The 227520-nt window shown below is 41.0% G+C and overlaps 5 protein-coding genes and 1 long non-coding RNA gene across 16 annotated transcripts; 3 read left to right on the forward strand and 3 right to left on the reverse strand.

Annotated features, from left to right (window-relative positions):
• Window positions 1-69916: 69916 nt before the first annotated feature.
• On the reverse strand, window positions 69917-116756 carry SUSD1 (sushi domain containing 1). 7 transcript variants are annotated; one of them, XM_032097007.1, is made up of 16 exons: window positions 116662-116756; window positions 110224-110355; window positions 108593-108748; window positions 107796-107948; window positions 106283-106459; window positions 104167-104346; window positions 102014-102193; window positions 96574-96668; window positions 94817-95006; window positions 93715-93809; window positions 92416-92602; window positions 80756-80849; window positions 79411-79666; window positions 75878-75917; window positions 73817-73910; window positions 69917-71027 (listed from the first exon to the last, which is right to left on the reverse strand). In XM_032097007.1, exons 1-16 carry the CDS (start codon window positions 116684-116686, stop codon window positions 70889-70891), a joined length of 2193 nt encoding a protein of 730 aa, XP_031952898.1. In that variant the 5' UTR covers window positions 116687-116756; the 3' UTR covers window positions 69917-70888. The 7 variants fall into 7 exon arrangements, 5 of the variants coding, with proteins under 5 accessions (XP_031952898.1, XP_031952897.1, XP_031952899.1 ...); XM_032097006.1 differs by lacking the exon at window positions 116662-116756 and adding an exon at window positions 112213-112500; XR_004237644.1 differs by lacking the exons at window positions 69917-71027; window positions 116662-116756 and adding exons at window positions 76010-76057; window positions 112213-112504 and having other exon boundaries at window positions 73870-73910.
• Window positions 116757-119487: 2731 nt separating this feature from the next.
• PTBP3 (polypyrimidine tract binding protein 3) lies at window positions 119488-168528 on the reverse strand. Of its 5 annotated transcripts, XM_032097013.1 has the most exons (16): window positions 168445-168528; window positions 164920-165012; window positions 155751-155827; window positions 153655-153726; window positions 150924-151087; window positions 149920-150066; window positions 146743-146907; window positions 143221-143331; window positions 140896-141070; window positions 137736-137813; window positions 136954-137084; window positions 134308-134341; window positions 133583-133675; window positions 132844-133060; window positions 131732-131809; window positions 123621-131033 (listed from the first exon to the last, which is right to left on the reverse strand). In XM_032097013.1, the coding sequence occupies exons 4-16, from the start codon at window positions 153677-153679 to the stop codon at window positions 130901-130903; spliced, it is 1551 nt and encodes a 516-aa protein (XP_031952904.1). In that variant the 5' UTR covers window positions 153680-153726; window positions 155751-155827; window positions 164920-165012; window positions 168445-168528; the 3' UTR covers window positions 123621-130900. The 5 variants fall into 5 exon arrangements, with proteins under 5 accessions (XP_031952905.1, XP_031952904.1, XP_031952902.1 ...); XM_032097014.1 differs by lacking the exons at window positions 123621-131033; window positions 155751-155827 and adding an exon at window positions 119488-120136; XM_032097011.1 differs by lacking the exon at window positions 155751-155827.
• On the forward strand, window positions 167995-193288 carry LOC116438271 (predicted GPI-anchored protein 58). The gene is made up of 3 exons (XM_032097102.1): window positions 167995-168741; window positions 185918-185978; window positions 192734-193288. Exons 1-2 carry the CDS (start codon window positions 167995-167997, stop codon window positions 185975-185977), a joined length of 807 nt encoding a protein of 268 aa, XP_031952993.1. The 3' UTR covers window position 185978; window positions 192734-193288.
• A 5783-nt stretch (window positions 193289-199071) lies between these two features.
• Window positions 199072-220198, reverse strand: HSDL2 (hydroxysteroid dehydrogenase like 2). The gene is made up of 11 exons (XM_032097017.1): window positions 220098-220198; window positions 217165-217328; window positions 216667-216765; window positions 216430-216544; window positions 211368-211471; window positions 210347-210445; window positions 204792-204986; window positions 204211-204282; window positions 200425-200613; window positions 199801-199929; window positions 199072-199368 (listed from the first exon to the last, which is right to left on the reverse strand). Exons 1-11 carry the CDS (start codon window positions 220112-220114, stop codon window positions 199256-199258), a joined length of 1296 nt encoding a protein of 431 aa, XP_031952908.1. The 5' UTR covers window positions 220115-220198; the 3' UTR covers window positions 199072-199255.
• On the forward strand, window positions 202148-224738 carry LOC116438241. The gene is made up of 4 exons (XR_004237645.1): window positions 202148-202223; window positions 205622-205624; window positions 224500-224511; window positions 224729-224738. It is a non-coding gene; the product is annotated as an uncharacterized LOC116438241 (long non-coding RNA).
• LOC116438240 (hydroxysteroid dehydrogenase-like protein 2) lies at window positions 224734-225789 on the forward strand. The gene is made up of 2 exons (XM_032097018.1): window positions 224734-224926; window positions 225422-225789. The coding sequence occupies exons 1-2, from the start codon at window positions 224872-224874 to the stop codon at window positions 225772-225774; spliced, it is 408 nt and encodes a 135-aa protein (XP_031952909.1). The 5' UTR covers window positions 224734-224871; the 3' UTR covers window positions 225775-225789.
• Window positions 225790-227520: the final 1731 nt, after the last annotated feature.

A 227520-nucleotide genomic window follows, 5' to 3' on the forward strand; every position in this document is an offset into this window, starting at 1 on the left:
TACGATGAATAGCTTTTCTTCTTTTAAGGCTTGCCTGGTGCCTGGAAGAGTGTATTTTCGCGTGTTGAACAGTAACTTAGTTTTGGTGGCAATAGCTTTGCCCTTTCTCTGATACCAAACGCTGGGAGGGGTGCTGAGACAACAGAAGGCCTTAGAATACACATGTAAAATGCAGTAACACAATCAAAAGTGACTTCCTAAACCTATAGAAATGAGAAAATAGAAGGAAACTATGAAGCCTTTGGGGGAATTGTTTGTACATAAAATTTTTGTTTTTCTATTGCATATACACATGCTACATAGATAAAGGTATATGTGCATACATTTTTATGTATAAGCTTTTTTATATATCTATATATATATACTAATGCCAAAATAAAACCTTGTAATTTGACAAACCTATACTTTCTGTGAGTGGACCATACAGGTAAAATAATGATTTGCTAGTATAAAAAGCCAGCAGCACGAAGTTAAATAAACCATGAGCCACTGGATCTACTATCCAGTTCCAGTTCATGTCCCAGTAAGCAGACAGAGGAAAGCTCAAAACTTATAATTTTCTTCCTGGACTCTTTATTTATAAGCTTGAACAATTTTTTATTCATCTAGGCTTTTGCATCTTCCACTGAGAGAGAATTCAGAGACTCTTGTTTCCTTAGCTGGCAGCCCCCCAAATCTGAGCAAGGCAAGGCACATACTTTTGTCACTTGCCTGCTTTCTGTTCAGTTTCATTGGCTTCTGCTCTTCCCTTTTGAGGCAACTGTTTTGTTCCTGAGGGTCTTTATAAAGCAGTTTTCCCAAGGAGAGAAACATGTGGGAAGGAGAAATAACAAAAATGAGAGGTAGAACTGGTGAATGCAGTGTTAAATTTGCGTGTGACTATTACTCCAGCATGAAGTATGGGCAAATCTGGCTACTTTTGCAACATATTGGGTAACAAGGAAGAATAAAAGAGGTGAAACTTCAGAGAGATTCTTTAAGAGATCTTAAGAATTCTTGCTTAGAGACAGGCTGGAGACCTCTGAGATATTCCTGCAGGCTGGATCTCTAGAATAAGCCTGTTTCCATTAGTTTTATGGGTCTTTCAGCATGATCTCTTTAAGGGTTATATCATACGGCTGGAAAAGGAGGAAAGCATTTTAGCAGGGATTGCAGCCCACTCTGCAAGACATGGCAACTTGCACCTGTTGTCTTTGGCTTACAGACCACTCAAAGGCTGCCTTATTTTGGCTTCCCATGTCTTGAGGCATTCTTGCCCTCCTGCAGATGATTTGTAGGATAGAGACAACTTGTCACTGTTGGACCATTGGCTGAGTGGGGAGGGAGCTCCAGCTGGAGCAGGCAGGTTTGGACTTTCCCCATGTCTGGGAATGTCTGCAGCCACGGACTTTATCTGAGATGAGAATGTTAACTCTTAGATGGTATGGTATGGTGATGACTGTACCATGAAGGGTCTCTGCTGATGCTATGGGACTGGGGAGTCTAAAAGCACACAGCATGTCAAGCAGGGAGAAGGCAGATATTAGAAGGAGTGTTGCTCTGTAAGTACTACACTGATGGTATGAACTAGGAACCGTCTTACTTGAGCTTAAAATCTCAGGCTTGAAATGTTGGTGTGTTTCAGGCATCCTCCTGCAGTGATGAGTGCACGTGAATGTGAAGTGTGTCTTGTCTGTATGCAGACTGACACAAACAATGATCTCATCACAGCGCGTCAGCAATGGGCTAACTTCTACTCAGAGTCAACAGTCATATTTGGCATTCATATCTTTATGTGTGTACATAAAAACAGTCTTTCTGCAGCCAGAATACAACTGCATAATATTTTCGTACTTTGCCTGTCGAACAGATTGCTTTTGTATGCAATAGGTGATGACTAAAGAGAACATTTCGTTTAGTTTAAAAACATAGCTGAAATGAACATCAGAAGTAAAATTTGGTGTTTCCAGCCCCCTGTCCAGTGATTAAAAGAAAAGCTGGTGTATTTCTGCCTCAGGCATTCCATTGCTCTTGAACAGTGGACCCATTCTTTATGAACATACAAAGTAATAATCTAAGTCTGTACAGCAGGAAGGACTGCACTTGTCCGTAATTTGTCTCAAGGCTGTTTTTTGTGGGGTTACAGAGAAGTAGCCTATGGCCAGCAGCAGAGTTATGCCAAGAGGCCATGTACCCATTGGGCTTTCAATGTCAAAATGCTACAGGTATCCAGGGGAAATTGCCCTTCAGGTCCTTCAAATGGCTGACATGGGTGGCGATAGATGTTTTGCAGGATCACAGAAGCCAGTTTTCTGGCCACAAAATTATGTTCTTTTGCACTGCACGAGTAGGTAGCATTTCCTGCTGTTGTTTCAATCCTAAGCACAGATTACATCCTAAAGGAAAGTATCTTAGAGAATAAAGGAGTCCTTTTTACTAAAGTTTTTTTCCTCCTCCAAAATTCAGTAGCTTTCCTCTCTAAAAAAGCATCATGGACTTTGTCTAATTTATAACTCCCAACATCATGGGGTATTCTTCCCCTTCTAGACTGTGAAATGTTTTGAGCTTCTCAGTCCCCAGGAAGTTGATGTTGTCATAAATAGGCTGGACACAGTTTTCTTTGGTTTTCCAGGTGGGAGATGGCAAATGTCTGAAGGGCCTGAAGCTCTACCATTTCAGTGCTCTGCTGCCTTCATCTGGTTTGCACTGTGGCCACTTCTGATGTCTGCTGCACCTGTGAGAGCCATTTTCTCCCATTGCAACACTGCAATCAGTAGATAAATGTTTCCTCCTGTCATGGGAAATTTACCATCTCCTCCCTGCTGTTAGCAACGGATGAAAAACAGAGGGCATTAAAGGCCACACTCAGTTCCAGGTTGGAGAACCTTATCTCCATGTACCACAGTGTGCAGATGGTGTAAGTCTGATACACTGATGCTTGGCAGTCGCTTTTTGAGAACTGATTCCTGCCAAGGTGGTAATAAAAGGGGGGGGGAAAAAAAGGTATTTGCTTATTGTTTGAAAAGTCTTGCTGTAGTATTCCTGTTATAAAACAGTCCTTGCTGCACATCTCCTAAGAAATGTTTCCAATTTCTGGGGTCTTCTCCATACTTAGCTGAAGCCTATTATTTTACAAGGAGAAAGCTGCATCAGTACCCACTTGAGTTTGATCAGATCGACTAAATCACAGACGTCCACTTTCCTTTGTGTGACCAGCTGATGGCCTTAAGTTTTTATTCTGTATGGTCTGCTTAAGTCCTTTTGTGTTAGCTTAGTTACTGTCTCTGTGTCCTTTAGAAGTACTCTACAGATATCCAAAAGTCCACAGGCAATGAATCAGAAGACATTAAGAAAACTTTGTGTGACAAAGAAATTGCTACTTCCCACCAGAGAGGGTCCATGCTACCACTAGGATCTCCTCAGCAAAAGTGAGTGTTGGATTTTTCAGTAGAGGATAGGTAATCACTGCTGCTGCAAACAGCACCACACAGCCCACTATGAGCATTCTTGCAGCACAGGACTTGCCTCCAGGTCTGTTCAAGACTGGATGTGTGAGCTGCTGTCAGGGAGCTGTATTGCAGTGCTCCCCACAAAGAATTAAGTGTTAATCTTGGACTCACAGGGCCTCTGAGGTTGTAAATGAGCCCTGGAGACCTAGTCCAGCCCACCTGCTCAAAGCAGGGTCAGCTAGAGCAGGTTGTTCAGGACTGGCTCAGGATTTTGAGCATGCATAAAGAAACTCTCTGGCCATCGTGTGCATCCACTCTCATAGCAAAAGTATTTCAGAAAGTTCAGAAGCAATCTCCTGTGTTTCGGTTTGGGCCCATTGTCTCTAATCCTGGCACTGTGTACCATTGTCTCCGTCTCCTTTACCCTCATCAGGTATTTGTACATGCAGATAAGATGCCCTTGAGCTTTTTCTTCTCCACACTGAGCAGTCCCAGCTCTCTCAGCTTCTCCTCTATGTCAGATTTCTCAGTTCCTTCATCGTGCTTGTGACATTCCCATAGACTTGCTCGAGTTGTGACCTCACCAGTGCTGAGTAATGGGGAAGGAGCCCATTCCTCAACTGGCTGTCATCACTCTTTCTGTGTAGCCCAAGACACCATTTGCTTTCTCTGTGGGAAGGGCATGCTGCTGGCTCAAGTTCAACTAGGTGTCCATAAGGACCTTTAAATCCTTTTCCACCAAGCTGCTTTCCAGACCGTCAGCCCCCAGGGTCCAGCTGTTCCTTTCTGGGTTCGGGATTTTAAACTCCTCCTTGCAGAACTTAATGAAATTCCTGTTGGCCCATTTCTACAGCCAGACCAGGTCCCTCTGGATGACAGCATGAGCTCCTGGTGGTCACATGTACATCAGCATGGTGTAAAAAAGGAGCATGAATCTGGAGCTATTTTACTTCAGTATAAATAGGAAAAAAAAAATCTATTAATCTAAACTAAAAGCAAAATATATCCTTCTTGGTCTGAAATGGAAACAATGCAAATGGATTACTGATGGTAATCATTGGCTGTGACTACTGGCTTCATCACTAATTCCTGAAATGACTGGGTGAAAAAAGAAAATAAATGAGTTTTGTTAATCCTTGATGTAAGCATCTGGGCACAGATTGAGTGCCTTCATTGCATATTGGATATGAGTTGTCTTGTCTGGGTGAGGGAATCCACTACTTGTCCTTCACAAGCATTCCTCTTTGCCCAGGGCCTCCAGTCTCTCTGCCAGGTTTCCCCCTTCACCTGCCCAATCTTTCCAGTGGCAATATCTTTCTTCTAGGTTTCCCATTGCTGTTGTCTTACCTTTAGGTTTGCTCTCTCAGCTCTTCCTTCCCATTTCTTCCCTCCCAGCCAAATACAGATGCAGGCTGCCACTCCCTGCCCAACAACGCATCCATGCGGATGAGCTGTGTTTCCTTACTTCTGTGCCTGATGCAGGACTGACATGGCTCTCTCCACTTGCTCTTCTCCGTTTCCAGGAAGCACCAGTTCACACAGAAGCCAACCATGGGTGTGTTGCTGGTGTGCACCCTCTTGGAAGACTTGCATGTTGAAGGAACCTGCTCTACACTGAAGGACAAATGCAGAGGCAGCCGTGGTGCCTTGATGGCCGCCGTTCTGCTGACCGCCAGTCGGTCTGTCCCACTGCTTCCATGCCTGGCGGGATGGTGAGCAGTGGGAATGGGCAGCACATGTGGTGGGTGTAGCATGGCTTCCAGCTGAGCTTAGGGTGCCTCCAGCCTCTCTGCCAGAACCCATTCCTTAAAACCCAGTAAGTGTAGTCAGGGACTACTGGAATGGGGTCCTGGATGGTCCAGAGATGCTTTGAAGCAGTGAGGAAGGCAAGTTGGAGGTTAAAACAAAGGATTCAGCTGCTGTCCTCTGTGCTGTGTTTTTGTCTGGCTACCCTGGCACCCAGAAAGATGGTGCAAGGAGATGCAATGTGTCCAGCACCTAACATGTGGCCCTGAGAAATGCAGCTCTCTTGGACAAACAAACATGCTGGTCATCCAGAGGCCATGGATGCCTGAGCTTGAAAAGGCACTGCAAATTGTAGGCCTTGAAACACATCCTTCACAGCAGGAATTTGAGCATCTGCCACAATCCAGTCGCAGGTGCAGTTGGACACAGGCAATGGTAGACAGCCTGTCACTGAATGCTCATCCATTGAGCTGGCTGCAGGGATTGATAAACCCTTTGCAAATCTGTTTCAGCAAACTAAATCCAGTCACAAAGCAGAGGAAATAGTCAGGTTTGGGCCTGGGGGAGTTTTGGGGTGGATTTTTTTTGTTTGTGCATTTGTTTATTGCTTTAAAGTTGGAAGAGCTCAGGGAAGGGTCTGGCGGCTGGCAGAGGGAAGCAACCACAGCAATCAACACCAGACTCACACTCTCAGACAGCAATGCCTTTAATGGCTTTGCACAGATTTCAGTGCACATGCTGGGTTTTGCATGTTGGGTTAAGTGATTTAGGTTTTATGACTGGCCATTAAAGCAGCAGCTTAGTCATAAAATATATTAAGCTGTGGGAATTTGAGTTGTGTATGGATTATTTTTAGCTTTAAGCTAGCTAAGCAACATTAACCCTGTGCATATTTTGTTGTTGGCAATATATACACTTTCAAACTAAATATATTTACTTTCATAGTAGTAACCAATTTGTATTCTTTAGTAGGATGTATTTTAAATAAGTTTAAATAAACATAATGTGTGACTGCTTGATCATAAGTTTTGCATGTAATTGGAAAAAAAAATGTGGTCTTAATAAATTTCCTCTCGTTTATTTTATATGAAATAAATAACATTTTTATTTTAGTAAATGAAAAAAGTATAGATTTCCATGCTTACTTGTGTGCTGTTTGGGTGTGTTTGCATTCCTACTTGCTAAAAAGACCTTTTTTTCCAAAGACAGTATTCTTTCAGCAGGGTACCAGATATTACAGAAGTATAAACAGACCAGTTCTTAGCTTTGAATTTTTCCACCATGTGGTGCATCCTATTGCTGAGAAGCTTTATTATTTATCTAGCAGCTACAGGGTTGGATTCCTCATTGTCTTCATTTGTTCCAGTATGAAAGAGAGGGAAAGAGTAAAAAAAGCTGCCATTTTGAAATCTAGTACCTTCCAGCCTCTTTATTCTGGTTTGACTGTCATAATGGTGCATAAGGCAGTGGATGTGTCCTCTTCGTGTCTGGTTTGAATGACTGCAGTGGATTTGCCTGCAGTGTTATTTGGAATTAGTCTTTTTTAGTTATTATTCCTGTTTCCTAACCAATATCTTATTGAGACTAGCCTTTCTTAGGTCTCTTTTTTTGCAAATGTTTCCTCCAGGTTTGCATAATTGCATGTATACATCAGACTTGTTCTTTCAGGCCATGTTCCCCGCTCAGGAGAGAGCACAAAATTTTGTGTCTGTCCTGACAAAGTGAAGCATAGAAAGTGACACATACTGATGAAGCTGGACAAAGCCTCTGGACATTGCCACAGGAGGAGATGAACTCTTTTTTCTTGGAAATACATGTGGCAAAATCCTACATACCACGGCATGGCATTCATGCCAGGGACAAGGGGTTGTGAGCAAACCTTGCTGTGGTGTTTGCTTTGTACCCACAGAGGTGGCTGCATCCTGGAAGAGCAGGGACCAGTCTCAGGACCTTGAGGCTTCACTGATGTGTAAGTAAAGGCCGTGAAGACCCAGAGCCTCTGCTGTGCATTATCACAGCCCATGAGGTGTAACTTCCTCCTAATCTCCAATCTCAGAACCATAACCTGAGCCAATGCAGACTGAAGGTGAGTGCTTTTAACCCATGCCATGTACTATGCTGTTTTTCTTCTAGGCTGTTTTTAGTCTTATTTTTATTGTGCGTACTTACTTGTGGTCCCCATGAAAGGATTTTGAATTAGCTTTTGGACTTAGATGTACTTTGCAGATAGCACTGTTCTCTTGCCTATTTCTTGCATAGTTTCTTTGGTGGTTGAACAGACCCGTGATGTGGTAAGGTTTTTGGAAAGCCTGCTCCGGTATCACTGCATGCTGCTGTTTTTCTCATTAGCAGCCCTTTCCCCGTTCAAAGAGCACAGCCCTGATGCTCTGTGTGTGCTTTTGCTAAGAGCCAAGCTTGGGAAGTGGAGCCTGTGGGACATGCTGTGCCATGGCCGCTGTGGTTCTGGGGACATGGGAGTTGCTGAGCGGGTGACAGAGTGTGTATTTTGGGCAGCCCAGGGCAACCAGCCATTCCTCAGGTGTGCTGCTTCCACGTTTAACTAATTGTATGTAAACCTTGAGCAATCTCAAAATGAGAAATCATGGCCACAGGTTGTGCAAACCTGTAATCAGTGCCAATTATACTGACTCAGAGGCAGGTCTGAGGATGCCTTCTGCTGGTTTTAAGTTATTCATCCTTCCCAGCTTCCTTCCCTAGGAGATGGCTGTCCCAGAGTGAGCCTCCTTCTGCTGCCAACAGACAGACTTGACTTGGCACCAGGATCTGGCCTCTGCTGGGGAAATAGCTCCTTCACTTAGAGGGAGTGCAGCTATCTGGACCACTTCTGACTGAGCCAGGATGGATGGAACAACATTATACACACAGCCACAAACTTCCTACTGTGGCAGCCCAGAGGTTTCTGTGGGCAGAAGTTGGGGGAAGAGGCTTTAAGTCAAATTCAGAGAAAGACAAAGAGGGTGGATGGAGACAGGAGGACCCTTTTCTCACTCCTAAAAGTATGTGTTCTTCTTCCCCTTCCTGAGTCTGGGAGGATATTCTTATGAGTCGTCATTCAACCCTGCTGTAGTTATCACTGCACAGGGAAGCAGAGTTGAGGGTCTCCCTGCAGCATCCCTCTCCATCAGTGCCATTGAAAACAATAGTCAGCATAATCCATTTTCCCTCGTGGCACTGCATGAGTTGAGCCTCTGCTGTGGCCCATGGAGTGGATTTTGCTGCTGTGCTCTCATGCTGGAGGAGGGAGTCCAAAGAAGCAGAAGTGGCAGAGTTGGCACAGTCACCATGTGCAGCTGGTGCTGCTGGTGACAAAGGTGCTGTTGTGTCCTTAGGAACCAAGGTTGTATAATTAGGTTTCAACTTCTCCAAGGAACTGATGCTGCTGAAGTCTCTTTGCTACCCAAGAGATGCCACTTCAGCACCAGGTCCCCACAGCCTGTGCAGCACGAGCCCTTTGAGATGCATCAGGGGGTCCTGCATGTACCTGCAGGGTCCAGGCATCACCTTCAGGATATGTGGGGCAGCCTGAAGGAGATGTGGGCAACACTTGTGAAATGAGCTGTGGCCTAAAAATTTTGCTGAATCTGGGGTGCAGACAGAGCCTTGTGTTCATGCAGAGGACAGGACTCTGGGGGCAAAGGTCAGGAGCAACTTGTATCCTTGTACCAGAGAGTTCCCTGTTCCTTAGTCTGTGCACACAGCTACCCTATGGCTAGCTCTGATCATCTGGGGACATGAAACAGGGACCTCTGCAGCCTTCATAGCTACCAGTGGTGCTGTGCTGCCCAGGGTCCTATCTGTGGTGCAGCATGCTCCCAAAACCAGGTACCCACTCTCCAGAAGTCACGGTGGAAGGGCCTCTATTACTGAGGGGAGTAAATCTGTTAGTCACCCTCATGAAAGCTCTCTTCACTTTTTTGTGCTCTTGGAAGTTTCTGCTGTGAGGTCAGGTGGGGGAAAACAGCAACCTCACCTCACAGCGAATGGTGCCGTGGCATTGCACAACAGCGCTAGTTATTCAGTTGGCACAGCCTGAATACCACAGAGGTCTGTTTTGCTTGTTTCTGTTTTTTTGTTTTTTCACAAAGCAAGAAGGTAATGCAATTTCCAGAACATGGGGCTTTCAAAAGCATACTGAAGAGTGTGAGGCTTATAGCAGTAATACAAGATTCATCAGTGCTGCCGCTTAGGAGAAGCACATTAACAACATCCTCTGCCCAGCTGCTCTTGTTATGTACACATTACTCATCCCCTCCTTGCTGTCTGGATAGGAAATAGCAATACTTAACAGATTAATCCAACCCATTGCCAGATAACGCATCTGTTTTGTGCAAGTCCAGTTCCTCTAACACTCAGTATGTCTCCAGAAAAGTGACAATAAATTGTAATCCCTGAAGCTGAAGAGAAAGGTCACACCTCTCTGGATCAGCTGATCAGCTTGCAGGTTTTCTCAGACGTTGCAGACTTGCATTTCGGAGCACGAAAACTGTTTGCAAATGCCAGAAGAAGTAGCAAGTTATCAGCACTAGGAGAGACAGTGTTTGACTACAGACTGGAGCTTGGTTGTGTTCTCCCAGGATATCAACAGGACTGGCACCTAGAGGGCAACACCTCACATCACAGGAAGCTGCTGATTATCAGAAGAGGGTTAAAGACCGGTAAACTCATGTGAGCAGTGTCCCAGGGCCATTTGCACTCACAGATAGCAATGCTATGAGACAGACCTTCTGTCAGTGGGCAAATGCGTTGCTGGCCCATCCCTGGATTACCTTCTGAACACTAGCCAAGGGGTCTAGCAGTAAGTTTTTCAACCCCCCACAACAGTCAGCCAGGACAAACAGGCCAATATTTGCTCAGTATCGGAGTTTCTACTGTCACAGTAGACTGTTTTAGCCAGTTGACTGCTCAGCAAGGCAAAATGGTTAAGCTCAGGTGCCCTCCATTGTAAAGGCCTGATAAAGGAGTGGAAGGTTAGACCTGAGGCTCCAGTAAAAAGTAAAATAACTCTATAAGCAGTGAGCCTGACTGATGTAAATTGGTGTGAGTCTGTGGCTGGTCATCACTGCTGCCTGCTGGATTTCTGTTTCACCAGCAGCACTGATTGATTTCACCTTGCTGAATAGAGCAGAAAGGAAAAGAAGAGAGAAAAGCGGTAACAGTCTTTCTGAGAAAGGAAGCAGCCTGCACAGGTGTATCTTTAGTGCCATTTGTCTCAAAACGCTCCTTACCCTCTTCCTACCAGCTTTACAGTGTGGTTAGTCACAAAGGAAAGCTTTGTGCAAGGAGTAAAACTAGTAAGTGTGTGGAATATGCAGGCATGGAAGCTACCTGCAGCATGATTCCTTTAGCTGAGATAACTGTAGAAGGAAAATGTTTAAAAGAAATGTTTCTGCTTATGCACTGAAAAAAAAAAAAAAGCAGAAAGGAAAGAGAAAAAAAGAGAAAAAGCTTCTAAATCCTGGAACTTCTGCATGAAATCAGATCTGCTTGAAAAAAAAGTCAAAAAACTTTGGATTGCAGCCCAAAAGGAAACTCTTGCATACTGGTGCATAGCAATGACCTGAGGCAGGCCTGTGGAACAAGGCTTAACAATTCTGTGTGGAAAGAGGGGCCTTTCATTAAAAAACTTCCTGAGAGAAGTCATGTGCCAAGCCAAAATATCTCTGGCTGTAGTTGCACTGTGGATTTTGTTCAGCATTTACTATCAGAAAAATCCAGGCACGTTGAAAGCAGATCTAGGGGGTTCTTGCTCCTGTGTCTTCTGCACTGTAAATAGTCACACTGTTGGCAGTTTTAGCTGTCACCATGCGGGAACTGGCCCTTTCGTTTGAGCTGCAAATGGTGATGGAGTGTGGTTTTCTCTTGACGCCCCACCCTGGACAAGACCACTTCAGGCAGACACAGCTAGGCTCCATGAAACAGCCTAGTTGTTTGCAGAAAGCCCTCTGTGGCACCGAATGGGCTGTGTGGGGACAGGCAGGCAGCCTGCCTTTTTCTGCATCAGCACGTCTTTGCAAACTGCTCTAGTATATTAATATGTCAGAGCTTACTTGTGGGCAGTGCCTACAGAAAAAATTGTACAGTTTCCTAATGGTGCAACCATCATAACATTGGTTGAGATGCCTTAGTATGGAAATAGAATGTTAGTATTTTTGTCTGCATGTCAAATCACAGTTGTGTTTTTGCCGGTTTGTAAGAGAGGAAATACTTCAGCCTTCTTGCAGTTTTTTTTCCCAAGATTTCTTTCTGTGAAGTAGTGAGCATGCTTAAAAATCAATGCAGTAAGTAATTAAATAAATGATTCCACTTTAAAAGAGAAACAAAAGCATATTTATTTTGGAGAGGAGTTGGTAAAGCTGCTGCTTTCTAGAAGTCCTGAAATTTCCTATTTTCCTCACCTCCCTCCAAAGGTCCAAGTAAAGACAAAGCACCAAAGGAAAACTTTCTGGCCCTGGGGAGTTAAAAAACTGTTTCTGGAAAGACCCAGATAGAATTCTGACTTAACGAAGTGCAGAAAATTGCAGTTCTGGAAACACTTTGGAGATCTGCTGGCTGATGGCTGAGGCTGACCATATGAAGGGTAGGAGTAAAGTACAGAGGGTGGACCTTGCAGAGTGGGCAAAACCAGTGGGAAGGAGCACTGCATGGGAAGCCCTTCCCATAGTGCAGTCAGCACTGTGCTTTCCCAAGAACGGGAGGAAGTGGGCTGCAGATCTCAAACCCAGGTTGCAAAGATTATTGATCCCTTTGACTACCAGCTTCCAGACCTCATGCCTTAGAGTCATTGTGCTTTCTGGTAAATGCTTTTTTTAAAAATTTTTGTTCTTTCTTCCTATACAAGGCTGTCTGAGGGTGTTCAGAGGCCTCTGACCTGTAGGGCTGGGTGGCCAGGATGGCTGGAAGTCACTGCTCAGTGGGGTCAATGTCCAGTCTCTGCCCCCAGGCACTAGGGGCACCATGCACAGCAGGTACTGACCCTCCTACACAGAGAGAGTAAGGACTGTCAGCTTTGGCAGCTTCAGCTCATTGCCAGTCTTGTACAGAGGTGTGTGACGCTGCATGTTGTCATGTGTCATCTCGTGGCATCTGCTAGAGGAAGGTAACTAGAACATGCACATATGTCTTCCTGAACTCTTAATATTTTGGATCTACTGAGAGTTTATGCTGGTTTCATAGTTTTAATTGAGTAAAAGTGCCAGTCTTGGGCAAATTACAAATTACGTGGTGTTTAGCAATTGCAAACGGCGTGAGCTAGTTTCCCCTGGGCTTGGCCTTTGGAGGGTGGTGCTTGCATATGTCCAGCATGCTCTCAAAGTTACTGATTCATCTGCAGAGGGGTGCCAGAAATGCTTGGAAATGCGATGGGACTTCAAAGCACTCACTGCAGCCATCTGTCACTGAAAGCTCAGCCCTGGTGTGACAGTCTGAGAGACGTATTCTGGTTTCTGCCAGGACCTGCCTATCCTTGCGCTGGATTTAACACCTTTCTCTGACGTTCAGATTGTCTTTCTGTTTCCTCTTCCTGTGTTATAATGTTTATTCTGAATTTTAAGGCTATTTCAGATCTTCTAACTGTTTAACATCTTAAAATTCTGGAGGCAGTATATTTTTGAACTTTATATAAAGCCAAATGCATATGTAAACCCATTTTTGGGTATTAAATTTAGGGTATTTTAAGCACAGATAAAGCACTATTCATGCAAAATATGCCTTTAAAAAGAGCTTCATCTCTTCTTAGTGGTCCAAATTATGTGACAAAGAAGTCTCTATCATTAGTCTGTAGTATTAGTCTGTAGTAACCGTTTTCCTGTCAAAAGGTTAGCATCAAGCTCAAGTAGAGGTTCAGTAGCTGTGAGTGGTATTTATGTCAGTGGACAGTGGGAAGGTGTGTATTTGTTCATGCCAATGTGCATTTGCGTGCAGGACCCAGATGACTGCAAATGGAAATACCTGGTACAGGATTCTGAGCCAGGCGTGCTCAGAGTTACCTCACTCCCCTCATCTCCCTCACGCAATGCATGAGTGGGGAGGCTGCTGTTCCCTGGTGCTCCCACACACTCGGCAGAGGAAAGGGGAAAGCCTTGATGGGTTCCTCTTCTTGCAGCGATTTGAGGAGCAGTGGTAGCTGGGGCATTGGTGCCATGCGGGCAGCTGTGCAGTCCCCCTGCCACACCGGTCCCCATTATGCCACCCATGGATAAACCACGCTGGGGAGACTGCTCAAAGGCAGGGTGCAGGACACTGCTCAACAGTTACTCTGTCACCTACTTAAGAAAAGATAATTCTCCAGTTCTCTACTGGGGCTCCCAGGAGAATCTCAGCTGTCTTCCTGCAGCTCAGGCTGTACTGCTGCCTGTAAAAAACAGCCAAAGAGAGGGAACAAAATACAAGATGAAAAGCTGACTCTGGTTTCCTTAGAGTAGCTTGCACAGTTCCTGGGCCTTTCTTTGAATACATCACTGAACACTGATTTCCCTCTTTTACCTTCCCTCTCCCTCTTTCTATTTTCCTTGATCTTCACAGACGTCCTTCCTCTTCCACAGGTGTGGGAACAGTTCAGAAATGGTTTATTCCTCATAAAACACTGCATGACACCAGAAGAGAGAGGGAATTTTGTTTATTTTTGTTTATTTTGGTGGTGGGTTTTAATTTTTATTTTCTCATTGTCTAAGAAGCATTTGAACAATGCTTTCAGGCACACAGTGTAATTCTTGAGGATAATCTGGTGCAGGGCTGGGAGTTGGACTCAATGCCAAGGACCACGTCCAGATGGCTTTTGAATATCTCCAAGGATGAAGACTGCACCACCTATCTGGACAACCTGCACTATTATTCAGTCATTCCCACGGTGAAAAATCTTTCCTGATGTTCAAGCTGAATCTCCTGTGTTTTACTCTGTGCTCATTGCCTCCAGTCCTGTCACTGGGCACTGATGGAATGAGCCAGGCTCTGTCCTCTTTGCATCTCTCTGTAGGTATTTGTACACATTGCTAAGACCCCTCCTGAGCTTGCTCTTGTCCATAATGCCATCTTTGCTCTCTCAACCTTACCCTACAGACTAAAAGCTTCAGGCCCTTCACCATCTTTCTGGACTCACTCTAGTACATCCATGTCTCTTATACATGAAGCCCAGAAAGTAAAGGTTAAAAAACCTCATGGGAAACCATCAAAAGCATGAATCAACTGAGAGAGCAGCTGGGACTTTGTCTTTTCTTCTTTCAATCCAGTGAGAGGGATTCAGTTGTGTGAGTTTTTAATTTTCATTTCAACCTGCCTCTCTGCTGAGAGTTAAACCTTGCATGTTCGGAGAGTTTCATTCTCAGTACACTTTTACCAGTGCACTGAGAACGCACTGAGAATGCCAGTAAATTTCAGGTAGTGGTTTCTGCGCCACTCTGCACTGCACTGGTGGTTTTCTGCCTACCAGGCCGGCGGAAAATAAATCAGTGGAAGAAATTTATTGCTCAAGGGCTTCACTTGCTGTACGTGGGTCCTTGCCTCTGTGAGAAAACCTGGAAGCTTTGGAAATGAAAAGCAGATTGAAAACCACTACTGTAATGTCACTCCTTTAATTCCAAATGAAGGAATGCTGCCAGATCCAGGCACCAGCACTCAACATCAAAATGCAAAACAAAATATGCCTTTGTTTGGCTTCCTCCTGAGCAGAACATTATGGGGAGGGGGCACCAGCAGTGTTCCACAGCTGGGACAGGTGCTGTGCCTTGGTCTTTCTTCCCTAGGAGTGGGAATAAGACTGAAGAAAATATGTAGATGCATGTTTGGTTGGTTGTCTGATGTACTGAAACACACCTGAAATACAGAAGTTTTTTGGGCTGGAGGATGTAGCTTAGTACGTGAAAGGAGTAGTTTGACTTAAAGTTTGTTGTATTATCTCACTCACAGTGGGGAGCCCTATTCATGGATCATGTCTTTCAAGTTCCTGGCACAGAGCAAACCCAGAGGAAGACAGCGTCTGAGGCAAAAACGGTGTTTTCTTTTGCCTGCACACCCTGTTCAAACGAGGACTCTCACTTTGGCACAGTACCTGTAAAATGTGCCAGTGAAACAGATACTATTTTTGCAATTAGCTGCTGCAGCTGCGTTGACACAGCTAACAGCCTGGCTGCAGGTGTAAGCCTCTCCTGAAGGCTATCATAGCACACCTAACAGGGGACACACCTGAGCAGCTAGAGCCAGTTTTATACTTCAAGGGATCAGTTTCAAGTCACTTTATTGAAACCACTTATTTTGTTTTAGGTCTTGCAAAACAGGGCTGCCCAGAGAAGCAAGGCTGCCTATCACTACAGCAGCTGACCCACCTTACTGAGATGTAACTAAATTTACTCCTGTTGAAAGCTGAATCCCATGCTTTCAGGCTTGGACCTGGCCTGCTCAGGTTAGTTCTAAAGTATTTGATAGTGTTTGGGAACTGGAATGCTCTGAATTCAGTGTAAACCAAGGTTTTGACAAATTTTGATTTTGTGGTTTTAAGGAAGTTTTACATCTGTTTATAATATCAGTATGTGAGTTCTGCACTGATTTAATTATGTGGTTTTTAAAATCACACCGTTTTTTAATCTGCAGTGACTTGAAATAGAAGAAGGGCTTAGATCTTCTGAGATGAGAAGTCAAAGGGGAAGTTGAAAATGCCATATCTGATCTCTGAAAACATGAAACTCATGGGGATGTAGACATAATCTCCTTGGGGGAAACAAAAAGCCTCAGGAAAAATCTATCTTTTGCAGTTGATGTCTCAGTTTGAAATTCTGTCTCTGGGCATAATGCCTAACACGCGCCTCACAAAATTGATTGAGTGGTAGCTAATTTGCTAGTTTTGTGACCACAGATGTCATTGGTTTCCGTTCAGGAAAGTGCTTGCCTTCAGTGCTGCACATTTTGCCTTTACATGGTCAGGAATGCATTTGCAGGCAGCTGTAACAATGGTTTAAATGACTGCCCTTTGTCTAATTCAAGAACAACTGTTTTTGTCTAAGCAGAATTTACACATATTCATTATGTTCCACTAGAAAATGCCGCATGTGTTCTGGATTAGATGTCTCACACACACATCTAAACACACAACCCCCCCCAATACAAACAAACAAGCAAACCGAAAAACAGAGGCTGACAATAAAGCCAGCTTGGACTGCATGCTGAATGCCTTTTGCTTGTCCGCGTGTACTTGCTGGAGGTGGATGGTCTCTTCTGTGTGCTCTGGAGGTGCTTCAGTGACATTTACAACAGGACAATCCAGGATAGCTGTTTTTAAAACATGTGTTTATATGTTTAAAGCATAGTTGTAAACTTCAGGTTGAAAACAATGTCATTTGACACTTCAAAAATAATCTTCAGATCTTGGACTTGCATCAGCGTAGAGATGCATATGCAATACTTGTGTACAATACAAATGTGTGTGGTTTTTAGTTCAGTGACCATAGTAATTCCCTGAATTCCTTCTCTCAGCTAAAGGCTCTCATCTGAAGGGTTTACTTGAGTCTTGGCCAGAGTAAGACAACAGCACTCAGCACTTCCTTTCTTCAGTGAGTGTTGTGGGAGGTAGTTCAAAGGAGGAAAAAACAGGAACTGTCTCATAAGAGCATAAAGGGAAGTTTGATTGTCCTTTTTATTTTTCTCAAGTTCTCTGGTATTTTCATAGTACTGGGTTTAGCCCTGACAGCATGAGTGATGCAGCCCACTGATATTCTGGATTACTGTGCTATGGTCCTGTTGAGTTTATGGCTCAGTGTACTGTTTTCCTTAATTTTTTTCCTATATATTAGAGTTTCAAGATGGTTTATCCTGTAGTTGCAAGAAAACATGTGATAGCTGTGTCTAATACTACTTGGAAGGAATTAATTGGAGAGTAAGATGAAGTGGGTTGCAAAGTGGATCCAAAAAGTGGAAAGTGGAGAGAGGTTGGTATGTTAAGGGGGATAATGGAAAAGAAGCTTAAAATAATGCTACGGGATGTAGGGTTCAGTGAAAATGTGCAGCATCCTGAAGCTGTGATGTGACTTGAAGTGGGGTGATGGTCAGTGTAGCTGAGCTTCATTCTCTGAGTAGCTGGAGAATGAGGATGGATGTGGGGGATGGAGGTGTATATGTGTGTTTGGTACAAGAACTTAAACTAGGGATGACTTTGCTGCAGATGCATTGGCTCACTGATTTTAAGACTCAAACTGCATGTTGTACTCATTATGTGCTTGGGACAGAAATGTCATAACGTGTTTGCACAGGCTGCAGTTTTCCTTGTTACCATTGCTGGATTGCATAACTATTCAGATTCATTCACTTTGCAGTTTCATTAAAACTTTTCTTTACCTTTAAGGTTGTAGTTGAACAATGACTGATGCTGCTCTATTCGCAGAGCTGCCTCCTCTAACCTTTGACATGATCCAGGCAGTGATTGCCACCAGAGCCTTTTGCAGCACGGTGGATGCTCATGCCACTGTAGATTTTCTCCTGTGATGGCAGGGTCTTTGGTCTCCCATGTGCTGGGGTCTCTCTGCCATTCATGTACTCCCTCCCGGTTTTACTCTGTGTCCCTCCAAAATATCATCTACTGGTGCTTATGTTTGTCTGCTGCTCCTCTGAGCACTCAGTTCCAGAACAAGGCTCTGTCTTGGTGACCTTAAGACTCAAACTGTGTGTTCCACTCATGATGACAGAAATCTAAGATCTTCTGTTGAAAACCATTTTTATCTCAATAAGATACTTTCAGTATAAGTCAGTCTGTTCCCTTTTTTCCTGTAAGTGCTGCTAACATTGTCACTTATTGAGGTTGTGTATGCACCTTCTTTCCATACAGCTAGCAAGGGTTAATATGGTTCACGTACAGCTGGCAAAGGTTAATGTTGTTCCCATGAAGTTGCAAGGTTTAGGCCATATCTGCCTTGCCTGCTATTTAAGTATTGCCACAGTTCAGAGGAGAATCACAGGGGTTTTTTTAGCTGGCTATCAATGGAAAGTTTGGGTCTAATTTCCACCAACTAATCTTGGTCTTTCCAAGATGAGTCACCACTGAAGCTGTGGCCTTTTGAACCTCCATCACAGTACCATATAGATATTTCTGCAATGACTGATGAGTCACTATCAGTAATGGAAATCTAGGCATGCTGGCCAGGCTTATGGGGGAAATTAGGCCCTGGGTTTTCTGGGCAGAGGATGTCTTGTGCTGGCCTCAGGAGGCAACTGTGTGCTGAAGAAAAAGCAGGAGAGGCTGAATGAGGCACAGGGCAATCCTAGAGGTATGTCCATTGTTGGAGAGCAGTCTTCCAGGGTGACAAGTTGATGGTGGAGATGCTTTACATTTTTAACAGTGTGTGCAAAGGAGGTGGGATTCTGTCATGTTTTAAACCCAGAGAGCAACTAAGGACCATACAGTTGATCACTCACTCTCCCCTGCCCCCTTGCTGGGGAGGAAAATTGGAAAGAAAAGTGAAATTCCAACCTAAACTTCCCCTGACACAGCTTCAGGCCATTCCTTCATGTCCTGTCACTGTCACTGTCACCACAGAGGAGAGATCAGTGCCTGCCCCTCCTCTTCCCCTCACAAGGAAGTTGTAACTGCAGTGAGGTCTCCCCTCAGTCTCCTCTTCTCCAGGCTGAACAGACCAAGTGACCTCAGCCACTCCTCACACGGCTTCCCCTCAAGGCCCTTCACCATCCTCGTGCCCTCCTTTGGACACTCTCTAACAGCTCAGTGGCTTTTCTGTGTCGTGGCACCCAGACCTGCCCCCAGCACTCGAGGTGAGGCTGCCCCAGTGCAGAGCAGAGCGGGACAATCCCCTCCCTTGCCTGGCTGGTGATGCTGGGCCTGATGCACCCCAGGACACGGGTGGCCCTCCTGGCTGCCAGGGCACTGCTCACTCATGTTCAACCAGGACCCCCAGGTCCCTTTCTGCGGGGTTACCCTCAAGCCTTCTCATTCCCTGTTCTGTCTGTACATCCAGAGTTGCCCCATCCCAGGTGCTTCCCCTTGCTGAATTTCATGTGGCTGATGCCTGCCCAGTCCTCTCATTTGTCAAGGTCTCTCTGCAGGGCCTTCCTGCCCTCAAGGGAGTCAGCAGCTCCTCTCAGTTTTGTCTCCTCTGTGAACTTGCTGAGTATCCCTTCCCTTGCTTAGTATCCCGTGTCCAAGCCATTTATGAAGATGTTGAAGAGCGCAGGGCTGAGGATGGAGCCCTGTGGAACCCCCCTAGTGACAGGTCACCAGTCTGGTGCCACCCCATTCACTGTAACCCTTTGTGCCTGACCCCTGAACCATTGCTTGCCCCTTGCAGGACATTTTATCCAGCCACGTGCTGGACATTTCATCCAGAAGGATCCTGTAAGAGACAGCATTGAAAGCTTTACTGAAATCCAAAAAGACAGTTACATCAACTGGCTTCCCTTGATCAGCTAGGTGGGTTACCTTGTCATGAAAGGAAATCAGGTTTGATAAGCAGGACTTTTCCCTCATGAAGCCTTGCTGGCTGTGACCAGTGACTGCATTGTTCTTTAGGTGTTTTTTAATATCTCCCAAAATAATCTTTCTATAATTTTACCGAACATTGAAGTGAGACTGACAGGCCTGTAGTTTCCAGGGTCATCCTTCTTGCCCTTCTTGAGAATTTGGACAATGTTCACCAGATTCCAGTCAGCTGGGACCTCTCTGGGTTTCCAAAGTTGTTCAAAAATCACTGAGAGAGGCCTCGCAATGACATCAGCCAGTTCTTTGAGTACTATTGGATGAATCCCATCAGGCACCATAGACTTAGGGATTCAGCTGGAGCAGCAGATCCCACACTAGTTCAGGGTTGGCTGGGAGTTCATCATTCTGTCTTGGGGTGACTTTATGATGATGTTGTAGCCCCTACCGCTGCCCTACGCCCAGAGATGATTCTTGTGCCTTTCTGTACCTTTAAACTGAGCCCGAGATGGGGGAGAGACAAAACCCGAGTGAACTTTTCAAAGCAGTTGTTCAAGAATACAGACACGCACTCCTCTGCATTCTGCTGCTGCAGGGAGAAGAGCGGAGGAAGCACCTTGCTTGCTTTTCAGCCAGCTTTCAGCTCCTTTTCTCCAGAGGGAGATGGAGAGTTGAACTTTGTTTTCCTGGGATTTTGTTTTTCCCTTCTTCTCTTCCGGACTGTTTCAACATCAGAGCACACCAGGAAAATTTCCCACCAAGGCCCCAGAGGTGGGCCCACACCCACACAGCTCTGAGGAGGAGAGAGACCACACCTACAGAATGACTCTGAAATCTTCCCAGGTTTCTCTCCACAGTGAGAGGTTTTATTATTCAGCATTATTATCCTTTTCCTGTGTGTTTGTTAAATAAATAGTTTTTATCTCTTTCACTTTCCTCTGAGGAAAATTTCTTTTTTCCCAAACCTGGTGGGGGAGGAGTGGTTGGAACGGTCTATCAGAGGATATTTTCCTCTGACAAATTTTCCAAATTTGTCTCAAACCGGCACACATTCTCTCAGCCATAGTCCTCCAGCTTAGGCCACTGCAGTTCCCAGAGTCTGTCACTGGTGTTGGAAGACCACAACAAAGAAATCATTAAACTTCCTTGTCTGCATCCAGGTTTATAAGGTGACTGTCTTCATCCTGTAATGGGCTGATGTAATTTCTGCTCTGCCTTTTCCCATTAATATATTTTTAAAAACTCTTTTTGTTGTTGCCCCCAGTATTGGCTAGCTTTAACTTCAACTGAGCTTTGGTTTCATGAATTTTCTCCTTACAGTAGCAAAAAGCATCTCTTCATTCTTCCCATGTCACCTGACCTTGCTTCCACTGGCCAAACACCTGCTGGTTTTACCACAGCTCCACAAGGAGATCTCTGTTCAGGCAAGCTGGCCTTCTGCCTTGTCTGCTTGACTTCCAACATTTGGGAATTGCCCACTCCTATGCCCTTAGGCGATGATGTTTGAAAAGTGACCAGCACTGATAGACCCCAACATTTGCAACAGCATTTTCCCATTTACTCACTAGTGCCCTGAGCAGCCTGAAGTTTGTTCTCCTCATGTCCAGAGCTGAGGCTTTGCTGGCACTTTTCCTCCTGACAACAACTCAATCACTCTGTGATCGCTGTGGCCAAGACGGCCGCTCATCTCCACTTTGCTCAGGAGATCCTCTCTTCTAATAAGAAATGAGTCTGGTACCTGTATCTTGAGGTTATAATCCTGGTGTTTTAGGAATCTTCTTGACCTAATTGCGCCAGCTGTGTGGTTAACATTTCCAGTTAACAGCTGGCAAGTTCAAGTCCCCCATAAGGACACGGGTAGATGATTTGGAGGTGTCCCTTATTTTCTCAAAGTGTCATCAATGTCATTGTCCTGGCTGTGTGGCCTATAACAGGTTCTCACAATGACATCTGCATTATTTATGTGTCACTTAATCCTTACCCAGAGGCTCTCAACTATGCCACAGCCAACTGCAAACTCCATACACATTCCAGCCCCTCCATTACACACAGTGCCACCCTGCCTCCACCTCACCTGCCCAGCCTGTTCCTGCTGAAGAGTCTGTAACTATCCTGGCACACCAGTAACAGGACTAATCCCACCAGGTTCTGCTTATCCCAGAGATAACATCTCTCTGGGATGGGGCCAAAGCTTCTACTTCCTCTTCCTTGTTCCTCATGCTGTGTGTGTTGGTATAGAAGTGTCTCAGGTGTGGTTCATTGCAGCTGTCACCTTGTGGAGCCAATTGAATCATCTCACTAGCACTCTTTCCCTCAAATTTTGGTGCACCATCCCACTGCATATCACTGGCAAGACTGTTTTTCGTCCCATGCTCCCTTCCAATCCAGTTCAAAAAGGATTGCAAAAAAGCCTTTTCCCTTTCTGAGAAAGATGCATCCCATCAGCTGTCAGTAGAACCACTGTTGTAAATCACTCCATGATCAAAACACTGAATGGTCCTTCCTTTAGGATAAGCATAGCAACAGACAAGACATCAGTGTGTCATCAACATTATTTTCACTCTGAATCCAAAATAGAGCACTGCACTGGCTATTAAGGAGAAAATTAACTCTATCCCAGCTGAAACCAGGACAGGCCCCCAGGGAGGAAGCTTTGGCTTTGCAATTTACCTTATCCCACACCTCTGTTTCTCCCAGAAGCTTCTGCCCCACAGCATGATGCCTACTTTGAGAGACTAAGCTTGCTGCATGTCATGGCACTGACTGCATCCTACAGCAGGGAAGGGCTACTCACACACGAGCAGCAGTGAGAACAGTCCAGCAGGAGGACTTGTCATGGACAGGCAGCTGTTACGCCGTCCTTCTGTATCTCTCCTCACATGGCTGTGGACTTTGCAATCATTACTGAACCATTTAGCCAACACTGCCATCATATCCTTACAAACACCCCATTCAGCACCTGTCCTTCTGTACTCTGGGGCTTGCCAGCTCCTCTTATCATGACAAAGGACCAACACCTGATGTTCTAACAACTGTGCTCTGCAGCCTTTTAACAGGCAAGTTAGTGTTATCTACAGGTACCTTTACCCTCCTCCATTTATGGTGAGCCAAGAGAGCCTCTATCCTCCCCTCACCTTGCCAGCTGCTAACATCTGCCTTTTGAAGGCTGCTTTCTGCTCTCAGAGCTCACCTGTGCAGAGAACAGAAAAGCAGGGCGATGCATTCATGAAGATGCTTACACCAACACAAGAATAATCCTTAGCCCTGGCAGAAATGTACACCTGCATTTATTATTTATTATTTACCTAATACTGGCCTTGGAAATGAAGCAGTCCCAGCAGACCAGGTGGCACAGTGTTTCTCTATGTGTTTCTTCCAGCAGACAGGGCTTACAGTCTGAACACCAAGGGACAGAAACGTCTGGTTACTGTTAACAGGCAAAACCATTAGAACACACCAGAAGCAATGCAGGTGTGATGAATTTCGCATGAGCATATTTGCTCTTTGCCTGTGGCCTTCTGCAGTTTCAGGAGGGAGGAATTTTTAGTTGAGGACAAAATGCAAAGTGAAAAAATCCTTATTCATCTAAGGCAAATAGGTGTCATGAATCCAAACTACACAAAGCTGAAGAAGTATCTTCTGAGGGGAAGTGAGACTAAAAGAACTAATATTTATAAAGCTTGCAGGAATAAATTCTTGGTGAAATTATAAGAGACCATGATCAGCATGAACAAGGTAGAATTTTGCCTCACTTGTTGTGATATCAAACCATCACTAAGTGAAATTTTTTTCATGTAAGACCAACACCATGTTGGTCTGAGCATTTTCTGCCCCTAGGAACACATAGCCCCTCTTTTGGACTATTGGAAGTGTTCCTCCAAAACCCACATTTGCTCAGACAACATATTTGCACAACTATTCTTCCACTTCTCAACTTCCAACCACACTTGATTCAAGGCAGTCCCTGAGCTAACCTTGATCCATCCATTGGCTGTTTTTATAAAATCTTGAATATTAAATTGGAGCCATTGTGAAAATGCAGCCGAATCTGCAGCTGTTTTAACTCTGGAGAAGGACATGGGGACCACATGTAGAAGGTAGAGAGACAGATGACTGCAATGGCTGTGTATGGTGTAAGACTGTCTTGTCAGGCTATCCTGGACGTCTGAGACCTATAGGCTTTTCTTGAGACCCCTCTTCCTTGTGCAATAATCCCTGGTTTTTTTCCCCAGCTGGATAGACTTTACTGTATCAGCATCAGGCATAACCTTGTGTTACTCTGGAGAAATATTTATTTTTTCCTCTGCCTCTCTAGCCCTCAGTTTTTGTTGACTTATTTTTCCCACTTTTGGACAAACAGCAGCATACCTGATTCTGCTGATTTGTTCTTCCACTACTGTATTTTTATGCTAACTTTTTAGTGTGATGCTGCTTGAAGGCAGCATACATCTGTTTCTTCATGGCTGTATCACCAGGGACACACTTAAGAGCTTTTGGCTCTCTATTTAATGATATTTTCCTTACTAAAGTAATACTGTTTTTAATAAGAAGAGCCATACCAGGAGCCTGAGTATTACGAACCTAGAACCTGCCCGAGTCATCTACAGCTGATTAAGAGACCTCTTGCTATTTCTGACATTGAGCACAGGAACAAGAGATGGTAATTGCCAACATTTGTGTGAAATCACTGAATATAAGCCAGACTGCTGTGAATGTCAGAGAACACACTCTGCCTGTGACAAGAACAAGATTGTGTAATGTCCTTTTATTACAGGCCAAGCTAATAACACATTATCTCATGTTTCCATCAGCTAAATGCATGCACACAGACCCTTACCTTCCGTCTGCTGCTCTCCATACAAATTAGGACACTGCTGTGTTGCTGCTCTCCCTGCTCTTCTTGCATTCCGTACCTCTTTCCACCTTTCTTACCTCACACAGAATCCCCTCATCCACCCTTTCCCGCTAATGTCACCTCCTTCTCCTCAACCTGATTCTGCATCTTGTTTGGGAAACACGGCTGAGGGGCTGCAAGAGTAATGCTCTGCCTGTAAGTCATACAAGAGATATTTGTACCAGCATTTGTGCTTGGTAGTACCAGGCTCCTGGGGCCATAGGAGTATCTGGCCCAAACATACCTCACAGACAAGGGCCAGCTTCTGCACCAGCCCTGGAGGGCTCAGGGGACTGAGCAACTTCTATTTATTTTGCCCTGCCCCTCTCCCTAATGGATGCCACCATCTCAGTTTTCCAGCTGGCTGCAGACCCAGCAGCAGTGCTGTGTGGAGATGAACAGGGACCCTGAAACTTGTGTGGATGTCCTCTGAGTGGATGCTGTGGAACCCTAATGCTGCCATTATACTAGTATGAGCATCTGCTCCTCCTTCCACTAGTCCTCCAACACTTGTTCACCCACATCTGAGAGTCAGAATATGGAAAGAAATGTGAAAAATAGGTGTTTGGGTGTTTTTATGGCTGGGCTCCCTCTCTGTGTTACTCCAACATGTCAGGAAAAGGGAAATCTGGCAAAACACTGCTTTGCTCTTTCTTTTTCCCACAATGGGGGCTTTCAGCATCTTATTTGGTTGTGAGAAAAAAATCCCTCTTTAATACAAAAATGGGTGATGGGAAGTCCACATACTTCTGCAACAGTCAGCCCACACCAGAGTGTTGAAAACGGGAAAGTCAGCATCTTTTTAAGCAGGTGAAACATTTTAAAACAGTCTGAAAAGATGTGAAAATCCTATTTCTTCTTTTCCCCAGATGCTTAACTTCTCACCATGGATAATGAGTTTGCCTACAACTCCTGGTAGTGATGCCTTTTTCCATTGCTTCAGTAGCACCCTTTGTGGATACCCAAGTTCCCTTTACTCAAATGATGCAACTCAGCGGATACGCAATTACTTCTTGGCACACTGAAGGAGAGCCCTACCTGGAAAAGGATTTACCTGACTCTGTCTAGTTGACTTAATGGAAAAAGGAATTGCTGCACTTTGACAACATCTCTTCCTCCTCACTCTATTTTTTTCTCAGCACCAGAATTTTGCACACACCTCTAGACACCTCTGTACTGGCTTGACACCTCCCTGGATTGACTCAATGCATGGCTCAGTACCATGGGTGTGGGATGATGCAGCCTGGCAGTTCTTGGTGTGTCTGCAGCTGAAGAAATACTCTGTTTTGCTCCAGGTGCAGGTTACCAAAGAAAGACTGGCGGCTTGAAGATCTCTTCAAAAAAATCAGCAAACATGAATCCTTTTTCATCTCTGAGTTAGCCATGATGTGCAAATTTCCAGGTGGTCCCTGGTGTATCTGATAGATAAGGAAGACTGGAGGTCAGCAGAGTCTCTCTTAGTATCAAGAGATCAGGATTGTTATTGGTGGCACGTGTCAAGCAGCACCACCCATCTGAAACAGCCCACAGTAATGTAGAGGCCCCAGGCTGACTTAATTTCAACTCTTCTGGGAGACCACTAGTGCTTAGATGACTTCCTTTGGTTATTGGACTGCAGGAGGCTAAGCAGTAGGAAGTATTCATGCCATGCTTTGAAGGCACACAGCACTTGGCTGTAGGATGCATCAGTGCTTTTATACCTGACCCTGTATGTCAGCAACCATTTTTAGTGTGTCTTGGGTTTGGGCCCTATGCAAGAACAAATCTGGCCAGCTGACCTGTCCACACATAGGAAGCTCATGTCACTGCAGTGATGTGGAAGCAGGATGGTAAGGGAGAAAAGCAGTAGGGTGTATAGGGACTTTTGGCTGTTTGAAGGGTGCAACTGACCATAGCAAAGCTGGGTGCAGACTGGCTTTTAGCAGTCTCCTGTGCCCATCCCTGCAGATCCTCTGCAGCGAGGTGTGAATTCATTGTGTGTCTGGCCTGTATTAAAACATTTCTTCTGGGGACAACACCCATGCATCCTTTTCCCATTCATCCTTTCCCATCTTTACCAGTACACCAGCCATTTGAGAAGCAGTAACATGAGCAAGCTTCCCTGTGAAAGCATGATATCTCAGAGCCTGTCCTTCAGCCCTGAATCTCCTGGGAGTTACCCGCCAGTTTCCCTCAGGTCTGTCTTATCGGAGGGTTCCCTGCCTCAAGCAAACTGCAAGCTCCTGTTCTGTCCCATGCCAGGACAGAAACCTCTCACTTGCACAAGAACAGCATCCTGAGCTTGTGGCTTACAGGCAGTTCTTATGAAAAAGTGTGGCAGACTCAGGTTAAGAGGCCTGAGTAGGGATGTCAGTAAAATTGCTTGATTAAAAATGCTGCCTAAACCGATCCTGAAGGCCGCACCATGCTTGAGTTTAGTTCGTCTGACAAATATTTCTTAACGTACTGGGAAGTGCTGAAGTTCACATGGTAGACTTTTTGCAAATTTTTTTCATTTTGGTTAGACTTTACCTTTTGTGGTTTTATGTACTGGAGGCTTAAGAGCACCGTGGTACAAGAAAGAAGTGTGTGGAAGTGGTTTTAAGCAGCAAGGCAGGAATTTGCTGGTGTTGCAGTGTTCTCAGTGGCTCCAGGGATACCATTATGTGTTATCTGCCACTTCTCCTGACCATCCTCCTGCTTGTGGCCTGGGGCCAGATAGAGCTGTGTGCTCCAGCTGTGCAGTGGATTTTCGGTGGGATGCCTTCACCAGTGCAAGTTTGAGTCACCATAGGGCTGCTTCAGCTTGTGCTGAGTGTGGCCCTTGTGATCTGCAAAAGGAGGAAGGTCACAGAATGGTTTTGGCAGGCTGCCAGCTAAAGGCCTCATGATTAAAATAATCTCAGAGGCAGCAGCTGAAGTCACTCAGTAGTAGTTCTGCTGAACCAGGAAGATCATATGTCAGAGGGAGGGAGAGAGAGAAAAAAAAAAGAAATAAAGAAGAATAGTTACACTGAAATACTTGTCCAAGTAAGGGAGTTTTTCTGGCTTTCTTTGTTCCACTCTTTCTCCACCTTTCCTGTTGCACAAATATTGTACTTTTGTCCCTTCTTTAAAGTGGACTTCAGTGGTTTTTCCAGCAAAGCTACATAATTTCTTTTCTTCCAGCAAAGGTTATTACGGTGTGCTTACCTTGTGGGCCATTCATCCCAAGTCGTCATCCTTACTGGCAGGTATTTTGAAGTAGTTTTCCATAGAAACTTTGTACTGTAGCAAAACTGTCTTTTTCCAAGTAATCCCAAAACATGAGCACCCTGGCAGGTGTCGTGTCAGGGTTGTGCAATAACCACCGCGCTGGAAGAGTGTCAGGTGAGCACTGGCGTTTCATCACTTACGTGGCTACTTCCATGCCAGTAAGAAGACCCCTGGCCTGCTCCCTTACTACTGTGAAGCACAGCCTTCAAACACATGCTCAGCTGGTGATCAGGTTGGGAGGATTCAGGGCTTGGGGCGCATTTAGTCTCTGTACATTGTAGGAGAGAGGCAAAATGCACAAAATTCTGGAAAGTCAGGTGGAGGTTTGATTCTGCTTCCATTAGTCACTTCTTATGTTGTCCTTCCTTCCCAACCAAGATGCCAGGAGGTTTGGATGTGTGAGTAGGGCTTGCTCTCATGAAACACATCTTAGACAAGGCGGTACAGTGCCCCCTGCATGCCTGTGCCTCCTCTCACACCCTGCTTCTTTGCTAGCACAAGGGCACCAAGGATTTACCTGGTGCCCTCCACTTGTCTTTCTTCAAATACTTGCTATGGAAACAGCTTTTAACCCCCCAAGCACCTTTTGTATGAATGACAGAATCCTATTGCTGGGCTCCCTGCTCAGTGCTGTGATATTGATGAACTAAAACCACAGTTGAAGACAGAAACTTTGGCCAACAGGAGCCTCAGTGTTGACTTCACGGATGAAGCAATGCCAGGGACATAGTAAGCCTCAGCAGCTACCATTTGGAAAAGTAAGTACTAGCCCATGTGATCCTATTGTGGGAACACTTCGTGTTCCTGCAGCTTGAAAACCAGAAGCTTGAAACAAAACAGAAGACAAATTTCTGCAGAGAACTTAAGCCTGTCTTTGATTCAAAGTGCTTGGGAGTTGTGGGGGAGGAAGGAAGAAAAAAGGAAAGGAAAAAGGAAAGGGAAAAGGAAAAGGAAAAGGAAAAGGAAAAGGAAAAGGAAAAGGAAAAGGAAAAGGAAAAGGAAAAGGAAAAGGAAAAGGAAAAGAGCTCTCTTATTTTGGTGGAGGTTTGAGCTGGAAGCACCCATCCCAGCCTAACATCCCAGCTGTGATTACTTCTTCTGTCAATTCTTTGATTAGTTGTTGAGGATATTTTTCAGCTCTTTGATATCTGCAGTGGCAGAAAGGGAGACTGAGAGAAGTTTCTCTGTCAGCAGCGTTTAAGATTTTGGTTGTTTTCACCTAAGCGGTTCCTACAAGTTGAGAACAATGAAAGGGGGGAGAGACAGAGGAAGAAAAACAGCCCAATAATATTTGTCATTTCTAAAACCTTTGAACAAGAGCATTGTATCCTCCTCCTCTGATGTCAGTAGTAAGGTGACGTTTAGGTTCAGGGACAGGCTGGTCACTGACAGCTCACTGTAAATACGGTTATTTGGACAATCCTTTTGGGTGTGTTCAGAAAACAACTACTTGCAAAGCTTTTTTATTCTCATAGTTTAATGACTTTTAAAAATACACTAATGTAACATACATAAGAGTTGTCAAATGGATAGCTAAAGTTTAGGAAAACAATCAGGCTTTTAAATAAATGGCTAAGGGCCTGCCCTTTTGTTCTTCCATGGCATTTCACAGAAACACCAGCTTTTAGCTTCTTCTAACCAACACTTTTGAAGAGTTGCTTTCTGTATGAACACCATACATCTGAGAATGTTTAAAACTTATCTTAAAGAAGCCACTAAAATAAAAATGACTGCCCAGCTGACCTGAAGTAGCAATGTTTGCTGACATAACATCAGGGCATGCAGCACTCGCATGCCTGGCAATTTCACAGTGTAAACTGTGTTGAACTCGAGATGCACTGTTTGTCTTCACATGTTTAGGGATGCTGGAGAAAAGAAGCATGGGAGACCAGTTACCCCTCTTCCTCCTTTTCTACCAGTGGTGTTTTTAGGGGTGGGCTGACATACAATCAATTAATGTGCATTAAAAAATGAACCTCTCCCAGCCCATATTTTTCAGAGAAGTCAAAATGGGCATGGTCATATTCCACTGGAAAATGATGCTTTCAACAAGGATTTCAGTGAACATGTGTTCAGAATTGTGGAAAAAATGCAAACTGAGTGGCTGATGAAGAGCAAGCAAGCACCTTCCCTCTGGACCACCTCTGCTGTTGGCTGCCTGTCCTGAGGTAGCATGCTGGAGACGTACAGGCAGATCTCCAGAGGGAAATCTCAATCACTTGCCCCTCGACAGTGTCCCTGGAAGATCAAACCTTTCAGGGGGAGAGAGGATGATCTTTCCCACCTGGCTCAAAGCCACCTGACATGGACCTGACTAGTCCAGGATGAGAATGGAACTGATCCCTTGGAAGCAGAGTGAAATTATCATCCTGGCTTGATGGTGGTAGCAAGGAGTTATGTGCGGTTATTTACACAGGTGTGTATTCACAGCTCTGCAGCATCATCTGCTTTGCCTGGTCCACTCTTGAGGCTTCCACAAACCTGGGGACTTCATACTTCACACCAAGGAGCACAGCCTTAGGCCCTGCCACTCTGGATTTGCAGTGTGTACTCTGCATGTCAGTGATATTCACCATTTACAGGTACTGAATTCCAAGGGTGCCTCAACTGTGTGCAGCCGAAGTGAGGCATGGGACTTATCTGATAGATGGCTGCTGAAAAATTGTTTCTAACACCATCTGTCTGCCAGATAGGTTGTTTGGGGGGTACCAAGTTGTCCATATCTTTGCTGAAAAACGTCTGGGGGCAGTGGGGAAGGGAAGATAGGCATTAATAGTTGGTAATCAATTCTATATCTATAAAATGACAAATCTTACGAAATTCAACTATTTGACTTTCAAACACACAAGGAGGCTTGCTCAAATAATTCTGATGTGGTATGCGAACACCACCTCAGGGCAGGAAATTAGGAAATTAGAAAATTAGATGTGTTCCCAGGTGTGGAGATCCCTGTGGGTTGAACGGGGTGGCTATTAGGCAGCCTTTGCCAGCGCCGAAGAGCAAGGTAGTAGTTTCGCAAATGCACAGGAGCAATGCCACATTCCCACAGGGTTTTTGCATGACACGGTCTGCCAGATCCTTATTTGGCCTATTGCAGGACTGTGGCTGGTGTTTTGAAATGCAAGCCCCAGAAGGGTAGTGTTTTGGGGTTGAGAGACAGCCAGCAGTGAGCTCTGGGTGAGCTGGCAGGGCACACCCACGATGCTACTGGTTGTACCCCGTCTGCTGCCAACACCTTCCCCTCAGCCCCACCATGTGCAGCGCGCGGAAGGCGTGCCCAAATGAACAGGAATTTCTTGCAGAGGGGTCAAACAGTTCTAGTGTATATACAGGGATTTTAAAGGCCTCTGCTAGATTGCCCTTAGAAGAACAGACCATTTTCCATGACAAAGCTGGTGGACATGCTCAGTCGGTAATTCTTCTTGGTTATTTATTTTTGTTGCTGTGATTCACAAGCAGGTAGATATTTCATTTGAATTGTGGGCATGACTCAAAGGGAACATAAATGGTGACATAAAGAGGGAGAGGCTTACAAGCTTAGCGATAGTGCCATTTCCCATACTTATTTGGTGAGAGGTTAGCTTGCACCAGGTTTCTGATTGCAGCAGGACACCTTTGGGGTAGCTAATGTCCTCTCATCCTTTAAGGCATACATGTCTTACAGCAACCAGTCTAAACAGGGCTAAATATTTAGAAGTCAATAACCCAGGTTATAACCTGGATTGGCAAGCAAACCTTTCTGCCCATAATATTTCCAGTTTCCCTACCTGTAAGGTTTTTCTCACTATTGTTATGTGCCAGATTTTAACTTCCTATTTATAGGGCATGCAGTACAAAACACATTACAAGGCCAAAAGTTTGAGAGTTTGGTAACCCAAGAACTGTGAATTATTTTGTTCACAGGAAAGACCTGATCTATCTAAAATGGGTTATTGGTTTTTACAAGACTCCTTTTCTTGACTGAGCCCCAATTCATTATTGGGAAGAGATTTTTGAGATTATAAGGGACAGAAAAAGCAAAAAAAAAGGGACTGTGAGTGAACCAAGAGGAAACACCACAGAGTTTAGCACACGTTTCCCTACCTCCTCCTCTTTCTCCTTTTGTACTTATTTACTTTGCTTGCTTCCCACAGACACCTCCTTTCACAAACATGAGTCCTAGGGTAAGCACAAGAGATTTTTTTTATTTTTATGTTGTGCTTGAAAACTGGGTTGGGAGGGAAAGATCGGGCTTTTTCTTTATAAATACAAGCATAAAGCACCTGATTTATTGTGGTGAGGGAGGGAAGTTGAAAGAACAACACGGCTTGGGAGAAACCGGGAAATAACTGTTCAGGATTCCCTTGAGCTATTTAATGTATATATTTCTGTGCTTTTTGGAGCTCCCTGGCTTCTTCCCCATTACTGCTCTTCTGTGTGTGTCACTTCTGGAATGGACATAGCAAGGAGACAGGGTCTGGAAGGTTGGAATTGCTAACCTGGGAAGGAGGAAAAGGGGGCAGGCGTGGTAGGAGCAATTCCAGGTCCCTGGGGTCCCTGTGTGCTGCCACTGGGCAAACAGCATTCCCTGGCACCCCTTCCTGGTCCCCAAGTGATGCTCCTGGGACCAAGGCAACAAAGTGGACAGTTTTCAGGTGACAGAGGTGGAAGAGGGAACGCAGCATCTCTGAGCACACAGGTGTCCTCATCATCAGTGAGGTGGGATCCCCTCTCTAGAGGGATGGAGCATGGACTAGCCCACAGATTTTAATTTTCCTTGTGAGGACACCAGCCCAGGCTCTGTTGTGTGAAACAGCGATGGTAAGCCTTCAGAGCCCAACACAGTTACCCCCATCAAGTGTTTAGTGGCTACCAGAACAGGAGAGCAAACATGGCACAGGCAAAACTAGGCTAATCTGACCCCAGAGGTTCTCTGCAGGGCACAATCAGAGCCCCCAGGGCTGCCAGGAGAGAGAAGTCCTCTGTCTCTCCAGCATCTGTTCAGGTCGGACATTTATGCAGCACAGCTGCTTTCCGTCTCTCAGGCACTGATGTGGTACACATCCTTTTTGCTCTTTCTGGCCTGTAAGCAAAGTGTCGTAGGAAACTAAAAGAACAAATACAGCTGAAAACCTCCTCCTGTGGCTGATTCCTTGAGGAGGTGCCCAGCAAGCATGGATACATGCGGTGGGGGCACATGCACCCACCCTGCGCAGCCCCTGGACACGCTTGCTCCAAATGGCCCCTTCCCCTGCCTGACACATCCCTGGTGGCCATGACTACTTGCAGCAAAGCAGCTGTTCTTCCTCTGCTTTCTCTGTACACATTTCTCACAGAACACACCTTTTCCCTGTCCCTGCAAGCCATCAGGGTATCCTCCTGCAAGGCAGGAGTCAGTCAAAGACCATGATCTGTCTGTCATGTTGCAATGACTTTGCAATTGGTTAGACTCACTTCAGGTGGGTCAGTTTCAGGTGGATCCCAGCTCTGTGAAGAAAGCCCCATGGATTTCCAGACAGCTTACCTGTGATAATACGGTATTTTGTGTGTCACTTTCAGAACAGCTCTAGCAACAGCTGTACAAATCCAGTCCCTATAAACAGTAGAGAACTATTTTCATCATCAGTGCCGAAGAACAACAAAAAATGATTAATCTTTTCCTCCTGACTGAACCATTTTAATCAACAGGTTTTCGGCAGGACTCATTCCTTCTTTTGTCTGTTGCATGCAAATTCAGGGGAACTCCAGATCCTGCCCTTTCTAAACTTTGCCTATGTAAACAGGTTACCTTACATGGTTTTTCAAATACTTTACGCCAAATTATGTTGAGCTGAGAAAAGCAGAGGAGTGACTGAGAGTATTTATCATCCTTGATTTATTTTGAGTTTTCTTTCACACCTACAGCAGGTAATGCACGTTACATCTGTGTTACTGCTTGTTGTGGCTGCTGGCTCAGCAGAGAGAAGTCCACGCTTTAGCCACAAAATTAAAATGTATTATAGGAAGCAACAAAACAGTCATCTCCAAACTGGCTACACTTCTGTGGCTGAGAGCTCATTAGGAGAAACATCTACCTCTATGTGGAGAGAGAGGTTAGGACTGTTCTCAGTTCTGCAAAACAGCTAGCCACACGCTAACATTGATCTCATTAATTGCTCTGCTAGGCCAGTTGCCATTACCATGAGTTGTCTTTTATTTAAATGTGCCAATAAACACGTCTTTCATTTTGCAGTTGAAAGCCAACATCTGCAACAGACGCACTGGCCTGGCCTGGAACATTGTGAACACCAGCATATGCTGGCCGCAATTTTCCAGTCACTTCTTTGCTTCTCTTGTTTCCTCCCTAATGACTTTTCTCACTTGGCTGCTTCTTTTAGTTGCTTTGGTACTGCTTTTCTGTTTCTCCAAAGGCTTTCTGCACAGTGATCCCAACAGGGAGGTGTCCTGCCTGCTTCCTCTACTGAGCCGCTAACACCCAGGGACAAACACACATTTCATTCAGATGCTTGCAGGTGGAGCAGGGACCTTCCACCAGCAGAGAAAGGTGGTTCAGCACCCAGGGGTTTGTTTGCAATCTTCCTCCCAATTACCGTGGAAAGCTGCTGCTCCTAGGATCATGTGCTTGTAATTTTGAAGCTTGGGATGATGTGTAATGACAGTGGCCCACCAAATACAGCAAGTGGTTGTGAAAGTATCAGGAATGCAACCTATGGGTTCAATTCATCTTGCTGACTAGCAAGCCTGAACAGTATAAACAAGCAGAGAGCACTCTGGCCCTCATGACCTTATGGTTGCAGTTAATTTTCTTTTTCTTACAATGTTTAAATATTTCAGGTTTTGAAGCCTACAAAGGACAATAGAGTTTATGAGGGCTGCATTAATGTGCAAGTAACTTAGTGAGCCTCTTGAATTCAGACTATTAAAAAATTCAGAAATAAACCCAAATGTGATGGAAGAAAAAGGTTTAGGGTTTTTTTACCCATCATATCTGCAGGTGGCTGATTCCTGAAAGACAGCAGTGCAGGAAGGCGAAGGCAAACCCAAAGTGCTTCAAGAACATTGGCCTGTTACTCCCACAAGGCTGTTCTGCGAGGAGGCACTTCACAGCTGGGTGATTATGGGACTGGCAGTGGACAAACAGCTCAGAGAGCTGGGAATGGCCCTGTCATCTCCCAATCAGTGATTCCCATCCAGCCCAGATCAAGCCAGGTCTTGACACTGAAGTCCTCTCTGCTGGACTGGGACACTCATTTTTGGATGTGGCTGCTGCCACAGGTAGCTGCAACAGGGCAGCGATTACAAGTGACCCAAGGAAGATGGCAAGCCTGATTTTTCTGGAGACAACAGACGCAGCTGGGGAAAGGGCTCTGCAGACTTGTGAACTGCCTTTGAGAGGTTCCTCTTTTCTTTTGGATAGTTTCAAATGCACATTTTACTTCCTATGTTTCCTGTAGCACTTGCAAGAGCACTTGTAAGAGCCTAAGGGACAGGCCATGGACAGGTCTGGAAGTCCACCCAGATCATTCATCTGCTCCTAAAATTTTTAGCAGGGAAAAAGCAGGTAAACAGCAACAATTAAATTCATTATCCTGACTGCTGCTCTGGGAGCACAGGCCTGACATGGGCCCGATTTCTGACACCCTTTGCTGGGTCACTACTTCAAGCATGATATTAAACTCATCAGGTGATGTCTGAAAGTGGACAGGGCTCTGAAAAATCCAGACCCACTCTGACAGCATGACCAAGAGCAGTTGTTAGCAAGTCTCTGGGGAGCAAGGGCATCAGTCAGAGCAGGGAACCTCCTGCAGTGAGGAATGCCTGTGTGCAGACCAGCTCTGGTTTAGCACTGACTACACAAAAAGTGTTTGTGTGACACTGGGTTGCAGTGCTCCTGGGAACAAGATACCACCAGGGTCACACCGAAAACTGTTTATGCTCAGATATCAAGGAGAGGAGGAACAGGAAAACTGTCCTAGGAAGATGTCTCAACCTGAATAGCCCTGTGATGCTTTGATATGCCTCTTTCAAAGAAACCTGTGTGCTGGAGCATGCCATGTAACATACATTCACTTTGTGCAGTGGTGTCTGCAGTGTACCAGCTGGAGAGGTAACAGAGCAAAGGCTGGAACCTGAAAGGGGCCTTAAAGTTCAGGTTTGGCTTGCTCATGTGTTTTCTGGGAGTTGGTCCACCTTTGGTTTACAGAGAAAGCACAAGATTTAAATATTTAGTGGTTGCCTCCAAATGTGACCATCCTGCTGACTGAGGTTGTTTATCTCCTCTGCATTGATGGTGAAGTGCTGATTTGCATTGATGAAGTCATAGGTTGGCCAAACATGACAGCTGGTGTCAGAACTCATGGGATGTTTGGCAATGGCCAGAGAACTCCAGATGACCCTATTACCCTCATCAGAGGAGTTACTAACAAGTCCTGCTCTGAGTATGGACTATCATTTCAAGTTTGCTGCTCTCACACTGTTTGGATTTTGCACCTGTGCACGTAACACAACACACAGCACTTTGACTGGGATTTGTTGTGACTTTAAAAGATTGAAAACGCTTCCTGCAATCCAAGGTTTGTGTGGCGTTCCCGCATTACCTGGATTACCACAGGCATCACATCCTGTTGAAACCCTGAGCACCCACACCCCTGGCCCAAGGTAAGAGGTTGTCTTGCCCTGCTTTTGGGAAGGGAAAGTCAAAGCATGGACTTGGACTCCATTTGCACTAGATACACTCAGGCAGTCTGGAAAAGTGCTGTGTGCTCTACAGCTCCATCCATCATCAGGAATCGTTTGGCTTTGTACCACGTATACACTTTCTGCAGACAGCAGCTAGAGAAGACCTGGGCGGGTCTTAGAGGGAAATGCAGACAGGCTGTGGAGGGATTCCCTACCTGGAAGGGTGGGTTACACCTCTGCAAACCCACCCACAAGTGAAACACTCATCCCCGGGGACAGGAAGAGCCAATGAGTTCAAGAATTGGACAGTCTCTCTTTTTCCATGCCCCAGCTGATCCCAGCGAGGATTTTTTTTGTGCTCTGTGACCTATCTCCACATTATTCATCAGATGTAAAACAGATGAAAAACCCAATAAAATTTGGATGAGATACAAACATGGTTGGGATGATGTCCAAGCTGCGTGCTTCAGAGCTATCACCACTCTGGTTTTCCTGTTTGAAGGAAGGACTATGACAGCAGCCGTACTGCAGTTGCAGTGTTCAGCAGTTTCACATTTCCATTTACAGGCAGCAGATTCCATCCGACCTGGCCAGAGGAGGGGTCAGGTGAACTGCTGACTGCAGAGCCCCCATTACCCTTGCCACAGGGCTGCTGCTCTGCCAAGGTAACGTAGTCTCAGGCATGTGAGGACCAAAATCAGAGCACAGCAGTCAAAACAACTGAAATACATGAAGGACCCCAAACCCACAAAACACCTATGCAGGCTCTGATGCCCAGAAACTGTAGCAAGCCACTGGGTAAGACCCTCCATCTGAAAGATTTTTTTATTTGGATTGAGAAAAAGGAAGTAAATGAAAAAACACAGAAGGTAGAGACTATCTCTCTGGGGGAAGCCCAGAACACACTTACTTCCACAGTTTTTGTCAGCTAATCTTCCCTCACAGACAGCTACAGTTATCAGCCCCCTGCAACAGTGCTGTGCACAGACAGTAAACCCCAAGCAGTTCCTCAGCTACTACACTATAGAACAAAAGCAAAAGAAATGGCACGGTGGAACCTGTACAAAGGTATGTGCCTTTGTACATTTCTTTTGCACAAAACCACTGTTTAAATGTGTGCACACTGGCACAAAGATCAATATTTATGTGCTTGTACATTAAGTTTTTGACTACCCTGTTGTTCTTGAGAACATTTGCAATTCAGAACCTTTCAGTTGTACCTTGGACCAGGTTTTTCCAAAAGGAGACCATTTCCTAAATTGCATTAAAGAAACACTTTGACTATTTAAGGAACTAACTGCTTTCAGTGTCTGATGTAGGTTCTTTCCATTCTTGATGTATGTTAGAAAGACCTTTACTGCTGGAACAATTTTTTAGCAAAAAGAAACTTCCAAGTAGTGCTGTGGAGGTACAAGGAAGTGATTGAGAATCATAATGAAGCTAGACCGATTTAGATCTTCTTAGGCTGTATCAACAGTAAGTGAAGTCAGGATTGATTCATGCACTAATTCTATCCTTTCCTCTCTGGAAGCCAGAACACCTTGAAGATCTCTGCCTCAAGGCAAAAATGGGTACCTTTTTCTGATGAAGATCTGTAGTCTGGGTCCTTGGGCTACGTAGCTCAGCAAGTCCTTATAGTTTTCTTAAGTGGACTAGAAAAAAGTCCATCCCAGAGGGAAATATCATCATCATCATATATGTTGTTTAATTACAGTCAGATGTTAAGCAAAACTGGATTTTCTTAAAATGTAAATGGGGAGTTGGCTGGGGTATGTGTGTTGCTAGTGGCTCTAGGCACAGCAGGAGGTTCACACCAGTGAGTAAACCTGCAAATAAGAGCATGAAAAGCAAAATAATTCTGTTAGCTTCTCATGAAAAGAAAGCAAAAGAAAAAGAGAAGAGTTTTCATTTTACTGTCCAACACTGAATGAACACAATGGCAAAGATCCACTGATGAATGACTCTGTTATTTTGAACATATTTTGACAGTGTTGACTGCATTTGACCAAGGGCTATGGTCCCAAGAAATGTCAGTTCTTACCTTTTCCATTAAAATATACACTCTAATAGTGTCCTTCTTCCTCAAGCATTCCCCACTGGACAATGTGTTTAGGCTGTATTAGTCATCACAGCATTCACAGAGTAGCTCAACCACCAGGCAGATTAGCACGGGTGAAACAGGCTTCACTGACTCAACTTGCTAATTATTGTGAAGTCAGGGACAAATCTGTCCTGCTGCCACCTGGGCTCTATTACTTGAGCCTTTCAAGAATCAAGAACTGGAAGGAGGGCAAAATTACAACTCAAGTAAGAATTGTCCCTGGCTGCTAATTGAGTGATAGCAGGACTGTCCAAACACTATGCATGCTGTTCCAGTGGTGAAGATGATGGGTTCAAGAATAGTTACAGCAGAAGTTCAGTGGCCATTGTTCAGTATCTGTCCTTGGCACGAGCTGACACTGAGACGCCTAGTAAAGGATGATAGGTGAAAGATTCCAGGGAGCACGGAAGTACATGTTGGCACTCTTGTTTGTTGCCATCATAGCAAGCACATTTCCAGGGCTTTTCTTCAATCTGCATTTCTTTGCCCTTCCTTGTCCCAGCGAGAAGCCCATGCAGGTGACTCACTGTGCATGCATCGCTCTTGTTACTGACCTGCAAAAAAATTGTTCCCAAACCATATACCATTGTTATTCTGTGGCTCTTAGGTTTCAAAATATGGGAGAAGTCCCAGACCATTTCATCTTCCCTGAAATCACTGGATCTTTAATGCATGTCATCTGTCAGGTTGGGCAGCTCCCAAAACACATAGACTGAAAGAGCATGTATTTTCTGTGACTCAAAATGCTTTGTTTGAAAAGCAGGGGAATAGTTAAGATTACCAGAATAAAAGTGAGAAGGTGGTTATCTAAACAAGTAGAAGTTTGGGGTTTTTTCTCCACTCAAGAAAAAGCAAGCTTCTGAATGTTTTTAAAAAGGCATTCTTCCCCCAGAGCTGGTCCTTTCAGAGAAGCTGTTTGATTCCTTCTTGCTAAGTATCCCTGGAGAACACTAAGCTACAGATGGGTAGTTTTCTACAGTGTAGCACAGCACATGCACTCTGGCCACCAGAGGTGGCTGTGAAGGTAGTAGGACCTGTGGGCAGGAAGTATGATGGTGAGGTGTCTCCCCAAAGCCCCTGCATTCAGCTGCAGCTTGGGATCAACTGTGGGCTGTCATGCAGCTGAATCTAGGCACTAGGGATAGCAGAGCTTTCAATCTTTCTATGTTGCAATATACCTGACCCGATGTCCATGTACAGACACAACACACGTCCAAGGCCTCCTGCAGTTCATCCCTAGGAAGTGGCTAACTCCCTGGGTGAAAAGGAGCAAACAGCCCTCCAGTTGGTGCAGGGATCAGCTGCAAGGGAAAGGCAGATTGTGTGTAATGACTTTCAAAATCTGAGCTTTTGTGGTTGCCCTCAGTGCATCTTTCAACTAACTTGACTGCAATTAGCAGAGTCAGAGGTGTTTGTGCGTGTCACGGAAGCTGGACACACAATTAAGCAGTCTGCAATTGCCCTGGTGGGGGCAGGCAGAAAGGAGCACAGAGCTGGTGAGAAAGGAACTCTGTAAACAGCTAGCAATTTCCCAAGAGCTCCCCCCTAAACTTTGTTAGGTAAAAAAACCAAACACACACACTCCCTCAAAAAAGAAGAAAGCACTGCTCCTCTGCATAGGGGTTTTTAACACCATTTACAAGCACAAATCTCTGTGAAAGGGGGGAAGAATTACGCTGTGGGACAAAGTTAAATACTTCCCACTTCATCATTTTTTGTGTGGTGATTTGGGACCACAGCTAGGGACAGAAAACAGGGATGAGCTGCAATGTCATGAAGCAAACAACATTATCTCATTTCAGAAACATCTGTGCGACTTTGAACCTTCCCTGCCCATGGCATCCTTTTGCTCTGAGATTCCTCTCCAGTTCACATAAGGACATAGCTGCACAGCTGAACCTCAGTATCAGTTTCATTTACATAGCATGTCAGTGGTACAGTAGGATCTGGTACTCTGAGTGAGGGAAAACAAGTTTCTAAGAGTGATTAAGCTGGGGAAATTGTGTCACCCACAGTCTTTTGTTCTTACGGAATATTTGTGCCAAGGAGAAGAGAAAACAAAACTGATAACTTTGAAGAAGGAAGGGGGGGAAGGGGCGAAGGGGCCAGCGAGCACCATTTGGGTAGTGATAGTGCATTAATGCGGCAAGCAGAAGTCTGTCTATTCTCTTACTAGCCATGAAAAAGGAAGGAAGGAAGGAATTGGGAAGGAAGGAATTGGGAAGGAATTGGGAAGGAGGGAAGGAAGGAAGGAGGGAAGGAAGGAAGGAGGGAAGGAAGGAAGGAGGGAGGGAGGGAGGGAAGGAAGGAGGGAGGGAGGGAGGGAGGGAGGGAGGGAGGGAGGGAGGGAGGGAGGGAGGAAGGGAGGAAGGGAGGAAGGAAGGAAGGAAGGAAGGAAGGAAGGAAGGAAGGAAGGAAGGAAGGAAGGAAGGAAGGAAGGAAGGAAGGAAGGAAGGAAGGAAGGAAGGAAGGAAGGAAGGAAGGAAGGAAGGAAGGAAGGAAGGAAGGAAGGAAGGAAGGAAGGAAGGAAGGAAGGAAGGAAGGAAGGAAGGAAGGAAGGAAGGAAGGAAGGAAGGAAGGAAGGAAGGAAGGAAGGAAGGAAGGAAGGAAGGAAGGAAGGAAGGAAGGAAGGAAGGAAGGAAGGAAGGAAGGAAGGAAGGAAGGAAGGAAGGAAGGAAGGAAGGAAGGAAGGAAGGAAGGAAGGAAGGAAGGAAGGAAGGAAGGAAGGAAGGAAGGAAGGAAGGAAGGAAGGAAGGAAGGAAGGAAGGAAGGAAGGAAGGAAGGAAGGAAGGAAGGAAGGAAGGAAGGAAGGAAGGAAGGAAGGAAGGAAGGAAGGAAGGAAGGAAGGAAGGAAGGAAGGAAGGAAGGAAGGAAGGAAGGAAGGAAGGAAGGAAGGAAGGAAGGAAGGAAGGAAGGAAGGAAGGAAGGAAGGAAGGAAGGAAGGAAGGAAGGAAGGAAGGAAGGAAGGAAGGAAGGAAGGAAGGAAGGAAGGAAGGAAGGAAGGAAGGAAGGAGAGATGAGGACAGAATGTTTTTATGATTTTGATCTACTTAACAAGAACAATGTGGAAGCTAGTAAAAAACTTTAATGTTTAACAAACAAGGCTTGGCCAGGTAGAACTGCAGTAGTAGCAGTAGGCAGTAAAACTGGAAAATATTCAGAATGTAACTACTTTCTTTTTGCCACAGAGTCCAAAACAGGGGTTCGATCCTACTGTGCCAGTGAAAGCAGAATGAATGGCAGATGTGATTTTGGTGCTTATCTGCCTGCTTTTAAGATTCACTGATCCGGCTTAAACCTACAGCAAAGGCAGAACCTGCCTTGGCTTCAAGAACAGCTGGTCTTCAAGGCTCATTCTGACTGCCTGCTATCACAACGTTTATTGTTTTTATATACTTACGTGTATGTAAAATGGTTCCTAGGGCATGTGCGAAGGCAGAGAGCCTCTCTGCCTGCATCACTGCCCAGGTTTCCACAGTGCAAACTAAGTCTCCACTTGTCCTGTGTCCAAACTGCTGTTTCAAGAGATGCTCAAGTCCTTCACAAGCTTCCAGCATGGCATATGTTCATGAAAACAGTCTGCCTCACTGCACCAAGGTGGAAGGGCCAAGCCTCATGTGCCTGTCAGGGAAGCAAAGCCTTTGAGCACACTTAGACTGGAGGGACTGGTCTTTCTCTTGTTACACCCTCCCCTGAGATGCCTGCCAGCCTCTGAGAGCACCAAGATCTAAATGCTAAGGTCTAAAAGGAAAACAACTCCTTCCAGATGCCCTCCCAGAAAAGAAAATATCTCAGAGGGAAAAGAAATGCAGAGAACAGATCTGGCACAGAGAAAGGAAATAAATAGAAAAAAGTGGTCTGAAAACAATTTTCCTTTAATTATTTTTATGTGAAAAGGGAGTAATATTGTAGAATCAAGAAAAGTTTGCAATTGTATCAGGTGCAGAAGTCTGAGCCAGCTCATCATTTGAACATGCTTGAGCATCATCTTCACTTGCAACAACAGCCTCCAGCACTGCAGCAGAAAGGCTCACCCCAGAGAAAACGAACAAATTAAACAATCAAATGAAAGTGGAAAAAAAAGGGTAGGAAAAATTGGTGAAGAGCTATTTAAGAGAGAAAAGCAGTCTGAGACCCCTTAGAAACTTGAGAGGCTCTGTTTGTTAGAGAGCTACATATCTATTATCTGATAACAGAACCCTTTTGGTGGCTGGCAAAGTTTGCTTGGGCAGATATTGAGGAAGTGCAAAGGTTGCATAGCAGCTGCGGGGTGGCATGTGACAGCTGGGGTTTGTAAGAAAGGAACAAGAGAAACAGGTTGCTCTGCTGTATCCGTCTAGCACCATGAGGCCTGGATACCCAACAAAAGTTTTACAGCCTGAAAATGCGTGAAGGTTACATCGGGAGTGTGAAAGTCTTCCAGCAGCCAACCCAGAGGAAGATTTTAGGAGAAGGATTTAGATTTCTTTTTACAGTTTGTATTGAAATGGTTGGATAAAACAAGTTTTCTTGCTTTAGTCATGTTTGCAATTGGGAAAACTATCTCTGCAAACACCAGAAGGTTCAGATTAAGCATCACAGATTATTGACAGAGGTGTTCAAGTTCAAGCTTGTTGCAGTGAGCCCTGCATGCACCAAGGCTGTCAGTGAATCCACATGGTCATCTCAACATCAGTGAAAAACCTAAGCAGATGGCAGATAAGGATAGAGAGAGGGGAAGCATGAATCAGTTCTCCAAAGAAATAGCAAATTTTTTTTCCAGTGTTACCACTCTCTGCAGAAACCTTTCTGAATCTCTTTCAATCAAGTCAACTCATATTGCTATTCTTTTGTAGTCAAGTCAGGAAATCAGGCATCTGATGTTGCAGTGCAAAGTATCAACACTGCCTAGAAAAAACCCCCACCAAAACCAAAAGACCAATAGCAATGCCCAGTAAATACACAGTTTTTGTTTGGGTCTCTGAAATCATTGAAATATTTGAAAAACAATAGAACATTCTATTGCATAAGAAATATATCTTTAGGACCATCATTCCCTGACCCCCACTTTTACCTTGGCTGCAGTGGGAAGATGCAAATAATTAGTCAGCCTTGGGTTAGCATGAGAGTTATAAAAAATATATATATTTTTATATCACAAATGCAGGAGAACAATGAATTATAACCATGCCCAGTGGCTTCATGTTCTTTCAGCATAACGAAACACATTCTGATGTTGTCTGCATCTTGAAAACAAAAATACAAACTTGCTGTTTCCATTGTTTCCTCTTCTGGAGTTCAAACTTCTTCTTTCCCAAGTTTGTCCTTACTAAGTTGCTACAAGTCACGCCAGGCTTGATTTCATACTGCCACACTGCCACCCACTTCAGGAGTGGAAGTGTCCGTTCCCATGGGTGCCAGTAAGGAACGCACTCAAACTTCATGCTTCTCTTCAGAGTTGTCAGCTGAATATGATTTTAAGCAGTAGGGGCTTTTCTCAAGACTTACTAGGAGTATGTGCTCAGGGGCATCTTAAAACAGAGACTCTATCCCCTCTTGGTATCAGTCTGCCTGGTCACGGTGACTTTAAGAAGGAACAACTCAGTTACTGTTAGAAGGGCTACTGCAGACAGTGTGGGGCACCCCTTCTACCCAAACTTATTGGTCCTTGAATTGCAGGCAGTGGAGAACAGTGCCTAAATGGGCACTGTACAACCTGCTTGGCCTAACCCTCTGTGTGCAGCTATGTAGGTTGAACTCTTAAATAACAACAGCAAAAAACAAAGCCCAAGCGTGTGACTTTGCAAGTGGGGAAGCAAAACAGCTTTGTTTTAGTTTTCTAAATTGGTTTGGATAATAGTGAGTGCAAACTGAAACTTAAGAATTACTATCGCAAACTCCAACAAATCACAGCTTCTTCTGTCTTGTTTCAAGTGAATCAATAATTGTTTATTTTTTGGTCCCTCCATTTTTACAAATTTATAAAGTTAATTTCTGCCAGCATGACAGTATGGCAGCATAAGGGTAAGCTTGTTATTTTCTATTTCCTGCAAAGCTTTCAAGAAATTCTTCTCTAATCTATAAAGCTAAATAAAGTCCCTTTTGGAACCTCTGATACAAGCCATGTGATCAGTTCAGCAATAATCTTATCAGGCTACCATTGTACACAAGCACCAGGAAAGAGGGACAGCTGGCATTTATTTTTAAACCTAGACATGATCATGAGAGATGGAAGTGCTTGGGGAGGAATTAGTCATGGTTCACAATGATAATCTTTGTTAATGAAGCTCTAAGCAGACTTCTATCCGGAAGTGGCAAGTAATGAGGAGCAGAAATGTTTACAAGTCCATAGAGAATTCATTAACCAAGCTCTTGTAGCAAAAGAGCTGAAGGAGCCTGCGGGATTTGAAAGGTGATATTTTTACCAGGGAAAAGTTAAAATGCCAGGCTGGCCGTACACATGTAGGCAGGAGCTGGACTCGTTAGCGGATTGCTGACTATGCTTGTAAAAATCTTGCATTCAGCTGCCCCCCTTTCCTGCCTGCTGAGGGAGCAGAAAGATGAACAACAAGTTGTGTTTGAAGTTATCCACAATTTGGAAATCTCTTCAGTTTCCTTGGGGACAATATAGAAATTCCATGCCCACAGTGGTAAGTTTCTCCATGAGACCTGCTTCCTCGCTTCCCCGCTGGTCAGTGATCCAGAAATCAGGCCCTCTGTGACACACCCCAGCAGCTAGTTATGGAGAAGGACCATCCACAAGTGGACCACCACTTGTACATGTGTGAGTAGTCTTTTCTGAATAGCAGATGGCATTACAAAGACATCAGAGAGGCTGAGTGGATGTTCACACCTGGAAGGTTAAAACTATAAAAAAGCTATTTGATTCCATGCCTGGGGCTAACAGTGACAGATGGAAGATCTTCCCAGGGAGTCATGGCATAGGAGGGACAGCACACTGCAGAAGCAAAACATCCAAGGCCTCGGACATTCAGTTGCTGATAAATAATACCAGATAGCTACTGACTCCTAAGCCTGCTGTAACTATGAATGATCATGAAGACAAAGGTCTCTAGATGCTGCCTCTGTTTGAGACTTTGTGGAAAACACAAAAGCTGTGTGAAGTGCATGTGAATGTGTGAATTTCTGTCCTTTTTGCTACCCAAAAATCAGAGTTGCTGAGCCTTGTTTGTCTGACACAGACTTACAGTGCTAACAAATGCCACGTGCTGCAATCCTGCCCTGAGAACAAGCCCTTTCTGAAGTCAAAAGTGATATACCCTGCTCTGTCCCAGCACTGAGCTCTCCCTGCTTGCAGGGGTGGTGCCTCTCACAAACAGTGGGATGCTGCATAGGAGATCAAGGAGGTGTGATCTGCCCTTGCTCACAGCAAGGAACAGAGTTGCTTTGACATGTGGGCACTTTCTCTATCCCTCCGAGGGGCTGGTACTAAGCAGGAGTGCAGACAGGTATTTTGAGCCAAGGTTGCATATTGCTATCTGGACCTTGGGCTGAGTTTTCCCTTGAATACCTTCAGACTCTCAGATTGCATGAGAGCTGTACAGGCAGGAATAGAGCCAGAGGATCAGGGGCAGTGATTACCGTCTTCTCTGATAAGCCTAAAGAAGGATTATCAAGAAGGCAGAACCATAGTCTTTTCAGCAGAGTACAGCAGAGGCAACTGTAAAAAGCTGCAGTAAAGCAGATTCTGGCTAGACAAAGACAAAATAATTTGCCTTGAGGAAGGTGAAGCAGTGGAGCACAATGCCAAGAAAGGCAGTGGAATTTTCCCTCTTGAGAGCTTTCAAAACCAAGCTGAATAAAGCCCTCATCAACGCAACCTGGCGCTGAAGGTAACCCAGCCTTGTACAGGAAGCTGGATGTGAGGATTCTAGTGAATCCTTTCTGCCCATACCTGTCTGTGTGTCTGCTTTATTGCCCCCTGAAATTCTGAATAGCTTCTAGTTCCTCTTATGACATCTGTCAGACTGGGAGAAAGGCTTGTTAAGAATGTTGGTTTTATACTAGAAACACCATCTTGCAGCAAATTTTCTTGTCTAGGAGAAGGAAGAAAACTTCCAGAATTTCATAAATTTCTTGTGGCCATTTCTGCACTGCATACAAATTCAACATGACACAGTGCCTTTAGGTAATTTTCATGTCTTTATATGGCAGAGCAGAGGTCTCCTGGGGTTTTTTTGTTGGTTTTTTGTTTGGTTTTTTTTAAGATTGTTTGTCTAGATTCTGTCCAGAACACACAAGGTTTCAGATGTCTACCTCCAGTTGTCAATAGGCAGTTGGTCCTGAATTACATATTTAAGGGAGTGATTTGCTTTGCCTTCTATGTCTTTTTTTTTCCTTATTTCTTTTTTTTTTCTTCTCTTTCATATTTCTGAAGAAGTTCCTTTGGCTTGGTTGCATTATAATAAATACTTTTAAAAAAATAAAAATCACTCATTGCAAATACTGGTCACCTGCAGATGACCGCAAATGGGAGCAGACCAGTCAATATGCTCAAGGGCAGGGCTGCTCTCTGGAGAGGCTGGCACAGGGTGAGAAAGGGCCCATCTTGCATGGGGCTGCCCTGCCCCAGACAGGCAGAGCCCAGCAGTGATGCCACTGGAGCCAAGGGCAGTTCTGTGCCCTGACATGCAGCAAGCTGAGTCAGGCCAGTGAGTCTGGAGGTAAGCAAAGGCTTTTTTCCCCAACACACAGCACAGGGAGGTGAAACCACCTCTGTCCTTGGAGATTTCCAAACTATAGCTGAATAAAGCCTTGAGCAACAACATCCAATCTCATGTCTGACCCTGCTTGGATCAGGAAGTTGGTCTTACAGACATCTCAGAGTCACTTCCCCTCTCTTCTGCTTCTGTTTTATTTTGTTTTGTTTCCTTGCAAGTCTCCGGAAAGAATCATTACATAGATAAAAGGATATGCAAGCCTTACATTCAGACTGGGGTAGACATTAATTTTTTTGAAGACTTTGTCCTTCCAATGTTTTGCCAGATGCTCACAAAGAACAGTAAATTGAGGAGATAAAAAAAACCTCAGAACAAAACCAGAACAAAACAAAACAAGAAAATGTCCAAATTTTAGTGTCCTTCCCCATTCCGGAAATCTGGAAAAATCAGCTGGGAACAGGCTGAGTATGCCAATATTACACAATGTAATACTGAGAAAGGAAGATTAAACAGCACATCTGCTGAATCTGCCCCATCAGCCAGTTCAATGACATTGGAAACCACAGATGTTTTTCAGCTATTTACAGAGCCGAAAGGTCAAAGCCTTCAGAGGTGCTCCACAAGGCAAATTAGATACTTTGCATCTTTTGTGCTATAGCTGACAGCTATCAGGTGATAATTTGATAGACTTCTAATATAAATAACACTTAAAATCCATCACATGGAGTATTACAGCTGAATCAGTGAATATTTCTGCTTTAAACTTCCATTATTTCTGCAAAGGAGAAGTGTTTTGTTTTACTCTGATTACTCAGTGGATACCTCAAGGTTCGTCTGATCTCCCTATTAATCCTAATTCTTATAAGAGAGGATGTACATTTTAGTTTCTAAATATAATATAGGGAGAGCAGTTCTGAGAATTGGAATAGTCTCTTTGATTTTTGTTGGGAGTTTTGATTCTCTACATGAGACAACATCAGTTCGGTCACTAAGACTCTGGTTTAAGATGAATTTTTTTATGGGACTCTTAACAGCACAGCAGAAGGAGTTACTTTGTGGTTAGTAGCCACACACTGCAGGCTGACCTGAACATAAGTGTCTTCTTCTCTTCCTTGGCATATTTCTCTCTTTATCTTCACAAGACATGTGGTTGAATCACTTGACTGTTTGCAGACAGGAAAAGCTGTCCAAAATACAGTGTGATGAATTGCAAGGATGCCCCTTGAGGGAGCGAACTGCTGACTCTTAAACTGCTCTGTGCTGGATGCTAGCAAAGGCAGGCTAGTTTCAAAGCAGGGGCCACTGCCTCCTACGTGACCAGCAGATTATAAATTTAAAATGAATTTATAAGCACTGTTGTGCCCAGCTTTAGCCTGAGCTCTAGCTGTGGTACATGAGCCAGAGCTGCCTGAGAATCTGCTTGGTTTTGACTATGGCTGCTCCCTAGACTGACAGCGAGCAAATTTTTCCCAGTGTTTTCTAGAATTAACTACAACAGAGAGTGTAAATCAAAGAACTGATTTGTTTTGTGCCGGTTATCATTAAGTTATTTAACAAATGGTTGGATATGAAATACAGAAACATTTTCCTGAGGTTATTATCTGTATGTTTGAAGTTGCGAGATTCGCTTTTTTGTTAATATCTCCTTGTTGATGTTTTTGAATTTGAGCTGCACCAACAGCAAGCATTTCAGTTCTGCACAGGGTTTTTCACAGCATCCTCTTCACTTACATGTCATTTGTGCAGTTTCTGTCAAAAGCAAATATATTAACAACCTAGGGACTGAAAGAAACTAATCCACTTTGACATTCTTACAATAAGGAAAAACATATCCATGATCTGGTGGATACAAATTTAGAATCACAGAAAAAATTTAATTATTAAAACTTGAGAAAAATCAAATCTGTTTTGTTTATTGTCAATACTTATTTCTAGGGCTAGCTGTCATATGTCTTCATTTGGTAAATCTTTTGTTTAATTTGAGGCTTTAAGAAATGGAAATGGGATTTGGTGCAGTTTTCATGTATTTCTGTAATTAGTAATCAAAAATAATAGAATTGTAAGTAAACACTAATGTATTACAGGGAATTTTTTATTCTGACAGAATTGTTTTAAGAAATTAAATTATTTAAATGCACACTTTTTTTTCTAAGAGTTCTGTGTCTTTCTGTATTCTGTTCTGAATAGCAGATACAATGTTTGCTACTTTGTAATATAACATTTTAATAATTAATATATTGTTTTGGTAAGAAAGCATGCAAAATAATGTTTTCTATTACCACTCCAGCAACTAATAAATTTGGTTTCAGGCTGCATTTATTTTCTCATGGTTAAGCCTTTCTACTCTAAGCAGGAATAGATTTAACAAGATATGTAGGTAAATTACAAAGCTGATCCTTAAAAAATTGGTAATTCACTATTACCCTTTGCCTGGAGAATAATTAGTATAATTTCTGTTTTAAAATCTTTGGTAAATATTGCTTATAATTCTATCTGGAAAGAGTAGAAGCCATAGCACTAGGCCAGCTGATAACTGATATTCCACCTATAGACTTTCTACCTTTCTGCGTGGATTAGTTCATCATGAGGTTGATGTACAGCTGGAATATTTACTCCTGCTAATGACAAACATTCTTAGGGGGATTTTAACTTCAATATTTTTGAAGTCTTCACAGGAACATGGTACACTAATGAAATCACGTTTAGCACAGTTTTGAACATTTCAAACTGTCTCATGTTTTATAAGAAAATGTAAAAGGTAATTTCCAGAGGATCAAAGCTCATTCAGATATTCCTCTCCCTAGTACAGCCGTTACAGCATCCTGTTAAATAGAAGCTTTTTTTCGGGTATCACTGGGAATGATTTGTGCAATAAACCTCATTCTTCTTTCTTCAAGTAGACATATAAATTTTATTGACAGAATTACACAGTTTGTCCACAGTATTACAGAGGAAGGCAACCTGGACTGTGAAGGGGCTCTACCAGGTAAAACATTTTTTAAGTCATGTCCCTTTCAATACTTTTCAAATAATGATTTAGCTTTCTGAATGCTTCTCTTTGGTCTTTCAGCTACCAGACTTCTAAGAGATGGATAATTACCATAGAAAGATATTGACCCTTTCAATTTCACTGCTGGTCAAAATATCCCAGCCCTGAATAAAAAGCACAATCCAGAAGTAGCAGCTGAGGTTCAGTAAGGACCTGAAAAGTAATTTACCTTAGGACTCAGTCTGCAAACAGAATATCCCAATTCTCTCTACTGTTTTTTAAAATCTTTTTTAAGGATATGATTTGTTATTTTTATTGTACTGGACCTTTGAAGTCAGTGAAGAATAGTTTAACTTCAGGGTTCAGCAGTTGTGTGTGAGCTTCACAGACCTCTCTGGCAAATGATGATCTTTCATCAGAAATAATCTTAAGGTAAAGGGCAACTTCGCTCTAGGATAACTCTAGCAATGACTTCTGAAGAAATATTTTTTAAGACTAAAAGTTTCAAAACTGCTGTGGAAGCTACTACTACTACTACAATAAGAGCTACTGGTTCCCTCAGGCATTTTTGGAAGTGACCCCAGAGATTTGATCTGGACTTCAGCATGAAACTGGAAGTCACTCATGACACCATTTTACACTTAATTTTGCAGTAAGTATCTATTCTGCTATTTCCAGTAGCAGTTAAACTTGGAATTCACACTCCAGGTGCATTTCTGCAGCTTATTGCTTACCAGAGGCTCTTCTACGACCTTTGTGCTTCTTTTTCTTGGAAATTCTCGTTCAGTATCATCTTCCCCCTAGGTGTTTTCAAATTTCCTCTCTGTGGCTATAAGGCACACAACATTTACCACAGGAATTAACTGAAGTATTGCTCACCTCCTCTCTATAGGCAGACTGCTTTCTTTCAGGAATAGAGATGTGGAGGGGATACAGACAGGAATTTATTTTGCCTGATTTAATTGGGACTGGTAAAGAGATCAAGAAAGCAGAAACAGTCCTTTTTTTGGTTTGCTTTTTGTATGCTATTTCTTCTCCTGAGTTGAAAACATGACCTGCATATCTAACAAGCCTCTGTTGTGTTGGATCTCCAGTGGTCGAGCCAGCTGCCTCTGCAACAGCAGGAACCGCATAAATCCTGGCAGAAATGGGCTGGCGGGTACCTCCCACATAGTGGTGTCTGACCTGTGATCCTTCTCACCCTCCACAACACCTAGCATCCAGGGTAAGACAGTGGGTCAGAACTATTTTCATTTACCCCTCCTGTACTGTTTGAGATCTGTGCCAGTCTGAACTGAAACGCAATTAATCAGGAACAGCCTCACAGGGATCTGATCCAACCTCATCTACCAGAGACAAAAGAAAGATACTTTTTTCTGTTGATTTGAAATAGGGTTTAAGAAATCTAACCACTTTTCTGTCCTTGAAAAGCACATAATTGGTTTGTTGTTCTCTTTCATTCAATATTTCCATTTCTGCCAGAGTCAAGAGCCTTGATGCAGCTGGAGCCTGGTCTGCTCATTCTATTCACCTGAATACCTTCAGGAGAAAGGAAGTCTACCACTGGCAGCAGTGTATTCCTGGTTCTCTGTCTATATGCTCTGCCATAAATGAGGACTGATCGTGTTCATCAACTAAGCATAACACAATGTTATAAGATGGAATTGCTCAATCTCTCCATGGCATTTCCAGGTTATAGTACTAACCTTTCTAAAGTACTCAATTGCTTCTCAGAAGTGTTTAGACATTTTAAAATACACCATGTTTTAAAAGTTTACAGTTTTCTGTTTTCCTTTTCAGCATCTTTTTCCAAACCAATGGAAAATACAACTAAAAAATCCGTGAGAGTCTCCAAGTTGACCATCTTTTTAGTCCTTCATCAAGTTTAGGAATCAATAGATGTTGACAAAGCTTTGGACTGTAATATTTTTTCTGCAGATATTACCTTGGTTTCACACAGTCAAACAGCCTGAGCCAACAGCACCAAGCTCCCATTCTGCTGCCAGACCCTGAACACCTCCCCATGGCTCTGCAGACAGCAGAAGTGAGCATGCAACACAACTCAATTTGTTCTTAGGGATAGCAAGGGAAAGGTGCCGCAGGAGGAACTGGAGCAGATGACAAACCATAGAAATGTTCTGGTAGGGATGAGGCAGGAGCCAGGAATCACCCTGGCTCACCTACACACAAGGCAGCAGAGTCAGACGACCAGAAGGCAAAGCTAGAAACGATCCCTACAAGAAGCAGCAAGATGTAGGCAAGTTTCTTTTTAAAGGTGGGGTTTCTGGCCCAGAGGTGCTCTGCAGCTGCAATCAGGGCCCCTTCAGGCCCTGCTCTGATGCAGGAAACACCTGATGGGCCACGAGCTGGCTCCCTGTCTGTTGTGTGGCTGTGGATTACACTCACTTGCAGGGTGAGGGCAGGGTGGCAAGTCACTTGTTGGCATGGAGAAGACTGAGAGGTCCCAGCCAAGGTCCCCTAAGCTGCATCTCCCTGCTTTCATCTTTCCTTCCTTGCCTAGGACCATTTTACTTCAAAGACATCCTGGCCCTGGGCAGTGTTCCCTGTGAGAGAAAGGCCCATTTGTGCAGCAGAGCTCAGTCTCTGCCAGCCCAGGAGCCCACAGCAGGCCCGGCACAGGCTGCAGGCAGAGCTGTGCCTGGCTGGGGACACGGCACGGGGCCCTGGTTCCATCTGTGCTGTCTGCCTGGCTGAATTCATACCTTTCTGATGATGAACAGGATGGTGTGACATTCAGCCACAGATCAGGAGAACAAAGGCTGCAGTCAGCAAAGGGAATCACATGAGTGGGAGTCCCAGAAATGACCAGTTCCTGTTGCCAGATACTACTGAATGTGGGCTGAGTTCTAAGGAAATGAAACAAGAAGGCCCAAACAAACCGAATCCATACTGTGTTTTGTTTTCCGATTACTTAAAAAGAATTAACAGCTTCTATGTGATGCTACATGAACTGATGAAGATACAATAAATGTGCTTTCAATCTTGATGCTGTAGAAAAGACTAGCAGCAATTTGAAGAAGACAAAACCTACTCCCCTCCTGATAGCTTTAGCTGTAACAGAATTAAGTAGTCTGCCAATAAAAGTAATGTCGCTCTAAGGAAGAATGGGAATTCTGCTCAATATGGCTTCAAAGCAGCTTGGAACATGTTTGTTGGAAAACTGCTGCTGCCAGACCAAACCACAAAGTTGTGCCTGGTCAGGGGGAGCAGCTGCAATAGGAAGGAAGAGCCTGTATGAGGTGTGAGGGCTGTGTGGAAGAGCTGACCCTCTTACAGTAGAGCTACTTTGCAGCAAAACTGGTGGGGGTGATCTGGCTCTACTGGCCTGCACTAGTTTTTCCAGGCATTCTTAGCATGTGAAGAAAATATAAGGCTTTTCTATGAGACTGCAGGCATGCATTTATTTGGCCCTCAGCTTTCATCAGAACAGTGCCTCTGAAGGGAAAAAAATACAAGTTCTGGCCACAGGGGCTGGCCAGGGGTCTATCTTAGAAGAAATGCTTCAGAAGTATTAATGTCTGTACAAGATAGCTTGTAGCTACAAATGGGATTTTCCTAAAAATTTTGTCTCTTCCAGATGCAGAAAACTCAGTAATCTCTCTGTTTTTCTAAATGACAGCACATGTGCCTATGTAATGAGCCCGTATACCCTAAACCAAAGGGTCTGCAGTGCTGCTTTTGTACCACATCCCTACCTCAAGCCTGCTTCCTCTTTTAGAGTTTGTCCACTGCAGTCAGTGGGCTCACCAGCTGCTTATTGTTGCCTGACCTCCAGCACCAAAACAATAAAGATGATGCCAGTGTCCCCAGGCTGGTATTTACACTGTGAAAAAACTACATAGATGGGAATGCCTTGCCCTTGCCAGGGTCTCAGTGGAAGAACAGTCATTACCACCCATATTGCACAGAGGAGAAATGGAGACAGAGAGGGCATAACACTCAGTCTAGGAGGTGAAAGCTGAAGATCTGTGGAACAGTTCTATAGTGACTGTTCTGCTGGCACTGGGCTCTTTCTACCATGTGTTTAGCAGTACCCGTCCAGTTCAGATCTTTTAAAGGTCACTTGTAAGCCTCCCTCTACCAAAAAATCATTATTAAGTGAATTTCCACGTCATATAGGGATGTTGTAATGAAAAATATACTATAATATTGTGTAATCAAACACATGGCAAAGCAAGCTATGTAAATATTGCATGCAGAGCTAGAGCAGGACACAGATAGTATCCACCATTCAACTCTTCTACATGTATATATATATATATTAAAGGGACACTGAAGGGCTAATATCCAAGAAATAAATTTTAAAAAATCATGACTGAGCGAGCATTTCTATGGTTTGGGCATTATCCATCTTATTGGAGCTGAAGGGAATTGCTCTTTTTACGGATGTGCTTTGGCTCACACACTTTGGATTGCTCTTTGAACCTTTCCTGCTGGACAGTAAGTAGTAAGTCATTCTTCACTTGTAATGCCAGAGCTTTCTAGGCCTTCAACTCTCTCTGGGGTGTGGTTCCTTTGTTTCAGTTCTGTAAAAGTTACTCTCGTTTCTAATACAACTTTTAGCAATTCATAAAGAGAAGGCAAAGGAGTCCAGAGGTAAACAGAGAAAAGCTGCACCATAGCAAACTGGAGTGGAAAGGGCTCATTTCTCGGCAAGTGTTATATCAAACAAGAAACAGGGTTTGAATTTTCAGGGCCGTCTTCAGGGACTCTCTGGCAAGACACAACAACAAGAACCTCAAGGTGCAGTACAAAACATGAAGTATTTCCGACCAACCTGAGAAATCTGCATCAGAGAACCTCAGATCTGTTCATCTGGCATCTGTTCATTCATCATCTGTTCACCTGGAGGCGCACTGGAACCTGGGGCTCTCCCAGCCACCACCGCACCTCGGCAGTGGTGCAGGTATGAATCCAACCCTCCAAATGGACTTTAATCAGCAGAGCTATGTTCTCAGGGGTGTGGAGTGCCGTGTGCTGGTACAAACACTGATGGAGTAGTTAGAAAGCAAAAGTGCTCTTTCTTTTACTAGAGTTTAGATGAATGTAGGGTTGAAAGTAATTTTATGCTGTTAAAAGCAATAGGAAAACCTTTTGCCAGGGTCAAGGAAGTGCAGCATCAATATACATATATATAAAAGTATACTTATACATGGAACTCTCAGAGAGTGGAAAACACACATTCTCTCAGTGCCCGTAGCTATAAGGATAGCCACAGTACTAGCACAAATACCCATTAAACAAGTACTCTCCAAGCACTTCCCTGCATCTCACAGTTTGTTGCTGGTAAAACCTGCACTCTTGGTTATCTTGGTCCAGCTCTACACCAGCTCCACTTCCTAGGGAGTGGACTCCTGGAACATCACTTCAGCCAGCAGCTCATCTCCAAATTATGGTCATGTTCACCTTTACTGGTGGTTTGCTAGAGGACTTCTGCAGCAGAGGCCCATTGACGCCACTGTACTGTTCCTCACCAGAACCTCCTTATCTCACCCACAGCTCACAGTAAACAAGAGTAGCTATTGCCCTTGACTCTCCTGTCCATCCAAAACATCTCCAGACACCTCTGTCCCCAGGAAACCTAATTTGTAAGCATGTAGGTACTCAGCTGTTTATGGGTGTTCACCTACCCCTAGAAGAACTGCTAGCACCTGAATACCTTAGAGGACATCTCATGTATTAAAATCCCAATGGAACAGCTCAGGCAGAGGGCCTTCCTTTGGATGTGAAGTTAAAGCTCAGATGCAGTACTATGAGATTCTAAAGAAATACCTTCCTCTTTCTCAAGCCGTTCCCCTACATGGGCAAACTGCAAAAAAAATGGTGGTTTTAAATAGCTGGACTTTAATCGTTTGTACCTGAAAAAATGCCTATTTATGTATGTTTCAGCAACCCTTTTGTGAAATTGTGTTTCTCAATAGGAAAAGGAGCGGGTTTTTTACAAAATTATCATTGTTCTTGTCAAAAAACTCCAAAACTGGTACAAGTCCTTGGATATATAACTACCAACAGCTATTTATCATCTGTGAAAAATAATATGAGGCTGTGAAACCCAGCTGTATCAGATTTTAATAATCCAAATTTCACACTTCCCAAAGTCACAGTCTCACAGAGACCCTGTGTGTGGGGAACAAGGCTGCTACGGGTCAGCATTGCCAAAGCAGGAGCTGGTTTTTTGGTTCACAGACATCTCCCAGACAAAATAAAACAAGAAAAGACGAGGCACTTTTTTTCAATTTACAATGTTTTAAAGCTCTTTTTTTACTAAAAAAAAGTGAGTTGTGAAAGCAGAGGGCAGGCTACAACGCCAGACACAAAAATGGATGAGAGGTGGTGGAATTCTACATGGGAAGACAGTAAGACAACAGTCCCATGAGCATCAGAGGCTACAACTGGTCTTCCTGTGCTGTGTAGCACAGACTCAACTCTGCAGCTGGTGTGCAGCTCCTGCTCAAGTTCACATCATGGCTCTGTCTATACCTGCAGAGCACAAGCACTGGCTTTGTGGTTGAATATGAAAAAGGTGCAGACACACTGCTTGTTTAAAAAAAAGAAAAAAAGAAAAAAGAGAAAGAAAGAACAAAAGCAGCAGAAAGCCTTTCTTTCCTTAAAGGGATCACAGGGAGCTTAGCATTATTAGCATTGGAATATGATTGTCTGGGTGGATGGGGATGTGCTTTCTATAGTTACTATGAAAGTGCCTAAGATTATGGTATTCAGGGCATTCTGCATGACAAGACATTCAAATTGAAGCTCCTGCTTTCAATCACAAAGAGAAAATCTGCCTTTTGATGATGCCTGAGCAACCAGGTTAGAAAGGTGTCTGCTGATGCCTTCTTCCCCCTGAGCTTTGCGAAATTTAAGTCAGGGAAAAAGTTTCTGTATTTCTGGAAGGGAAAAAAAACCCTCCTGACATTAACAGGGAAAATTATGATCTCAGCTTTAACTCTAGGCTGCTTCAGCTGTCCCCACTCCTCTCACTACACCATTTTTTCTCTGTAGGTAAACGTTTTTCTGGAGAAATTTCTCTTGCTCCCCACACGAGCACATCCAGAGTGACTGTGATGTTGCAATCACTACACCCGTGTCGCTGACTTGTAAATGACCTGTCTGGCTGGACCCTCAAACTGACAGCTAAACAGGGCTGGCTATGTGGAATTGCAACGAAGAGTACATGGGAAAAAACAGCACAAAAACCAGAAGCAGTGCATTCATCTCTTCCCAAATTCTATCTGCTTTCTTTTCCTTTATGTCTTGAGCAAGTCATTCCCCTCCTTAATCATGTTCTTGTGATAGAGTTTCTTATCAGTGGCCTGTCTCCAAAGTGATAATTGTCCTTTCCCTTCAAGAATGTCTGTATTTTCCACAAGTCACTTCACTGTGGACCAAAAATATGACTGTCAGCCACAGCTTAGCACTGTTTTTCAGTTGTCAATGAGGTGTTTCTCAAAAGCAGGAGAAAGAAAAAAACGTAATTTCACTAAACCTGGTTGCTTTTTATTTTCCTTACTGCTCCTCAGGTCCAAAGGAGTTTCAGACGTTTGTCATGCCATAGCCACGGTAATCAGATCACAACCGTGTGCTTGAGTTTTTGATATTGCTAGTCTCTTCATCTGTTTCCTTGTATCACACACTAGCAGATACAGACTATCAGAGCAAGCAGATAACTGCGCTGAAATCACACCGGAAGTGTTGTCCTGCTCTGCCTCCCAATATCATTTTGGAATTGTGGAAAACAGGGCACTGTGGGTTTAGCTGGTTTAAAGCAACAGAAACTGCAAAGCTCACTGAGGCTGAGGGGAACTGTGAGGTACCACTGCCTGCTGCAATGACACCACACGTTCAGGATGCAGACAGGGTGCTCAGCTCGCAGTTTCTTTACATAAGTAGCTAACAGATCTAGTAGAGACCTGTGATCTCCTCCTCTTGCTGAGAACCAGTGTCAGGCATGCAGCTACAGAGTGCACAGTATTTTAGCATTTTTACATAGATATAACAGCCTTCAGTGTAACATTCACACTAGTAATTTTCACCAAACAGTTAAAAAATAAAGAATGCATGAATTCCTACGGAATGGAATATTTCTATTTTCTACCTGCCCTCGAAATATATCACTCTAATCACACGGACAGTGGTGGGTAAAAATCCATGGGAAATACCCCTATATTTACAAGCACTTTATGTAACCTTCTCATTCACCAATATAATGTAAAATCAATCTGTAATATGAAAACCAGGCCTTGATCACAGACAGGTATGTGTGGCAGAACCAGCTTTTAAACCATAAAACATAGTTATCAGAAAAGAAAGAAATAGCATTGTCTAAATCAGCGCTCACAATACAAAATTGAGAGTCAAATGATAACAGCTCTAGTTTCATGTTTTAACCAATTCTGTGGCAGTCAGGACAACGCCTAATCTCTCTGTTCCTCTTGCTTTCTCGTAGCAAAGTGTTTTGGGTTGTCTGGGAAAGAAGATGTTGTATAAAGAACACATAAGGATTGACAGGTGTGGGAGTAAGATGATCATCTATATTCAGAACCAGACACAAGATTCTTCTTCCCAGTGAGGGGCATTTGAAGACAAATAACCCCAGCTAAGCAGCAAAGGAAACATTTTAAGAATTTTGTTGTACAAAGGGAAGAAAGAGCATTGGGTACTGACATGGTTTTTCCCAAGTACAAAGGAGAAGCAGCAGTTCAAAACGAATAAAGACGTGAATAAGGAAGGCGTAAAAATGCCATTTGTCCATAAAATCTAAATTTCTTTTTCTGAAAAGCAAAATCAGGTTTAGTAATGTTTTTTTAAACAAAGCTCCATATTTGTTTTTTAAAACCTCTAACAAGATACGGTACTTACCAGTATTTTTCAAAAGGATGGATCTAAAAATGACTCAAAGAAGTACCAGTGTCTCAGTTGCACAGAGGTAAACGTGCATAACCTGACCACCAACATTTATCCAAGTCCCATATCCAAAAAAGTGGGGCTCTCTTTTCCTTCCCTAAAGACACATGCCTCAGATTTACCTTCCAAGAAAAATTTACCAGCACTGCCTTGGTGCAAACCTGAATGCAACATCTTGGGATCTATTTACATTATGCTTTTCCTTCTTAATCAGATTTTGTGGTTTTGGTTTTGTCTTTGTTTTTTCCAAGGGAAGTGTACACTTCCAAAAAGAAACCTAAAGAAGTTAAGGACTCTGTCTCTCCCTGAGCCTGACACATCATTTTTAGAAACTGTATCTTCACAACAACATCAGGCCTGCAACCATCTCTCAGAAGGAGACCTATTTGGATGGAAATACTCTTTGTCAGTCTTGACATCTACACTGTTTTTTTAAAAAAGTTCACCAATTGCACAAAAGGATGCCTCTAATGGGTCTCAGGCCACTTCCTTATTATCTAGTTGGATCTTTAACAGAAACTGGTAATGCTTCCCTGCTGACACATATAAAAATCACTGTCTGCAATGCAGCTTTTGACAGCCTGAAATTGCAGAGGTTCTGTCACTTGCTTTCATTTGCTGATCCCTTGGTTGAAAATCTATTGGTGAAGATCATCTCACAAGCAAGTATCTGATAATTCTTCCTGTCAGACACACTAGAAAGATTAACAGCGGTGAATGTTGGTCTTGTGTCATAGACAATCTGTTAGGAGTGCCATGGAGAAATGCAAAGCCTAGACAAGCAATGGATTCTGTGATTCTGAAAAATATGTTCTTAAATGTGATGGCAAGTGTCTTAAGAGCTTGTGGGGAGCCATGACAAAAGGAGATTCAATGACAGGCAGCAGAAAAAGCAGTTCCTTCTCAAAATTCCAATAGCAAAGCAGCCAGTTACATCTGGGATGGTGTTCTAAAGCAGTTTGGGACAAATTGACTCCTCACTGTATTTTTTTAAATATGAACTCTCACTAGAATTGTTTCCAGATCAATAATTTATTGTGAAGAATCAGCAGAGTTTTGTTGGTGTCAGATTGCAAGATAGGGATTAAAGATGCATTAAAAGGCACTTATTCATCTCTTTCTGATTTTCCTGCTGCTAAACAGAAAGTTCCAAATTTAAAATATATCTGTGCGCTTTTTCTGTCTTGATTTGAAATGTGAGCAGAACACTGCAAAAGAGCAAATGTCACAGCAAGCACATTTGAAATCCTCAGGCTGGAAGACCTTTTAATTGGAATATATTTCCTAGGGGTTTAACTGATTTTATTTTTCCTCCACAAGAAGAGAGTCATTCCTCCCTCCCTCCCTCCCTCCAAAGAGGAAAAAAAATGCAATCATATACTCCCACAGGATGTTGACTCCATCTCAAAAAAGACAAAAGGAGATTAATGTAAGTTATAATGTAGGGGAAAATTAATACAAGGTAGAAGAGGTAACAAAGTGAAAGTCAAACAATGGTATGTTTGCTCAGGGATGTCAAAGGTAGGAATGAGAGTAATTTCTATTGGTTTTGAAAGCTGTTTTCATACTTTGAAAAACAAGGACTGATTATAGTGATTTGTGGTTGGGGGTGGCAGGAAAGGAAACTGCTGCTTCTGCAGTTTCAAGGCCTGTATTTGTTGCCTGTGATTTTCCAGCAGCCAGTAGCCAGATTTCTACAGCTGCGAGAAGGCTAAGATTGAAGCGAAGACTTCCCCTAGATAATTAAAAATCAGCACATTTTTGCTAAAGTCAGGCAACAGTAAATTTAGCATATAAACTACTAGGTGCAAAAACAGTAATAAATTCCTGCTAACACACACAAGGACCTGTAATCAGCAGCCTCCAATCCAGAGAGTTACAGACATAGGTACCTTCGTTCTCAGCACAGTTTCTTGAAAGAACAAAAATGGGTAAGAGCATGAATGGAGTGTGAATAGGATGGTTTTAGTGGACATCCTGGAAAGTCCGCCATAAATATCTGACACTCAAAGGCTTTTCTATCTGAATGAATCTGAACGTTATCTTGATTCACACTTAAAATGTTCTGTTCATTTATGCACACCTGCATAAACCTGTTTCCTCTATTCATACGAATACCAAGGTTTAGCTTGTAAACCTTCTCTATGCATTGCATGTTCCCTAGATACTGCTTGTTTTGTGTCCATGTTTCTCAGAAGACCAGAGTCATGGAAAAACACATTCCTCAGGGAAGCCTGAGTCTCCTCTTGCTTATGTGTCATCATTCTGGACCAGCAATCATCAGAGACCTATTTATGGAAAGATTTCACTTGTATTAATTTTTTTCTCTTAAATAAAAGATAGATGAGTTCAGAGAATGTCACTGTTCTTATCTGGTGAGAAACACCCCTGTGATTCTCTATGGCAGCTGCCTCCAGTCCCACTGATTTTTTGATTCTTATAACAGGTTTTAAGAATTAACAGACTGCAAATGAAGAGTGAAAAAAACCATTCCTCTGTAATTCTTTAAATCAGTCTGCAGAGAACAGTCTGCAAGGATGCTTGAAAGAGTTTAGATAACAAGCAGATCTATGAACACTGGGTTCAATCAAGCCTAGTTCTCCTTGGATTTGCATCTTGTTACTGACCTGAATTCCTAACAGAACTTGAGTAGTGCTGTTAAATGAACTCAGGAGACTAATCACATACTAAGAAGTAAAAGATTTGCATTGCTGTTTGCAAACAAGAAACAGAGAGAATGACTGTGCAATGGATTCTACTCTATTGCACATTTCTTAAAGCTTGGACAAAGCAACAGGTACTGGTGCAGTGGATTCTCTGGGGTCTGAAAAGTAGTGAGGCTGGATTCTTGCCCTTCTCAATTGCCTGCTTTCACCAAACTCAAAACATGACAATTTTATGATTCCTGTTACTCTTTGCCTATAGGCAAAGACATTATTGCGAGGAGACTGAGTTTGTAGCAGGGTCATTTCTTTAGAAAACATAAAATTGTGGGACAGTTGCTTACAATAAGTAGTGCAGCAGCAACATTTGGACACACTGATCCCAAGCTCATGAATGAGGGCAGTGGGGGTCAGCAGAGGGGGAGATGCTGATCTCCTCTCTCTTGTGATCAGCAACGTGACATAAAGAAATGAAATGAAGATGCATCAGGGGAAGTTTCAGTTGAACATTAGGCACAAGGTTCTTCAGTGAGAGGACCCTGGAATAGACCCCTAGAGAAGTGGTCACAGCAGCAAGCCTGTCCAAGTTCAAGAAGCTCTTGGATATAGTCATATGGTTTAGGTTTAGGTAATCCCGTGAGAAGTAGGGAGTTAGACTCAGTGGTCCGTATGGGTCCCTTCCAACACAGATATTCCAATCATAGAATATCTATGGATAGAATATCTATCCACAGATATTCTACGATTCTATGATTCTAAGTCTTGACTCACATGCCTCTCACAGGAAAACATACCTTAAAAATGGAAAGGGATATAGAAGTGAAGTTCAGTACAAGAATTTCTGAGATAAGATTTTTAAGAGGTACTGGAAGTCTTAAAAAAATAAAAAATCAGCACCTGATATTCAGAGGGTTGAGAAATAATAGCTCTTTTAAGTATTGCCGTTTCCACACACTGTATCAAAGTATTTGAAACTGTTTTCACCATGCCTTTTTTCCTGTAATGAAGCATGGCCTGACTGCAGCAGTTTTACCTATACAAAGAAAGCATATAACTAAAAGGAAAGGATATGACTAAACACAGGAAGCAATTAGTCAATAACTAAAGCAGACTTGCAAGGAAAATACGTGGGAAGGGAAAGTCCAAGTACCAGATAAAATGCCTGGAGGCAAAAGTATTTTACTATCATACTGTTTTTCTCTTATCTGCTGGGACATGTTTATACAAAACCAAGAGACATCTAAATGGCTTTAAATGGGATTGCTTCTCTTATTAGCTTAGTATTCTTGCTTTTTGATACTCTACCAAGTGTTTTGGGTTCATCACTCCTGTGATTACAAAATCACTGACATTTAAGTCTTACTTTATCACCTTAAATGCAGCCCATTTTCAATGCATGAACTCTACCTTTTGCTTTGGAGGGTGAACCTGGGCGAAGCGAGAGCTGCTGCTTGCAATAAGTCATATAATTGATAACAAAATACTTGTCGCCCCTTGTCAGAGATGGCACGGCTTTTCACTGCTAAATACTCAAAGCCAATACATGAAAATGTGTTTAAAAAATACGGTTTATTTGAAAAATACTAATCAGTCTTATTGCGGTAATTATCACGTTGTGCAATGAAAAAAATGCCAGGAGCAGCTGCAGAAAGCAGAGGAGATCAACAGGATCCTAAACTAACTCAAACAATACTATTTAATCTCAAATGCTGTTGGACATATTAAAAAAAGTCTTGCAAGAAGGAATGCACACAAAAAGTATGGAATTGTACCTTCAAACAATAAAGGGAATTGCACAAAGGCAAAGAGCAGCTGGAAATTCCCGTCCACCTTGCTTCACACTGACTTCCTGTGTAGACAAACAACGGATAAATAATAGTATTTCTGAAGAGTCTTTGGATACTGCTGTGGCTATACCAGGAAACATTCTTACACCTATTGTTTCAATCTTCTTGAAAAAATGCCCAATGTATTCGCCTCTCTGGTCTCCCCTTTCTGCCTTGAGTTAAAACATAACAGTAGATTCTAAACTAATGTAAATATATGTATCATTGCACTAAATTTAGAAATAACAATGTTAAATAGCACAGGGTGAGAACATGGGTGATTCCATAATTTCAAAGGAATTTGATGAAAATCTGGGGGAGAAAGATTAATTCCTCAGTATATCTGGATCTAGGCCCAGTTTTGAACCTGTTTATTGTAATAAAAATTAGCATCTGGCAGATTAAAGCCATGAAGAGTAACGTGATTAAGGTAATATTTAGCAGAACTGGAAGGAGCCAGATTTCATTGAGCCATAAACCACTCAAATCATCATACTGAAACATGCTGCATGATGACATAATAATAATAATAATAATAATAATAATAATAATAATTTGCCAGTTGGAGATTGGTATACTATATAAAAATGCAGAACTGCTGTTGAAGCACTATTTCACAGAATCACAGAATGTGCTGAGTGGAAGGTACCCTCAAGGGTTATTGAGTCCAATTCCCAGCCCTACACAACACTGTCCCCAAGAGTCACGCCATGAGTCCAAGAATATTTTCCAAATGTCTCTTGAACTCTGTCAGGCTGGTGCTGTGACCATTTTCCTGGGGAGCCTGTTCCAGTACCCAGCCACTCTCTGGGTGAAGAACATTTTTCTAATATCCAACCAAAACCTGCCCCTGACACAGCTTCAGGCCATTCCCTCATGTCCTGTCACTGTCACCACAGAGAAGAGATCAGTGCCTGCCCCTCCTCTTCCCCTCACAAGGAAGTTGTAACTGCAGTGAGGTCTCCCCTCAGTCTCCTCTTCTCCAGGCTGAACAGACCAAGTGACCTCAGCCACTCCTCACACGGCTTCTCCTCAAGGCCCTTCACCATCCTCGTGCCCTCCTTTGGACACTCTCTAACAGCTCAGTGGCTTTTCTGTGTTGTGGCACCCAGACCTGCCCCCAGCACTCGAGGTGAGGCTGCCCCAGTGCAGAGCAGAGCGGGACAATCCCCTCCCTTGCCCGGCTGGTGATGCTGGGCCTGATGCACCCCAGGGCACGGGTTGGCTCTCCTGGCTGCCAGGGCACTGCTCACTCATGTTCAACCAGGACCCCCAGGTCCCTTTCTGCGGGGTTACCCTCAAGCCTTCTCATTCCCTGTTCTGTCTGTTGTAGAGCAACACCCGGAGAGTTGCTCCATCCCAGGTGCAGAATCTGGGACTTTCCCTCGCTGAATTTCATGTGGCTGATGCCTGCCCAGTCCTCTCATTTGTCAAGGTCTCTCTGCAGGGCCTTCCTGCCCTCAAGGGAGTCAGCAGCTCCTCTCAGTTTTGTCTCCTCTGTGAACTTGCTGAGTATCCCTTCCCTTGCTTAGTATCCCCTGTGTCCAAGCCATTTATGAAGATGCTGAAGAGCTCAGGGCTGAGGATGGAGCCCTGTGGAACCCCCCTAGTGACAGGTCACCAGTCTGGTGCCACCCCATTCACTGTAACCCTTTGTGTCCCACCTGTGAGCCAGTTGCTCACCCATCATGTAACGTGGTTATTCATCTGTGTGCTGGACATTTCATCCAGAAGGATCCTGGAGGGCCAGTATTGAAAGCTTTACTGAAATCTGGAAAGATTACATCAGCTGGCTTCCCTTGATCAGCTAGGTGGGTTACCTTGTCATGAAAGGAAATCAGGTTTGTCAAGCAGGAACTTCCCCTCATGAAGTCTTGCTGGCTGTGATCAGTGACTGCATTGTTCTTTAGGTGTTTTTTAATACCTCCCAGAATAATCTTCTCCACGACCTTACCAGGCACTGAAGTGAGACTGATGGGCCCATAGTTTCTGGGGTATTCTTTCTCGCTCCTTTTGAAAACTGGGACAACATTCATCCAATCCATTGAGCTGGGACCTCTCTGTATTCCCAAGACTGCCCAAAAACCAAGAGAGTTTTTGCCATGACATCATCTAGTTCTTAGAGAAATCCCATCAGGCCCCACAGATTTGTAGATATTCAACTGGAGAAGCAGATCCTGCACAACTTTAGGGTTGACTGGAGTTGATAACTCTCGCAGTCATGGTCCTCCAGCTCAGGGCACTGAGACCCCCTTGTTTCATCATCCATGTTGAAGACAGAGTCAAAGAATGCGTTGAACACTCCTGCCTTGTCCCTGTGCCTCTCAGCAGATATTTACAATCACTACTAATTTGGCATTCCACAGTGACCTGGCGCTGTTTTTCTGTGCCTGAATGAATACTCCAGGTTAGAAGAAAGGACTGGACAAGTGTATACATGAAAATAAAATACCCAGAATGGGTCAGAATTCACAGGAATGCAAAACAAAATGAAACTTCCTAACATCTTCATTATCCAAGAGCAAAACTGAGAAGGCCATTTTACACAGTTAAAAGGGGAAGCTGGGAGCTGGCTTTCATCAACCCTACCCTTTGTTCTTGTTATGTTAGTCTTTGTTCCGTGTATTGGCACAGCTGATTTGTGGTCATTAGCTTGGAATATCTTCACCAGACTGCCGCCTTTTCACTTCTCCCAGGATGCCTGCAGGAGTGACTTTTATATGAGCTGACGAAAGTCAGGCTAAATATTCCATGCTAAAAGCTGCTCAGGAAAATCTGGGCCTTCTTTGGAAATTACTTTCTGTTAAGAACTGGCTTTTTTTCTATAGCTCTTTCTCTGTTGTTTCCCATTCTACTAGTATTTTTTATAGTCTTGGGGTGAAAACCAAACTCCTCCACCCTTGCTGGGAAATTTTGACTATATCTTCAGTTAAGTGCAATGGAACGAACAGAATAAACTATATATATGTCTGTATGTACGTACGTATGTATATATGTATGTATGTATATACACACACGTATAATACATGTATAATGTAAAACATGGCTATCCAACAAGGACTCTAGGGAACAGGAAACATGAACTGCAACTGAACTGCATAAACTGTGCTGCCTCAAGGTTGGGAAAACATTAATAAAAGGTTGCTGTTCCTTATTCAGCTGTGAGATTGCAGGAACAAAAGCAGTATTTCTGGAAAAAATACACACAAAAATTTGAGGAAAGAGGGGAAGGAGGAAAAGCAGAACTCCAGAGCAAGTCTCCCCTACTTTTTGTGACTGTAATGGTGGCATTTTGTTAGCTTCAAAATGGAAACAGCTCCATAATAGGAATACCACAAATACAATCATTGTGCTCTGACTCCTCAGACATCATCTCTGTCAGAAATGAAAGGACAGTGCCTGTGCTGTCCAAAGAATCATTCTTCTGCTGCTAGGAACTGCAGTACTTTTGTAACACTTATATTTATTCCCTCACATTAGAGCTCAGCACTGAGATCACCAACTAATTTCACAGAATCTACTGAGTATAAGATTCAAGGGCATGAATTCCTCCCTTGAAAGAATCGCAACAGTTAGATTTTTCACAGGCTTTCTTCACCTCCTAGCAGTTCTGTCACTAGGAATAGAAATCCTTTCATCTGAGCTAGAGGCCTGTGAGCTCACGTTGGATTCTGGCTGAACGGTGCTGAATATGAAATGGCCTCACAAAATAGTGCAAGACCTTGGAAACAGAAATCGTGATTGAGAGTAGTTAAATCTGAGAACATACACAAACACAAGGAGCATAGTGGCTGTCTTGGTTACAGCTGGTGTAGAATTTATTCCCTCTCAGTAGCTGTTACAGCACTGTGTTTTGTATTCATAATGGGAATGGTGTTGACAACACACTGATGTTTAGGGTTTTGCTAAATAGTGTTTGTCCTTAATCAAGGACTCTTTTTTCCCTTTTCTCATGCTCTGCCACTGAGGAGGTATGCAAAAAAACCAACAAACTGGGAGGGACCACCGCTGGACAGGTGACCCAAACTGGCCAAAGAGATATTCCACACCACAGAACATCGTGCCCAGTACATAAACTGGGGGGAGTCACCCAGAAGCACAGCTGACCTGGGTTCAGGAGGAGGGTCTGGCATCTGTCAGTGGGCAGTGAGCAACTGCACTGTGCATCACGTGTTCTTTTCTCTTTTCACTATTTATTATCATTATTATTGTCAACCATTACTATTGTATTTTACTTTATTTTCAATTACTAAACTGTTCTTAGGTAAACATCCAAGCTTTACTTTGATTTCCCCCCCATTCCACTGGACCGGGGCAGGGGAAGAGAGGGAGGGAGAGGCTGCGAGGTGTTTCATTTCCACAGACTTGCGGGCTTTAAACCACGACACTGGCTCACTTATCTGGCCCTGTTTGTACAATTTATTGACAATATAAATACTGAAACAAACAGGCCTGGATGGGTTTTGGCTGTCTTTATCATGCCCAAAACAAAGAAATCTCACCAAAAGGTTTAAAGGACCTATCAGTGACATGTAATAGAAAGTGTGTTTTACAATAAAAACTTTTTCATTTGACATATCATCACAATTACTTGCATAACTGCTGGGTTTTTACAGTATCCTGTGTTACTTCACAATTACAAAACAAAACACAAAAAATAGTTTCACTTAAAAGAATTGTTTATCCAGCGCTAAGAATTTCCCATTTCCTCTAAAGAGGATTAAAACACTTTGCATATAGTGCAGACATTGGTATGGATCTAAACCAAAGAGTTTCTCAATATAGCACATTTCAAAATAGCACCGTGAAAGCGTACAGATCAGCAGTAAAAGCAAAGCAGATTCAGTTGGCTTAAGCTTACTTGGCCTGGGTGTGGAACACATATCCAAGGAAATAGAGAGAAAATATTGGAAGAAAAAGTGGAATTTCAGTGTTAACTGAAGGTACAGCAGTGAAGGATCACTAGAGATGCCTATAGAATTTCTGGAGACATGAGAGTGCGATTATGACATCGTTGCAATTAGTTCAGCAGAAAAGCTTGGGAGTGAGTAATAGAGCAATATATCTGAAAGAGAGAGGGTCTAACAAGCAAACTGTTAACATTTGCACATCTATATGAGGATGGCAAGGGTAAATTAGTGCTCTATTCTTTCTACATTTAACTGAAACAGATACAAGTGGAAGAAAGATACGTACACATGAAGTAAGCAATAAGATAAACACAGATGAGGATATGTTTACAGGCAGAGGTAGGTCTGTCAAGAGTGACGAGGGAGGCAGACGGAATGAGGGAAACTTGCAGAACTGTAGCAGTTGTGGAAAATTTAAGATGACAGAGAGTCCTGCCTCATCTCGTCTCCCTTGTCAGTCCATTCCTAAGCATTAAGAAGCTACACTGTGTGGAGATGTCCAACACAGTCATTAAATACATTATCTAACTCCCAGCAGAACTATGGATGTTTTGTAAGAAAAAACCTTGCTCTGAAAACTTTACATTATGAAAAAGCAAGCTAGGTTAAGAAGAGGCACATAGAAAAGAAATAACTTGCTGAAGGTTACATGAAGATCTGCAGTCTTCCAGTTATACCCACTGACAAGACGGCCTTTATGTTCCTGATCCTGTGTAACATGCTGGAACACTGATGGTCTCAGTAAAGCGTATGAAGAAGTTCAGTTTTTCACAGAGGATGGCACATCTGTCTCTCTAAGTAATTTCCAGCCTCTCCAGCTTCTCCCTTACACAAGAACAGCTGCTCATGAACTCTCTCACAGGACCAGAGCAGCAGGAGACTGAATCAGAATGAAGTGGTGCAGTTCATACTGCGATACTTAACCTTGCAATCTGTTCCATTGAGAAAAGGAATTAAGTGTGGAATGTGTGGGAATTAATTCCACAGGAGAAAATGAAAAATTAAGGCATGGTGTCCCTGTATGAACAGTTTAGTTATTCTTTCTCGGTTAGCAACAGAAAATGCTATCGACTTTTAATCCCTAGTGTAGACAAAGGTGTTCTTACTTAGCTATTAACTATTAACTTGAAGGACAGATTTCATAAGCAGTGGAAATGCTGGATAACAGAAATGGTATCTGCCCAGACCTAGAAAAAGCACTCTCAGCTGGATGCAGCAATTGAAAATTCTCTTTGGCTGTAATTCTTCTTTGCTTCTGACCACGAAATCTGCTGCTGCACTTTAAACACAAAAAGACCCCAATCACATGTCATAGAGACAGAACATCTAAAATTTTAAGAGCACTAGGCATCAGAATCTTAGCAATTCAGAAACTTAACAATTCCAAAAATGCATGGCATACACTCAAAGTGGTAAAATACAAAACATGACTTGGAAAAAATCACAAAACTGAGTAAAAATCAAACCTCTTGCTTCTTTATTTCACCAGTTAACAGAATTTTTTTGCTAACATATAACAAAGCAACTTCTGAAGAGGAGTGGAAATAATCAAAGCCACTAGATTCTTTCTTACAGAAGAAAAAAAAATATCAACTGGGAGTATGCCACAGGAAATTGGTTAATTGTCCTTTATTAAGTGACTCTAGCCAGATGTTACACACCAGCCCATTAACCAGACAATGATTTAATGGCTTTACTCAGCTGTAATTATAGAAGAGAGATTAACAAAACTGCACTTAACACAGGAAGGTCCTTCCTTAAATTAGTTTCACATGCCATTAAAGCAACCAGCTTTTCAGCAAACTGGAGGTTTATGGATTGGTATATTATTTGCAATTACTGCTAATTGCTATAAGCAATGATTGCAATATCTCTGGAACACATCAGTTGCTGACACTACTTAAATGTGACAACTCCATGGCTAACAAGTGTACATGTTACTGATGTATCATTACTTGTAAGTGATTGACAGAAATGTTCCACCTGCGTATTGGAAATACAATAGGAGCTTTATCTCATATAAGGGTAGGTCTGTATTTTTGCTCACAATAGGCCAGTTTATGTATGCAAAGGTATCTAAAGTAGCGTTAATCCTCAAACAGTCTCAACTGGATCAGGGTATTATTCATGCAATCAAGGATACAATACAAGCACTCATTATCAGGCACTCATGCAGCTGAAATAGCTGAAAGCCTGTGACCAACACATGGGATGCATGATAATCTATTTCTGAGGGAAGGTTCTCCTTTACACACCACACCATCTGGAATAAGGCAAGACAATAAATATTTCACTTCCAGCGACAGACACATTTAAATTGCTCACACTGTAGTACATATGTGACATGCAGATACACCCATACCCGACAGATGCTGGCTTTGAAAGAAGAGCACATTTTCTCTGTGCTAACTTCAGGAAATAAGCCATCAGAGAAGAGAGACAGTTTCAGTCTCTAGGAATGATGATGCAATCCCTGCTTGTGCCACATCTACTGTAGTAGATAAATGTACAGCCTCACAGGCTACAGCAGCAGGTGGGGGATGCACTGTGCTGTGGAGATAAGAGCTGGAGAGAGAAAAAAAATCCAGTTTAAAAAAAAATTTTACGAATCATCCAAGACTCAAGCATGGACCTGACAGAACTTGTATCACTCATACTGATTACATACATGACAGTGCTTCCAAAGTTTTTTGAAGATGCCTGCCGCTGGTACAAATCCTTATTATTACAGCCAGTGTGAGACAAGTAAGAAGCATTCCAGAGGCTACCAGATGATCACCTGACTAGTGTCAACCTTGTCATCAGCAACACTGATGCCCTGTGCAGGTCTTCAGAAATCTGGAATTCTGGCACTATCCTTACTCATATGAATGGGCATCACATACAAAAGAATGCAAAGAACTAAGAGGAATGGAGCAAGGTGTATGAGTGAGTAGCCACTCTAATAACAGCAACTATGGTCTAATCCATTTTTTAAAGTAAAAATATAAAATCTAAGGACATCAGGAGTCAGACTTCACTTTGTGAATCCAGTGCCAGACTTTTACTCACTGAGGAACAGTTGGGACTGCTGTCAACAACCATGCTAGCAGGAATTCACACCCTTACCCATTGTGGAAACATAATTCCTGAGACAGCAGACATGTGGCAAGCTGGTGAGCACTTGAATACAGTGGCTCTTTGTGACAGAAGCTTACAGGGACCCCAAGAAATAATCTAAGACCATTCACCTGACACCAAGGCAAGCTCAGCCGTAGCTATGTCATTACCAACAAGTTTGTTTAACCTCCTCTTGCAGACCACCCAGAAGCTGCCTTCACAGCAATCTGTTCCCATGCCTCCCTCCCCTACAGCTCAGGAGCACATGAGTATGCTGCCCATGGATGGTACATGTACCACTGGCACTACCAACAGGAGGAAGTTGGTCTTCCTATAGTGGCATTTTGTATATTTGTATATCATGTTTCTTGGCAGTATCTTCCCTGCCAGGCTAAGCAACCTGCCACTAGAATGCCCTATGTGCAGTTAGATCAAATAGATCCCACGTCTCTCTCATAAAATTCCTCTCTGTTTTTCTCCTGCTAGGCCACACCTGTCTTGGAGTACAGTGTCTAAAACAGGACCACAGTTTTACAACTGGATACGGCAGAAGACTGACTTCACATTGTTTTTTTTCAAATCATATTCTTACTCAGAAATGTATTAAACTTATGGTTAATTATAACTAAAAGCATATTTGTTATTTATAAATATTACAGATACTTCTTTGCAAGCACTGTGAAGGGTCTTATCACAACTGACATCTGGGGTTTCCCTTCTCTGCCTACTACTGGGCTGGGGCAGTTTTAATTTCTGTGAAGGATTCTGTCTGATACTCCTTAGAACAGGAGAACGGATTCAAGAATTTCTCTGTACATGGGATCAAGGGCCTAAAAGATACTTGTTGACTTACTAAATCCTTGTTCCCCGCAATACACCACTGTCAAATATACTCAATGTACTCAGCTCCCTAAGGATTTCATCTTCTCTCACTCCTTTTGAAAGGAGTCTGAAGTGGAAATTCAGGGTCTATCTTCTCTGCACTCTCTCACAAGTGGCTCATACTCATATATGATTCTTCCAGTACTTTCATACTTCAAATCACTCTCCTACCACTATGAACCTAATTGATTTGACATAGTTTGGAAAAGTACTAATATCCCTCTGCCACGTTTTTTCCAGAGAAACTGAAATAACTGAGAAGCCTTTTCACACCATGACAGCCCATGGAAGTCCTTTCTCCTGCAATATGCCCCCTGTCAGGAGCGCTACTTTAGAAACCAAGACATTGATAGCTCCTTCTTCCTTATATATCAAAGCTGACACTGACAATGTTTTTAAAATCCCCAAAACAATCAAGACTGCAGGTTCAAGTTAACCACTGCATGCTACTGCCAAGGGAAGCCTGAGATCCCTTTATTTAATTACTTAAAGAAAAAAAGGACATCATGGAACCTTTAATTCAGAATCTGGATTGCAAGAACTGGTTTGAAATTTAGACAACCACAAACAATCCAAATAAACCTACTTTCTTCAGCCCTAAATATGACTAATTCCTTCTGTTTCAGACTGCCAAACAAGCAGCTTAACCAATCAATGCTATATATTTCATAGCCCCCAAGCTGGAGGCTCCTGACCTTTCAAGGGACAAAAATCAGAAGACTATTCTTGTAGATATGTACGTTGAAATAAAAACAAAGACACAATTTTTAGTGAAGAGGTTTTACATGTACATAGGCATTCACAATTACATAATTTGCATATTTGTTTTGCCTTTGAGAGGAAGACAGTTGTGAAGTTACTGACCCTGCTTGAAGGATCATGAAGCATAAATAAATAAATTTCTTAAAAATTTTTGACATGTTTTTATCATGGCTTTTAGGTAAAGCTCAACCATTACTGAAAAACTGTTATTTTCAGGCCTTCTGAATAAAGTTGGGAAGACTAAAACTTAGCTCTGTATATATGCAACATTCATCAACATTTTGACAGCATATAAACTTCATTTATTTAATTCCCATTTAATCATAACACTTCTGTACTACAGTCCTGGTGCTACTCACTGTCTCGAATCCTTCCTTTATTAAGATAAGCCCTACACTTTTCAGATGTTTTGCTAGTAGTTGCAAAGATACAGAGGACATCAGTTCAAGCAATGCACAGCATTGGTGGACTGTGAAAGCACCCTTGATTACAGTTTCTAATTACCCAAGATGTCTAAACCAAGCATGTTGGCAAGAAAAAACATCTGAAAAGAAAAACATGTAAGCCTTGTGAAGGAGGACTACAAAACTGGAGGCAGCAACACCACGTACCGTGCCACGGAGAATGACAGGAACAGTATAAGGCAGACAGCAGCCACTGACCCCAATCCAACAGCAGTCATGTATTGCAGAGTGGGTGATAAATCTGAAAGAAAGTATCAAACAATTCAAACAAACCAAACAAATAGTGTAGCTTCAGTCTGAACAACTAAGTCTGCTCATAGCTGAAATATGGTAACAAAACCCAGATGCTGGACTTAATGGCTCAGTTCATGACAGTAACAGAGCTGACTATCTATTAGTTACCATCCAATTGAGGAAGAAAGATTAGTAAAAAAGTACTATTATGCTCATTTTTGGTAAAAATATGTACCTGTCCTTATAACACTGTAACACCAATTTCCGTCAGCAAATTACACGTCTCTAGAGGAGATGTCATCCCTCCACAAAAATTACAGAATTACAGTACAGTGTATTTCATGAAAACCCCTAAAACTTCATTTTACTTATTTGTTGCTAAAGAAAGAAAGTGTGCTTTTAATACAGGTTTCTACCATTTTTTATGACAATGATCACACAATGTCTAGCTAGATGGCATCTGAAACGGGGCCATTTGGTTTAGATTTAATTTACAGATTTGCGTTCCACACAAGTTGAATAAAGAAATATTTCTCAAAGGATTCAGCAAGCCAAAAATACTCTCAACCTCTCCAGCTGCAGAAGTACATTAGGGCAAAGGACACTTTGGCTATAAGTCCACTCAATATAAAGGCAAATGTATTTACAACAAAAAGCCAAAGGCCTGACCTGTCCTATGCTCATTCTTTTAAACCCAAAACCAAAACCCACCTAGTTGTCATACAGCCTTTGATGATGCACTACATGTTGATAGATGAAAAATTCAGAAAAGGACAGATTTCTGTCTTTCCAGTTATTCTATTGCCTACACAGCCCTAGCAATGGAACCCTCAAACCTAAGGAATCCTTGATCTTAGCAGAGTCTCCACAACAAAGAACTGCCTACACTATATTCTAAGTGTGGTCGTAAAGGAACTAGGTCATAAGAGTAATTAAAGAAAGAGTAACTAAAGAAAACTTAGAAATAAACACAAGAGTTGTCACCAGAAGATCATTTATAGTGATAATCAGATATGGAGAAGACGCACCCCAAGCACTCCGTACACCACGTGATTCGATGTAATTCCAAAGTACTGTCTCACTTTCCAGTGTTACTGCCTTTCCTAACTCAAATTTGTGAGACTTTCAACTCAAAAGCAGAATTTGGGGCTCATAGGAGACTCCAGTGGTGCTGCTTTCTTTGTCAGGAGAGGCAAATGTTTGCTTTTTGCTGAGACATGAGGTGGGTGAAGACTAGTTTCAGTTATGGTGGAAAGGAGGGAAACATGATCTCTAGTGGACTCCAAACTCCGCTGAGCTAAACTCATTAATTGGAAACATTTTAAAGCCAAAAACAAAATCAAAACAACCACACTGAGAAATTTACTGGGTTTTAAAGTTATGCCACTATATATTTAAGAAACTGTACTTGCAAGTATACAAATTAGCCATATATTTCATATTTACACAGTATCTTCTATTTTTTTTAAGATCATAAAAAGATGTAATTCTCCAAGGACCATCTGAACATTCTCAAATAAAAAATGTGGCCTCTAAAGGCTAGAAAATTTTGGGCGGGTTTTGTGTTATTCCTGTTCTTTTTTGGGGTTTTAAGTTATTTTTGTCATTCTTTGATTGATTTTTTAATCTTTAAGCCAATATAGAACTATCTTAAAATAGGCCGCTGAAATTTCACATCTTCTGTGCTTCAAATCCTTTGTGGACAAAAATTGCTGTAAAGATCTGAATGAGATGCACAGAAATAGCAACATTGAAAACCAGGGAAAACAAGAGAATCCATTTTACAATGGATTGCTGAATCCATTAGAATGGAATACTGAAAAGCAAGGAAAACTTTCTGTCTCTAATCTTTTCAGTCCTTGAAGTCAACAGAAGAATGGCAAAAGATGAAACAGCCACAGCAATTATTAGTTTATGCTGCCAAGCAAAGCCATGACAACTTAGACTTTTTTATTGAAGGAAAAATTGACTTACTTTTAATTTGTGCCCAAACAGCACAGGACTGTGTTCTTACCTAAAAATGAAAACATAAAAATCACTGTTTCTCATGAGAAAAATTTATTATTACTAACACCCTCTGAAAGATCATCCATCAACAAAACCTACCATTTGGAATCGAGTTTGTTATTCCCTTGGTAGCAGCCTCTATTTTGCCTTAAAAGATTATAAATTATAAAAATAAGATTAGATATAGAGCTTTGATGAAAAGCTAGCTCTAGTTTTTAGCTCATTATTATTCCTTGCTTTCTACAACCTAGGCATGTTAGTAATATGGAAGGATCTTTAAAGTTGCTTTGATAAGGATTCAGAATTTATGAAATGTTAAGATAAGGCGGAATATGCTGTGTTAACTCTTCCCCATTCAGAACATGTATGTTAAAATATAGTATCTGATGGCACGTTTTATGAATACTAGATGTAGCATTCTCTCCAGTTATGATGACTTGCTTGGTAACTTTTAATAAGTTCTATAGAATACTTACAGTTAAAAAATATTTATCAGGGATCTGCTTTTGCAGACTTGTTAAGCAAACTTGATTTTTTTAAGGTAAGCTTTGGTATCTGTAGAGCACTTTCCCCCAGCTCTTCATAGTGATAAATACACAAAATTTTCTATTCTAGGTTCTATTGTCTATTGTGTAATTACTATGAAGTGTATTTTTGTAGTGCTTCCTGCTAAATGGCTTTCACAGACTTTCACAAAATACATACATGATACATGTATTTTTCATATTGTCGCAAAGTGTGTATTATGTTGCTCTGAATAACAGTATATTTGCAAAAGAAGGCTACATTTTGAAGCATTTACATAAAAGGATGGAGGCACATTTGTGTGCTTAATCTAACTTCTGTGTGTCTGCATGAATTGTGGAATCTCAGTGATTCTTAAACACATGATTCATAAGGAATTTTATGGTCAATTAAAAAGACAAAAGACTGACAAAGAAAATCTTCTTAGCAGAGGAAAGATAAAGAAAAAGGGGTGGGTTTAGAAATTCAATCAAATGCCAGATTCTGAGGGCACTGGTGTGAGTGCCATCATTTTGAAATAGCTACCTTCATGACACACTCTAGTGTGCAGAAAATCAGACATCTCCTGCCTATCAGGGTAGTTACAGAGGTCCCAAGAGTCTCAGGGGAAAAAAAAATAAACAGAAAGTAAAATCCTCACAGCAGACACCCTTTTCAAGACCTTCAAATCTGAACAATGGAAAAATGAACATGATAATTATGTCAAGGCTATTAATTAATACTGGTAATAAAAATCACAACCAAGCCATGATTTTTCAGCATGATTATACAAATTGTACCATTTTCAGTATGAAAGAGGTCTGGAGACAGAAGGGACCCTTAAGGATGCCAGAATATAAAACTGAGTAATGAGAACATTAGTTATGAGCCTATTACATCTATTTCTAATTTTTCTGTATTCAAATGGAAATGTGTTAACAAGTAAAAGACACTTCAGAAATGCTGGTTCCACAGGTATTAATAATTGAGGGCCAAGCAATTTGTTTAAAAAGAAGACTGAGTTCATTAATCCAAATTCAGTTATGTAAGCAATCAAATTTTTAGAAAGTCTCAAAACCCAACAACCCTGAATTCATAATTCTGATTTCTTTTTAGCTTTCTAACACCAACAATTGCACAAAATAAAAGGGCATTTGAAGAGAATTTGACAATTGAAGATAAACCAATACTTTTGAACCAGTAGTCCAAGTTCCATTTCAAAGAAGCAGAGCTGTGGACCAAAGTGGTTTGGTATCTGCAACCCTAATAATGATTCATAACTGTTGCATGCAACTTTGTGTATTTAATCAACCAACAAAAGCCATACATTAAAGTGTACACTAAGGAGCTGATGCATTTTAAATGGTGGGAAGCAAGAGGGACCTCTACCAATAACTGTAGTATTAATCCACTAAATCAGTGGCCTAGAAAATACGTCTGCAAATGTTAGCAATGAAAGATCAGGAAATAATCCATAAGAAACAGAAAGAATAATGTAAGTTAGAAGCAGCTTAATAAACTGCTGGCAAAGATGTATGAGAACCTACTTTGTTCTGTGCAGCAGAAACCTCCGCAAAAGTAAAAGCCATTAAAATATCCCAGTATTAGAAAATACTGAGGGTAAAGAGCTAGGGAAACCAATGCATAAAACCCAAGGATAAATAAACTAAGCTCAAAGAGGTATTTAGTAGACCTTAAAGAGGTCAAACTTGTATACACTTGACTAATTAATAATCCTGCTCCACAGAGTAAATTTTTCTATAAAATACAGTTCATTGTCCAAATTCCAGGACATTTTAGGCTAACTTAACATTATTTATGAAATGAAATGCCTTCTATTGTCGTTTTCCTACTTCTCTCCTTGCACAATTAATTAAAAATTTATGACAAACAACAGGCTTGTATTAGGATCAGAAACCACTTCATCTGTGCTATAAAAACCTCTCAGACTATTGTTAAATAGATGCTACACAAAATACATACTGCACAGATTAGCAGATACCAGAATCATCTTACTACATGCACTTTTATTCCAATCACTTTGGACTGAGGCAGTTACATTTCTTAACAGAAGCGGTTTTAACTTACTGAGATTTGGGGGGGGGGGGGTCCAAAATTGTGGAGAACTATTTACAAGTGACTCATGGATCAGTTTTTGCATGCTTCATTGCTTTATGCTGTATACACAAAGCCCTAAAAACTCTATTCTTAACTTTTTTCAGATGGCACTGTTTCTTTCTTTATTAAAGGTTGCTTAGCTCAGTTTTTGTATTTGACATTCAGGAACTGTATTGCACATAAAGAGTTATCACTTGTCCCATATGAGAAAAAGTTTCTACTGCTGAGACTTATACTATAAAAAATTTCAAAACTGCTTACTCCTGAGATAGATAGCTGGAAAGCTAGATGAGATGTAAGTTTTGGAAACGTCTTGTTTCTAATAAAAATACATATTTACTTTAAAATGATAAAAAAGTCATGTTAATAATATACATTTTCTTTCATGAGGTTTTCTCGATGAAGTTGGAGTTGACACTCACTGCCTTTTGGAACGTAATAATATGTGCTAAAATAAATATTTCCATGTTATTTGAAGTACTGGAATATTTTGTTATGAAACATTTAACTAAAAATTAAAATGGGTGAATTTGTCATTGCTAAGGAGTAATTTTCAAATTCTATTACAAATTTCTTTCAGTAAATTCTGCCCCAATGGAGACACCCTCAATTACTGAGGGCAGTGATGGCCATTAATTTTTAATTATTTCCATTGTTTGCCTTTCAGCATCCAGAGTTGCTTCAACATTACAATGACATAACTACCGTTAAGGAATTACAAGAGATATTTGAAATGCTTCTGATTTAATCTAATTCTGTCAACTAGGAGATCCTTGGAGTGTCATAAAAAATCTAACACACAGCTAACATTTTCCTCTTTTCCCCCAGCAATATTTCATTCAAGAGGTGTAAAGAAAAGGTTTGAAAACATTCATTACCTTATTCCACTCACTTATTATTCTCAAAAAAACACAATACTCTTCTCCCAACTTTAAAGGAGCATTATAAAACTTCCCATAGTAATGTCTGTCTCCAAGAGCAATTGACATGTTATCAGCAACATCCTTCGCCCGAAATTCAGCTGCCACATATCCTTTAATGTCAGTGGTGTTACTAAAGAAAGTTGTAGCAGCAAAGGAGTCACAAATAAATGTGCTTTGCAAATCCAGAGGAAGCACAATCACTTGATAAAGACTAGAGGGAAACAAAAAAAGAGCAAATATTAGCCCTCATTTCAAAAAACTAAGCATCAGATATTCATTAACTCATATTGGTTTTTTCTATTTGTAGCCTCTTAACTGCTTTTTATTATCAATGCCCAATACAAACACTTCTTACACTAAAATATTTCTCTGTGTGTGTGTTCCACTTAATTTTTAACCAAAAGCTCTGCATGCATAGCTTAGAGCTGAATCGTCTTATCACATGCACGTTATTGTTACACGTTTATTTATGTTCAGAAGAACATAAAACTGAGATACTTCAGACTCTCTCCTCCTCCTTCTCCTCCTCCTCACACTGAAGTTCATTTATTAAATAATATACCATTTTCTCTAAAAATGACTTGTAAGTTCACAGAAACAAGATTTTTCTATTGAAAGGAGGAGAGGACAGGTACCATTTCTAAAAAAATAAATCAAATCTGTCTTCATACCTCCCAAAACAATGTTCAGTCTATGGTATTCAATCATAGGAAGACCACTAGGGTTCTTACACCAGCGATTCCACGAGATGTTACTAGCTTTCAAATATTTTCTTCTTCAGTGTAATATTAAGTTACCTTTTCCTTCTGGCACCAACAGCACTTAGTAAGCGGTAAATCCTTTTACTCTAGAAATACATTTAGGTAGTAATACACTAAGTATGAAAAATCTACTTCAGAATATGCATAAATGAGGACATTATTCACTATTTCCTCTGGCTCTGGGGGGGAAAATGTACTGGCTGCTTGAGTTTGTTGGAAAAGAAAAATCACATGAGTAGAGGTGTGTTTGGATCCATCAATAAAGATCTACTGTAACCTAACTGTGGAAAAGAAAAACAAAACCAAACCTCAAAGCTAGTGATGAAAACTCACAATTATCCAAACTAGGATCTTGGTCCACAAAACAGGGAAAACCTGAAGCTAAATATTACCCTGCTAAGGGGGAAGAAACTGGGAGGTACAGCTTAAGTTTTTCCATTGCTAAAAAAAATAATCTAGCCACCCAAAACAGTTCTAATCTGTATGTAACATGAATCTGCACAACGTTCATTGAAAGGGTGAAGAGCACAGAGACAAACCTGATCGGTCCATTTTGATCTTCTGCTTTCCGGAGTCTGAGCAAAGGTGCAGAACCTTTAACTGCAACAAATTCTACTTCTGGGAAAGGGGGATCTAAAAAGTAAACAAACACCAGTGGTTCAGAAAGGTTTTAGAAATATTTCAGACATCAGTTCCTAGCTACTTTTCAGCTCCTTTTTCAGTTGCTAGCTACTTTTTCTGCGAAAACATCCTTAATTGAGTCTTGAACCCCAAACAGCTAATGCCTGCCAGCAACAAAATTGGCCAAAGAAACCACAGAGCAAATATGAGCTTGGTGGTCTGGCAGCCCCAAGTGAAATCCCTGTACTGAAGTACGTTTGCTAGCTGGGAAAAGAAGAGATGCCCAAAAATGGTTGTTGATTACAGAGGAATGAGACATGAAAGCTTTGTTGGAAGAAGCAGTATTATTTATTAGATTGATTGAAATGGTCAGGGAGAAGAAAAATATGAAACTGTGCACAGAGCCCATTGCAAGAAATACAATGGTATGAGTAAAGGGTAATTTAGTAGTGCCAAAAGCACTTTCAAGAAGGCAACTTCCTTAGATACTGCTCATAGATATGCTCATAGTCGGGTAGCAACATCCAGGCTCTTAAATTGGATTTCAATATGTATACAGACCTTTAATCTGTTCTAGTGGGAATTTGCATCAAGGCCAATGCTGAACAAATACTTCTTCCTCTAATTTCAATGGCAGTGATGACAGCTGCACAGTGATATGGAAATTACCACTACCAGTCTGGAAGCAAAAATGAAAATAGCTTCAGTGTGCACAACCAAGGGGGCACAGTGTGAAGCAGGGACACCATCTACCCCAGAAGTCTGAAAGAACTTGCACAGGTAAATACAGGTGCAGCTAGGCTTTTTGAACACCAGTTTATCAGGCTGCTGATGTGATTGATATCTGACTGCAGAGTAACAAATGCAGTACTCATGTACAGAAAACCAAGGTTGCAGAGCTAGAAAGAATAATCAATGTCATGAAAAGAAACAAAAGAAAATCAAGGCAGATTTCCCAAAGTTAAGTTACATCAGGCAAAATATTGCTGAGATGCCTGGATTCTGCAAAGAGCTGGAATACAAATAGTTGCATGTATCTTTTGAAGTATAGAAAATCATTGGTTTTGCAGGAGAAAATGAAGCTTATTAGAAAAACTGTTAAGAGGGTGAGTAACCACTAAAAAGGGAGCTGGAAATATACATCAAGCTGGAAGCAGAAGTACTGGGGCGAAGGAAGGTTATTAGAGGTTAATACCACCAGCATTTTGTTAACAATCATGGTGCAACATCCCAGTATGTACAGATGAATTTTGCTGCTCAATGTTAGAAATATAGAGAGGTTACACAAGGAGAATAGTATCACCTTTACAGCTTTTGTTTTGCCGAACTGGGATTAAATTCACCAGTATAAAGTACAAGGTGATACACTTGGGCTACTAATAAGAATTTATGCTAAATATTCTAATTTCCTTCGAGTAGTAGGAATGGCATGCTAGTACATCTCAGAATGAGGGTTAGGCACCAAAATGACAACAGAAAAAAAAAATCCAAAAGGCTGCTCTAAAAGGCATAAGAAACAGGCTTATGTAATGCTGGAATAGTACCAACAAAGGTACACAAGGCCCATGTGTGACCATTTCCCAGTGCCTGAAGTTCAAATCATCAGTGTGACAGAGCTATGTGAAACCAGTTCACAGGATTTAAGGAAAAGATGGATAAAGAAGAAACCCTCTTGTATGAGGCAGACAAAATCTCAGGTTTGTAACCTATGAAGAGGAAATCTGGAAGCTTACATGATCTCTGCTTTAAACAGAGATGAAACTTGTGAAGGGATAAAACTTAAGCACAGTATGCCCAAAATAAAACTATCAGGCCATACAAGCATCCCTAGCAAGAAAAACCCCTACAACTTTGACGAAAACTATCCTCAAGAGAACTTGCCAAAAGCCTACCTACCCAAATAAACAGCTTTGGTAGTTCCCTTTACAAGGTTATCTTCAAAACCAGGCTATGGGTGAACTATCAGTGAAGAAATCAGCTACGAATGTTTAGAACTAAAATGAGAGTAAGATTTATATAGTGGTCTACAGCTTCCTCCCCAGGGCAAGCAGAGGGGCAGGCACTGATCTCTTCTCTCTGATGACCAACAACAGGACCTGAGGGAATGGCCTGAAGCTGTGTCAGGGCAGGTTTAGGTTGGATATTAGAAGAAAGGTTCTTCACCCAGAGGGTGGTTGGGCACTGGAACAGGCTCCTCAAGGAAGTGGTCACAGCACCAGTCTGACAGAGCTCAAGAAGGATTTGGACAATACTCTCAGGCACATGGCGTGACTCTTGTGGACATCCTCTGCAGGGCCAGGAGCTGGACTTTGATGATCCACATGGGTCCTAGACCAGCATATTCTATGATTCTATGAAAGCCATCGTTCGACAATGTCTTTCTTCCCTCTAGCAGAGGCAGGGCGGAAAACCCTTTGCAAGAGTTTTCTGAGTTAGTGAAACGTGCTGCATGGCTGCCTGCAAGAACAGGAAATGCTCTTTGCTTTGGGTCTTTTCAATTCATCTGCAACTGCAGATACTGTAAGAGATACAGGTAGAATTTCTATCTGAACAAAATAAATGAACAAATAATATTTGATAGCCAATCTTTATGCCCTTTGCAAATTGCAAACTCAAGCAAATATAATTTAAGAGCCAGAAATTATCTGTTAATTTCAGTTTTTCCTCAGCACCGACATTGTCAATAGACAGAGTAACAGGAAAATATATCTGAAGGGTGGATTTATGTGGTATACTTCTTGTCTTCCTTTGTTTTTACATTCAATATCACCAAAAGACACTATTATTAATTTCTCTTAAGAATTTTTCAATTTCCAAGAAAAACTTGGGAAGTTCTTCTCTCATGCCAGCCAGAATGTGCTTTGCATGCAACAGTTTTGCATTGTTTTTCCAGATAAACATCACAAGAGGAAACAGATGTGGACTAAGATGCCAAAAAGATGCTGACTAAGGTCAAAACAATTAATCTTTCTGTATTTATAATTTGACAGGAAAATACAAGTCATGAAAATAAGTAGCCATCCAGAACTGACAGCCCTAGTAACTGGGTAAAAGAGAGAAAAATCTGAAAAAACACATAGTGCTGTTAAAAGTTGGAGGCTTTTGCTGTGTTTAGTTTCTGGTAAAAAAATAATAGTTATTAAAAACATCAAGCACACAGAAGACAATCTACCTGTTTAAATAAAAAACCAGCTTGTAGCAATGTGAAGGAATAATAGTAATAATAATAATAATAATAATAATAGTAATAATGATAATATTGAAAGGAATAGTTTAATTTTTTCTTCAGTGATCAGAAAATGAACTCTGAAGGTGTTATTCCATATGCAGTATTGGCACACTCTGACTTTTTCAATAAAAGAAGAACTTTGCCAGAAATTAAACATTTAAAAATACAATTTAAAAAAAAGAAGTCTGCTGGGAAGTCATAATTATTACCAGATTTAAAAATCCACATGTTAAAAATACTGACAACACCACACAGAACAGCTGGAGGGAAAAGGGGAATACTACACAGAAGTGAGGACTTGCACTAGGTGAGTTGGGTGGAGAAATCAAGATCCTCCAGTCTGTTCAGGTGCTGTTAGCGCCTTGCCTTTCTTAAAGAATTATTTTTTTTAACTCTTCACCAGCAGAACAGACTAGCATATCTGTAGCAACACCAGGAAAACAGAGAAGAGCATAGCAAGAAAAGAAAGTATATCCAGAGATAGTCTGTCATGGGCTAGCAGGCATAGTCCTGGAAGGGATGTCCTTGCTAAGGGGTGCTTACAGCTTCCTCTGGGACCTGATAGAACCTATCAGCGGCCAGTTTGAATATGGACAATTCTCTAAGCCACTTAAAGTTGTGATCACCTCTGTGATCCACACTTAAGAATACACAAACCCCCTCCCCCCCCAAGCTCTCTCTCGTTTCCAGTGCTGGGACAGGTGGCTGCGGGGCCCGAGTGGGGGCCAGCGGGCCCGGCCAGGCCCTGCTTGGGCCAGGCCGGGCGGGGCCACGGCCATCCTGGAGCCGATGGACCTGTTCCAGCCGTGGAACCCCCCCCCACTGCCTTGCCGTGGGCAGCCGGAGCAGCTCGGCTCCCCTTCTCCAGTGCGGCCAAGATTCAGCTGAAGCTTCCCTGCTGTCTGGCAGAGATCATGTGACCAACAGCGATAAGCGACATTCCAGCTGGAAGGCCAAGGTGAGATTAACCCCTTTATTGCTGTGAAGAGCTGAAAACCTGAGGGAAGAGAAAGAGGAGATGCTTAAGGCTGAAATTCTGTTGTAAAGCTATGGCGTATCAGAGTACCTGTTGTAATTTCATGAAGGCAGGGGGGTGGAGTGTTCAACTTGTACTTGTGAGCAAAAGCACCTGTGCTGAGATAGGCAGATGCTGAAGCAGCTGTAATTTAATGAGAAGTTTGAACAGGGAGAGATGGACCAGATGAGGACTTTTACTCCAAATGGAAAAGCAGAAAACCTCAGTTCCTAGAGATGCTCCCAGAGATAGTCCTAAAGATGAAGATGAGGACCCTTTGCTCCCAGGGAAAGAGAAGGGCCCCTGTTCTTAGAGATGAAATGCTCCCAGAGATGGGTGAAGAGAACTTCTGTTTCTGAACGGCTCAACCTTAAAATTGCACCCCAGTAGCTCAAGATTGGACCCTCGAAAGCAGTTGTGGGAAAAGCTGCAAGTTGTGGGAGGGGACTCTCACATGAAGTGAGCAGACAACCAACCCAGGTGGCTGTCTCGTTGTGATGGTTTCTCCATAGCATGAGCAAGAGAGACGACTCCTCCTAAATGAACTGAACAAGGTTATTACGGAAGTGGTAAACAGACTGAATATCTCAAGGGTTGTCTTTTTACATTGTCAGTGAGAGAAGGGAGGAAGGTGGGGGGAGAAGTGTTCTGAAGGTGTAGTATGATTTTTTCCCTTTTTTCCCTCTTTTAAATCTGTTAATAAATTTCTTTATATTCTTTTCAAGTTTGGTGCCTGCTTTGTGTTTCTCCTAATTCTTATCTCGCAGAGGATAAATAGTAATGAGTATTTTGGACAAAACCACTACATAGTCCCACTCTGAGAACTTCCTTGTCATAGCAGTGCTGTCTTAGTAACACTTGAACGTTTCATACAAAGGCTGATTTTCTACAATAAGAATCCATCTACTGATTTTCTCTCTGAACCTGACGGAAAGCTGCAGGGAAGAAAGTATATGCCAGGAAGTGCCTTCTGCTGCAGCAACACTGAGAATCATCACACGCCTCAATGCTGGAGCTAAAGCTTGCTTGGTATTATGCTGTAAGGGCAATGGCAAAGTTTTAAAAATAATGATGGAATTGAACAACAAAGTCAAAAATCACATAGCAACTCTTCACCAAACTTAACAGTTCAAAGGAGTCAAATCAAAGACTCCTCTTAAGGAGGGGTTTTAACTAAAACAACTCTTTGGTGAAATAAGACCATTTGCATGATCTTAATTTCTTGCAAGCAAAATTTCTTGCATTTCTTTCATGGTTATTTGAGGGCTTTTTGCCCAAAAGGTTTTTACTGACTTTTAAAACAAGGAAGTCAAAACCACTCCTGTTAAAGTAAAACTAAAATAAGGTAGAAATTTAATACAATAGAAAAGGTTGCTTAACATTTGTATTACTGTTTGAAGAGTAACTTTACTGTAGATATTTAAACATAATTGTTCTAGTACAGAGTAAGAAGAGATTTTTCAGTTGGAGAGGAATATTATCTAAAGAGAGGGAAGGAAGGAGAATAAATAAACCAAGACCACATCTACAGGAAAAAATAATTTAAATCTTCTTTAAAGACTGGTCATTTCTGGGACTCCCACTCATGTGATTCCCTTTGCTGACTGCAGCCTTTGTTCTCCTGATCTGTGGCTGAATGTCACACCATCCTGTTCATCATCAGAAAGGTATGAATTCAGCCAGGCAGACAGCACAGATGGAACCAGGGCCCCGTGCCGTGTCCCCAGCCAGGCACAGCTCTGCCTGCAGCCTGTGCCGGGCCTGCTGTGGGCTCCTGGGCTGGCAGAGACTGAGCTCTGCTGCACAAATGGGCCTTTCTCTCACAGGGAACACTGCCCAGGGCCAGGATGTCTTTGAAGTAAAATGGTCCTAGGCAAGGAAGGAAAGATGAAAGCAGGGAGATGCAGCTTAGGGGACCTTGGCTGGGACCTCTCAGTCTTCTCCATGCCAACAAGTGACTTGCCACCCTGCCCTCACCCTGCAAGTGAGTGTAATCCACAGCCACACAACAGACAGGGAGCCAGCTCGTGGCCCATCAGGTGTTTCCTGCATCAGAGCAGGGCCTGAAGGGGCCCTGATTGCAGCTGCAGAGCACCTCTGGGCCAGAAACCCCACCTTTAAAAAGAAACTTGCCTACATCTTGCTGCTTCTTGTAGGGATCGTTTCTAGCTTTGCTTTCTGGTCGTCTGACTCTGCTGCCTTGTGTGTAGGTGAGCCAGGGTGATTCCTGGCTCCTGCCTCATCCCTACCGGAACATTTCTATGGTTTGTCATCTGCTCCAGTTCCTCCTGCGGCACCTTTCCCTTGCTATCCCTAAGAACAAATTGAGTTGTGTTGCATGCTCACTTCTGCTGTCTGCAGAGCCATGGGGAGGTGTTCAGGGTCTGGCAGCAGAATGGGAGCTTGGTGCTGTTGGCTCAGGCTGTTTGGGGTAGTGGCATGCCTGGTCCCTCCACAAGAGTGGACCTGGTATGGCAGCCCCCTAACCTCAGTGAAAGAGGTCTGGTCTGGGACCCTGCAAACAGCCACCACTGCTCCCACTCCACTTGCAAAGCGATATCAGGACCTTGTCTGCCTAAGCGGAGGGCGGCAATGTGCTGGACTCTCAGGGCAAGCACCCAGGCTTGCAATGCCAGCCACTTCCTACATCCCCTGCCTGTGCTCAGTGCTCTGCAGCTCTGTCTTCCACCTGGACTTTGGCTGAGTGTAGGGGTCCTTTGCACAACTTGGAGCTGCCTAAATGGGACATGGGGCACAGGCGACCGGCATATGTTTTTATGGACCAAGATGAAAGCACTTCAGAGTAGCTGGCCATGGAACAGGAGGAAAGTTTGGACAGAGAAAACTCAGCACGGTGCTGTTGGTGTTTTCAGCTAAAGGGCCTGAGAGAAGACAAAATGTTTTCTTTTGCTTCTTTCTCTTCTGTGAGCAATCCACCTTAAGCAAAGAGTATGGAAATCAGAGTTTTATTCTGCTTGTAAAGCACTGTCTATAAAGCATAGACTAAGTCACCCGTATCAAATACTTTGTAAACAGAATAAGAGAAATTATCTGAATGTTCATGAGTTCACAGATAGTTATGAAAAATTCTTACTATGGAGGAGTTCAGAAAAATGATAGAGAAGTGGTGTTCATATGAATTTAAGTATCACGCATTTAAATAATCTCTGCACAAAAATACAAAGTGCATGCATATGTATGAAATTGTTTACATGACTGGCAGCTAATTTCCCCCTACATTAAAAGAAAAGGAATCATGCTCATGTTTTCATCACTCCTCTTTCCCCATTACATAAATCAGAAACTCCCTTCTTTGCAATTCTTGTGCTCTGATGCTGCACAGTTTACTGGACAGTTTCTCTGGAGGTACATGATGTGCTGTCAGAGTAAGAGCTGTCAGATCACCACACCTCCAACAGTCTTTCACTTCCTCACTGGAAAGCAGATTTTGGGTTTTGCCTCCTTTTCCAGACCTTAAAGAACCCCCTTTATGAAAGAATAAGTCTTTTCCATTCTACAACAGATAAGAACAATAGTCTACTTTTTATGTGTGTGTGTACATCCACGGGTAGATGAACAAATTAGACATCACAACCTGATCTGTAATATAGTACATTTTCCACACACCAAGACAAAGGAGCAGGGCTCTAGAAGGTTATACTTAATATGTGATGGAATACATTCTCTTAATTCACTTTCTAGACTCTCTGCTTGTGTGTCTACTTTCTGACTCACATGCTCATATGAAGATAGAGATGAAACACATGTGAGTACGTGGCCTGCAAGTAAGTCCTGGGCTAAACCAAAAAGAGTAGCAGCTGAGAAACATAGGAGGTACTACAGTTATCTGAGGTACACAGACTCAAGGTCAAGCCTACCCAAACCCACATGTTTGTAAAAAGTACATGTACAAATACGTAAGAAATTGCAGCATGCGTGAATAGTATACCTTGAGCAAACTCAAAATACAGCTTGATTCTAAGCAGAAAATCAAGAGGAGGAAAAGCAATGAGAAATCACAATTGAACCTAGTATGAGTTATTTTACAAGAAGGAAATATAATCAGTACCTCAGGCACAAAAGATCTATTTCTGGTGTCCAGAAAATTTCTGTCTTACTATGTCTTAAGTCACAGTGGTCTGCTCTAAACAACAAAAAAAGCTAATCAGACTCTATAAACACACAGGCGTTCATGAACTCCCCAAACACCACGGTTTTCATAAAGAATCTACTCAAAGCAAAGCTCACAAACAAATTCAAATATCAATATAATTTTAATGTGGTTGAACTGAAGAAATTACTCTTATTTAGAACACTGGCCACGAAAGTAAAACAGTCCTAGCTCCCTATTTAGTATTCTGTTTTTCAAACACTTGAAAAAAAATGGTTACAAACTTCAACCACCTTAAATTCATAAATACCTGTAAAAACAGGTAGTGAAATTAAGAACAATGCCTCCCCTGAGCATGCCTTAATAAAGGACATTCCAAAAGGAAAATGCACAGAGCCATGTGTAAGTACTGTAATCACAAGTATGCCCACAAGATACTCCTTTTCTTCTCTGGAAACAGACATGAAACTCCTTCTTGCTTAAAAGACAATCTGCTACCATCTTTTTACAGCTACAATATAATCACTGCCTAGTAGTTTTTGATAATTGACTAAATTCCCTATTTCAACTAGACAGCTGGTGAGAGTTTCTCTAAAATAAGTTAAGACAACATAAAAGACTTGCAAGATGCCTGTAACAATCATCCATGGAGCATTTTCTAGACTGTATTTACCATCCACAAGATGACAGGCAAAACCAACTTTGTGCTCAGCACTGAACTATTTTTTTAGAGGATGCTACTTGCCAGGGAGGAAAGTAGGCTTTTAGGTCCTAAGTTCTTGGCTTTTATTCTTTAGAAATACTATGGATATAACATATCCTCATTCAGGATGATATGGGCCTAGATACAGATATTGAGGATATAGAGGCAACTTCCATAACATGCATTCATAAATCTTGTTTTTTTGAAAAAATACCCGAAGTTATTGCTAGCATTTACATACTTATTGTATTCTGCAGCAGTCTAAAAATTTACAGAGATTATTATCCTTGTCAGGAAATTAAGTCTGTAAGGCAGTGACCATCCAATTGTCTGGGACATGTCTCTTCACACTATTCAAGACTCCACAGTTAAGATTTTCCAAACTCTCAAAATGTAGGAGGTTTGTAAAATTCAGGGAGACACAACATCTGGATTTGCCCCCAGCTGTGGAAACAGACCAACTGATCATGTACTTCTTAAAGGATGGCATGTGAAACCTTAAACAAGGAGTGAGAACCTAATCAGTAAAACACTTTTGTAAGTCTCAGTTTCCCTAGCGCTTCTGTGCTTAAGGCATATCTTGCACTTAAACAATACCATTTAGCCAGAAAACCACTAGAGCAAATAAAGCCACTTTTCAGAATTAATTTGGCAGATAAATTGAAATCATTCCATCCAGCATGGAAAAAACCCCATCTGGTTTAACTACATACATGATTACAAAATAACTAGACGAATAAAGATGAAAATTATACACCTATTCTTAAATTATAAATACTTTTTATATAAACTAAGCTGCTTGCATAGGTAATGCAATTTCAAGACACAAGGCACAGAAATCGAAGCAGCACTGCCAGAACAATTATTTCAGCTGTATCCTTTTCATCTGAGATGAGAAAATAACACAATTAATCTTATTTAAATTCTCGTTATTTGGCAAGTTTTGTGGCAAGATCATTATTGGCTTTTTAATTTCCACCCAATTCCTGCAAAAACTGCAAAAATACATAATTTTATGGTTTTTCCAATGAAAGGCAAAAAATAAGAAGTGTTTGCATGTCAAGTTTTAGATAAAGGCTCCTAATATGACAGCATCACCAATCTTTTATTGCTTATTGAACAAAGTAACTGCTAGGTATAAATGGGCTTGTGTAGTAAAATCTTCTTTCAAAATGGAAATGACCTAACTTTTACACAATGACCTTTCCTGGGGCTATGCATGTAGATTTTTTAGGCACTAACTCAGCAGAGAGGAAAATATGCCAGCTGCCAAGATACAAATACCATTTCACACAGCACCTGTTCTCTAGAGCTCTGCCGAGTAAGTGACCTGATACAATCCTGCAGAATTGAGGAAATACCAGGGGATGACAGAGTAAAGAGCTATTCCTTTACTCTGAGTATGTATTCAAAAATTACCTCTATCAACAAAATTCTGAGATATCTTACTAGTTTTTTTACAAAGACACGTGTACTCATGAACTCATGGGCACTACTTTTGAGTGACAATTAGGAAACTTATGAAAAGGAATTACTGCATTTCATTACTGCAATTCCATTTAAAGAAGAGAAACAAACAGGTAGTTGTAAATCTTAAACAGGAGCTTTAGGAAACAAGAGATATTTTACCTTTCATGAAACTTAAAACCATCAGATTTACTATTGAAAATACAGCAATACTATCAATTTCAAAACCACCACAAGTCTCAAGCTCTTCCTAAGCAGTCAGAAAGGAATTGATTCCATCTAGTGGCTGAACAGAGTTACAGACACTCAGAGAGATTTCTCACCGATTGTAAATTTGTGTCCCTGACAAGGAAGAGTGACACCATCACCAAACATGCACTGCACTTCACCTAATACAAAGAGTCTGACAGTGCAGGGACGGTGCAAAGCTGTTCTGAACAAAACGAGACCTGTAAGATATTTCTCATCACGGCATTTTAGTGCCATACCCCTCACTAAATCATTAAGCCCAGGGTTTTCCTTCAGAAGCTTATTTGCTCAAATGTCTTTTATGTTTTTTACTCTGCCAATTAAAGGCAAAAGTATCTGTCTGAGGTACTTGCAGATTCCCATACTCTATACCTTGGATTCTTTAGGCTTTAGTGGTATATGTTTCTGTTGCCACAAATACCCATACACAGTGCAGTTGTGTAAACTAAATACCCATAAACTCCACTGTGGAGAGAACTTTTACTGAAGAAGTTGCTTAGCCTCTAACAGGGCAGGGAATTTAACCCATCTCCCCTAGATACCAGTCTTGTGTCTAACCCACCAAACTATCTTTTCCTTGATGTCCCAAAACGACACATTAACACTCTGCAGTTAAATTTCTCTCCCCCTTCTGCCTCTGAACCCAACAAAATCTGTGAAAACAAACAATGGAAATTTTGAGCATGGAAAGAATAGTTTGACAACCCACCACATAACACTGAGATCAACAATGTAGATTCACTTGAGTCCCTTACACCTGCTAGGTGCATTTGTAAATATATGAAAATAAATGGCAGGACCTACCTGTAATTTGTGTTGTCGTAGAAACAAGCAGTGAAAAATTCAAAGCTACCATGGAAATATTAATAGAGTAATTGGTGCCTGGTTGCAAATCTAAACAAACTTCAGGAGCTTCCTTCTGTGTGGAAAGTTCAAAGGTCATTTCATGAAAGAAGTTCTTCTGATACCAACGGTGGCCTTGCACATGAAACTGTAACCAAACAATCATAGCAAGAAAACTGAAATGTTATAATACATTACTTGCATTCAGCCACCTCATGCTCTTAATTAGAAGAAACAGCAGAAGAGAGCACTGCATATGGTGTGTCAAAACTGTTGACACTGATAGTTACTCAAATTCCAATGCTACCAAAATTTGATCCGTCTTCATCAGATCAGCCATTTTCCTGGTTCTTTCACTTCTCCTCCTAGTCTATCTGCTTTTTTATTACTACTGTAATTTCCCCCAGTCTCTATTTCATACAGGTTTCCAGTAACAGTTCCCTTTCATTGTAGTATACCCTCCTGGTGAGTAATAAAAGTAAGCTCACATGAGCACCTCTCCAGTTTCTCCCTGAGGACTGAGACAAAATCAAATTCTTTTGACCCATGTCAAAATGCCAACTACATTCCACGATCTGTCGACAGACACCTATATTTCCAGGGAAATTTACAGGCTCCTGGGTTCTTTTTTTGTTTGTTTGTTTGTTTCAGTAGGATTTTGTGTTTTATTGTTGATGACTGAAATGATCATGAAGTTATTCATTTAAGGCCACTCCTGATCAAATGATTGCTCTGTTAAAGAAAACCAAAATGCTTGCTGTGTATTAATAGTGCACTAATTTGCCTTTAAATAGATCTCATGCCTTCAGATAATCTCTTAGTGCCTCCTTAAGGGAGGTACTTGAGACAGGGAGACTTGAGACAACAGCAGGTGGTCAAGAGTCCTTGTGACAGAGGTAGTTCATGTAGAAATTCCTTGCTGGGATAAGGGAAGACTGAAGGCATACCACAAGGCACAGGGAACTGACTCAGTGGAACTGGAATAGAGTTGTGTGAGGCCTGAATATGGAAAACTTGAAAGTATAGATAAGAAGAGCAAATTAAGAGTAAAGTATGGGGGAAAATAAGCAAGAAACAGGAGACTACAACAGAGCGTGGTCTTTCTTTGGCTGCTATGCAAGATTACTCTTTGGGTATTCATGAGACACAGTATTACAATGAAGAGCACTGCTAGCAGTGAGTGTTTGAAAAACTAGGTTTTTTCACAAAGGGGATTGATAAAAATTGCTTTCCAGATTCAAAACATAGATTGTCACTTACTGAGTATCTGTCTTCCACATCAGTTCCCCTGACATTTCTCCTCCATTTCAAGCAGGTATCATTAAAAATGAATACATTATTGAAAGCTTCCTTTACTGTAAAGACAATTAAAAAAGGGACCAACTTATTATAAAAACTACCTCCTTCAACCTAATTGAATATGAGTAGCTGAGAATAAAATTTTAAAAATGGTTTTTAATTTCATTCTCTTCTGAGACAGAGGTAGGTTATAATTTCTTTTTGAATGAATAAACAAGGTAAGTAAAGCATAATCATTTTCCAAAGAAACTTTGGGAAAACCCAAGCATGCTATTAAGGAAATCCAGCACACGATTTACTTGTCCAGGCCTAGAAGGTTATAATGACAGAAGGACCAAGGGTTCAGGCCTCCTGATGTAAATAAATTATCACAGAACAATTATTTTTCATAGTTGATGCCCTTTAGGAAAAAGCATGTAAGCAAAAGCATTTTTGTGAATTCCAAAAGCAATTATTTCTCAAGGTCTGTCTCACCAGAACTAGTATGTCAGAAGGCAAGCTTAAAGTCTCCTTGACTAAAATACTACAGAAATCCACTGTTAGAACATGCCTTCTGTACAATTACTGATAACTTCCAGAACCCTGTTAATCACTGCTAAACACAGGAGCATTGTCTGGAATGCTCATACCAGATTAGATCAGTATCACACAGCCAAGCAACAGGGAATTCTCCTACAGGCAGAGAATCATATTTCAAGGCAAAAAGTGGAAACCAGTAGGCACAGTACCACAGACCAAAATTCTGGAACATAGCCAGAAATGTCACTGTACCAATCCTGCCTCGGCCAGAATGCAAGTCCTGAAAAACCAAATTTGCCAGATCTTTCCAAAGGGCACTTACTGCCACTGCTCTCCTTGCTCAGAGAGTCATTGGCCAAGTGAACAGAAAGAAAACACCTCGCAGGAAAGGAGGACGCTGACAGTGGCTACACGCATGTAGTCAACATAAAGAATAATGAAGTCTAGGAAACAGCCAATTTTCCTGTCTGTTAGGTTCAAATCAGTGAACTCTGAAGCACAGTAAGTTCTTTTATAGGCACATAGAATACAAAACACAACCTACCCTTTGTTTGAATTGCTACTGTAACTGAGACAGTGATGTTTGTGGAAGAAATGGTAGTTATATTCACCACATAGTTACTTCCAGAGTTCAGATCTAAACACACTTTTGGATTATCTTCACTTGTACTGATGTTAAATATCACATCTTCTGAGAACATCTTCTCATCCAATCTTTGGCCCAGTATATGAAACTATTGAAACAAAGACAGTAGTGTGATTTGTTGTGGCTCTTCAAAATTCAGAATACTAGTTTATTTAATCCTACTAGTTCTTAAAGGAAACACAGGATTACATCTCGTTTAAAGTATCAGTTCAAGGAAAATAGATAGGTTTTTGACGAGCTGCAAAATGGCTTAATAAATTGGATCTTTATTTCTTCTGGCTGCTAAAATTATTGATATTTTTTCATGTATTTCTACAATAAATAGAAGGAATCCATTACGGAATCTAATCCAATCTATTGGGAACCTAATCCTTTGTGGACCCTAAAAATACCTTCAACTCAAATAGTAGGGTTTAAGCAAATATTTTTTTCTTGCTTACAGCACACAGATAGAAACTACATGTACTTGTTACTTTCTTTCCCTTTTGCTAGTTTTCCCCCCTTGGCCCACAGAAGCAGTTGTAAGACCGAATGTCAAGCAGCAGTAAAAGACAAGCTTCCCTAAGACTGTCCCTGTGCAGTGAACAAGAAATCTGTTGCTTGTATGACATGAAGTGACAGACAAAGCTCACCTTCTCTGGCTGTTCTGAAGTGTCTTTCAGATAGCTGAATTCAGGAAAAGCATGTGCACAGAGCACATTATACCAGAGATCCGCAGCTTGCCAGTTACCACTGGCTGTATAAAAACCAGTTTTGACCTGTTAGGGGAACTGGGGAGCTGTGTTTTCCATCTCAGCAGTGCTCAGTAAAATTATACAAACTAAAAATACTTTGGTTATAACAGAGGAGGAGAAACATGGGTTGTTTTCCAAAATTATTACCCAACCTTGAAATGTTTTCCACATTAATGTACCTACCCTGGACACCCTTTTATGTTTTCCCTTACTTGTACATACTAAAAAAATAGGAAAAAAAACAAAATCAAACAACACACACACAAAAAAACCCCTTTCTTGGGCTGTTACTGTGAAAACATGGGAATTCTTATCGTGTTGTTTTGGCTTTCTGTAACACTGACCAAATTATTTGTTTCTGAGAATTTATACCTTAATTTTAATTCTCATGCTCAAATAGTTACAAAATCTGGTTTCTATTTCCATGAGAAACAGTTCTCAAATGTTCATGTATACTTTGGTTGAACCTTTTGAGCAAGGCACACTATTCCAATATACCTCGCATCTTATATCCAGTATCTGCAAGGGATACACTGCTCACTTGAGATGCTTGTCACAGACAGGGACAGAGCCCAAGTTTGCAGTGTTTTCTGTGGCAATGTGAGCTTGAGCTCTTCAATGGAACTTCACTAAAACATAAACTTATGCTGCAACCTCTGACAGATTCGAGCAGGTATTTAGGTGATTTACTGGAATGAGACGCCAAAGCTTTTGAGCTTTTCAGCTGCCTTTAGAACAGGAATTTTCTTCTTTCCTAACCCAGTTAGTCACCTCTGGGTTTCTAGGTGTTTCACTGGGAAGATCAAGACAAACTACCATACAAACAAAACCCACAAAACAAATATTCACTGCTGAATCAGCAGATATAACCAGGACAAAGCTACTCTCAACCTCAAATACTTCCATTACTGCCCTACTTACTGTGTATGTTTCCTGCATTCCCAGTCTTCCGGTTTTCCTTTGCCACCTCACACATGTTTCATTGAATATGGAGAAATTACTGAATAATTCCTCCTCTGTGAGCAAAAACATTAACACAGAAAAAATCATTACTTCTCATGCAAATCTTATGTTAGGAGCAATTGCTTATTTCTTACTTTTCCTGTGGTTTGGTCTTGGGTTTTTTTTTATTTGCTTTTTTGTCCAAACAGGAAAAAACAAAAAAAGTAAGCACATGTTAGGTAGAAAGCGCTCTCTTAACTGTGTTGGCTACTAAACTTAAAATAACAGGCTAAGTGAAGAAGCATGTCCTGAGCTAAAGACTGTGAAGTCCTTAAGCATACAGTCAGCATTACATAAACTGACCCATGAAGCTTCTAAGAAAGCTTCTGTATTAGACTGGAAAAGAGTTTATTTGTAGCTGAATGACTGTTTTGGTTCATTATTTACTTGGGTTGGTTTTTAAAAGGTGTTGATATTTTTTGTTGTTGTATAATATAGAAAATTAAATAACACAGCAGAACACTTTTCAAAACGAACACTATATTAAGACAATGGAGCCCACAGAACTAAGCATGTAGGAAGTACAGTTGTAGCAACCAGAGACACATCCCTCAATATACCTGTGTTAATTTACACACTTACAGGCGTAGGCTTGCACCTCAAAGAAAAAGCACAGCTAGGAAGATCAACTCATCCACTCTTTTTTTTCAGCAGCTCTCTCACTGCTGTCATTAGACATAGCGCAGTTGCTCTCATATGACAAGATAAGGAGGCATTCTCACAGGGCTAAGAAGAAAGCTCCTTCTGGTCAGAACTCAGATTGATAGTGAATGTGTTTACTCCTTTCCTTCACCAGCCTTCAAATTGTCATTCCTTTGTCGTACTACCTTATTTTCTTACTACATTTGCTACATGACCAAGGTCATACAAACCTCAACCTCATATAGATTCTAAGCTGAAAAACGCCTACTAGCTGCTGAGAAATTGAGAGGTATTTATATGACAGCATTGGTAGATACTTCAGGAAATATTCACGAAATAGCTGATATATTGTTTGACCGTAAAAGCAAGCACAGGTCAGGGTACTCTTCTTCTGTATATAAGCTTCATTGCCATCTCACAGGGGCCCCCTTGTCACATGTGGGCATCAAGCTGCCACTAAAATAAATCAGTATATTGAGAGTTTCTAGCATAAGCAGCTATTTAGAACTACAACATAACTGCAAATGTATTTTGCAGCAGTTTTTCTTTCTTTTTCTTTGATTATTAGAACTGCCATAAAACTTTTCTAACGTTATATTCCTCTCCACATATTCAACAAACAGATGCCTCACTCATTAGACCAGTTCATCTCCCAACTGATTTTAACTCTTCCATTCCACATTCATTAAATATGGAAATGCTGTTGAAAGCTTCCATGTTTCCAGGACAGAAGAAAGAGATTAATCTGCGTGTCCTCTAAAACAAATTTCTTACAAATGGGTGTGTAATTAATTGTATTTAAGTGCTGCCTATTCTTATCGTTATCTGTTTCACGGTACTGCCCAAAACCTCTGCAGTCTAAGGCTTCTGTACCAACACAAAGCAAAAGATTATGTTCAGTTGTTGTATTCTTTAAATCAGACACACTTTCATTAAAAGAGTGGATGGCAAAAAGGACTCAAAGACAGAGGGAAAATGTTTCCATATCCATGAGATCTGAATTAAAATGCATAACAAGGAGGCGGCAGGGGAACAAGAGAGGGAGTAATCTGCAAAACTTCTCAGCAAGAAAACCTGCAACTTGACTTATGAGTTTATAAAATACAACTGAAAAAAAAGGAAAACAAAACAGCAAACAACAAAAGGGGTTGTGCTGGGTATTTAGGCAAGGAAAGAAATGTTTTACAGTGGCCTCCTCAGAACAAGGAAGACAGAACTAGTAGCATTTATTTTTCTGTAACTACATCCATTTTTTGTTATGCTTTCTGATCTTTGAGGTCAAGGCCACCGGGCAATGTCCATAAATTCACAGAATAGCTGTCAGACCTTTTCTCAGAAGTTTCCACTTTAAATGGATGTGAGTGAAAGAGCATGAAAACCTGTACAGAACAATTACCACAACAAAGTCTTGGATTTTCTGAGGAGACTGCTTTTTCTCCTTTACTCCAGCTGATCTCACAATCTTTGTTTGGATAACCAATATACAGAAAGGGCTTGGTTTAACATTAATCCCAGTAGCATACACATATTATCCAATAGCAGCACAAAGGTTTCTTTGAAAAAAATATTCTGCAACTAGAGGGAGACACGTTCCTTGAAACATTACTTCTACTGTGAAATCTAACAGCGAGAGTGACTTCCAGAGCTTGGCAGCTTGCTTTGTGAAACACACAGAAGCAGACAGTAGCATCCAGGTCTTAAATGTATCTGATTTTGATCAACAGCTTACACTCAAACTCACAAATAAAATAGGAGAAGCAAAGACCCTCCATTTGCCCATACCTCAGCACTATAAATTTTAATTTGTGATTAACCAAAGCAAGTGAAGTTCACTGCTACCCCACTGACCTTCAGGTTACCTTCATAACCTTTTTCCCATCATAAGAGAAAGTGTCCTAGAAACAACATGCAAATAAATACCTGGAGGCCAGGGGTGAAAGGTGGAAAAAAATCCTGGAGGAGTCAAATAGAGAAAGGCAGACTTGGGACAGGATAGAGAGATACAAACAGCACCTGGCTGTTGGCAGCCAGGAAAGACAGGTGCTGGTAAACACAACACAAATGGTAGAATGCAAAAAAACCCCAAAAAACAAAGAGTTTCAACAGCAACAGTGAGTGTCAGAGGGGGAGAAATTATGTTAAGAAATTCAAAGATATCAACCTTTTTAAGCAGATAGAATCAGATAGAATCAGCTCCACTCTGACATTTATCTTCAGCAAGTAGCTAAAAGAGAATCCACACAAGCAAGTTCAATTACAGAGCTCTTGCCACCTATCCCCCCACATACTAGCCATTTAGTGGAAAGAAAAATCCCAGGTATTAGATTTCTTTGTATATTTTTGCCTGTTCAATTCTGTAAGTGGTGAATGATGCTACAAATGCCATCTGCTACTTATACAGACCATATTTTTTCAATTAAATAAATGAAAATATCTCAATGATGGATGCCAAGAGGATGCTGCCAGACTCTTTTCAGTGGAGACAGGACAAGGAACAAAGGCCATAAACTAAAACACAGAAGTTCCACCTCGACATGAGGAAGAACTTCTTTACACTGAGGGTGGCGGACCACTGGAACAGGCTGCTCAGGGAAGCATGAAAATATTCCAAACCCACTTGGACGTGTTCCTGTGTCACCTGTTCTAGGTGACCCTGCCTTGGCAGGGAGATTGAACTGGGTGATATCCAGAGGTCACTTCCAATATTAACTGTTCTGAGATTCTGGGAAACCAAGCACTTTTACTCCCCAATGAAAGAAGTTCTGTGAGGACCAGCTACACAGGATGTCCAAGTTCACACACTGAGCACATTAGACAGAAAGTATTTTAACTGCTGGCTGTTCTCTGCACTTCAGTCTCCTCATTATGTAAGTCAGAGGCTGGTAAGAAAGACTGTAATCCAGCTGACTATTGCCTCACCTTACTGATTAAGGAAATCCAACCAGCATCACAAGTAAAAATAACTTTGTAAAGATATTTTTAACATTTAAACTCCCTACTAATAATATATCCCAATAGACAATGCACCAAACAATGCAAATAAAGGGCATTCCATAGCAATCACTTCCTAAGAAATGAAGAAACTAATTGTCAGAGAATTTCCTGAGGATATTCTGTTAACTGCCTTATTTCTAATAGAGTTTTTCAGGCAGCAAGAAAAGACAATTGGTTTTACAACTTCTATCATAAATTATTTCAGAATGGTACATAATTTTGTCTCATTTTAATGGGAGTTACTGATTAATTATACACAATTACACTATTAAGAACATGTACTTCACAAAGACATCATTGCCAAAACAGAAATTTAATTTAATTTTAAAGCAATTTGTTATCTCTAGCAAGTATGAAAAATGTAGAAGTCAAGAAAATGCAAGATTTTGTAATAACTTCCTGCTGATGATTAATTTTCCTTTAAAGGAGTCTGGACTAGTTAGGCTATTTTTGTAAGTTTTTTCTTCCCATTCTATTTGACCATAACTTACTTTTTTGGCCCTCTGATCCAGCAGCTAGTGCTGGAATCTGGCAAAGCTCTTGCTGAAATCCACGGTAATCGTATGAGTGCAGTCTGCATGTTCAGGCCCTTCAATGCTTCAGAGCACTCAAAACAACTCTTGGCACTGCAAAGACTGACAGACCTGACTAACTTAGTCACCCTACACGATGTTGGCTTCAAAACCAATTTACATAATGTGAATTTCCTAAATGAAATATGAATCATGACTTCGGACAACAGCAGTTCCATTTCCACTTGGGCACTACAACAGCTGAGAGAACGGCTTTTCTGCATACCTATTTTATTTGATGCCACCTGTTTTATATTCTCTGTAAATGCTCAAGAAGTCAAGTGAGGGAAGAGAGGCCTCATGCAGTAAGTCTGTGTGAAGTGAAGTGGCAGCAGTCAAGGACAGATTTCCAGTCTTATTGAAAACCATGAGGATGTTTCAAAGCTAAATGAACACTATCTTCTGCAAAAGACAGCACTGCTTCTTAAAAACTAGAGATGGACAGTGGTAGACAGCTCTTCCACAGGACACAGAAGAACACTAAAGAGCACAACAGTCATAGTCCAAAACATCTGCTAGTTGTTGCTGTTAATAAAAAGGCAGTACATCCTGTTTCCAAGCACACAGTATGACAACACCTTTATTATAGCTCTCCCTTCTCAAGACTCATTCTTTAATAAGAAAATAATTCTGGAATGAAATTCAGACAACTAGATCTAGGCTGGAAAGGCAACCATTAACAGATTTTGCTTCAGTCATTATGAGAAAAGAACAAAAAACAAACAAACTACAAAAGAGAGAGAGAGAGACAGGGCTTTGAATTCAATTGTCGCTACTTTCAGTGGAGTGCACTTCACAGTATTAGATTCATAAGAAAATATTGGTAAATGCCTTCTGCCCCTCTGGTGACACTCCATGGGCTTCTAGTTGAAGGCTCTTGGTGAAGCAATAAAACTCCTGTCCCATTAGTCTCCTTCTATTTGAGATAAAAAGCAAGACAGCTATAGAAAGATCTGCGACATCCAGTAGAAGCTGCCATATTGTTAACATTCTCTTCTGTGACCTTTCCATCCAAAAGTACCACCACATACCCTACATCATAAATTAGAAGGGGATTTCTTGCATTCTTTCTCCTGTTCCTAACTTCTGAACGGGAATGACAAACTAATGAAACTTCAATTTAAACAGCAACTTTTTACAGTAATATTTACCTTTGCATACATATGTAATATTCTCCCATGACTGATCTATTGTGCATTCTGAAAAATTCCTGTCTCCGTTGAAATAATATCCTTCTTGACACTGATAGTACACTCTGCTCCATAGAGTGGTAGAGTTGTCCCAGGTCATTTTTGTGTGTGGAATCAGCAAAGGTTTGCCACAGTCTATTTCTGGAACAGAGAAAAATAGGAAAATGAAACCTTGAAAACAGGCAAGACATATCGAAGTGTTTAAGATGGAGGGATGAACTGTCCCAGCAAGTTACACTTCAATTTTTTCCACTTCTTAGAGATTTCTAGAAGTCAGGCCAGTTTATCAGAACCCCAAATTTTGTGACTGGAGACTTTCCAGCAGGGTAGGGCATTTATCCTACAAGGCGACCCGTAAATAAAACGAAGTGACCTGATTAGGAATGGAGAGCAAGGATCTTAAGGAAAATTTTTAGGAATAGATCTATCTTCCCACAACACTCTCTTATCCTCCACATGCTATTTATTCCTTTATTTTACCTACCATTAGTAACAGTAGATATTAAAAAAGACACATGGTCCAAGGAGTGTCGTGAAAGAACAGCATCAGGAAGGTTATGTTCCTTTGTCAGTGTATTTAGTTCGAGGTTTGAAAAAAGAAGCTGCTACAGACAAGACAAATGAGCAATTCTGAGGGAGAATTTGATTGATTATTCAAACCACTTTACAGATAATTAGAAAGCTGGAATAATGAATTTATAATTTAATTCATCTGCTCAGTTTTCAGGGGCTTCATAATAAAAACAGGGAACAAAAAGAATAAAAAGTGAAGATCAAATAGATGGAACAATATTATTTAGGGTAAAATATGCTTTTAAATCCACAATGAACATTATACCTCAATAAAAGATTCTTCACCACTTCAGTTGTAAGAAGCAAACACATAAGAATTAAAATCTTACCCTCATTAAATCTTATATGGAGAAAACAAGTTCTTTTAAAACAATTTAATAATTTTAAGTTATTCTGAAATTCTACTCAAAATAAGGAAAGCAAAGAAGAAAAAACAAAAGCTTATAGAATCACGATCTTTACAACCTTTACAGGAAAAATTAAACATAGGTATTGCAAGGGGCAATACATCCACCATCATGACCACCTTCCTTTTCATACCCCAATGTGTATGAATGCATCTATTACAAACCATCATAACAAGCCTTGGAACAACTAATGCACACACCAGCATATGCTTAACTCATAGAAGGACAGTATGTGACGAGACACAAAAACTTGTGCTGTTCCAGCTACCTGCCCACGGCTGTTCTGCAACAGATCGAAATGCAGAAGCCCATTTCAGTGTAACACTGCAAGCCTCCTACTTAGACTCATGACCCAGAACAAGAATATTAAAGGTCACTCTATAAGTAGAGACTGGTTATAACATACAAATTGAGCACTCAAAAGAATTACTACATTTGATTGCAATAAACTGAAAGCTTGACCCTGGTGGATCAAGCTGAAAAGGTATCGATCACCCAACAAATAGAAAAGTGAAGCTGTGCAAATGTGAAAACCGACTAAATAATGTAATTATCCTTAGGTCTCCTAATTAAGAATATGAATTTAAGATTAAAAAAATGAGTTTTTTAAAAAATGTGCTTCTGTGTTTCATCTTATTGAGGAACTCTTTAGGCTACATTCTTCCAAATCATAGCACTATGAGAGACTTGACTCATCTGAAATAACAGTAGAATGCTTGAGCAATCATAGTTTGCAACTGGAAACTGTCCAAATATGGGAATTTTGAAGGGATGTTAATGACAAATAGCACTTTGGTTTCTGATAGTGTCTTCAGCTGCTACCAGAAAAGTAGAATAGATATTGAACTAGAAAAACGTCAGCAGTTTAGGCTGTATTTTCATCTCATGGTAATCCCAATGCCTGACATGCATTGGGATTATGTTCTTGGAATGTTAACTTTTAACAATTTATTGCAACTTCATTAGCAACACAGATGAAAAAAACCCTGTTCAACATATGGTTTTTGTTTTGTGACTGAACTTTCTATGCCAAAAGATTGTACAAACTGAATGCCCAAAGAGAACGACTGATATTTATAACAGTGACTTAAATGGTATTTATGCTAAATAAATCTGAAGGCAGACTTTATTTACCTTTGCACACCAAATCAGGGCCATCCCACTGTCCTTTGGCATTGCAGACTGCAGTGTGACTGCTGCCTGCCATCAGGTAACCACGAGCACAGTCGTAAGTAACTTCACTTCTGTACGTGGTCCCACTTACAGATGTAGGGTGAGCGTTCGAAACAGAAGGTGGAACCCCACAGTCCACACCTGAGGACATGAAGGAAGAGGAAGGTAGACTTGTTCATCAACCAGCAGGAGCAATGACAGCTGCTCCCATAAGCATTTCTTTCATCTTTACCAGCTAACACTCTCCTCCTGTAGTAATACAGCACTTCCTCAGATCCTCTGCAATATTCCCACTGTGACTGACAGTGCTGTAGCAACTCCAAAGATCTGCTTCCAAATGAAAGGACACCTTTCTGCCTTTCTCATGGCATGCTAAATCTGTGACTCCCTCCTCAGTCTAGTTGCTGGTACACAAAAAAATCCTAGTTTTGTTCGGAATCTTTAAAGATTCCCCTGCTTTTACAAACCTGATTACATCAGATAAGCTTTTTCTATACCATTTGCAATGAGCAGCACCCTGAGGAGGGCAGATGAGCAGAAACTGCCTTTAGAAAGCAGAACTTTAAAAACTGTACAAAAACTATGTAAATGCAAAACCACAGAAAACGTTACAACATACACCACAAAAGTTTCCTGTTAAGGCAAGATATTCAAAATACACTGTAATGGTTGCTCTACTCACAAACATGCTGAGTTGTCATTGACAAATGCTTAATCAAAGAAGTCAAGTAGCACACACACGCAAAAAGAAGATTTGTTAAAGGTACAGTTACTAGTATTAAAAAAAAATCAGATTTGCTGGTTTTACAAAAAAGGGAAGTCCTAATTGAAAACCAGGAAAAGAGCTCGCAATACAAAGGGAAAATAAGTTTGACATTTCAGACTTTTGGCTGTTTCTTGGTGTATCATGTATTTTCTTTCAATTAACAACAAGAGATGTGCAAAGAAACTCTAAGCTGACCTACTGTTTGATTGCAGAAATTTTAAAAATCACATGAAAAAGCAACTTCCGAAAAATATTAACAAAAATATATATATCAACAACTCGCACTAATTGCATTCCACAAGCTTTCTCTAGGGGCTTCTTGAGACTCTGGGCACTCCCTTTTGTGTTTTCAAATTCATTGTCCTTTATTTATTTTTGTGGAGAAAATTGTTACTTTCATTGTTTTAAAATAGTATTATCTTTTCTTTCTTATGAATTTCTAGTGATAGTTAATATTTTACCTTTCCCAGACACATTGTTTTAGCACCCTTATTTTAATTTATTCACTTCCCATAAATGTTCCATTTCTGTCCATTCTCAGAGAAAAAAAAAATAGAGAAAGGGAAATAATTAGAAACCAATGACTTTTGTCATTTCAGAGAAAGAGAAAGAGAGAAAGAACTCTTCTCACTAAGTGACAATTTCCAGGATGACAATTCTCCCCTGTAGAGTTGTTATATACAGTGTATGTTCTGTTATCTAGCGGTTCAAGTACCATTTAACTAATATACAGAATTTTCTAACTACTCACAGGAAGACAAAAAGAACCCTGAACTTGTAAACAGTAATATTGCCACAAAATGGATGATTAGAACACCAAGGCAAGTGTATGTTTTAACAACAGTCACAGGAAACTTAACTCTTCAGAGATGTGAAAGTGTTTGTTCATGCACAAATGCTATTAAAACCACGATGACTGGCCAGAGATGAGGAGTGCTATGATGCCTCTCTTTTGCATCTACAGTAAATCTTTAGAAAAAACTTCACAAAATGTGAGGAAAATTGATGTTTTCATGAGAGGTCAGTGATGCCTTCCAACTCAGTGGCCTTTCCTATGAAATGCTAAAGAAATCTAGTTTTGTAGGCCTCAGTTCACATTCAGGGACCAGCATCAAAAATATCACTACACTAAAGAAAAAGGTAAATAATAACATGTCCTTTTATTTTCTTCTTTTTTTTTTTTGCAAATAACCAGATCTTGAAAAAAATTTCCTTCAGATTGTGAAAACAGTCTACTATCTTCACAAACACACTTCCCATGCATAAACCCCCATAATGAAGAATTTAAGAAAGATTTAAGACTCTTTTCACCTTTACAGCTTAAAGTGGCAGGTTCCCAAGTTTCATTTGCAGTGCAGTATGAGAACTTTCCTTCGCTGCTGTAAAACCCTTCTTGACACTCATAATGAACTGCACTTCCTGGTAGCAAGCTGTAGTTCCCCACAACGTAGCCGTGCTTCATTTCAGGAGGGGAGCCACATCCGATTTCTGCAAAGAGACTGGGTTAAAAGATTTCATAGTACATAAATCACAACACTTGACCACTTTAAAATTAGCTGAACTAGATGGTCACATCACAAAATACACCTGTTCTGATGAATCTGAGGGGTTGCCAAAGAGGTAGAATATTAAAGTTGAAGAATTGTCCCGGCCACAGTTGGAGGAATACAGGGAAGCAGTTATTGAGCTACACCTTTACTAACATACAGCTGGAGCCATTCACAACACCAAGATGAGACACTGCAATGTGATGTTGCTTTGCATGGGCCAGTCTTGTTACAGCAATGGCTGAATGATACTTCAGCATCAGAGGAAAGTTTCAGGTCCCAATGCACAGCTTTATTTCCCTGTGGATGAGCAAAGTGAAGCACTTTTCAGCAGATAAATTGAAAAGAAATGTTCTGCCCCTCAAATCCTTCATCTCATTGAAACAGCCTGCATACAAAAGCTCCACTCCTCCAGCACATCTGCTTGGACAGGGCTCCCCTGTGCAACTCTGCAAGAAATACAATCGGTACAGACACTCTACTTCACCACAGAATATAGAGAGGCAAGTCAGTGAGATAAGAAGCAGGGTTATCAGCAATTCTGGCAAACAAAGTGGAGCACTCCAGTCGGAAAAACTGAGCAATTACAGGCTGTGAGCTTTACTGATGGTTCTGGCAATAAATCGGAAATAAAAGCTGAATATAATCTAGACAGCTCCTTCCACCTGGGACACCTGAGTTCATTACATACTCTGATATCTACAGCCTACACTGCTAGCAGTTTGCATCTGTGAAAACTGACACTAAAGACAGATTTTCAAATTGAAAACATGGGTTTGGTTGAGGTTTTTTTGTTATGGCAACATAAACTGAACCATTAATTTATGCAGGAGGCACAGTATGTAATAAATTGCTGAATTGTTATTTTATTATTCCTCTCCCCTAGGCTTGTTTCATTCAATTAACCTCTCTTATGAGCTATTTAGTCGCTCTTCTCTTCCCCTTTATGCAGTGTGATTATATAAACAACTGGATTACAACACACTTCCTTTTCACTCAGAAAGTAACTATGTTACTTTCATAGCATTATAAGCCTCTCGGACCCTGCACCTCTGAAGCACAGCTGAGAACCTGAAGGAATATCTGGTGTTAACTCTAGGATCCTGACATCACTGGGACAAACCAAATACAAGAGGAGAAAAAAAAAAAATCATACAGCAAGCAAAGTCCAGACACAGGGTTTCTGCCCTGGAGAAGTGCAGGCCAGAACAGGCACTACACTATGGTGCAACACATGTTTTTGTCTGCTAGCAAAAACAGCATCCAAAGACTCTCACCTTTGCATGAAACTATGTTTCCATCTTGATGAAAAGAACGCTCTCCATTTTCTAATTTATAACCATCATTGCAGTAACACATGTAGCTTCCTTGAGTATTCACACATCTTGCATTGTGACCACACAGCCCAGATTCCTCACATTCATCTATATCTAAAAATTCAGGGGAAAATAGAATCACTTCATAACAGGTTTTTTTGTTTTAGGTAATTAATATAGGGCCCAAGCTTAACTCTTCCATGAAGAGTTCTACCCAGCATCTCACGGCTCTTCTGGGATAACAAAGGAGCTTATCATTGTCTCATCTTCAAGCATCTGGAAAGAGGATTGTTGCAATTTTGTAGCTAGCTATCTTTAGAATTATTGCTGGTTTACTTGACAAATAGCTTCCAATATTATCTTCTGCTCAAACAATTCCAGAAAAATCCTGTATTTGCACATATCTTGAACAGTTACAACAGATCATCACTTTAGCAAGGAACTGAGTACACTAAACACAAATATTACATTCTGGGGAATCATCCTATTTCTTTAATCTAGCTGCTGCTGCTGCTTCTGAAAAGATCATTGTTTGAATGAGACTGTGAAACAATGATTTGTGACATAGCAGAATTCAAAATGGAACTAATTCATAGCTGTTACGAACCTGGATGTCAAACGAGTGCATTGACAACAGAAAGTTCTCTAATGTAGTGTTAGAAAATAAATTCTACAGTGATGGGAAAAAAAATAAATATCTGTGCAGTAGAAAATTAGGTTTTGAATTCATCATGCTCAGGATTCTTTGTGATGTCTACCTGTACAGTTCGTGCCATCATTGGGAATAAATGTCTTGTTGTTGTTGGAGGCTCGATATCCATCAAGGCAAACACAGTAAAAACTTCCATGTGTATTATGACACAGTGTATGATTTCCACAGATTTTGCTGGCTCCAATCTGGCATTCATCTTTATCTGTCAGTACATTTAAAAAACATCAGAGAGAGATTAAGAAAAGTGGGGTATCCTCCTCTCCTCACTCATGCTCAAGTAACCAGACTTCTCCTTACTGATTTCCTTTATAAATTATATGGGATGTAAACACTGCTAGTAAGCTGAAGACCAACAGAAATTGTTGTCCCTGGATAAAAATGAGAGTACAGTTTTGTGACACAGCTTAAGTTGATCTAAGAGTCCAAGAGCTGCTGAAACCAGAGGACCCTGCTCTCTCCTTCTGCTCTTCCTTATGACATGCATTTCATGGAACACCTGGGTGGGGACAATCCCAAGCACAGTCTGGGTGGAGAATAGATCAAGAGAGCCCTGTGAGAAGGACTTGGGGGTGGTGGTGGATGAGAGGCTGGGCATGACCCAGCCATGAGCACCCACAGCCCAGAAAGCCAAATGTGTCCTGGGCTGCATCCAAAGCAGCGTGGGCAGCAGCGAAGGGAGGGGATTCTGCCCCTCTGTTCTGCTCTGGTGAGACCCCACCTGGAACACTGCATCCAGCTGTGGGGTCCCAGCACAGGAAGGACATGGCCCTGCTGAGGCAAATCCAGTGGAGGCCATGAAGATGAGTGGGGGCTGGAGCACCTCTCCCACAAGGAAAGGCTGAAATGGTTGGGGATTTCTGAGTCTAGAAAAGAGAAGGCTCTGAGAAGCCATTATTGTGGCCTTCCAGTACCTAAAGAGGACTTACAAGAAAGCTGGAGAGGGACTTTGGACAACACCGTGTAGTGATAGGACAAGGCGGAATTGTTTCAAACTGAAAGAGGGTGGGTTTAGATTTGGTATTATGAAGAAATTCTTCATTGTAGGGGTAGTGAGGCACTGGAACAGGTTGCCCAGAGAAGTAGTGGATGCCCCAATGCCCCATGACTGAAAGTGTCCAAGGTCAGCTTGGATGGAGCTCTGAGCAACTTGCTCTAGTGGAAGCTGTCCCTGGCCATGGCAAGGGGGTTGGAATTGTGTGATTTTTTAAGGTCCCTTTCAACTTAAAGCATTCTGTGATTCTATGTTTTTCCTACAATGAGAGAGCTGAACTCTGTGCAGGGGCCAGCAGCTTCCAGTGCTTTGTGAAAGAAGGGTAAGAGATGGAGAGGAAAAGATCACCGGTGAAGGACCACCCCCTTTAAGCACCGGTAAGCTATTACATACACTGAGACACAGCATTTGACATTGTTCTTTGATTCACATTGATTCATCATGTATGAGATGGTCTTAGAAGGACACTATCAGGCACAGTAACAAAACAATGTTAAACAACATTTCTGAACATGTAGAAGTCTTTTGGTAAGAAAAAACAATCCACACATATTCTATGTTTGGGAAATTCTGCCAGGAAACAACAAAGATTTTAGCATGCTTTGAAGAATTCATTAACATTACTTGAAAAAGAGCACTTTAGGAATTTACAGAGTTTCTTTCCATTTCATAGACAGGCAGCCTACCTTGACAGTGGGTTCTTCCATTGCCTACAAATCCATAATTGCAGATACAAACACTTTTTCCTCCACTTTGCTGACACGTTGCATGAATGTGGCAAGTTGCACAGACATCAGGAACTGATCTGTTCACAATACCTTTAAGGACAAAAAGACACATTTTTTTTTAAGTACCTTACAGGTGGCATGGTAGGGCAACTGGCAGAGAATTTAAAGTAGAGATAAAATCCAGATTAAAACACAGAATAGACTACTACCTCCTCCCACCTCATTTTCAAACTTAGAGGAAAACCACAGCTATTGTATTAAAAGACTAAAGATGAAAACTGAACAGAGAACATTAAACAAGTAACTACACTGAGCATTTTTGTCCATCCTTCTCTTCTCTGACAACAAGGAAAAGAGCTTTTCAACAGTCAGAAGGGTTTAGAAGGCATATAATAAGTAGCTCTATGCAATATTATTAATCTTTTGTCCATATCCATTTGTTTCTCTTTTGTCTTTATTTTTGTTTCTTCTGTTTTGTTGGGTTTTTTCCTATTATTTACACATAGACATTTGGGATACTTATCAATCTCTTTGTATCATATGTCATCCACATGTATATGGTAAAAATGTTATTCATAAGAATGTTGTGAATACTGCCAGGAGTAAAATTACGTAAAGTAATTTTAGAAATTAATTTTTATTAAAAGTGGTTTAGAAGCATACAACATATAAACTAATTTACTATAATCTGACAAGGCTGCAAATATACATGAAATTATGATAAAACATAAATTTATTCTCCTCTTTGTACTCATATTGTCAGGGCATTTTGTTCACTTTCCTCAATTTTTTTGGTAAGCTCTCCTTGTTATCACACATACCCTCGCCTTCCAAATGACAAACGTCAAAATGGATGGGTTTAATGTAGACAAAGCATGCATATGCCTACATGTTTTTACATTTTAAAAGAAAGAACTAATACTGCACAAGCTGATGTCTCATGGCGCTTGACACAGAAGTATGGAATTTTTTACTTTTCTAAGATAGCTTAAACGGATAAGAGTACTAACATCACTGTATGTTTAACATCTCTGACAAAATTTTGACGACTCTACAATGCCTGAATACATAACTGTAACTGGATGAAGAAGGCAGCTGAACACTCTAGCTGTTTTTAGGCAACAAATTTATCACTGTGGTAAACCTGCTCTTCCACATGCACAGGGTTTCAGTTTTACTCACAGCGCATTTATGAGTGCCCTAGCCTATGGGAAGCATCATCGATTCCTACTCCTAATTATCCATGTTTTTATATATTTGTGTGTGTGTGTGTTTCGGATAAGAACAGGAAACAAAAACTGTCAGCATGCAATGGCAGCCAACATAGATCAGAAAATTAAATTTACAAACAGCCATAGAGAGAACTTTCTCGTGATACCTCAATCCTCTGATAAGATAGGGGAGTATCCTCCTCAGACTGATGCTTCAGGAGATTAAAAAAAGTGTTTCCATCCCCTGCCTCCCCTTACTACTATAGCTGAAACTTTATGATTTATTTGTCCTTCACAACATACAATTTATTATGCCAGCACTACGGTCACCTCACTGTTGTGGTCCTACGCATGCGCTTCCTCAGTTGCGGCTCCTGCCATGGCAAGGCCTTCTCAGCCCGGCAGGACACGGGGTCGCTGCCACCACTGCCGTCAGCAGGTGTCGAGGAGACACCTCCGCCACCAACGCCACGGGGACCTCCATCACCACCACTACGGGCTGCTCCGCCACCATCACAATGGGATGATGCTTCGCCATCATCACCATGGGATGCTTCGGCACCACCAGCACGGTCTGTCCCCAACACCACCACCAAGGAATGCTCTGCCACCAGCGTGGGCTGCCTCCACCATCATCACCTCGGGCTGCCTCTGCCACCACCACCAAGGGCTGTCCGGCCACCACCGGCGGGCGCTTGACGCCCAGCTCGCAGTCCCCCGGCCCGGTCGCACTTACCCCGCCGCCGCCCCGCGCACCGCGGCAGCGCCGGCAGCAGCAGCAGCAGCAGCAGGAGCGGCCCGGGGGCCCGGCCGCCCGCCGAGCTCATGTTCCCGCCGCGCCCCTCGGTGCCGCACAGCCCCGGGGCCTCTGCATCGTCCCTGGGGGCGGAGGGAGGGAGGGGAGCCGCGGACAGGGCAGAGCCCGAGGGTAGGGCAGAGCCCGCGGCCCGGACTGAGGGCGGCTGCCGCTGTCTCCCGGCGGGCGGGACACCCTTATCGCCTCCGCCGCGCCCTCGGCCCCCCCGGCTTTCGCCCTCAGCGAGGCCCCTTTCCTTCCCGGCCCCACTGTCCGCAAAACCCTCTCTGTTCTTCTTTCTTTTTTTTTTTTTTTTTTTTTTTTTTTTTTTTTTTTTTAATTACTATTATTATTATTATTTTCCTTTTTTTTTCTTTTTCCTCTCTTTCCTGGCACAACCCCTTTCCTTCCCCGGGACACCGCCTCTGCCCGGCCAGGCAGGTGGCAAGGCTGATAAGGGCTGCTGCTGTCCATAGCCCGAGGGCGGGGGGAGAAACGGAGGGTAGGGTTATTTATGATTCCACGGAAGAGCGGCTGAAAGACACACCTGTTTGTACGCGGGAGCTGTGCCGCCCCCGGAAAACGGCACCGAGCAGCACGGAGCGGCACCGAGCAGCACCGGCCCCGGGAGCGCTCGGTGTGTCCCCGAGGGGACGGCATCGCAGCTGCGTCCCCGCACGGCGCCTCCTGCGCCCCGGCGCCAAGTTGGCGCATCAGTCCTACGATGTACGAAACTGGTGCAGCCGTACACCGCCAGCCCGTGATGCTTGAAATAAATTAAGGCTTTCTCACTGCAGGCCTTAGCCGCCGCTCAGGTGAATCCCCAAACCTCGGGTTTTCTGCTGCAGAAAGAAGAGTAGTAATAGCTCTAGCGCCCGTAGTCCTCATTCGTGTCCGTGAGCCTGCATCGTAGGAAGCTGCATAAACTACTTTTTATCGGCAAACACAGTTGCCCAGTTACCACAATAGAGGAGTGCCAAGGTGATGAATCAGGGAAGCCTAACACAAAAGTAGAATTAGGCACATTTGATACCTCTAATGAGCTCCCTGAAGAAGTTTTGCTCACGTGCTCTGGTGGCTTTTCATTAATGCCCTTGAACACTAACTCAGCCCAGTCCTCCATCACCACTGCACTTAAGTGACATAGCATGATCTTTTACTGGTGTATTATAACAACAAACTCAAAACTATCTGTGTCTGACTTCAAGGGAAGCAGAACCCAGTTTCACCAAATTATCAACTTTATTGATTTATTTACATAAGTTGCTCTCTTACCGGTTTTGGTGCCTTTTTTTTTTTTTTTTTTTTTTTTTTTTTTTTTTTTAAATTACTCCTCTGCCTACTTAAGCATGCATACACTTTTAACCAGCTTCTGTTACACTTACTCATCTTGACCAGATTCTGGCAGCAGCCAGTTACATTGCAAGTCATCCTGCTTTTGGAAGAACACACTACAGATGTCATTACTGCAAATTTCTCCCTTAAAATTATTGAAAATGGAAGCATGCATTCTCAGTGGTGGTAAGTAGCTTACCATTATAAGGAATGGTTCAGATAGCAAGTGTTCTGTACAACATATTAAAATGGTTTGGAAATTACAATGTTCCTCTTCCTTGGCAGCCCAGTGTGTAGCAGACCTACTAATCACTTCGATTTCTACCGTTCCTTTCATAAAAAGTAGTGGAAGCAACTTTTTGTAATTATAAACACCTCACACAGCAAACAGGAAAATATTTTTGGCATGAAGCCTGAAGAAATACATCATATTTATAAAGAGAACAAATTAAAAATTGTAATAGAAATATTATTTAAGGAAAGTAACAAGGATGTGTATCAGCTGAAAAAAGTACAGGACATAGAATGGAACTAATGTCCTTGTTATGTTCCAGTCTATCATATCTCAGACAATTAATTGCTATATAAGATATACTTCAGAACCAAATTATTAAACTACACACAAAGGCTATTTTAAATTTAATGCATGGTCTTAAGAAATAAATGTCAAAAGATGTTGAGAGGTCATTTGTTCTGTTTTCTGCTCTACAACAAGGTCAACTCTATGATTCCTGACATACTTGTCTAACTTGCTCCTTATGCTGACAGTGATGTAGAATTCACAGCATTCCCAAACAATCTCTTCCAGTACTTCAGGTTTGAATCTACCACTGAGATTAATCACAGATCACTTCTGCCCTGAGGTCACCTGCCCAAGTCCTAGCTAATTTACATAGAAAGATAAGTAAAGATTCAGGAGGGTAAGACAGATTAGTGTCCCAACATGCTGATCCTTAATATCTTGGGCAAATCTTGCTTGTGTCATATAAAAATCTCTCTAATGAAAATACAGACTAACATCTACCTGTATTTTTTGTTCTGGATAGAATAAAATTTTTAATCTTTTCCTTGTTAAACCTAAAGGAAACCTCTTTCATAATTACAGTGTTTCCTTCGTCCCTAACATTAAATTATCCAGAAGATGTATGTACCAGTCAGTATTTGCTTCAATTTCTCTTCTTTGTGAAGAGAAAATAGTTGTGATGGTCAAAGTAACTGAATTAATCCAGAGATGCTTGGAAGTTTCCTGTGCATTTTTAGCTTGCAAGTGTCTAAATGCCAGTAATTGAAAATCAGAAAGGCAAGCTGGATTAAACTAATCCTCAGCCATCTGTATTTGTTCTGTGTCCTTTGCAGACAATGAATATCACCATGTCATCTAAATCTCTTTTTTTTCTCCTAAGGATTTTTGGCATAAATCACACTGCTTATTTTGACACATGAAGACAAAATATTTGATACTAATAGCTCTTTCAGCAAACACATTTTTAAAAACACAGCAAATATCTTCAGCCAGAGTGAATAAATGTATTTCATCCTTGTTAACAGATCACTCAGCTATTCATAGTGCAGTTACATTCTTGAACAGCTTGCTACCAAGCACTTCTTTCCAACTGGCAATGAAAAGAGTAAGTACAGCTTGATGGAAGATTCCTTCTATCTGAATTCTGCCTCTCTTACCTATTTTAAATTAATCAAATTAATAACTGGTTTCTGGTCACCCACTTAGTTCCCAGAATAAGCAACAGCAATTGTCAAATCAGAAAAAATTGGCTGACCCTCTTCAGTTTCTGTTGAAAATGCTTCAGCAAATATTGTGCAGAAGTAAAGCAGTCTCTTGTATGTTTTTTTTTTTTTGGTTTTTTTTTTTTTTTTTTGGTTAAGGAAATGTTATCACTCAAGCTGTTCGCATTATTTCTGTCTGTACTCTTAGGGTGCCTATGCCACTGTCTCAGCTTCTAGCAGATGAAGTAAAGATGAAAAAGTAAATGAGATTTCTGCAAAAGCGTTGGATACCTGAATTTGAACCTTAAATACTGAATGCTTCTATACAATTTGCCTAGAGGATACGCCTTAGATGTAACATACATCGGAGCATGCCCTGTACATCTCATAACAAGGGCATAGTAGGTGATAAAGCCTGCTGACAGTTGCTGCTAATCAGAAAAGCAGCTCTCCAGAGCAAAAGGGCTGCTATCTGTGGGTTTTAGCATAGGAGACCAAACTGGGCTTTGCCACAAACCCACTGGGAGCTTTGATAAGATAACCCCTCTCTGCGTCTCTTCACTTCTCCCTTCCACTTAGATGTGCAACTGGGATAGTATTCCTACGTAAGTGTGTATGGTGCAACATAACCTGTGGTAGAAGCTTGCACGCCACTGCAGTCTACCCCAGTTTTTAGAACTTTTTAAACCACAATAACTTAGTGCATGTCAGTTTATAGGGCAGTGTCCTAGTGTTGTCAGGAATGTGATCTAAGGACACTGCTGATAGCCATTGCTTCTGACTGTTTCATGCTGTGCCATTATTTTGAGGGCTGTGCTGACCTAAGATCATAGTTAAGAGGAAAGAGGCAGAGAGGCATAAAGGAAAAGTTCAGAAAAGAACAGTAACAGCCTCCCCTTCTATCGCAGGAGGTCCGATGCTGGTCAGCATCAGTGTGCCATGACCCTCCTAGAGAGAGCGTCCTGCAAAGAACACCTCTGCCAGGGGCAGTGGCAGCAGGCTTCCCTGGGCCGCAGGTGATGTCAGCAAGTGTAGCAACTTCTCTGCTACAAGTGATTCCAGCTCTTGTGATTCAGCTCTTTGTGAAATCACCCAAGGCAAACTTGGGATAGAGAGACAGGAGCCTCGTATAGCAGTTCCACAGGGGTAGATTTTATTGTCCAGCAGCCTCTGTGAAGGGGAGGCCAGGGACAAGAACTCCCTCTAAGGGGCACAAACATCGGGCTTTTATGGGAAAGGCAGGGGGTGGGGTAGAAACCAAGTGGCCAACTGGGTACAGGCTATTACCATATGGAAACAAGGCATGCTGGGGGTGGTTCAGTTTCTCACCATGACCCAGAGGAAGGTTGCTCATCTCTGGGGAAGATCTTCTTGGCCTCAGACCTCTTTCCTCCAAGGGAGTGCAGATGGCTCTTGTGCCAAGGGCTCACAGACCTCGACACCCTTCATACGTTTTAAAAAAATAAATAAATGAACAAATAAAAAGTAATGTGATTTTTTTAGCTCCATGTAGATGAACAGACATCTTTACCTTTCAGATCCTAGAATGTATGCTAAAATCTGAAGAGAAGGAACTTGGCAACAAGACTCAGGTTTTCTTCTTTCCCAGGCTCCCCAAGCTCACCCACAGGGGTGTTGGCCTTTCTATTGCAGCTGTATAAAATTTTAGAACAACTTATCAGTAAGGCAAAAATGAATGATAATTTATTTGGTAAGTACATGGAAAAAACCAAATCCCACTGACTACAGTATTATCCTTGTATTATTCTTCTCTGACCATCAGCTTTGCAGTATTTTTGGGCAAGGTAAGTGTAAAAGTGAGTCTAAAAATACTAGATGGGAAACATGGCAACTTGTCAAATTATATTATCTATGAAGATAAATTCCATACTTGTGTCTTATGGGTTCCTGTGAACCTGCTTTAGCAGGAAAGTTGAATCAGACGATCTCCAGAGATCCCTTCCAACCCCAACCATTCTGTGGTTCTGTGACCAGAGATAATAAACCAAACCATTCTGAAGCTGTTCAGGCAGCTGGGGATTCTTCTGCCATGGCATCTTTCTCTATGGACCAATTGTATTTTGTCACCAGGCAATCTCATATTTGCATCAACACTTTGTAGTGGGAAAGAAAAGGGAATCTAATAACCATACTTTTCATAGTAAATACCTCAACCTTCACTCGCTGAGTTGTTCTGTAAGCAATTAAACTTTCACATGCTGTTTATCAAGTTTAAAGTAGCTGTTTTTATCTCAATTAGAAAGTACCTTAAATTACTGTATTTTTAGACCCTGGAAATACAAAGCCAGCAGCATGAGCTGGATTTCAGATTCATAAAATTATGCATTCATTGGCGTAAAAAAAGAGAGTGCTTTTGTTTTGTCACAAAACCAGCAAAAGCTCTGCTCTTTGATCTTGGAAAATTAAATTAGGTATAACTCTATTATTTCTACATTTACTGGCAATCAGAGGAGAAATACACCCTGGGTGATGGCATTTCTGCATTGTTATAAATTGTAATAAAGACTTAAGACTGGTATTTATATAGAAATAAAAGGTCACCTAGTCTTTTTATTTTCTTTTTCATTTGAATTGCAAAGCTGAAAGCCGTATTTATCTTCAAATAGTATCTGCAAGAAATCAAGTTTATCTTACAATCACAGAACCACAGAATGGGAATTGTTAGAAGGGACCACTGGTACAACTTCCCTGCTCATGTAGGGTTATCGGAGAGCACATGGCACAAGATTCCATCCAGATGGTTCTTGACTATTTCCAGGGAGGGAAACTCCACAACCTCTCTGGGCAATCTGTTCCAGTGCACTGTCACTCACACAGTAAGGAAGTCCATCCTCATGTTCAGGTGGAACTTCTGTGCATCAGTTTCTGCCTTTTGTCCTATTTCTGGGCATCACGGAGAAGAGCCTGGCTCCATTCTCTTGACACCTCCCTTCAGATACTCATAGACACTGATGGGGTCCCCTCTCAGTCGTCTCTTCTCAAGGCTGAACAGGCCCAGCTCCCTCAGCCTTTCCTCATATGAAAGATGCTCCAGTCCCTTAATCATCTTCATAGTTCTCTGCTGGACACTCTCTTTTGTCTCTCTTTTACTGGGGAGCCCAGAACTGGACACAGCACTGCAGGTGAGGCCTCACCAGGGCTAAGCAGAGGGGCAGGACCACCTCCCTGGACCTGCTGGCAATGCTCCTCTCCATGTAACCAGGATACCATGGGTCTGCTTGGCCACAAGGACACCACTGGCTCATGAACTCTCTAAGCAGCAGAAAAACTTGACATTCAAATAACTTAAGCCTGTGAGAACTGAATGACGACTGACCATTTAGGCCTGCATGAGGCTGAGAATTTTTTTCTTGCTATGTGCTACATGAATCCACTGCCCAATTACAACTACAGATTTTTTTATTTTATACCCATTTGATGTACAACCAGCTGTACACCAGAAATTGTTTTAAAATTTGGCTGAAGGTACAGCCCCATCATTTGGAGAGTGAGAAGATGTGTGTATGTCAGTTTAGAAGTGTGGTTGTTTAGACTCTTTTGAAAGAGACAAAATCAAGATTAGTCATCAGGATTCCCAAAGTTATATTCAGCATCTTAATCAAGTCCAGTGTTTCTAGGCAATGATCTGCAAAGTTATCAGCAATTTTTCTGTTAGATTTCATGAGACAGTAAGTGAGTGAGATATCCCAGGCAAGACAGGATGCTGCTGCTAACATCTTATGGTCAGGCCCTTCAAAAGTAATCTCTCCCTTGTCTATTTTCCTGCTGGTGAGTGGCAACAATGACCTGAAAATATTTTTGAAGGGCCTTGATTAAAATCATACACATAAAAAAGAAAATAAATGAAAAATGCAATCTTCCCACAATATAAAATTGGGAGAATCTAAACTGCAGAATAAGCAGTTTGTGTAAAAGCTAGAGGTACACAGTGACTGAACAACTTCACCCAAGCAGCATAGTTCTGCACTGACTGGGGAATAAAGATCTCCACAGAGAGTTCCGGTAAGTTCTTTGGGAATCTTACAAGCATATATAGCATGGCCTGAAGGAGAAATTAACTCAGGCCATCTTGTGTCAGGCAGGCTGTAGCCAGCAATGCCAAACCAGAGCAGAAAAAAAGACACTTATACCATATCAAGTCTTAGCATCAAGAAGTGTGGTGTCATTTATTAACGTTCATATCTGTGTGGTTGAATTAACATTGAAAGATCTTATGCTCTAATAGCATAATGCATAGTCATCTACTGTTGAAACAAACACACTCAACAATGATGGAGTTGATCAGGAGAGGTCTGCTGTCAAAAATCTTCACTTCAGTATCTGGATAGACCAATGAAAGCTCTGAGAAAGAGGATAAACTTGTTGAAAAACAAAGAGCAACAGTGTAAACCCTGTATGCTTTTGACAAGATAATTAAAGACTCAGCAAGACAGAATTTTAAGCTGTTCAGTTATAATGAGAACATACACACAAAAAGGAAAAGAGCATGTCACCCAACCAAACATAATGTACGAAGAAAAGTGTAGAAAGCACTTTCAGTTAATAGATGTCATAGAAGAGACTACTTGGGTAGCAAACTGTTTTCAGAAATTTATTGTGACCTTAAATAGGAAAACTAATTTTCAAAATGGGGAACCTTAGTTACACAATCCACAAAATACTTCAAATCTGATGACCAGATGAGTCAAATTCTGCATATACAGAAATGACATTTTGCTGGATGTACTGCACTGCTGCTATGAAATCTCACACTGCTTTTGGACAATTTGGCCATAGGAGAGAACTGGAGGAGGGAAGAAAAGAAAAAGAGGTCAGCAATGCTGAAAAGTCAGCCAGTAACATTGTTGTGGTCTTTGATAAGAACTAAACCTGACAACTTCAGGTTTTTGTCAAAAGCTTTTAATTAGGAAAGAACCTAAAAAGCTTTTAATTAGAAAAGAACCCACAACTCTCCTTTCCAGCACTCGCCCACACTGCATTGACTAAAATAGACTATGGAGCTACAGACAGTTTCTCCCAGATCACCAGAAAACATAGTACTGAATAGCAGAGTAATCCCAATTTCTTTAGCCTTTGTCATTTTTTTGTGTTGAGATCATATTTGTTTTAAAAAGAGCTTCAATTCTATTTTTACAGGCAGTGATGCTTACTGAATACATTCTCTAAGTGTGTGCTAGGCAGCACCATAGCAGGGTAGAAATAGAACCTGTACCCAATCACAGAGCTGTAAGCCTGCAGTATTATGCAACATCCTTCAGTCCACCCTCTTTTAAAAAAAGTTTCCAAGTATTGAGTAATGTGGCTTTGCAAGCCAAGATGGGCCCTGGAGGGAAAAAAACCCACAGAAAATCCTCAATACAAACTTACAGAGCCTTCATTGTACAAATAATATGCACACACAAGAGAAACAGTTCATATAATCATAGAATGGCCTGGGTTGGAAGGGACCTGAAAGATCACACAGTTTGACCCACATGCCATGGGCAACAACACCTTCCACCGGACCAGGTTGCTCAAAGCCCCATCTAACCTGGCCTTGAACACTTCCAGGGATAGGAAGTCCACAACTTCTCTAGACAACCTGTTCCAGGGTCTCACCACCCCCCTAGTAAAGACATTCTTCCTAGTATCTAATCTAAACCTACTCTCCTTCAGCTTAAGGCCATTTGCCCTTGTCTTATTGCTCTTGTGAAAAATCCCTCTCCATCCTTCTTGTATCTCCCTTAGGTGCACAGCTAGAAAAACATTTTACACAGTAGATTTAATGGAGAAATTACATGCTTTGCTTCCCCCTAAAAGCTCTGATTCTCACAAAAGGACAGACTAGCTGTGCTTGAAGCAGATTGGAAATGAAACACAGGACCTAAAAGTGTTACCCTGATGAACTATCTTAGACTAAGCAAGAAATACTATGGAATAAGAATGATCACTAACTTGAGACTAAAGTATTAGCCTCCCTGTAAGAGCTCTTTTGGAGCCAGGCAACTCATACTGCTACCTTAACACTACCCTTAAGATGCTTGTTCTCATTGTCACTGGACTGTTTCTCTCTGGTTTTTTTGCAGCATCTGAGCTTACAGTCAACAGCAAAGGCATTGGTCTGGAAACGGTCTTTGGGATGATTTGCTTTTCTGAGGTCTCTTCTTCCCTCAGTATCTACCTCCCACACCTTCTCTCACCTACGTATTCTACCACAACTTCCACTTTCATTATCTTTTGTTTGGACAGCCTTGTATTCACCTGCTCCATGCCAAAGAACTCAAGTACAAGTATCTCACCACTAAGAAAATGGAAGTGGGAATTTTATTTCATTTTCAAAGCACACATTATCTTCTTTCCACCTCTGTAAATGGGTGAGCCCTGGGGCTACAGAGAAATCTTTTGGGACTGATCCAAACCATATAAGAAACTAAATGTTGGTAAATGCACCAGTTACTGCCCTTTCTCTTTCAGCTTGCAAGTACTAGAACCAATTCTCATATAAAAAAAATTATATCTGTTCTATCTAAAAGTTGTATTTTAGTTTTCATTTTCCAGGATCCATTCCTGCTTAGGGAAAAAAATTACTGTGATTGTATTGCAGGGCTAACAACAGCAGCCAAGAATTCAAGATGGGATTTATTTTTTGGTTAGGGAGTAATGGGAGAAGACAACAGGCAGGAATTTCACTTTCTCACACCTTCTCAGGTAGACTTGGTCAAAAAATAAGCCAGATTATGGCCACCAAAAGCTAGCATTTTCCCCCGAATGCTCATCAAATATTTAAGGATCACAGACAAAATAAAGAGTTACACATGGGGACTTCATATGTAGCCTTGGAGAATAAGCATTTTGCTGAAACCTGCAATTCAGTCTAAACTGAATCAGATTTTTCTCCTTATAAAGGCACCTACACTCAGAGATTGGTAATAGCATAATTTACTGGGTGGAGACAATTAAATCCTTGCCAGACTGGCTGAGAATTCTAGCTCAGAAAGAGGTACTGCACTCCCCTCATATTTCTATCTATGGCCTTAGACTACTATCTGTTTCCCACCAATCCTGAATTTTGGATGCAAGAATAAGAGGGTCTAAATTAGTGTTGTGCAACACAGAGAAGGGCAACCAAAGGATTATGGAAGAAAAGCAATCTACAAGACAGTTGAGAAACAGGAAACTGAAAGCAGATCATCTTTTTCAGCTGCTAGTCACATTTTTTAAAATCTTTGTGCAGAAGATACGAATTTGGATCCTAGGACTAGCGTCTTGGGGTGACTTTATGATGTTGTATCCCATATCGCTGCCCTATGCCCAGAAATCAATTTTGTGCCTTTCTATGCCTGAGAGGGGAAAGAGAAGTGTACTTTTTCAAAACAGTTTGCAGTTTGTTTTCATGTTCCAAGGACACAGAGATAAAACCTGTCTGCTTCTGCAGCAGCGGCAGCGAGAGTGGGGAAGGCACCCGGCTTGCTTTCGGCCAGTTTTTCAGCTCCTTTTTCTTTCTCTGGAGAGAGACAGGGAGCTGAACTTTTGTTTTTCCTGGGACTTTGGTTTTTCCTATATTTTTTTTCCTCTGCTGGACTGTTTCAACATCAGAATACATTGGGAGGAATTTCCACAGAGGCCTTGGCCCTGGAGGTGGGCCCACCACCCCGTCCCAGCTCCAAGGAGGGGGAGAGAGAGATCTACGGAAGGACTCTGAAATTTTCCCAGGTTTCTCTCAGCATAGCAAGAGGTTTTATTATTTAGCATCATTATCCTTTTCCTGTGTGGTTGTTAAATAAATAGTTTTTATCTCTTTCACTTTCCTTCGAGGAAAATTCATTTTTTCCCAAACCTGGTGGGGGAGGGCTGGTTGTAACCTACCTTCTCTCAGAGGATATATTTCCAAATTTTCCCAAACTGGCACAAATAGAAAAGAGTACAGCATAGTAAAAGACAAACAAAAGAGTTCTTAATGATAAGGCCCCACATCTCTCATCACTGAAGCCTCTCATCCCTGTCACAAATAAAACAGTCATCAACTACTCTATTGGCTTAGAGTTACAGAACAGATTTCCATCCTACTGAAATAAGAATTTCTGCCCTGCTCATGAGAAAGTTTAGGTGTTGCTGAACTTCACTTCTTGCTGAAGATGTGCATTAACCCTCTTAAAATACTTTTGATAGGAAAAGCTTTTGCTTAGATGCCCATGTATGCTGAAGGGAAAAACAGAAAATAAGGTGTTATTAGCTGCACAATTACAAGACCAGAAAAACCCAAAGCAATAGACAAGAACACAGGAAAATATAAGAGAGTACAGCCATAATTACATTTATTAAAAGACATGCTACAACAACTAGAGTTAGGAAAAGAGTTAGGTATAGATACCATGTAATCAGAAAACACACTAACTTAAAAACCCAGAATATATTACAGCACAAACAAAATCAAATTCACCATGCACTACACAGTCACAAAATAGGTTTCTTTAATACATCTTACATCTTCTTTCAGTTTTAAGTCATCTCCACAGACATGGAATACTTTTCATGCAATGCCACAAGATGCTTTACAAATGAAAGCTGTTGCTTATTAAAATATACAGACAATCTTTTTATATAAAAACATTTTACATTTCCATTTGTTTCCCCAAACACTCTTTTGCCAGATTTAAAAACAAGAAAACCAAAAACCAAACAAAACATGATGGTACAAATATTTACAGTATTTTCTTGTGTTAGATGAGCATTTTTATAAACCAAAAGGAACTTCTATGAACAGATCATGTAAAATGAAGGAATGACAGCAATTTTTAGAGATGTTTATTGTCTTGAGTACAGGACTAAAAGCAATGCATTAACTTTTTGCATTCTCTCACACCATTTGGTTCACATTACAGTTTCATTTTCCACTGTTTCTACCACCAGTAATAGTCTCAAATAGAGACCACTTTGCACTGGGTCTTCCCATCAGAAAAGAGTGTGAGAGAAAACAGGTTTTCATGTATCTCAGTAAAACCAGAACAGTCTTTGGTCAGTGAGTGCAATGACATTCTGATGCAAGAATCTGCTTGGTTAGCAACTTCTGTCTTGTGCTGCTGCAGAACTTCTGCACAAAGTGGGTAACATATTCAAAAAGAATTGGAAAGTGCTTCAAATGAAGTTCATGTGTGGTAGCTTCCCACTCATAAATAAAGCAGAGTTTCCAAGAACTGAAAAACTGCTTACAGTGATGACATTAATCTGCTAACGTAAAAGCTTTTTTCATTTATCAAGGACCTTCAATTATGTAAGCATTTAATTTCTTTGGGAGTGCTCCAAGCACAACATGTCATTATTATCTGACGTTGGAAATAACACTGAGTTATGCTTGGATTTCTACATATTGCAGTACAAAAGAAAAAGCTGCAATGGGAAAGGCAATAGAATAATTAAATATGCATTGAAACAGCTGTAGTTCACTTCTTGTATAGTCAGTAGACAATATTAATTTTCCACAATATAAATATACATTTTCCAGAGGGGGAAAATGTATTTATTATACTTAAGACATGTACAAATATGAAAAACTCTACATATAAAACTACTGAAGGCACAAAAACTTTGGTCCAATTTTGTTCCTATATCACATCCCCCATCAATAAAACTCTGAAGTTAAATACTTCAGAAATTTTCTATTCTAACTGTTACAATTTGCTTTGAAAAGAGCAGGCAAACAATCTTGTATACAGCAAACAAAGCTACAGAAGATGAAGTTAATTTAAAGACAAAATTCTGTGTAATCTCACTAGTATCCTTTCAGCACAACAGTAACAATACTAAGTTCGATAGTTGTGCTCTACCTAACAACATATCAGGGCCAAAGGTTAAGGCAACACAATGCTTTTTGTAGGCAGCTGACCTCTCATTTGAAAAAGAGAAGTATAAGCTAACAGCATAAAATGACAAGTAGTAGGTCTACATCTCTTATCCCCAACTCATCACTTTCCTACTGACATAAATCAGAGGAGGGAAAGATAATTGATCACACAGGTCTCACTGGCAGTACTATCCACAAACACTAATAGTTTTCTAGGCATACAGACACAAGTTTGCTGTCTGTAATCAGTAATGTCACAAATAGGCAAGTCTCCACAGATATGTGGAATATCTTCCAAATAAAAAGGACCTCAATTTATCAATACACAAAACCAGTGCAACTTACAGGACCAGCAGACAAGGCAACTGAGTCAAATTATGAGTCGAAGTTTAAAAAACTGGTTCTGATATTTCAAGAGTTATGCAGAAATTCAAAGAAGCAGAAGTTTTACCACTATATAACAAATCAAGGATCATTTGAAAAGGCACTTAGCTGCTCCTGGGTTGTTACAAAGGCCTTATTACACTTTGAACCAAGTGTGCATCCATCAAAAAAAAATGGACTAGGAGGTAACTAAGAGTTGATTCAAGGGCATGACATATACAAAGGCATAACTATACAGTCATAGAATCATAGACTATGCAGAGGTCGAAGGGACCCACAAGGATCACCAAGTCCAGCTCCTGGCCCTGCACAGGATAGCCCCAAAGAATCACATCATGTGCCCAACTTACACTGTGCACATTACCAGATACTTCACCAATTATTTAAACAGACATTAATAACATATGCTAAAGTAATTATAAACCTATCTTTAACAACGTAAGGCCACAGTATAGAGAAGATGAAGCCAGAATCCTCTTCAGAGTTATACAGCTAACAGAGAAAAAGGCAAAAGACAGGGGATGAAGTATGTTTAAAGCCTAGTTACATATTAGGAAAGCAAAGTCACAGTGAGGACTGCCCAACAGAATAGCAAAGAACAAAGAATTTGTTCCATTTGATTTTTTAAAATTTACATGGACAATTCTTTGAGTAACTGCTTAAAGCTGTCCATAATCTGACTGAAAGGTAGGACTAAGGCCTTTGGAGGTTCCTTTCTATCTACATCAGTGTAGATAATAGAATAATACCATTCTGTATTTAGAGAATAAATAGATTTATTTATTCTGTAGAATAATACCATTCTTTCCCAAATCTTGCTCTTTTCACAGATATCAAGGGATCTACTATTATACACTTTAGAGAATCAAGAACTGAGATACAACTGTGCTTTTGCAGTCAGGCACTAATGAGTCAAACCAAAGCATAAAAAAATATTTCTTTTACCACGATCCTTTATTAACAATGCATTGTGATAACTAAGGGGTTTTGTTTGTACTTTCAATTATTCAAGGCAGAACACTAGATGGGAAAAACTAGCCTTAACTAGTGCCTTCATGCTGCTAAGCAAATGTTAAAATGTACTGTCAAGTTACAAAGCTTGTCTGCACATCTTGTAAAAGCAGATCTCCCTAAGAGGCAGCATCTTTCAGATACACACAAATCTGGAAGTGTGTTGACAAGAATAGTTCTGTTGAAGAAATAGAACAATAAAGGTGAATCAACAAGATACAGAATACTTGTACCACAAAACCAAAAAGCAAACATAATAAATACCCACATTCAGATTTTCCCTAAGTTAAAAATTTTTAAGATTCTGTCAGTCTTTTCATCAGTGCTCACAGTCAAAGGGAAGGTGTTTGAAAGGGACAGTCAAATCTGGCAAATCAACAAATGCTTCTGAGGCTGTGTCCCAGCCAGGGGTTTGGCTGATCCGGCCATGGAACTTGCTTTCAGAAACTGGGTCTGCTGAGGGCTGATGGGGTGCACCTGTAAGAAGAGGGGAAGAGCATCTTCTGCCACAGGCTTGCCAAGCTGGTGAGAAGGGCTTTAAACTAAAGATGCTGGGGGGAAGGGAACCTCAGTCTACCCCACTCCCCAATTTGGTGCCAGTGCCAGCAACAGATGTCCAGAGCCTGAAGAGGGATCACAGGTCAGCAGAAATGCACCTGAAGAACAAGACAAATTCTAGCCACTCCAGCCAGTAAGTCAGCTTCATTAGGGTCTCAACTCCAAAGCATCTATGCAATAGCACAAAGGAAGGGGAATAAACAAGAAGAGTTACAGATGTGGGCATGCCAGCAGGCTTATGATCTCAGTTGCATGTCATGGACAAACAGTGGGATGGCTCTAAAGAGTGTTGGAATGGAAGGATAAAGGCTCTTCAGGAAGTACTGGAAGGGTAGACAAGGAGATTGTGTTGCCCTCTATGTCAATAATGAGCTGGAGCTCATGGAGCTTCACCTGGGGATGGATGAGGAGCTGACTGAGAGTTAATGGGTCAGGATTAAAGGCAGGCAAGGGACAGGTGACTTTTTAGTGAGGGTGTGCTACAGATTGTCTGACCAAGGAAGACAGAGAACATGAGGCCCTTTACAGACAGAGAGGAGCAGCCTCATGTACACAAACCTTGTTCCTCATAGGGAACTTCAACCACCCTAATATCTGTCAACACAGCAGCACATAATCCAGGAGCTTCCTGGAGTGCCATGATGATAACTTCCTTCTCCAAGTGATAGAAGAGCCAAGGAGAGGAGGTGCTATGCCAGGCCTTTTTCTCCCAATGAGGAGGGGCTGGTGGGGAATGTGAAGCTCAAGGGCAGCCTCAACTGCAAAGACCATGAAATGGAGTTTGAGATCCTTAGGGCAGCAAGGAAGGTGCACAGAAAGCTCACTACCTGGACTTCAGGAGAGCAGACTCTGGCCTCCTCAGGGATCTGCTTTGTAGAAAATCATGGGATAAAGACCTGGAGGGAAGAGGGGCCCAAGAAAGCTGGTTGATATTCAAGGATCACCTCCTCCAAGCTCAGGAGTGATTATCCCAACAAAGAGGAAGTCAGGTAAAAACATCAGGATGACATTAGATGGACAAGGAGTTCCTGGATGAACTCAAACACTGAAAGAAAGTCTACAGAGAATGGAAATAATGACATGTAGCCTGGGAGGAAAAGAGGTTTTCTGAGCAGCCTAAGTCTATGAAACTGCGAAAACTAAAGCTTCCCTGGAAAAGAGGAAATATAGCCTACATTTGGAAAAAGGGAAATAAGGTAGACCCAGGGAACTATAAGTCTGTGAGTCCCACCTTGGTTCCCAGTAAGATTATGACATAGATGGCTTCACTAAAGGCAAATCACGCCTGACAGATTTAGTGGCCTGCAACAGAGTTACAGCAATGGTGGGTAAGAAAAGAGCAACTGATGTCATCTACCAGGACTTGTGCAAAGCATGACACTGTCCCACAAAATAACCTTGTCTCTAAACTGGAGACACGGATTTGATGCGTGGACCTGGAAAAGGAATTGGCTGGATGGTCACATTCAAAGAGCTGTAGTCAACAGCTTGATGTCCAAGTGGAGTCCAATAATGTGTGGTGTTGTGAAAGGATAAGCACTGCTACCAGAGCTGTTAAAACACTCTTGTTGGTGACATGGACAGTGGAATCAACTGCACCCTCACCAAGTTTGTTGACAACACCAAGCTGTGTGGTACAGTCAACACACCCAGAGGGAAAGGATACCATCCAGAAGGACCTGGACAGACTGTGAGGGGGGCCTGTGAGACGCTCATGAAGATCAATCCACACCATTCTATGATTCTGTGAAATCCAAAAGGTAACATCCCTAAGGGGAATACTATTCCTAAGCCAGTTGAACTTTCCAGTACATTGTACATTCTGCATATTCATATAGTTGTGTTGTACGGCACTTGTTATAGCTACATCTGTACAGTCAGATTGGCTGCTACTGTTGAGGAACACATTCGCTGAGGTAGCTCAGGGTGCAGCTGCAGCAGGAGCTGGCAAGCTACTACTGGGCTGATTTTGCAAAAATAATTCAGAGGGAAAATTTGAGAAAGCTCACTACAGAATACTCAGAACACTCTTTCTTCTAGAAAGATAAACTCATACAACTCAGATGAATGAAAACAATTATGAGTGGCAAAACATTACAGCAGAAACATTCTGCAATAGTTAGAAGTAAGTAAATGCCATGTTTGAAAGAAATGGGTCTTTAAAATGTGGTAAAGTCAAATTAAATTTATTTTCAATTAATTTATGTAAAAGAAAATGCTAGAAAAAAAAGCCCTTAAAATGAGATTTAGCTCTTAAAAATACTATCAGAAGTCATTAGTATTAATCTGTACACTCATGACCAAACTTAAGTGCATCTCAGCTCATTCCCCAAAGAGAAACCAAGATTCAGTATCAAACATACTTACAAAGGAAAGAATGGTAGCATTCTATTACCTGAAGTTTAATACTGATAAAGAAATGCAGAAACCTGAAAGAGAATATTCTGATACAGCCAGTGTCTCTCAAAAAGTTAGACTAAGTCCAGAAACTGAACTGGATTTGCTGTTTGGCTTTCCTATATAGGTTTGTTTGGGTTTTTTAATTTATTTTGTCTGGGTGTGAATTTTTTATCGGTGAAGTACTACCACCAGAGAAGTGCAACTAGGTAAATTTAAAGAATCCCTACGTGATTACACAATGAATGAAACCTCATTCCCATCTATATGCACTCTCCATAAGAAAACACAAGGAACTAGAATTCAAAGTGTTAATTAATGAAAAAAAAAGTATCTTGAAGTATTATGGAAAACGTTTTCAAAAAAGATGAAGAGGAGAATTTTCACAAAGCCCACAATATTTTTGCAAGATACGTCAGATAACACTCTAATCTATTGTATCATACACACATAGTAAGGCACATAATAAGAAATTAGGTAAATACACAGTAATTTAAGTATTAGACTTTAGAGTGGTAAAAAATCTCAAGGTTTAATTTTTCTGCCCTGAAAGATGACCTTAGCAAAAATAACTTCTTAGAAACTTGAGAAACCATCATAGACCTGAATATTTTCTGTAAGATTGCAAACACTTAATTATTTAGAGAAATGTAAAAGATTATTTTAAATCAAGACCATTTTCTTGTTTTACTTTCTCCAAGGTACTATTACATATCCCTTCATAGTAGAAATAGGACATCAAAGTTCCAACCCATGGTCAAGTCAACCTAATTCTCCAATACATCTTGAAGAAACTTGTCAAACACCTTTTATTCCACAGAGAGAAGGCGCTGTCTTCTCTCTAATAATTTAATCTATAAGAACAGCACAGACTTTTTACTTTTATAAACAAGTTATTTGTAAAGATTTGCCAAAGTATGAACACACACCTTGGTAACATAAATACTACCTAGAGGATACTCACAGTTACTGTTTGCTTTTCTTCAAGAAACCCGAGCACTATTTCACATTCAAATTAGTGTTTAATCTGCACAGAGTACATTTACCATTTCACTAAACATACTCGTTTTGTATATGTAAAAGCACTCTAAATTTTTTTTTGTAAGGCTGATTTCAAACAAAAGCTGAAAAAACGTTCTCAAAATACCATTTTAAGTAGGAAATTTGATGATAAATATTTTTCCTAAACTATTTCACAGAAGAATCTTTCTAGGTATGACATACTTGCAGCCAGAATCAGAAAAAATCATCACTTAATTCTTTGTGTATGAATGAGGTTTTTTTTAAGAGACAAGAGTCGGTCACAGCTGTCTCAGTCTCTGTTTGAAGATTTTACTAAACCATTTTGCAGCCTTAAAGGGAAAGTTCACAGAAAATTCAGATTGTAGATTTTGAGAAGGAAACTCTGAGATGTTGGTTTTCTCCAAAGTCATGATTGTGAAGCTCAATGAGAGCATGAACTGCTTCTTCCACAGAGCCCAGCTGGATAAGAGCCATTTTGCAATCTTTCCTGCAGTACAATAAAATCCATTATTAATCCTAACCAAATTTTCACTAGCCAATGCAGAAAAGTGATGTAAGTGGTTTTTTCTCAGCCATATCACACACACTGGACATTTGTACAGCAAAAAAAAAAAAAAGAACTATTTGTGCACCTGCTAAAATGTAAAGACAACTAAACTACATAAATTTCACAAATCTATGGCTTAAAGCCATGCCATTCTTTCGTTACTCTGGACTTCAAAAAGCTAGATCAAAATAAGCCTTGAAGACCTCTAAGAAATAGTGGCATTGTCCATATAGGTGGGATTATTCTAGCAGGCATGATTATACTAAAATAACGATGTCAAGTAACCTTAATAAATGTAGATACATTGTCATCACTGTCATCTTTTATATGGCATTTTATATACACACAACTTGTGTTTTTTCAAGAAGTGAGCAGTTTCCTTAAACTTATTTTACTTTGAGCACATGGAATTTGTCAAAAGGCTGCTTATTTTTAGTTTAGTTATGCTAACAAAGTATTCCATTTAAAATTTTAAGATTGAAAGTATCATAAAAATTGTGATAGGTGTACTGCTTTTGCCTATAGCTACACATACATGGAACCCCGCCTATAGTTACATACACATAGAAAGTCACAAAAAAGCAATTAGCTGTTTTCCAGGATGAAAACTTGCTTAGCAATTTTACAAGAGAACTTACTGGAAAAATCTGAAGCCTCTCACAGTAGATCCTTTACTTGTAAAAAGATTCTTCAAATCATCGACAGTAACAGAAGGCCTAATTGAAAAAAACAAAAAACAAACAAAAGAAAAACTCACCCCAGCTTGTAGAAGAGCACAGAGTTCTGTAATAATATCAAGATCTCAATTTTGGCTTCTAAATTAGTTCTTGCTAGTTTGTTCAAATTTATCTCCACCAATTCAAACCATGTCAACATTTCAGCCCAAAACATTTGCCTTTTACTCTACATTTTAGTATCACATTGTGCTACAAAAATATTTTAGACACACTCTATTGTTTTTCATCCAAGCCTGTTTCTTTCTCCGTTAAATTCAGATTGCATAAAAATCTCGTAAAATCTTAAAGAATACACTTCATCTTGCATTTCAATTTGTGCAAATGTGCTTCACGTTTCAATTTTCAAAGATTTTCATTTTACTCAGAAAGCTGTTTTCAAAGTGTGTTATAATTTCTTTTCTTACTTGGGCAAAATGCCGTAGTTTCTTTTTTTCCCTTCCTGCACAGCTGCCTAACAAGAGACGCCTGTAAAAACTTATGTTTGGCTGTTACTCCACACACTGTTGACAACATTCTAGACATAAAAAAGATTATTTCAGTCTTAAAGAACACACTAAATACTTTTTTCTTTCTTACAACTTGCTCTCCACATAAGAGGTCTGAATTCTGTAGAAACTATTTTTTAAGAAGTGCTAGAATTATTAAAATCTGTACCTATATTAAATAATGTCAATGATGAATTTGTTGTGACGTACATTACCTCAAAAAACATCTTTAACCTTTGTGAAAATTCATGACACACGACTTAATATGTAAAAACCAAAAGCATACTCTCAAGAAAATGTAAACTAATCAAATTCAAAGAAGATAATTCACTCAGTTATCCTCTTTGCTAATGATAAAAAAGGGACAGTTAAAGGATTCACATGCTGTTAATTACATACCAGAAGCACCCACAGCAGAACAAATCATTAAAGGCCAAGGAAAGAAAACTAAAACTTATGTCAGACTTTGTAACTTGACAACATAACCTAAAAAACATCTTTCCAAGAAGATCACATGTAGATACTCACGGGATGTTTGAGAGATGCAAGGTGGCAGATGGAGGAAAGATATTTTGGAAGTTCTTAGAGCAAGGATTTTTAAAGCGATGTAAAGGGCTATTGCTGTAGTCCTTTGTCAGACCTTTGTCCTCTTGTCCCTCCCGAGGAAGTTGAATTGTCTGATATTTTGAAAGAGTAGCATGCATGACCCTTCCATAAAGCTTCTGTCCATTCAAGTAGTTGATAGCTAACCAGTGGAAATGTAATTTGAACAGGAATTAATGGAGGGGAAAAAAAGACAATTCTTGGAATACTGTTTTCTACTTAGTGTCAGATTTCACATTCTGAACTTAAACTACAACTTCCACATCTACCAGGTGGGCTATGTCAGAACACTACATTTAAAAAAGGTATAAGGATGCAATATAATCTCCAGTTCAAATGACAAAAAACCGTAAAACAGCATTTCAATACAGAACAGTTGATTATTCTTAAATAGCTAGATATAAGATAAATCACAGGAAAATAATATAATGTATTATTAAAATAAATGACAAGAAAATTGTATGTTTTAATTCTAGTATTTACTAGATTGAGATTCACAGGACCTTTTTTTAAAAGCCACTAAGAGTATTATCAAAGTTTGTATGCAGTAATGCAGCACAATGATGAATTTAATGTTTATGCTTGTCACTAACAGATGGCAAATTCCTCCTTTATAACAAACTCCTGTTAGCTTGAAGCATAATTGTGCCTTAAAAATCAATACCTAATTGAGCCTGGCTTGCATCTGCCATCTGAACCAAAGCAATTCCTCTTTTCTTAAACATGATCTTCACACGATGCACATCACCATACACACCTGTGGAAATCCAGAAAGGAATTTTTTTCAGAGCACTACTATGAAAAGCACAATGCCAAGTCTGTTTCTTTTGACTAACATTAATGCTACAAAGAACAATCACCTCATTAAACAGGTTGGTCAAAATATTAGTATAAGGAGAGTTTTAAAGTTTGTGTATTTTTTTCTGAGGCTCAAAAGTGGAGGAAAATCCCCAGGATCCTAGTCATACTACTACTGCATGTTTATGTTCAGTTTTAAAATAGTGCAATAGTTGTCAAAGTCCTCTTAATTTAGGTATTTTAAAATATTATTCTGACAAACATTGTCCCCTGCAACTAATGTATGAGCCAATTCTGTACAGCATTTCCTCTGATGAAACCTCTGTTTTTTCGTCTTACTTTGCTTTCCCATTTTTTGTAGTAAACAAATTGGACCACACACCAAAATTCTTCTGACACTAACTGCTTTGCAATTTTGCTACCTGTGGCTTATAACTTCTGACTCCACTTACTGCCATTTAGAAACCAGTGCATTCTCTCAGCGCATTTTCTGGACACGAACAGAACAATGGAGTTTGAATTAACCAGCGTGGGTCAGACAAATAAAAAGAAACACTAGCCCTGTCTCAACGTATATTTGACATATCTTACCAAATAGGATGAAAAGTCCATAAGGTGTGATGGCCTGTTTAAATGATAAAATGAGTATATTATTTCTAAAGCCATGCAAATAAAGACATCTATTCCATAAATGCATGGTAAACAAAAAGAATGGAGAGATACTGCATACTAATACATAAACCTGTCTCTCCAAAAGCCACTCCCTCCAATAACCACAGGGTATGGCACTCTCGTTAATACACATTTGCTATGCACATGTAAAATACATAAACAAGCTAACACTTCAGCTCATGCATTTTCATCACTCAAGAATGATTCCGTCATGCTGCAGAAGCTATTAATATTCTAAGTAGCTTTATTATTTGACCTTATTCTTTGTATGCTAGCAGCTCATTCCCTGAAAAAAAATGAAAGACATTTGCTAAACTGAAAATAAAGCATTAAAGAACTCCTTTATATTTTGTAAACAGACAATACCAACAAAACTAAACCCAGTTGCTTCAAAATGTGTTTGCTTTGTCTTCAGTTTTGTCCCCATCCCTCTACATGGCCAAGACATTCTAAACAGAGACACAGAGAATTCAACTGTTTATGCATGAATCATATAGAAAGTGGTATTTAAATTGTATATTCAATTAGAAGCTGTGAACAGGAAGCTAAATATGGAAAGGAATTATTTTTCTTCAGTGTTTCTCAATTAAATTCTTGTGTACCAAGAACCAAAGAAGATAATTTACACTCTAATGCAGCCAAAATTTTTTCAACTGAGGCAAAGGTTTTGCCAGCACTAAAAATACTTGCATATCAGAAGCACTACTTGCACTCTCTAGCACTATTCCTTCTCAGCTCAACTTCTCAAATGTGCACCAAACATACCTAAATTATTCAAAAATAGAAGATATTACAGCCTAAGTGTAAGCCCATGCCCATTTATCAAGGGCATTTAGTAGTAGAGAACAATCAATGTAAAGTTTAAATTCATCAAGAGTTTATTCTTCTAGCCCAAATATTTTAATTCAGGATGGAGGTCTCTGTTTTAAAAAGAAATTCCTTATTCAAATAAGACCACAGTATTTCTTCTTTAAAAAAAAAAAGGAGGGGGGGGGGAGTGAAAGACAAAACCAGATAATTTAAAGGCCATGAAGGCATGTTTAAATGCGCACTGAAACCCTGCAACAGGAGAGAAATAGGAACTGAAATAAGGTCAACCAGATTTCCTATGCAGAGAAAAAGAAATGACAGTGGTCAGACTACCAATACTGAAGGACAAGTGTTACAGAACTGCCAAGAAACAGTATCTTAAAAGGATAAAAATAGAATGTACAACAGCATTAATTGTTGGAAATTAATGCTGTTATACATTCTTATTTTTATCCTTTTAAGAAGTTGCGCATTACTTCATACACTGATATTGTATCATGCAATACAGCACTAAGTTCTACATGAATTCTTAGCTATGATTAGTGTAATGTAAAGCATCAGTGTCCTAAAAAGAGCTCCAACCTATGCTTCACATATTCTTGAGAAGCACACTCCTTACACATTCAGAAAATCATCTTAAATAGTTGGCTGCAGAAAGCACACCCGCAGCCATCACCAGAAACTCACTGATACATTGAAAAATCAAAGAAAACGTGACTTGTCTTACAGCCCTATCTGCAGCTGGTTTTTTGATGCTTACTGTGAATTTGGCTGTTAGTACGAAAACAGAAACACAATTACTTAAAGAAACTGGTGAACAGATTTTTAAACCTCAGAGTATGAAGGTAACTTCCATTTTGCCAACAACTCCTAATTCTAACAGTTTCACAGTTAAGTAAATGTATTGAGTGTGTATAACAAGAATTTTAGATTGCTGGAATAGGACTGCTTATCAACAGTCAAACAGAATTGTCTTTTAAGTCATGGCCCTGGTAAAGCTTGATTTTAATTTTGTTAAAAGATGCACATTGCTTTTAATTAAGCACTGATCAGTGTTTGAATAACACGAGTAAGATTATAGATCAGCCTGTGTCATTTCCACTACAAAAATAACTTTCCAACTTGTCCTTTGTAATTTTACTACCACCATATGAAAAATCAGCTGTGTGGTACTATGACAAGTGAATACGTGTACTTATTAGCTTTTAAAAATAAATGTAGAGTGATGTCAGTAACAGTGCACCTGTATTCTTTTTCTTCAGTCTGGAAAAGTTGCAAAACTAGAAACACCCTACACATACTTAGAAAGGTTCTTGATTTGGCATGCTTTTATTTCCTTTTCTCTTCCCTTCTTTCCATCTAATTCCTTGGTTTTTAACCAATGTAATGAAGAATTCTTTGCCTTCTTTACAGATAAAACAGCACACAGAGGAGTCATACTAACAGATGTATCAGTAAATTATCCTATGTATGTTGTTTACATCTTCAAATATTTCTTACATTTGGCCACAGACTTCTCTCCAATTACCAGCTACACTGCTAACATAGGGTTCTTGAAGTAAATTGTGTTAGGAAGCTTTTCACTGATGACTGGAGTTTTTAATATTACCAGCTACCTAAAATGAGTATAGAGCTGTCCTGTTTTTTATATTATCAGCATAGAGAATTCTTATTCCTTCAGCTAATGTCAGTTTGCAATGATTCTGGCAATTGGTACAAGGTGACACTTGCATCAGTTCCACTAGTCAAACTTACTTCAGGGTTGAGGTTGCTGACTAATAAAACGGAGCTTCCTGGAATACCAGGAATAGTCATGTGTCCAGGCGCTGCTGACGTGGTGACCGTGAGAGGACCAAGTGCTCCAGGAACAGGCGGAATGGAAGGACCTGGAAGGGTATAAATAGCATCACTTGACATCTCAAAGTGGAAAATGTAGTATACAAAAGTAGGCTGTATTTGGCAAAAAAAAAATCAGTATTCGATTTACAAATGCTTTTAAAGAATTTAGTTATTACTAATATCTGACCAATAAAGCAGGAAGCACCTCCCTTTCAGAGAAAAAGAAATATTCAGCTACACAGACCCAAAGAAAAGGGGACATAAATTGCAGCCCAAGAAAAAAGAAAAATAATTCAGCATAAAAGTTTATCCTGTGCTAGAAAGGAAAAGATCTCAGTCTAAAAGACTATCTATTTCTCACTTGATAGCCAGAAAAGGGGAGACTTCCCTTTATTTGCTTTGAATGACTTGGCAGTTTTATGATTCTTAGAAAAACAAATGCTTTATTTCTTCTCTTGCAGATAATCTTCATCACGGAATTTAAGTTTTTTGCTTATTGAAAGATACACTACATCAGTATATGGTTTTTATTACAAAAACTCATTTTACTGAGTATACATATGAGATAGAGAATTACAAATACTCAAATTAATACTGTGTTCTGATAGCTATATTAAAAAAAAAGACTCTGGACAGATGTATTCAGATGGGTCACTAGCCATAACTACAAATACCACATTTTTAGAAAACAAACTTACCTGCACCTTGAGGAAAGCCCAAGGCTGGGGCAAACCCAGGAGGCCCAGTATATGATGGAAAGATGGTATTTTGGGTGGCTAGAGAGAACAGATACATCTAATTAAAGCGGATTTTGAAAGTTTTGGAAAACAGAAGGGATTTCAGCAATCAGAATCAGCTACCAGCATTGCTAGATTGACTTCATCTGTGATTCCAGATGTTTATAAAATGTTTGGGTTAAAACTCTCATTGAAATACAAGACTATGTTTTACAAAGACAATTTTCAGCTACTTTTGAAGGCAAATATTCTGGTCAGCCTCAACATTACTCTCTAAAATGAGGTCAGGGCAAAATATAAATTAGACAAGTTTGAATAGGAAAGCACAGCACAGATTAGTATCCATTAAAGTTAATATGACTGTGTTCACTGGTTTTTATTCACACAATGGACATGTATTCTAGAAATTTTCTGCTAGTAAATATAGTCAAAGATGTTTTGCAGTGATGAGATACAACTCCTGAATATTTCTAAGATCAGTATAAGCTAAACAATACAAATATCTACAACTAATCTGAGATTCTGAATTTTACTAGCTGCTGAAATGCATGAAGTGTACATATACAGCATTTTAAGGAGATGTACTTTCCCGGTTTGTGTAACTTTATAAATAACCAGTGTTTTTTATAGTTCCCCTGGAAATCACAAGCATTAACCAGATTTGGAATAGCAACATATGGAGAGTCCCAGAGTCAAAGATAGTTCAGTGATTTCCACATTAGTATGTGGAGTTAAGTGCTACCAGAATAGCACACAAAGCTGTGTTCTAAGAGGCAGTTAGATACAAGCTTGCACTGTGGATCTGTTCATATGTAAACACACACCAGATTTTAATTTTTTTTTAAATAGGGCATGTAATACCAGAAAACACATTCTACAAGCTTGGTAATATGTCTGTTTCACTACCCAAACTGCCACACCACTGACTAAAATGGAGCTACTAGCAAATGGTTATTGATAGGGATGATACAATACCATAAGAAGTATCTATTATGGATTACAAAAACAAATGGAACAGACACCACAGATCAAGTATTCATGAATAGTGCATCACATTACACCCTCTTATCTGTGGCAACAAAGTGTCTTTCATACAAAAAACTGAATACATTTATCACACCAAAGCAAGTAAATATGTTCTTGAAATACACACACTGGTGCATTATACTGACACGTTCTGGCAATATAGTTATTAATCACTTATTCACAATCCAAGAAAGGCAATGGAAACACTAATGAAGAAATAGATCAAGAGCTTTTATTCTGCCAAGTAAGACCTGCATGTTGCACCCTGATACCAAAATCAGGAATGTAAAAATTGTCAAACTGAGCTAATGCAGAAAGATCTGGAACTCCCTGTTGCCTTTTTTCATTTTTTTTTTAAATTCATTTGCTTCATGGCTAGCAGCCTAGCTTTCTAAGCAAGCTAATTCATGTATTTCTGCTTACATTCACTGGATGCAAGAACTCTTTAAATATAAAACAGGCACAAAATCTGTTTGTTTATAGTGCGGTATCTTTTCCACAAAAAGTAAAAGAAAATTAAAGAAAAAAGAGAGGCAAAACAAGTTTCAAGAGAAGTTCAGGTTTGCTATTAAGATAACTTCTAGTCTACAGAAAAAAAAAGATGCATTATTCTGAGAGTTACCAGTTTTATCTTATCATTCTACATCAAAACTACATCCACTAGTAATAACAGGTAGTGGAAGTACTCACATGACGTAGAACATCTTTTCCTCATGTTCTATAACTAAGCCTCTCAGAGCATGCCAATGACAGTATGTGCATGTTGTCACCACTGACAGAAAGGCTATGAAGCCTACTTCTCCCTGTCTACAGCTATTTTTTTACTGTTTTTTTTTTTAATATTTGTGCAGCTGCTTCACTGTGAATGTACACAGACAAATTTTGGTACAGACATCAGACTATTCCAGCACTTCTTACTCTTACAGTAAAAGAAAACAAGGCTCCTAGCAATGACCAGCTTGGAAGAGTGAGGGGGAAAATATGGAGAAGTGTTCAAGTGTTATTCTCCAAAAGCATAGTTACTTCTGCCCTACAAGCAAGTACAGAAATAAACTACTCTAATTGTACTTTTCCCTTCCACCGACATTTCAAAAAGTGCAAGTCTAATTAATTTGAATGTATTAGACCTGTAACAGCACACTTCTATAATCCTGTATGGCAAATTCCACCCTTCTCCTCTGCCCCAGACTATAATGAGAGTTGTTCATTACACAAAGATCCAAGGCCTGCCTTTAAGGGGAGCAGTAAAGACAAAAATCAAGAAAGTAGTGAGTGCAACTCACTTTCTCATTCTAATCTAAACTAACTAACTCAAGTATACAAAAAATTAATCCAAACCCACTATTTGCCCTAGTTGCCACAGAAAAGTAAAGGAAAACAGGAAATTATTCTCCCACCCTTTTTAGTGTGCTAATCCATTGGACAGCACTTAGATACCTATTAAACAGCTAAGACAGTTCTTAGCTGTGTATTATTGCTAATCACTGTCATTAGAGAGAGAAAAGAATAGCTAAAATAGCTCAAATTGTGTTGTGAGCACTTCTCCAGTGTCACTTCAAGCAGACACTGTCTCCCCTATGCCAAAGTGGCTTCTAAAATTTAAGAAAATTTCTTAAATGTTATCTTTTAGAAGATGACTACAGACATATATAAATAAGTACAGAATTTTGAATTTTCTTACAGTTTTGTCTCTTGCAGCATGCAACTATCCTAAAATATCAACAAATAGGAGTTAATACCCTTAACACACTTCTTTTCAAGCAGCTTTAGGCAGCCAGTGTCAACTTGTGATGACTTCCATTCTGATATGCATTACCTGTACCAATGATACCATTTTACAGCATTTTAGTAGTATTTTGCAGCTTTTTTACAACACTTTAAATTTGCCCACGAGTATTCCTCATGTTATTGTTTTAGATATTCATTTATCATGACTTGGACTTCATGCTTTCCATATAAATTTTACTGGACCTAACAAACAAAAAGGTATGCAAAATGTACCCTTCTATGAACCTGATATGAAGCCAGAGCATACATGTCACTTAAAAATTCTGATCTCAGTGTGTATTAAGCACTAGAGGTGAAGGCTTCTTACCAAAGGGAGCAGATAAGGATGTCTCCACGGTTCGCTGGCCATCACCAAAAGGAAGGTCAATGCGAGTGAAATCCCTGCTTTTGTCATTGTTGTACTTCACCGTTAGATTAGTTAACTTGGAGAAATCAATACGCAGAGTGCAGCACCCAGTGTAGATACTATGGCCATCCAGAGACTGAAGAAAAATAATTACATTTTCAGAGATAAAACACACTGGCAGCCACCACTATAAGTTCGTATTTTTTATTGCAGCTTTTCAGTACTTGAAGGTGGCTATAAGAAAGATGAGGAGAGATCTTTAAGAAGGGCAGGTTGGGATAGGACAAGGGCCAATGGTTTTAGACTGGGAGGGTCGATTTGGATTAGCTATATGAAATTAAGTTTTTTACAATGAGCATAGTGAAACACTGGCACAGGTTGCCCTGAGAGGTGGTCAGTACCCATTGGACAGGGCTCTGAGCAACCTGATCTAGTTGAAGGTGACCCTGCTCACTCCAGGGGACTGGACTAGACAACTTTTAAACGTTCCTTCCAACCCAAACCATTTACTATTATGCAGTTTTCACCTTGCAACTGTATCCAGACAGTAAATCATCTACTGGTTTTAAAGTCCTCCTTCTAAAGATCAAGTAGAAAATTATGCTGCCACTATTCTTACCTAAACATCGTGTGTAGTTCTAGTGTAGTCTTCTAGTTAGTATTTATCACCTTGAGCCAACTGGACAAAACATAGCTTTAAGCATGACTTGGCTTCCTTTGTTTCTAATCTTACTTCTCTCCCACTCAACACACAGTATCAGATGGTAATAGGAATACTAATTTGGAAATTTTAACTGCATGAATTGACCTGTACATGAGGGACTCTCATGAAGGATCTGATGCACAAAGCCTGTGAGGAGCGCTGGAGGGAGCTGGGGGTGTCTGCCCTGGAGAAAGGGGGCACAGGGGAGACCTTAATGCACTCCACAGCTGCCTGAAAGGAACCTGTAGCAAAGTAGGGGTCAGTCTCTTCCCCCATGTAACAAGTGATAGGACAAGAGGAAATGGTCTCAACTTCTGCAACGGGAGTTTAGACTGTATACTAGGAAAAATTTCATCATCAAACAGGTTAGCAGGCTTTGGCACAGGCAAGTGTCACCACCATCCCTGGAGGTATTTAAATTATGTGCAGATGTTGTGCTTCAGGACATGGTTTAGGAGTGAACTTGGCATCATTTGGTTTATCATTGGACTCAATGACCTTAAGGTTCTTTTCCAATTTAAGTCCTCAGACTTGGGCATGGCTTCAAGTGAAACAACAGAGTAGATGGATTCCGTGCCCAAGAACACCCAGAAGAAGTGGCGCATAGCTGTGGGTGACGCACTGCGGCAGCGAACAGAGGCACCCATCGGCTGACCCGGCCACTGGTCTTAAAAGGTCTCTAGTCTGCCTCTCTAGGACTTGAATCACAGGTGTCATGAAAAGATAGCTAAGGTTTTTCTACACATCTGACTATTGATTGCCTCCTGCTCCCTTTATATGAGAACTAAAGATGACTTGGATGAAGGGGCAGAGGCCTCCTCCACAAGTTCACGGATGTCATAAAGCTGGGAGGAGTGGCCAATAGCCGAGAGGGCTGTGAAGCCTTTCAGAAGGACCTCGACAGGCTGGAGAGGTGCGCAGAGAAAAACTGTCTGAAATTCAACAAAGGCAAACTGAGCGCAGACTGAGGCCTGATCTGCTGGAAAGCAGCTCTACAGAGAAGGAGCTGGGGGTCCTGGTGGACCACAAGATGCCTGTGAACCAGCAATCTGTCCTTGTGGCCAAGAAGGCCATGGCATCCTGGGGGGCATTATGGAGAGCATTGCCAGCAGGTCAAGGGAGGTGATCCTGCCCTCTACTCAGCACTGGTGAGACCATATCTAGAGTGCTGTGTTCAGTTCTAGGCTCCTCAGCTCAAAAGAGACATAGAGCTCTGGCAGCAGGTCCAGTGTAGGCTTACAAAGATGATTAAGGGACTGGAGCATCTCTCACAAGGAAAAGCTGAGGGAGCTGGGCCTGTTCAGCCTCGAGAAGACTGACAAGGAATATTATCAATGATTTTTGTTTTGATAGACTCATGGATCTCTTGGTGTATATGTTACACGTTTGTTTGCACTTGATGACAGAGTGCTGTCCTCTTCACTAAAGAGAGATGTCAAAGCTATTCATGCGCAATAAGAATGTTAGAATGATGAGAAATCACAAAGTTAACAGTCAAAATATTCCCAATGGTTCCCCTGTCCCTAAGCACGGAAAAACCCCTCACCACAGAAACAAACTCAAGTTGAATACACTACACTTACCATTTTGGCATAATATGCGTTCGTTGCATCAGCAAATTGGAGCAAGGCTTGAAATTGATTGTTCTTATGGAACATGACAATCTTCAAGACAAAGCCAAATTTAGAGAAAATCTGTTAAGGAAAAAACATGGGCTTTAAGAAGCAATGAATAATTCATGCCCACTAAAATCTAGCATTTAATATTTCAAATAAATTTTTAAAACTATTTCTGTTGTGAGAGCTGAACAAAAATTGTGTGAACTCAGAATTTTGTTTAAGGTAAAAAAATAATTAAAGAAGAGGCTACAAAAAATGGGAAAGGATAAAATTTCCTTGAAGATTCAGCAATGTCTAGTCAATTAAGAGCAGGGAAGGACAGTCCAAACAGGCATTTGTCCAAATGTGGATAATGAATCAGAGTGGAGATTTGAAAAATAGACTTTCACAAGTCACAGAATCACAGAACATGTTGAGCTGGAAGGGATCCACAAAGGTCATCAATCGAGTCTAATTCCCAGCTGTGCACAGGACACCCCAAGAGTCACACCATGTGCTTTGGAGCATGGTCCAAAGGCTTCTGCAACACTGTCAGGCTGGTGCTGTGATCACTTCTCAGGGGAGCCTGTTCCAGACCCCAACACCCTCCAGGTGAAAAACCTTTTCCAATCCAACTTAAATATCCCCCAACTCAGCTTCATGCCATTTCCTCCAGTCCTGTCACTGGTCACAAGACTGACGAGATCAGTACCTGCTCCTCCCACTTCCCCTCTGAGGAAGTTACAACTGCAATGAGGTCTCCCCTCAGTCTCTTCTTCTCCAGGCTGAACAGACCAAGTTTCCTCAGCCACTCCCCATAAGGCTTCTCCCTCCAGACCCCGTACACTGCTGACTCATAGTCAACTTGCCATTGACCAGGAAGCGCAGGTCCCCTTCCACTGGTCCTCTCCAGCCTCTTGCTCTCTAGCTTATACACGTTCCCCTTCCCTGTTCCAAGCTAGTTTAAAGCTCCGTCAACAAGCCCCACTAGCTCCTACGCTAGAACCCTTTTTCCCCTCCGAGAAAGGTCCATCGTATCAGGTGTCAGTGGAACAGGTGTGAATAGACCATCTCATGGTCAAAACCCCCAAAATTTATTCAAGTACACCACAGAGCCATCCACTGACCTAATGGATCTATTTATATCGATATTATTCCTTGTTGCTGGAAGTCAGTTGAGATGGGAACTGCAAACTACATTTCAAGGTATCCCCCTTTATGTTGTGTACATTAGGCAAATTCCACAAATCTGTTGAACAACAATACAACTTAAATAGCTGATGTGCTTATTAAGATCCACCGCCTAAATTAGAAAATGAAGAGGAAAGAAGCAAGACAAAGCCCTAGATTTGAACCTACCCCTATACTTTATAATCAAATAGTATTTGATTTATTGCAAACATAAGCATTTCAGAAATACTTTTAAAAGTTGAAATTAAATAGATATACATTCAAAATGAGAGTGTGCACTACATGAAGGTGTCTACGCAAAATCAAAGCCACAAAGAGTGAAGACAAAATTAAAGCTAGGATATATCATGCACTTGCATGATATATGTCCAAGTTAACAGTCAAAGAGGAAAGGTGAGTTTGAGAAATACTACTAGTTTTCAAGCACACTGTTAGAATCAACGCAAAGTCAGGAAAGCAGAAACCCCTGAGAAATATTAAACTTGCAATGGAAAGAAAGGCCACAGGTAAGGATATGCATCTCTTGCCAGCCGCTTAGGCCTAGAGTCAACGATACAAGACTATCCCAACCCTTTGTATCCAGTTTTTCCGTCTCTCAGAAACAAGATTCTAATGCTGCAGTCATTATTTAGTCATAGAAAACAGAACAGAAACTTTTTCACAGCGATTTAAAATTAGTCTTTGAGTTCCTGTTCATAAAGCACTTCCTCTTAAGAAAGGCCTAAATACAGCTTCTCAAGCTTTTCCGTGTTTATCCAGAAAACTTAATAGACCTTTTTAAGGTAATGAAATTTAATGTACTCCTTCCTGTTTGATTTTAAACCTAAACACACTGTATATATCAATTTTCTTTCTGCAAAGAAAACTCTAAATTTTCAGCTTCTTATGATAAATATTTTAAGGTGAACTGTGGTTAAAAAAAGTTAATTTCTTGACAAGAAAGACAGCTTACAAAATACAATCTAAGTATGGGATGACAGCTGGCCTACTAGTGTTCCATAAGATGCTATCATTGTCAGTGAAAATACTAATTTCCATTAACCTCACCACACAAAGTAAAAGTTAGATTGTAGCCATTGGGCACAAAGTGATACTTTAATTAGAGGAGACTGTCCCCTATTAAGAACTCCAAATACGATTCTGTTTCAAATATTGCTAAATTTTCTAGACATATTGGAAAAGTAGTTGAGTGAGGGCAATTCAAATACTGAAAATATAGCTGTGCTGCACTGAAATAGACTAAAATAAAATGAAAGTAAATTAAAATAAATTTTCTTGTTGCTGTTGCACTGTAAGAACTAGTACAGCTCCCATAAGCACAGGAGCTTGAATTCAGGTTATTCTGAATGCAATAATAATCCTAAGCAGCTGACATAGTATTTGCACAGGTTCAGTAATGAGTCAACAACACTCAAAGATACAAAAAAAGGTTTAGATCAAATTGCTACATCCAAGTGACAACTAATATGTACACTAGTTAACCAATGTCATGATGAGGAGACACAGAGAAACAGAAAATTTTAAGAGATAAGAGGAAAACTAGTGTTGCTAAAAACAACTGTTGTTTGCGATCCTAGCAGAGCAGGAAAAAAATCTTCCCAGGCTGCAGGTTCTTACAAAATCATCCCAGTTATTTTAAATTGTATTATTTAAGAAACCCATATGTGTGGCAAAAATTACTACTAATTACAAAAGCTTCAAGGATGAAAAACTTTGCAACATTTGTAAAGTATCTACAAATCCTCTGGATGCAAAGAAGTGGTCTCGAAGTTACTAAACTCAGAGCTTTCAACAGCATAGCCCAAATACCTAGCAGAAGTTACAGTAATGTCCTTCATAACTATAGCCTACCATTACTCTAGGCTTTCAGAGATAGTCAAATACCATTCTAAAGATGAACAATCAAAAATACTTGTCCAAGAAATTTGCATATTACATCACTTGCTCTGAGTTATAAAATTGAATATAAAACCCTAAATATAATGCAAACCACAAAGGTTACTCAGCAGAAAGAGTACTAAAATTTGGATTCACAAGTTCATAACACTCAATATTTCACTAACTTATCATGAGAGCAGAAGTAACAGTTCAAGTTTGTTGCTGCTTCCACAGCAAGGAACTAAACGAGACAACATGAAAATCAAAGTACAGAAGCGCTGTTTACTTGAACTTCATTTATTCAGAACTACTTCAAACCTAGATCCCTAAATTCAGGAAATAATTTTAAAGAGACAGTCCTCATTCAAAAGATTCAGGAACTTAAACAGGTACTTAAAAAAATAAATTAATGTGACTTTTTTAAGCAATCCTCATTACCTGATACAGTATGTCTAAAGTGACAGGGTAAAAAACATTTTCAACAACGATTCGAAGAACAGAACCATGACTTGGAAGGACCCCACCTTCAGCAGCAAGAGCACTTGTAATACCCAGGTTTCCATGCTGCACAGCATTCACACCTTGCAATGCAGCTTGGGGTCTCTGAAATTAGGTCATAGCAGAGAGCACAATTAATTTACATACAAATTCTTCATACTGAAACAAAGTTCTCCTAAATGAAAAGCACATAAAACATAACTTCAAAACACGATTTTTCCTTCTTATTATTGATTCAAATCATAACCTCCTACTTTCCATGCCCCTCCCTTAACTAGTCAGTGTAATTCACACTTACAACTGGCTTTTTTCTAGTTAAACTGCTGCTGCTTTGTAATGTCATACAGACATGATTTTGCTTTGATTCTGTAAACTATTGTCATTCTAGGCATTTTTCCAATAATATTGTTGATGATGATATTGTAACAGACTAACCAGTCAGCATACCAGAAACTATTTGCTCTGCTTTACTGGGAGTTCATTCTCTTCAGGAACTAAGATTTCATGGGGATAAGCTTAAAAATGCACACCCTACTCTTCTGTCAGAGCCAAGCCATCAACCACAAAAAATAGATTTAAATCTCACTCCTCAAACTCAATTTCTGTGATTACACGAGTCTCTACACTTGTTTTTCATGGGCTTTCCGGAAAAAAGTCTTCATACCTCCTGTGAGTAGCAGCACTACACAGAGATGTTCCTTTCCAAATGCAGTATTGTGACCTGAATTCACGTCTCAGCTACTCTATTTCTTTGGAAGACAGACTAAACAGGGCACATAGCACATGTTACCTAGTTTCAGAAAAACATAACCCTGCAAAATAATCTGTACTTCAGGCCTCAGCCTAGGCACTAGAACAGTAACAGTATTCAACTGCTCTACTAGGGTCTCTTTAAAATTTAGATAAAACTCAACTACAAGTACCAAACAGCTTATTTTTAGAAGCAGACAGTGCTGTCATAGAAGAAAGCAAGTGCTACATACCAAGTTGAAAATACTTGGAAAGAGACCCAAGGAGTCTTATTTGCAAATATACATATGCTTTTCCTGAGGCTGTTCTGCAAACCACATCCTTAAAACAAAAATCTTGCTATTTATTTGGTTTTGCAGATCAGTGCTCTTACATGAGGAAAGATCCAAATAATATTTACCAGACTGACAGCTTGCAAGACTTCAGTGACTTTTTTGTCAGCACAAATGAATGATTTATGCTCAAATCACTACTATCAACATTCTTAGAGAGAAAAAAAAATCATGATATACACACCACAGTATATAATTTATGTATCTAAAAGGGAGGACAATTGAAATTCATCCAGGAATCCAAAAATCCAGTATAAACCCCTAGGGTACTCTGCTAGTGACTGGACCCCAGCTTTATGCCACTGGTCACAACCATGTTAGCCTTTCAAATCACCTCACAGTTCACTTAACTAGACTGCATTAATCAGTTCATCTATTGAGATGTTATTGGAAACAACACAAAGTCTTGCCAAAGTCAAGATAAACAATATCCTCCTGTCTCATCCACCAAACCAGTCATCTCACCATAAAAGGCCATCACACTGGTCAGGCATAACATCCTTTTAAAAACCTGTGCTGGACTATGACTAACCACTTTCTTCTCCTTAGAATGTTTGGAGATAGTTTCCAGAATGAGTTGTTCCATTCCCTTCCAAAGGACCAAAGTATGGCTGATCAGGCAGTGGCTCCCCAGATCTTTCTTTTCATCTTCCTTGTCGTCCTTCCTTAAGACAGGATAAGGAAGGATTTTCTTTTTTCTAGTCCTCAGTAGCTTCTTCCAACTGCCATGACCTTTTCAAGATTGTACAGTGGCAATGCAATGACATCAACCAGCTCCCTCAGCATTCGCAGGTGTATCTCACTAGGGCCATAGACTTTTTGTTTATCCAATTAGTTTAAACGTTCTCTAATGTGATTATTCTCTACTTCCTTCATCAAGACTTTCCCAGCGTTCTCATGTACTTGGTAATACCAAGGGCAACGCTTAACCACTACAGGCTGATGAGAAGGCTCTCAGTACTTCAGCCTTTCCCACCTCCTTTGTCCCTGCCCCATTCAGCAACAGGCCTATGTATTCCAAAAAAAAAAAAAAAAACCAAAAAAACCCCCCAAAAACCCAAAAAACAAAACAAAAAAAAAAACCCCACCTCTTATTTCTACTGCTGATACACTTGAAGGAACCATACTTGCTGCTTTTCACATCTCTCATCAGAGACAACTCCATGTGGCCTTTGACTTTCCTAACCATATCCCTGCATGTTCAGATAATGCTCTATAATCCTCCTGGGGCACCTGTCCATGATTCTAACTTTTCTACACCTCTCCTTTACATTTCGGCTTAGTCAGGAGCTCCTTGTTCATACAAGCAGTCCTCCTGCCACCTTTGCTTGATTTCATGGTTATGACGATGAACTAATTTTGAACTTGAGCTCCTCCCCAGTAATTTTACAGATATTGAGAAGTCCCTGTCTGTAAGAAGTTACTGAAATTATATATTTCAGATTTTGTCTACTGGTATAGTGAAGAGTAGCCTGTTTATTTACTAGTGTTGTGGCTTAACCCTAGTATGCAGCAAAGTGCCACTGCTCAGTCACTTTCCCTTAGCACAGTGGAAGAGGGAATTGAATAGTGGAAGTGAGGAAACTCATGGGTTCAGTTACAGACAGTTGAACAGGCAAAGCAATAGCTGCACATGCAAGCAAGGCAAAACGAGGAATTCCTTTACTACCTCTCATGGGCAGAGAGGTGTTTAAAAATTTCCAAGAAAGTAGGACTTCACTGAGCATAACAATTACTTGAAAGAAAAAGGCCACAAGTCTGAAGATCCCTCCTTCCTCATTCTTCCCCCAGTTTTCAATGCTGAGCCCAACATCATATGGTGTGGGACATTCCTTGGGTCAGCTGCAATCAACCGTCCTGGTTGAGACCCTTCCCATCTTCTTGTGCACTCTCACTGGCAGGGCAATGTGAGAAGCAGAAAATGCCTTAATACTTTCTGTCACAAGCTGATAAGAGGAAAATTAACTCTGTCCTAGCCAAAACCAGTACACAACTCATACAATTATATCCTGTTAAATAGAAGTATTATACTTACAGCCTGATTATGTTGATTGTCAGTCCTAAGTTCTTTGTAATTGGAATACTGAATATAAACTGGCTGATTGTGGAGGTGAGGTGTAGCAGGAGTGTAGTAGTTGACCATAGAAACAGCAGCATCTACAGAAGCCATTTCCAAAAATGCCTGCAAACAATACATAGCTGATTTCAATGCTGTTTTTGTTTACAAGAGAGAACAAAGCATCATTTTTTCCCAATCCCAGTCTCACTAGAAAAAGATGATATAAAAGTACAGTACTAATTTGCACAGCATTAGAATGCATTTGTGTGTGCATGTTTATGGGGCTGTTTTATTCCATTTATGGGTTTTCTTAGAAAATTTTACATTTTAAGTACACTATGTCATTTAAGAAGACATGGAATAAGTATGGCATATGGGAAGCCATGCTGCTAAGCATATCACACTGCTAATCAATTTGTTAAATTCCTGAAACCAAGCATTATTACCTAGGTAGCTGATATGCATACTGATTGAAGAAGTTGAAACAGAACATTAAACATCCATCAGTTTATGCATTGTATTAACCCGGCTCAATGCTCCAGACAATTTTTTGAATGAACACTTATTATTTTTAGGATTTCTGTGTTTCTTCACGATGCAAACTACTCTGTCACATCTAATGGAATTAAACAGATGTGCTTAACATGGATGTTAGCAATTCAAGTAGGCAGGCTCTTTGAAGACATATCATCAATAGTGACAATGAAGTTCTTTATCATCTGTATGCTCTTACAGAAAGTGGCTATCACATTTAGCAATATTATTAACAAATTTCTAGCTCACTATTTAATCTAAAAGCATATTAAAAACTTAAATTTCATAACATCCTTTCACATTTAAAAATATTAAAATCCTCAGCAATCAATGAAATACTTAGACATTGTTGTAAGCATTTCAGTCAACCACAAGATCAAAATTGTCGTAACATGAAACACACCTTCAGCGTTGCTCTAGTAAATGAAACATTGAAAACTACGTACCTGACCTTTTCCTCTTAGCATCAAGAGATTGGTTACTTTGCCAAAAGGGAGGCCTAATGAAACGACTTCTGCTCCAGTAACACCACTTGGAATTTGACGAATATGAAGGACACGTGAAGGGGAACATGGCGATCTGTTTCCTTTACTTTTTTTCTTCTCATTATCTAAAATATTTTAGGGAGGGAGACAGACAAGCAAACAAGACAAACACATTGCACAGTGTACATATCAAAACCTAAAGGAGAAACTGCTGCCTCAGCACTGACACTGACTTAGGTATAGCCCTTTGAATCCTAAGAAAGACATTTCATATCTAACAAAGGGACAGTGTAAGAAGACATCTTCAGCTATTCCAAATCTTGATAGCAAGGGGATGGTGTGATATGTTTGGCTTTGCTTTGGACTGTTTGTTTATTTTCTGGTGATTTGGTTTTGGTTTACTGCTGTTTTGGCTTTTTTCTTTTAATGGAGGCCAGTAATTTCTCCCCAAATGCCTACATAAGATATTTACAAAATGTTAGTTGCATAGAAGAGGGGCAAGTCATAATTGGGAAGTAATACATTAATTTTTCTTTTATCACCAGCTTATGTTTCTGTGACTGAGTTGCTAACGCAAGGTTTGGGGTTTGTTTTTATTTTATTAAAGAAAGCCTGCTGTTCCAAATTATTTTCAGTTTTCAAAAGTCTTTGAAAAAGATAGACAACATGAAATCCAGACAAACTCTCAAGTCTTCCACTTCAACACATTGCCAGAAGGGGGGTTTTTTCGAACAAATGCCTATTTGGATACTCTTAAGTGGCCAATTTGGATTGGTAAGTGACCAACGACTACATTTCAAGAACGTTACTCAGTATCCTTGAGTCAAGCAGAACACCACATCTGGAATAGGCATACTGTTCTAGAAGCAGTTGCAATGGAGGCAATGGAGGCTTAACACCTAATCTGTTGCATTTAGCTTTCCAAGGAGAAACACAAAATATTGGGAAGAAATTTCTGTATGAGCTTTATAAGATATTTCAGATTTTGCTGTAGGTTTTACATACAGCCTAAGGCTGAGAACTGGTTCATACAAGTCATTCTACATCAGGATGTTTACAGAGGGTCTTTTTATTAGTGGAAGCCTGTAAAATTTCAAGTTGGATGACCAAAGCCCCAACCACACCACACTTAAAAATTCTCCCACTTACAAAACTGAAAATTCTGTTATGCATTGATTTTGTCATCAAGAAATTTTAAATGGCTTCATGCCCTCTGCATGCATTCTGAAAAATGTGAACTTTAAGACAAACATGAACATATTAAACACATATCGGTACCAAGCCATGACAGGACATATTACTGGTAAAGTCTAACAACCTATTTTGTTACATTTCAGGTTCAAAATGGACAAGATGTCCTTGACTTACACTAAGTCAAAGAATGCTTGACTAAAGAAAGCAGGAAATGAAGCCTAGTATGAATTTTTCCTTAAGTTTAATATGACAGACTCTTGCAGAAGCAGTATCTTCTGGGTTCTGATACATTGTCAGAGGTGACAAAATAGAGCAAACTCTTGAAGCGCTTCTTATCTTGTGAAACTTCAGCAAAGTTACTAAATGAGCAATAAAAGCTAGCACATCTCAAATATAAAACCTCATAGTTTTTTAAACCATGCTTCTTTATCCAGCTGTGGTTTGATACAAATTTTGATGCAGAGTGATAATCATCTGTATCTTCCAGCATCTAAATTTCAAAATTGATTCAACAATTCTTTAAAGCATGCCAAAGGCGATCACCTTTTCTGAATTTTACACTCAAATGAGTAAAAGTAAAAAATGCTTTCAGACAGACAAAAAGAAGCCTTATGAACAAAATGAAATTTGATTCCTGATGTACAATGGCCAGTTCATTACAACTGCAATTCATGACTGGTACAAATGTATTCCCTGAGTAGCCTGAGATGGGAGGTACAAACCCAAAACCCCAAACATAACAATGAAAAACAAATGCTGCAGCTGAAAGAAGCTGTATTAGGTAAAAAGATATATTTTGATAGCGATTATATTTAATTTTAGAGTTATACAGTTATTAATGAGAATGTCTCCTAATATATCCCAAAATTCCCAAACACCTCTATATTATTTTAAAGTTTAATATCATTTAGACATCTTGGATACCACTGTAAAGGATCAGTCATGGCACTGTTAATTAATGATATGTATTTCAGCGACTACATTGCTGAGCTATAAGCTAATGCTATTTCAAGCCAAGCAGAAACATTTGGACATCACATTGAATTGATCAGCATAAGTATAAACAATCTGACACATGTAAGTCAAAGAAATCAAAAATAAAAATCTTCAAGTTAGCTCCCTAGACTCCTCCTTCTTCCCCACCAAAAATATAGCAAGTCTTAGATACTTATCAAGTGGTTATCTGCTCTGTCCTTTGCCCCAATATAAAATAAGCTATTTGGAAACCACTGCTGACAGGCAATTGTCTATGTCATGATTTAGTTAATTTATTTGACATAAAATTAACTCATGCAACCATTGGTCATTAACATTCTAAGTACACCTAATGCTGAAAGTAATACTAACAAAAGCAGTACCCAGTTTTCTCTCACTTTCAAGTTCTCGTCTGATCTCAAACTTCAGGTAAATATACACACACAGAACAACAAAGCAAAAAAAAAAAAAAAACAGAGAAAGAACAATCAAAGAACTTCTTTTTTTTTTTTTTTTTGTATACCTGTAGCTGGAGTAGAATTGCTCATGGTAAAAAGTCTGTTACTGACACCAGAAGAAGCTTGTCAGGACCACACTAAGAAATAAAAGACAAGATTACTAGTACAAGCTGTTACAGAGAAAGCTCAATATAAAAGTGCAACAATTCCCCTTACTTATTCTTCCCAAGAACACCCCCTTCCTACATACATTATCCACTATTGCCAGGAACTTATTTTTCAGGAAAAGAAATGCTAACAACATAACTTTTTCACATGTCTCAAGAAATTAGCAAATTCAAAAGTGTTACACTTCACAGTAAAATCTATCCCACTACAGCTCACTTTTTAAAAGACCAAGAATAACAAATGCTTATTAAAAGAAATGAGCAGGCTGCAGGCTCTGGGTCTGCAATACAAATGCACAGCCACACAGGTAAAGTCTGCATTTGCAACAGGACACATGGGACCTTGAGCAAAACTAATTTGAGACATATTTAAACATACCTATGACACTTTTTAAAAAACCCCTGGTTTTCAGTACATTTTTTAAAAATACTTATGACTTACCATCAAATTCTTAGGTCAAAGATCGAAGTACTTGCTTTAAGAGTATTAACAATTAGAGGCTCTAACTACCAACAGAAAAGAGTTTGAGTACTACAGGTCCTTCTTTCAAAAATCAGCACCTAACTGCCAGTTACGTCTGTTTACTCATTAAGACTGCTGCAGTATTTCAGCCAAGCATCAGCTTCAAAATGCCAACAAGAAACAAGGTACCACAACACCTCTGAAAGCTAAGTTTCCTCAAACTTTTAACTACTCTCTTCCATAAAAGCATTTTAATGTAAAATAGAGACCAAGGGAGTAGTTCTACAAGATGGAATATGTTGATCTAAACAGCTTCCCACCACTTTGGTGGAAGGAGAGGTTCCCATTGCCCTTGGTCCAGTACTCCCACCTGCGCACGAACTGTTTATCTTGCACCAACTCCAGTGCCCAAGAGTTTTCCTGTGAGTATAATCAATTCTCCAGCCTGCCAGCATCCTATGCTGAGTTAGAATATTCAGCTGAAAGAAAGGTTGAGAAGTGGCAGGATCCACTGCAAAAGAAAGGGGTAAGGATAAGCCATCACGCTGGCTTGCACTGGCTGCAAAAATACTGCTCAGAGTACTGGCTTGTATGGAGTCTGCGCTTAAAGGAGCAATTAGGTTCTCTTCATCCTTGTTAACCATGTGCTCCTGATGCTTCTCTAGTGTGGGAAAGTCATTCACAACAGAAGGCTGTGACTAGGCTAGGGTGCTTAAAAAGCTTTTCAGCCAAATTTAGCTGCTCATGAAGGAGCACAGGTGTTTGTGTGGGATGGAAGAAAAAATGAGCATGTTCGTTCCTCTCCCGCAACAGTAGAGACTTATTTTTAACCATGAAACTGCATCTTAACAGTATATTTAAATACAACATCTAACTGTGGCAAACAGCAGAATAATTTTTAAATTAAGAGAACTAAAAAATATAAACTCTGTATTTTACAGAAATGTCAATTAAATGGCTACTAGATGTCATGCATATCACACTGTATTTGCACGAATACTAGAATGTAATTAACAAGCAATATTGATATTAATTTTCACTTATTAGCAGTAAATTGAGTATACTAGCACTCAGGTATTGTACCTAAAGAGCATATTTTGATTTTAAAATGCATATCATACTAATTAAACAAAAGCTGTATGTGCAGATGTGGTAGAAAGTATTAAGGATGGTCTTTTACTACACTGCACCTTCCTTTTATCTACGGGAGGGCAGGAAGAAAAACCACTTCTGATGTAAATGTTTCCATAACTTCCTGTAATGGAAGCTTTAATTTGGTTTTTAACTGAGCATTTATTCAACCGAAGAAATCTCTGCATGTTTCCAAAAGACTGTGAAAAAATCATGGTGTATTACCATGTCCAACATGTATTCTTACAATTTCATATTTAATTTTATACACACTAAGAATAAAACACCTCAGACATTTTAAGAAAGTATTTTCCAACATCTTCCATTTTTAGCACACACACAAAGAAACACAGTTCAGATGGCTGCAGTGACCTGTGTAGAAACTCTCTGTGCAACTGACCTGTATCTGTAAAACTGAAGCTGTAGCTCACTGAAGCACACAATGAACTGCTGTTCTAGGATGGTGGACTAAACTAGCTTGAAGAAGAGAAAAATGACACCAAAATTACAATCTTCATCCATGACATGTGCCTGTACTTAAAACTGACACATCATTCAATCACTATATCCTACAACAGCTCCCTAGATTTTGCTGTTACACTGACAACCATTAAGATGCTACAGCAGCCAAAACACAAAGGAACTCTTTTAAACTCCAAGCTCATCATCTATGCAACTGTTCTACTTGGTTTAATAACAGATCAGCAAAGCTTTGGGCTTCTTGCAATACAGGGAACCATCATAATTTCAAATGTGTAACTGTCTTCATATCTTCAACCTGATACAAGGAGTATTTTTAAATTAAAATACTTTTAACTATCTTTGTGTTTAAAAAAACAAAACTAAATAATTAACATTAAATAAAGATACTGTAGAATAATTGGCCTGCCACAGGCTTGCTAAGTCTAGAACCCTGACTACAAAACTTAGTTTCTTACAGAAGAACTTAGAATCTTACACGAGATTTTGATTATACTTTTTGTTATTATTTGAATGCCCCACTGAAACACTATACCAATTTTTAACATTTTATATCAGTACTAAGTTATATACCTACCCATACAATTACAACACATTTACTAACTATAGTGTACCCCTTGGAAGGGTGTAGTATAAGAAAACTGCTAGGAATGCCACTGTTTTTGCAGGTGGCTGACCAAGGTTTTTCTCAAGTACAGGAATACTAAAACGATGCCTTTCATTATCTCCTTATTTAACCAGCTTATAACTGATAAGCCTTCTCAGTCATTGACTGAAAGCAAAAAGAAAACCAAATGCAAAAACATTCTAGAAGACTGCAAAGATAAACTGACACCATGGCAGTTGTGCAAGTTGAAGTACAAAATGCATATGTTTGGGACATTCTGGATTAATGAAAAAGACGACATTTATTTCTTCAATGTTTCCACAACTCTGCTCATACAGAATCCACAAAGAAATTACAAAATTCCAGTTCAATCTCTTTCTTCCCCACATAAAGGTAAAAGTTGTATTTTCAAAATACTTTGTAACATGGAGCATTTAATATGGTGACACAGATCACAGTAAAAGGGTTTGCAAGGCCTTGAGTGCTGAAAAAGTCCACACAAGAGGGTAGTATGCTCTAGACAATGTCTTACAAAATCCTTATTGAATCTTTCCACGGAGGCTAGAGAGTCCTACCATGCCCCTAATTCCTCTCTGTATAAAGTTTTCCACCAGTTACTTGGCTATTCCCTATTCAAGTCCAGCTGAGAAACAGCAGAAGAGCAGCCAAATCCTGCTTATAAAGCTACCTTGACATCCTTCCTTGTCCTCACTTCATATATGGACACTTGACAAGCCCTTCTTTAAGCAGGGATGTGAGTTCATACTGCCCTCATGCCACCACTACCATTTCAGTTTTCACGGCACAACTGTGTGGGGTAAGACAGCTGCTTAACCTCAGCAAGCTGCTTGCACTAGTTCTCTGTGAGGCCACACAGTGAAAGTGAACAGGCAGGCAGGACAAGTAACCACGCTGCCTAACCCTTCCCTGATAAACACTGCTCCAAGCACAAAGCTACCTCACAGAAAGCAGCATCTGCCTTCTGAGTGTCAGAACGACTGTACCAATTACCTGGTGAATATTACTTCTTTCAGATCTGTGGTAAATGATGTAAATGGAGTTGTTCAAAACAAGGACAGCTACCAAATCAAGGCTGCAACACCCTCCTCTATTCCTGCACTCACTCCATCATTCCAAATGCATTAATCATCTCCTAAAATCATAAGACTGCTTTTTTAACACCATAAGACTTTCCACCTCTCCGACTTCAAGGCAGCATTTTTGCATTTTTTGGTGATTATTAATTGGTGACAGGTAAGGTAAGAGCAATAGAACAGCTACAACTAGATTAAGTTTATTCTTTCCTTGAATTACTGAGTGGGAACCTGAAACCAGTTGCTTAGAAAGCTTAGTTTGATTTTGGACATTTCTTTAGAAACCGGTAACACTTACAGTGCCGAGTAAACAGTCCAGTAAGAGACCTCTACAAAGTGTGGCACCCAATGACAAGTTATTCTTGTATATATACAAGTATTCTTGTATATATTCTTGTATATATACAAGTATTCTTCTGTACCTACCACAGTCAATTTCCCTGACTAAATAAGGCATATTACACAACTGACTACAGCAACAGGCACATGTCTTGAAACTCCTTCAGCTGTTCTATGATTTTTAAAATGCTGATAATAATTTATGCTAATGATTCTGCAATTCCAGTATAAAACCCACTGCATTCATAGCAAAAACATAAAACAAACATCTGAAAGTCAGCAAGTCTAATTTTCTAAAATCTTTGTGAGTCACATATAGTTGGAAACAGAAGGGTAAGTCTAATACTGCAAAATCCTTCTTTAGAACATGTCCACATTCTAAAACTATGACAGGTATCTATTTAGCATTACTTCTGGAATCAATTAATCCTATAAACAATCTTCTGATTTTTAAAAAAGCTGTAAGTAACACCCTTATCACCCTCCCCTCAGCTTTCAACTGCAGTACTTTCTTCCTCTCCAATTTTCTAGAGGTCATGAATTCTTCAGTACAGTTCAATTAATTAGAAATGGGATAGTCCCAGAGAAACTTATATTTGTATTGATGGTTTTCCTAGAATTTAGCTAGTCATCTTTCTATGCTATTATTTTTAAGACAACAATACAGAAGAATATGATTATAGGTTTTATTATGAAACACCTAGCTAAAATAAAAAAAGTATGGGCAATTTTAAGGGAAATCAATTCTTTCAAAAAGTACCTCTCTCCATGCATGTAAATTAAAACTGGACATTTTTCTACAAGATTCTACATGGCAAACCAAATTAATTACTGTACCCAAAAGGGCAAACTTCAAAACATGACAATTTCATGCTATAGCAGTGATAAACCATTGCTGTATTTAAACTAACTGTTCTAATGCATACTTTATTAATTTTTATAGAATCTGACTCTAACAAAACCTAGGGGTTATGAGAAGAGTGAAAATTTCCATTATCTTCTACTTCTACAGCAATGTCTCTAGATAATTGCTATATTCATTTACTCTTTCTTCCTCTTTCACGTTTGCAAAAGAGATGCAGCTCCTACTTCCAAAATGGGGATTTAATGTGAAGTACAATGCTGTTGGTGCCAAAGTAGCAAGATTTCAAAGAAAGTGGAGACAAACTACGGGAAATTTCAAAACCATATATTTATATTAAAAATAAACTGACCTTACATAGATAAAACCTACCCTTTCAGTAAGTTGGAGAAGAACGAAATCATGGGCAATGATCACAAATAAGCAAACCTCATTTCCTCTGCCATAAAGACCCACCCCCCCCAACACAGGCTCAAGCTGCTGATGGTCAGTCACCCTAGAAGCACTGTCTTAGCACTGATAGCTGCTCGTCTGTAGGCTTGAATGCTCAGTGGCTCTGCCAGCAACACAGCTTGCTCCACTTCCTCTGCTGTCAACTACTGAAGCTCCCTCCTGTACTGGCAACAAGGTACTGTATACACTTTCAAAGCCTCATGTAACAGTAATTAACAGGTTAAGAGAGAAACATTATGTACTTTGCATTTATGCTAGATAAAGGGCAAGAACATAAGGAAATAACATTTTCCCCTTGAAGATGCAAAATACGCAAAAGCAACCTTGAGCGTGTGATTGTCAAGAGCTACAAAACTACGAGTGACAAGTTTAGTTTTTTAATGACTATAAAATATGCAGTTTAATTCCTAAAGTCAGAAATACCTTCACTTAGTATGAAGGCTTTAAAGTCATCCAAAAGGACAACAAGCCATGTACCAGTTTGAGTATTCTAGAGACCCAGCAGGCATCACAACACAAAGGCAGAGCTTTCTTTGAAACCACCATCAAAGATGACTGCTTTTCTTTGTGATATCATCGCTCATTTACAATTTCCAATAATACTGTTTTCCAACAGTATAAATACAAACTTACCTAAAAACAAAGATTGGTGTCTGTGCTTCCTAGCAAGTTTAACCTTTAAATATATGAAGATTAAGATTCCCTCATGAATTAACACAGGTTTTTTGTTAAGAAAATTTACTAAAGTTACTGCAATACATTCCTTTCACATATATATCTTTTTCAAATTATCAATAGAACGCTCAACACAATTTTTACTAAAAATCTTCATTCTAATTCTTAATAAGCAATTGAATATGGGACATATCTGTAAATAAACACCATACAGAATGAAGTCCTGTACAGATGAATACACTTGGCTTTATATTTAAAGGTTTTATACTTGAAGTCACAAATGTATCTATACAATGCCACACTGTGTAGGGTTTTGCATCATTTCATACTTTGCTATGCACAAGTCATGCTCTAAACATCCAGGATCCCAAATAAATCACCAGTAAGGATCCCAACAAATCACCTCTTGAATTTGTTCAAAAGAAAATTTACATAGCCTTATAAAGTACCGTAACTGGACAATCTGGTTTATAATTTATTATTAAAGATTAAAATTGAAAAAGAAGTACAGCAGAAAGAAACAGGACAAAAACACAACACTAATGCCAAACAATACGGTAACAGCAAAACCCAGGAAGGGATATAACAAAAGAAGTAGTGTGTGTGAAAGGCTATAAAAAGATTCTTCCATTTAAATCAACCGCTAAAAGATCTGTAACAACACTGTATTAAAAAAAATTTGAAATATGTTAGCAAATTACACAAAGGTAATGGTAAACAGCCTAAAGGAAGAAAAAAACCCACTGTGATAAAAATTAAAATGTGATGAACTGTGGATTATTTTCTTTCCTCTTGCAAAGGAAATCATTTACCTTACACAGCATGAAGAAAGAGAAAGAAAACAACTAGCTGGATCACAGCAGCAATCAAAATTTCTCCAAAATTGCTATCTGAAGCATCCCTTTTATCATTCATTTTTAACTCTAGTTCCTTCTAAAAACAGAAAAATTCAGAAACAGGATTCCAGGATACAGTGTTTATCAGCAGCTACACCTTGCAGCATAAAAGACAACTACTTTTGTTAGTCTGATTCCTATTGTTTTGCAGAACTAAATATACACAGCTTAGTTTAAGAAAGTAATATTGAGGGGGAGGAAACTCACTACCTACCTATCCAAAAACCATAACAGATTCTTAGGAAGCTACCAAAAAGATTTGACTCTCAACTGATTGATCATTTAGCTTAAAAGCATGAAACCACTTTATCTAACTTACAAATTTTCAGAGCCTTACAAATAGTTTTAAAAAAAAATTTCCAGTCTGAACTTAACTGTGACACTCTAAAGACACATGTTCTTGACTACGGTTTTTGACGATTGAATTTTCAGCTTCAGAATTAAATATTTCCTGCACAAGAGAAGCATGTTTATATGTTTTAAAAGGAAAATTTATATGCACAATCAAACATTTAAATCTAGGACTAAAAGCTCTAAGAATTGCACACTTAAAGTCAAGAGATTGGAAAGTAATAAAAGTCTGTTTGATGATGTGTATCACATAAATTAAGTATGACTTGAATAAGCCCTTGTTCTAGCAGGTGAAAGATTTGCCTTAAGATCAACAATAGATTCAACATTTCTACTCACAAGCTGAATTTTTAATTACTCCTTAATGCTTTGTAGGAGAGTAGTGTTGTACGCAAGGAAAACACGTCACACCTATGAACCCCACAGCTCTTGTCCTTTCTGTCTCATGTATTTGGTTTCCTCTTTGCTTCCTTAGCAAAGTTTCTGATCAGTTTCTCACTCTGAGAAACTCTCTCATGCAGTGGTCTGTGTTCCTCGGGCCCACCTCCACTTCATCTTTTGGAACAACTAGTAATAAACTAGCTCCTGTAAGGAACATCCTTTAGATGGAAGCTTCTGTATTAATACACTAGTCTCATAAATGAGGGAAAAGTCATAATCTCAGCCTGCTGGGAGACTCAAGAGATAGCACAGCATCAATAAACCCCTATTTTTGTTTACATTCTCCCCCATATCCAGAAAACCCGAATCTTTTGTTAAAATGAATGCTTCATCTTTTCAGTATACACGGACAAGCTCTTCTTCTTGCTTATTCCTTCACCTAAATATTACACCAGTCACACAATACTAACTTTTCCCTTCAGTTTTACTTCACAGTAATATATCCCCTAACAATCTTCATTTCTTCCACCTCTCAATGGAAGACACAAGTTAGTTGGTAAAAAAATTATTTTTCCCTGATTGAAGTATACTGTGAAGTGATTTAACAGTAAAACATACAACCAGCTACGCAAGAAACATGCTTCTGAGAAGAAAACCTATGAAGCAAATACAACTCCTGAATTTTATCAATTATTTAAACCCATGCACCCTATTAACACTCTGTGTTCTATAAACTACTGGTTATTAAACAGTTACCACCTTTGGAAAGTCTACAGTTTTAAATTTGACCATTTATTTGAAAATTAAACGACTAACACTTTTCAGTCTAGGACAGTTCAAATCTAGTCTTTGGATTGCATGCTTTGAGGACTCTGGATCCTGCTGAGACTCTGCTTCTTTTTGTGTATGTGTCTGTGTGTTCTGAGTTGCTCTTCTTGTATTTTAAGGTACACACTGGAACAGCAACCAGTACCACGAAAAATATCTCTTCCAAGAGAACATAACATCATTCACAACACCTTAGGCTACACTTGTTACACACAGGTACTAAAAATACCAATTCTGTACACAAAATAGATGAACCCTATGTTTGTCTTAAGTAAAGTTCACAAAAACAAAAAATTCCTAATGAATTATAATGTTGTTACTTAAGGATTTTACACCAAAAACTGCATTTATTGCCCAATCCTCAGCCCTACAGAGAGCAACCACTATACAGCAAAAACAAGCTACATAGAGCAGAGACTACAGAGGAACAATACAGACAGGGTAACCTTTGCATAGAAGTCCCATTACTGTACATACATATAAATATACACACATAGAGTTGAAAGCTACTTTATGTGATGGCAACAGAAAAATTACCATGAGCAAAGTGATTTCCCTACAGACAGTATGTTATGGAACACTGCAGAAAACATTTACCAATGAAGACTTATTTTCAAGTTACTTTCGTATTTTTAAAGCACTTAATTTTACTTCCATACTTTTGTTTTCTATTTTAGAAAACCATTGTACATTTACAAGCAGGGTTGTACACAGTAGAAGAAAATTATATAGAAAGAGAATCTTCTATGACAGAATTTCAAACCAATGACAATTAAGACAACTCAGTTTTTCTACGAGGTTTTATTACACAGAAAAAAAATTTCTAGCACTGACAGAAATCAAATGAAAAATGAGCATATCACCTACTTTTGAGTTCAAGAAGTTTCCTCCACAGAAACTAAGTTTTGCACTACAGCTTTCACCATATCTAAGGTCATATACTGTGTACTGAATAACTCCACAGTAATTACTTCAACATTGACTGTGTTTTGGGAAATGACAGCTAACTGAGATGATGGGGAAGGAATAGACATGAAGCTAGAGTAGTTTTCCTGGTAACATAAGATCAGAACAAACAACCTGCCTGTACCCATGGAGCAAGAAAGACAAATTAGAGACTATAAAATAGAAACACGTGAACTGACAGATCAAGAGAGTGAGAAAATGAATGCTGTATCTTGCATAATAAAATGAGGAAGTGAACCAGCAAAAAACCTACAGAAATGGAAAAGAAACCCATACAGAAGCAAAATTGTAATTAAGCTGAACACAGTCAGGAAGACAAAGAAGGCCTAAAAAAGCCAAGAGGGATTACATGTAATCTATTAATTAAACTAAGTCACCTCTTAATGTTACAAGTCAACAAAATACTTGGATGCTATATTGTTTTCCTTTTCAGTAGTCTTTGGGATCACTGTACCATCATGCATTTATGCTAACTGCCCAACAGTATTGTTAGTGTTTTTAGTACTAGAAAATACTATGGTTAAAAGCCTGAAGACATAAAGAACCATAGAATCATCTAGGTTGGAAAAGACCTTTAAGACAGGAGAGTCTGTATCTCAGTGTTGAAGCATAATTTACACATTCAAATGCAGCCCATGAAATATGTTATCACTCTGGACATGTGCAAAAATGTGCTTTGAATTCTCGCTTCAAAAATATTTATTGTCTTTTCCAAAGTATTGCAGTCTAGGAACCACCTAGTAAGCTGGAATCAAAAGCTGGAGCAATATTCTAAAATTTTGTCACATCCTTTTCATGTGCCACTTCAACTGTAACTACCATGCAACCTATAGACAAGGAAAGGGTTACCATTCCCTGATTTTGCTATATGGTCTGGTCCCACCCAAAGCAGACGTGATAAGATTTGATTTCTGCCTATATGTGAACTGGTTTTGGTTCAGCCTTATTCCCATCATTAATGCAATCCACCTTCCAAGAAAATAGTAATGTCTCATTTAAATGGTAAGATCCTAATAGAGAGCACCGAGCTCACCATACACCTGTGCACTCGTGTGAAGTATGCACACTTCCACAGAGCGTACATATGCAAACACAAATCTGGCTCCTTTGCTTCTGCTATTCAGTGTCAGAAAGAATGATCTATCTTCTCATTGACTTTAAATACCATTGCAATACACCATGTCTTTTAAGGAGTAAGAATGGTAACAAATTACTAGCAGTTCAGTGTGACTAAGGAAGTTAATTGCAAAGATAATGGTTGGTTTATTGAATTATATGAGCATTCATTCCATAGGCTTTCACAAGAAATTTAGGGTGAGGTTTCCTGGTCAGTTTAAGCTGATCTATAGCTGCAGTGAGCAAAGGCAGTCATGTCATTCCTCACCCTTGTGTTTTCATGACTCTCAGTGCAGTGACTAACAACTGCAAAGCAGCATGGTACCAGAATAATTTAATTTACCATGCAGTTCACATGTGACAGTTGCTACACGATGAGGGAGGTGCAGAAATGCGCTGTTGAGGATGGTGCTCCTCTTTTGGCAGCACACCTGAGTTTGAACAACTTCAGCCAAGAGGGAAACAGCAAGAGCAGGGAAGAGTGGTATCAACAGGAGTAGACAAAATACTTTTTCACCTACCCACTCTGCAAAGCAGTGCCAAAAATGCTGCCTCTAACTCCAATGTAAAACTCGTGTCCACAGACCTGAAGAAATAGGCACACTTTTCACATGCTGAAATGAGAAGAGAAGAAGGAAAAAAAGCCTCTTAAATATAGCCTTTCATAAAAAATATGCAGCACAAAATGAAACTAAAAGTACAAAATATATACAGTGGTCAAAAGCAGGAAAACCAAAAGCAAGAGTGCAATTACATGCAACAGTTAACGAGTGCAAAAGAATTAAGAAGTGTACCTTGAAAAAGCAACTGTAGGCATAATTTTATGACATAACTAACTCCCATCCTCATGTTTTGACACAACATTATGTTTAATCAGGATATCCTTTAAAAGAAAGTTGATGAATACACACTTGTGCTTATCACTTAACACAGGATTAGGTCAGCAGAACACCTGATAAATACTCCCTGGTACAACCCAAATCAACTGCTTATCTCCCCAGATGGGGTACACAAAGCAGATTAATTTTCTCGACTACAGACCAAATCAAATGAATGACAATTTGTCAACTGCTAGGGAAACTAGGAGATTTATTTATATTTTTCTATTTTCATGTTTCTGCTTATATCAGACAGTAGTAATAAACAAGTTGTGAGTGAACAGTGAGCTCATAAGGAGGGATAACTTCATTCATACTAGGCTATACTGTTTCCCACAACCACGTAGCTCAAAGTGGCTTAAAAACAGGTATTTATGAAGTAACTACAGAAAAAAGCAAATTATGTAACTCTATATAGAAAATAAATCAAAAAAAGGCTCATGAGCCAGAAACATATGGATAAGTATATGGAAGTGGTTGATGACTCTTTAAAAGCATCATCTTCCAGAATTCCAAAGTGTTGTTAAACCTGAAGACTTCTGGTACTGGAATGACTGAATCTAACTTGAAAATATAAATACAGCTGCTGTGTTTAGTGTTGTTCCTGATCTTCCCCACTTACTAACCCACAAGGAGGCCACTAACCTCAATTATAAAACCCCATAGGTCTAGGTACATATCTGGCCTGCTTTTGATAGTCAACAAAAAATTACAGCTCACATCATTCTGGTTTGTTTGAATTTTATCAGTTTAACTTGAGTCACATTTTCCTCTTAAGGCAATAAGCTTAAATAAAGACCCAATTTCTTTAACATAAAACTGAAATTCTCATAGTTTTCTACAGAAATTTTCTGATCCAAATAAAATGATTTCTCTGTGTTCACTTTCATGTATTCTTACCCCTAAATATAAGGTTTGGATCTAAATTAGCCTCAGCATTCCACAGAAACAAATTAATGGCTCTATTTCATTTTGGCATTAATGCAGCTAGGAAGTGCAATTTTTCTTCTTTTACTTTTTTCTTTCTAATTTTTTGATTAAGTGCCCTTGAGAATAAGCCACAAGACAGCTTATGAAAGATTTTGTTTTACTTTAGGTTTACTAAGGCAGTTTTAACCAACAGTTATCGTAACACCTTGCATTTTCAACTAACAGTTTGGAGATCACCCAATGAAATTCAATTCTCAGAAGGTATTTAGCATCTTCTGACAAAAAAACCCCACCCCCAAATCAGCCCAAAGCCCCAGGTCTTCCTGAAGCATCTCAGGCAGCACTTTGCATCTCGGAACATACTCAAACTTGCAGTTATCACCAACCACCTGTACTTCACTGAAACACATAAAAGACTCTTCAGAAAATTTCCTCAAAAACACTCAGTTGCTTCACCTCTAATATGTCTACAGTCTTTGTTTTACTCTTGGAAAAGGAAGTGCATAGGGAGGTTCTACTTTGAGATGTTACATTTGTACAGTTCAAGAACTACACATACTTTACTTGCATCATTTCTACCCAAACCAGAAAGAATGTCAACATAAAGCTATCTTTATTAGTATTTCAGGGCAGTACATCAACTGATAGATTACCCTTTTTCCCTCCTTTCTCAAATGAAATAATAAAACCTCTATGAATTTTTTTTTTTTTAATACTTGGGAGAAGAGACCCATCATACAAGTTGTATGGCAGCATAGGAACCATACGCCCACATTAGACAGCAATTCCACAACCTAAGAATAAAAACAACTGTATTCTCAAATAGAATAAAGAAAAAACAAAATTATATGTTCCTCCATAAGAACATTTGACAGATTAATAAAAACAAATTCTCACTCCACTGAGAACCTTCTGAATTTTCTCTCGAAAGCTTGCAGAATGCAGTTTTAAAGCAAATGGGAAAAATGCTAATCATAGCAAAATTACGCAGTAAATTTTTAAAATTAAATTCTTCAAAAAGATAATTCTTAAGACTATTTGCTGTTTGATTAATCAGCATTTATACACAACTGTTCTTGTCAACATGTCTCCCTATAAAGGCTCCTACTACAACAGTATTAAAAGATGTCAGAAAATTTTTTGAATCACAAGGAAAAAAAGAAGCCTTCTTAACTTCTGTATCAGAATACCTAGATTTTCAGAACAGCAAACATTTTACAAGACACTAAGATACAGAATTCAAGTTTAAGTTAATGTAACATCTACATCTTTGCATGAAGTAAGAAGTGCTGACTTCAGTGAACATTTCCATTTTCACCTCTGCATACTGTTATGATGAAAAAAATAAACATTAGGCATGGTTAGTTTCCTGGGATGGTTGAATTTGCCACCATGGCCAAGCTTCCCGGACTTCGGATTTTGAAATATCAATAGGTAAAAGGAAAATATCAGCAATCACATTTTCACTTAGAAAGTAGTGAACAAAGTTGGCAGTACACATAATGAACTTGGGTTTATTACTTCGTTTCAAGTTGAGAAACTTTATCAAGACATATGACAGATAGTCAGCTACTATCACACTATCCCAGCAATGGGAGCACAATACTTCAGACTTGTTAAAAATATTTTTATCTTCTGAGGACGACATGCTGTAGAAACTTCATACTTGTAACAATCTACTGCATAGTCAAGGCTTTTAGTACGGTCTATAAAAATGCATTACATGAATAACCATTCTGATTATTGATTAACCCTGCAGAATAGATGTCAATCAGTTCGCTTCCACATATGCACTTCCACCAGGCACCAGCGACAAGGCAAACAGCAGCGGCTCCACGTTTTCTCTGCTACAGACAAGCACCCCCCAAACTTGGGGTACTAAACTTCAACCACCACACAAAACCGCAAATACCCAAAAACTCATCGCGACCCACCGCTAAGAAACCCGCGCGCCAAAGGATTTTCTGCCACCTTAACAGGGGTAACTCCGAAATAAAGTTTAAAAACCGGGCAAGCGCAGGCCCCGAGCGACGGCCGCCACCTCCGCCCCGCGGAGGGACGGGAGCGAGCCCAGCCCAGCGGAGCGGCGCTTCCCGGCGCATCCCGGCCCGCAGCCGGGCGCGGGGCCACGGCCCCGCGGGGCGGGAAACCACGGCCGTGGGGAAAACGCGACTCCGACCGCGCTGGAGAAAAAGAGAGAGGAAGAGAAAGGAAGCGAGACCCGCACGCCCTGAGTACCAGAAAGTTCCCCGCGGCAGCGCCCAGCCCCTCAGCTCCAGGTCAGTGACGGCCGCCGGCTTCCTCCTTCCACAAGTACCTGGCGGAGCAGCCCTCGGGAATATCCCCACCCCAAGCCCGGCCCCTCCGAAACCCAGCCCCTCTCCAACACCCGCCTTTCCCCTCGCTCCGCTCCCTCCGACGGGGGCGGAGGGGACCTCCCCCAGCCCCTCTCTCTCCACCCCCGCTGCTCAGAGGAAGAAGGAGCGGGGATGTGCCGGTCACCGCCCCGTCCCGCCCCGCTCCAGGCGGCACCAGGTGAAACCCTCGGGGGGCTGGCGGGCGCTCTCCGCGAGCAGCAGGCGCCGCCCGCCCCTCAGCGCGGCCCCGGCGCGGCGGGGGAGCGGGACCCCCGTGCGCGGCCCGGCGGGGCGGGCGGGGCCGCCCCGGAGCGGAGCGCGGCGCAGGCGCACCGAGGGCCCGCGCCCCCACCGCCTCTCCCTCCGCGGCGCCTGCGCAGTGCGGCGGTGTCGCCGCTGTGCGGCGGTGCCGAGCTGTGGCGTGGGTTCGGCTGCTCGCCCCGGTGCACGGGAACACCGTACCCATCACTCGCCATCGCTTGGGTTGGAAAAGACTCCGAAGTTATTGAGTCCAACCTGCGACCCAACATGACCATGTCAACTAGACCATGGCACTACGTCCACTCCTTCACTAAACACCTCCCGGGACCGTGACTATACTACCGCCCGGGGCAGCCCATTCCAAAGTTTAATAACCTCTTCTGTGAAAAAATTCCCCGTAGTGTCCTCCCCTGGCACTGCTCGAGGCCATTTCCTCGTGTCCTGTCGCTGGTTTCCTGGAAGAAGAGACCGACCCCGACCTGGCTACACCCTCCTTTCAGGGAGCTGTAGAGAGCAGTACGGTCTCCCCTGAGCCTTCTTTTCTCCAGGCTAGACAACCCCAGCTCCCTCAGCGGCTCCTCATCAGACTTGTGCTTCAGACCCTTCCCCAGTTCCATTTTCCTTCTCTGGCTTCCCTCCGGAACCTCCGCGTCTTTCCAGCTCAGAACTAAAAGCAGGACTTGAGGCATGGCCGCACCAGTGCCCAGTACAGGGGGATGGTCACTGCCCTGGTCCTCTTGGCCACACTGTTGCTGGTACAAGTCAAGACGAAAGACACTGTCCTTTTTGGCCACCTGGGCACACTGCTGCCTCATGTTCATAATCCGTCGACCGGCACGCCCAGGTCGTTTTCTGCCACGCAGCTTCCTACCCACTCCTCCCCCAGCCCGTAGCGCTGCAAGGTTCAGGGGGGCAGCCACAGGTCAGGGCAGCTGCCACAGTTCAGGGGCCCCGCCATCCCTCGAGGTCCCCAGTGTCCTGCCCTTTGGGTTCCGCAGACAACCTGGGACAGCCAGGACAGAGGGAGAAAGACGGCCGCCCACCCGGGGCCACCAGGCAGGAGTCAGGTGCCAGCCCCGAGCTGGATGCTGGTCATGTGTCTCTCTCTCCGTGTGGCGCAGCCTCAGCGGTGGCTGTTGCGCTGTCCGTGTCAAAGCTAGACATGTGGGTTTGTAAATTCGCTGAGCCATATGTTAAGGAAACTTCGTTACATGACTGGGAGCCACTCTGGCAGTCACTCCTGCACCACCTGAGCTGGGACCGAGGCCCCTTCACACCCCCACACTCACACAGTCACACCAGGTTTCCTCACCATCTCGACCCCAGGCTTCCCACAGCAGGGTTTCAGACGTCCGCATCCTCTGGGGTGCAATAACTAAACAACAAAAGAACAGCTCGAGCTGGTGCCTCTGAAATCCATAGGTGGGACAGTGGGCAGATGCCTGGTCCCCTGACTGGAGGGTAGAGCTCCTGAGTGATGCTGGGCAAGGCCTCGTGACATACTCGTGGCTGTGCGTGGGTCAAGTGAGCTGCGTCTGCATCCTGCACCCTAGGAGTGGGCGCCCAAGGGCAGGAGGTGCCCTGGAGGTACCAGGTAGAGACATCCGCTTTTCACGTATCTGCAAGGAATTGTGTTCCTCTGGTTATGTCCTGTGTAGGGTGGACTTTGAGGACTTCCCTGAGCTAACTCCTTTTCTGGGCTATGTCGTTGAAGAAATGTGCAGCCTCAATCAAATGGATGACAGTCACATGACAATTCTTGAATGTCCTGTGAGTCTGATAGACTTCACTCCTAAGAATATAGGAATATTTACAAGTTTGCTTTTCCCCCACAAACTACAGGAACAAGACAAATCATCATGATCAAAGAAGTACTTTGGGGAGTAATCGTTTGAAAAAACCCCTGAATTTTAGTCATAACACAAGGCTCAAAAATAAATTTTAGACATAACAGCAGACTCAGAAAAGATTATATTTGAATCAGTTATTATGAGAAAAGGAGGTGAGAATATATATGTATCTCTTTTAGATATTCTAATATGAGAACATACATACACATATGAGAATATGCTGATATATTCATTATTTCTAATGTATTGGAATATATTTTTTATATGTTAGTAATTAGATTTTTTATACATACATAAATTTAAAAATTAAGGATTTTTGAGTCCTTTGAAAGAACTTTTCTTTAGAGGTCAGATTGTGAAAAATGACATACAGTTTCATCCCTTAGCACACATGTTTCTTGTTACAAGTTAAATATACAATGTAATTTAAAAATACTGTAAGGGTTCTCCTGTAATTGCTCTGTATACTATAAAAATAGAAATAAGTGCATTTTGCCAGTAATCTAGACTTTGCTGCCATTGAAGAATGCTTTTAAATTAACTTTCAACTGCAATTCACAAAGCCAATAGAAATTTTGATAGATAGTTATAATAGAAAAAGTAAATAAATCCTTTGTGATAGGGCCTGTGAGCTGGTTGCTAACACAAGCAGGGAACAACAGAAAGGAAGAAAACTTTGATCATTCCCTTCCTGGGAGGCAAGGAGTGAAGGGGAGAGAGATAAAGATAATGTGAGGGAAAACACTTCTAGGAAGCAAACTTGAGCTTTGGAAGTTATATTTCTACTTTGCCTGTCACACTTTTAGTTGTTTTTTGTTTGTTTGGGGTTTGAAGGTTTTGTTTGTTTGTGGCTTTGTTTGTTTGTTTTTAATTGGTCCACTTATTTTTAATAATTTAATTTTAATTGTATTAATTTATTTTCTGCTTGCTTCCCTGATTGGTTATGTCTGTTGCTTTTTTTCTCATTAATTTAAACTGTATTCTTCCTGGTCTATGTCAAATTCATGTTTCTTGCAACTTTAGGGAAGTCGTGGTGTTGTGCTGTCCATAAATTAGGTGCGTGTGATTGTGTTGAATGGATGTGTTGTTTCCAGCTGCCTCTTTTATAAGGACATATAAACTGAATGATGGTCTTGTTTACTTTAAAGAGGTATATAGTGTAATTTAATTAAATAGAACTTCGAGGAAGAACAGAGATCTGTATGCACAGATCCAATTATAGCATCAGGGCCTGGGTGCACAATATTTTGTCTGCTTAGCATACAAATACAATTTGACAGATGCAATTAGTCAACCTGATCTATTTTAAACAAACTATGTTTATCTGTTTTTAGCAGCACAGTATTTTACCAAAAATTACTTGTCTTTGATGTTATTCTATCAAGTTTAAAGAAACAGACACCTACTGTGCTTTTCTCCTTCATACGTTATTGATATTGTTGTTGTCCATATTGCTAACATTTGCTTATACTATGAAAACAAACCAAAAAAAATTTACCTGTTTTTCTGTTTTGCAGTTGTGGTTATAATTTCATGGGTTGGAGTATTTATGACATAAATTAGTATTTGGCAGCTAAAAGGTGTCTTCTAAGCCACTGTCTGTTCAATGAGGGCCTATTATCCATTTTATGTAGCTCTTGTTTACTCAGAATAATTCAATTCATTGTTGTTTTTCAGGTAATTCTCCTATGAAAACTCCAGTTCTTTGTATCATATTATGTTTATGTAACCAGATAAATTATGTTTCTCAGAATACTACACAGTACCACTTCTAGTAGGAACTTCTTTGTTTAGTTTCCTGGAAAAAAACCCTAAGAGATTTCTTAGCAGAGTAGTCATTGACTAGGTCATTTAACTTTGATCCAGCCTGACAACAAAAGGCTTTCAAGTGGAGACTGTAGCTCAAGAAATAACAGTCCTGATTAAACCGATTTGCTGCAATTTTACCAGCGCCTCAGCTCTTCTGGTGCAACTGAATTGTAAGGTCATTCCACAAGCTGGATTTAAAAAGGTAACTTCCTCCACCTTTTTGGTTAGGATTAGTACACTAGTGTAGCAGAGCAGACATCTGGAGAGAGCTGCCATGGACTTCCATGGTCTAACCCCTCTCTGGTTTACCATGCTCTGTACAGGCTGGCAGCTCCTGGTAGGCTATGGCTACTCCACTAAACTGCTCCCTGCACTGATAGTCAGAAATACAAGCTGCATCTTTGACTCTACTAATCACTTCTGGAGAGAAACTAAAGTAGATGCTTTCTCTGACCAAACCAGTTCCTTTAAGTGAACCACTCAAAGTCACATTTGGATATCATGATTTAAAATTCTGTGTCTTCCACTAAGGGGCCTGATGCATTACAGAAAACTGGGTACAGAATTTTAGCAGAATTTTACTGGCAGCGAAGAAAAGGGAAAAATTGTTTTGCTAAGCTACTAAAAGCTGTATTTATCAAAAACCTGAGTTCAGTTCAGACTGAAATCACTATGTGGCCATGGTTCAGCAGCAGCTGTCTTTGGGGAGGTCTGAGGATGGGAGAGGTTGGTTGGTTTTTTTTCCTGAGATAAACTCCAGAAATTTCTGTTCAGGTGAGTGTGAGAATGTGTTATATGTGCTCTTGCTGTAGTCAAAGATCAAGTTACTATTAAAGAATTTAGCTACACTGTCTGTAATATCCTTACATGAGGAAAACGGTTTTATAGTTAGGACTCACCTACCATTTGAGACTATGTTTTATCTCCTGATTTTAATGCAGAATCATTCTAAGATCACAGTAAACCTAAATAGCATTTATTGGCAAATGGCAACAAATTAATATATGTCTGTCTCATGGAATACTCTAACTAAATTACCAGTGTTGGAAACAACATAACTAACCTGTTAACTGTAGCCTAATCAATTTAGTCCAGAGCTGGCAAGACCCTTGGATGCTTTAGCAGGTGGCAAAAGATCAGGTGAGCACAATAAAAGGCTTTGGCAGCGTTTGGATTTCAAGAGCATTGAAATGGTATGTAATATTTAGGAATGGCAGAAATTGAAAGATATTATAATTGTGCCTGTTGGTATAAAATTTTAAATTGTTACCAGACCTTAAAGTAAATACTGATATAAAATCTAGCAAATTTGGGATGTAAAATTACACTCCGAAATCAGTATTTGTGCATAGAACTGACAGAATCTGTAAAGTTTGGAACATGCAGCCCCCACCCCCAGTGAAGTAAATACATTTTGTTTTTAAAATAAATATTTGGCATTGGCCAGTTCAGAGGAAACCCAGAATATCACCCCAAATCCATGTTTAAGCTCAATGGTAGCCATTTGAATCACAGAGAAGAGGATCAGTAGACAAAAGACAGGCACGGAGCAAGAGGAGAACTTGCTCTTTCAACTCTCAGGATAACCATTTCTCAGTGCTGATAAGACAATACCAAACACTTCCTGTTGTGTCTGACGATTTTGAGACACCCTTTGTCCTTGAGAAAAAAAAAGTAGAAAAATTTAATAGGAGTCCACACAGTAAATATGGCAGCAAAGATCTAATTCTTAGTCCTTTTCATTGCCCTTCTCCCAGGATCCAATTGGTATGAATCTTGGGTATGTATGTAATGCATCACTAATGAGGTGGCTGTTTTGAGGGTGCATCAAAAATTTTGGTATGTTCTCACTCTAATACATAATACATAATACATACTTGGAGACAGTGAGGGAATATTACATCTTGTTTCCTATTGCATTTTTATTATGCTGAATTGAGTTACTCACTGCCACCATTTACAAACCTTTTAGATGTTACTGGATGTAGCAGATGGGAGAAGCATTTAAGGACTGTTATTAAGGAGGGCTTGCAGAGGCTGAAGTTACTATCCTATTTGTAAGGACAAGTGGGACTCTTTTAGGAAGCCAAGTCTCTTTTTATCATGGGATGGTCAGGTAGCAGCAAGAAGAGACTGTTTCCCAAAAGAAGGCTTGAGGAGAGCAGCCACAAGGCAGGCCAGGCAGCGCCCTCGGCAACAGAGCACTGTCCCCTGGCACCAGAGGCAGGTGAATCCAAACAATGATTCAGGCACAGAAGGGGCAAGTGTACCTATGATGTAGCTAAACAGAGACTGAAGGCCCAGGCATGAGGTTAAATGGAAGCTCCAGTCTGAAGGTGTAGATGGAGGCTCTGGGAGAGGCTTGTCAGGGCAACCAAAGCCTATTTCTCATCAAGGTTCCTGTCAGGGACGTAGTGGGTGTGGGCTCTCCCACTGACTGTTTATTTCAAAGGCAGGAAGAAGATGGGATATCAAGATGAAGAAAAGCCAGAAGAAAGGTTTTCATCTTCACTAGTGGTGAAGGGCTGTTCGGAAGAAAATTAATGGTCAGAGTTTCTTTTGAGCAGAATGTCTGTTGGAAAAGCAGACATTGCTTTTGAATGAAGAAATATTCTTACTTTTTCTCCCTTGATGGGACACAGAGTAGTGATAGCATCTTCTATTGAAAGAGATTCCGGCCCCAAGCCTTCTGGATAACATCAAAACACTCTGTCTCATGTTTTTCTCTCTTCATTTTTTCCCCAGATGGGGAAAAAAACACATTATTAGCTTTGTATTTTAACAGTACTTAGAGTTATGATGTAGCTAATGTAGCTAATGAGAATATCCTCAGAATGTAATAATTTTGGTAATGAAACTCTGAATACTGGAGATCATTTGGCCTAGGTTTTCTTAGCTGACTAGGTTGTTGACTGAAGAGAAACACCTATCTTGCCTATTTTAACCATCTACTTTTTAGGACATACACTAATTTATTGTACTTACATCTTGACATTCTGTGACATGGATTTCTGGTACAGCTCCTCTTCTGTAAAACTCTGTAAGTTTTCTCAATTTTTATTCCACTGAGGCTACTGCTGTGCCTAATAATGGAGAAATGATCACATCTTTTCCATAGAGAAGCCTTTGTACTTTATTGTGTGAACAGCACCACATGGGTATAACAGGTTTTTTACCTCCTTCATGTGCCTTCCTGCTACATCTTGACATAACACCTGTGTAATAAATTTGTTAGCACCTCCAGGTGCCTTTCTTTTACAGCTTGACATAACAATACCCGCCAGTGGTAAGCTTTGTTTGTTTATAGCATATTTGGAAGTGTCAGGGAAATGGCAGAGCTTCCAAGATGGTTAATTAGCTGGTAAGTGTTAGAGCGTAATATCATTGTCACACAGCACCTTTTTTTTCTCCCTGAAGAATTTTCTTGACATTCTTCCAGTGCTATCGATGAGTTTACAGTAGCAAGTTTCATTAGTGGACCAAATTTCCCATCAGGGCATGACTCTAACAAATTGAAGCAGATCTTTATTTTACATGTCTAGCACACTTGCATTATTTTTTCTTTCCAAATATTCAAAGAATCTATTTTTGGCAGGTAGCAGCCAATTGCGATTTTCTTACTATGCGTATTGTCTCTTACAGACTTCGATCAATTTGAAAGAGTATCATGTTTACAACTTGGTTTTTTCTATACATCTGTCATTGGTCAGTTGTCCCTTAAGATGCTCCAGTATGATTTTAGAGTTCATTCCCACATTATATTTAACAAATTACTATTTCCAGCTCTACAAGCTTTGTTCCGCAAACAGATGCAGAAGCACTATCTTACATGAACTTTGTAAATAACTGAGCGTACCAGCATATACATGACTGGGTGAGGAGTTTTAGCCAGGGAAACTGCTATGTTTGATTTCTGGACACCTGGAGTAAGGATCATTTGTAACTGCACAGTGTTACTTGTTAAAGCAGTATGTATTTCTTGACTACAGTTAACAATTCTATTCCACAACTCTTTGGAATTACTTGGTACCAAAGAGTTCCCAGAGTCGCAGTTTGAACTCAATTTTGCTCATGCATTTTGATCATATGTGGTCACAAACAGGCCACAGTTGCCATGTGGGCAATTTCTGAGTTTCCTGACATGAAGATTAATCTCTCTACTTGCAGTCCCGTGGGTCTAAATAATATTTAGTTTCTAGACTAAGCTGTTTATGCCAAAACTTTCTAGGCTGTAGCATAGTGTCTGTGTCTTTTATCAGGTCATGGTCTAAATGCCTAGAAAAGTGCTGAAGGACTGAGACCAAATCTGGTAATTTTGTGGTTGGTCTTACACCTCTTCCATCAGAAGAGCTTTTAATTGCTGCTCATAACAGTTTGTACCCTTAGACTTAAACCTAGGCTTTCTTTAATATATCAAACTGTTCGTAGACTCTCCTGAATGATCTTTTGATAAGACCTGTCCTCTCTGCTTAGGGAGCCATCCATATTTTTGGCAGATTTACAGGGCTACATCTGCCTATGTGAAGATGTATTTCCATTCATAGTTCTCTTCTGCTTTTTTTTAACTAACTGTCAGGTGAAAAAGAAAATTGCAAAATGAACATGAGGAGTTCTTTTGCCTTTTAGGCTGAACTAGAAAATAATATGAAAAAGGTGCCCTTAGTTTTATTTAAGAAGACCGCTTCTGTCAGCTCAGATTAGTCCCATCTTACAAACACTTGACCTAATAGCGCTTAAAGAAAAGGTGATAATCTAGCAGAGGATGAAGTGAGTGTGGGGAACTGGAACTGACCAATAGAGATTTGGCACAGCTTTTAGGAGAATCCTTTTCCACTCTCTTTTTTCTTTCTTAATCACTCCTTTTTCTCCCATAGTTCTAAGGAATGACTAATCAACTTTGTGTATGACTGTACTTGAACACAGGTGGGATAAGATGCTCATTTGGGAAAGCTGGGTATCTCTGATAATGCTATCAAAAGGTGGTGGACATCTGTCAAAATCATGATTTATAAAAGAGTTACAACAGCTCTTCTAATGACTACATTGTTGGTTTGCTCTTTCATGTACCCAACCTCTTGCTTCTCTTTGGGTTGCCCATTCCTCAGAGCAGGACTAGTCATGCACTCTGTGTTTGCCTAGCAACTGGCCCACAGGACTCAGCCTTTAGTATATTACAGATAAGCAACAAGAGGGAATAGACTAGACTAGACTAGACTAGAATAGAACAGAACAGAATATTTTCTTTGGAAGGAACATACAAAGATCATCCTGTCCAACTGCCTGGCCCCTTCAAGGCTAACCAGAAGTTAAAGCGTTTTGTTAAGGGTGTTGTCCAAATACCTCTTGCCTGGGGAATCTACGACCTCTTTGAGAAGCCTGTTCCAGTGTTTGATGGGATAAGGTAGGTTAGTGAAGCAATCCACCATTCTCCTAACAGATTTTTATTTTTGCTTCCTCAGGAGAACTCTCTGACAACTGAGAAAATTCATCAAGCAGTTGCAGTATGCATTCTCTTTATACGTTTCTTGTGGCATTTCTTTGTGTTCCTCCTTCTGGACAGCTCAGAGTAGGAATACCTGGTAGTATTTATTCCCCATTGTTTTCAAGTACAAATATTCTTTGACATAGTATGAAGAATTCAGATTTAGAGGAGGTGCCTTATTTCAGTTAAAATATACTGGGATATTAAGAGCCCTTTATAGTTGGATGGAATAAAAAATGTTGTATAAAAGAGTGGCCTACCATATTTGGCTATAAATAGAACTTAAATTTATATAATGCACTGGATAGCAGTAATTTTAGTCTGACTTATGGTAAGAGCAGTACTTTAAGAACCAGAGACTAATTCTGCAAGACTTTTGCACTGATATCCAAGGATTTAATTCAGGCTCTATGAGATACTGGATCGAAGTTACAAAGAGTTAATTTCTGAGTTGGGGACACTGGTCTAAATCCTTAACTGTGTTTATATTTCTGCTTCTGGTTTCAAACTGTGTTTTCAGAACTTGTATAATATAAGATGTGGTTGGTCATATCAGTAGCAATGATGAATTTCCCTGGTTTTGAGAAGTCTTGAAGGGGCATTGTGTCAGAAACAAGTTAATTAACCATAAGTTTGCCTTGTATTATTATTGTAAAAGTGACCAAGAAGTACTTGGCAGCAGTGGGCAGGGAAGGTGACTAAAGCCAAGGTAGCATACAGTTGTAAACTCAGAGAGACAGGAGAAACGTTTATCTTACTTTCTCATGTTCAGGAGGCAACTACCTGAAAATGCCTCTTGAAAAACTCCAGCCAGAGGTAATAAGATTAAAGAAACTACTTAAGAGCTTTTTTAACAATAATACTATTTTGAAGACTACTAAATAGTAATACATGGGGTTTTGAGAGAATCCTTACAGTTGTAATTTACTCAGTTCATACTTGTGAGTATTTTAAAATTTAAAACCAGTAAGTCCACATATTCAGACCTTTGTGCATGCAAGAATAATGATCGGTATGTTCAGGGCAAGTCCTGCAAGTCCTGCAAGAGCAGATTCACTGTTCATCTGAAATCAGTTATTTCTTGTTACCTGGCCATTCTTTTAAATCCCCAGTAGAACTATGTGCACACATGCTCACACAAAACAAACAAACAAGCAAACAAACAAACCTGTGTTAAAAAGTTAATGTTTTCAAACCGTGCACACTTAGGGTCAAGTCCAGTTTTCCAAATGTTCAGTCAGTATTACTAAACTCAGTGAGATCTGCAGCACATATTACATGAACAGGACTGAACATGTAGCTGGCCTGTTTCTTCACCTATGAAATTGCGTCCTTCCAAGACAATTGGAGTGTCACAATGATCTGTGCTTCACCTCACTCTAGAAGACTTCAGAATAGAGTCAGACCTTATCTGTAGTAAGCACTCTTGTTAATTCCTGTCAGCATAACCTTGACTGAGAACAAAACCCGGAGTGTGACATCACAAATTGTTACTTTTTTTGTCTAACTCTTGCCAAATTCCCAGAAGGGAACTGGACTAAGTCTCAGTGGTTGCTTGGGGCAGAGCACTATAGATGGGCTTATGTGTCTTTGCCAGAGAGATGTACAAAGGAATTGTTCAAGGTGTTTCCAACACTAGTACAGTTCTGGAGTTCTTTTAAAGAGTTTGTAACAATGCTGTAAATAAAACTCTTTCAGGCCAGTTACCTGTATGAAAAGTGATAGGACATTCAGACTTCCTGCTGCTTTGGCAGAGTTGCTTTGCATTGATCTCCAGCATGACACTGAGGGCATGGTCAGACATTCATTCTTACTCTATAAAAGTCATGCTGGTTGAAGGAAGGAAGAGAGGGAACGTCTGTTTCACAACTGCCCTCCAGCCATTAGTTTTCCTTTCCATTCAATATAAAGCTGCATGTCTGCATCTCATAAGCAAAGAGACAGTAAGAGAAGAGAGAAACTGAAGTTTCATCTGGGTGGCAGATCTCTCTGTAGGTTCAAAGCCCAAGCTGGGCTCCAAGACACAAGTTTTAAACATGGTAGCATTTGGGATCAGAAGTTGTTAAGGGTATCATAGCAATTGAGGAGGAACCCTACTCAACCTCGAAATGTTGAAATACACACTAAGCAAGAGAAATAATAATTTTGTGAAGGTGTGAAGTGTATTTCACTTACTCAAGTAACAGATATTCCATCTTGAAAGACCTGCAAAACAGTAAACCATGGACAGATATGCTGCATTACACTACCTCCTTCACAGATGTCAGAATTACAAGATAAATGTTATAGAAAGTAAGTTGTAAAACTGAAGAGTCTTATCCTGGTTACAGCACAACAGAGGAGGGTGCACACTTTCAGGCTTTGAAGTGTTTCTCAGGTAGCTGGAGACGTACTCAACTTTTAGTATGCTCTAGCAGCGCAGTGCATGTGGGCACTAATAACATGCCAAGGTAAACCTTGCTGAAGCTAATTTCTGCAAACACTTGTACAAGACAGCAGCAACACTCCTGATAACAATTATTAATAATTAAGCACATTTTGTTGAATGAAGATGTTATTTGAAGCTGCAAGCCTTCTTTTAAAGCTTTGGGAACCTGGTTTTAATACCTTGATTTTTGTTTAAAATTTCTTTCTCCAAAGAGACACTATTTCTCAGCCTTTGTTGAATACTTTTTCCCAAGATTTAGGTCCTTCTCTGTGGAAGTACTCACAGCTTTTTACCGGCTAGCTCTTGTAGTTCAATGCCTTAGAAAGCCTCGGGCAGCCTAGAGAGGTAGCACGGGCAATCCAGCATTTCAGTAGCTCTGAAAGCGGCAAATGGTAGCTGCAAAGCTGATACCACCAGCAGAAGCAAAGAGGGAGAAATATAGGTCTCAGCTTAAGCTATAGTCCTGCTTTCAATACGAGACAGAGACACACAGATGTTTGCAGAAGGGATGCAAGCCGAAGAGGGCGGGCCCCTTCTCGGGTCCTTCTTTTACTCGGAGAAGGGGAAAGGGGAGGACTGGGGGCGGACCCGGGGTGACCGGCCAATGAGACACTGCTAAAGAGTCTGAGTTACATTTGGCTTTGTCCGCGCTTGGAACAAATGCGTTCAGAGCACGTGGCAGGGACAAGTCCTGGCTTGTTTGACCAGGGAGGGGGAAGGGCAGCTCGAAGCAGGCAGCAACACTTCTCCTATGGACATATTAAAGCTGGTGTGATTAATGGTAATTGCTGCTTTAGAATATTCCTACGCTGTGCTAAAAATGTGGCCCATTTTCACAGATACCTGTCTTGAAACTAGTGGGGGAAAAGGTCTGTCCTGTGGAGTTCACAATACAGCTAGATAAAATATGGTAGAGGAATATGCATAGAAATAATTGCCCAAGGTGGCACAGCTGAGCTGGAACTGAAACCCAGCAGTGTCCTTTGTATCTCATAGGCTGTCTTGCATACCAGCTTTGCTTAATCTCACTGAAATAGAGTACAACATTTTTACCTGTTTTGAAATGTCTTTTCTGATATATTCTTCATCAAGAAGTGCATGGTTATATCACAACCCTGTTTCTCCCCAGTGCTGACAGCATGACAAATGCTGAAATCCAGTCCCTTTTCCTATGGTGTTTTTCACCTCATAGATATGCTTCTTTCATCACATTCCTTGTCCATGCTGCAGTAAAGATCCATAGTTTTGACAACACCAGCTAAATAGAGCTGAAGAAAATTACAAGGACGGGAACACTAGATGGCTCACAAGGTGTTTAAATAATGTATAATTTCTTCTGAATAAACAGCTACTCATAATCTGATGCTTCAGACTGCATTAAAATAAAATACATTTATTAAGAGCCTGCACAGTTCAAAGCTGTACAAACAATTTGTTGTAGAAATAAAAATGCCTTGTTTTCAAAGGCATTGGAAAGGGAAACAGTGAGTTTTGTGCTTGGCACAGGCGATCTGCCCCAGTCTGCAGTTAGCCTCAGCATATCAAATGAAGGAAGAATGCAGCAGGAGTCTTTTTAATTAATCTTCATGTTTACATTGGCCCTTTGGTCCTTTGTATGCTCGAGTATGTGAATGTACAAAGGGGAGGCTGCACCTTAGTTAATATGTTATGTAGTCAGATTTTGCTTTTTTGTCAGCCTAGCCTTTATGCTAGTTGTACTCACTGGTAATTTATTACAGACTTATTAAAAAGCTTCACTTTGAAGAAAGTAATGACTTTATTCCAGCTTTTTGTTTTGGTTTTCTGTGGGCTTGGCTTTCTTAAAAAAATTTAAGATCTACATCAGTGAGATATCAAACAGAAATAAGAAATTACACGTGGACAGTTGGCTTAGTCACAAATTTTTCTAGCCATCTGCATTTACTCGTGCAGATATTACAATCAGTGTTCCCCATACATCAACTCATTTTGAGATATGTTACTATGAAGACTATAGCATAGCTGTTCCTTCAATGTTTTTTCCTTGGATTTCTGTATATTGCATACATAAGCTAAACCATGCAGAATCCACAGAGTGAATACAGAGTGTTGCTCTTACCACTGCTGCAACGTGGAAACATAGTCAAAATAGAAATAGCCCGCTCATGAGATTGCCTGTGCTTTCAGTGTGATCAGCATTGAAAAGGTTTTGCTGCCATGAATGATGCAGATTAAGGAATCTGGGAAGATTACTTACCCCTATAGCTGAACATAGCTCAGTTAAATGTAGCTGTACTGGCAAAAAAATTAAATAATCCTTTTGCCGCTATACAGAGACTAACAAAAGGTTTATCATTGAAATGTCTTGCTTGTAAGCAAGAGCTTGCTTTTAGTTGCATCAGTACAGGTCTGAATTGCTTTTACAAAGAGAACCACTGCATACTGCTTTATAAAAAACTTTTCAGCTATGGTCCCATTTCATCTGCTTCACCTTCACACTGTGATATTACAGTAAAACTGCACAGGGCTGTTGGCATAAGACTAGTAATAAAAACCTGTTGACTTCTGTTCACTATCACAAAATATGTGCTGGAAAAGAACAAGTTAACTGGTTCTGAAGAACACATGTTCACTAGCAGAAAATTGTGGAAGAGGCCCGTAAGTACCCTGTATCAATCACCTGAGGAGAAGAGAAATGCACTGTTATAAAAAGGAAGGAGCCAGATTATTTGCCTTCTTTGACAATTTTTATCATCTCAGTGTTGGTAGAGAGAAGGGAATTCTGGTTCTTAGAAGCAAACAGTTCAGCTGTAAGGAAGAACACTGTGCTATAAGAAGTTTAGAGTCATTCTAATGGTTTTCACTTTCTTTTTGAAGTGAAACCAATGAAGCCAGCATGGCTTTGCTGAAAAGCAGATCATGCCTGAAAAATTTGGTGGCATTCTACCATGGAGTTACAGCAGTTATGGATGAAGGAAGAGTGATTGATATCCTCTACCTTGGAGTGGTGCAAAGCATTTTACACTCTTCCGCGTGACATCCTTGTCTCTAAGCTGGAGTTGATGGATGTTACACTTGGTGGGTAAGGAATTGGCTGAATGGTTGCATTCCAAGAGTTGTGATCACTGCCTCAATGTCTGAGTGGAGACCAGTGATGAGTAGCATTCCTTGGGGATGGGCATTGGTATCTTTGTTGGTGACACAGCCAGTGCACCCTCAGCAAGTTTGCTGATGACATCGAGCTGTGCGGTACAGTCAACATGCTGGAGAGAAAGGGAAGCCATCCAGAAGGACCTGGAGAGGCTTGAGAGAGGGGCCTGTGCAAATGTCATAAACTTCAACAAAGCCACGTGCAAGGTGCTGCACCTGGGTTGGGGTGCACCTGGAGATGAGAAAGCTCCAGGGAGAAATTACAGCACCTTCCAATACCTAAAGGGGCCTACAAAAAGGCTGGAGAGAGACTTTTCACAAGACCATGTAGTGACAAGATAAGAATGAATGGCTTCAAGTGGAAAGAGGGTAAGCTTAGGTTAGATACTGGGAAGAAATTCTTTACCGTGAGGGTGGCAAGGTGCTGGAACAGAGAAGCTGTGGATGCCCCATCCCTGGAAGTGTCCAAATCCAGGCTGGATGGGGCTGTGAGAAATCTCATCTACTGGAAGTTGTCTCTGCCCATGGCAGGGGTGTTGGAACTAAATGGTGTTTAAAGTCCCTTCCAACCCAAACCATTCTATGACTCTATGTGTCTAGAAATGCTAAGAAAGCTCACCATCAGCTTGTTTGTGTGTATGGGACTGAGGCATTCTGAAGGGTTTAGGTGTGAACCTGAGGGTTTCAGTTTTCTGGGATTCTTGTAAACAGGTTCTTTCCGCCAGAAGTGGGAAACAGAGGACCTTGGACATGGCCAAACACAGTGAATAGGCAGCTGAACTTCAGAATCCAAATCTCAATATAAGATTATGCAAAAATTAAACTGTAGCTTGGGGAGGATGTGCGGAAACCTGAAGTTGAAGAGGTCCCAGATTAGAGCCTGGAAGGTGATGCTGACTGAGGATTCAGGAGTGCAGTTCCTTACCAGCAAAGTGGTGAGCGGGTTAATTGGGGGTGCCACCAGGTACTATCACAGGCCATAGTCCCAGCTCAGAGCTAGATCCTTGTGTTAAGATCTTTGGGCCTGCACAGTGTCTGATGGAAATAACTGCATAGACCAAGGCAGCTTTTTCTTATAATAAAACCCACTGAAGCCAGTGGATTCAGATTCTCTTTGGCTTAACTAGAAGTAATATTTTATAATCTTGTGGTGTCAGTTAGGTAACAAAGAAAACTGTTTTACCAGCTTCTCCTGGGCTTGGGGGTTTTTTGCATTTTGTCCCCTTGTTTTAGATTAATTTTAACACACGTTATGTCTGTTTGTAGACTGATTTTTTTCCACACAATGACGTGCAGAAACCACAATTTTGTACCATCCTTTTGTGTAAGGTTCTGGGTTTATTTTAATAAGCTTAATTACTAATATTTTTGTGAAGGTGTTTGATTCTATCCTAATCCTGTGTATTTGAAAATGCTTATCTTACATTTCTCATGCTCCAATAAATATTTGTTCATCAAGAATACTCATAAACCTAAGTCATTGCTCCAAGCATTAGCATCACAGCTTTTTTCATTCACTGTGTTTCCCTGTGACTTATTATTAACTGACTTCCCTTGTCAAAAATAAATTGTGTTTATTTTTGACACAGTACTGCTGGTATTTGATATTATTTCACTGTGGTAGGGCTGCCCTTATGTTTATTCTAAAAAACAATGTTTCCTAATTTGTTTTGAATTCCTCTCCTCCTGAATTTCTAATTGATATTTTTTCAAGTGGCTCAGCTTATGTCCTTGTTTTGGAAAGTTTTATTTCTTTACTTTATTTTGTGTTTGCTTGTTTTGTTTGTGAGTTTGTTGCTTTGGTTTTTTTTAATTTTTCTTTTTTATTACTGTTTTTTAAATAATGTTCAGATAAGTGCTGCTGACAGCTTAGGACATATTCTAACCATTTTTCTTTGACCTGTTCATTAGAATACCACATAGCTCAGAAGATAGTAATTCTGATTGCTGGCACATTTCCTGTCTTTTCCCTTTGATCTATAAAATAACTGCTCCATAAGATGGCCTCTCAGGCAATTCTTTGTAAAGAAAGTGTGCCTTTCCCCAGAGCGGTTTCTGCACGTATCAGAAGGCTGAAGCTGTTGGCCTCACCCAGTAGAAGTGTTCACAGCCTGAATTTTCTCTGGAACTGTGGCTAGAAGAGTTGATAGCTATAGTAACAGGAAACGTTTGACTGATCAAGCAGTGCTTTGCCTATCACTAGGGAGAACTTTGTCTAGTATTAACAAGAATATTTTCTTCGTTTAGAAACCCCTACTCCTTGCGAACCATTGTTCACCTTCTGCTGCATGGTCCTTCAAATGGCTGTGGGCACTTCACACACAGCATTATGTGTCTCTCTGTGTGTGGAGGGGGGTGTTTCTCTTTGCAGTAACTTGTTTTCACTTTCTTCTAGGAAAAAATGAAACTGGTACAGGCACTGTTTCCTTCTTTGCCAGATGCCCTACCTCTCTAAGGTAATTAGCTTTATTTGCTCAGCTTTGCATGCTCAGAATAAAATTAGGCTATTTATTTTAGTGACAAATGTCAGGATAAATCCTATACTGACCTGTACTTGCTGAATGCAGTTACTAATTGAGTCACTGGTTGATTTAGACAACAATAGGATTACATAGGATGCCTTTTCAGCATGTAGTATTGCTCCTAATTTTTATAGCGCGAGCAGGAACAAGACATATGTTGATACATAAAAATAAGGAAGATCTAATACTCAGAATCTACAGGAGCTGCTACAAAGGAGTGATTCCACTAGGAAAAAAAGCGTGTTAGAGACCGACTAGTTTACTGATCTTGCAGCCTTTCCTTGTGCACATATTTTTTTCTCATTCTCATTATTTGGAAGACCAAATTTAAGACAAACACAAAAACACATATATAAAGCACAGCACAAGCAAATGTTTATCTTTCTCCTCACTGAGTTTGATGGCTTGTTCAAGTTTGGGGTTCACTTGCACTCAAGTCTGAGTTTCACTTTCAATGAGGAATTCTCAACAACTTTCAGGACTGGATCTTAACAGGGTTGAATGGTTTGGTAGCTAGCAAAGAGGAGTTTTCCTTTCCCAGTGTTCCATTTGAAGCAGTATAAGCAACAGTAAACTCCAATAATCTAATAGTTACCTCATCCCTGCTGTTTTATATTGAGTAATAAGGCTTTGAAAAAAGGTATCAGCCGAACCAAGACATGCAGAATGAAAGTCTTAGCAGCAGCATCTTGAGGGGAAAGGTAGAAAGAACCTGCATTCTGCTATTTGCACAGTGAGTCTGGTATTATCAGTGCAAATCTGCAGAAATACAAGGAGAAAAGCCAAAATTACAAAGACTGTTACTGTAGGAGCTAAGCCACAAGTATTCTCGTTCATGAATGACTGACTTAGAATTGTTCTGAGTTACTACAAACATTTGTGTTTAGTGAGTGACTCAGTATCGAGTGATAAATTGTAAAGGATTGATTTTGCCTCTACTGCTTAAGGATTTAAGAGTTATATAGGAAAATTCCAGCCCACTTGATGCTTGTGGCAACTTGTTCAGTCACAGACTGAAGCATAATCCGTACATGTCTGTTTTCACTGGATATTAATTCAAGTGACTGGCACACAGACAGACACAGGCAGTAATAGATTGTAAAGTTGCTGAACGGTGCTGTATTTATCTCTGTGTTATCGTTTCAATGTATGGGACCATGTTTCATGGTTCATGGAGATGCTCTACACAGAGATGATCCATGTATGGTAGTTTCCTAGGTAATTTTAGAGGCTGTGTGAGAGAGGGCTGTGTCTGCCACTTAGGAAACAAGCAGAAGTAAGTGGTCAGTACAGTGGGCAGGTTGACTGCCTGAAGAAAAGATGCACTATTCCTTTAGTTTATATTCCTAGCAGGGTAAGGACCAAAAGTTCCAGTGGTACTTAAAAAGTGAAATGGAACATGAACTGTGAGCCGGTCCAAAAAGGGAGCTGTTGTTAAGCTGGAACATTGCCTGCAGTCATTTGCATCCCTGTTGGAAAGAAATCACATCAGCTAATGTGCAACTACTGCAGTACAAGGCCCAGTATATTGAAAGTAAACTGTGTGGGTTCAGCAGCTGCTGTGCAAGCAGGAAAGCAAAAGTCCCTGGCCCCTTTACAGAAAACGTGAGGCAGGTGACTCCACGTAGGAACCCGCTCAAACAATCCAAGCTTAGGAAACAGAAATTACAGTTGTTAGGGAATGTTTGAACACATTTGAAAGCTGAGATAATCTCTTTCTTATCAGACAGAAATGATTGCAAGGAAGATTTTAAAATAAATCATCACTGTTTGAATGCAGGTAACTGAGAACAGCTGTTGGAAACATCCCCCTTAAGGTGACTGCTGCCTTTACCCCTCAGCAGAATGTGTGTAGTTGTCTTTACATAAACTCTCATGGCCTATTATTGGTGGTTCAGTGGAAACCAACCTATCTGTATACCTTTACAAGCAGTGCCTATTCTTTGCTTTCTCTTGCCCTTTTTTGCTTGCTCAGTCAAGTGCTTATGGCAGAGATCCTAGATCTTGATGCCACCTGAACATATGGAGGTGCCCATGTCTCCAGCCACAGATCCATGCCGATGTGGCAACAAATGCAGAGAATTCTTCCTACACTAAAAGCAAGGTTGATGAGAGTACATCTGTCTGAGTTCAGGAGGCCAGTGGTTTTAAGTTAGATTGATTTGACTGATTATGAGAGACTCCTCAACCCCGCTCCCTGTGAACACCTGCAGTAACAAATCTGCTACAGATGAGACACCCAGTCAGTCATGGATGATGACCCCTATGGCAGGCATACTTGGAGTGACTGGAAAAGCAGCTCTCCTGTCCAGAGGCCTCTTAAAGGGCTACTTCAGGGGCTCCCTTCTTTTCTGAAACACCGCAATGAGATTGTCTGTGTGGAGTTTTTTAAAAAAATGTGACAGAGTAATGCTTTGATTCAGTGCATGATCTGTGTGGCAATAAATATCTCCAACTACCATTAATATTTTTTTTCATCAGAAGGGCAGTGATGTGGGAGACAGGAGTAATTTCCCTGTTACTTTTCTCTTTTAGAGAAGTCTTTCCTTTGGAACATGCCTCATGGTAGTGATTGCCTAAAGAATCACAGTCTGCAGTGCTTTGCTGAACTCCTTTTCAAAGTCCCTTCTTCACTCCACACCACTCAGCCTTCATTAACCCTTTCCTCCACTGAAAATCCTTTAATAACTGAATTACCTTTTCTCACCCTCACCCTTTAGCAAAGTGCAAATAGACTAACTAATCCACATTCATTTCCATTAACATACTTACCAAGGGTTAATAAACCCTATGGAAGTCCAAAAATAACATGAAATGGTGCAAAGATACTACATTTTCATCTTCTCGATTGGGGCCAAACACACCTGCTGAGACAAGGACTAACTGGGACTCAGCTACAAGTTTCTGTTCTGCAGCTCAGCTCTCAGGTGAAGCACTAGCTTTTTATTTAAAACTCTTCATATATAGTTATATTTCAGGAGGACTACAGTCAGTGAAACCAGAATGTAATTCTCAGTCAGGTTTCAAAAACATTTGATAAATACAGCAATATTTCTTGTACGTGACATTTTACAGATTATTTGCATTGTTCCTTCTTTTACAGCCCATGGTTAAAACTGCATGCTAACTGTAAAATATGAATTATTTTTCTAACAGAGATGAGCTAAAGTTTTAAGGTGGCAATTAGGTAGGTATCTCTGGTTCTGATGCTGGAAATGCTGCACAGAAAATATTTTGTTTTCAATGTCCCTGCTTAACAACTTGTAACTTATTATACCATCACTGCAGAAATAAAACACCTGTTAGCAAAAGAAACAGCCTGTAATATATAAAGTTTCTCTTTGGTTCTAGCTTTTAATTTGACTTTGTCTTTTTTTAAGTAAATGATTCATAACATCATCTTTTTGAAATCTTTATTCTTCATAGTACATGTTCTAATTGTGGTTCTCACCCATACTTGAGATCTATTAACCCCATGGAATGACTGATTAATTCTGTTTATGGTACCTATCTTCTCTACTGCTGTGAAAGCTACAATGTTCCATTTTTGTTGTCAATTTCTAATAAATTAGAAGCTTGATTTGTAAGTTATCGAAGAGAAAACTATACAGAGAACCTTTAATGAATCAAATACTCACTTGCTCTCTGTGCTTAGGATGCATAGTAACTGTCATCATAACTTGCTTTTCTAAATTTTAACACAAAAGTCAGATAGTCTTAATCCTTTGTCCAAGGAATGAGGGAGGAAAGCATCGTACCCTCCTCCTTGCATACGTGCCAAGAAGACCAAGGATGCAGCAACTCTGATAGCATTACATTGACAGTTCATTTCAAGATGTAAGCAAAGGAGGTGTTTTGTTGCCTTTTTTAAAGTAGACTCTAATTATAAATGTTAGTGGAATGTTTTGAAGCGAGGTAGCCTTCCCTCACCCCTTCACTCCCTCACTTGGATGTTTCTCTGACATAGCTGACAGTTACGCTTTTGTATGAAGGCTGAGGAACAAATGAGATAAAGTAAGAAACTGGAATTCTCTCTAAGTATTAGAGCAATTTGCTACAGCACTACATTTGTAAGAGTCATCCTTCTATAACAAGTAGAAATGACAGAAAAGATCTGCAGCATGAAGCTGAGATTAGGCTATATATTCTGTACCTGAACCAGAGGCTCCTGAGGACAGCAGTGGCACAAGTTGTGCTCCACCTGTTTCCATAAGTAAACAACCTTGCAGGTGGTACAGGTTGCAGCAACCAGAAGAGAGTCAATTGTGGCCAAGTGCCAGGTTTGTTAATGCAGGTTTTATTTCACAGAAATTTCTTGCTATACATTTAAATCAAAAGCATTCTGCTATGCAGCACATTTTTTACAATCCATTTGCCTGGTGGAATTACAATATTGTTATAAAAGAGGCAGAGAGAGTTGCATAGGAAATGGAAAATGGTAATTTGGACATTTTTTCAAAATGCAACAAAAGGATATCCTATATACGAATTTAGAAAACCTGTAGGAGATGAAATTGTCAAATTTCTAAGTCTGATAGCAGCTTATCCTGCTATGATTCCTATGAACCAAACAATTCTGTCATATCGGTAAAATGTTTCTTTTCTCATTCATTTCTTATTCAAAAGATAAACTCTCAGCTTTATGAGTGTCTCTGAGATGTTTGAAACACTGGAAGCAAAGATGCACTTAAGTGCTAGCAGGATTAGACACCATGGATGTAGTCTTCATCAACTTGTACAACTAGGACTTTCCTTATTTCCTCTGTCAAAATAGATGATCATCATCTTCATTACAGAATCATGGAATAGTTTATTTTGGAAAAGACTACAAAGCTAGTTCAGCCCCCTGCCATGGTGGGGGTTGTGGCCCTCATCTGGAATTGCTCCAGCAGCTCCTTCTTTTGTTGAGAGCCCCAGAGCTGGGTGCAGCACTGGAGCTGGGGTCTCACCAGAGAGGAGCAGAGGGGCAGAATCCCCTCCCTCACCCTGCTGGCCACGCTGCTTTCGATGAAGCCCAGGACATATTTGGCTTTCAGAGCTGAAATGCAGATTGTTGGGTCATGTCAAACTTCTCAGCTACCAGCACCCCCAAGTCCTTCTCCTCAGGGCTGCCCTCAATTCATTCTCTGCCCAGCCTGGGTTTGTCTTTGGGATTGCCCTGACCAGGTGCAGCACCTTGCAGTTGGCCTTGTTCAGCTTCATGAGGTTTGCATAAGCCCACCTCTCAAACCTGTCAAGGTCCTTCCGGAAGACATCCCCTTCCTCCAGCATACCATCTACACCACACAGCTCGGTGTCATTGGCAAACTTGCTGAGAGTGCACTCGATCCCACTCTCTGTGGCTCCAAGGATGTTCAAAGACCACTGGTCCCAACACCAACCCCTGAGAAATGCCACTCAATCTTTTAATATGAAATAGTTTTGTACGACTCTTTCCCTACAGGTTTCATGGTTTTAGTCTATTAAAAACAAGAGGCAAAGCCAAAGCACTTGCCAGTATATCTTCCTAAAAAGTTTCTCTTGGCTTCAGCCAATACATGCTGAATGAATGTAGCAAGATTTTACCAAAAAGAATACACATCTTACATATTCACCACTGCGTTATCAAAGTCATACCCTTTAGCTCTTGAATGTATGACTCGTCTCCTGGCTTCAAATTAATAATAATTAAGTCTCCCACTAGTTTGGTTTTTTTTTTTAAATAATGGAAGGCTTTCCTTTATCTACTGATTAGTAAGAAAAAAGGAAGAGACTTTGATGTTCTCTCCTTGGAATTGTTGCAATGTTTTCAGCTTAAGCCTCCTGACCTGATTCATAAGTGCTCAAGTCAAGAACGATTAAACTTTTCTCATAACTTAAAAACAGTTCTCTACTGCATGGTCCTTCTGAGATTCTTCTTTTATCTTCAAGGTCAGGTAAAAACATCAAGGGTTTAGAAATATGCTCTATCTGTGAGATAGGTCAAGATGACCTTGTGTTCTCCCCCCTCTCCCCCCCCCCCAAAAAAAAGTTCATGTATTTCGTCTTCATTTAAAGCTCAGGCTGAGAAGAAAACAGCACAAAGTGCCTCCAGCAGCTTTAAAACTGATGGATGTTACTTAATTTTCAAGCTGTTTCAAATATCTTTCACTTCTTCCTTTGATGAGTTTTAATAATTAATATTTTTGCAGAATGCTGTTGCTCCAGACTGGCTTCCTCTGTCTGTTGCAAATTTTTTGTTTAGAATTTCATGCCTATTGAGCTATTGGCAAGATCTGCTTTCTGCTTTGCTTAAGAAATCAATAAGGATCTCTTCTGCAGATTAATTCTCTGCTGCTGCATTGTCCTCATTATGCTAGCTGTTAAGGGAACATTTCCTTGTTGCAGCAGTACATACATGAAAGTTAAGATCTTCAGGGTATCTTTGATGTGTCTTGGACTGGCATCCCGAAACTAGCTCCTAATGAAATCAGGCTGCCTCTTCGCTGCCTTCCTCCCCTCTTCTTTTTTTTTTTTTTTTTTTTTTTTTTTGGTTGGTTGGTTGGTTTTGGGGTTTTTTTGTTTGGTTTTTGGTTTTTCGGTTTTTTTGTTTTGGCTTTTTGTTTGTTTGTTTTTGTTGGTTTTTCTTGGTTTGGTTTGCTTTTGGATTTTTTGGTTTTCTTTTATTTTATCCAAGTGATAAAATGTGGTCTTTTACCTCCCTGTTGTAGGTAAAAATCCTCTAGGTGTGACATGGTGTTTTTAAGGGACTGCTTTTCGAGCATGAAGTTGTTACGTCCGTGCTTTCTAGAATACATATAGGCAATCTGGTGATTATTTTCACTGACTGCCGGGTAAAGTCAGCGGAAATCCCTGCACAGCGGGGTTTTACCTGCGAGTGTCCGGCTTTCCGAAACACGCCGACGGCCGCCTCATCCTTGCTACTGACGCGCACCCCCGTGTGGGCAAATTCTGTGTCGTTCCCGCCTCCTCCCGGTTTCCTAAAGTACGTGGGCGAGAACAGAATCGTCTAGCCATCCATCGTGCCATCCTCAGGGGATCTTCACAGTCACAGGATATTCTGAGTTGGAAAGGATCCACACGGGTCATCGAGTCCAACTCTTAAATGGCCCGTGGCTGATTGAACGCGTAACTTCAGCGTTGTTAGCACCGTGCTCTACCGAGTCAATCATTGCAGCCCCCTCCCCAGCCTCCATACATCTTCCAGAGCAGCAGCTCCCCTCCTCAAAGCCAACTGCAAAGATCTTTGAAAAAGAAAAAAAAAATTAAACAGCAACCATCGCTCACCACACGTGCTTCACTTCTTCAGGCTGGTGGTGAGACTCAAAGGTTTTATAAACTTCATTGACTTGCACAGTATAACCAAACTAGATAGAAGAATATGAGAAAGGGGGTCTTGCCTGTAAGCACTGAAGTCATGCTTTAAACAGAAAAACTAGAGAATTAGACCTTAAAGACTGATTCAAAAATTCCCTAGAGAAGACAGAAAACCCTTATCAAAAGTGAATTACCAACACACAGTCTCATATGGCGAGGGAAACTATTACATGTAAAGGCAGGCTTGTGCACTTAACTTGTGAGTATAATGGTCTTTCCATACCTCACCATACTGCACCATACCATGGCATGCCATCCCACACCATACCCATAACCATTACCATGTCATACCATACCACACCACAGCACTCCATATATTCTTCATTCATGCCATTAAGAGGAAAACTGCTTGAATGACAGCAAAAACTTTAATAAGATTGACTGCATTTCCATTTTACAGCTCTTTAGCCTTCTATCCTACTATAAGTTTCTGAAGCTTTCATATGTTGCTATGGAACTTCATTTCTCTCAATCATCAATTCCTTTCCACCAACACCGATTTTAGACTATGGAATGTGTAGAAAGATGTTTCCATAGCAGCAAGATCATAGAAGTCCTTTTTTAAGGATTCAAAAACTGATTAGAATTGATAATGAAATAACTTGCAGTGGAAAATGTGGTTCCTAACTAGATAATGAATTCTGACAGAATTCTGCGTTTTAACTGTCCTTATCCTAACTCAGAATATTTGCTATTCCACATTTTTGTTTGCACAGTAATAGTCACAGGACACATGCAATTAAGCCAGCTGTTTCTGAGGAAAAAATAACTGACCTTGACACTAATCATCCCAGTGTAACAGAGCATCTGAGTCAGCTGCATGGTTAAGTGAGGCATCATGGGCACTGTGGTAGGTTAAAGGTCTTTGGGACAAACGCACCCAGCTGAACATCAGAGGGAGATTCTCAAGAGCAGCAGGTGGCAAGGAGATGCTTCTAGGACAGAGGAGATCCTACAGACAGAAATGCTTTATCCAAATAGTTTGAAATGTCCATTTGAGTAAATTCTTATATGACTAGCTGTAAAGACTTTGCCGACTTCAGATAAATCAGAACCACAGACTGAAGAAGTAATTTAAAATAATGTAGCAGTGTTAGTGTTGAAGCGGTATATATTCATAGTATATTTTCTGTTCTGCACAAAGACCCATGTATGCCCAGCTTTACATATCCAGCTTCCATTATTTATTTCCTGCTGTTATGGAAAAAAAATTAACTGTCTTTTTCTACTGTTTTGTTTTTTGCTATTTTGTTTAGATTTTGTTGTGTTTTGTAGGTTTGGGGTTTTGGTTGGTTTTTTTGGTTTGTGGTTTTGGGGTTTTGTTGTTTCTTTTTGTTTTTGTTTTTTTTAAATTTTAACAAAGTTGCAGAATTTGTATAGCTTAACTTGATGAAAAAAGACTTAATTTCTCTGTTTGGATTTCCCATTCTGGTTCATAGCAGGACCACACAGTTTTACACCAGCACAGCTGAGCCACAGATACCCTTGTGAGTCAGAAGACATAGGAAGAGACTGGGAGTGCTTCAGGTGGCAAGGGGTTGTTTTTCTTCTGGTTGTAGTTTGCAACTATGTAGGAGTAGGAATCTTAAATTGGAAAATAGAAAAATCATGGAGAACAGACCTGGCCCATAAGAACATCAACACTATCTTTAAGTGCCCATATTTTGTTTCATCGTCTCATCAGATCCCAGATCATGATTTCCTGGACGATCTTCACAACTCCACAGATGACATACAGGTGTCTCTCTCTGAGCCCACAAATACATTTTCCATGACAGAAAGGTCCTCATAATGCCCTGAGTAACACTGCAAGGGCACCTGATAGTGATGCTTTGTGCCACTTTCTCTAAGCCTCCTCATATTTTTGCCTCTGCTCAATGTGATGTGTCACTAAGGGATGCAAAAGATGCATTTGCCTGTGTGTAAAGTAGGTTACTCCCCTTTGTGAGAGCCACGTTGTGGATGCACATGCAGAGCACTGGTGGTCACAGACAGTGAGGAGTAGCTGATAATGATACAAACCTGAACTAATTTGGCTAGACTTTGATGTCATTAACCAGATCAAAGTTTATCTCCTATTAGATAGCTTAAAAAAGACTTGAGCCAGCGGATTTTTCCTTCTTCCTCTATTCTGAAAGGACACTGACATAAGTTAAGGATAATCAAATACCCTGGACTGTTCCAGGAAAGCCTGGAGTACAGTGTATAGGCAAAAGAGAGAAAAAGGACAGTCTTAGAGCACACACAGTGGTAATGCTGGTGCAAGATGTGAAACCAATATAAGGCCACAAGCAAGGGAGTAGAGATGGGTTATTTCAGTCATCAGTAAAGCTTGATTTCAAACATTCTTTTTATTAAATAAATGGAATTCTGACTAACTAGGACTGTAATTTTGGGAGTTTCTCTAAGGTGAAACAGTTGGAACAGATACAAATGCTTGACATGGTGACTAGTCTCCCTCCTGTGCCTGTATCACTGCTAAAAAGAAATCCTAAAAGGAAACACTAAAATGAATCTTGATGAACTGCTAAATGAAATGTGCAAGATAACTTACTGTAACTTATTCATGAAACTGCCTTGGTTTTCCCATTTTGGTAACAGATATAAAACTTTACAATATGCAGTACAAGTTGTTAATATTTTCATCCTTGTAAGCTGAAAATGCAATCTTGCTGTGTTAAACAGACTGTTTGTTAGGGAGTGGTAGCAAATAATACTGTCTGTATAAACAGCTGTTCCACAGAAGATGCTCTGAAGGTAGATACTTGGCTGTTTAAAACATTGATGGATGAAATGTACTGCCATTTGCAAATTCCAGTTCTAAAAAAACCTGCAATCTTCTATAATTCAGTTCAAAGTCCTGATACTGAACAAACAAATGCTGTGCCAGGCACTTGATATCTTAATTTCCTGCTGCTGAATAGTCCCTGCCAGAATCACTGCAGAGTCATTAAAAGCACATGTACTACCCCTGGAGTGGCTCTTGTAGTGCTAGTGGTATTGAATAGACTTCCACTGTCTCTGGAGTACCTGGAAGCCTATACTATACATTCACTGTGGCTGGTGTAATGTCTCTTAAATTAGTAGAAATATTTATTAATTAAATGAGCTTATGTAGGTTTATACCATAAGGAGAAAGTCTCTTAGATGGAAAAGAAATTAAATAACTGAAGTTTTTCTTCCTTCCAGAAAAAAAGTACATTCCAGAGACAGTTTGTTCAGTGGCAAGATGAGAGGAAGATTCAGCCAAAACGTAGTATTCCCCAAAGACATATTCCTAAACAGTGTGAGACAGGTAGTGGAGAAGATTTTCCCATAAGAGTTAATGGAACTGAGTCAGCAGAAGCGTGTAAACACATACATTACACACTACTCAAAGGACAGGGCCAATGACACCTGAAAGTGTGTTGGGATTGTCACATGGAGGACACACAGTGTTTTCAGAGCCGACTGCTGGCCTGAAAGATCTTCTCACTGTCTTGAGGACACCCAGAGCCCCGCTGACAGTGCTCGCTAGGACTTTGCCCGCCACCTCGTCCCGCACGGCGGCGTTTCCTCATCCCCTGCCCGGGCTGCAGCCGGGTCAGCCCCGGCTGAGGGCTGGCAGTGAGGGCAGCTGGCGGAGGGCGGCACTGGCGGAGCGCGGCACGGGGCGCTGCGCCAGTCAAAAGGCTGATGGGCAAAACACCCGGCCCCGCGAAATTAAACGAGTCGTTCCTGAGCGAGAAGGGCGCACCACCTTCGCCTGCGAGTAGCTGGGGGGTCAGGGGCTCAGCTCCAGGTGAATGCTGCACCATCGGAGGGAAGGGCATTTGGGAGAGCAGAGGGGTCCCCCCTCGCCAGGACCGCGGGGTTTCTGCATTGTAGAGAGCAGAGCACTGGACTTACTTATTAACAGCAGCCAGCAGTATGCATGCATTATCACCATCAGTTGAGATGTTTGGTTTCCTCCAGAAGACTCTGGTTTCCAGCGCTGCATTTTCTTTCCCTCCTGTCGCATGTACAGCCTTTGCTTCCATGTCCTGGTGTATGCCAAGCACTTCTACTATCCTTCAGCTGGCAGATCTCAGCAGACTGACAGTGCTCTGCAGTCAGCAGGCCAGTAGCCAGGGACTTAGTGGTGACCAATTCAGACACCACGATGGGGGTAGCAAGCAGACACTGCCCAGTGGAGCCTGAAACTTCTGGGCATAGCCCCTGGGACTAGTGGCACTGGTAGCTAGTTAGGGCACGCAGACCTAACAGAGCCTCGGGCTGATGGCCGTGCTGGTGGCTCAGCTGAGCACAGCCGCTGAGCACAGCCCAGTGTGGGGGCTGGACTGGAAGAGGTCACATTACAGCCCACTGACGCTGCCCCCTGGCTAGAGCCACCCTTCACTGTGCTACCATAATGGCCAACATGGGGTAAGCCACCTCCTCTCTCTCTCTCCCTCCTTCAGCACCCTCAGCCCCTTGTGCCCAGTGAGAAAGGAACCCATCTTACTGTCTTTCAAGATTCCTGAGACTGAAGGGCAGAGGTGAATTAGTTTTATACCAGAATTCAACTGCCTCACCTCATCAATATCTGCAAGTATCTGAAAGGAGGGTGCCAAGAGCATGGATTCAGGCCCTTCTCAGTGATACCAAGCAATAGGCCAAGAGGCAAAGGGCAGAAACTGATGAACAGGAATTCCCACTTAAATATGAGGAAGAACTTTTTTACTGTGCAGTTGACTGCACACTGGAACAGGCTGCCCAAAGAGGCTGTGGAGACTCCCTCACTGGAGATACTCAAGAACCATCTGGACACAATTCTGTGTAATGTGCTTTAGAACGACCCTGCTTGAGCAGGGAGGTTGGACCAGATGACCCAGTGTGGTCCCTTCCGACCTGACCATTCTGTGATTCTGTGAACTGCGACAAAAGCAATACAGATGTGACCTTCTCAATGCAGGTCATAAGGAATTTTAAACAAGCACAGGCTTTAAAAAGTTGTAAACTTTTGGGCTGCTAAGTTAATTAAGAAATAAATCCTAAGCCTTGCAACCTTCTCATCTTGCTCAGAAGAATGAATGATCCAGATTTGGGGCAATTTTTTGGCCACCATGAATAAACATTTTTAAGATGTTGGTCCACCTGGCTTTGCAGATGCTGTCACATGAAGCTGCAGCCCATGCATGTACTCGGGCACTTCCAAAGTGGAGGCATGCATCCTTTTACCACTGAGTTTAAATCTTTACCAGACAAATGGAAGGAAGGGGAAATGACTGGCTGCAGGAATGTAGGGGGTAGGGGAAGAGAGACAGCACATAAGCATGCATGTGTGCAAGCACACCTTTGCACAAGAAGAAAACCTGTTTATCACTCAGTATGGCTGTGCAGCCTAACTGAGTGCCATACAGAGGTGTGAGAACTAGTGTAAGTAATAAACTAAGGAAAGAAAGAAAAAATGGAGATACTAATTTACCAGGTGAAATTAAAGCCCTGTTAAACTGACTACATTGCTTCTACTTCTAAGCCAGCTTAGTAAATTCTGCATAGCACTTCTAGCACAGATCTGCAGTGTGACATGTGCTCTACCCACCTTTTCCATGGGGTATGTCTACAAACAACTATGTGGGGAAAAAAATCAGTTCAGGTGTACTACATTGGTCCAGAGAAGCAGAAGTAAAGAAAACACCTGGAACCTAAGTGTGTTCTTGGGAAGGAATTAGTTTAATCGACACCTTCTTAATCAGAGTGAGTTATTTCTTCTATAAAAATCTCACATTTTATCAATATTACTTATACTGCATCAGAAAAACAACGACTAAAAATCTAAAACAGCATTGCAGTTATATATGAAAGGCCACTATTGTGCTAGTATGGGTTTCCCCTCACAGTTTAGAATTCAGCTGTGAAAGCATCTTCTCGAGCTTTATTGCTAGAGCCATGTTTCCTTTAATCCTTAATTTTCCGGACATGAAGGCCAGAGTTGGCTTTAATTTACCTAAAAAGAAGAAACGGAATTATCAGAATATGAAAGGAATTGGAGAAAGCCTGTGCACAGGAAAACATAATGCCACAGTGAAACCTCAGCTGCTACATTGCTACCAAGTCGTCCTGGTAAAAGCAGTGACACAGGAAACACTGCTCAGAGATGCGCAGAGCAGAAGCCCAACACATTGACTGGATTCTTTCTGAAGCTAGCCTGGCTGCTAAAATGTCAGTAGCTGGTTAATAAAAGCAGGGCAAGCTTTTGCACTCTTCCTGTTCACAGGACATGAGAGTGCAGAAAAATCCAAGCAGTTCTTGCCTACCCGTTCCCTTGAGCCACAAGAAGCCGAAAGCTCCTCCAATCCCAGATCACAAAGCCAGAAGCAGCAGAGGCTTTTCTGGGCACCGGTACCTGCATCCCCTGACAAAGGCTTTTGTCCCTCACCTGTGAACATTTTCACAAAGTCGGCACTCGACATGCTCATAACCACGTCAGCTGTCACAGGAGGCTTTCCGAAGCCAGCGCTCCCACCCTTGGTCTTCAGGTCAATATACCAAGTGCCTCCACCATCACCTGGACGAGAGCGAAGCGAGCTGAGAAGGCAGCAAAGAGCGCGGTGCCCTCCCTCTCTGTTGCCCCCGCCGGACGGCCGCAGCCGTGCGCCTTCGGAGCGCTTCCATGGCAGTCCGCACGCCGGCAGATGCTCTGCAAGAAGCCACCTCTTGTCCCCCGTGACGCCCCGAGCACCACGTGCTGGGGACGTGGCCAGGAGAGCCCAGAGGCTGCGCTTGGCTCACAGAGCTGGTGGCAGCTGGCGCTCCTCCCGTGGCCCCGAGAGCGCCCTGTCTGTGGCCACAGCACCCCGGGGCGGGCGGCAGCGCTGGGACAGAGGCTCCGCGTGCGGCACGAGGGGCAGCAGCTCCCGGCGCCTGCCCAAGGGGGCCCGGAGAAGGAGCATCCCACAGAGGGCAAGAGGAGCTGCTCTGCTTGGGACCGGCCTCCAAAGGCTTCTGTTTGAACATACCCAGTGCCTTTTGCCAGGCAAGGCTGCACAAGCGATGCTCTTACCAGATAACTCAAACTGAAAGACACCTTGAGTACTTCTCACATACTCTTCAGTCATTGCCCCTTGAATAACTCTGAATGTCTCTGCAACAGGACCTGATGGCTCGGCTGCAGCGGATTCTGTCTTAACCTTGGCTCCATCTGCTCCTTCCTGCTGAGATCTGCTTAATTTCTTCTCCTCTTGGGCAGCACCTATGAGAAAGATTATTTTTCTCTTTCAAATGCAAACCACTTTAAAAATGAATGTAAAAACATGATCAGAGAACTCCATTTGAAAAGCTTTAAGCTTCAAAGTAGGGAAAATGATTTTTTTACCATTTCAGTATTAACACTGATAAAGGATGCTTTCTCCACCTGGGAATCTGAATAGGTGTACATCACTAAATGTAATTCTGCAATAAATTTTGGTTCCTGATAGATCAAAAGGAAAGTGAAAATACAACCACAGGAAAATTCTAATTCTGACTGTTTACAGTTCATTACAGATGCTTACACAACAGTTTTCTGACATAATCTATACACTACTCCTGACAACATTAAGAAAAAAAATCAGTGTCTTTAATAACCATCGCTTTCATCCCAAAATACTTCTGTCAAGTCTATCTTGTAAAGAACATGCATATTTTCATAAATTCTTCTGCAAAGGCTTCTAAGGTGGAAATCAATTTACTGCTTTGATCAATGGTTTACTTTACCCCAGTGAACATGCACATTTAACAACAAAGGACAGCTTTTGCAATTTACAAAGCAAATCAAGTTGAACAGTCCTAAAAATGCTGTTGAAAGTCTCCTAGGTGTCTTCAGTATCAAAAAATGCTTAGGTCTCTTCTGTGAGTCCCTACAAAATAACCCGCACTGGGAGCCCAGGGAACTAACACCATCCATCCCTGGCAGAATGGCCCTAGGGTGATGCTCAAGGGGTATTTTCAACAGAAAGGAACACTTCCAACTTTGCCTCCTCTGTCCTTGCCTTATCCCTATTTTGGCACTCCTATAAAACCTGTTCTGGAGAGCATTCTTAGTTGCTCTCCAACTTGACACACTACAATTCTCTCCTGGAAGAGGGGACCCTGGGGTAGAAGCATGGCCTAGGCACGGGGTCTCCCTGCCCTCTGGTCACATGTACCCTAATCCTGTTCCCCACTGGTTATTTTGTGTTCCCCTGCCGGGGGAGGACCCTGGTTGTCCCGTGATTGCTGAGTTCTTCGGCAGTCCCCGGGCCAGGTGGCTGGAAATAAAGATTTCTGAAACTTCTATCAAGAAACGCTCCCTATTTCTTTCCGTGGGCCCTGCTGTCTAATGCATGTTGCAGGAGACCCCACTGCAACAACTGGTAGAGAATGCGGGCAACGTAACGATTCCCTGAAGACAGTGACTATGAAACAATCAAGATTTTGAAGATTCCCAAAAATTCATGAGTAAAGAAACTCCCTGGATTTTCTTTTCTTGCTTTTGTTTTGCTGTTCCATCTCTAAACTATGGAGGAACTGTGGAAAGACTCATGACTGTCCGAGCCACAAACGGACATTTATCTTAAACTTGAAAAGATTCTTGAACAACGGTATGTAAATTTTAGCTTAATTCAAGCTCAAAAAGAACTGAAACATTTCCTTTCATAGTTGTTTAAGAACTTTTTCTACGTTTCTTGGGACTTGATTCTCACCAAAGACTTTTGGAAGAATGTTTGGACACTCAGTTAATTTCTGAGTCAACATATATGCCAAGGGAAGAATATTTCTGTGAATATTATCTAATTACGGAGACTGTTGAACAATATCAGCTGTGTCTCTGCGAAGGGAAACGTCCCTTTCCTATCCCGGCAGTGGACAATGGAGTCCACCGTGGGGCCACGTGGTCGAACGGCGCGCGTGTTACAGTGAGCTCCTCCGCTACCGCCCGGCCCAGGCCGTGTGCACCGAGCGCTCTGCGAGCAGCAGTGAGGCAATTCCCGCGCACGGGCGGGCCAGCGCGAGCTGCGGTGTCGGCAGCGGAGAGAGGCGCAGCGGGAGCGGCGCAATGGAGCGGACCCGGCGGTGCCTGCCTGGCCCTGCGCAGCGCGTGATGGTGCAAGCCCCGTAAATGCCTGGTCGAGAAAAGCGGAGCACGGGCGGCACCAGGCAGTGGCAGCGCAGCTGTTGCCAGAACTGGAGGCAGCAGCAGCGCGCAAGGAGCTGAGCGGCGCGGCCCAGCCCGGCCCGCGCAGTCCCGAACGCGACCCTGAGAAGTTGAGAGTCTGCGGCGAGAGCGCGCAGACACGGGCAGCCCTGGCAACTCCAGCAGCTCCAGCGAGACGGAAAAAAGAAAAAATTATCGTAGCTAAGGTTTTAGGAATAGTAAAATGGTATAATGTTAAACAAAATTATGGTTTTATAACGAGATGTGACAACCCGGAAGACATATTCGTTCATCGTACTGCCATTATGAAGAATAAGCCCAAAAAATATATTCCAATCTTAGGAGATGGAGAAGTGGTAGAGTTTAAGACTATACAAGGAAGGAAAGGCCTGCAAGCAGCAAATGTTACCGGGCCTGGTGGTGTTTCCGTGAAAGGCAGTATATACGCTGCAAGTCGTAGTCACGTCAGACAATATCCCCATTATAAGCAACCCATACAGTCTCCCTTTCTCAATCTACCTTTCCCTTTTATCCCATATCCTGTTATCCCCAGTGTATTCCTAATCCATTCTTTCACCCATGGTTTCCCTCACAAAACCATGCCTTTACCAATCCGTTGCCCAAAAATTCCTTTCCAATGCTGAGTGGGGGATGACAAGGGGAGGGAGAAAGAATTACCTACTGTTGTTTAAAGTTCCAACAGGTACAAGTAGAAGAAACCCTCTCCTGCCTCATTTTCCCCACAAAGCATGTTCAGAGAGTCCTGTCTCCCTCCTGCCAGCCCTAAAATGTTCCAGAGAAAAAATCTGTTCGGACATTTAGAGAATCAAGAGGGTGGCTTGTTTTCTTTTGAAACTGTTCTTGTTATCTTATGTTTCTCCAGTTGTTTCCAATGTTAGGTTTTAAACCTCTTTTAGTTAAAATAAAAGGGTGAGGTATTGGGGTTCCTCCCCCCTGCCATGGGGTCCTGGGAGAGGGGACCCTGGGGTAGAGGCACGGGGTCTCCCTGCTCTCTGGTCACATGTACCCTAATCCTGTTCCCCATTGGTTATTTTGTGTTCCCCAGCCGGGGGAGGACCCTGGTTGTCCAGTGATTCCAGAGTCTTTGGGCAGTCCCTGGGCCATGTGGCTGGAAAATAAAGATCTCTGAAACTTCTATCAAGAAACGCTCCCTATTTCTTTCCACAGGCCTCGCTGTCTAATGCATGTTGCAGGAGACCCCACTGCAACAACATTTCATCCAAGAGTTATTTTAATTGTGTAAATTGTGCACATTTCATCTAAGAAACCATGGAGGCTTTATGTCATATTCTTTTGTATAAATTAGCAAGGCAAAGGAGATATTCCTGCAAAATACACAGTTTGAAGTCAAATTTCTTTTTCCAGCAATATTTACCTGTGACCTCCCTACTACCACAATTCAGGTGTTTAAAAAAGAATTTTTCAAAATAATGTATTGACTTTACACCATGAAAGTCCTGCAGGAGAGACTATTTTCTCCCCAGTTTTAAGTACACAGTCACTTCCATAAATTCTCCAAATGAGAAAAGGGTTTTTGCTAAATAGCTTGAGTCCAAATTCATAGGAGAAAAATGAAAAACAGAGGGCATTCATTATTGTGAAGTGAAATTCATTATGGAAATTATGGACTTGTATACACAGTGCTTTCCCTACCGTATCTTTCTTGCTTCATAGCTGTAGTGTCAGTTTCAACATCTAAGAAGAAGTCAGGCATCAGAGGGTGACCTAAGGAGGAGGAAAAATATAATAGTAAATCCAAGTAAAGTTGCACAGCAGGAATCCATTTCATCTGAAACTACAGTCAAGTAGTACCGTACTTCAGTTTATAAGTAAATAAACTACAAGTTGCAGGAAAAACATAGCATGAAATAACATGTTTAGAGTTTTGTTCATTTAAAATCTGACTGAGAAGGCTTTTAAGGTTGCAGTGAAGAACATCAGAGAAAAAAAAGTTAAAAATCTATGAGCTGTTAAATAGTAATACATACACCTACAATGCAGGTAGGTTTTCTTTTCATTAAAGAAGTTCTTGATTTAATTTAATAGGCATTTAATTATTAAACTCCCAGTGGATCCATATGGGCTTTCCAGTAAGACATGCTCTCAAAGCTGAGGCAAACCAACTTCTTTTACAAACTAATTTAAGAGCCCTTGGAAACAAAACTGTATTAATATTCTCCATATGTCCTCCCCTCCTTCCTGAATTTAATTCTCACCTTAAAGATCTCTTTTACCTGGTGCAATTGCATAAACATCAAAATCCTTAACTCCTTCTTCTCTCAGCAGAACTTCATCAATAATGAAGTTTCCAGTGAAAGTTTTTGGTTTAGTCAAAATGCAATATGCAGCATCTGCCAGGATGTCCGTTTTCCTGCACTGTTTTTCTATTCCAGCTCCTCCCAGCATATCCATAGCAGCTGTATGTATGGCTAGAAAGTTTGAAGGGTATGAAAACAAAGCTTTAACACTGATGATATGGAATTCTCATTTCTTTCGTAAGTAAACAGACTTTATTTTCCTTTCAGGCAAAAGGAAATTCTAGGAAGACAAAAGCTGTGAAATACTACCAATCATACTACCAATTCTTTACAATCAACAACAAAAACCCAGGATACTATTACAGGAATCAAAAAGGCCAGAACATTTTATGACATTCACATCCCTCTATTTATTTATCATCCCACCTGGATTTCTGTGGGGTACGCCCAGCCCCTGCCCTGGAGGGATCTCTGCTGAGATAAGAGATTTCGCAATCACCCAGCAGGACTCCCTGGAAAGGCAACCACTTCTTTGGTCATGGCAAGAAATGACAAGCCCACAATCCTTTAGGAGACCCTATGCAGATCCTTCATAACCCATTGGTCCCCACCCATCCCCTGTATCCCTATAAAAGCAAGCCCTCTGCCCCTGTGCAGAGGGTTCTCGTCCCTGGCTCTCCCCTTCGCCGGAGGGGACCCACAATAAAGCTCCCTTCGTGCGGAACCAGCCACACGGGCCTCTCGTCTCTCTCTCTGGTCTGGCTTGGCCTAGAGGCTGCCCTGCAGAGCTGAGCTGGAATCACGAGCTGGTATCACTAAAGAGCTGACAGTCTCTGCAAGGGCCCTCCTGCCAGCAGCTGAGGGAAGACACCGGACTTCGGGAAGGCGATTCCTTTCGGGACCATCTCCCCGGACTGGTCACCTCTTCCTGGGTCAGAGCTACTGACCCCTCCACCAGCTGTAATAGATTTCCACCAAGTTATTCAACCCATGAAAAACTAACAGGACAACTGTCTTCCTCAAAGTGGATGTATGACACATCAGTTATAAAGAGGCATTTGCTTTGGTGATTATCACACTGAAAGTTGATGCTCAATTTTAGTCTTTTGATAACTCCCATGAGCTACTAAGGTGTTTCTCCTAAGTTAATGAGAAACCAAATAACATAACCTCACATAACTTGTTCAATATTTCACAGAAAGGCTGTGTTAGACCTAAGAATAAAATCCACATCTCCTTGGCTTCTGATTCTTTTATTAAGCAGTTCTATTACTTCTGTGCCATTCCAGTAGTCTTCTTTATGTTTCTCCCACGGAAGCTACTAACATCGTGGCATGTTGCTGTCTAAGCCTGTGATTTGCTCTTCCAGGCTGAGGTATCCATTCCATTTTTTTCATCCTATTCCACAGAAAGGCTGTCTGGTTGTAGCTTTTGACATTTGCCATCTTACTGTTTTTCCATCATATGTTCTGCTTCATTAGTTTTTCCCATCTGCTGTTTAAAACTCAGTGCTCTATCCCCAAGTTTTGAGACAGATTCACAAACCCTTTCCTACATATGGGGCCAGAAGATCAGGGAGGCAGAAGGATAAACCAAATTTTTGTCCTCCTTTCAGTGCTTCCATTCCACGCAAAGTAATTTTGATACAGAAATGATCCCAACATTCCTTAAATAGCAAATAAACAGGCACTGTGCAGGACACACATATCTTAGCAGGATCATTCACCTTTCAAAGTAGGTACTGGGAAAAAGGACAGAAGTCTTCAGCACTGGCCTGACAGCTCCTGTCCAAGTGTCTTCTACAAGAGTGCCCAAGTGTGTAGATGTCCTTGTTGACTTCATTACTTTAGTCTTCTGTGATGAGAATTACTGTCTAGGTTTCATTTACCTTTAAGCAACCTCAGCTTCTTTTTTTTTTTCAAATTGAGTGAACGGCTATAAATACACATCAAACTAAAAAGTGACAAATAGATATACTGTACATACATGTAGGTCTACCTAGGTCTTTTTCTCATCTTTAAAAAAGTCAATAAATTTGCCTTTTTTTTGGTCTTCTAAAATGGTATCTGCCCTGCAAGATTTTTTTTTTTTTTAATAACTACCAACAGTTCAGAGAATATTTCTCTCAAACACCATGATGAAATTGATTGAGTTATGTTGATGTTAATATATTTATTCTAAGGATTCATTAAGCTGCTCACTTTTCGTGGCCCACAGGTCTGCCACTTCTCTGTTACTGGTAACTATTATTTTTCTGAGCACAATCAGCCTATTTGCATAGATTGAAGCAAAAAGGTTTCAAACAGCACTGCCTCATAGTCTGGCTGTACATTGTTACATTAATTTCATATAAAGTGATGTGGGTTTGCCTCTAATGCACATGAAGAGACTTCCAGTTCTGTCCCAGGACACCTCAATTATTCCTCTGCACTCTTAGTGATGGGATTGCCCCTTGCCCTTTTGATAGACATCCTCTTTCACTTTTAGATAAATGGAGAACTCTGGCATCTTATTACCAACATACCTTCACATGTTTAAAGAACCAGGTTAATGAACAGATCTGGCATCCATACTAACACTGAGGGTAAACATATTTGTATGAGATGATAGTGGACTTTTAAATCAGGAACTCTGCAATTGTATTTCAGACACCGTGGAAGTCTGTAACACTATCTGTCTAGATGACCACAATAAAGAAGTTAACTTTCTCACTTTTGGAAGATAAACCTTTCAAAAGCATATTTTTTTGTACTGGAGAATTCACATATTATGATCTTCTTTTATACTTGATGTCACATCAGTTTTCATGGAGGGATTACTGAATGAGCAGGCATGATTTCTGCAAATAAAAAGCTCTGCTTGTATACCTTTGGTTTTATAGAAAGCCTAATTACTTTTTAAAATTTCTTTGCAGCATCTCACAGAGAGAAATCTTTATTTAAAAAAGCATTTATTAGAATATCTACTGTTTTCATCTGTAAAAGGCATTTTCCTGCACTTCCAAGCCTCATGTTTTGCAGGATCCAGTGAGGAACAAGTATTAGCTGCACTCTGTAACCAGTACCAGCTCCCACAGTGTTCTCCTCTTACTTTAGCAGGTATGGGTATGTTACCAAGGACAAGGCAGCACTGTAATGCTCAAGAGAAAGATACAACTTTATTTAGTTTGGGTTTCCCACTTCCCCACATAAGAATGTCAGATTTGGTAGAAGTTTTATTAATACAATTATAGACATTCTTTAATACCAGACCACATCTGAGACACTGGTACTACTACTGATATTTGGAGTCCTGCAGCCTAAGCCAAAACTAGAAAGAAATAATGTATTCAACTATACAATGTAAGACTTAATGTAACTTCTGCTTATAAAGTTAGCCACCCCTCTGAAAAAATTTCCATTGTGAGTGGGTGGAGAAATTCTCCCAGGTTCTTCTTTTCCCTTGCCATGAAAAAAAAAAAGGAGGTCAAATTATTCACGTGAGTGGGGGAAAACACCACATTGCAAAATAAATACCTAGTATAACCAGCTGGTCTCTGCAGAAAAAAATTCTTTAGCTTTTAACAGGACCCATAAAGCCACTGACTCATTTCCCCAATAGTAGTGGATGTTTTTTCCAGCACATCCAGAGCTGCGAGGGATGCACATAATGTGTCTATGCAGCATATGAATATGTGCATTTACAGGACACAGGTAATCTTGTAACAGCCTTTCCATGAAAAAAGTAAGTCAAATTGGTTGTCTGCAGTTTCATACCATATCTCTATCAGAACGAGACACTCTGGATTAATTCCTTTACTGTCCCTAACTCTCACAGGCAATATACATTGTTAAATCAATCAATGACAAAAAACCACACAATGATAGGTAAAAGGTCACCCTCTGTTAATGAGAAACCAAGTTACTCCCACATACTGGATTCCGAGAAGATATAAAACCCATTTAGCAGTGCCATTTTAAAGACAAGATGGGGGAAAGGGTGGGGTCTAGGGAGCTAAAGACCAAGAATCAGGTTTCTTGGTTCTATTGCAGATGACATAGACCCTGGGAAATCTCCACTGAAAATGTTTTGAGGTTTTCCTGCGGCACTCAAAAAGCAAGTATGCAGAAACAGGTGCATATTTCTTTTAACTGCCTCAGAAATAAAAAAAATACAACACACACTTGAAACCTGAAAGGTGGACTTTGACTCCACCAGAAGGCAATCCAGATTCTGAAGTTATGCATGTAGTTGCCTTCAGTACGTCACAGAAGAAGACCTTACTCTCTTCACCATAGTACAGGTTTTGTGATGATGTAATTATCATGAATGATATAATTATAATTTTAGAAGTCAATCTCTTACCAAAATATTTCTATGGGTAGAATGCACAGAGTGAGCAGAATTATGAGGCATCCATTTACTAGAAGAATTTAAGATGCAAGCATCCAGACCAATGAAAAAGGACCAAGTCTGTCAGGCACACCAACCCAACTGTTCAACTGATGATCACCTACAGCACTTAAGCTAAGAAATTTGGCTGATTTTGTCTGAAATAGTTAAGTTTTTCTTGTATTTCTCACTTTAGAGAAAGTAGATCAGAGAGTTCCAGTTCCCATTAGAGTTTAAAAGGGACCTGCAGCTCCTAACAGGAAAACACTGAAAACTGTCTGTGTACAAACACTTCTTAAACTGGATCACCATCCTCAGAAGAGGATCTTGGTTCATATTTTTATCTCCTCTTCCTTCTTCCTTGCACAAGTTAAGGAAATAAACACAATGACTGGGCTTACACCACTAAAGGGCAGGATTACCCTCTGTCTGGTATTGATTTTAACAACAGTATGATTTCTGCCACAGATGTATTTGGGGAGGAGAGACCAGCCTCCTTGGCAAACAGCTGGCCAAACCTCAAACAGCAGCCCTTATCCTCAATGACCCAGAGAAAACAAATTGAAGCTAATAGAACATGGGAGCATTGAGCCATTTTTCTTCCAGAGAGCTCTTTAATTTCCTGTAATTTGCAATCAGATGGTTCTGTGAACAACTCTTCACAGAATTGCACTGTGCCAAAACTTCTAGGAATAGGCCTTTTAAAAATTATTTCCGCATGTACAGAGGTATCTATCTTGTCAGTAAGCTCTCGCAATTTAACTAGCAAGGAATTCTAAATAGTACTACATACACAGATGTTCAATTCCCACTCATGAAAGCACAATAATATTTTTGTGATTCTGTCCAAACCAAAACAATGGGTGCATCAGAAAAAGCCTAGGCAAGCCAAACACTATACATATGCTTCAACCAACTGTGTGGTTTCAAACTAGCTGAACATGAGTTTAGATCAAAGTGGCAATAGTCTAGTGACAACTAGGAATGAAAACCAGAACCCATGCAGGATGAAAAAAGAATATATAAAAGAACTGCTCAGTCACCTGAAGCTATTCCAGAAGAAGTCTGAAGTATACTTAATGTCAAGTAAAACAAGCTTTAGCAGACAAAACACAGAAAGTCAGTATTTTAGTAATATTAAAAAAAAAAAAAAAAATCACCTGTTTTAGGCCATAAGGCATTGACAGCAACTTCTCCTCTAAATTCTTCTGCCATTCCCAAGACACACATGGACATCCCATATTTAGAAATAGTATAAGCTAAGACAACAAGTGCAAAAGAATAGAAGTTTACACTCTATGTAAAATGTAATTTTAATAATGAAAGGAAGATAAAACAGGTAATTGGTTCACATGGAAAATTCAGGGCTTTCAGACAGAACAGTACCTTCCTAGAGTCCCTTCGACCTCCCACCCCTGTCAGATACAAACTGTACTCTGATGTCTTTTCATTGCAAAGAAAATGAAAGCTACACATGTTTTGCCAAAAATAACTTAAGCCTAGCTGCATGGTGATTTTGTCATGTTTTTATAAACAGAACACTGACAAGAGTGATCAATTTTTTTCAAGATGCCTAAGGCATACTAGCTGTTAAGGACCAAACTAGCATCCTACAGAAAACAAAAGGGTGGGACACAGGAATTCTAAATCCTTGTTACTTTGAGAAGGGAAACTTTTTTGGGGAAAGAACTGGAACTTGCTGGAGTTTAACACGACAAGTGTCCAAAATAGAAAGTTTTTTCTGCAGTTTTAAAATGAGCAACACTAACTTCAAGATTACATTGGAGTTCTTTTCCCACCTCAAAGTAATTTCCATATTAAAAGACAATATTGAGCTTTATCCATAGTAAAAAAAGTGAAGCTGAATCAGTAAGAAAAGAAATTTTGGATTTCAGTCTCTATTTGGAGAAAAAAATATTATGTAACCCTAAAAATTCCCATAGAAAAGCACAGACTTACCCTAAAACCAAAAAGGATGGATGATGCCATGAAACCTGCCCTACATTTTCCCACAAAACAATTTCTTGTAGGTCAGGTACAAAATGCTCTGAGAAGCCATTAGTGCCACTCTGTATATAGTGCTAAAGATACATTATCTGTCATTCTGCTCAGGCACTACTGCACACTTTACCAGGTACTTACATGTTTCTCACAACAACAAAGGCTCTGAATGCTACTCACCACAATGATTTTTGAACCACATGGGATTCAGATTCATAGGTGGGCTAAGGTTCAGGATATGGGGGTTCCTACTCTTCCTCAAGTGGGGAAGGCATGCTTTAGACCTGAAAGATAGATTCAGACATATCAGTCTCCTATTTTATGGAACATCAATAACTACAGTAAAAACAATACTAGTAGACCAGTATTTTCATAGAGAGCCCAAGACAAACCCTCTCCTCATATCAAATATTTAAATGATATAAAGAACAACAAAACAAAATCTGTCCCAGATCACTTATCTCAGGCCTAGTATTCATTCCTGCAAACTGAACCACATTCTCCAACCAGTGCATCAGCTTTGACTAAAGCTAGTTTTCCAGATACTCAGAAACCATTATCTCCTTGTAATACTTCTGGTAGGGGCAACAAAACACTACAAGGCAACAACCAAAATTAACAGTGAAGAGCATCATTTAGTCATAAAAATATTCTCTTCTGATCCCATACCTATTTCTTCTTTAAAACCATGTTGAAGAAATAATACTGCATAGCAGAATACTATTATAAATATTTCGAAGAAAACTGAAAAGCTATTCTCCGCTGAGAGAATTCTACTTTGAATTTACACATCTCTGTAAATCAGAGCTTTTACTTTACAGAAATTGTCTTTTGACTTCACTTCTAGAACTAGGGTACATGTTTGTATTTGATCTCTGCTTGAGAATTTTTAATCAAGCTTCACAAGGTGAAAACATCACCACACTAGTGATCAACTATTCACCTATTCCAACAGGACCTATGCATACTCTCAGCTACAAAGGGAACAACTTCAACACCTTCAATAGCAAAATCACCACAGTAGTAAAGTAAATAATTTACCACCTGCTTAACCATCCTAGGGTCTCAGCTCTTTTCAACGGCAGTTCACTAACAGATGTCTCAATTTCTTAATGCATAGGAACCAAGAAACCTAGCTGCCATTATTGAAACTTGGTGGGATGAATCCCATGACTCGACTGCATCCACTGATTGCTAGAGCCTACTCAGAAGGGACAGGGGAAGAAGGAGAGATGGAGGCGTTGCCCCCTGCATCAAGAGGCAGATTGAGTGTGACGAGCCATCTCTGAAGAACAACCTGTGAACTGAAGATCAACAACAATGAGCAGGTAAAAGCCTGTGGGTAAGAAACAGAGACTGAGGCAACAAAGGGAGTCTTGTTGGTGTTGGTGTCACTAAAGGTCCCTGACCAAGGGTAGCCTATTGATGAGACCTGCTTGCTCCAGCTATAGGAAGGATCACACTCGCAGGCTCTCGTCCTGCTGGGAGACTTCAGCCACCCCGATATCTGCTGGAAGAGTAGCAGAGAAAGCTGTAGGCAATCCCAGAGATTCCAGGAATGCATGGAGCATAACTCCTTAATCCAGGTAATAAGCCTAACAAAAGGGACACCATACTGGACCTGATGGTCACAACCCTAAGTGAGCTAATCAGGGACACCATGATGGGAGGCAGCCTGGGCTGCAGAGATCATGCACTGGTGGAGCTCACAGCCCAGAGGGAAATGGGTCAGGCAAAGAGCAAAGTCAGGGCCCTGAGCTTCAGAAGAGCAAAATTCCAGTTCTTCAAGGAATTAGTCAACAGGAACCCTTGCAACACTGCCCTCAGAAACAAGGGAGCAGAACAGAACTGACAGATCTTTAAGGACGCCTCCCACAGAGCACAAGAGCTAGTCATCCAATGCCACAAGAAATTAGCAAGGAAGGTAAGAGACTGGCATGGATGAGTACAGAACTGCTGGTCAAACTAAAGGACAAGAAACAAATGCATAGCCAGTGGAAGCAGAGACAAGTATCCCAAGAAGAATATATGGGCACAGCCTGGTTGTGTAGGTTTGGGGTGAGGAAAGCCAAAGTGAAGCTGGAGCTGAACTTCACGAGGGATGCAAAGAATAACAAGAAGGGCTTCTACAGGTGTGTCACTCAGAAAAGGAAGACAGAGGAGGTGTACTGACACACATCCTGGGATAAGCAAGGCTGGAAAACTGGTGACAAGTGATGACAAGAAGGCTGAGGGACTCAAAACTTATTTTGCCTCAGTCTTCTCTTCCCACACCTCTTAAGTGGATGGACAGCAGGATGGGGATTGGGGGAGCAAAGTGCTTCCTACTTTAAGTGAAGATCAGGTCTCTGACCATCTGAGGGGCCTGAAGATAGTCAGTCCATGGGGCCTGATCAGATGCATCTCACAGTTCTGAGGGAATTGGCTGATGTAGTTATCAAGCCACTCTCCATATCTGAAAAACTATGGAATCAGGTGAAGACCCAGGTGTCTGGAAAAGGGGAAACATTGTAATAATGTTTAAAAAGGGTGGACCGGAGAACCCTGGGAACGACCAACCTGTCAGCCTCACCTCTGTGCCTGGGAAGATCATGGAACAGATCCGCCTAGAATCAGGAGGTGATCCTAGGACAGCGAGGCGATTTGGGACAGTCAGAGGGTCTTCAACAAGGGCAAGTCCTCCCTGACCAACCATAAGGCCTTCTATGATGCAAGGACTACATCAGTGGACAAGAGAAGGGCTACAGGTGTCACTTAGTCTGTATAGCTTTAGAGAAGGATCCTCATAACACCCTTCTCTCTAAACTGCAGTGAGAAGATTTGACGGGCAGACTGTTCAGTGGATAAGGAATTGGCTGGACAGTGCCATCCAGAGGGTAGTGGTCAATGACTCAGAGTCCTGATGGACATCAGTGACAAGAGGTGTCCCTCAGGGGTTGGTATTGGGACCAGTGCTATTCAATGCCTGTATCAATGACACAGATGAAGGGATCAAGTGCAGCCTCAGCAAATTTGCAGATGATCCCAAGCTGAGTGGTGCTGCTGACACACCTGAAGTTCAGAACTGCCATCCAGAGGGACCTCGACAAGTTTGAGAAGTGGGCCCATGGGAATCTCATGAGGTTAAACAAGACCAGGTGCAAGGTGCTGCACCTGGATCAGGAAACTCCCAGTACCAGCACAGGCTGGGGATGAACAGATGGAGAGCAGCCCTGTGAGAAGGATTTGGGAGTGCTGGTGGGTGAGAGGCTGGACATGACCCAGCCATGAGCACCCACAGCTCAGAAAGCCAAATGTGTCCTGGGCTGCATCCAAAGCAGCGTGGGCAGCAGGGGAGGGAGGGGATTCTGCCCCTCTGCTCTGCTCTGGTGAGACCCCACCTGGAACACTGCATCCAGCTCTGGGGTCCCAGCATAGGAAGGACATTGGACTTTTGAGACAACTCCAGAGGAGGCCACCAAGTTGATTAGAGGGATGGAGCAGCTCTCCTGCAAGGACAGGCTGAGAGTTATTCTGCCTGGAGAGGAGCAAGCTCTGGGGTCACCTTACTGCAGCCTTCCAGTACCTAAAAGGGCTACAAGAAGGTGGGAGAGGGACTTTTCACAAGGGTGTGGAGTGAGAGAACACGGGGAGATGGCTTTAAACTGAAAGAGGGTGGGTTGAGATTAAATATTAGGAAGAAATTCTTTACTCTGAAAGTGGTAAGGCAGTGGAACAGGTGGCCTAAGAAATTGTAGATTCCCCACCCATTGAAGTGTTCAAGGCCAGGCTGGATGGGATTTGAGCAACCTGGTCTATGGGAGATGTCTCTGCCCATGGCAGGGGGCTTGGAAGTAGACGATGTTTTACGGTCTCTTCTAGCCCAATCCATTCCATGATTCAAAAATTCCATGATTCAACAATTCCACGATTCTATGTCAACAGGTATACTCTGTCAGATGGGACATCTTCCCTACCACCACCTTTACACAGGCAAAAAATCCACACCATTTCAAGCTACTGCAATTTTTTGAACATTAAACTGAAAGTAGGTCTCTACAAATTACAATCAGAATCAACATACAAAGCAAGGCGAAAGGGTGAAAATCCTTCACTAGGTTTTCTCAATTGAGAATTACAAAAGTAATGACAAAGACCACTCCCTTGAGAAGCACTGATTTTTCTTATGCTCTTCCACTTGGAGCACACAGAATCTGATTTTTAATCTTTTCAAGGCAGAATAGGACCAAACATACACTTGAAAATTCTCCATTAATTTGGAATAGCAAGATGTAACATCAAGAAAATCACTGTTGCTCTTGGGTGGTGAGGAGAAGATGGAACTTGCCACAGCAATACAACTGAATCCATTCAGCGATTTACCAAGAGCTGGCAACCAGACTGATTCTCTCACAAAGGAGAATGACAAACACTATTCTAGACTGGAGGACTGGACTAGATGACCTTTAAAGGCCCCTTCCAACCCAAACTATTCAATGATTCTGTGGTAATACTTTGATACAGAACTTTCTGATCACACCAAGCAACATCTGAATTTAGAGAATCTGCATCATCCTAGGGTCTTTTTTTTTAAACCCTGTGATAACCAGAGTCTTCATTTTAAGACGGTACTTTAAATGACATCCTGTAAATGTAAAGATGATTCAACCTACTAAATCCACCTCCAAAAATGTGCAAAATAAGGACCCCGGGAATTGTGAAATCAAATATTGGTATGTTAATTTAAATAAATAATAGAGTTGATAAACTGAAAGTAGGTGAAGAACACTTTGGATCATTAAGTTATATCTTTAACACTTCTCTTTTAACTACAGTGAGTTAAATAGCATCTCTAAAGATGAGAAAGACGCTTTTGAGAAAGAAACTGACAAATAAGATACTGACTTGATGTAGGCATAAATTTAGTCATTTTGGTTGAAATGAAAGAGCATCAGCATTTAACAAAGCCAAGCTGGGGCTTCATTTGAAACAAAGTAGTTTTTTCTCCTTCACACATAGAGGGGCTTGTGAACATTTAATGACTGCAGTAATAAGGTTCCTGTTCACTCCAACTTGCAAATAATTCTTGGAAACATTAGTTTATATGAGTTGACCAATAACTGACCAATTTCCTGTGAGCATGTGCAGAATATCTGCACTTAAAATTCTAGGGCAGCAAGACAGCTACAGAATTTCTCAGAAAAGCTGAAATAACACCATACATTCTGTTACAATTGCTTTGCTTCCTTCTCTCAGCACTTACGTGAGATAGGTTCCTCGTACATTGACATCCATCATAAGATTGACTTTCTTCGTTGCTGTTTCCAAAGTGCCCGTCAAAGAGATGGCGCTTGCATTATTCACCAAAATATCAATCCCTGGTTTTAAAGTAAGCCATTTCACATTAGCATTTGAAGACAAAATTCATAGGGCAGGCTGTTCTTTTTTCTTTTTGTTTGAACAACCTGCCCATTAATGTCTCCCCTACACCTTAACTTACCTCCAAAAGTCTTCACAGCTTTCTCCACGGCATTAATGATTTGCTGCTCTTCCCTCACATTAACAATGCAAGGCAAGGCCTTTCCTCCAGCTGCTTCAACTGCATAATTAAAAATTTAAACATTTAAAAATTTACTCTCAGATGGGACTAGTATGAAGCTTCTGAGGCAGTGACATGCTTCAAGAAGCCACTGAAAATCACACTCTCAAATTGTGACCTTTTTACATGTTGTATGAAGAACAGGGAAGCCAAAACCAAATCTTAACACTGCGAATGTTTATTTCATATATCTCAAGTAGAGTAGCATTTTTACATTTATATACACAGACCCATCTTCCTTACAGTAACATTACAGCATTCCTGGGAGGCAAGAGAAACACTAAGATTATTTTAGTAAATGTGAACTGAACTAAGACAGTCTATGCATTTTTCCACTCAGATATGATAATTAAGCAAGGGTATACATCCAGCCCAGCACCTTCATTTGTTACAACTTACTTTCTTCAGCAGCAGTGTAGATAGTCCCTGGAAGAGTAGGATGGGGCTCAGCTGTCTTGGCAGCTATCACAATGTTGGCGCCATCCTTGGCAGCTTTCAAAGCAATAGCCTTGCCAATGCCTCGGCTCGCACCTGTGATGAAGAGAGTGCATCCTGCCAGTTTCCTAAAGGTGAAGGGGGAAGTGGAGGGTAAAGAAGAGGAGAATAAAGCAGAAGCTGTTAATAATTTGACTTTTTTCAGACTCTAAGGGCAAATGTAATTTGCACAGTCTCCCAACCTTTTACTAAGAAAACAGCCTGGGAACACAAAAGGGATGACTACAGCTACAGAAAAGTACCACTGAGGTACCACACCCCAAGTCTGCAAACACTATAAAGGAAGAAGGTTACACAGGTCACCCAGTTACATTTCTCCCTTTTTGTAAAAAGACCCAACACACTGATTTACAACAGAGCTGCTATGTTCTGCAACAATGGAAAAGGAGTAATTTGTAAAAACAAAGTGCCAGTTTCTAAAAAGACACACCTACGCAGGATCTCTGTAACCTATTAATCACAGTGCTCTAAACACAAAAAACTGATGTCTCAATGTGGTACAAAGTACCGAGTCTGGAACCACAATGCCATGCGGAAATGCCAAAACCTTTATTTTCAGAAATAGCAATTTTTCTCTTACATCTTCTACCCTCAACACCTTCCCAGTAACTGTATGTAGTCCAATGGGTCCTCCAAATAAACAGGTCCAATCAACTTAGAGAAACTAACATGTTTTAGAGCCTAAGAAGGATGTCTGGCCAACACAATATCACTGAATTTTTGAAAAGAGAAATATCAACTCCACAAAAACATTCAATGATAAAGCCTTTTAGACAACAGGCTTTTCAAATGTAGGAGTGCATGTTTCAGTGCTGTGCATAAAGCTCATGTTGCTTTTTGTAACACTGTGGCAAAACCCAAGAGGTTCAGGTTTTTAACTTCAGTTGAAGAATTAATATATACTATGTGCAACAGTGACTTCACCCTTTTGCTCGCACCACAAATGTCATAAAAGTTTATGCTCTGAGCTTCCATTAGTTTTCCTTTCAGACTGGGCCAAACTTTGTATTGTTTCTCCCCCACCTGTTTCAGATGTGGCTTTTTCCCCTCTAACCTTAGAACATCCATCTCATAAACCCTCTCTAGGAGGATGTTTGCTTTCAGATGGCAGAAAATTGTAATGGGGCAGAAAGGGGGAGTGATCTCCCCCTGCAGAGGCAGGGCTAGGCATCTACAGGATCTCAGAAAGTCAATCATGTCCTGAAGGTGCCATTTCAAACAGCTTTTATCTACAAAATTGAGTCTCAGAAAGGCACAGGAAGAAAAATACTCTAAACAGTGAACCGCAGAAACCTAATGCCATGAGTTTAGTCACATGCACATTACACTATGACTGGAATACATAGTCAAAGTGTGAAACTCAGTAAAGTAAGGCCAGAATCTAGTTTCTACCTTCAGCCAACCAATATGAGGTCAGCAGAATTCACCTTAGTCATGGAAGAGCTAAATGGGGTCCAGCGAGAGGCAGCTCTGGAGGAGAGAGCAGCAGAGAAAAGCTGATGGGGCTGTAAGCCCTGCCTGGGGCTGGAGTGGTCTACTCAGGAAAACAAGCAGGTGTACCGGGAGACTAGCAGGGCTATGCAGGGAACTTGTGACTCAGCTCCCAAGAAAGGATACAGGGAGTGGGAGCAAAGACAGGCCACAAAGAAGGAATTAGAAACATTACCAGGGCATGTTGGGGTGGTGTCAGGAAAACCAAAGTTCACCTGCAGCAGAAGCTTGTGAAGGGCATCAAGAGCTCAGAGACTTCTGCTACGCTGGTAGTAAAAGCAGGCCCTTTGCTCAATGGAGTGGGTGAATGCAAATCTTTCAACACCATCACAATATTTTTGCCTCATATTTAAGACATGATGCTATGATCTGGATGCGTACGCAACCTGACAGGTAAAAAACTGGTTGGTTGGTCAGGCTCAGAGGATGGAGATTAGTTAGTCATGTTTGGAAGACTAAGGATTTATTTCTTAATTCACTTAACAGCCCAATAGTTTAAAGTTTATAAAGCATGTGCCTGTCTAAAATTTCTTATGACCTGTATTGTGAAGGTCACATCTGCATCACTGCCAGGAGAGTTGAATTCTGCTAATAAGACAGAAAACATCAAATTCACGTCTGTGCCCTATGGTCTTGGGAATCTTCATTAAGATTGGTTCCTTTCCCACCACAGATGACTGCCAATAAAGACCTTCAGGTCACATCAGGGACACTTTTTACAGCTTACACAGACACTAGGAATTTAATAATCCTGTTTATAACACACAGGAACAAATAATAACTTATCTTCCCAGCTGTCAGCAGTACTGGCTGCTGAAAAGCCAAAAGGCAGAAAAACACTTCTAAATTAAGATCCTATACCAGATGAAAATTTGACTGCCAGGTAAGACAGTACTAAAATACTATAATACTATATAACAACAACAGCAATAGTAGTAATAATAATAAGTAATTATACTTCATATAAATGTTCTATACAAAATTACTGATAAACTGCCTGATTTACATTAAAGTCCTCCAATAACTGTTTCCCTTGCAAAAGGCGCTGTTCAAGCCCACGACACGCCCCGAACTGCTCGTCCCGGGTCTCTGGTGCTGCCCGGGGCCCCTCGGCCGGCCCGACCCCGCAGGCCCGCGGGGACACGCGTGTCCTCCGCTACAGCCCCTCGCTTTCGGCCGGCCCGCTGCTGGTCCCGCACGCCCCGCAAGGAGACAGCGCTCGGGGGCAGCGAGACAGCGCTCAGGGGTGTCCGGCGAACCCCGCGGCGGCTACCGGCCGCAGCCCGCCCGCCCCGAGAGCCCCTGGGCAGCGCGCAGCCCCGGCGGCCGCGGCGAGGGCACCTTACCCGGTGTTGGGCAGCATGGCGGCGCGGGGCGGCGCGGGGAGGCCGGGCCGGGCCCGCTCCGCTGCGCAGCCGCCGCGGCCGCTCGGGGCGGGGTAGGGGCAGCTCCGGGGCCGCTGCTGCCGCCGTTCTGCCCCGAGGAGCGAAGGTGGCGGGCTCGGGGGTTGCGAGCCAACCCGAGATTGGAAAAAGGCGTACGCGGGATGAAGGGTGGAAGTGGGACGCTTCCTGCATCCTTTCGTTCTCCGCCGGATGCGTGAAATTTTGCTTTGGTCTCTTGCCAGTCGCACTCAAATCACTGGAGCTTTGCCTCCATTTCATCTGCCGGAGTGCTGTGTCCTGTTCGAGTCTCCTCAGGACAGGAGAGACAAGGAGCTACTGGAGTTAGTCAAGTAGAGGAGCACAGAGATTATCTGGGGCCTGGAGCATCTCTGTCATGAGGACAGACTGCAGGAGCTGGGCCTGTTCAGTCTAAAGAAGATGGGATCTCCTTAATGCATATAAATATCTCTAAGTTGGATGCCAAGACCATGGTGCTAGAATCTTTTCAGTGGTGCCCAGAGACACCAGGAGCAGTGGCTGTAAACTAAGCTACAAGAAGTTCCACTTAAACATGACGAAGAACTTCTTTATGTTGAGGGTGGCAGAGCACTGGAACAGGCTGCCTAGGGAGGCTGTGTGATCTGCTCTAGGTCACTGTGCCTTGACAGGGTGGTTGGAGTAGATAACCTCCAGAGGTGTCTTCAAACTCTAATGATTCTGTGATTCCCTGTTCGTTAAAAAGCCTGCAGTAGGATCCTCTGTCTTTGTTCACCCAGCCACACCTATCCTCTCCTTCAACCTCTCCCCTAGTCCCTCTCTTGTTTCACAATAACTGCAAGGTCAGCCCTCGCCTCCACGCCCTGTACATGCAACTTTTCCTCCTCCCTCTTTGCCCAATGAAGACTCTGACCTCCTCCCGTCCTTGTCATGCTGCCCACCTGTTACTATGGTTGGAAAATCTTCCACCAGGTTCCACCTTTTGTTTGTCTTTTCCCCCTTCAGCTCTCACATAGAGATTCTGTGCAGCACCCTGAGAGGGCTTCAGGTTTCACTGGGAACTGATGGCAGAAGGGGAAATCACCTGGTAGGTCTGAACCTGCTGGAGGAATTGAGACAGATGGTTTTACTGACAGAAATCAAACTGAGCCTGAGCAGATGCACTAGTCCTTGTGTATTGATATAATGGTGGTTATTACTTTGCTTCATAGCAGTTCACAGTCTCACAGGGCTGCAGACTCCTGCAGGACTGAGCCACGAGCAGGCTGGAGGGGCCAAGGGCTGTCTGAATGCTTTGCAACTATAACGTCTTCCATGCCGCCTGCTTTCCCGGTTGACATCCTGCACAGATGGAAGTGAAAGTGCTTTGCTAAGGTCTTCAGGCATACTTTTCCTTCATTCTCCCGGCAGCCACTCGGCCTGAATGACCAAGGCAGGGCTTGACTGCCATAGCTGCATGCCCAGACTGTAAGCCTCATGCCTGCAGTGTGCTCCATGGAAGTGAGCCATTGTGTCTGTGTGTAGAGAGCTGCCGCTTTCAACCATGCACAGAAGTACCTGCAGGAGAAGCCCCTGGGCATCATGGTTCAACCTTCTTTCCCTCAAGTGTTGTTTTTTTTTCCTTCTCTTCAGTACGTAATAGGGGGAACTGGAGTGACGGCGCTTTTTTCTTTGTCAGGAGGGTCAGTTTACCTCCTCGAAGGTTTTTGTAGCATGAGGGGCAGAAAGCATTTGAACAGCGCTACAGAAGGTGGAAGGCTCGAGCGCTGGGTTTCAGCAGTGTTGCTGGTGCTCGGTTATGCGGCAGCCCCGCGGCTCACCCTCCCTCACTCCGGGTGCTGAGCGGGGGAGCACGGGATTGCCGTGCGCTGAGCACCCCTGCTTGCAGTCCAGTGCTCTGCTCTCTACAATGCAGAAACCCCGCGGTCCTGGCGAGGGGGGACCCCTCTGCTCTCCCAAATGCCCTTCCCTCCGATGGTGCAGCATTCACCTGGAGCTGAGCCCCTGACCCCCCAGCTACTCGCAGGCGAAGGTGGTGCGCCCTTCTCGCTCAGGAACGACTCGTTTAATTTCGCGGGGCCGGGTGTTTTGCCCATCAGCCTTTTGACTGGCGCAGCGCCCCGTGCCGCGCTCCGCCAGTGCCGCCCTCCGCCAGCTGCCCTCACTGCCAGCCCTCAGCCGGGGCTGACCCGGCTGCAGCCCGGGCAGGGGATGAGGAAACGCCGCCGTGCGGGACGAGGTGGCGGGCAAGGTCCTAGCGAGCACTGTCAGCGGGGCTCTGGGTGTCCTCAAGACAGTGAGAAGATCTTTCAGGCCAGCAGTCGGCTCTGAAAACACTGTGTGTCCTCCATGTGACAATCCCAACACACTTACTGCCTCACTGCAAGCCTCCCGTGTTTTTGGGTGACATTTAACCTTTTAGCATCGCTCAAGTCTTAGAGCACTTCTTTTAATGAATATATATCCATATGAATATAGAAATAGGTAGAAACGTGAAAAGTTGGGAAGAGAGGTAAACTGAGGAAAGCCACTTGTGCAAGATCACACAGCACGCATGGGGCATAGTTCACTGGTATGCCCATCCCATGGTCTGCATGAAATTGTTTCCCCCGTTCATTAACAAGTGTGCACCCTAGTGAATATTGCTGTTATTTCAACATATTAAGAAGATAGTTTTTAGCAGGAGAACCATTGTAGTTAAAATACTAATTTTAAACTCACCACTATTTGATTGGAACATTAAATAACATTTGGATATCTAACAACTAATGTTAAGGACACTCATGGATATACTACTAGTAAAATCAATTCCCAAGTTTGGCGAAAAAATAAGAATTTATTAGAAACAAATAAGGCTTGTGAGGAAGAGTTGAGGTGAGTTTTTGTTTATTTCTTAGTAATAAAATAATTACACAGTTATATTAAATGATAATTAATTAAATTGGTTTAAATTCCCCATCTCATAACTATTTCTTTTTTTACTACATACCGGCAAAAGTCATGGTTTCTCAACTTCAAACTTTTTTTCTTTGCAACTTTGAAAGGTTTCTAGTTTTGATGGTAGCAGTGAAGATAGAAAGATGTAGTAGGAAAACCACTATATATACAAGTTGATCAATTCTGGTGATATGGAAAGCTCTCTGGATTTCAAGTGGATTGGTTTGGTTTTTCTCTTGAAAAACGAAGAATTTTCTCTTGAAAGTCCAAGAATTTGGACTCCATTCAAGCTATTTGCCAAAATCTCTTTTCTCATTTGGAGGGTGAGATATATGGAAGTGGCTGCAGACCCTATGTACTTAAAACTAGTGAAAGAATGTTACCTACCACTGGACTTTGAAACATTAATGGTTTATGATCAGTACCTTATTTTGAAGAATCCTTTCTTATAGTGAAGGTCACCGGTGAATATTACTGAAAAAGAAATGGAATGGAAAATAGCACATTTTGCAGGAGAGTCATATGGTCTGTCTTGCTGAATTATATCAAAACCAGTCTGTCTTGCATCCTAGATGAAATTTACATGATTTACAGTCTCTTAGATGAAATACAGAAATGTTTTGGTTTTTTTTTTTTTAAAGCATTGCTTTTGCTTTTTCAGAGTTGCAGTGTGTCAAGTTGGAGAGCAACTAAGAATGCTCTCCAGAACAGGTTTTATAGGAGTGCCAAAATAAGGATAAGGCAAGGACAGAGGAGGCAAAGTTGGAAGTGTTCCTTTCTGTTGAAAATACCCCTTGAGCATCACCCTAGGGCCATTCTGCCAGGGATGGATGGTGTTAGTTCCCTGGGCTCCCAGTGCGGGTTATTTTGTAGGGACTCACAGAAGAGACCTAAGCATTTTTTGATACTGAAGACACCTAGGAGACTTTCAACAGCATTTTTAGGACTGTTCAACTTGATTTGCTTTGTAAATTGCAAAAGCTGTCCTTTGTTGTTAAATGTGCATGCTCACTGGGGTAAAGTAAAATGCTGGTCAAGTTGATGTATTTAAGCAGAATTCTCTGTATTTTAAGTAGAATTCTCTGGATCTTTAAGCTCTGAGTCTTGAAGCAGAATTTGCTATCCCTGTCCCTTCTTTTGATCTCTGTTGCAGATGGAAGTTGATGATATCATTCTCCTCTTTAACCCCTCTTTTATATGTCAAAAGATGCTATCAGGTGGGTTAAACAGATGTTGCTCAATGTTTGTGGGAAGCTTTTGTATTTTATGACCTGCCTGGCAGTTGTCTGAGAAGATGACATCTTCTCTGACACTCAGCCTGAGGTTCTGCACGTCCTGAACTGAACTTTGCTTGAAACTGAGTAGGGGGCATCTCCCCAAACCACCACCAGGGACCAAGCACTAGAGAGTACTGAAGAGGCCCATGCAGGTGCAGTGACACGTACTGCATAAGGTTGCTCAAGTTAAGCAGTTATGCAGTAGAGAGGGGCTAACTATGTATTAGATAGGCAGGTTTATGTAGATTTCAATGTGTGAATTCTCTCACGTTGACCTTACCTCTTGTCCCTGTTTATTTAGAGAGTTCCAAAAGTTGGCAACAAAAGCAGTAAATTGATTTAGAGTTTAGAAGCCTTTGCAGAAGAATTAATTTCTTGGAGGTGCTGCCCAAGCATTCGAAGAGGAGAAGAAATTAAGCAGATCTCAGCAGGAAGGAGCAGATGGAGCCAAGGTTAAGACAGAATCCGCTGCAGCCGAGCCATCAGGTCCTGTTGCAGAGACATTCAGAGTTATTCAAGGGGCAATGACTGAAGAGTATGTGAGAAGTACTCAAGGTGTCTTTCAGTTTGAGTTATCTGGTAAGAGCATCGCTTGTGCAGCCTTGCCTGGCAAAAGGCACTGGGTATGTTCAAACAGAAGCCTTTGGAGGCCGGTCCCAAGCAGAGCAGCTCCTCTTGCCCTCTGTGGGATGCTCCTTCTCCGGGCCCCCTTGGGCAGGCGCCGGGAGCTGCTGCCCCTCGTGCCGCACGCGGAGCCTCTGTCCCAGCGCTGCCGCCCGCCCCGGGGTGCTGTGGCCACAGACAGGGCGCTCTCGGGGCCACGGGAGGAGCGCCAGCTGCCACCAGCTCTGTGAGCCAAGCGCAGCCTCTGGGCTCTCCTGGCCACGTCCCCAGCACGTGGTGCTCGGGGCGTCACGGGGGACAAGAGGTGGCTTCTTGCAGAGCATCCGCCGGCGTGCGGACTGCCATGGAAGCGCTCCGAAGGCGCACGGCTGCGGCCGTCCGGCGGGGGCAACAGAGAGGGAGGGCACCGCGCTCTTTGCTGCCTTCTCAGCTCGCTTCGCTCTCGTCCAGGTGATGGTGGAGGCACTTGGTATATTGACCTGAAGACCAAGGGTGGGAGCGCTGGCTTCGGAAAGCCTCCTGTGACAGCTGACGTGGTTATGAGCATGTCGAGTGCCGACTTTGTGAAAATGTTCACAGGTGAGGGACAAAAGCCTTTGTCAGGGGATGCAGGTACCGGTGCCCAGAAAAGCCTCTGCTGCTTCTGGCTTTGTGATCTGGGATTGGAGGAGCTTTCGGCTTCTTGTGGCTCAAGGGAACGGGTAGGCAAGAACTGCTTGGATTTTTCTGCACTCTCATGTCCTGTGAACAGGAAGAGTGCAAAAGCTTGCCCTGCTTTTATTAACCAGCTACTGACATTTTAGCAGCCAGGCTAGCTTCAGAAAGAATCCAGTCAATGTGTCGGGCTTCTGCTCTGCGCATCTCTGAGCAGTGTTTCCTGTGTCACTGCTTTTACCGGGATGACTTGGTAGGAAAATAACCTGATTTTTTTCATCTCCCCTGAGTGATCGGAGTCATATTGTCTTTTCTTAGTTAAATCAGTCATAATCTAATAATTTCATTAAGTAACAGCATACAACATCTGATGTAATTCATTCCTCTTATGGAGTGTTTTCTCATTCCAGAAAACGTATTTACTGGTTAAGTTGGACTGGAGTCAATGTCAGAACTTTCATGATGTTAAATTGCTACACTTTTTTGTAAGTGTGACTTCCACAAGTATCACTATTCAAAACATCTCCAAACCTTCTTTAACAAACTTCAAAATGGAGTCAGAAGAGAACAGATCAATCATGAAAAAAAAGAAGTTATCCATTAAGTTAATCATTATAACCAAGTCCTCAGAAATGTTTTTATAAATGGACTGGAAAAGTAAATTCTATTTCCATTATCAGCCTCCTCCTTTACAGCAAAATGCTTCCATATTATGAAATATAGATAGATACAGGTATATGGAAATACCTTGTAAAATTCAGATATTGGAATTGTAGGACATTCAATCACAGAGTCTGATTTAGCATTTTTATCACGTGGATAAAACTGTAAAGTGTATTTCAAAACAGAATTTCAAAAGAACTCAAAAATCTTAGTCTAGGGATATTATTGTTTCCTGTGCACAGCCTATGTCGTTTTCATTTTCTGATGATTCTGTTTCTTCTTTTTAGATGAGCTAAAGCCATTCATGGCTTCCACATTAGGAAATTCTACTGTTATAGGTGAATGGTGCTAACATTGAGTCTTGAAAAGATGCTGCTATAGTTAAATTTTTATTTGTTAAATAAACACTAGCAAAATACTGGTTTTTGTTACGTAACTACAATGATGTTTTAAAACACCATTTTTCATTGCTGCAGTATAAGATCAATAGATTTTGTAATTGCTACAGAAGTCACAACTCAGGTTGATTACAATACCCAACAGCAAACATGGCGTTTTTAAATAACTTGCTGTAAGACTTAAAAGAAAAATTATGTCCCAAAATTCTGGTGTTTCAAGGACAGCTTTCATCATTTTCACTTTTTTTTTCCTGACTGCAAACCGTCCTGTGTTACTGTGAGATGTAAACCTAATAGAACTTTATTTCTTATAATGTTTTCTCTACTATAAATTACCTGATATCTAATGAGATGTGAGTTCTGATCCCAGGATTAGGGGATGCTCACCATGTTTCTGGTGTACGGTAAGAGCTGAAGTCAGCACTAACTTTTCCTCTGACTGGGAGACAAACAGTATTTTTTCTGTCCTGTACTGGTTTTCACAAAGCTTGTATGAATTGACCACCCCTATCAGATGTTATTTTAAAAGGCTGATGATCTTGAACTATTGAAAAAAGTCCGCTGTGCACTGTTAGGACAAGACCTACAATGGATGCTGTAGGAGAAGAATTATTGCAGATATTTGCCTTTTGCGTAGGATTTTTACATGAGGTCAGAAGTGATTTTCTTTTTCTCTATTGCTCATTTCACCGATTTTGAGGCCCATAAAAATGAAGTGACTAAAAAAACTGTGACTGTTTTGCTACTGTGAGTAACTGGAGAGAAAGGTACAGGTTTTCTTGGGGGATGATAAATGAATAGAACAGCTCCAAGCTGTACATAAGAGAGACACGA

The sequence above is a fragment of the Corvus moneduloides genome, chromosome Z (assembly GCF_009650955.1).
Source record: "Corvus moneduloides isolate bCorMon1 chromosome Z, bCorMon1.pri, whole genome shotgun sequence".
Lineage (NCBI taxonomy): Eukaryota > Metazoa > Chordata > Aves > Passeriformes > Corvidae > Corvus > Corvus moneduloides.

What these genes read in the sequence shown, in the direction of transcription:
- SUSD1 (XM_032097006.1), bottom strand. Translation starts at nt 112,303, where the DNA reads ATGAGCTCGGCGGGCGGCCGGGCCCCCGGGCCGCTCCTGCTGCTGCTG. An exon ending in TGGAAGAACCCACTGTCAAG is followed by an intron (nt 108,749 to 110,223) that starts GTAGGCTGCCTG and finishes ATGTACTGACAG; the next exon opens with ATAAAGATGAATGCCAGATT. An exon ending in CTGTCATTCTCCGTGGCACG is followed by an intron (nt 71,028 to 73,816) that starts GTACGTGGTGTT and finishes TTCTCTCTCCAG; the next exon opens with CTCTTATCTCCACAGCACAG.
- PTBP3 (XM_032097011.1), bottom strand. Translation starts at nt 153,679, where the DNA reads ATGAGCAATTCTACTCCAGCTACAG. An exon ending in ACGCATATTATGCCAAAATG is followed by an intron (nt 141,071 to 143,220) that starts GTAAGTGTAGTG and finishes ATTTTTCTTCAG; the next exon opens with TCTCTGGATGGCCATAGTAT. An exon ending in TGGACTTTTCATCCTATTTG is followed by an intron (nt 133,676 to 134,307) that starts GTAAGATATGTC and finishes GGATTTCCACAG; the next exon opens with GTGTGTATGGTGATGTGCAT.
- LOC116438271 (XM_032097102.1), top strand. Translation starts at nt 167,995, where the DNA reads ATGCACTTCCACCAGGCACCAGCGACAAGGCAAACAGCAGCGGCTCCA. An exon ending in CCCGCTCCAGGCGGCACCAG is followed by an intron (nt 168,742 to 185,917) that starts GTGAAACCCTCG and finishes ACTTTCTTCTAG; the next exon opens with GAAAAAATGAAACTGGTACA.
- HSDL2 (XM_032097017.1), bottom strand. An exon ending in TGTTTATGCAATTGCACCAG is followed by an intron (nt 204,283 to 204,791) that starts GTAAAAGAGATC and finishes CCTCCTCCTTAG; the next exon opens with GTCACCCTCTGATGCCTGAC. An exon ending in CTTTCAGTTTGAGTTATCTG is followed by an intron (nt 199,930 to 200,424) that starts GTAAGAGCATCG and finishes GCTCTCGTCCAG; the next exon opens with GTGATGGTGGAGGCACTTGG.
- LOC116438240 (XM_032097018.1), top strand. Translation starts at nt 224,872, where the DNA reads ATGACTGAAGAGTATGTGAGAAGTACTCAAGGTGTCTTTCAGTTTGAG. An exon ending in CTTTCAGTTTGAGTTATCTG is followed by an intron (nt 224,927 to 225,421) that starts GTAAGAGCATCG and finishes GCTCTCGTCCAG; the next exon opens with GTGATGGTGGAGGCACTTGG.